The sequence below is a fragment of the Coloeus monedula genome (assembly GCF_965178545.1).
Source record: "Coloeus monedula genome assembly, chromosome: 15".
NCBI classification, from domain to species: Eukaryota; Metazoa; Chordata; class Aves; order Passeriformes; family Corvidae; genus Coloeus; species Coloeus monedula.
Window position 1 is genome coordinate 16093285 of NC_138795.1, and position 278330 is coordinate 16371614.

General features: G+C 50.9%; 4 protein-coding genes across 11 annotated transcripts; 2 read left to right on the forward strand and 2 right to left on the reverse strand.

The window, feature by feature from the left end:
* Nucleotides 1–2574: 2574 nt before the first annotated feature.
* NRG2 (neuregulin 2) lies at nt 2575–156803 on the reverse strand (the record flags this gene model as incomplete). Its single annotated transcript, XM_082291141.1, has 12 exons — nt 2575–3217; nt 4607–4831; nt 7286–7413; nt 8706–8829; nt 9726–9828; nt 13987–14010; nt 22303–22361; nt 32020–32140; nt 42133–42198; nt 45404–45522; nt 57590–57761; nt 156380–156803. 12 exons carry the CDS (start codon nt 156801–156803, stop codon nt 2575–2577), a joined length of 2208 nt encoding a protein of 735 aa, XP_082147267.1.
* An 18942-nt stretch (nt 156804–175745) lies between these two features.
* PURA (purine rich element binding protein A) lies at nt 175746–196183 on the forward strand (the record flags this gene model as incomplete). 6 transcript variants are annotated; one of them, XM_082291629.1, is made up of 5 exons in its annotated part: nt 175746–176911; nt 192961–193026; nt 193114–193170; nt 194153–194443; nt 195621–196183. In XM_082291629.1, the coding sequence occupies one exon, from the start codon at nt 175746–175748 to the stop codon at nt 176694–176696; it is 951 nt and encodes a 316-aa protein (XP_082147755.1). In that variant the 3' UTR covers nt 176697–176911; nt 192961–193026; nt 193114–193170; nt 194153–194443; nt 195621–196183. The 6 variants fall into 6 exon arrangements, with proteins under 6 accessions (XP_082147755.1, XP_082147756.1, XP_082147757.1 ...); XM_082291630.1 differs by lacking the exon at nt 193114–193170 and adding an exon at nt 193229–193305; XM_082291631.1 differs by lacking the exon at nt 193114–193170 and adding an exon at nt 193234–193305.
* Nucleotides 196184–219030: 22847 nt separating this feature from the next.
* On the forward strand, nt 219031–243400 carry CYSTM1 (cysteine rich transmembrane module containing 1). Of its 3 annotated transcripts, none has more exons than XM_082291180.1 (3): nt 219031–219107; nt 230535–230782; nt 242953–243400. In XM_082291180.1, the coding sequence occupies exons 2-3, from the start codon at nt 230554–230556 to the stop codon at nt 243057–243059; spliced, it is 336 nt and encodes a 111-aa protein (XP_082147306.1). In that variant the 5' UTR covers nt 219031–219107; nt 230535–230553; the 3' UTR covers nt 243060–243400. The 3 variants fall into 3 exon arrangements, with proteins under 3 accessions (XP_082147306.1, XP_082147307.1, XP_082147305.1); XM_082291181.1 differs by having other exon boundaries at nt 219069–219103; XM_082291179.1 differs by lacking the exon at nt 219031–219107 and adding an exon at nt 229458–229566.
* A 2235-nt stretch (nt 243401–245635) lies between these two features.
* PFDN1 (prefoldin subunit 1) lies at nt 245636–277264 on the reverse strand. Its single transcript, XM_082291335.1, has 4 exons — nt 277211–277264; nt 276839–277005; nt 261673–261757; nt 245636–245798 (listed from the first exon to the last, which is right to left on the reverse strand). Exons 1-4 carry the CDS (start codon nt 277241–277243, stop codon nt 245715–245717), a joined length of 369 nt encoding a protein of 122 aa, XP_082147461.1. The 5' UTR covers nt 277244–277264; the 3' UTR covers nt 245636–245714.
* Nucleotides 277265–278330: the final 1066 nt, after the last annotated feature.

The window sequence follows — 278330 nt, forward strand, 5'->3', positions numbered from 1 at the left end:
CTGGCAGGGCTGGACCCAACACATCTCCACTCCAGTGAAGTCACTGAAATAGGTGCCAGGACACAGAACATGCCAAGCATCCTGACCTCTCTTGGCACAACTGAAAACTTCCATGGTTGAAGTGAAGGGGTATCTCCAGGTCTGCAGTTGGAGGAGGAATGGCATCCCCCTGGGAGATGTGTGGGTAGCATTCACTCACCTCAGTGAGCCTCCACTCCTGAGCCCTGCAGTGAAGGTCAAATATCCACGCCAGGTAGAAAAACACCCACCTATGTCTCTGTGGGCATAAAGGTCTTTACTGAACCAGAGCATCTCTCATATGAGGAAAGGATGAGGGAGCTGGGGCTACGCAGCCTGGAGAGGAGAAGGCTCAGGGGTGCCTTATCCATGTGTATAAATGGATGGCAGTGAAAAAGAGGGAACTGGACTTCTCTCAGCAGTGTCCAGGACATGAGGCAAAGGGCCAAATTAAAAAATAGCAAATCCAGTCGAAGACAAGAAGACACCTTTTTGCTTTGAGAGGGACCGAACGCTGGCAGAGGTTACCCAAAGCAGTTGTGGTACTGCCATCCCTGGAGATACTCAAACCCTGACTGGGCACAGGCCTGGGCAGCTGAGTGAGCTGGTGGAGCTTCTGGTGGAGCAGGAAATGTGGAAGAAGTCTCTTCCAGCCTCAACCAGTCTGTGATTCTGTCTATGGTGCCTGTCACAGCTCCCCATTTGCCCCCCAAAGGGCCTGAGATTAATGCAGCCCACAGCTTGTTATTTCTTATTTTATTTATAATATAAAAAATGTTCAAGTGTTAAACAGTCAAGAGTTCTGACATTCAGACAATCCAGAGCAAACTTTGACAATCATCTTATGACAAATTAGCAGAGTTTTCTATCTGACCCCATCATGGGTGAGGAATAGAGGGTTTAGTTACTTTATTGCTAAAAGTTAAATGAAATAATACACTGTCAATTGTTGTATTATCTTCTCAGTCACAGCTTCACCATGCATCCAATCTACAGTATCTGAAATGCAAAGGACATGCAGAAGTAAAAATATAAAAAGAAAAAAGTCAGGCTACAATGTAAACAGGTTTGCTGCAGAGAACTGAGGAGAGGGGGGCACTTCCACGGGGGATGCTCTGCCTCCTGGACACGCAGGACTGTCTCTTTGCACCACAGAGCCGATGGCCAGAGCTGCTCCGAGTTTGGGAACGCGACGTCCGTCATCGATGGCAGGACGTGACGGTAACAACTGTCTTTACAACACGTGGCACGGCCGTACGGGAGAATCCGCTCGCTGGGCCGCCCCACGCACGGCCCTGCCCGGCCAAGGCAGGGGCCACAAGAGGAGCCCAAAGCGCTCGGGGTCCTACTGACCCCTGCGGCAGCGTGGCCGGCGACCGCCCGGCTCTGTGCCCAGGGTGACACGCGGCCGTCCGCGCCATGGGACCGCCGTGGGGGTGTCCCCCGGCACCCCGGCCAAGGGCGTCACGCAGGACACCGCAGCTCCGGCAGCCCCACGGCCAACGCTGCGCCGCTCAGCCGAGGGGAGGCCGCGGCCAGCACGGCGGTGGGGCGGCCATGTGGCCACGGGCACCGCGGCCGAACGAGCCCTCGCCCGCCGGGACCACCGCGCGGGGCCGGCTGCCAGGGCAGGCTCAGCGACCCGGATTCAAGGGTACGTGACGGGTGTGACCCACTGTGGTCACAGGGGTGTCTGCCTCGCTTCACCACGAACCTGTGCCAGCCCCGCTCCAGACCCACCGGTGAGATGGCCAAAGGTTGAGAGCTGTATTGTAAGGGCTGCTGCTGCTGCGCCATTTGGTTTTCTCTTCCTACCTGTGTGGCAAAAGAAACGTTATTTCTGCATTTCAGCACGGTGCTGTTGGGTTTCTTTTTCTCCTGATTTAAGTGAAAATACAAGTAGTTTACAGGGCAAGACACATCCTCGTTAGACATGATAATGGAAATGCTCCCACTCATGTCCTTAATGTGTGTTTAAACAATACTTTAAAGAATAAGATCATTAATAGCAGGGTACGGGGCAAAGTGGCAAGGCCGTTTTCTTCCAACAGAAGAGCGCCCTTTTGACAGGTTGTCTCCCAAACAAAAATCTATGATCTTAAAAATGCTACTGAAACAGAATCCTCGGCATGAATCCCAGCACTAGCATACAGCAAAAGGCACCACGATAGTTTTGTTTTCTATTTTTAAGTAGTCAAAAATTGGCCCACTTTTTTTTAACTTTATTGTTTGTTTTCTCTTCTTCTTCTTCTTTTTTTTTTTTTTTTTTTTTTTTACTTTTTTTTTTTTCTCGGAAGCTGTAAATCAAGACATTACATATAAATAGAGATTCCCTATAAAAAAGTCATTGTCGTTAGCTATTATAAGACAACTTTGCTAAAATGAAAATAAAACATTTTTATTTGTTATATTTTTTGGGGTTTTTTTCCCTCTTTTATATAAAATAAAAATATTTATTTGTTTTGTTTTGTTTTGTGTTTTTGTTTTGTCTCGTCTCGCCTCCCTCCTCTCGGCCTCCTCCGTGCGGGTTACGGCTGCGGGAGCAGCGGGAGGAGCCTAGAGAGGGTCGGGGTCCGCTTTGAGGCTGCCGCGGCCGCCGTCGCCGTGCGCGCTGTGCCCGCGGCACGAGTAGTGAGTCCGGCTGTCGCCCGGCCGGTGCAGCGGCGGCGACTCCGTGTGCGCCGCCTCATTGTTCTGAGTGCTTAGGAACGGCGTGCTCTCGGCCACCAGCTCCTCGTCAGACTCGCTGTAAGAGGCGCTGCTCAAGGAGAAGGAGTCCCGGACGGCTCTGGCTCTGTGAGGGATGTGCCCGTTCAGTTTGGATTTTTTCCACCGCTTGTTGCTGCTGGCTGTTTTCTTTGGCTGCTCTAGCGCTGTGACATACTCCTGCGTCGTCTCGTACTCGTCGTCCTCTGTGATGCGGAAGGGGCTGGAGGGCAGGCTCCCCATGCTGTCGTTTAGGTAGGTCTTCCTTTGGTAGTAGCTGTCGTACCTCTGCGTGTCCTGGAAGGGGAGCTGGTACCGCCGCAGGAGGGGCTGCTGCTCCTCCACGCGGAAGCTGATGGGGGCCGCCGGCGGCAGGGACACGGCGTGCGCCGAGTTCGGGGAGGTGATCTCGAAGGTGGGCACCTGCGTGGTCATCGAGTAGTGGAAGTCAACAGGCGACAGGCGTGCTGGTGTGGTCAGGGCCGACACGTACCTGGAAAAGCAACGCCTCTGTTCAGACACCGAACAACCCCAAAAAACACCAGCTGAGCCCGCGCCGGGCTGAGCACCTGGCCCAGGGACCCACGAGGCCTCCAGTGAACCTGCTCGTGGAGGGACCTCGCACTGCTGTGCCGAGGGAGGGTGAGCTGCTGGCTTCAATGGGCACTTGGGCAGCATGTGCTGAACATCCCCAGGCTGCTTCTCCCGAGGGACTTGGTGCACAATTCCCACTCTGCATCGCTGCAAACCCCGCAGCATCTCCCAGCGGGCTGAGTCACGGCATCACTGCCTCTCATCTGCCTGACAGCTGCTTTCTGTTCCCTCTGGAGCTGCCAGGCATGTCTCTGAGGAAGGTCCCTGGAATTCCCTCCCCCTGCTCAGGCCGCAGATGGGGAAACCCTGGGCATTGCTTTCTCTGACTTAGCAAAAATCTTGTGTCTCAAGAAGCCACCTACCACTTTCATCTACTCCAGTGAAAACATCAGTGTGGTCACTCACTGGTCTGGTCTAGCCCCTCTCCAAAGGGCCCTTCCTTCAGCATCACCTCTTTCTAAGGAGCAGATCTTATTTCCTCTTGACATTCCCAATGGTGTCTCTGCCCAGTTCCACCTGCCCAGGCTCCCTCACTCATCCCGGGCCATTTTACCCTTGTGTTTTGTGATGTATGAGATCTCCATAGGAGCTGGGTCAGCCTGCCTGAATGGACCAGCAACAGGAATGAGAGCAGGAGATGCTGCCTTTCTCCTCTGCCCCATGGACAAGTTCCACTGCCTTGAAGGGTAACTGCCCAAAAGCAACCATGTGGCCACCAAGAGTCACTCATGGCTACCTGCAAAGGGCTGGAGCAAGGGTGGAGATGTGCTTCTGCTCCATGAGGAACCAGACTGGGGAGAGGACAACTGTTACTGCCTCTGCTGGTGTCTCAGCTCTGCAGCTGTGTTCCTTGGAAAGCTGGGTCATACCGAGTCCTGTCCCAGGGCTGTGCCCACATGCAGCACCCTCTCACCTGGCCATCCAGGACTGTGCTGAGGACAGACACCTTTTCCCCAGGTACCTGAGGGCCAGACCCTGCTGGAGCTGCCAGCCCACCAAGCTGCCCAGGGTGTTCTCTCAGTTGCTGACTGCAGCCAGGCATATTCCACTCCTGTGATCCCTGTGCTCCAAACCTACATTGCCAGCAGGGTGCAGAGCTGGCTGCTGCCCCGACCAGAGAGGCCTCCTGGCGTAGTGGCTTCCTCTGGTAGGACCAGAGCTGAAGTTTCCCCAATTCTACCATGGCACTGCTGCTCTAAGGCTGGCAAAGGCAAACGTTTTTGGGTTTGGCACAGAGGCATGGCTTGCCTCTGCTGTGCTGTGGTGGCACCAAGCAGTGGGGTCTGACCTCTCGCTGTGGGGTGAGTCCCGCAGGGAATCCACCGAGTCGCGGTACTGCGTCGTGGGCCTCCGCTGGTCCTCGATGCAGAAGGTGGCCCCGCGGCGAGCCCGTGCCTCCACGCACGCAGGGCTGTTGCATTTACTGGTTCCCACTGAGGACAGCACTATCCCAGACTGGGAATCTGAAGTCAGACTCTCTGTTCGCTCCAAGCTCCAGGTGTGGCTTTCGTGTCTGTGGAGCAAAGCCCGTATGGACAGTGAGCAAGGAATCCCCACCCAGCTCTTCTCCAAAGACCTGCACACAGGCACTGCTCACACCCAGCTCTGCACCTCTGCACTGGGGTCCCCCTCCTCTCTCTCTCTCTCTCTCATTAGGATACATCTGGCCAGGGATGCCCAGATTCCCAACCCTACCTTTGATTTGCCTTTCTTTGCTCCTTCTGGGAGATGCCATTAGAGGACAAAGAAAGTAAACCAATGCAATAGCAGGTATTTATCCCACCACCGCATAAAAGGCTGGGAGCAGGATGGGACAGCCTCTGGAGGGAGGCCAGGGCAATTCTGCTTGGCAATTCTTGCAAAGTGTTCTGGGTGTGGAACAACACATTGGCTATGCCAAGGCAAGTCAGCCAAGTTCCTTCAAATGTGCCACCTGCACTGCCAAGTGACAGCCCCTTTGGAATCGCTACCAGAGAGGAGCCAGGAGAAGCCACTCAAAATTAGCAGAGCAAAGTCTACCAAAGATTCTGGCAGCAAAACACTTTCAAGGTGCTAGACAAAGACTATGATGTGCCGAGCAGTTGGAGCCCCACCTGCCCCAGTCTTGGTGCAAGGAGGACATCCCACAGGGGCTCACCGGGGCCACGCGGGGCCACCTGCACGCTGGGGTCCCACTGCTGCCACGGCCACCACGCTGACCCCCACCATCAGAAATACATGATCCATTAGAGCAACCCCTCTGAACGCCCAAACTGCCCCAGATGGAGCTGTGTGGGTGGAGGACTTTTGGGTGGGGGTTTACAGAGGAGAGCAGCCCTCATTAAGACTTCCCAAGAACTTGTTAATTACTGATGGCTCCAGGCACATGCTCATTTATAACTTCAAACAGCGTCCTCATTAGAGGCGCTGATGGACTAAAATGGAGCCTGATTATGCCAGTAGTTTGCCTCTGGCGTGACTTCAAGAAGCACCTGCTTGCTGCACTTGACTCAGGAAAATGAGGTGGCAGGTAGCCAGGACCAGAAGCTACACAAGGTAGGTTCCTCCCTACAGCTGTCATGAGCTAATGCTGCCCTCCAGACACACCTTTGCATCTTCAGAAGGTGCCCAGGGATGGCCCAGGCCTTTGAAGTGAGTATGGAAGGCCAGCAAGGTGCAGCTCTGCAGGCACAGGAGCCTCTGTGCACCTGGCTTAAGCTCGCACACACCTAGCCAGGGCTGGGCTGAAGAGTATGAATGCACAAAAACCTGGAAAACGTATCATCTAGCTCACAAGGAGTGGGATTTCCCTGGGAAAAGGAGTCATTCCCAGCGCATCAAGTCATCCCTGGCTCCCTCTCTACTTGCTGTGGGTATAGCCAGAGGAATCTGGGGAGGAATTCACCTGAAAACCCAAGTTCAACATCTGAAGTTGATCTTGCCCATTGTAACTGAGAGTACTTGCTCAACCCTGAGGAATGCCTGGACCCTAAGGAAACCTGCCTGGAGCCATCTATGAGCTTTAGCTGGAAGAATTCCTGCATTCCTACATGAATGGAGACAACCCCATCAGGCTAATGAAGGATGTGAGCCACTTGTATCAAAGGCAAGTGATTTCCAAGGAAAACCAGTCACTGGAAGAAGCACAAGAGCTGTCGAAGAGGAGGAACTGGAACATCCAAACTCAAAACAACACAGGACTTTCTTTAGGCCATTTGAAGGACTCTTCTGGACATGATAAAAATAGGGAAATCCATCTGCAATTTAAATGTTCTCAAAAACCTTGAGAAGATCCAGGTTCCAAGCTGTGCTGTTCTTTCCCCAATGGTTATTTTGAAATGTAAACAAAAAATATGTCTCATCCTGTGTCACAAGCATGATGGGTACTTTCCTTCTAGACTCACTTTTCCCAAAAGCTTCAGAATGACTTCCAGTGAAAGAGGTGCCACCACCTGAGGCTGATAAATTGCACAGGAGCATTTTCTTCCTGGTTGAAACCTGTGACTTCCAAGTCAGACCCTGCCCTGAGGAACCGATCAAAACATTTTGTGGTGTTTTGTGTACTTTGTCTCCCACAAGGCAAATACGTTTTAAATATGAAACAGATAACCTGTGTGTACTTAATGAAGTATTTCAGATGTCCAGTGTGGCTGCAAACACAAACCTGCAAAACCTTTCCTACATGCATCCTCCCGTTTGGGTCTGTGCAAAGCATGGAAGCACAGGTTCATTTCCTCCTGTTTTCCAGCTCTGTCAGTGCTGCAGGATCCTGCTGGCACCTCCCTGCAGGTCAAGGAACACACTTTTCCATACCTCTCACTAACCAGCTGTGCCTGAAAAGTCCTGCAGGGTGGACATGGCCTGTATGCCACTACAGAGCCAAACACCAAGTGAAAACAGAAAGGGAAGTGAAAGGAAAACCTTAGAATCTCACACCATCCTATGGCAAATAGCAGGAGAAAGATCCAGAGAAAATGGTATACATCACCTCTGGCTGGACGTTGGAGTGGCTGTGGAGCAGTGGTGAGATGGGGAGCAGGAGTGACTTCCCGAAAAGGTTGTCTCTGTTTCCCTTCGGATCACATGCTCAGTGGCAGAAACATTCTTAGAAATATACTGCAAAATACGAAGAACCACACAGATCAGCCACCCGTCTGTGAAGCCACCTGCTGCTGAAGAAAAATTAAGTGGCCTGATTATTTCTGATGAAATCAGGTGAGGACTGAGTGAACCCAGAAGGTCTGCACCCTACGGGAGGGGACAAGGAGAGTGGAGGCTCTTCTGTGTCCCTTCACTTTGAACACTGGAAGAGGGCTGTGGTCCAGGGACTGCAGAAGGGTCTGGAGAGCCAGGGGGTTCCCCAGAGGACAGTGGTACCACGTGTAGCTACTGAGCAGAGACACATCTCTGCCCACAGCAGGCACCTGACCGAGTACCAGCAAAAAGAGAACAACGTGAAATCTGTCACAGGTGAGTCCTACAGAAACACCAGATGTGATCCAAATATTTACCTGAGATACTCCTTCATCTAACAGCCAGTCCTGCTTTTCACAGGGACACTAAGCTCTCTGGGAGAGTCAGTACTATGGGACCAGAGGGCTGTGGTTCTTAGAACTCCCTTTCCCCCATCCTTCATGGCTGGGATCCAACCTAGCTGAATTTTAACATCCAAAGGGTGACCCAACAGAGCCTGCAGGTGATTCATTGGACTCATTTCTAACAGTACTTCTTGTTTGGCTCTGCCTCCCCCGTCCCTTTTTCTGACCCCTTTCAAGGCCCTGGTTCAGCAAGGCACTTAGGCCCACTGATGGCCCTGTTGAGTTCACGGGGTTTGATGGGAATCTCATGCGACTGAAGTCACAAGAGTGGCCAAACTGCCCTCTGGATCCTGTCCTAAAGAGACTTAAATTGTTCTCATTGGTGTGACAGTGGCATCCCACCAGGACTCGCCACCTTGCCCAGGACAGAACCCTTGGCGTGGGCAGGTGGACTGATGGACAGCTGACCACATCACCACGATGTGCTTCACCACGGTGTCTCTGGTCACTGCCGCGCTGATCCCATCTGTCATCCCGCAAAGTGGGACTTGACAGGATAACATAATAAACAGGAAACACTGGGAACATCTCTCCTAGTGGAAATCAGGGTCACACTTGGTTAATCAAAACAAGCCTATCCCAAATGTCCGAATCTCATCCTGTACATCAAAGCAAAATCACATTTCCCTTCAGAGGTTGGTTTTGGAAATGTTTCTATGCATGTCTATCTTATCTTTTTGCCCAAGTTTGTTTGCGTTTTTCTCCTCACACATACGCACGCAGGTGTGTAAGGATACACATCCACGTCAAATCCCTGGTGGAAAAGAGCCCCTCAGCAGCATGTAGGGAGATGGAGACAAAGGGTCTTACATCAGCCATTTGGATTTCCTCAGGATCCAAACGTGGATGGCTTGGCCCATTCGCAAGGCTCCGGTTTTGATGAGCAGGACACATGTTCTGCCGCAAGTGGTTATGCATTTGTTTTCTTTGTTTCCTTTAGAACAGAAAAAATCTATTAGGAACACTTCTCTCATGGGGCTCTCTGCCCCCAGAGATGAAAGAAAAGGCAAATCTTGGATATGTGAATGTTCCAGTGGTGTTTGCGGGAAGTTGCAAACAATAAGAAACAAAGCATGCAACACTTAACACCTCCTACTGCCTTTCTGAACAAAAGGTGAACTTCTCTTATCATGGACAATTTGGGAAGCTGGGTCCAGGGTCCCCTTTTCAAGACAAGGCCCAGTACAATGCAGCAGAGCCAGCTGGCAGCGGAGGAGAAGAGTGGAGAGAAGGAAAAGGGGGAGTCCTGACTTGGCCTTCGTGACAAAGCACTTGACCTGTCCTGCATTAAGGACAAAGTGCCAAAGCCTACCCATGCCCATGGTGGGACACTGCTCCACGAGATCCACAGAGTCCCAGGGGCACCCTGAACTGAGGTGCAGGCAGAGTAGAGCGAAAACTGCTGTCCAGGCAGGGAAGGCTGATCATAAAAGAGGTTCCCAAGTCTCCTGTTGCATTAGAATTGCTCCAAAAGTCCCTGCAATGTACACAGCTGAGCCCACAGCTCCTGCACAACAGCCCAGTGTGCTTCTGCTGGCAGAAGCTGAGCTGCTGGCTTGGGGGCCAGCTTTTCCCTGTAACACAGCATCACCTGGCTGGGCCAACTGATGCTGTTCCAGGGGATAAGCAAATGGTGCCAGGAAAACATCCTATTGAGACACAGCCTGGTAGACAGCTTCACCAGCCTCCTGCATGAGACCTTCCTGGGGGTACCACAGCACATCATCTCCTGAAAATTGCATTTGGGTGAAAAGCATGAAAGTGTGGAACATGAACACTGCCATTCACTAACCTCTGGCCAGTTGTTGCCTGCCAGCCCCCCATACTCACTTGGTTTTACAGTAAGCTACCACACAGACGATGCCCACCACAAGCAAGGCAACACAGATTCCCGTGATGGTTAAAACCCTCTTCTGGTAGAGCTCTTCTGCTTCTGCAAATGGAGAGAAAGGAACCGGTTACCGATGGGCTCCAGCACCAGGGCTGCGTCTGGCTGCACAGGAACCAGCACTGCGTGGGGTGAGACAGAGGACAGGGCTTGGGCAGACCTCCTACCAATCCACTGCCCATCTAATGGCTGCCCCAGGCCTGAGCCCAGCTGGCCCAACCTTACTCACCCCTCAAAAGACTCTTTGTATCTCCCTGTGCCTTTGCCCTCTCTCACTCGGTAGCTCACCCCTTCTGCACTCACACTTCTCACCTTCCCTTCTTTTCCCACAGTGACTAATCTCAAAAAGCCCCAAAAATCTCCTCTCCCTTCCAGCAGATCCACCCCTTTCCGGTGCCTTGGTCACCTAGCACAGAAGCCCTGGAGCATGCCCCACTCACCACGAGCACACACGCCCTGTGATCCCTTATCACAGGCTCTGCTCTGCCCGGCTCAGGATGCCTGTGCCTTGCAGCAGCTGCATGCCCTGGAGCTGGGTAGTGTGGGAGGACCACCAAGCAACAGGCCCCAAAGCATGTAGGTGCTGAAAGGGACATCCTGGAACAGTCAAAAAGCAGCATGAGGATGGAAAAGTGATAGCGTGTCAGGCAAAGAAAAAAAGGGAGTGCAGTAATCAAACTGTAGGAACCAGTTATGGATTTTTAATGAAAGCCTAGGAGGTGATTGATTCCATTGCACCAGGTAAATCAGAGGCACACACAAAACGTAAGCAGCTTGCTGCTGCCTCTCTCAAATACCAGCATGTGTCACGGGCTACCTTTCAAACCAGAAGAGCCAGTCACTTGCATCAAAACCCAGACCGTGCTGGAAGTGAGGTGATTGATTCCCATCAACCAGAGCTCCCAGGAAATGCTTGGATCTCGCTTGGAGTGTAACTGTACTGCACCTAGGCAGCAACACCATGGCAAGGACACCTCTTCCTCCATGGCTACAGCAGAGCAGATGTGACATCCAGCAAGCTCCACTGAGAGCAGCAGAGGCAATTTGATTCTCCAGCTGGATGACTGAGAGAAGGATTCAGTGCCGAGCTGCCATGAGTGTTTCAGTTCAGCAGCTATGAACGATGTCCTCATGCCCCCACACTATGTGTTAGTGTTAAAGTTATTGGGGTTTGTGCCTTCTTTAATATTCATTGAATTTTTTTTTTCATCTAGATTAGGCAGTAAAGGTCATGCCATGGTTGAATGTGCTCAGTGTGCTTTACCACACCACTCAAAATGCCTTGAACAGACCACGTGATACCCCTGTGCTACCAAACACTCAAATACAAAACCAGAAGAGAAACAGGTCTGGTCCCAGAAACCCCTGGGACTGGACTTCAGGGAAAAAAAGTGAGCGGGAAGCAAGGAAACATTCCAGACAACTGCATATTTAGAACAATTTCAGCTTGCCTTTCTAGGTTGGAAAAAGCATTTTTGGAGAAAAAACGGTGCTAGGAAAAATGTGCTACCTCTTTCTAACTCTCAAAATGGGAATGGAGAAAGGTTTGATGAACAAGGGCTGGGAAGTAAGACAACCCTGGCATGAAGATGCAAAATACAATAAACAAAGCATTCTTGTGGGTCTTTTTTTTTCCCTACAAGGCACCAGGTGGAGCTGGAATGGGGGAAGAACACACTCTGGGGTGAAACTTCTCCTTCAATGACATGTTTCTTTTGTATGGGTGCCCTATTCCAGGCATCACAACCATGGCAGACACGTTTTCTCACTCTTGCACATCTTTGGGACCCGGATTACAGTTGTACAGCTCTCTCCTTCAGACAGGAGTTTTAGAGATTTTACATAAATTAGGAAAACCAGCTGGGATCACATCCTGGTTATGGATGGCACTGGGCAAAAACTACTTAAACAAAAAAACCCAAAAAGGCTGGGAGGGAGGTCACTTTTCAGCATGGACTCATCCATCAAGCCAATTTTTCCAAAGATTCTTCACCAGCAGTGTTTTTTGCTACAAAGACTTTTTTCCCTAAGTATAAATCATTCCCTTTGAATCGTGGAGGAGGAAGAAAGAGCAAAGACATTAAAACTATGGGGGGTTATTTTGGTTTGGGTTTTTTGTTGTTTTTGTTGGTTGTTTGGGTTGGTTTTTTGTTTTTTTTTTTTACCTATAACAGGACAAAATTCTTTGGCCAAGGCTCAAATCCCAGCCTTTGTTCTGGTGATCATGTCGGTATGAGAGCCTGACTCTGGCGTGTCTGACTGTCCTGAACCTTCACCTGAATTGCACGGGGAATGTTTCAGTTGGTCAGCAATGCAGATTTGGCCTCTCTGTCTCGAGCTGACAGCTCTGCTACGTGAAGCAGTGAAGTGTGAGGCTGTGCATCACTGCTGCAAACTAAAAATTGAATGATCTGCTGATAGTAATTTAGCTTGGCTCCCACCATCTCATTAAAGTTGATGCTCAATAACAGTATCTTCATGCTGCACAAAACCATCTCAACAACAACAGAAAGGAAAGAAGAGAGTGCACGCTGCAACTTTATATTTGGGCAGGTGAGATCCCAGAGCAGGGCTCGTCCGTTTGTGTCTCTATGCTCTACAAACACCACGTCTTCAGCAGCAGCAGCAGCATTGGCACTTTACAGCACTTTACAGCTATGAACAAACCATGGGGTGCCACACAATGCCAACAGTCACAGTCCAGCCACGGTGTCCCAGCAAGGCATGACAGTGACAGACGAATGACAGAGGAGAGACGGCTGCAGACTGGGAACAGGATGTGTGCGGTTCTGTGGTGACATTGAGAATGGATGAGGAGAAGGACAAGAGGTCAACAAAAAAGGGATGTCAAAAATCCTCCGTTTTAAAGTTCGTTTGAGTGTATTAGCATTAGCAGCACCGCTTTCTCTGAAGCGCCCTGACTACAAAATTCACACATTTTCTGCATCGGGGAAGGACTGCTGGGGGTTGCACTCCAGTCCTGGGGGATCAGGCATGCAAAACCTAGAGGAGATAGATTTCTCCAGCTTCACTTAGGGAATGTCCCTCCATCTCAGGGACCTCAGAAGGCAAGTTAGGATCCTCAGCTGAAATACTGGTGTCTCCATACCTCTAGCAAAGGGAATTGAAGTATCCTCATGTGAAGATCTGCTCTAGCTGACGCTGCCAGGTCAGTGCTTTTAAGCGATCAATCCTGGAATCATCACAGAATCCTAGAATGGTTTGGGTTGGAAGGCACCTCAAAGCTCATCTTGTTCCAACCCCCCTGCCATGGGCAGGGGCACCTTCCACCATCCCAGGTTGCCCAATCTCTCTGCTCCCACCTGAGCAGCCCTCCCTGCTCTTGGTTTGTACACTCCAGGGAAACCTTGCCTCAAGGATTTGATTTCCCCACTACTTATTCAAAGGATAACTTGATCTATATCTAAGACCAGACTGAGGAGAATGGAAGGAAAATAATATGGTTATGAGCAACTGGGCAGGAGCAGGTAAATGCCCAAAAGGGATATTTTTAAAAGCATTTGACTTACTGCACTGTTTTCCCAAGCTTGCCACCGGGGTGCTCAGCATTACACCCTCCACTCCCATGGGCAGCTACTGACTTCCTTGGGATAATTTTCTAGACTAACTTGTCTCATGCCATCTTTCTTGGAACAATTTCATCCTGCTCAAGGACCAAAATGAGCTGCTAGATTTCGGGAGGAGGAACGGCAAAGCCCATCTTGACTCTTTGCAGGATCCGGTGGAGGTTAGTGTGTCCGGGATGGCAGTTCCTAGAAAAGCCCTGATAGTTCTAGAACTTGTCTTCCCATTCCTGGAATGCCTGCCCGTTCCCCAAGGCAACCTTTTGGATGGACACAGACTCCAGCTTTTCAGTTAAATACACAAAAGCATGTTGAATGGAGACGTATGGCAATCGTAACATCCCAGTCATGCCACGCACACCACGCCGCTGCTTGGAACAAAGAAAAAAGTGCTGCTAAAAATACACGTGCATTTTTATAGGTTTGCATTTAGAATTTGTGATTTGCTTTGCTTTGGTTTTGGTTGATGTTTTGGTGGTTTTTTTCAATCCAAACATCTATCTTGGTGCCAGGGAAGAGAACAGAATAGCTGATTTTTTAATCATCCCATTAAAGCCATAAATATAATGTGGGAAGCTCTTAATGGCTTCTGATTAATAAATGAATGGTTGTTCCATACCCTTTAATTCAAATCCAAGATGCTCTGCCAATGCAGAAAGAAGACAAGGAAGAGAAAGAGAAAAAGAAAAACAGGTCTGTCAGAGAACTCTAAAATACAAACACACACACTGTGCAGTTACAGCAGGTTAGCTTTTGGTAGGCTCAGCAGCAGTCACACAGAGACACTGTACGCTTCAGAGCATTTCAAACCCCCACCACAACTCACATGTTATGCAAAGAAAGACCCAAACAAATTGCAGTGGAAGTTAATTATGAATTCTTTCAGTTAATTATGAATTCTTTTGAGATGAGCCATGTTTGTTAGTACCTGATATGGAATTCACTGTTTAGGCAGGAAAAAAAACCAAAACAAACTAGGAAAGGTACACTTGTTCTGAAACAACTTCTGACAGGTCAAAACACATAGAGACTGCATGAGCCTGGTAGAAACCATTCATTCCCTTTCCACAGGGCAAATCTGCCCTGGCCAGTCTCCCACGCCCCGGTGTGCCCGGGGGCTGTGCTCCTGGGAGGAGCGCTGGGCACAGGGGTGTGAGGGCTCCTGCTGGGGCCTGGGGCTCACCAGCACCGTCCTGCTGCCCACACCCTCACACCAGGCCCAGGGGCACAGCAGCCCTGGCAGCTCAGCCCCTCCATCCCCTGGCCCTGCCAGCCCTGCCCCGGGCAGCCTGGAGCTGCCGTGAACCACGGATGCTGCGAGGGATGAGGTGCCCGGGCAAGGCAGTGCATCTAAAAGTGCAGATGGCACTGAAAGCTTCCCTCAAGCCTGTGGCCTTCCCAACTGCACTTCTGCCGTGGTTCTGCATTGTTTTAGTGTGCTGCAGAGAGCCCAAAGTGCAGCACGTGCTTTCAGATTCACACTCAGCACATCAGTTCATCTTGCAGAGACAGTGCTGAGCACAGGAGTTTATCCAATGAATCAACAGTGCAAAACAGGTATCCCGAATTTTTAGTAATTCTCCTGGTACAGACCTCACCTAAAGACAGCTTTTCTTACACAAACATGAAAGTTCTCCATACTTACCACCATACACAAAAGTGAGCTCTGCTGCTCCCAATCACCAAACACACAAGATTTTTTGCAGCTTGGAGATGTCCAGATTTATTTACTCTATTGTCCATAGGAACTGCTTTTTGCTGCACAGAAATATTGGCTTTCTTTTGCAGTGCTGTTCAAAATTTAGGTGGGGGGGGGGGACTAGCACTAATCGTTATGGAACATGTAAACACGTGTTCTAAAGCAGGTTCTTCTCTTCAAAACAATGCTGATATTTGGGGGGTGTTGGGGAGGGGAGGAGTTGGGGTTCTTTAAGACCTTGTATAATTTAAAGGCCACAAAACCTGGCTGCTCTCTGCTTCACATCTCACATTTGTGTAAAAGGAACAGCAAACTCTACAGTGCATTTCACAGTCATTTTGTACGTGTGGCAGTGACATGGACATAATGTGGTGGGCAGCAGAGAACTGGACAGAATATATCCATCCTAAACCACTTGGTTATCACATCCAGCCCTGACCTACTCCTAAGTCTTCCTACCATTGCACACACCTGTTTCCCCTGACACTGACAAATGCATGTAGAGATACCTCAGACTTCATCTATAAATCTCAGCTGTTGGTCCATCTGCATGCACACATTTCTCCCTGTTCCAGGATTTGCTGCAACAGCTGCAGCCAGAAATGGCTGCAATTCAAAACATTTTCATGGTTTTGCTCACATTTTCACTTTTTTGCAAACTCAGAAACGCCTGTGTGAACAGAGGGGGTGGGCAGGACCTGGGGAGCTTGAGCCTTCCCCTCTCATGTCAGAACTGCTGCTTCTTTTGGCTCCCCAGCCTCAGGGAGCAGATACAGCCAGCTGGCTGGGAAACCTGTGCCAGTGTCTCATTGCTGTCACAGGGAAGAATTCCTTGCTAATATCCAATCTAAACCTGCTCTCTGACAGTTTGAAGCCCTTCCCCCTTGTTCTGTCCCTCCAGGCCCTTCTAAATCTCTCCATCTTTCTTGTCATCTCCCTTCAGGTTGCAATTAGGTCAGCCCAAAGCTTCTCTTTAGGCTAAACAATCCCAACTCCCTCAGCCTTTCCTGGTGGGCACATCCAGTGTCCTGGGACAGTTCACTCCACCTGTGTCCCACTCACCTTCCCAGTCAGACCACCAGCCTGGCACGCTTGCCTGCTGGGAGGCAGGAGGTCTAGGCAGGTCCTCTGGCTCCTCCAGGCAGGGATTCATGCCAGGCTGATGGAGGTGGCTGCAATGAGGAGGTGTTTTGCACCCCAGGCTCGTGGCAGAGGGAAGCTTTGTGATGGCTGAAGTGGATCAATCCCACCAGCAGAGACAAACTGAGAGATGCAGTGCTGCAGAGTGCAGCAGAGCTCTCCAGCTCGCACAGGACAAGCTCCATTGGAAGCAATTTATCCAGAGGCTACCACGCAAATAAACTAGAGTGAGACAGCCCTGAGATGGCAGCTGTAGGCTGAGCAAACTGGCACAGCATTTTTCTCATAACCTTCATCATCATCCTTCTGTCTGCTCTCCACACATCCTCCCTGGTCAGGGCAAGAGGCTACAGCTGAGCACCCTGAACTGCTGGGAGACTCCCCAGGATAGCTGAACTGGGGACACAAGTTTCTTTGGAAAATCTCATTCCAAATGTGCCTCTTGAACCTTTCTGAAAATGCTGTTTCTCAGCATCCGACAAAAGACAAAGTCCTGCATTTGCTTCATCTGCAGTGACTTTCTGACTGTGATGTATTGGAGTTATTTTAAAAGATGAACAGACAAAAACATTTAATGTAAAGTATTCCCGTAGGAGTAACACCTCAAGCAAGATGACTCTCACTGAACTGTAGATTTATAGGATGGTTAAAAAGGATAAAAGCCTTAGAAAACAGCTGTGAAAACTGTGCCTGTGCTCACTTGGACTTCAGATTGCCCAAGAACGTCGATAAGATGCTTAGTTACTGCACATTATTCCCTCAAAATAAGCTCTCTGGGACACAGAGCATGCTCCAAGGCAAGAAACAAAGTGGAGAATTGACATCTGAGGACTAGCAAGATAATAAACTGATGATAATTTTGTTGCTAATCAATTGTACTGACAAGAGCAGCACTTGCAGGGCTCTGATTCAGGTTTTTCCCAGGGCATACGGGGAGCAGTGCAAGACAGGGGTCACGATGGGGACAGAGGACACTGTGTGTGTTGGGAGCTGGGTGGCACGTGGGATCTCCAGGAACAGAAAGTCTGTAAGTGTTCCACAACCTCCACGGCCATTTACCTTCTCCAGTACTGCATCAATAAAACTGATTTTGTCAGCATCAAGAGTCCAAACACATAACAACAGAGTATTCCAAATGGGCTGTGGATGAGCATGCCATTAGCTTTAGGAGATCCCAAGGGTAACCTGTGCTGTGTCCAGGGGAGAGGAATAACCCTGCCCTGCTAAACCACCACCACCCTGTAATTACCCAGCCACACCAAGGCGTAGCCATCCCCCTGTAATTCAGTGGTCAGCAGTTACTGGGTCACTGAAGGGAAGCTGCAGAATGTCTGTGGAATTTAAAATGCTGCTAAATACTGGTTTGGGGGTCAGATGAGTGAGAGGTGGAGGAGGAAGCAGAGAGTTAAGTAAAATAAAGAAGTAATCTTTCACTTATCATTTTTATATTGCAGTCACAGCAGGAAGGAAACCACTGCTGAATAAGTGAGGTGAACAGAGAAGCTAAAATTCAGATCTAGACTCTTCCCAGAAGAGCCTGAAGCGGTACATTTATCCCTCTGCTCACGAGGACACTTGAGCTCAGTGTGAGGAGCCAGGTTCCAGAGGCCGCCCCTCAGAAGGGTCACTTCTACCTCTCAGGGTGGTGACCAACACACCCCTGGCCACAGCCTGGTGAGTGCTGGGGGAAAGGGACCATCCTCCAGAGAAACAAGAAGCCTCTGGCCCAATAAACCTACACTGTTCCACAATGGCTTAGCCAGCAGCACCAGAGCCAGTTCGTGTGTGCTGTGGGAACAGGCTGAAGACAAAGCTGCTCTCCCAATGGATACCTGAAAATCCTGCTCTCTGTTTCCAAGCAGACCAGTAGGAAGGCTCCAAGTATGAATTAAAATTCCATTTGTAAAGAAACCAAGAATTAAATCCGGTGTAAAAATGGAGAATATGCTAGATGACATTGCATATGAATGTCAGCTCTCTTCCGGGGTGTTTACAGCCAGGCCACGGACTGCAACTTTAATTGGATCACAAAGTAGAAAATGAAGATATTTCACTAACCGAGATGAATGGTATGACATTTGTCCTCCAGATTGGTGATGATTATTTGTGGAGATGAATAAACAGCAAAGTTAAGATGAAGTTTCCGTTTCCACAGGCAAGAGGGAAGCATAAATATAAAACTTTATCCCAAATTTCTAAATTGTTCCATAAATCACAAGTGGAAAGAATCCAAATGTGCAGACTTAGGAAACATGTAAATGTTCCTGCTGACCACGTTTAACTCTCAGGATCTCAGCGGCACCAGGACTGAAACAGCTGCCAATGTGTTTTACAAAACCTTTACAACCAGCCAGCCCAAAGCCTGGCAAGTTATGAGTAAACCTCCAGAAGGATTTTACAAAGACCTGCAAAGTTGATTCAGAAGAGAGAAGAGACGAGACAGAGGTAGATCTTGATCTGATGTAGAACAGGCAGCTATGAAATACAGGTGCCAGCCCAGCTTTGAACAAAGAGTTTCTTAGAAGGAAAGATGATTTTGGACATGGTTCTGTCTTCTGAGAAGAGCTACAAGCCATAGCTGTGCCTGTGGAGCTGGGCCCAGGAGGCAGATCTACACTGGGTGAGCCTCCAGCACCCAGCAGAAGCTCTCAGACTTCCTGCCTCTTTTGGATATTGCTGCACTCTTCACCCAGGTGTGCCAGCAGAGAGGAAAATCTGGCTGCAGAGGCCAAATGGTCCGTGGATCCTATTGACAGGGATTCATTCTGGCTGTGGAACAAGAGTTTGATGCGTTCTGTTCTCACTAAGGCAGGGACAGAGACTCCTGTGGTCTGTGGCTCTGCAGGTACCTGTGCCACAGGAGCCACCTGACAGCTACTGCCACGAGTTTGTCTATGGAGACATGGAGTCATGAAGACTTTGATGTGAAAAACATTTTAGTAAGAGGATTTAATGACTCATCACCCATGGAAATAACTCTCTCTGTTCTCCTCTGCCAGGGCATTCCTCTGTTTCACACAGTGATTGCAAACAATCACTGTCCCCTCTGCTCACTGCCATTATTAATTCTCTGCAGTTTAGATTTCTACTGATTTAAATGTTGCTTTAATGTCCCTCTATAAGGGTTTCTTCTCACAGCTAAAGCCTAAACAATATGATCTCCTAACCTTGATCCATCAGCCTTATGTGTGGATGGAGTCAAGACAGACTGGGGGTTCTCTGAGCTACCCCACTAATACAATTCCTAGTGAGTTCCTCTGCACCCATCTGTTAGAAAATAGCAACAGTGTGAGCATGACATGGAAAAAAACCTCCATCTTTAACATTTTCTCTTCATTTTCAAGCAGTGGTGTATATATCCAGGAGGGCTGGCAGTAGGCACCTCCTCATATGGTTGGAACAGCAACATAAAGAAACATCACATGTGAGAAAACCTAACTAAATACATCTAATTTTCATCTTAATGACTGTAGTGGTCTAGCAGGTGTTTTGGGCAATCAGAGAAAAACAGAACTCCAGAGCTACCTGTCAAAGAGACAAAGACAGCCTGAACTCCTGGAGAACATGGGGACTTTTACCTGAGCAAAACCTGAATAAGGGTTTAAACCAGAGAGGTAGGAAGCTGCTCCCAAAAAGAGAGCACACAACATCTGGCACGATGCTGGGATGCTGCACCATCTCCATCTGTGGCCCAAATTCAGCAAAGTATCTGCCATATCTTTTCAGAACAGCATCTTCAATTTAGCTCACTCTGCAGAGACTCTGGCTCAGCCCCGGGATATACCTACTAAAAGTCATTGTAATACTTAATATTCATATTAAAGAATCAGGAGGATCCAATCTAGGCCTGAAAACCTGAAATACCCCAAATACATTTAAAACAACACCAATATAGGTGTCCTTATTTAAGTATCTGTCAAATGCTGGCAGTGTTCTCAAAACATGAATCAGGACAGAGCTATTTTATTTCCAGTGGAAATGCCTGAACCTCATTTAATCTGTTTCAGCTTTTGACCTGTCAGAACCCATATGGGATGAAGCACTGAGTGAATTATAGAACATCAGCAACTTCTACTGTGCCCTAATTATTGATCAAAGTAGAAGGTAAGCATTTGCAGGGTCCACACTTGAGTGAAATGCTTTTTCTACTCAGAAAAACAGCAAGTTCAGTGCAAGCTTTTCTTCAGTGCTGCTGCTATCTATATTACCCAACTGTGACCTGAAAGTGAAAACAGCTATAAACATGTATGAATCATCTTCTTATATGAATTTTATCCAAGTTCAGACAGGTAGCCTGGATTGTTAAGCTGTTTTTACCTTACTATGCTGTGGTTAAAGCAGACTTGAGGTAAGGAAATGTACATGTGTCAGTTTTAAAGCTGGCATTGGTCCTCTAACATTGTTCCTCAGTCCCATAAAAAGCTGGATTCTGCAAGCTGGGGAAAAAAACCCCATGCTGTTTACTCCTGCCATTAATGCTCTCAAAAGGCATTTTCCTGACAGAAAACTCATTTTCACCTCTGTTTTGGTTTTGCAGCATGGCAGCAATAACGTTTCAGCCTGTGGGACACCACCTCATGAAACGTGCTACAAATCAGCTTCATGGGGGGAGCATCCCACTGCTGGCTGCAGCCGGGGCCCTGGCACCCAGGGCTTCCAAGAGGGAAGGAAACCCTTTAGCATCAGGTGAAAGATCAAAATAGAACATCTTGGGTTGTCATTTCAAAAAGAGCTTGCTTGGATGTTGGAGTCTGGGAGGATAAATCAATGGAGGTTTCTACTTCGGGAGCCAATTTGGAACAAAAGGCAATGTAAAAACATTGAGCTGCCCCAAGGGCCCCACAAAGCCCATTTGCATCTTGTCTGTATGCTCCATGCAAGGGAGTCTAATTCCAGCACTTGCCAGCTATTAGCATGTGCTAATGAGACTCCCGAAATTGCCATTTCAGGATGAGGATGGCAGGATTCCTCACAGAGCAGTGGGAGAGGAGTTCTGGCAATCAAGGAGCCATCGTGAAGAGGCATTTCTCCTCTGGTTACCACTAATTAAAGCCTCTTTTTTGGCTCTTTTTAAAAAGCCTCTATTTAAACCCACCATTTGTGGTGGTCCAAGCAGCCAGAGGGGAGGCAGGATGGGTTTCAGGGACAGTCACAGGAAGGGTCACAGGGAGGGTCCCACGTTTCCTGCACTGTAACTGCGTCTGCTTTCAGGTCAGTCCTTACCCAGACCAGGATCCCACTGATGCTGGGACACTGACTGAATAGAGACCCAGAAAAATTATTCACCTTGACCAAAATGAGCTAGTTATGTCTATAAGTGAGACCTGTAGGAAGTAGAAACCAGAAACTGGGAAGCACCAAGTGCAAAGGCTTTGGGTATTTACACTCACTGAACGCATTAGAGGATCGGTCACTGTAGCCAGACTCAATCCCCTATGCAAGACTCTCCAGCCCCCTAGGAGAGGCAGGAACAGGAGTCCAGGAGGGGCATAGTCTGATGCCCATTTGGCAGGTTTCTCCTGTATCCTGCATGGCAGTGAGGCTGGGAAGCCCCGAGGCAGTGGCAGCCACCAGCGTGACCTCTGTGCCACAGACTGTAAAGTGATTTCATTACAGTCACACCCTCGCTGTGATTTCCTCCGTCGGTTCAAGGAGACTCACATCCCCCTCGCAGGAGTGGTAGGAAGATGCCCATCTCCTGCCCTGCACAGCACAGGGAAAATGCCCAAATCCTGCCCTGCACAGCACAATCCATTTCAGGACAGCAATGCTGGCAGGCCCAGCTCCGCACACAGCACAGGCTCATCTCACACAGCACACCCACCACATAACCTCGGGCCTCGTTTGCACTTTGCCTGAAAGGAGCAAGCAGCATTCAGTGCGATCAGAAGTGAAAGCAGAGCCCATTCTAACAGATGGGGAGATAACAAGAGCCCCGGTTCTCCTCTTGGACACGATCACAGCTCCTCTTAGGACCAAGCAGAGCTGGGAGCGCACAAGACAGGAAGAGGGCTCTTGGAGAACAGAAGAACCTGCTTTAAGGACATGACACAGAGCTACAACAACAAGGAGAGAGAGAAGTAGAAAGAGACATACTGGAGAAGCTGACCATTGCGAAATGCTGACACCGGTCTCCTGTGAATTCGATCGGACACCTACCGGAAGAGAGAAAACCAGAAAGAGAGAAACAAGATAGCAAAATGACACCCAAACAGGCTGAACTGAGGCCCCTTCTGATCCCTTCCACGGCTCCTATCTGTCTGCTTTCAGCCTTCACCCTTACCTGCAGCCCTAAGCCCTACCCAAAGCTGACACCAAGAGTCAGCCCTGACTAGACCACTCTACATCCACCGCTGTGCCCGGGAGGTTTTAAGTAGTGTGGTGCATTTTTTGTCTTCAAACATACTTTGCTTAGGATCTGGCATGTACAATCGCAAAGGCAGTTTCTCCAAACATCTCTGTCCGAAGAATCCATTTGGACATCTGGAGGGGAAAAGGGGAGAAATCACAGAACATGTCTGGCACAGTTCTTGAGGCTAAGGTCAGAAATAAAAAGTGCATTGTGATGAATGGAAAAAATAAAGGCTTTACATGCGTATTTACTCTTTGCTTTGCTTTAACAAGGCACCTGCAACATCAGTGTTCCAGCTCTGCTTTTAGGCCTGGGTCTTCAAGCAGGCAGCCAAACCCCTCCTGCTCTGTCCTGCTCTGCCTGCCTCCTTCCTTCTCACCTGCTACAAGCACCAGCTGGCAGGAAGACTGAGATGGGCTGGATGCTACTTTCAGAGACTCTGTGGAGCTGCTCTGTAGACTTGGCAAGAGGCACCACAAAGCAGTGAGCAGCTGCTCAGGCGACAGCGAGCGTTGGGTGTGGAAAGCGTCTCCCCATTCTGACCCCAGAAGTACCCACGGGGTGTTCACGGGGTGGTTAGAGAGAAAGCACGTGCAGAGTCTCTGTGTTAACAGAGAGGAAGGGACAGAGAAGAAAGCTGGGCTGAAGGGGTCTCACATGCTGTCCAAATGTGAGGGTCTCTCAGGCTGTCCTGGCCTGGGTCACTTGATGGGCTGGGATGTGCCAGCTCCTGGGCACCAGTTACACCTTCACATGATGCTCAGGTGGCAGGGAAGGTGCCCTGCAGTTGAGGGCCAGCAGGCATTGGCGCCAGCCCATGAGTAGCTCCCCAGAGCACTCCCCAGCTGAGCCAGGTTTGGGGAGCACAGGGACATGGGCAGGGGTGCTGCAGGAGCTGCAGAACCACCCAGGGTGAGCAGCACCTGCTCCCTGTGCATTGTGACCCTCTGCAGCTGCAGGTGAGCCTGGGAAGCGATGGGAGCCCAGCCTGGCATGGTCAAACCCTTCTCCCCCAGGGACTTGTCTCCCCCCTTCACTTCACATCTTTTCTTCTGGATAATCCTTGGACAGTCCTGCACAGTATCCCAAGTTTTCTTGAAGTCCCAGCTCTCCCCTCCCTGTCCCACAACTCACTCCCTCCCTTCTCAACAGACCTCTCTTTCCTCCAAACTTAAGAGGGCTTTATCTTTATAGCATTTTAACATTTGTTTTTCAACTTTCCGTGAGTGGAGCTGCAGGCTCTGCACCTGGTACATGTCAGACCTTCTCGCTCTCAGATGCCACCCATGAGATCTCACTGTCCTGCAATGACCTGCAAGTGGTCAATAGGAAGGGACTGAAAGACACCTCAGTAAAATGCAGAAGAATCAGAGGTCAAGTCTGATGTCAGTGGCTCAGCTCCCAGCCAGTCTCCTGCAAAGGACAGCAAGAGGCTGGAGCAGCCACAGCACAGCATCAGGCAGCTTCCAGCCTGGGCATCTGGTGGGGTGGGGCAGGTCCAGGCCCAGGCCCAGGCCCAGGTCCAGGTCCAGGTCCAGGTCCAGGTCCAGGTCCAGGCTCCATGCAGAAAACCTTCATTTTTAATAGTTGTACTTCATCATGGACATACACTGACCCGGCTTTGGCACTTGATTTCTTGCTGGATTTCACTGCAGTTTGTGTAGGCCTGAGCTGTGCAAAAAAACTTGTGGCATCCTCAGTGCCCATGACCAAATGTGGGTCAGCATCTGGGTTTTTGGGACCTGTGCTCACACTTCCAAGTGGGAGTGTGTTGGGCTATTTGTGCACCCCGAACTGCTCATGGAGAACTTTAGGACACAGCTCTGCATGAGGCTGCACTGAGCTCTCCAGTCATACACTTCAGTTTCTCAGTGTCCAAGTCACTTCTGAAACTGAAAATTGGACTCAATGGTCAGGCAAATATCTTTGAAAAATTGGGTCTTTTTTCTCATTCTTGGACATTCATCTTGGGGCAGAGGAACAGGAGATGTATCAGCCACACCAAGCCAGCTCCCAAGGAAAGCTCAGCCCAAGGAGTGACCATCGGACGTGGGGCCTGTTGACCTTCCCTGCAATGAAGCAGAGGAAGCTGGTGCTGGGGAGTGAAGAAGATGCCCCATTGTAAATCAAAAAGCACAAACCATGAGGCACTGGGTGGCACAGAGTCACAAAGACAGCCCTGGGGAAGCAGGACTGGAGAAACCCTTCAGAGACTGCACTGTGGCTTGAGCAAGCAGTCCAAAAGAGAAGGTGTCTTCCCAATCCTTTTTGAAGCTTATTCACCACCTCTGATAGAGTCAGGAACTTATTCACAGAGTCTTCAAGGGCATCCAGTTTAGCTTGCAACGTGCTTCCTGTCTGTCTGGGATCTGAGATTTCCTGGACATTGTGAGCACACTGAAGGGCCTCAAAGGTGCTGCTGAATGAAGCAATTGTCCCACCCACCCCAAAAAGGGGTGTTTTGGCAGAAAGGAGCTAAAACTATCTCAGGGGCACATCTGCAAGAGGTCAGCCAAGGCTGGGACTCCAGTGTGACTCAGGCTGCATGCCATTAAGGAAAGACCAAAAATTATGGGAAAACTGGCAGAAGGAAATAAAAGCCCAGAGAAAGGAATTGAAAGAAGTGAAAAAGCAAAACAAAAAGGTGCCGAAGAAGCCTTAATGCCATGACAGCTACCACGTAGCCCATCTTCAGATCTCTGCAGTCAGCCGAACGTGGGTGGGGAGAGGAGCTCTCTAGACAGAAGGCAGTAGACAACAGTCTAGGACAGCTCAGGCTTTTCATCTTTAGTTACTCAGTGAATCAGCACTGGGAGAAGTGACAGATAAAAAGCCCCCCTGAACAAGAGCACCTTCTGTCACCTCCCAAGCTCGAGTACAAGCTGTCACGACACAATGTGCCACCCCGGCACACCTGGGCCTGGCTCCTCATAAGCAAGGCTGCAGGCAGAAGCAGTGACCAGGAGACCTTTGAGAGCATGCAGTGCTTTTGGTTCCTTTCTTTAATCTGTCTCTAACTTCTAGGCTGTTGAAGATGATTTATTATTTATCACTGTGGCCCCAGATGTGACTTCAAGGAAAGAAATTTCCAGCGTGCTTGGCACATGGGTCTTCCAGTCTGGACAGGAAGAGCAGTGGAGATCATCCCTTCTGCATTAAAATCTGCTGCCTGTGCTAAGGGCAGTGCTTCTGCAGAGAGGGATATACCTGAAAGTTAAGGCTCACTGAAGCTGAGAGCTGTGAGCTGTGATCATGGCATCCTTCTGCCTGCACGTTTGACTCAGGAGGTTCTGGCTGGCTGTCGCAGCAAAACCAAGTCCCCCCTTCTTTGGAAAACTCTTGCAGGGACTACACAGATGGTGGACTTTCCTGCAGGTATCACCTCTGGACTTTATGGTGCTTTCACGGAGGCCCAATGGGTCTCTCCCCAAAGGCCAAGGGAAGGGGACAAGGGTGTGTCTGTAGGAAAGGTCCTGGGGAAGTACAAGGCTTCACCAACCTCTTGCAGACAGCACCTTGTCCCCTCTCTAGCCTGAGTGGAGACTCCCCAAACTGTCCTTGCTTAACTCCATCCCTCTGCATCTAATTGCTACCTCTGAAAATTACTTGCAAATGCCATTGATAAAACTGGTCAGGGGTTTTTCTGTCCAGATTCTGTTTTCTATTATTGCTGGAAAATGTCCAATTCTTTTAGTTTTGACCTTGAGACCTTTTATTTTTTTTTTTTAAAACCCCATTTTGAAAACATCCGCAAGATTCTGCTCTTGGGTTCAGGATGAATTGCAGTGAGATATTTACATGGTAACAAAAATGCAGTAAGATGATCAGTCAAATAAAGCATCTCAGAAAGTACAAACCAAAATAGTTTGAATGACTCATTTCTATGGTGTTTGCTGGGCACTTATTTCTGAAAATTGAGGAACTTCGACATTTTGCCCTGTATCACGGCAGGGCAATAATTATTGTTAATTATTATTTGCTACTATTAATTCATTATCATAGTGTTCCTGCTGGAAGCAAAGCTTTCTCTGTCCAGCTGTTGCTCTAAATCTTGCAAGGGTCGGCACATTTCCTTTGCACCCCCAGATCTTAATTAAAATATGCCAAATTCGGTAGCTCTCATAAAGCAACCCATGCTACAGAAGAACGTGAATGAGCAGGTGCTTCAAAACAATGCGATAAAGACAAGCTGTAGCAGAAGGACACAATGCACTGATGTAAGCAAATGGAAAAAAATGTTTCAAGCATGTTGCTTTTTTGTGGGAAGGGCTGAAAAAGAAGACAGTTCTGTCATTGTCCCCTGACCAGTCCCAGATGATCAGGCTCTGGAGAGCCGCAAAAGGCTGCACTCCACAAAATCACTGACGGGAAGAAAAGAAAGCAACCAGAATAAATGCAAAGGCCTTCTCCAGAGCAGCTAATCAAGGCATGTTTGCTGCAGAGTGGAGTCCAGACCTCAGGGACATCCACTGCTGGGCTCAGTGACGACAGCGGCGCGGCTCCGGCTGAGCTGTGGCAGCGCCGCAGGATCTGCGTCGTTGCCTTCACCGAGCCTTTGCTGCTGCAGGATCGGCTTCCACACTCTGATGGGCCTCAAGGGTCTGATACGGTTACAGTGCATTGAGCAGGATGCACAGATGGGTCACTTGAACCTGAAATGGTACCTGATCTCATCACCCAAGATAAACAGCATGCAAAACCCAAGGAACGAGTCCTGGCTGGTTCAGGGGATTTGGAACAGGATGTGGAGATTTTCACCCCTAGCTCTTCATTTCCAAGGGCATTGCAACACCTCCCCACAGAACTGCTCGTGCATCCATGGCACAGTGACGTCCTTGTGGCTGTGCAATGAGCAGCTCGTGCTGACCAAATGCCACTGGGAGGGGTGGAACAGCTCCGGATGCCACAGGGCAGCTGAGCAAACAGTGCTGCCAGCAGGACCACAGGATCCCTGAGATGTTCACACCTTTGGATGGTGCACTGGGAAAGCACAGGGGAGCTGGCAGTGTGGCCAACCTTTCAGAATGATCTTTCCTTTTCCTGGGACAATGTGAAGGAAACAATACATTTGGAGGAGGTGAACATGTGATTTTGAAAGTTGGTGACTTGGATTCATCAGCTGGTTTAGAAATGAACTGATCTGTTCTCCTTTTGCTTTGTTTTGTTTTTATTCTCTCCTTGACTTTCACTTTTTGCCTGAGGTGCACCAGGCCTCTGACCTCACTCCCTCACGTGAGGCAGAGCTGTCACCCCAAGCACAGAGAGTCTGTTTATCTGTCAGCATTTGTAAATCCTCCAGTCTGATTTTTGCGAGCACAACTGGTCCAACATGTTGTGGGGGTGTTGCTCTGTACTACTCTTTAAGTCTTCTGACCCCACACAAGATCCTGGCCCAGGGCAGATCACTTTGACTCCACTGGCCACATGAAAGAGACCTGAAGAGCGTTTTAGCGGGCAGAGAAGGCTCTGCAGTGATGAGACCTGGCTTGCTGCTTTCTTTGGCTGGGAAGACCCCAACTGTACCTAACGTGTGCCAAGACCTAACTGGGAAAAAGAGCATTTCTGCTCTTTGGGCAGCACAGCCCTGTGGGGCACCCAGCAATAAAAGATTGGAGCAGCTTCCAACTGCTCTAAGTTGTGCCAAGGACTCTGTGGGCTCCAGGATGGAGGCAGATCCAAGAGCAGAGGCTGCCAATCATCCCAACGCTGTGTTTGACTGGACACAACAAAGCAGGCACCACTGTTGTGTGTCCCAGCCCAGTGCAAGGCCTTGTTTGTGTGCATCCCTTCTGTGGCACCTCAATGTGCTCTACTCAAGTGTGTCACTGCCCTGGAGTCCAGCTCCTAAGGCCTCTCTGAGCAAAATGGTCTGGAGAAGGGTTCAGAAATTCTTCTTCTCAAGTGCTTGGAGCACAAGGGCTGCTGCATCAGTCCTGTCGGTGTGTGGCTCAGTCATTTCCCAGGTTTATGCTGAAAATTTGCAGAATATTTGAGGCAGATCCCACTTCTCTCATCTAACTTCCAGGTGGTCTGTTTGCAGAGTCAGGATAACAGCACAGATTGCTTTGTGTTCAGGTTTCCTTTGACACCAGCATGTGTAGAATTTACTTCAAATTAAGGACAAAATTATGGAAGAACGTAATCCAGAAATACACCGTTTCTGAAACAGCTCCAAGTCCATTCTGGGCTCTTCCTCAGTGAAGAAAATGCTTTGTCCAAGGTGTAGCTGAAGTGTGTTGAAAAGGGAGGGAGGAAGTGGGATTACAGGCAAATACTTTGTTCCTCAGGATTTAAAAGACCAGGAGGACCTGGTCCTCAGGATTTAAAAGACCACGTTTCTGGAAAGCCTGTTATAAAATAATAGTAAAAGGCCAGCTGCCAATTTAGGCAATATTTGTAGCAAATCGAGCATGAACCACATCAGGAGAAGAAATTATTTGAAAACTCATCTTCTGTTTTTGGTGCAGACTGCCAGGGGGAACATCTACAGGAAGGATTTCTGTGCTTCTGGACAGCTGCAAGAACGGAACGCACTCCAGGAAGCTGATCACAGGATGGTGGCAGGCAGTGAACAAGAACACTCTAAAACTCTAGTAACTGGCATTGGAAAGGCTGGCAACATCACATGGGTGCTGGAGGGATAGAATCCCCTGAGCATTCAGTGAGGGAGGGCTGCAAGCTGGCACAGGGGGCCAGAAGATCCCCCCAGGCCCTGCTGACTTATTGGAAGAGCAACATGGAAACAGCGCATGGACGCTTGTTGTTCCTCACTGGAGCTGCTCACGTGGCTCCTGTTGATCTCCAAAGCATTTGAAGAGGTTGTGAACAGAACCTACTGATCTCCTCCATGCTCCTGGCTCAGAGGCACAGTGAGGCTGGAGGGCCAAGGCTGCTGTTGCAGAGGTCAGAAATGAAGGTCGAAGCTGTATGTTTGCCTCCTTTCCTTTCTCCTCCGAGTCTGTATTGCTGCATCTTTCACAAACACAGCAGCAGATCTCCTGTCCTGGTGCAATGAGGAAGCTGTGGAATGTCAACTCTTTCTTTGCAGGCAAAGGGGAAGTCTGTTTATTCATCAGCATCTCCCCCAAGAATCACCCATGTCACTGGGAGAGCCATTTTATGGGAAACACTGTTCAGTTCAAATGCTTCTGCATCCCTCAATAACTATTATCCTTCGGAATCCAGAAACTCTAAAATTACACCACTTCAAGAGCCAGGTTTTCTTATCTTCAGTCTGTGATTTAATGATAAAAGCACCCAAGGTGAATGAACATCCAGAGATCTCCTCAAGCAGTAAGATCAGAAGTGACTGTGCTGTGTGGAAGGCACTGGGTCCCCCGGGTTTCCATGAACATGGAGCCACATTTTCTGGCAGATGAACAGTGACAGTGCAGACCTTCCCAGCACCTCCTTCTGGGTAACACTTTCCTGCCCTTCCACACGTGCCTGCTCAATTCCCGTCTGGTTTTAGCAATTGGTATCTTGGAACTCATGGGAAAAGGATATCATTTTACCATCTGCAAGTGAGGCTTTCAAATGAGGTGAAATAATTAGGGCTGCTTCGTGTGGCACGTAAAATCTTAATGGAATCCATCACTGAGCGTGCCCTCTGCTCATCAGCTGTCAGAGCAGCCTGGTTGGAAGGTAGGCTGTTTCTTCATGAGACTGGAATTACTTTGGCTAAAACAGTCTTTCTGCTGAAAGACGTTTGACACCTACCACAGTATTTTTTCTCTAGGCAAAGGTGATTCTTCTGTACGGCAGGATTTCAGGTAACTCTTGTTGTAATTGAAAATTGATCCGATTTTAATCTTGATCTGGATTTGAGTTCTTTCCAAAAGAAACAGCCTTGAAGTCTATGCTTCTGGCATGACCACTTTGCTCACAGATAGAGATGTTGATTCACACCCTCCTCCAGACTTCAAGGGTTTAGCCCTTCCCAGAATGGAAAGACTGGAACTGCTGGGGCTTCCTGGGCTACAGCTACACCAGAATAGTGGCTGTGACTTTATCAGCAGTATGGGGCTTCCCCCATGTTTCCTGTGGGGAACACTGACAAGATGATCCCACGGTGCCACCAGGAAGCCAATGGCAGGGACAACTACACTAAAGCACAGGGCTGTGGGGACAGGGGCTGCTCCCGCTCCTCGCACATGGCAAACGTGGAAGCCACAGCTTCTGGTGTCTGTCCTACCCAGCTCTTTCTGTGTCTAAGGGGCAAGTCTGGGAGAACTGGGAGATGCTCCTTCCCCCACAGCTGACCCTGCACTGCAAAGCAAGAGCACAAGAGCTCAGCAGGATACGTTTCCAGATGGCCTTTTCTGCTGCTCCCTGCCAAAACAATGGAGTACTGGGAGAAGGGAGGAGTTGTGCTCAGTGTGATCCAGCCCACAGGCTTTCCACAGGGGTGAGGGTTCGGTTCAGGTGCATCCTCCAAAGCCTGAGGAGCTGAGGTGCCTGATGAGCATCACATCCTGCAGTGCTGCTGGGCTGACATCCATGGATGTAAAGACCTTTGGCTGTGTCTCCACTGAGAGGTCTCTGGGCTCCAAAGGGAGAAAATTGTCAGCTCTGGGCTTCTCCAAGCTGGGCAGTGATGCCTGGGTCACCAGGTGAGCTCAGAAGAGGATTCCATCTGCTCAGTGGATGCACACCCAGGGCACTCCCTCCTGCTGACTGTGCAGGAGCCCAGGGGCACGTACAGGTGTGCTCTGGGTGCCTGCACCTCCAGCACTGGCAGTCAGACTGCACAGCTTATCCACAGGCACTATTAGGCTTGGGGGATGAGGTGTGAGATGCTATTGGGCTTTCTGGCTGTGAGCCAGGGGTGAAAAAGTCTCACATCCCATTCCACATCCCTCAGGCTGTGCAGCCCCACTGCAAACCCTTCAAAGCAGTTCATTTTAAGGATAACTTAGTACATGTCTCTGTTTTTTATTGTGGGTTTGAAGGAGGAAACAAACATCCCACAACAGCTACAAAGCTGCACAGAGAGGGGAACAGCTGGGTGTTAACCCTGGGCCCATGAGGTACAGGAGAGGTCGGGGCAGGTCTCAGCAAGGGACCCCTCCAGTAAAGGGGGAGGGAGGAGGCTGTGCCCTGGGAAGGTCCCCCTGACTGGAGGGCAGGATGTGTCAGCTCAGGGAGAGCAAAAGGGACCCAAATTTCCCTGAAGCTGCAGAAGAGAAAGGGGAAAAAGGGAAAAGAAACAGCCAGGACGAACATATTCTTAGAGGGAGAAAAGCCAGGAAAAGTGAGCAGTGACACGCACACAAAAAAGGAAAATACGAATCCTTGCCCCCCACCCTTGCCCCTCTAGTGCCCCTTTCTGAACCGGCACAGCTCAAACTGCAATTGCCAGGAGAACTTCAGAGCTCCCCCCCACTCTGGCAGTTGCACAAAGGTCTCCTCTCCCTCAGCCAAGGAATTTCCATATTGACACAAGAACTCCACTCACTTACTTGCACGACAGCTGATTAATCCCCTCGATGTAGTAGCACACCCCTCCATTGACACAATAGGACTTGGCTGTTTCGTTGCATTTTCTGGCATGCCCGGACCAGGAGGAGAGAGTTGTGGTTACTGCAGGGGAAAACAAAAACACACACAAAAAGGATATAATGTTATTTCCTTTGTTGGGCAATTCTGCTTCCTTAGATGATTTTCTACAAGTTCATTTGCCAATGTAAAAACCCCAGAACTACAAACCTCAGCCTGTGCCTTTAGACCCACCTTCAGGTCCTGGGGCTGCAACTTGACCCTTCCTTTCCCAGCAAAAGGGGCCAAGTGAGTGAGGAGTTGAAGACTCATCTTCCTCTAAGCAGCCAGCATGTAGAACAAGATCATTTTTTTGGCAAGCTGTAGGGAAGTGCCCCTTTCCCGCTGTCCTTGCCCCCCGTCATGCTCGGAACGCTGTGCCAGCAGGCAAGCAGGAGGTCAGGAAGAAGAGGAGCTGAGGAGTCACAGAGCCACAGTGACGTGCTGCTGAGGCCTGAGTACACCAGGACACTGGACCCAGACCCAGAGGTACTGCAGGGGACTTGGCATTGCTCCTCACCTCTGTCAGGGGATGAGTTTCCAGAGCCAGGAGCAGGCCTGGCACAAGCAAGAGCAGCTCCATCTGTCCCTCCCCGCTCCTGAGCGTTGCTGTGTGCTGCCACAACAGGGCTGCCCCAGCAGACCCAGCAGAAATCAGCCAGCCCCAGCTCGTGCTATGAGGGAGGCAGCCAGCATGACTCAAGTTCCTGGGATACAGGTGCTTCTCCAAATCTAAACTTCTTTCTAGAGGAAAGCTTTACAGTCCTGTAAGCTACAAGAAAACCTGAAGGTAGTCTGCAGAATTTCACTGTAATTCCTGTCTCTGAGAGACTCAGATAAACTTAAGCCCAAAGAGTCTCCAAAGGTAAAACAAAGGCTTCTAGCAAGGAAAATACCTGTTGTTAGAGCACTGATAAAGGTTACAGAAGGTGAGCAGCTTTGGGGAATACAGACCCATCTTCACATAACTCAAAGAAGGGCTGGGCACTCAAAAGCATGAATTTGTTACAATTGAGCTCTTAATCTCTTTAAAAATAGTTGCCTTTCCTAGACTACCCACCTTGCTCAGACCCTATCACAATTACACCTCCAGCAGTGTGGCTAGTACCTCCTTTGCAGCACCTTGTATGCTGTAGTCACGGCTTCTGAGGAGATACTCTCTTCCATCCTGTTTTCCAAAGCGTGAACAAGCCTCGTGGAGAGGTTAGTGACACCATCCCTGAGACTGAACTCCTCACTGACACAGGATTCGAGGAAGAAAGCTTGAACCAGAGCCAGGCAGGAGCCAGTCAGAGACACAGGAGGAGCAGCAGGGCAAGCTGTGGCCTGTCCCAGAGGGAGCCAGGGCTGCTCCCCACTCCTCGGCACCCCCTGTGCTCATCCCACCTCTGCAGGGGCTCCGAGGCTGCCTCTGGCTGCAGCCCGCACGCCAGAGCCAAGGGCTGTATTCCCATGATCCAGCTCCAGCACCTGCTGGGAACATCCAGGCTCTCCCAGGCAAAGGAGGGCTCCCAGCACCTCTCCCATGTGGGTGATGCTTGGCACACGAGCAAGCAGACAAGTTTGTTCTGGCTCTCATGCTTTTGGGTCTCTCTGCCTGCGTGGAGTCCATGGCTCTCCGAAGGAGGAGTTTCCCGCTGGGCTGTGCCCAGGTGGAGCAGCCCACGCTGTTACCTGTGCATGGCTCAGGGCAGGGCCAAGCTCCCTGCTCAGTTTGTTTGAACCATGCATTGTCCTGTCCATTGCCTTCCATTCCCATAAGGAAGTGGACGCCTCCCACTGCCTGACAGGCCGGGGTTGTGCACGGAGCAGAGCTATTTCCATGCTTTGCCTTGAATAACCATTGCCTCTGGCTCTGTCTTTCGCAGCTATCCAGGGCACAGCAAGATGACCTAAAGTGCTCTGCAAACGAGACTTGGAAAACACTCCAGCAAAGACCCAAAATGCTCACAGCCCTGGGACAGCAGCTGCTCCCTGAGGGCACGTCCTGCCAGCCAGCTGGGAGCCAAATGTGGACAGCAAGCAGAGTGCACACACTGGAGTGGTGGAGCAGAGGATAGTTCAACCAAGCCTTCAATGAAACTCTTGCAAAAATCTGAAAACTCCCAAACCTCTACAGGAAATTCAGCACTCCCTTCCAGTTAAGATTAATGGTAACTAAAAGCCAAAGCCATTATGAGTCTGTGTAATTTATCTGGGGAATGCAGACTCATTATACAGACAAGGCTTTATAATTTATACCTTTACAAGATAGTAGCACATTTCTATTCAGAAGAGGAGAGCTTTGGGTCTCTGTTAAGTGTGGATCTCTGCAAGTGTACCTTCAGATCAGGGAGCACTGAAACTTCATCAACCAAAGCGCTGGTGCAAATTGGAAGGCACATGGATGAAGAGCAAGCACATGCTGCAGGGAGCTGTCACCCCTGCAACCATCAAATACACCACTTGGTAGCAAGCAAAACGATCCATCTGGCAAAGTCTCGCATCATAAACCCTACAGGAAATGATTCTGGAGCAAGCCCTGCCACAGCAAGACAGGGGCAGAGAGGGAGAACTGAAAACAGAGCCCAGAAACCTCCCCAGAGGAAACCCCCCCTAGATAAGAAGACACCCAGCCCACTGAGAAGGGTGGATGGGAAGATGCAGTGCTGTGTGGTGTGATACGAGGGTGGATTACAGTGCTCATCAGCCAGAGATTGCATGGGATCTTCATCCCATAGAAACAGTTTTGTCCCTTTTAAACAGATAAAAAAGAGCCTGACATGATTGAGGCTGGGGCATGTTGGCCACTTCTGGGGGACAGCTGTCAGTAGAGCTGTGCCTGTCAGGAGAATGCATGGCTGATCACCTCTGCTAGAAGCACCTTGCAAATGTCATTATCCTTTAAACCCTGTTTCCTGCAAGTGCCTTGCCTTTTATCCCAAAGAAGCACAAAGTGTTTTAAAACTGACTCATGGAATCATATTACTACGGTCCATTTGTCAGCACAGAGATGTGGCAAAGGCCACAGAGAGAGGCAGTTCCCTGAAGAGAGAAGAGAGCATTAGGAAATGAGGCCATTTTAGACTAAAAGCTGAGCACTACTGGGCAAGCCAAAGCCCTGCCTTGCCCCCAACAGTGGCAAAGCTGGAGAAAGAAGATCAGCATGAGCACACAATGATAATATTCCTTAGGCCACCCAGGACGGGGGGCTCAGAGACACCCCAAGACAGCCACAGTGTCCTTACATTTAGTGGCCTTTGCTGGATTCTTCCAGCAACACGTTTAGTTGCTGTTTGAACAAATCTAATCTTGTAGCATCCACAATATTTGTGACAAGAGCTCCAGTGCTACGCACACAGCGTGCAAGGGCACATCTCCATTCAATTCTTTTAACCTGCCCTTTTCTGCCTCCTGAGTTAGAAAAAACGGGTCATTATCCCCACTTGTTTCCCCTGTGCCACCTGTGGCATTACAGGCACAGCCAGGATCTCCTTTCCGAGCTGGGAATCTCTTTGTATTCCTTTTTTGGGTCATCCCTGGTTCTGGTGTTCTCTTTGGAAATAGCAAGACCATACGTCACACATGGTATTTATGGGATATCTATTCCAGTCACAGGAATTCCTGATGTTCTTATTGAGGTTTGATACACTGAGTACAGATCTTTATCTCTTATAACCCTGAAATCTCACTGCTGTGTGGTAACACATAGTCTAGAGCCTTCCAAGGTGCCTGATCACCCTGGGATGTTGCTGCAACTGGGACTTCACATTCATGATAGCAACTATTTAGGGTGCAAGGATGGAGAGACCTGCCACACTCTAGTGGGAGGACAAAGGGAAGCAAAATGTCTCACTTAGAAAATGTTAACTGTGCCTGAGCTGAAACGTGGCCCTCTGACACCATGTGGCTGCAGATCACACATGAGCACCTCAAAGCATGATGCCAAAGGAGATTTCAGTGGGTTTCCACCCCATTAGTGGGAGAATTATCCCAGATTCACAAGTTACTTGGTGTTTAGCTCTATTCCCCATCAGCCTGGGCCACTGCAAGTACTTTAACAACTACATGCCTGGTCCAGAGTCATCTGCACTGGGATGTCTGATGCTGGTATAGGGAACCTCACACACAGTTCATTTACAGCCATGCAGGTACTCTCACCTCTGTGCCAAACACTACACAGCTGTGCCTGGTGATCCAGAAATTACTTCCCACAGCTATTTCACATTAACTGCTGCACAGTACCCAGCACATTTTACCCCCCCTTGGCTGGTTGGTTGGCAGAATAAGTCCTTCATTCAGCCTCCAACAAAACTCCATCTATCCCAAATGGCTTGGAAAGTTGTAAAGCTGCTGAGATAAGTGGAGAACTGAATAAGCAAGGGAGCAGTTTTTGGGTGGTAGCAGGGCGGAACAGGACTCATGGAGGCAGTGGGATGTGATGAGGGGGTTGTGCAGTAACACCAGTCATGCACCAACAGCCTCCCCAGGTACTTCCACAAATTAAAAGCGGAAAACAAGGAGTGTGCACGAGGCAAGCTATGGAAAGCAAGTGGTGGCATTTCCTTTTGACCAGAGGGAATGAGCAAGGCACCCCTGGGACACACAGTGGCAACCTGGTCAGAAAGCCCCTGCAGGGTGAGAGAAGGGCTGGAGCAGATCACCCATCAGCAGGTCAGATCCCCAGCTGGTCTTCAGTCCCAGGACTGAGAACAAAGCTGAAGGGAGGAGGTGAGGACAAAGGAGACAGGGGAATAAGGAGGCGAAGAAAAGAGGGGAGTAAGGACGTGAGGACAGGGAAAAAAGAGGAGGAAAGACTTGAGGACAGGGAAGGAAGGCTGCCTCTTGATGATGTGTTTGTGAATGATCTGCAGCCACGTTTTATTGCTGCTGCCCCAGCCAGTGAGGACAGAGCAGCATAAACACACGAGAGATTCACAGCACTGGAGCCATTCAGAGAGTCTGTTTTCCACCACACGCCTCAGTTACTCTGGACTATCATCAATGACAGGGCAACAGAGAAGAGAGCCAGGGGCAGTGACTCTGCTGGGTGGACTTCCCCTCCCACAACCCATCTACGCAGAAAGGCCATTAATGATTGTGCAGGGATTCTTACACAATTCCTGCCATGCACGTCATTTAACCTTTGCAGGTAGCTCACCAGCCTGTTCTCAGAAGTCTGGTGAAATACTCCCCCTGCAAAGAGTTAATTAATGCAGCTTGGACTATAAATTATTGTTAATTTTTCACGAACTACAGCTACTGTCGAGGAGAGCAGGGAGACAGCGATAGCTTCGCCACTCCTTTTCTTCTTTATAAATAGCTGTGGCTGGTGGGTTCATAGAGTACAGACACTTTATTCTCTCAATATTTAGACATTCAGTTAGACAGATGAACTCAGCTGGTTGGGGAGTGTATACAGATTACCTGCTCTGTATATGCCTCGTGTACTTACTGATAAAACACAGAATTGCTGAGGTTCCCCTCAACAGAGTTCATCCAACTACTTGTTAGAAGAACATGGATGAGAAGGTGTCTGGCCAAGATATTTCTTGTTGTAGCACTGTAATCCTGGCACGAGCCACACTAAATCCATGATTTACACTGATTAACACATGGAGGGGCTGGTGATCCTCACCATTCCCTCTGTGGCAGATTTCTGTGTGTCTGATACAACACCTCCTCTCGCAATAAACCTGAGCAGAGTCTGGATGCTGCCTGCTGCTCTCTGTACATGAAATCAGAAGGGCCAGTGCACACTGGGGCTTGCCTGACAGCAGACTGGGGACTCTGGAGGTCATAAAAATTCTGCTCCTGTGTGTTTATTCATTTGGAAATGACCAAATATTTACCCCGCTTTTTACTGAAATAGATCCTGCTGGAATCATGTTTCCAGTTCCTGAGGGGATCATTAGGATCAATAGTTGCAGACTAGGAGTTCATCCCAAGATACAAATACCAGACTGCAAGACTCTCATCATGGAGCATCAGATGCCGCTGATCAAAACAGCACAGGTTGCATTCCTCACCTCTCCCATCTGCACTGTTCAGGGGTTTCACTAAGAAACAAGTTTAAAGGTTTCTGAGCACTCAGGGGCTGCCTGTTTCCATGGGACAGCCAGTAACTGCAGGGCCAAAGTCCTGTGTTACTGTCAAGCTTCTACTTACTCCTCTAGAATGATCTCTCCAGCTTTATGAGGGAGCCCTTCCTATGCTCTTCTCTACCAGAGGGGTCTGAAATGCACACTCCAGCACTGCAGCATTTCATTTTCCCAAATCCCCATCATCAACTGTAATAGCAGCAACATGATACTTCAATGAAGGGATTTGTTCAGCAACCTAAAAATCCTTTTGCAGAGCCAATGCCAGCGTGAAAGCTTCGCAAGCAGGGCAGCTGAAGCCCAAGAAGTGAAGCAACACACCAGGATCCCAGGATGGAGCCAGAAGAGCAGATCCCCTGGTCCACAGCCCAGCTCTGAAGGCTGGGCTCAGCCTCAGTGCTCCCAGGGGACATCAGCTCCCATTCCACACTTCATCCTGCCCCTCTTTGCCTTTAGAGTCACTGCCTGTCCTTACACCACACCTCGAGTAGTACCTGTGTGACTACTTAAAAAATACACAGTGTGCAGAATGAGCAGTGAGCAGGATCTGGCAGCTGCCAGGCACCACACAGCTCCCTGCAGACTGGCAGTGAGATCCCCACATTCACCTCAACGTTCCGTGCCTGCGTGCGTGCAGGTTCCGCTCAATTACAACCACACCTCCACCAATGGGGTTTAAATTATCTGAGCAAAGACCACACCAGGACTTATTTTTAGTCTAATATTGAAAACTGCTCTGTTCACATGGCCAGACTTGTGTCTGTTCTTGTCCATGCTCTGGGCTGGCTGGACACCCTTCAACTCCAAACCCAGAGCACCCTGCTGACGTTTGCAGCACTGGGAGCTCCAGGAGAGCTCAGTGGCCTCAGGCTGGAGGGGCTGGGGACTGACCAGCCAACTCACAGGCAGGTCTGCCATGGTCACCCAGTAAAGACCATGCCAGACTGGATTTGAGAGCAGGTTTGGGGGGATTGGTTGAACTACAACTACGTAGCACAAGTTTCTGTGGGGTGTGTGACTCACAAACCACAGCGCAGCTATTGCAACCATGCAAGTCCTTCAGGCCAAGCTCACCTGGCAGAGACAAAGTGAGGAGAACATTTCCAACAGCCAGACATGCTAGGCATCAGGGAAGGTATTAAACTGGAGAGGGATTGCCTCAATGAGTCTACAAACTTCATCCAATGGCATCACCCAGATGACAGCTATGAAATCTGTGGACCCCAACCGGTGTGTGGAGAGTTGGACTTAACTGGAGAAAAAAGGACTCTTTCATCTACCTTTCCCACAGGGGTCTCTAGAGGGACTCTGGGGAGGGCTTGTGATCCCCAGCAGATGAAATAAAGGCCCCAAAACTAAATCCAGAGAGCCCAGCTTTCTTCCAGGTGCTTCATATTACCCCCAACCCTCTTGTTCTCAGCACAATTCAGCACTGCCTCCTCTGCTCTTTCTCCCCATCTCACCTTCTCCCGCGATCCCGAGCCTCTCTCTGCTGCAGAGCACCCTCAGCCAGGGGCACTGGCAGCCCACACAGGCTGATAAAGCAGTCACCAGGCACTCACCCAGCCACAGAGCAAGCAAAGAGCACGAGCAGGGTCCGGGTGAGCAGCTGCAATGTTCCACATGTTGGTTTAGAGCACCTGCCCACCACTGGCACGTCCTCCTGTATCCTGACATCCAAACCACACTTCCTCCACCTGGCCTGTCCCTACCCTCAGGACTTCACCTGCTTGTTGAAGCCAAGGGAAGGAACTAGAGGAGAACTCAACAGCAGAAAGCAAGCACAAGGGATTGCCTGACCTTCTCAGGGATTTCAAACATTATCTTACCTTTTTAAAATGAAACTTTGAGAGCGTTTTACTATCTTTGTCCTGCATAAGCCTTCCATCTCAGAATGCTCTCCAGATTGCTTTGACCCTTCTTCCAGTTCTGCCTCCATCAGAATTCTTCTAAGTGTTGACACTGGTTCCTATCCTGTTTACCCAACTTGTCATAGCCACAGACTCCTGAACCGTGTTTAGCTGCCTCACGCTGCACCATGACAGGATCACATTACCATTTCGAGTTCTCTGGATGTTGAAATGAGCATAAAGGACCTTTCTCTGTGCATTGGGGCACATGATCAAGTTACCACATCCCTGCAAGTTCCTGCCTGTGAGCTGAGCCTCTGTGACCACCCAGCTGCACAACCAAGACAAGCACAAAGTATCTTATTTAACACGTTTTCACCATGAATGGGGCTACTGCACCACTGAATGAAGCTGAGTGGTGCCTCATGCCATTCACACACCAGCTACTGGGGGAACCAGTGGCTAAAATCCAGCAAGGGATTTACAAGATTTCAGCGAAACAACAAAGGTGGGACAACCCACAGGTGACTCTGAACACGGATATTGAAAAGAAATGCAAGACTTTTACGGGAATGAGATACTTGTCTGCTCTCCAGATCATCCCACCTCACATCTTCATCACCTCCCCATATGCTGTACACACGTGCAATTCTATGATACAACATCAATCACCATAAAAATCGGAGAGACTCTGAGTTATTCAGGTGACACTTGGGAGATACTGCAAAAAAAGGCATGTGAAGGAAAAAGTGAGTTACAGCTTTAACTCTGGAGACTTTGCCATCTCTTCCCATCAGTAGAAAAAAAACCCAGACAGTGATGATGCATCCACAGAGGAAAGAAGTTTCCCAAAAGGGGAAATTTCTGTGTTTCCTTTCTGAGATTTGGCTTTTAAGAAAATAGCATTTCTCTAATATAATGCAAAGAAGTAGCATGGATCTCTTCTGGTGAAAACAAAGGAAAAATCCTGGGGAAGGATGGTGTGGCCATGGCATTAATGATGCTGTATCTCAGGTTGGTGTCTCTAGTGCAGTCCAAGGCGAAGCACTACACAAGAGCACATTTTAAGTGCAGTTTTCTAATCAGAAAAGCTTTTAAAGAACACCTTACCAGTGCCTGCTGTGGCTGCAATCAGATTTCCTTTAAAATCATAAAAGACTGAGCTTTCAAAGGAGGAAACATCCCCATAAAATCTGCAGAGCAGAATCACCAACAGTGAGGCACAGCCAGCTGTGCTCTCAGCTCTGGGCATCTGCAGCTGGGATGGAAACACAGCACGGATCTCAAAATCCCTGCCTGGTCCTGGCTTCCCAGGGGTTTGGCCAGGACTCTGGTGGGCTCCCACTGAGGAGAGACCCCCCTGACACAGACATAACATCCTCCACCAGAAATTGATGAGCCAACCTCCAGGCCCCGGGATTGTAATCTACACTTGTATCCGTTCCTTGGTTTTTATTGCTCTGTGCCCATTTTCTACTGCTTTTGGGACAACTGAATAGGAGGGAATGCTAAAAAGCATTTCAGCCACACTAAATCAAATTAAACATTTGGGGAAATCTGGTTTTGCTTTCTGGAGACTCAGAAAAAGTGGGATGGCAGGGCATGGATGGATTTTCTGCAACTTTCTTATTACCTATGCTTAGATGACTCGTGTCTTTTTTCTTGTCCTTGCTACAGCCTGTTTTGGTTTTATCAACTATCCTCAAAAAAAAAAAAAAAAAAAAAACCCAAACCCACAGCAATTTAAGAAACCCCTGTTAAATCAAAGGCCATAACAAGCACATCTTGCAAGTATCAATAACTCCATGTACTGAAAGAGCTGGGAATGCCTAAACTTCAGTTGCAATTTCAAGTAGCATGTTCTTTGAGCTGCCATTGCAATAGTTATCAAATTCTCCCTCTCCAAGATAGACACCAGCAATATAAATCAGATTTTTTTTTTTAAGATCTAGGGAAAGAAAGATCAGTGGCTTTGGGAAAAATCAGACAGAAGGAGTGATTAAAGAAGATTCCAGGAGGCAATAAAGCATTTATACAAAATGTCTCATAATAACAAACAAATTAGGGGAAAGCAGCTGTATGGGGGGAGAGGGGGAGAGGTACTTACACTCTTCTTCCATAACAACTATTTTAGTTTCTGAGGCTGGTAAGACTTGTGGTGCTTTCGTTGTTCCTGGGAAAATTAAGGTAAGAAAGTAGTGAACAAAATATCTCTTTTGAGCAGAGCAGGGTGGGCTTAGGTACTGTGGGGAGGAGCAGAGGGGCAGGTGCTGCTGGGGGGCACAGGCTGGGGGCTGTCAAGGTGTTAGTCCTGGTTTAGGGCAGGGGATTGGGGGGACAGAGTCAGGACAAGGAGTGTCCCTGCAGGGCATGGCACAGGGCACGATGTCCCCCTCGCTGTGAAGGGCCTCCTGTCATGACAAAGAGGCAGAAATGGCTCAGGGTCCACCTGGCAGGAGATGAGCAAAACTGTAGGAGGTTTTCGTAGTCCTGATGGCCACAAGAGTGCAAAGATGGGATGGCAGGACATGACAGTGGGAAAAAACGTGGAGTTTAAGAAAAGGTGGGATTTTCTGAAGAGCCTCCATCCCACGGGTACGTGAAGATCTGCAGCACAAACTGATGCTCCTACAAGAGGTGGAGGGACATGGAACAGACGGTGGCCATGGCCCCAGGCAGTAGGGGAGACAAGCACAGGTGCTGATTTCCTCTTTCTTAACCAGGATACTGGAATGCCCACAGACACCAGCTCCATTCAAACCCGCTGGCAGCACCAGCACCTTTGGAGAAGTCCCTCAGGCCCTCTGGATGCACAAAGGAGAAAGCCCCAGGAGCCTGGGCCGGGAGTGCAGTGCCGGTCAGAGACAGGGGTGAGACCACCACAAAAAGCTAGAAGCAGAAAGAATTTTTTGCACAACTTGATTTTTTCTGCAGTGTTTAATACGGGGCAGGGCAGTTGAGGAGATGTGTAGAAATTATCTGAGGAGAAAAAGAGTCTGGAACAGTCACATCTCACCTGTGCCCTCATGGCCATGTGATATCCACATTAGACTACTCAATGAAGAGAACTGGGAAATGGGACATTTTTCTAAGAAAGCATCTAATTTACTTCAAAGTCATAAAAATCTGCAATACAACCAAAGCACAGCATATTTTGACTAAGCCCAGAAGCATTTCCACAGAAATTAACACCCTCACAAAGTTTCTCAGTGCAAAAACATTTATTTCTGAGCTGGGAGTTTTGTGGAAATACTGGAATTGTAGAGGAAGGATGAGGTGAGGCTTTGGCTGATGGGCATTTTCTAAGTGCCAAGGGGTCTCTGCTCTGCAGCCACTTCCTCTTTCTCTCTAAAGATGTGGTGGTTTTGGTGACTTGCAACAGACCTGTATGGCTGAAAAGCTGCTTTTCTGAAACTGGCAAGTGGTTTTGGAATAGAGCAAAGAGCACTTTGCCATGGAAGCCACAACAGGATCAGTGCTAGGGAGCCTAGGGAAGAAAAAACAGGAGACAACACACGTAGGGATTCCGATGCCCTGATGAGTTTTCTACTGAAAGGTATCACAGAGGAAGGGAGCTTGCAGAAGTGAGGAAAGCTGTCGAGACCCCAAGAAAGCCCAGCAGTAAGGGAAGAGGAATACTCCAGGACAGCACGTGTCTGCATACTGGGGAAGGCTGCTTAACTCTGGGTAGCTCCAGGGGAGAGAGGAAAAAAGAGTGCAGAGGGGTGACAGGGCTGCCAAAGCGTCCAGGGATCACCATCACCTGGGCTACCTTTGCAGGGGGCTACAGCTGGCACTGCTGTCCTGGCAGGTGGTCTGCAAACAGCAGCAAGGTGCACATGCAGCTGAGCAGCAAGCCAGGGGCAGGCTGGCGAGGAAGCTGAGAACATGGATTCATCCAGGCAGGGCACCCACCAGATTCACAGCACCCTGCAGCGGGATCTCTGTTTGTCTTTCACGGTTTTTCAGGTCTTAACACATTTCGGGGCACCTCAGGTGTGAGTCCATCCCTGCTGTAAGTGGTCCTTGCCACACAGCGTGGCTTCCTGAGGAGGGAGAGCTGAACCCTGACATGCGCTGCCTTCTCTGCCTGCAGGAAGGGGCAGCTGGAGGTTGCAGTGGCCAGATGTGCATTCACCTGGTGTGCAGATGTGCATTCACCTGGTGTGCAGATGTGCATTCACCTGGTGTGCAGGTCAGAGCCCTGCAGCAGGCACTGCTCAGCCACACTCCTCCTCTGGCGAGAGGGGTGCTGGTGATGGGGAAGGGGCAGCAGAGGAGGCAGACAGGGCTCTGATGGCTGCTCACGGGGAAGGGAGGTTGCACATGCAGCTCCCATCAAACAGGAGCAGTTTATGTGGCGTGGGACAGCCCGAGCGTGAGTCAAGGAAAAAAAGGAGAGCACTGCCTCAGTTTCTTACTCGGGACACCCTTCCTATCACAATCGGAAATAGACCCAGCAGAGCAGCAGGGCTGAGCTCACAGACATGGAGGATGAAGGCAGGGAGGTGTGAGCACGGACGGCTTTCCTCCAGACTCTGCAAGCACTGGGATTGAACAGGCAGGATAACTGAGGGGGAGGCTGTGTGACGCTGCAGCTTCACGGAACAAAAGATTCAGGATGGCAAGCAGGCTGAGGGTAACAGAGAAAATACTGCCAGAAAGCAGCAGGAGAAAGCTACCTTCCCTCACACTGGGATAAGGCTGGTGAGAGAACAAAAAACGGGATCCCAGCAAAGGGCTGCAGAGCCCAGAGCCAGAGCCCAGCGCTCAAAGCCCAGGCTGCCACAGTGCCTGTTGTGAATGGCAGGAGGAAGAGCTTAGGAAATACAGTCATCCCCTCCCTAGCTGTGCCCTCCCAGCTTCTGGCAGTCACTGTAGGGACTTTCTGAGCCGGAGGGTGCATCCAAACCATCGTGTTAAGCAATATAATTATTATGACCAAGATAATAATAAAACCACCTAACCTCAGACTCCATCCGCTGAGCTCTAAGAGATGGAGCACACATTCTAGGATGAAAACCAGAAGCAACTTCACTCATCACAAAGCTATGGTCTAATTACTTGTCTTCTGGTGAGTTTTGCTTCTCAGAAATTCTTTAAAAAATGAAAACATCAAGCCCACCAGCTTTCTTTCCTCCTTACCCCTTTTTAAAAAAAATACATAGACTGTAAGTTTATTTAAAATGTAAATTAACCACATTGCCAGTGACAGATAACAAAGATAAACATTTATGCTAAGCTGCATTTTTCTTATCTCCCAAGATTGTTTTACTCGATCTCCTGAAAGCATGAAACAAAATACAAGACAGACCATGTGCAGAGCCTTTCTGTGGAATGGCAGACAGCTCGAGACATTTGCTGGCTTCTTCACTTACCACTTTTCACATTCAGGCTGCCTTTTGCGGTGTCTTTCCCTAAAACGTTCTCCGCTTCGCAGCTGTACTCCCCAGCATCTTCAAGCTTCACCTTGTTGAACTGCAGTCTGGAAATCTTTCTGTTGAAAAGTACAGCAGACATTTCTTACTCGATTGCTGACCAACCTCATGAAGTGACAACCATTTCTGGCCCTGGGATGCTGCCTGGAGGGTCACCCCTGCTTGACAGGATGGGCTGCCTGACCTTGCAGGCTGAATAGGCACTCAAGCCTGGACAGGATTTGGACAAGTCCCTTCCCAGGATTTTCTAGGGGAACATCTGCCTCTGAACCCACTGCTCTGAGCATGGTGCATGGTTTGGTCTGACACCTGCTCTCATTCACAGAAAGGCTTGTGAGGGCTTGAGGCCAAGAGTCCCAGCACCCCAGCACAGGCTTTCCACACTGGAAAACAGCCACTTTACTGATGGACACTGGGATCTGCCTGCCAGATGGAGATGTGGAGAGGAGATGCCTGTTCTGCACCTTCCTCAGCAGGAATGCTGAGCAGTCAGTGCTTCACTGGCTGTGTCCAGCAGTGCCACACACTCAGCACAAACACCCACGGGACCCAGGAGGACTCATCCCTCTCCAGCCTGCACATCCAGTCCCTGGGGTTTGCCCTGGACATACCACTGGCAGCTTCATCTGGGCCTAAAAATAGGGCAAGCACCTCATCTCCCCCAGATACACACTCTAATGGACTACAGACATGTGGGGCTGAGCTGCACACACTCATCTGAGCAGCCAGAAGTGCCTTGAAAGAGCAGGAGAGGGTGGGTGTGAGGACTGCCCGTGCCACCTCAGAGCCTGTGCCGCTCCTCCATGGGAGAGGGAGCAGCTCTGCGGCAGAGCTCTGCGGCGCTGCGGGAAGGAGCATCGCCTTTCCCACTGGCTATGACTCATTCCCTGCCATGGCTCTGACTAACAGGCAAAACCTTTTCTTGCCCAGTTTAACAGGGATCTATAGGAGCCTTCAGCACACGCTGGGTGCCACTCATGAGACCGCAGTGGGACTCCCACATGAGACCCCTTGTTTTACTACATTTCCTTCCATTTTAGCCGTCTTATCAAAACCCACCCTGTCTGCTCTTCTCATGAGAACATCTCCATCTGCTTTCTACCCCAAGCTTTTACCTCAGGTCTGTGTCATACAGTCACTTTATTTAAAGACTTGGAAGCATTGCCAGTTTTAGAAAGAGGTCCCAGTGGCCAATGTTGCTGAAGGCAAATATAATTCCATTTATGTGGAAAATAATCATTAGCCTTGGACATAGTTGCAATGTTACACGTGTCATCCGAGAAGGACTTTTCTTTGGGCTGTGCAAATCACTGTCCATAGGAAGCCCTTCACAGAAGCACACTGGCATCTTTTTAACACCCTGACAAGCTGTTCTCCTGGGAGGCACGGCGCAAGGACACAGCAGGAACATCTCACTAGTTATATTAGTAAATTAAAAGCACTTGGAGACAACTTGGTAGAGCTCCCAGGAAACAGGCGCTGCCCTGTTTTACAGGATGCGGTCAAGTGTTCAATTGCATGAGCTGGGGCCACATGTGGAGCAATTTTTAAATGAATGTTGACAGTATGCAAAGACCTCTTGAATCCCTCTAACTGTAGGTCTCCCCTGACCCATTTGTGCAGTGACTTGGGCCAACACATTCCAACATGGGAGCCTAAACAAGAGGGCTGATTCTGAGTGGTGCAAAGCTGCCTGGACTCCCAGCTCGACACCCTTCTCTGAATGCTCCCAAGTCCCTCAGCGCAGCCTGGGACAGCCCTGGGCATCGTGGCCCGCACTGCTGTGCTGCCTCAGGAGTCAGGTAACACACAAGAGAGGGTAGAGCATTTGAGGGCATCCAGTGCCTGTTGCTGCCCTGCAGCTGTTGGCTCCTGCACCTTGCTGGGAGGGACAATGGGTGCCTAATGAGGGGTGGGCTCTGCTGGGCTGCACTACCTTGTTCAGGAGCATGTTCCCCACTCCCTCCATAGAGGAAGGTGTGGAAATGCTCATCAAAAGGGCGAGATGGCTCCAGGTTGCAACTCCAAGACTGCTCCCAGCCCAGCCATTACTTTCTCCCAGCTGTCTGAACCCTCTCTGCCAGAATACACCATTTGTTTTACAAGCCAGCCCTGGGACAGGCTGCATTGCAGGCAGCACATGCTGAAAGCAGCTTGGAAGAGCGAGGCTCTAACTCAGAGTCCGCAGAAAACACCACCCTGGCACATCAGCACACTGGGGCTCTCTGCCAGGCCAGAGCTGAGAGCATCAATGGACACGCTGCCTTCGGCTGCCAGAGCACAGATGTTCTAATGATAATTGGCAGCATGGCAATCTCAATCCACAGCACATTTCACCAGGTGGAGCAACTGGAAAAATCCACTACTCTATTAGAATATCACCTAGGTATGTGATCTTTTACAGATAAAGGGGTTTAAGTCCCAAAGATATGAATTAAGGAGTTACTAGTGGCACAAAAGGGGCCACACTTGACAGATTCAGCTCCAAGAACAGGGTGAGAGACATTTGGTCTTTTACCAGGAACTGGAGAAGAATGTGAGCAGAGTAAAGAGTGATGTTGGCATTTGGAGCATAGCAACATCAAGGCAAAACCAAAGGGGATTGCTTTGTTTTAATGCACAAGACGTGTACTGTCAAAAGAGCTTATTTTTATTTGCCATCACAATTTGTTGAAATTAGTCTAGACTGTGAGATCCACTTGAAAAATCAAGAGGTTTTCTTGCTTTTTATAGCCCAGGCCAGTGGTGTGGCCCCTCTTGGTCTCCACACTGTGCTGTACAAAGTCAGGTGACAGACTTGGGGGAAAAGAGATGAAGGTTGGAGATGTGGATCAGCTTTCATGTGGAGCACAACTGAAAAGAGAACTTCCCTTTTCCAGGAAGCACTGAAACAGCCAGAGAGATACCTTGCTTTCACATCATTAACCATGGGCCTTTTAATTAACATAGATAATGCCTGTGTGCTGGAAAAGCTGAGCTGAAGGATGTCGAAGGGACAAGTCCTCACCCGATCTATGTGTGCCAAAGGTGACCAGTCTGGTTTTATTCTACTTTACCATCTCCAAGTGATCCTGAAATATCACAAATCTCCTTTGGAAATCAGCTTTTCAAAGTCATGTTCTTCCGCCTACTGTCCCCAGGGCAGGTACTTTGTTCTCCTGAGGGTTGATTTTACAGACACACCAAGGAGTGGCGTCCAAGGAGTTACACTGGGCACAGGAGTTTGGGATGAAGGCTCCTGGGCAGTGTCTCCTGGGGACAGCAGGCCCTGGGAGAGCCCTATGTGTGCATTCACAAGGGTGCCTGGCTGCCAGACGATGCCATTCTTCTGGAGGAAGGCGCTGCCCCGGGCTGTTTGCTCAGTGAAAGGGCCAGGGTCACTGACAGATCCCATCATTTCGCTGCAGTGCAACTCTGTTGACATCTCTTTACTCCGGGGGAAAATCTGCCTCATTGTCTTCCCTGACCCTCAGTACATATGACTTAGCCACGCACTAATTATCTCCTGTAGCGCCAGTGGAGGGATGAGCCATGGGGAATATGCTGTCTGCAAGCTCTGAGGGATAGGATTCACAAGGAGACCTTCAGCCTGGCCAAAAGAAGATCCCCCAAAATACCTTTCTGGCCAAGAGAAAAGAGTCCCCCAGAGGGCAGTTTGGAGGGATGAGTAAATCACCCTCTTCAGTGCCAATCTCCAGACTACAATGGGAAACAGGGAGATCAGCCTTTGGCCAGGACCTACACAAAGATCCTGGCAAATTCTGGCTGGGAAGGGTGTCCTCATCAGCTGTAATTTAGACATCTAAATGTGAGCTCAGGCCCTGAGGCCTCCAGTGCAGTGAGAGGAGAAGAAACAGGCCCTGCCTCTGAGTCAAGGAGGAACTTCTCATGACAGCAGTCATGTTCCCACCAGCACTTCGGTCAAGCTTGAATCATTTTTTCCCTCTTACCTATTGCCAAGTGGAAATGGGGCCACCTTCCCTGGTCATCTCCTCACCAAGCCATTCATGTCAGAGCATGGCATCAGGAGAGCAGCTGCCATGAGCTGCCCCCGAGACACCTACACTGAGCACTCTGCGTTCCCTGTGTGAGTTCAGCCACTTCTGCATTGCTCTGGACAAGAATAGCTCTAGGATCACTACTGTTGTAGTATCTTATTAGTCTTCTAAAAATAGGGTAACTAACACATACGTAACAAAGAAGTCAAGGAATAAGCTGATGAAAAGAATTTGGAGACTACCGCATATGTGGCCGCAAAATTGTCAACAAAGAGCACTGCACATAGTAAACACACCTGAAACCCTAGGAAAAGGAAATTCCCAAACATGACCCTTGCAAAGGACACACACTGGATGCCCTGCTGTGGTCACCCATTAACTCCATTCCCCTCTGTTTGCACGGAGAGCCAGCGGCAGGAAGCACAGTGGCATTGCCGAGAGCAGGAGTGCCAGCAGTTGCTGTAATGTGCACTGCCTGCATCCTGCCAGAGATTTAATTGGTGCCTACATGCTGCCCTGGCACTCTTACCGAGCTGCATTTGCCCTGAGAGAGCACATTAATGATTGGCAAGAAGATTCAGGATACCCAGCTTACAAACCACAAGTGGTGTCCAGCAGCCATCAAACACTGGGCAGTCCCAGGGGCTGGGGCAGGGGCTCTGGGGGGACACATTCATCCTCCCCAGCACTCAGTGGGATAAATTCAGGCAGAGGGAATCTCTGCAATGCAAGGGCAGTGTGGGGATGGCCATGGCAAAGCCCCTTTGTCTGGCAGGGCAGGAGCAGCCAGGAGCATCCTCTCCCTTGCATGGCCACCCCGATCTCTTCCCTGCCTTCCAGCTGTGCTCAGCAGAGCACAGCAGAGCTGGGCAGGACAGCTGTGCTTGCAGTGCTTGAGGAAAACAAGTGTCCTATGCTGGCTGCTCTGTGCTCCAGGGCATCATCTGGGCAGCTCGGTATCAGCTTCAGAAAGAACAAATGGGAAAGGGGACAGAAATGCCCTCAAGTAAAGCAATCAAATAAGAGGGGTAAGGACAGGGAGGTTTGGAGTTTTCAGCTTGGCCATCATCCCTTCTGTAGCTCCCTTCCTCCCCTCACACCATCATCTGGCCCGCTCTGTGCTTGACCTGCTGGGATGGTGGGAGACAGGTAATGTCCTTGCAGTGCCCAGGACAGGACCAGCCATCCCCTGACCCACTCTGCCTGCTCTCTCCTACCCCTGTTCCCCAACATTAAAGTGCTGTTCTAACCTGAAAAGCAGATTTGCCCCTTCTCTGCTCAGCAGTGCTGTGGTCTCTCTGTGCCCAGGCTTGGGCCAGGCTGATTTTAAGAGGAATATTCGACCAGTCCTCACTCTGCAGAGCTGACACTGACACTGGTCTCAGAGTGAGGGCTGCACTCACTTCTGGGTCGGGCAGTGTCAACAAGAGGGGGAAGATCGATAAGTACACTCCAAAGAGCAGGGTCACTTGTGCAACCCCCTCCAGGCTCAAATGCCTGGAACAGGGGTGTTCTGGCAGTGGGAAGAGGTGTGGGGCAGCAGAGACAGTGACACACAACCCCACACCAGTGCCTGAAGTGGACTTTGTGGCTGCTGTGTTGAGAGGCAAACCCCTATGTGCTGCTGCTCTCTGTGCCAGGCCAGGCTGTGGCACCTGACAGGGTATGACATCAAGAGATGAGTAAAAGCTGAGTTTTGGGCTCCAGCTGAAGCACAGACCCGATGTCATTGCAGGGTCCTTTGTATTACTTCTCCTGGAATTCAAGGCAATTGATCCATCCTACAAATGTTTCCTCCAACCCCAAGGCCAGGATTTTAATTTCTTTGAGAAAATGTAGGTCCTGGAGCAGTACTCTGAGGCCAGCTCCCAGCAGGTTCTTTCCCTGCTTCCTGTGATCTCATACTGGAACAGCTTCCCAAGAGCCAGGGACTTCCCAGCACCAAATGTGGAACAGATACCTCGTTATCCCAAAGTGTGTGACCTCAATACAGAGACAAGGCCCCCTCGGGGTGCCCAGGTCTCACTGTCTCAGCAACCAAACCATGTGCTGGTTCTGTGGCAGGCAGGGAAAAGAGAGCCAGTGCTGCTGAGGAGAAGGCACAGACGTCCTAGTTTGGAAGCGTATCACATATTAGATGGAGGCTGATATGCTGGCCAAATCAGAGGCAGGAGCAAAGCTTCAGGGATTGCCAGAAGTGGGGAGAAAGGCCTGAGAGGACCTTTAAAGCAAAGCACGTTGGTTATAAAGAACCAAGGAGGAGAGGGAGGTGCCGTACCAAGAGCAGCAGTCATGGGGACAGCCCTGGGCAGAGCCCAGCAACGGAGATGAGCAGAGCCAGGCTGCAAATACTGATACCAAGGAAAAGCATTTTGGGGAGCAGAGATCATGGGAAAGGGGTGGCACCTTCACATGGGCAGGGAACTACTGCTCAGAACCTCTGTGAAACACCACCGTGGTCGTACACAGGGTGTGCAAGAGATCCAGATAAAGTTTTGGGTCTACTTTCTGAGTTTGGAGCCTTTGGGATGCATGCCATTCTTTTCTCCCCAAGCCATTTTCCTGCAGCTGGTACATGTCATAGACCCTCACCAGTGTCTGCTCCATGACCAGTCCACGCCTGCAGCTCTGTGATGTGCTGTGCTGGATGAACTGCCAGCAGCCTCAGCCCTCACCCCAGCCCTGCTCCCCAAAGGTAAAACATTTTAACTTGAACAGGATGAATGGGATTTCAGCTCATGTCTCAGTGAGGGCCTTGACCTAATCTGTGACATTTTGCAGCTGCAGTGGGCGAAGGTCTGTAGAGAGAGTTTTGTTTTTTTGGTTTTTTGGGTTTTTTTGTAAGCAGCCAACATGGCTGGAAAAGCCACACAAAATTCCAGGCACATAAAGCTCCTTTCCACCTCTAAGTTTGCAGAGCCCATCAGCTGAAGCAGCCCAGCAACTGACCATGACTTGTTAGCTGCTCTAATGCAGTCAAGTTTGATTAAATGTCCATTCCCTGACTCTCTCAGGAGCCCCAACTTGCAAAGTTTGTGGATTGTTTGAGCTCAAGACCCAACTGCTTCTCCTTTCAGTTCTCAAATTCCCTGGTTCAGTCCCAGGTGCATTGGCCAAGTTGATGTCCATCATCTCCTCTAAAACAACAAGCAGACAAACAAAGGAGATGCTCTCCTTCACACCCCCCTCCAATAAAGTGCCTTCAGCAGCTAAAACCGAATCCCAAATATCGGAGACTTATAATGACATCGTGAGAGTTAGCAAGGCAGCAGCTCCCCTGGTGATTATAACAACACCGGTGCTTGAGAAGAGTCTTCGCTTCAAGGCATCTGGAATTGCTCTTGCAAGATCCATTGTCAAATGAGCTTTTCCCTTTGTTTAAAAATGTCAGCCCGAAGACCCCTGCCAGAGTGGTGGTATAGCCTGCTTGGGTTCACTCTGGCTCCCACAAGGCTTCCACAGTCCTCTTTGCCCCTCCTTGTCTCCAGGCTTAATTAGGAAATCATTTATCTTTATTGGCACTCTCTTTCCCCTGCTGCTTTGGCATTATTTTTTTTTTTTTTTGCCTTCATTCCAGTGCAGTGAGCTGTACAGGGAAGACCACAGCCCCATTCATTGTGGGTGGGGAATAATCTACAACTGGGAGCCCTACAAGGAAGACCCCAGCAATGAATCTGCTCAAGTGGCATCGCCTGAGGGACTACTGTACAGAAACAGGAGAGGAGGGTATCCCTTGGCTCCACTTACAGGCTAACAATAGGGATTCCTGGTGATACTGAAAGTAGGACACTACTCCCAAGGGATGTCATATGGTCAGCCTGTCCCAAACTGAACTGCCTATGCTCTCCAATCTAATGATACGCCTACTTCATCACCCCAGCAATGTCCCTTGGTAGAAGAGCACACAAAGAGAAGGGGCTGTAAGGACAGGCACAGCTCGGGGACTACCAGGCTCCTGGGCTCCAGCTGAAGATCTGCATGTCCCAGGCTGAGCCCCAAGCATGGCTTCAAGAGGGGAAGGTTCTCTACACTTCCACAAGTAAAAGCTCCCTTGGCTTCCTCCACAGCTGGCATTGCCCATTTGCCAGGATAGTGAGAAAGTCAAAGCCCAACCTGAACTTCTTGGGAGCCAGCAGCCTCAACCAGACCTCAGACACACTCGGCTGAAAATGGCATCGCTTTGGCAGCTCAGAGGGAGAGCCACTCACTAGGCTGTACTTCCACTACCAAAGGCAATCCTTTCTGGGTAATTTCTCTGGGTTCCCCATCAATTGTGTTTTATTTAAATTGAGTCGGAGATAAAATTCCAGCCAATAATTTTTTCCACCTTAAAGAGAGGTTTCCCCTTTGTGCAAGCCAGGCTTGCCCCAGCCTGTCACTAATTACAGATGGAACATGAAGTTCAGAAAGGAGTAATCAGAATTATTCCCTTCCCTCCAGCAAATATTCATTGAAAAAAACCTGACTCCTTTACCTGATGGCACCAGAAGTTTTGCAGGTAAGTTTAAAAAGAAGAGGGAAAATGATTGATGGAAAAGCTGAAGAGCTGACATGCACTTGAGTGCTCCTCTCTTCCTTACAACATATACATCCCTTATTTTGAAAGGGATCCCCTATTCTAGAGATCAGACGAAAACTTGATCACAAAAAAAAAGTGCTTCAGTCACAATTTCTAGTTAGAGACCTCAGGGCTCTTTAAACACGTGGGGAGGAAAGCCAGGAATGAGTCACAGAGGGCAACCATGTTCTCGTCTCCCATCCTAACCCTCTGCATGCTAAAGATCTCAGAGCTGGAGACAGATTTCAGCAGTGCCCAGCTCTGCCAGGATCTCACAGGGCCAAGGGAAACGCTATGGACATCACTTTGCTGGAGGGCTCCTTTTGCCTGGCTCCAGCAGGAAACTCTAACTTTGGGTCTTTCTAAAGAAATGATCCTGTGCAGCTCCTGCACAGCCTGAGAAGCTTTTTGCCTTGTGTACTTTCCCTGTGAAGGTCCCTCCCCAGTGCTCCATTTCTGGCCCTCTGAAATCCCTGCTCTGAACTGCAAGGAAGCGCAGAGGATTATCTGGAGACCAGTGTTATCTCTAAGTGGAGACAGATGTATAAATCCCATTATTCTTAAAATAATCATTATAGAATAAGATGTCCTTTCAGAGATTTACAGTTCAGGATGCTTATCCTTCCCTGGAGACCTCTCCCAACACGCTGGAAGTAATGACCTACACCCATATCACATGTCACTCCACTAAACTTGGCCCCACCAGCTGCATAATGAAGACATCAAAGTCATGAGGGCTCCCTCAACCCTCAGCCTGCTCTGAGCAGTTTTTAATGTTTGTTCCATGCAGTCAAGACCAGAGGGAGGCAGGTCCAATGCCAGTGGCCACTCTGCCTTGTGGTGTTTTCAGCACTGGGGCCCAGCATGCCAGTGGAGGGGACAAAGGTGGGAATGCCAGAGTGGGTGTGCACAGACCCATCCGGATCCTCTCGGAGAAGTGTTCCTGCACTGCTTAACAAGGGGCAAATGCTCACTGAGGGGTGATTATCTCAGAACTGTCCCACAGAGCAGCAGAATTGTTTAGGCTGGAAAAGCCCTCTGAGATCATCAAGTCCAACCATTCCCCCAGCACTGCCAAGGCCACCAATAAACTGTGTCCCCACGTGCCACGTCTACACATTTTTTGAACCCTTCCACCACTTCCCTGCCGGTTCCAATGCCTGACCACCATTTCAGTGAAGAAGTTTTTCCTAACATCCAAGCCCTCCTTGGCACAGCTTGAGGCCATCTTCTTTTGTCCCTGCTCAACAGCTGCTTGAGTCCAGTCTCCATAACCTGGTCCCAGCACAAGACAGGCACGTTTTAATGGCAGCTGGGAGCAGAAGCTGGAATGGGAAGCGATTCTGGGGATGGTTTGGGCTCACACCTTTGCTGCTGAGGGAGTCTCAGACGCTGGAGGAGGCAGGTGCTCAGCTTTCTTTAAAATGTTTATTCTTGGGCTTCTTTTGCCAGTGGGAAGCCCTTCCAGCACCACACATCTTTGGCCTCTCACTGGAGAGGCAACATGTTGCCATGGAAACTGGTAAATGCAAAATTATGACTTGACAGCAGTGTCCTGAGGAAAGGGGGCCAAGCTCCTTCCACACGTTTCTGTCCCTGGCCCAGGGACTGCGTGTCCCCCCTGCACCGCCCGGGCTGGGATGCCAGCCTGTCACAGCTTCACGCTGGACATGAGTGCCAGGAGGTGAGGAAGGACTGGGATGTCTGGGAGCACGGCAGGGGAGGGCTGTGAGGGGATCCCTCCCCAGCTGGGTGTCCAGTCTGGGGCCGGTTGCTCTCTGGCTCTGAGGGGAATTGCTTCCCAACACCCGTCAGCCCGCAGGGATGGACAGGCAGGATTCCCACGCCTGGCTACACAGCGTGGTGCAGACATTTCTCCAGGGTATCCCAGCCCTAGCACCCATTGCTAAAGAACCAGGGCCAGGAGACTGACAAGAGCCACAAAAACCACTGAGGGCAGCAGAGGAGTGAGGCAGGCACAGCTCTGCCCTACTTCTGCTGCCTGTGAGCCCAGACAGCCCTTCCAGAGCAGACGGCACCCAGTTATTCTGGATCTGCTGGTGTTTCCACTGACCACCTCTCTGCCTTCTCCCAAAATAGCCACGAGTCCTCAAATTATGACAGAGGAGGTCATCCATCTTGGGTGTGACTCTGGAACCAAACTGAAATTAAATTAGAGCAATTGGCAACACCCCATTCAAGCACTGACTGATTTTTCTAACTGATTGGTAGTGGGTTTTAATTTTAAAAATTGCTACTCTATCAAGTCCATAATGAGCTTGTACTCACACACCCAGAACATATGTTAGCAAAGAAGTACCATCAAATTTTCCAAGGGGTCAGGAAGTTGCAAGCTGACTGTTGCTGGCTAGGTCAGGACGTATGAATGTAAGCACAGTCACGATTATGGAATAATTTTAAGATACATCACAAGTAAATATTGAGCCTTGAGAAATATCAACGTGGATCCATTTAAACCACTTCCAAGTGAGAACCCCTTGTCTTGGCCCCTGGGTGCCTGAAGGAGCTGCCTGAGGGTGACACTCACCCGAGAGCTTTGCTGAGTGGGGACTTTGGGGCAGATGTGATAGAGCTTGCCCTGGGTGGAGAAATGAAAGGATTTGCATGGGACAAGGTCCCTGCAGGTGACTGTGGCCCCTGATCAGTGTTGTGATGTACTCTCGCATCTCAGCCCTGCTCAGCGTGGAGGAGAGAAGACTGAGAGGGAATCTCATTAATGCATGTAACTATCTCCAAGGGGTGTCAGAGGATGGTGCCAGACTCTTTTCAGTGGTGCCCAGTGACAGGACAAGGAGTAATGGCCATAAGCTAAACCATGAAAACTTCCGTCTCAACATGAGGAAGAACTTCATTATGTTAAGGTGGCAGAGCACTGGAACAGCTGCTCCTGGAGGCTGTGGAGTCCCCCTCTCTGGAGACATTCCAAACCCACCCAGACACTTCCCATGTAACCTGCCCCAGGTGCCCCTGCCTTGGCAGGGGGGTTGGACTGGATGATCTCCAGAGGTCCCTTCCAGCCCTAACTAATCTGTCATTCTGTGAGCCTTGCAGTGGCCTTAGATGGTTCTGTGTCCACCTAAATTCAGGAGAGAGCAAACCAATTCCTTCCACAGCCCCGCTGGTGAGTGATGGGGTGACAGCTGGGTTTGGGAACCTTCTGCATCCAACCCTCTAATCACAGAGCAGGAGTCACCCCAGGCAGCCTGAGCTGCCCACACCCAGCCCACAGCTACCAGGGAAAGCCTTGTCTCCCCCACCACAGGATACCTGTCTCAGGTATCCAATGCCTCCCTGACCCCAGGAGACCCTCATCTACAAACCCAACATCTGCCCTGTGCAAGCCCTGCTCCTCTCCCCACTACTCTGTGAGGACACTGGGGATCTTGCTCGCTCTCCCGAGCATGGTAACAGGGCTGAGCATGGGCCTGTGGCTCTGAGGGAGCCCCTCAGTGCTGCTCAGCAGTGACTTGGGGAGCACAGCAGCACCTGCAGCCAGATGGCCCCAGATGCTGAGTGAGCAGAGGCAGAGCAGCCCCGTGTCATACTTACTTCCCATTCCCATACTTGATCCGGATGTCTTTGCTCTTCTTCAGCTCTTTGCCATCTTTAAACCATTTGTAGGATGGCTGAGGGTTTCCAGCAGTCGCCTCACATTTCAGGGAGATCTTCTCACCCACATGAACATTTGGGCTTTTCAGTTTCTTCAGTTTGGGAGGAACAGCTACGAAAAGAGAAAGGAGACGCTGTGAAACCTGCCCCTTTCAGAGCTGTGCACACGCAGCAGGAGCCCCCCGAGCCCCATCCCCTGGGCAAAGCTCCTGCTGCCCCCGCTGCCATGTGATGATGGAGAGGGGCTGCCCAGGAAAGCAGCACACAGGGAAGGAGCATGGAATCAGAAACGGGGGGAACAGAGGGAGCTCTGGAGGCTCCACCTGACCAGATTTGATGGTTCCATGGCAGCCCTCCCCACGCAGGCAGGACCCCTGTGTCTCCTGTCCCTGCAGAGCTTTGCTGAGCTCTCCAGGCTCTCCCACCACGCAGGAGCTCAAGCTCTTCAGAGACTATTTTCCCCTGCTCTTTGCCATTGCTGCTTCAGATTACCAACACCTACACGACCTCTGTGGTTTCCACGGGCGTGCTGCCAATCCCACAGCCCCTCCAGCCCCAGCCAAAATGTTTCACCGCAGATGGAGCAGAGGCAGGTCACAGGGAGCACAGGTCCCTGTGCCCCAGATGCTCCATGCCTGAGGCAAAGACCTTGTTCAGCACATCAGCATCAGCAGAGCACCGAGAGGGGCTGCAAGAAAAACCTGCATGTGTAAGGGGTGAGAAGGGGAGGGACAGCCATACTTCAGGCTGCAAGAAGAAAAGTGGGAGAATATAGGTATTTTAAATGGTTTTATGCCAGCAGTGTCAGGCTGGCCAGAAGCCTTTCCCATCTGGAGCCTGGCTCTACATGTGGGTGCTTCGGAGAGGTGATTTTTACCATGCACCTGGAACATCAGACAGAGAGGGAGACACTTCTTATCAATCTCTGCCAGGCTTTATATTAAACCTGACAAGAAAGGATTAGCAGGCTTGCAATTTTTCTTTCAACTGACAGCTCTGCACTCTTCTAGCTCCTTTTTTCTTTCTCAGTGTTAACCTTAAAAAAAGGAAACAGCAACTTGCTGGTTTTGCCTTAAGAATATTGGTACCAATGGTTTTCCCTTGTCTGAGATGTGTTACAGATAGAGAATTTCCTCTTTCTAATATGAACAAACCACCTTCTAATTGCCTTGTGCATTCTGATCTTGCGATATGGCAGTGCACTCCAAGGAGGAGGGACTGGATGTGTTTCATCAGAGCAATCACTGTTTTACAGACCTTTGTACATCTCCTCTGGTTCTTCATGCCAAGCTAACCTATCGTAGGTTGGTACTATTTAAAGATTGTTCTCACCAAAAGGGATCTTACATGAAATAATAAAAAGCACAGCGAGCATCAGGAATATGCTCCTGTGATAGGAAGCTCTCAGGATTCTCAAATTCCTCATGGGAATGAGAAGCTAAATTGTCTTTAATCAAAAGGATCCCAACATGGATAGAAATGGAACAGCTCAGGGTGACAGGAGTTAGCCAAGCGAAGCTCCCAGTGACTGAAAGGGCTCTGGGTGGGTAACGTGGCAGGGCTGGTCCCAGGCACATCAGACCTTCCTGCTGCCCAGAGAAGCTGTGGCTGCCCCATCCCTGGAGTGTTCCAGGCCAGGTTGGACGGGGCTTGGAGCAACCTGGGCTAGTGGAAGGTGTCCCTGACCATGGCAGGGGGTTGGAATGAGATGAGTTTTAAGGTTTTTTAAGGTCGATCCAACCCAAACCATTCCATGATTCTATTGGGACAGGGACAGCATGAAAGCACTGGGTTATCTGCAGGCAGTTGCTGCAGGCTGTGCACTGACATCTCTCCCTGCTTCCCAGGTCACTGTGCTTTGGCAGAGACAGTGACTTCTGACCAGAAATGATCTCAGCTTTCACCAAATTTTAGGACTTCTGTGAAAATCCAAGGTGTCATGGGTTTTGTGACGCCCATATCCCTGATCCTTGCCTGGAAATGGGTTGCCCAGAAGAGCTGGAAGGCAACGAAGGGAGAAGAGAGCTGCTCTCTTCTCAGAACACTGCACAGAGAGCCAGGAAGGTAAACAGGACCTTGCTTTTATAGGGGTCATTTTGGGGAATAGAGAAATAGACTCTCAAATATTTATTCTGTCTGAATGTGTGTGTCAGTTGGCTCCTGTCGTACCCCGAGGTCACCCTGTCCCACACCAACATCATCCATACACCTTAAATACAGGAAAGGTCCTGACCTTGGCATGGCTGCACCTGCTTCATTGCCTTTCCAGCCTGGTGGTCGGCAGAATTATGAAGCAGGCAGCATGTCCTGGGAGAAAGGGGTGGCAGCCCTGCCCCTCTCCACCGACATGCTGGTGAGAGCCAGGCAAACCCCAGAAACCTGGAGCCTGTGGGAGCAAAGGGCCAAGAACAAGCAAGAAAATTTCCACAATCTCCCCACCAACATGAATCACATCTCACCTAAAACTCTGCACATGCCACCAGTGATGATTCCAGGACATTGTTAGGCAGGCAGATCCAAAAAACCCGAAGAGCTGACACTCACACACTGCTTCCCACCCCTCCAGCAGAGAGCCCTGCCCAGAAAAAGGGAGGAGAACATCTTTCCACCCCAGTCTACATGGTTTTGGTGTCTCACTACAGGAGGGAAAGAGACAGTGTATTCAGCTCCAGGCCACACTGCACGGACTCCATGGACTGCAATTCCCCAGCTGAATCAGACAGAGCAGCGAAAGGGGAATCCAATCCAGAGGTATTCTGGAGTGTGTCTGGGAAAAGGGCTGTGCCCAAAGAGGCAGAGCTGTGCTCCTCAACACCCAGCACATCTGTGCCCTTTCTTCTGCACTGCAGCAGGGCTTGTGCTCGGACAGCAGCGTGGGAAGAGCAGGCAGAGCCCCAAGCCTGGGAAACAGCATCCAGAGCCTTGCTCTGGGCAAAGGGGAAGCCTGGCCTTGGTCTCTGGGAAGGGCTGCTCTGGGCTGGAAAGCCTCACCTCATAATTCCTGCATCTTTCAGAAAAACACAGAAATCTTCATTTAGAGCCATTAGCTGCTGCTGACTCTGCTTAATTCCAGCCAAAGACTTTCCTCTGGTTTTTACTCGTATTGTTTAAACTGCAGCTCTTATTCATAGTCTGAACTTCTCTAACTTTGGCTTCCAGCCAAGAGATCTCTGCCTTTCTCTGGTAAATATGAATCCCATCTAGCAACCAGAAACCCCTTCCCTTTTTAGGTACTTGTAAACTATGACTGAATCACCTTTCAACCTTCTCCAGCAGTAAACTAAAGCAGCTTGAGAGAGCGGAGCAGCACACGAAGTGCTAATACTGGAGTATGTCAAAGTTTTACATTTTGGTCAATTTTCAGCTTTTGACCCATTTCCCATCTCTGCCCTGTCCAAATCACAGTGTTGCAGCTCAGAAAAGCATGAGTTTAGTTGAAAAAGATCAGAGGGTTTTAAGTGCCCGCTTTCTTAGTGCTCTGAGCATTTGGGGTCATTTTAATCTCCTCCTTGTTTGATACTTTTTCCAGCACACTGGGAAAACAAAACTTGCTTCGGACATATCAAAATTGCACACTGTCCTGGGCTAACAGCTTTAGATGTATACCAAGCGGGGTCCAGGTCTAATTCCTTATGTTTCCATCAATTCCCAGCTTCCCAGCCTCCTCCACACAGGTTTCTGCTGCTCAGATGGGGGCAGTCCAGCTCCTGTCAGAGCCAAAATATGGGCCCAGGGCCACCCAAGCCACCCATCACCCTGGAGCAGGCTGAGCTGAAGCTGCAGTTTCAGCTCTTCACTGTCTGGTTCCCATGGAACAGCCCTGCCAGCTGTGGTCTCCTCCACAGCTGGACTGGCAACACCCCCAGCTCAGCCCCCAAGTTCACCAAAACAGGGAGAAGAGTTTTGGCTCTGCTTGTCAGACTGAAGCTACGGCTTAGGATCTGTATCTCTGGTCACCTTGCAATTCTGTCAACCCCTCCTCCATCCAAGTTACTGTCTCCTCTCCGTGGGGTGAAGTACCCAGCCTCACAATGCCTGAGGTGTTGGGCAGAAGAGCCAGATTCCAGGCAATTTTTCTAAGAGACAACCATGTCAAGGGTATGTCATGCTGCAAAAACAATATTTAATCCTAGTAGAGCTGAGACCAACAATAAATACAAATTTTCTACAGATTTTTGCTCACTCCAAGGTCAGATGAAACCTAAGCAACCGTTAGATCCCATCCTACACTAGTTGTGTGAGCTGTAAAAATTAACCCTGAAAAATGCTGGAGCCAGGATCGATGAATGCACAGGATTTCCTAACTTGTTTTAAGAGCCATGTTTGACAAAAAGACCTCTGCAGGAGAGGTTTGTCCTCTGACAACAGTCCTGGCATCTGCTGCCTACTCATGGAGAGGAGAGGGTTACAAAAGTCTGAAACACCGAGCTCTAAACTACACCATACAAGCTGTTTGAACATCCGCCATAAAAGGCCTTACGTGTACACACCGCTTTAATTAATTCACTTCTGATTACACTTGATATAACACTGAAGTACCTTGATGATAACAACACCTCTTTTCCTTCTGGTACCTGCAGTATGCCTGCAAGCACCTCAGAGCCTCAACTCAAAACATCATCAATCATGCACGGGCAGAGAGCCCAAACAGAGTCCAACAATGGAGCGGTGACAAAACCACATCCCACCCACAGAACATCCTACATAAACAACCCCTCAGCAGCAAAAAGCAGGAGCAGCCATCCTGGGAAAGGTGCTCCATGAGCTCTGGAACAGCCAGCAATAGCAGCCGCAGATGCTGCTTCCCAAGCCGTGGGGACCACGGACACATCTGGGATCTCTGGACAACTGAGGTCATGAGGAGATGGGACTTCTCTTCCTGGCCTCCTCCAAGGGCTGCAGTGTGAGCCACGGGAGGCTCCCCCACGCTGCCTGGCACGCAGAGGCTGGCAAAGTGTTTAGGTAGGTGGATCTGGAGGCCTGGGAGGACAGGAGCCTTCTGTGTCTCTCTGAGCAGCTGAGGAAGAAGGCAACTTAGGGATGGGGGAGGTGCAAGGAGAGTGAAGACCTACAAACTCACAGGTGATCCTTGACGTGCCTGCATCAGAGCCATGGCTTTCCACACATGGCACCCACCCAACTGTCCTCAGGTTAGGACACCCCTCCTCTGCCAGAACGGGGAGGGAAGGAAGGTGCACAGGTGATCTCTTGGAAAGGGGCTGTGTTCCTCAGCCTGCCCAAGCCATTGTTCTCAGGACAGCCCTTCCACGTCGGTGCCAGGGCTTCCACTGGGCTGTTGTGCTGGGGTGGAGAAGATGCAGATCCAGCAGTGTCTCTGTGGGTCTGAGCTCCCAGTTCTCAACAGAGGAACCCAGACACCCAAAGGATGTTCCAGGCACAGTCCTTGAGGCTTCCAGGCCTCACTGAAGGACAAGATCTGGAGGCATGATACCCACCCGAGCCAGGTCTCAAAGGCTGCTGTTCCCTAAGCCCCTTCTGGAGAGTCCCCACCACTTTGCTGTTCAAAATCCCACTGCCTGCACAGACCACCCTTTTTACATTGGGTGCCTCAGTAGGAGTATTTAAACATTCTCTAAGATGGAAAATTCCAGAATTCATCTTTCCATAGGAAATGTTTTGCAGCCTCAACCTGCTCCAAATCCAATCACAAACATTTGCCAAGATGGCAACCCCTAACTGAAAGGAATTTTTCCCATTTCTGTCATCTCTACTGCAAAGTGAGGACGTGTTCCTGGCACATCACCATGCAGGTTGGGACACCAGACACGTCTTGGGGGTCAGCATGCTCCCCACTGTGATACATCTCACTTCTTGGCTGATGCAGTCCCACAACCTCTGGTGTGTTTGCTGGCTCCACTGTTTTAATCAGAGGTGATGCTCCTTTGCCTTGGGTTTAGTTTGGCCTTTATTTGACAAGGAGACAAACTTGAAGCTCAGCAGCAGCAGCAGCAGCAGCTCCTGACCCCTTGGACTCTTTGTTTCAATGCTGGCTGCAAATACCAACCTGTCAAAGGAGGGACCTACTCTGAGGAAAGCTCCCTCCTGCCAGACGGAATGGAAACACGGGATCTGCTTGGAAAAAGCCTCACAACACACTCGGTGTTTGTCTTCCTTTTTTCTAGGTTTTTATGGGGAGGGCAAAAGGCAGTCCCTGCTGTGCACCCAGCCAGGCTGTGGCGTCTGCAGCCGGGACTCTGAGGGGAGTCAGCTCCTTGGTGGCCGTGTCAGAAGGACTCCTCAGGGTCTGTGACCCTCCAACACCCCTGGAGGTAACAAGGCTGGGTTTGAGGGAAGCTGTAGAACAACCCTGGCTTTATTGCATGGATGGACACAACGTCCACAGACCACACACAGCCCAGGGCCTGCGGGACAGAACCTTGGTGTCACACTGACACATCGCCCCACACCAGCCTCTACCCCCAGTGCCTAACTACAGGCTCCAAACCCAGAATATTAAACATAATATAGTATCTGTAATATGCTTTATGCTTCAGGCAGCTTGTGTTTCAGGGCCAGACATTCTCATGGCAGTCTTTGCAGCCACTGTCTCAGATCTTGGTGTGTCAGTGATGCCTTTTCCTGGTCTTAAAATCAAGAGCCAAACACGGTTAGAAGGGGAAAAGGGATTTTACCTTGGGATTTATGTTAAAGATCTTTAAGTGCACACGTCCAGGTCAAATGCACCAAAATGCACACTGCAATGCACACCCCCAAAAGATCTGGTATAATATTACAGGTTTTACTAATTAGCATATCTATCAAAAATTCCCCAATGACAGGCTCGATTGAGCCCCCCCTCCCCAAGGAGCCTTCCCCTGGATGGCTCTATCTTGGTTTACAGAATATGTTCTGGAGAGGACCTTGGGGTCTGGGGCACACTGATCCCCAGCTACGAAGCTTCTAAAATGTTGAGTCTCTCAGCTTGACAAACAAGTCCAAGAATGTAGCCAAAAGTACTAAAAACACAGAAGTTGTAAAAAAGGTATAGCAGGGGTATAAAAGAAAAAGCAAAAAATCATCATCAGGCAGGGGTACATGACAGATAAACAACAATGATAAATTTAAATTTCCAAGGGGCAGCATTTTGCTGTAACCACTATTCAACATTTTAATTAACAAATTGGCATGTTTCTCCATGAGCAGTGATCCTAGAGTCATGGAACCATAGAATGGTTTGGGTTGGAAAGGACCTTAAAGCTCATCTCATTCCACCCCCTACCAAGGGCAGGGACACCTCCCACTGTCCCAGGTTGCTCCAAGCCCCGTCCAACCTGACCTTGGACACTGCCAGGGATGGGGCAGCCACAGCTTCTCTGGGCACCCTGCACCAGGGCCTCCCCACCCTCAGAGGGCAGGGACTCCACTGTAGGAGCCAGCACTAGACCATGTGGCTCACTTGGGACATTTGCACTTCACGTCCACTGTCCAAGAGTCCACCTGTGCAGTAACTGCAGGGAACAGCAAGGGTTAATAACCCAAAGCTCTCCAAGGACCTGGGAGATGTCCTTGCTGCCGTGCCTCTCCCATGGAGTTATGGCAGCAGGAGTCAGAGGCTCATCTCTGTGTTCCTGGGAGAGGTGCCACCTTGGGAGCTGGAGACACAGGTGTGACAGTGCAGGAGCCACTGCTCCAGGTCCCAGAGGGTCTGCTGAGGACACCCACCCAGCTGACTCATGCAGAACAGACCCTGGTGGAAAGGACACAGATGAGTGGAAGTGTGAAGATGCTGAAGAGTCTGAGATCTGTGGATTTGGGGTTGGAATGAAGTGTGGAAACCACTTTTCTGGAGCCAGAACAAATGTATTACTCCTCCCTACATGTCCCATACTTTCCCTAACATACAAATTTCTTTTCCTTTAACTAAGTTCCTGTGGCCTTCCCTCTCAGGGAGGAGAACTGACTACACCACCAATCTACAGCACTATTAAAAAAAAAATTAGAAAAAAAAATATATTTAAATTGTGAGTTACAACAATTTCTATTTTCATGGCCATTCCCATCGCCAAAGGAAATTGACTGGAAAGTTATAAGCAGGTTTGTTGATCTAGGTTTTCTCTCTATAGGATCCCTCTGGCAGCTCAAACCATGGGATCTTAGAGGTCTTTTCCAGCCTTCATGGTTCTATGATTCTATGAAATGGTGCCACAATGCCAGAAATTTCACCCTCCTCTTACAAATCCTGGCTCCACTTATATTTAAGAGCAACTGATAAATTCCTCCTCCTCTTTCTTTCCCACACTTAAAAATCCAGTTATTCTTCTTTCCAGTGAAAGTTTTGAAATTGGTGTATGATCTGGTCCAGAGCCCGAGGCTGAAATCTCAGCTCCATTGAAATCAATGAGCATCTGGCCACTGGGCAAGGATGTCTTCCCAATACCCCAATTGTTAAGACAACTGGGCTGTGCTTTTGTCCCAATGCTGGAGGCGCCCACGCATGTGGCTACACAAACACTCACCTGAAGAGCACAACAGCTCCAAGAAATTCACATGCAAGTATCAAATATTAAAATCCAGGGGCTGAAGTGCTTGGATTTGCCAAACCTAGTACTCTATGAACGCTAGCTGGTTTGCAAACAATGTAATTGGAGTAGAATTGCTATTGTGTTTGTTTGTTTTGAATATTTTTGGCCAGGAAGTTGTCCTGGAGGTATAGTTGAGCATAAGTGGCCTGGTGGAAAAATGTCATTCATTCTGTTCCTATTAAGACCAAAAACAATAGCCACACAAAGACAGCAGCGACAATTTCTGCTCTTCATGCCTCTAACAATGTGTTTTCAACCCTAAAGGCAACATCTTGTTTGTACCCAATTGATTCTGGGATCATATTTTATATAATCAAATATATCTTTGAACAAAGATATGTTTTATGAACTGCTCAATTTCCAGATGACCTTGGAAACAGCAATTCATAAAATATAGCTTTATCTCTATCTTCACAATCAGCTAGAAAAATTGCCCACCCATACTCTGTGGACTGCCAGGCCAGATCCAGCCAACAAAGAAATTACCCCAAGCATCCAAAACTTTAAAATACATTAATCCTTTGTTCCAGTCACTGAGCACTAAGCACAAATTACTTGCCCTAGAACCCTGGTAAAGACCCGGCTGGCATCCATCATCTTTCAATCACCAAAGGAAAGTGATTGAAAAATTCACCCCAGGAGACAAAACAATCTAGCTTAGCAGAAAAAAACCTCATTTTGTTAAATGTTTATGATGAAATCTGTACATGAAACCACATATAGAGACCCCTTACGTCATGGCAAAGCTAAAGGCTAAAAACTTTCAGATTACAGGGAAGAATTTGCAGATGCAGATGACCATGAGTGGAATATTATTGGTTCTAGAAAAGGATGAAGAAAACCCTACCGGATGTTTTACAGCTTTATCAATCACAGGACTGTTGGTTTAAAACACAGGGGAGAAGGGCTCAGTCAAAGGGGAGCTGAAATTCCTCTCACAGGGACTGCCTGCACAACCTGGGCTCTCCCAAGGAGGGGAGGACAGCACACAGACCATCACAGACTGGTGGGAGCATTGCAGGGAGAAATCCTTCCCTGGGAGGCCCTGGCACAGGGTGCCCAGAGAAGCTGTGGCTGCTCCATCCCTGGCAGTGTCCAAGGCCAGGTTGGACGGGGCTTGGAGCAGCCTGGGCTAGTGGAAGGTGTCCCTGCCCATGGCAGGGGGGGGTTGAACGAGATGGTCTTTAAGGTGCCTCCCAACCCAAACTCTTCTGGGATTCTGTGCTGATTCTATGACTCAGGTGAACCTGCAAAAACAGGATCCACTGCAATATGTGGGTACAGCACAGCCCCAAACACACTCACCAAGTCCTTCAGGTAAATCAGCACATGGGCCACCGCAAGCAGGTGGACGTGACCAAATCTCTGAGCGAGGTGCCGGGTTTGCCACACAAACCTGTCCCTCCCTGCCCAGCCCCGTGCCTATCACAGCCCGGTGTACGAGCGAAGCACCAGGGCTGCACTCAGCCAGCACAGCACTTCGGGAGATCTCTTTCTTCCTCTCTCAGTGTATTGTGTTTAAATAGAATGAGGACCCCAGAGGGGGCTAGCTAACGAGGTCAGGAGGAGCAGTCACTACAGAACACCTGGCTGCAGAGGGACTGGTTGCCCGAGCCCACACCAGCACTGTCCCAGCAGAGAATCTGCCTCCTTCCCTGCCCCAGCAGACCTAGCTGTGAGAGGCAGCTTTAACGAGTGTTTTCAAACATGCTTAACTTCAGCAAGTAGGGAAGAATAAGAGGAACTTGGGATCAGTTACAAGATGTTAATCCAGGGCAGGCAGAGGTCAAGTGAAGGTCAGATGTGACAGCCCAGCTGGCAAAATTTTTTTGGTGGTATTTCAACTTGCCAGGAAGTCCTGGGCCAGAGAACATCCTGATGTTTCACACACAACCAGGTGAAACACCACACAAAGCAGGGATTCCCAGAAGAAAGCACTTTAATATCTGGATAAATAAATTCAGTGAGAAGCCTCTAATACTGAGGTGGAGATGTTTAATTTTTAATCTATAAAATAATATTCCCTAGCATTCCGTGACAAAAGCCAACCACTTGCAGTCTTAATTACAATATTTTTTTTCCCATGTCTCTGCCTACTTTGAAAGTTCACCATTGTCTCTGGTGAGAGACAAATCCACCAGAGGGTATTTCCAAAACAGAAAGCCCTGTTTTTATCAGGATCTCCCCACAAGAGACCCCAGGGCTTGCATTAGAGACTTGTTTGTTCTCTGTAATGTTATATTAGAAAGATTAAAAGTTTTGCTGTTGGTTGAAGAAAGGCCTTAAAGCGCTGGTACCAGAAGTGACCGCAGGTCTGGTTTTCATCCAAACACAGGAAAGAAACTAAACATCATCCCTGAGACAGCTTTTCCACGGCAGCCAGATTCACAGGAGCCCAAATCCCACCAAGTGTGGATGGAATTACCACCCTGCACTGTAACACTGTCCCAGTGCCCACCCCGGGGCTGTGCCGCTGCTGGAGCGATGGGCGCGGCGTCGGATCCGTCCCCACCGGCGGAGACCCTGCGCGGGGGAGACCACAGCGTGCAGAGATCCCCGGCCCGGCCCAGGGAGCGCCCGGGCCCTGCGGAGAAGGGCCACCCTCGTCCGTGGGCTGCAGGGAAGCAGCGAGCCGTAAATTCCGGCTGGGACTCTGGGCACTGCCCAGTGGAGACACTAACACAGCGTGTCTCCTGCCTTGTCCAGAGTGCGGCTTCCCAGCATTGTTCTGAGTAGCTCCGGACCCCCACTGGAGCACAGCGATGGGTGGCTTCCACTGAAATGTCCCCCCAACCAAGCTGATTTACAGCTGCCAGGAGTCTCCAGGATGTCAGCTCTTCCTGATTAATTTTTTTATCCTTATTTTCCCTCGTTTTATATTTGAATATTGCTTATTGCGATATTCTTCAGAACTATTCTCTGGAAAGCCATCCTGGCTAATTTTTGGCTTGTAAATTGCTCATGAGCAGTTTGTGGCTTGTGTTTAAAAAAAAAATGGAATCAAGAAACTCTGGCTCATTTTAGTTGGATGAAGAGATTTTGTGGCCTGCATCAATTCTAGTCCCTGACAGCAATGACGGAGCTCTTATTATCACAAACATACAGTTGCAATTTTAAAATTTGCTTCCTGTGACTCTTCGTTAAAATTTAATCAACAGTTTCTGTTTCCACAAACATTTCTCTGGCAGAAAGATCACTTTATAGAATATTCATAGGCAACAAATGAGAAAGAAGGCAAAGCAAATTTGACTTTGTGATGAGAGCCAACCCTTGCTGGCTGTCCAGCCACTTCACAGAAGGATTTAGGGAAGAGGAGCACAGGAAGGTGTAATTTTCTAGGAGCTATTGCAGAACACAAGTGACTGAAAAACAAAGAACAACGATGCAGCAGCAAAACGTGGGCAAAGAGGAGACAATAGGCAACATGGTGGTGGCCCAAGCAGGGAAACTATTCCGAGTTCAAACTGGACACGGGTTTATTTGACCTGCTTCATGTCTAGCTTTAGGTTACAGAACGGGAAATTTCGCCAAACTGGGCAGCAGCTCCTGCACAACACAAACAACTTAAGGTGAAAACCAGAGTTCTGAACAAAAGATGGTTGTTGAGCAAAAAGCTATTAATAGTGCTGGGTTTTATCCCAGAAATGTTGCGTAAAGTGGGACAATTCACATCCCTTCTCTGTGCTTCCATTTCCTCTCTCAAAGATCCCACTCAATATATTTGGGGCAGGGACTGGCTCTTGTTATGACTCTGTGCTGTGAATAGCACAAGGGGAACAATGCTGCAGCCGGGACCTCTGGATGCCACCACAAATGCCAATTTTAAGCAGCAGTGACAACAAGCGGAAAGAGTTTGGGATCTAAGGAAGACCTGGGAAAAGATAGGGCACAATGCAGGTTTCATCCTGTGTTGTAAGTGTGGATGGTGCTCATCTCCAGGCAGGAGCGACAAGGAAAAGTAAGAAGGCTGTGGAGCTGGACAGGTAAGAAGGGTGTCCACTCAGACCCTGTGCTAAAGCAAAATTCCTCCAGAGCTGCTCCTTCACTTCTGCACTCCCACTGCCCCTCCTTCCCCAACTCCCTGAGCCACCCTTGAGCAGCTCCATGCAGAGGAATGCAACCACCTGGAACCCAAAAAGGGATGTACAGGGGCCTGAGGAACACTATGAAAACCTGATGGAAAGAGTGGAGTCTCCTCTTCTGGGGAACATTTTCATAGGAAATGCTCTGTCCACGCATGTTTCTGATGAATCTGTAGAAGGTACAGTGGTGCTGAGGATCTGCCCTGGAAAAGCCTGGATAGACCTTTGGGTCTACAGAACTAACGTGGAAAGGTCCAAAGACGGGGTTTAGGGAGACAACAAATCACAGGATTACAAGAATAAGCTTGGAAGAACCGCTCAGAAATGGAGCAGACCACACCTCTGCCCCAAGGGGAGATCTGCGACATCCATCCAACTCACCAGGATCCAGGCACACAACCAAGCTGTGCTACACATCCACACTGCATCCCACATGGCACCCCAGGACCTGGATGGCTTCTAGGATATAGCTGATCCCAACCTCACAATCTCACCAGTGGGCAGCAGTTGATTCCCCCTGTCACCTCAGGGCTCTGCTTAGCAGGGGCTGGGGAACCCAGTCACACTGGCAGCTACTGAGACCTGTGAGGGTCTCCTGGTCCCCAAGGGCAAAAATTATGTTCTATCATTCCAAAGATGTAATCCATCCCTCCTTTTGTCCTGTCCTTTACACTGCCCCTTCTTTCTGTTCTCCTTGCCCATGCCAGCTGCCACCAACCACACGTAACCAAAATCGCTCCTCTTTGTCCTTCCTGTCTCAATCTTGCCTGTGGGGCTGAGGATTTTTTTTTTTTTTTCCTTTGCAAAATCAATGATCTTGAAAACCTCGAATATCACTCTTAAGCCTCAGTCTCATCCTCCTGTCATTTCTGGAGATGCTGGCTACCTCCCACATCTCACTGAAGATCTCCCAGCAGCCTTGTCTCCATGAAATCCAGAGGGCCTGAATCACCCTCTCAGGCACACACCTGAATACTGGTGCTGCTCTTCTGATTTTCTGCCAATTTGGGGTGGATCATCAGGAGCTCCACTGTCCCACACAGCTCAGGGACACTTCAGTGCTGCTTTGAGGCCGTGGGGTCCCACTTTCCCCCTGGCTGCAGGATGTAGAAGCTGAGCTTCCACTCACACCCCATGAAAGGCGACTGCTCGTCACCCTCCTGCCCTGCCTGTCCCTGCAGTGGCAGCCCCTCCATGCTATGGCCAAGCCTGAAACACCATGAGAAGAAAGCCTTTCTGCTCACCTAGATGATGCTGTTTGTAGTTGCAGGACCCCTGTACCTGTACAGAAGAGGAATTCATCCCAGATTTTGTAGTTACAGGATCCCTGCACACGTAGAGGAAGGATCCATCCCAGATCTGCTTTTCAGCAAGGACCCACACCAGCAATTACCCGGCTCTCACCCTAAGCCAGGGGATTGTGAAGATGGAACATCACAGTCAAGCACAGCCTACTTTATGCTTTTCACCTCATTTTTCAACTTGTGCCCCTCCCTTTATAATTTGGTGGTAAATAAATGCCTGGACAAAATATCAGCTAATTAACTGGGAGCGTCTTTGTGAGCACGAACAAAAGCTGAATGGACACCTCAGACAGGATCACACGGCAGCCCTGCCCCACAAAGGATATTCTGAGAAAAACATTCCCAGGTGACTGACAATGAACAGATCCCACTTCATAAGAGCCCTCAGGGAGTCCCTGGAATTGCTGCAGGGTCCCGAGGAGACCTTTCAGAGGTTAACTCTGTGCAGTCACCATGGAGGGCAGCAACTGGCACGGCTTCAGCTCCCAAGGCTGCGCTCTCCTTCACTCCCCTGACAATTCGACACACTGCTGTTTATCCTAATCCATTGTTCATGGTCCTCCCCACCCAGTCCTCAGCCCATGTGATGCTCTCCTGTCCTCACCAACTGGAATTAATTTGGGGTGCTAGGGCTCTATCAAGGCATTTCACTGAAATCTAAATGTTGGCAAAGAATTACCTGCTGTCATAAGATATTTTGGGATTTTATCAGACACTCAGAGTAAACATGCAAGTCATCACATTTTTCTGGGGCAGCTGGCTTGCAATTCCCATCTCCCTCAGTGATCCTCTGAATAACCAGACAACTTTGAGAGGGAGATGCTGGTCAGCAAGGATTGTTTATCAACATAAACTTTATTTCCCCAGAATTCCCCTCTACTGGCGTGTTATGTAAAGCTGATGCTGCTAAAACATTCAGCTGAACTTAGGTCAAGAGAAGATGGCTTTTGAAAGCCTTCCAATGGTTCATTTGCAATAAATGGCTGAGGAATAAATAATTTCAGCCCTGATGAGTCCTCAAGCAGCCAACTCTGTTAGCAGGGCAACTCCAGCAGGGAGGAACAGGGAAAGGCTTCAGTGACACATGGGGACTCGTGACAGGCACAGAAAGCAGCCAGGGAGGACCACCAGGCTGAGGGAGGCTGGGATGCTGGGTCTGACCACGCTCTTGATAGACAAGAACCCCACTTGATGCAGCAAGTATCACTTACTGCTTCTGGATACTTCCCAGCAGGGAAGTCTTCTGCATTCTCTCATGGACAGGGCTGGTTTCCTGCCCTGATGCCCAGAGGCACATAACCCCCGCGTGCATTTTTCCCGAGTTTACCCAGCTGACAGCATGCCTACGCCTCATGTTAAGGTCTGCCTTTCTGCCAGCCCTGCTGTGCTCTTGCTTCAGGGACTGCAGTGACAACAGCTTCCAGGGGATGCTGATGGACCGAGTGAAACCGGCCAGGAGCAGCCAGGGATGTCTGGGCTCCTACCTTTGGCCTCAGAGGGACTGGGGAATGCTACATTCACATGGCTTTTGTACTGTCACGGTGTCCCTTCTCCTTTCAGAGACCTCAGGTTTCAATCCTGTGAGTGCAAGGCATTTCAGGGTCCCTTCCTGCTCTCCCAAAGGCAAAGGACTTTAATTCATGCCCAGGAGCTGGGATGGGGACCACCCCACGTGTGAGACCCTAGCTCAGCAGGCACAGTCCCCCCACGACCCCCTTCAGCTCCCCACAGCACCATTTCCCAGCACCTCAGGTTTGGCATGGTGGGACCGAGACAGTGCTGGAGGGGTGGATTTGAGGAGAGCTTCAGGAAGCTTCATGCTCTGGCATGGGAGGGACACCGATGACAGCTGGGTGACCAGTCTGATGGCTCAGTGAGGACCAGAGCAAAACACCCTCCCGCAGGCACCTCCCGCAGCCCCAGCACTCGGCCGGCTCCAAAGGGCTGCTGGCTCAGGGCAGCTCCCCGAGCTGGGTCCCAGGCTGCTCTGACAGGTTGGGACTCGAGCAGCTAATCCAAGCCCAGCTCTGGGGAAGGGGGACTGTCAGCTCTGTGCAGCCTCTGCTCAGCGTGGCTTCTCCAGAGGGTACCAGGAGCCCTAAGGCTGGCTCTGCTCCGAAGCGCTGCCCCTTTTCTGGGTACACAGAGAACCAGCCTCCACCCTCAGACCCTCGCCTCCTACGCAGTGCCAACCCAAGGCCAGCTCAGAACAGAGCTGCCACAAGAGCCCTTGGCTGCCCAGGTCGAGTGCAGCTGTCCCACCAAGCCCAGACAGTTAAAAATACCAGAGTTTTTCTGCAGAATAAGAGGCTTTAAGGCAGGACTCTGGTGCAGAACAGTTCTTTCCCTTTAAATTCACACCCTAGGCCAAGCATGTTTTGCAAGAGGCTCCCTGTGCAGACAAGCCCTGAGGCTCCTGTGCAGAAAAACGCTGCTGCTGGGGGAAGCACCCAAACCCTTCTGAGGCAGGGCCCCCCCCACCCATTGCAGCGAGGCGGCTGCTGCGCCTGCATGTGGCAGAGGAGATGGGACAGCCCAGAGAAACGGGCTCTCCATCACCAGAGAAGACACTCAGTGTCTCTTCTGACCTGCAAAAAAGACCAGGAAGAGAAGAAGGGGAAAGGAGGAGAGGAGGGCACAGACGGACACCACACACGCAGCTCTGCTCACTTGGAAATCACGAACTGGGCCTCTTCTCCTTCTCAAAAATGGTGATATTGAACTAAACAGAAGGAGATTTCCACCTAGAGATGTGGTTGGGGCTTGCTATTATCTTTGATACTGTGAATGTTTAGGGCCCAGATAGGACACACTGTCTGGCTCTGCCCGGCTCTGCCCTGCGATGACAAAGGGTAAGAGAAATCGGAGAGTCCCAGAACATAAAGCAAGTACAGCACCTGGGGCTTTACGGGAAATACCAAATTATCACAGTTCTGGCAATAAAACCGAAACTGCTGGCAGTGCTTCAGATTACAACTGCTTCTTTCTTCCCTTCTGAGCCCCCAAAATGAACAAGACACCTACCTATCCCCACAAGAAAACCCGAGCTGTGACTCACAGAATCTCCCTCAAACACCAACTCAAAACATTACCAACACAAAATGTTACAACACATGAAACGAGCACTGCCCCTGCCAACACAAGGCTGCTTCTTAAAATTGCGTGGCCTGCCCACATTTTCTAAATATAGGATGGACAAGGAAACCTCTCCAGAAGTCCTAATAATCCAAACAACTGACCAAATACACTCTACGTGGACAGAGGGGACTTTGAAAGCTGTTATCAATGTATTTCCATTGCATTCCTGCTTTCTCTTCTGCCCAGCAGCAGCAGGTAGGGTGGAGAAGCTTGACCACAACAAGGAGTAATTCCCTGAATTGCAGCTTAGGAAAGTCCCAAGCAGCAAGAGCAGCATTGCAACTTCTTGTCTGCAGATTCAGGAGGGCAGTCTTACACCTGGGAGAGTGCCAGGAGAAGAGCTAGAAGTATTGCTGAAAAAAATTAAAGCTTGGGAGGTCTGTGGAAGCCAAGGTCACTTGGCATGTGCAGGGTCTGCAGCACCTCCACCATCACCAGCAGGGCAGATCAGCACCACTGGACCCTCCTCAACAAATGAGCTGAGAGAGGAGCACTGGAGAGGCGGAAACTTGCACTGCCACCGGCACCGAAGGGCTCTGTGCTGGGGCTACACAGCCCCAGCTGTGCTGTGCCTTCACTGCTGCTCTGCCAGTGCTGGTACCCAACAGCAAAACCCCCTCAGGACACGTTCCTGGAGCAGTGCCCCCTCCCCTGTCCTCACGACAGAGAGCCAGGACTGTCTGCACAGAACAACCTTTTTCACTTGACAGCTTTGCTTTGGTCATCTACAAACCTTTTCACCCTCGTGCCTGAAAGGGCACAACCACGAATCAGGAAAGCTGAGTCAGACCCCGAGCCTCGGTGGTCGGGAACTGGCTGCTGCAGTGCTGCTTGAGTGTCAGCACAGCACGGGGTGTGTGGGCACTGCCCTTCACCTCCAGCCTCCCTCAAGAAACCCCAGTGCTCATTTAACCATCATCTGCAACCATTCCTCCAGATTTTTACCGCTTTCACCCCCAGCTGCCACCGTGTTTGCCAGGATATTTGATAGGACAAGGGACAATAGATTTAAACTGAAAGAAAGTAGGTTGAGATTGGATGTTAGGAAGAAAATCATCCCTGTGAGGGTGGTGAGGCCCTGGCACAGGGCGCCCAGAGAAGCTGTGGCTGCTCCATCCCTGGAAGTGTGCAAGCTCAGGTTAGACAGGGCTTGGAGCAACCTGGGATAGTGGAAAGTGTCCCTGCCCACGGCAAGGGGTGGAACGAGATGAGTTTTAAGGCCCCTTCCAACCCAAACCAGTCTGTGATTCTAAGATTCTGTGATTCTAAGTTTCTATGATTCAAGGTGACCCTTCTGAAATCCATCCACATTTCTTCATGGATCTTAAACCTTGATACCCAGGACACTCCCTTGATCCTCATGTGTCTGCTCCCAACAGCAGAGGGGTTTCCTTATTCCTAAATGGTCTCACTGACCCTGCTGGACAGAAAGGGGGGTGTCAGGACTCATCAGGATGGGCAGTGGGAAGGACACCCAGGAATAGGCAATTCATGCTGCTTCCCATCTTTCTGAAATGATCTTTTTAGGATAAAAGGTTCAAATTCTGGACAAAGAGTATTCGTACCTGAAAGGACTGGGAGATGTAACCCAGGATGGAGCTGGAAATGTTCTTTCAAGCAGAGAAGCAGCATGGTCATTATACACACACTGCTTTTGGTACCAAGTCATCATTTCATGAAAGATCCAGGGTAATTTTAGGTTTGGGCTGACTCGTTTTTGTTTGATCATATAACTGGCATCTCTGCAATGTCAGGATCTCTCCTGAGATGCAAGTTTTAGCTGTGTTTGTTACCCCACAGCTATGCAGAGAGTTTATTTTAGCATTCATTAAACGTGCCTCTCACGCAGCCTCTCAGCACAAATACAGAAACCTAATCTCATTTATTGACAAACGTGAAGCAAAATACACTTCTATGCCAAGGAGAAGTTCATTGCATTCTTTGTCCTTGCCCTTCAGGCAAAAGCCTGAATGAGCAGATGAAACACGCACAATCTCCACGAGGGAAATGAACTGGGCTGGGGCAGCCGGCCTTGGAAAGACATCCTGCCCTGCTCCAGCACCTCCACCCCTGGATCCTGGGAGCAAGGGACCTGTTGGCAAGGCTCTCTGGACCTGAATCTCTTCAACACTCAGCCATTTTCAGGCATCAGATTCATGGCACAAGACCCGCAGCTCGTTGTGCTCGTGGCAGAGCCAGAGCCCAGCCCTGGGATCGGGTGTGATGTGGAGCTCAGGCTGCTGTGCCCATCCGTGGTGGCACCACGGAGCAGGGCAGGCTGAGGGAGCCCTGCCTTGCACTGCCAGCTGTCTACCCAAAAGGGAGCAACGTACCCCCAGCTGTAGGCACTGGGGTGTCTCTCAAGCCTCTTTCCCCACCCGTTTTCATTCCTCTTGCCTCCAAGCTCTGCAATGGAAGTCGGGCAGGTGGGGTTTTTTTGCTTTGCAGTGCAGCTGAGGTTTCTCTCCTGCAGAGAGCAGCAGGTTTGCATGGGCACAGCTGAAGCTGGTCACCCTGTGTGCACACGGACTGTGCTAGCAGCTGAAAGATCCTTTCTCCCTCCATCCACCTGGCCCAAACTCCACATTCCTCTCTGCCAGCCCTGCCCCACTCCCCTGAGCTGGGAAATGGGCACAGGAGACAGGCACCTGAACAGCCATGCAGTGCAGGCAGGGGGGGCATGGCCAGGTTCAGGGCAGCACCTTTACCTCAGTTCCCTGGCCCGTTGTCTCCCAGGAGCATCCACACCCAGTTCCCTGCTGGCACCTGAGCTCCTTGGCTGATCTGCCTCCTCACATCAGCGATGTGGGCAACACCAGGGGCTCTGAGGAGACTCCACAAACCCACACCTGCACTACTGCTGGAGTAACACCAGACTGCCCCCAGAACAAGGAGATTTCTCTCCAGGAGCACTTGGGTCAAGCCAAGGGGTGGGAAAGAGCTGGGACACAAAGAGTTCTGCTGGTGTGCTTTGAAGCAGAGATGGAGATGCTGAGCATGGGAGTTTTGTCAGTGGTCTGACTGGAGGAAGAGATGTACAAGAGACATAGAAAGAGCATCAGGGTCAGTACAGGCTCTGCCAGAGTTGTGTGCTAGCCAAAATTGTTTCTCCACACCCCCAGAGGGCTGGAGTACGTCAGGAACCAGGGAATTCTTGCAAAGCACTATGGACTTCAAAGTGGAATAAAAAACTCGTGAGCACAAACATATGTTCACATGCACACACAGTTTTGGAGGGGAATAAAGTCCCAGCCTTCAAATCAAAAACTGTTGAAAGCCAGAGGGTTGGATGCTCAGCTGGTACATATCACACATCCACCAACAAAGCCAGAGGAGATAGGTCAGAGAAACATCTGCTGAGAACCTGCTGGATGGATTTCAACCTGATTTTACCCTCAAATTAGGCAAATGTGCAAATTCTGACACCAAAAAGAAGTTTCTCTGAAGGGCTTCCAAAAAATCAGTCAATGATGTAGGAAATCTGGTTCAAATTTTGGGATGTCTTTTTTTTGAAAATAAACCAACTAAACACTAAAGCACCTGACTTAAGTGTAGTCTTAAGGTAAATTAAAGTTTCACTGCTTCCTTAAAGAACATTTTGTTTGTCCATCTCATACATTTGCGACTTTCTTCTTCTGAGCTTCCAGCCACCAAATATCAGACTTGGAGAATAAATGTGGATCCCTTCCCCTCCTCATCCTCACCATGGAGGAAAATTTAGAGATAAAAACTGGGCTCTGACTTCTATCTGTAGTCAAAAATTTAAGGGGATAGTAGGGATGAAACACATTGTAGAAGAGCTCTGGGAGCACCAGCCTCCTCAGAAGTTTGATGACACCATTGCTGCACGGAGACAGCCTTGTGTGGTTTATTGATCTCCCCTGCAAAGCTCCTCTCCCTGCTATTGAGGAGCTCTTGCCTTCCAGACACGCCTGAACTAAAATCCATTATAAGAACTGATGACTGAGTCTGCCAAGCCTAATTACCAGAGTTATTAATTACCTAAAATGTTTAATTTTTACCATTATCTCTTGTATTTGATTTGTTACAATTTGAAACATCTCAAAAATGCAACAACACAGCGCTGCCCTTGTTGGAGAGGAGACCATCCCAGGTCACATTGGTTCAAACACTGTTTGTTGCCTGGGCACAGCACCAGAGCCAGGACCAGGACTCAGCCTGGAGGCCACACACGTCTCTCTGCTCTGCACACTCCCATGGGATGTGGAGGGAACCGTCAGCTTTGCCCCAGTCAGTCCTTTGTGGGTCCAGTGAGAGCTTCCCCCTTGGGCAGAGTCCCCTTCCCCAGCCATGTGATTTCGTTGTCCTGCCCCAGACAGGAGGTCAGCACAGCAGGTGATGCATGTCTAAGCTCCAGCCCTGCTGGAGAGGCCTTTGCCCTCCCAAAGTGCCTTCCCTGCCAGCACGTCCCTGACCAGCTCCAGGACAGCACACGCTGACAGCAGCCAGGGCAAGGAGCTTGACACAGCACCGAGGGAGCCTGGGTGAGCCAGGAGTGCTGGGAGGCTCCTACCCAGCTTTCCTCGTGCCTCCAGGCTCACCCTCAGTGACACAGGTGCAGCTTTCCCAAAGGAAAGCTCCAGGTTATCTCATGGCCTCTGCTCTGAACACTGTTCCTAGCACAGACATCCAGCTTTTACTGGGATTTCACAGTCTTGTGGCTCCTCAGCCAAAGGAAGCAGCCTGGATTTTGGATCCCAGGCATGAGCTGCATCTCTCAAGCTCCTCTTGAACTTAATTTCTTCAAGTGCTCTTCAAGAGACACTGTGTTTTTAATGGACATTTGCTCTCAGAAGAAAACAGGCACTCCCAAGCAGGAGATACGTGTTACCCAAAGCTCCACTCTTTGCCTATTCCAAGGGCATGGCCCCACTGTAGCAGAGCTCTGAGGCACTGGGAAAGGCACAGGGTCATACAACCCCCATGCTGAACATCCCCCCTCATGCACCTGAAAGCACTCATTGGAACCTGAAGGAAAATGAGAAGGGGTCAGAGGAACAGGAGGCTCATCTCCCCCCATTTCACTGCCTCAGGAGTTACGCCATGGGACAACCTGCCCTAGCCCCATCCCACCTTCTCCAACCAGCTTTTGGCTGCAATTCCATTAGACCTCAGCACTAAGCCGAGCCCAGGGCTCAGGGCAGCACTCGGAGCAGGACTCTGGCAGTCCAGAGGCAGGAGGAAGGATGTCAGAGCCAGGCTGCTCATGGCAGCACAGCTTTCCTTCAGCCAGGTTGCAGCTGGAGCCCATCATATTAATGAGGCAGGAGAATGAGCCGAGCACATGACCTCCAAGGTCAGCAGCCAGGCTGTGCTCAGCCCCTCTCCAGATGTTCCTCCTCTTTCCAGAGGCTGCCTTTCCCAGGTTACTTACACCTCCAAAAAGGGATTGAAAATGGAATGCCCAGGGCTCTGACTCACCAGCTTTTGGATCCATGGTGGGATTACTTACTAATGTACTGTTCTGCTGCATCCTGCCCCTCTGCCAGGCATTCCTAGCCCTGTACTCTGCCTGAGTGGAGAGATGGGTTATTCCTCAACCCTGCTGGGTCCCTCTCCCATAACTCCTCTCTTTGTATTGACACCTGAGGCTATGAGCCATGGGCAGCAGAGAAACAGAGCTGCATGCTCTGTTCAATCCCTCCTTCAGCAGGGCTCCAGGGAAGGCCAGAAAGGAGTTGGGATTTACCTCTTCCTTTCCCCAGCATGAATCACTGGAGCTTGTGAGTCAGACCCCCTCCATTCCCAAAGCTGAGCAAGTCACTGCACGTTCCCCGATGCGTGGTAGCTGTCCACATGTGGCTCCGAGCCACAGGGAACACCAGCCCGTGGATTCAGCCAGTGGAAACATGCATGTGGACAGATCCTGGAGCACAGCTGACATCTGGTACCTTGTGTGCCTGGGTGTTCATAGAAAACAGAACTGCTACTGTAGGATATCCGCTGTGGGTTATTCTACTTGTAAACAAACCTTTTGGCTAATGTTTCTACGAGCTCCTCAGAACTGGAGTCCTTCTATGAACAGAAGACTAAATCAGGAGCATGTTCACCCTGCAGCGTGGACACAGCTCACACAGAGGTGCTTTTGTCGGCAGGGAAGGAGCTGGTGTGGTTGTGCTGCTGTTGAGGATCTCTGAGACCACGAGCTTCCACCACACAGCTTGCACTCAGCGTCTGCAAGGGGCTTCCACATCCCTCCCCAAGCTCTGTGGTAGCATGGCAGCGCTCTAAAGCACCCCAGGCTCAGAGACCCTGACAATGTGCACTTGCTTCTGCTACAATCCCACTGCTGGCTCGTGCTCAGGGGCACCTTCCCCTTCAGGCTTTGGGAGTTTCAATTGCAATACCCTTCTGCACAACCTTTCTACCAATTCCTGACTTATCTGGGACCTGAGGTCAAGCCAGTTCCTACTGAAACAGGAGATACTCTCTGCAGAGACTCTTCACCTGCTCTCTGAGTAGTTTTCCAGCATTAGCAATTGCCATGGGCAGTTGAAGAGAAAGCACAATGCCTGTGCTGCCAGCTTATTAGCACTGACAAACAAAAACCTGAAGCACACGCAATGTTTTCCTCAACACCAAATAAAAATAAGAGAGAATGCCTGGAATTGCTGGGGAATTTAACCAACCAAATGCTTTACATTTCTCTGGTCTTTTCTCCCCAAGTGACCTCACGAAAATACAGATGAAACACAGACCCTTTTCAACTTGCTCCTTGCCTATCCCACTAGCAAGGGTTCCCTCCAGCCTTTTTTTCTTCTCATCCCAATCCCCTGCCACAGCTCTGGCTCTGCTCAGCTCTGCTCTGAGCTTTGGCATTGGTCTTGGTCCGTTTGTCCCACTTCCCCAAAGTTTACCCCAAATCTTTCACAATGTGCCAGGACAGCTTCTTTTACACTCATGGTCTTGCCTTGGTGCCATGACTTTGATTACCCCATGCCATGCACAGTACATGATAAAGTACATCTCTGGCAGTGAGGAAGTTCTCTCCCAGACCTGAACTTTGTGGGAGCATTACACATTAATTTGTGGGTCTGCTCCTACCCCCCTCAGCTCACGTAGTCCCTGCAGGGTGTGCCGCCCACGTGTGCTGGGTGGGACGCAGGCCGACTATTTTTCAATGCATGTCACAAACGTCTAAAAGAGGGATCCTGATGGTTTGTTTTCATAGGTGGACACCATCTCCCTCTGGAGGCCTTCACAGGCTCTTCCACTGGCTAAAGCTGTAGCCAAGGCACTCACTTTAGGACAGCTGCATCACTAGAGGCACGAAAATGTGCATTTAAGTTAAAGATAGCCCATGCCCTCAGAACAAAGCTAGCACTTCACATGAGATCAGCAATCCTCTCTTACACACTCACAGAAGCCAAAACAATTGTGTTAAAAGCCGCAGTGGAAGGCAAATCCTCTCCTCCCCTGAGTTTTAGAGAGCTCTGGGGAAATCTAGCACACCCCGTGGCACATGGATGCTCTTTCCTGAAACTACTGTTTCAGCCCTCTCTTCCTTCCAGAGGTTATTCTGCTGCTCTGGTTCACTGGCAGTGAAGAGCTTTACCTGGGGCAATTCCCCCAGAGCAGCTGGCAGGGCTGGGACATCACCTCTGGAAGTCCAGGCGGGTCTTGGTTGTGCCAGAGCTGTCCTGGGGCTCTGCAGAGCACACCCCAAAGGGATGTCTGAGGGTAATTTTCCATGCAGACACCTAAGAGCACAAGAGTAGATCAGGACTGTCAGAATGTCACAGGGATCGAAGTTTGGCCCTCAGCAGCCAGAGGCTGCTCAGGGATGCAGTGAGGAGGATGAAGGCTTTGCACACTGCCATCGCTCCCTTACTTTCCCCTGCACAGACAATCAAATGAGTGTTCCTGCCCGGATCTCTGTAGAGCCTGCATGAGACTTTTGTAGATTCCTCTTTGGCCTCCTGGCTTCGGGGGGGTCAGAACACCCCGTTTGCAGGGGAATTCTACAGCCTGGGAAAACAGAGAACACAAACAGCCCTGACAGTGCCCGGCCAGTGGCCTGGTGTGTGCCAGGGCCGGGTTTTTGCCCGGAGAACAGACTGAGGTCCAGCCTCAAGCTGAAGAAGTAAGTCCACAGGATAACCTGCTGCCCAGAGGGTCTGTGTGCCTGGGCTGGGGCGCTGCTCAGAAGTGGCTGGAGGAGGAACTCCCTACTTCTAAAGGTCCTTTTAGAGAACCATCGCTGTGGTGTTCCTTAGACCACATGGCAAAGGTGGCCCACGATATGAAAAGGTGTTCTCAGGTTCCATTGGACCAAACCAGCCCAACTCAAGGCAGGGTTTGATTCATGGACACCACAGACAACCAAGTGTCTTCTTCTAATGGACCCACAGAGCAAACAGTGGGCAACCTCTGTAACAGTGCAGGGCAAACGAGCGACCTGGATCTGAACAACCTGGGTAACAAGGAATGCCATAAAAGGATGCTGTGCAAGCCAAATACAGAACCTTCCAGTTCTTTGGTTGAGGTACAGAGAGGATGATAGAATCATAGATTCCTAGAATCGTTCAGGTTGGAAAAGACCTCCAGGATCAACGAGTCCAGCCTCTGACCAATCACCACCTTGTGACTCAGCCCAGAGCACTGAGTGCCACATCCAGTCCTTTCTTGAACACCTCCAGGGATGATGTCTCCACCACCTGATCAATGCAATCATCCCCAATGATCAGTGCAAGTATCTCCAGTTCTGCTCTGGATCCATCAGCAGGGAGAAAGGGGCTTTGTACTCTGGCCAAGGTGCCAGCTGTGGGATTGATATGTGATAAAACAGCCTGACAATGCATCTCAGCAGAGGACTTGGTTGTCAGTGGGAGTAATGACAGGTAAAGGGTCTTTCCTTTTTCTCTCCAGGGCAGTGAACTACTGCAGAGCTTTGACATGGCACTGCAAAACTGAGCCTCAGCTCACACCCAGCCCTTCCCAAAGCAGGTGGCTGCTCCCTGGGCAGTCCCAGTGTGCCTCATGTCCCCCCCATGCCCTAACCAGTGCCTCCCAGTGCACCAGCCCCTCCACTCTGCTCCCAGCAGAGAAGATGCCCACGATGCAGGCACTGCCCTGTCTCCTCTGTGCATTTTGGAGGCAGGGGCAGGGTGATGCCAGTGATGGCTTGAGACAGCCCCCAGCCCCTGCACCCTCCTGAGCCCTTTGGGCAGAGCCCGTCATCTTCAAGCAGCTATTGCTGCTGCCTGGTGATTCCAAGCTCCCTGTCTTGAAGCTTTCCCAAAAGCCTCCTCCCAGATCCCACAGCAGCATCAGCTCTGTTCTGATGTCACCAGCCTGCCACAGCATCAGCACCCACTGCCACCCCAGCAACTCGGGGCAGAGCCCGTGGAGGAGCCTCTGCAGGGTCTCTGTGCTCAGAGAAAAGGGATGAAAAAGGGAAAGGGGCAAATCCTGCCAGCAGCGATGCCAGTGTGAAGCCAGAACAAACCTGCTCAGGTCAAGAGCGGTCACTCCTGTCACGATAGTGGGACCAAGAGCAGAACTGCAGCCAGGCAAGTGAGAAGCTGAACTGACCGGCTCAGGACAGGACCCGGTCCAGCTTGTAGCCTCTTTTAACCCTGATAACACACAAAGCCTGACACAGTTGCTTCTCTCTCCGAGTGCATTGCCAGATAAACCACAGATAAGAAACAGCCCAGGATAATCCCTCCCTGATACCATGAGAGAGAAAGGAATTACACTGGGCTGCATTAACACCAAATCTTCTGTATCTTTCCAAGACAGTTCTTGCACTACCCATGTACTCAGGAATCGAACTGTATCCATTAAAACATTTAATCCTGGCAATATCATAAATACTGCCTTACTTGGTCAGCAAGAACAGCCAGATCTCTGAAGAACAGCCTGATTTCAGGAATATCAGCATATCAGCAAAGAGCCCACGTGTCTTTCACTACAGGTCATGCAGTTACCTCAAAAACCGAGGCTGTAACTAAAATCTGATCTCTCAGAGTTGGTCTGTCTCAAGGAACAGTACCTCCAAAATTATGGCTTTTGACATTTACCTCAGGAAGAAGCAAGAAAACAACCAACTAAACAGCAAATCACAACACAGCAGAACCCCCAGAGAATCAGCACGAACCCCCTCAATTCCCATATCACCATGACAAGAGCTGAGTACTGCTGTTCATGAAAGAGCATATTGCCCTGAAGTCCTGGGGCTTTGGGTATTTAAACAAAACCAAAAAAAAGAAAAGAAAAGAAAAAAAAAGAAAAGAAAAGAAGGAAAGAAAAAAGGAGAGAAGATGAAGAAGAAAGCAGACCTGTAACAGAAGCAGACCTACAACAGTATGAAATATGAATGAGATGCAGAGATTTGCACACTCGCCTGGCAAACAGTCCCTGGCATTTGCACCCTCATGCAACCCGCAAGTACTTTCCTGCTGGCTTGTCTCTTCTTCCTTTAAGTAAAATTTGTTAAAAATGGGAAATACCTTTTCCTGGGTCAGGTTCTCTTTCCCCTTTTTTCCCTTCTTTGTTCTTTTTGCTCTTTCCTTTCCCTTTTTTCTTGTTCTCGGACATTCTGCACAAGTGTTTACAGTCTCAGGAAAAGACAGTCCACACCAGATCTATATGCCCCACGACTGCTACTCCAAATGTTACTTGCCAGCTGCAACTTCCGACTGTTCTTATATTGTTTCTGACACAGACAACACCCACCACTGGGTGGAGAAGCAAAACTTTAACCGTTTGCTCACTGCTCCCAGTTGGCTGAAGAGATGCCCTGGGTTGCGGTGGGAGGGTGAGGGAAGCAGTGCTATGGGACAGGAGAAGCTCACCCGGGAGTGTCTTGGACACATGAAGTCCAGAGGTGGTTTTCCACTTGCTGATTCTGTCTCTGACTGAAATCAGTTCTGAACAGCTTCTGGAGCATCACAGAAATAAGGAGTTTTGGGGAGTTGCTGAGGTTCAGACACTGATATGAGAGAGGCAATGGAGTCTAAAGAGAAGGGCAGAGGTTTGCCAACCATTTTCGTTTTGCTTTGACCCTGAAGAGGGGCTAAGTTGGCCTTTCTCTTCCTATTGTTGTTCCCACCATAAATCAGAGTGACTTCACCTGCCCTCACACCCAGAGCTTTGCTGTCCCAGAAGGTCTTTCCAAAAGTTAGGAATAGCTGGAGAGCCCTTACCTGCACTTCTCGTCTCTGTCCTCCATCTCCGGGAGCTCTAGGTGGTTGGTTAAGCCCACATCTCACCTGCTTGGGGGTTAATCAGGCCTTTTCCACAGGTCCAACATGTGATGAGTGACTCAGCCCGGTCCCCTTCTGCAGGGCTGCCTGTGCTGGCACCGCCTCAAAAGTCCATCAGGATCCCCAGCTGGAAAGCCCCAGAGAACTGCCAAATCATTCCCCAAAGCAGCTAAGGGCTTCAAAGGCCCAAAGGGGCCAGAAGTTGTAGGGCACTGGGTAGCACATTTGATCCAGTTATCCATGAATCAAATCCAGTTCCACACTGGTGAGCAAAGCGTGTCCTCCGGAGACGCGCTCCCGCCTGGTGTGTGGACATCAAGAAATGAACGAGGTATCAGCCCCCTTGGGATCCTCTCCCAGTGGTTAATCACCCTCATTGTTAACAATGCCTGCCTGCTCTGAAGTGAAATATCTGGCTTCACTGTCCAGCCATTGTTTCTTACTCTTGTTTTCTCCTCTAGATTAAAAAGCCCTTCAGCAACTGGTATTTTCTCCCATGGAAGTACTTACACTCTGTAATCAAGTTATCCCTCAATTTTCTTTTTCGATAAGCTAAACAGATCAAGCTTTTTTTCCATTGCTTGCTGTATGGCATTTTCTCCAGCTCAGGATCAGATCTGTGGCTATCCCATTTTGCAATATCCTACTTAAGCTAAGAACACAAAAACCAGGCGCTATTCCATTGTCTCTTGTGGACAGAGGAAAATACAGAGGCAAAATCCCTACTGCCACCCATTCCCAGCCTTTTAACTCCCAAGTGCTACATTCAGGCACTGAGCTTCACAAGGAAAATCTGTCCCTCTGTGTTTCTACTGCAGGTCCTATCAAGTCCCTGCTCTGCCAGACAGAGTCACCAAGAGGAATTATTTTGCTCTTTCACAGCCCCAGTCTCTGTGTTGAAGCTTCAGTTTGTTTCCAAAGGGCCAGTGTGCCAAGCCACGCTGATTAACATCCCTAGCTTCTTTCTCCCCACTGACCCTTGAAATCCCACCAGTCCCTGTTTCTCTTGCTGATTTTAGGAGCATTTTCACCTCCAGGTTGCTGGTGATGATGATGTCACAGAATCACCTCATGGAGCAATAGCCTCCTGCCAGCACTGGCTTTCTGGTACGTGCTAGTCGATCATTCCTTCACCTGTGCACGAGGGGCAAAGGAGACCTTCCAAGAGTCCCCTTGCAGTTAGAGCAGAGGACATCACCACTCTGAGCACTGGGGCACAGCCTAATGAGAAGCTGAGATGTGAACAGCGGACAGCGCCCGAGCAAACCTGCTCTGAACTATGGCACAAAAGCTCCCAAGTTGGCTGATTTGGAGTTGGAGCCTAACATACGTTGTTTTAACCCAGACCCACAGAATGGTTATGGTTGGAAAGGACCTTAAAGCTCATGTCATTCCACCCCTGCCACGGACAGCCTGGGACAGCCAGGACACCTTCCGCTAGCCCAGATTGCTCCAAGCCCTGTCCAGCCTGGCCTTGGACACTGCCAGGGATGAGGCAGTCACAGCTTCTCTGGGCACCCTGTGCCAGGGCCTCACCACCCTCACAGGGAAGAATTTCTTTGTAATAGCTAATCTAAACCTACCCTGCTCCAGCTTAAGGCCATTCCCTTTATCATCTCACTATCCACCCTTGTGAAAAGTCCCTCTCCAGCTCTCCTGGAGCCCCTTTAGGTACTGGCAGGCTGCTATAAGGTCTCCCCGAAGCCTTCTCTTCTCCAGACCCCTCCATGTTTCCTTGTGACAGGACAGCAGTAGACCATTATACTGTTTCTTTTCCAAAAGCAAGGTAATAGTGGTTACTGACCCGTTAGTGTCATCTGGGTCATTATGAATGATGATTCCCGCATGGTTACTCCACTGTTTGGCTCATTACCATATTTCTCTTAGCTAATATGTTTGTAAAGTGCTGTAAGTCTGTACTTGAGCTCTACTTGATAGGCAATTTCCCTCCAGATGTCTTTAAGCTTGTTGTCTACACATCATAATTCCAGATGTACATGGACTGCTACCTATTTTTCTCTTTACTAAATTTGTTGATCTCCTTATTGCTTCCAGTTGTGGCTTTCAGGGCTACCAAGATAGGATGTCTATGGGCTAAACCTTGTTCACATTTGTGACTCTGAAATCTCAGCTTTCTTGGCCTCTGCTCAAAGAGCTCCCAGTTCTACTGATTTTCTTGAGAACGTTTTTAACACCCCACCAACTTCACCCAGTTTTCCTCAGCCTTGGGAAATCAGTTCCTTTGAATCCTCAGGAGTATTTTACACCTGTATGGTAAGAGCTCCCATCTCTTATCTTGTATGAATGGAAACCCCTCATGGGCACTGTCCCCACGAGGGATTAACACAGCCACCCAAACCCATAAGACAGCATTTACCAGGCATAATGAGGCCCAAACCCAGCTCTCTTGCTTTTGGTGTTAAATCTGACGAGTTCTGAGGTACTTGGATGTTTTACTCCTAGGGATGGCTGCCTTGCCAGCACATGTGTCCCAAATGGATGTGTCTCATAAAAAACACATTTCCCTCCCTCCTTTCTTTCCTTTTGCAATTATATTATCATCCTGAAATATCTTTTCCCACAAGTTCCTTCACATGAAGACCGTTTTTTTAAGCTCCTCCCCACCATTTCTGGAGATAAACTATAGCTCTTCCTCCACTCCAGGAAATCAGTGCCTCTATTCCTTTTAAAGACACAAAGTCTGCGTGTTCTTGTAATCATCTTTCCAAAGTCCTTGTGTTTAGCAGAGGTTTTTAGAGGTAACAAGGGCAGCTAAGATGATGCCCTACCTTTTCTTCCCCCCTTTTTCCAAATCAATGAATAATCAAAGATTCCCTGCTGCTGAACGGAGGGTGAAGCTGTGCACAGCTCAGCTTCAGCATCAGAAAATGAAAATCTAAGTCTAAGAAGAGGAAGTGGCAGTGTGTGGCTTGGCCCCACCATCCTGAGCAGCCTGGGATTTGTGATGGGAAGAAACAGCACCAGCAACACCCAGCGTGGCTGGTTTTGTATCCTGGCGCAGTCCCAGTCTCACCTGTGGCAGGTGAGGAATATTACATGCAGATTAATTTTTACCTTGGCAGGTGTACTCTCGATACCTTATTCAACAGGCTGGCCCCTGTCCCAGGGTAGGGATCCGCCCCTCCAAATCCAGCTTTATCATGGATCCTATGGAATACGCTCTCCTGAACAATCCCAACACCCACACCCAGGAGCCACATTCAGCACTGATACAAGAAAACCTGCCAATGGCAAGTGGATTCCAGCTTGGTGTCCCAGGTGCCTCATCTGGTGGTCGGCGCGTATTTTAATGGCTGCGCTCTCACAAGTCACTTAATATTTCATTCTAAAACAGCTTTTAATGTTTATTGCTTTAAACAGCCTCATGGTGAGTTATAACCTAAACCACCATCAACACATGGGTTTTTCAGTCTTTGCAATTCCTGTACAACTTTACACTCGAAGGGGAGGAGGGATGTAATTATATAAGAGACTGAGCCATACCTTAAGCACAGATAATTCTTGCACGAAATCCAGCATTCGGAGCAGTAGGGCGAGTTTACCAGGCAGAGAATCCTTACCCTCATTAGGATTTGCCTATATGCAAACCCAACAAGTTGGGATCCTTCATAATCCCCTGGAAATCAGAACAGAGATCAGGCAAAAGAGAACCTCCCTACCTCTTCCCCTATGTAGTATCCACTGCCATCAGGTGCTGTAGAATTACTTTTCCAAGCAAAAATCCCGGATCAGCTCGGTGGAGAATGGAGTCCGTGGAGAAGAGCGACGCTGCTGCTCTGCACTCTGGCTTCTTTTCCGGGAGGATAGAAGGCACTGCTCCCATGTGGAACAGCAGTGTGCTCTCCAGGGAAAGACAGAGAGCTTTGCATCTGGAAAGAAATTAATACAACACCTCCCAGCCTGATGGGGATTAATAAAAAAGCTCTGAGCCATCACTGCTCCTGGATATTAGCTGAAACCCAGACAGCAAGCCCGTTCCAGTTCCTGCAGACTCCAAATTTCAGGAGCGAAGTCAGGCGCACACGCTCCACACACGTCTGTGGCTGTACTTACAGCAGCAGTCTTGGGAGCACAATGACCCATTTTAAATCGTGGCATTCTCACAGTCTTCCACTGTTGGCTTAACTCTGCCTTCACTGGCATCACCAGGAGGTGGCCATCAGCTTCTGGGGAAGCTCTGTGTCACATTCCAGGGACTGTCCTGGAACAGCCAGCTCCTGCTTAACGGTGGAGTCGACCCAGAATTGGAGGCAGCCAGAAATACTTGTGCATTATCTCTGGAGATGTGGAGTAAGGGAAGGCGCAGTAGGACTGTACCTGTGAGCATCTCTTTGGCTCATCAATGTGATCTGCTGGACACCATTGCTCTGTGACTCTGTCCCTACAAGGCACAGCAGACTTGGCAAAAGGGCTACGGCATCCAGAAAGCAGCACAGCTGAGGCTCCTGGCAAACAGAGTCCCACCTGCAGGTTTTCTGAAGCAAACCCACTGCAAAGCCCTTGTGCCACTGCTGCTGGGATAGCTCCAGCTGGACCAGGGTAAGAATCAGACCCTGGGGGTTATCCCCTCACAAGTATCTCCTACCAGAATACAAGATATTGGTGCTTGCTGGACCACCAGCTCAACACAGGCTGTGAGGTAGGTTTGTCTGCTGGCACTGACAAGGTGGCAAAGGTATTTTTAAGCTAAAAATACCATCCTTCTTTTTGCAGCTCTTGCTGACACGTCTTTTGTTGCCATGAAGGAAAAGAGAAAAACCACTCAGCAAGTACAGCTACTTATCTTTCCAATAAGGACAACTAAGCTCCATTCGAGCATCATCTGATGTCCCTGCGTGGCACAAATGCCGCTTTTGCCATTCTCAGTTTCCCATCTGCATCTTCCCCAAATGCAGCCTCACGCTCCCTGCACATGCACACACAGCTCTGAAAGGGGACAGGCCTTGTGGATGCTTGATAGAGACCTGACACAGCCAGCCCAAGTAGGATATTTCACATGGCATCTTCTTTTCCTTTTCATCCTTAAGGAATCAAATCCTCATCCTGATAGGATTTATCACGTAGCAGTCATGTCTTACTACCATACAGGGGTTTGCTCACAAAAGCGAGCATGCTTCAAGTCCTGCTGAATTTACATCTGAAAGCAGGCAGAAAGACAGGGAAGCACCTCCTGAAGGTGTCCTCAAGCCACTGCTGATTCATTCAGCAAGCCCATCCCTTGGACTCTGATGTCAACGGAGCCACCACCAGCTTAGAGAAATCCCAGCCCTTGTTTGCCACTGCTCCACATGGGTGAGAAGTGGCGCTACACCAGGCTCCACTGCTGGAGAAGATGGGCACTGTGGGGTGTTTCTGGGAGTGTCCTTTGGTCACACGAGCACCCTTTGACACCTGGGTGCCCTCCCACAGCTGGCAGGTCAGTCACTCCTCGTGACCGTGGGCGCTGCTGGCCCATCACAGCCGTGACACACAGCCCGTGCTGAGCTTGGACTCAGGATCCATCCTTGCTTTGGAAGGGCAGCACTGAGGGCTTGTGTGTGAGCAGGCTCAGCTGATGGGCTTCAGCACTGGGCTTTAAACCACAGATCTGCCCTTTCCATCTCACAAACTGAGCTTGTGAGGCTGCTCAGAACAGGCCTGCTCTGAACTGGCACATACCCACTCATCAGTCTGGGACAGCTCCAGTTAAGTTTCTGTGTCTGTGAGCCAGCCCAGACACCTTAAAAGCAGAATTCAGCTCCTTGCTGAGCCCCACACCCCAGCCCTCAGCACCTCTGAAATCCTCCTGGATGTTTATCATCCCAGCAAGAGACATCTGCCATTTCCTTTAACAATTCCTCTTTATTTCCTCCTCTGCCCCTGCAAACAACAGCAATTTCCACGTGAAATCAATGAACAGGGCATTCTCCATTCACACCTCCATCCTAAGCCTCTCAACTAGGTCAGGACAGAAAAGGCTAGGAAGTTTTGTGGAAAATTCCATGAATTCTTATGGTCTCTTTTTCTCTAGAGGCAACTCTGCTAAAGTGCTGAAGGCCCCAGCAGGTTATACCCTCCCACAAAGAAATGGGAAAGTTGCTTTTAGGAATGTTTATATTTAAGTGATAGCATGAAGCCTCTCCTGCTCAGCCCTTTGCCTGCTCACAGGGTCAGTCTGGAGCTGGAGGAGTAGAAGTGGAGGCAGAGCCCGTGCGAGGGGCACTCTGACACCTCAGCTGCTTAACTGAGGGGATCAAAGAGTGATCCTTGGCTGAGCACTGTGCCTGAGCCATGCACAGCCTGGAGAGGTCTGTAGGAGGTACTGCTTCCCTGCAGCCACTCTGAGCCAGCATCTCCCCTCCTTGTCCCAAGCATCCATCAGCTCCTCACACTTAGAGCCGGCTGCTGCCCAGACCCAGGGGACGTCTGCAAGATAAAATGCATCCCAAACCACAGCCACATCTTCTGTGTTAGTTCCCCCATTCAGAAGAGAACTTGGACAGGATAAAGGTTGGACAGGAGGAACTGAGACCACACAGAGCAAAAATAATCAGAAGCTGCTCTTGTAGTTTCCAGAGATCTGAACTTGGGTGAGAGGCTGCATGTAGGAGATCCCAGATGTGTAAGAGCTCATGAGGGTCCATAAAGGAAGGGCTCACCTCATCCTGGGTCCAGCCTGCTTCAGGTTCTGTGCAAGCACCAGAGAGTGAAGCTGCAAGGTCCCACCAGTGACACACCTGCATCTTGGAAAGCCTCTGCAAGGGTATCGACAGAACACCTGAGCTCTGCCTTACAGAAATGTTTTAAAAAAGCAATTAGAGATTGCATCTCTACCCAAATGAAGGTTCTTTCCCAGAAGCCTCTTCCAGGACCTTAAGAGACCAAGAAAAGCAGATACACAACATCACTCACTGCAATGTTGCGGGTGGAGAGCACAATCAGATGGATGAGTACATTACGCAGGGCATGTGTTGTTCTGTGTTGTATTTGCCTGGTGAAAATGTGCCTGAAGCAGCAGAGTAATTGGACGTGCTGCATTTGAATCCATGGAGGAGATGCTGTGGGTTAACCCCGGTGGGCAGCTAAGCATCACACAACTGCTGGCTCACTCCTTCCCACCCCCAGTGGGATGTGGGAAGACAAAAGGAAGAACAAAAGCAAGAAAATTTGGGGTCAGGATATAAAGAAAAATAATAATAACGGTTTTATAAGTGAAGGATGAGTAGAAGAGAAGAAAACAAAACAAAAAAGTGATGCAAAGGCAATCACTCATCCCTGTCCGTGAGTACACGATGCCCAGCCAGCTCCCAAGCAGATGGTTAACCCATTTATTGCCAAGCATGCTGCTGAAGGGCGTGGAGTTCTCTGTGTTCAGGGAATATCTCTGTGGTCAGGTCATCTGCCTGGCTGTGCCCCTCCCAACCTTTTTGCATGGCCCCAAATCTACTCTAACAAAAGTTAGAATCTTAGTGTGCTACTGGTGTTGTTTGGATCAAAAAGCTGAAACATGGCAATTATCAGCCACTGTGAAGAAAATTAACTTTATCCTTTCCAGGCCCAGACCAGGGGACATCCAAGGCCCCGTTCAGGGAAGGGGCTGGTGTTCCCATCACCTCCCCACACAACACTGAGGACTGTGTTCCCCCCGGGCAGGCTCCGCTGGCACTGCCACCCTGGCTGTCTGTGACACTCCGTGCTTTGGGTGGCCAAGGGACAGCAACAGAGCAGGGCCACAGCTGTCAGCCCTGCTCCTCGTGCTCCAGGGAGAGCATCTGCTCTTGTCTCTGCCCAGGGAAGAAGGGAAAGGAGGAGCTCAGGCAGCTGAGAGAACAGTGACATTCTCTCCCTGGGTAGGAATCAGGGAAGCCAGGTGATGTCAGCACAGAAAACAAGCTGCAGAGGGGATTCCTTCAGGATGTGTGGGGAAGGAGGTGGAGAGCGGAGTCCCTGGTGATTCCCAGAAATAATTCAGTATAAAAAAGTCTGAATTGACTGCACCAGCTAGTCAGGCAGGTGAGATCAGCCCTCACGGATTCCAGGCAGCTCTCTGTCCCACCAAGAGTGGGGGGGGGCAATTCTGTGCCTTGCTCCAGGCTGCCTTAGGATCAGGGCAATGCACAGAGCACTTTCTTCGCATAACTGCTCTAATCCAGAGACAGAAGAGCCCGGGAGAATGATTTTCACTTTGCAGCAGGGAAGAAGGAGCAGCAAATCTGCGTTATTATTTTTGTCCTCCCCAACATGTTGCCTCTTGTGCAGGTGTGAGGGCACAGAGCACAAGAGGAGCCGTCTCCAGACTTTGAGTCCCTCCCTCTTCTCACAGTCGCTCCACATATTTGGCTCCTCCGGGATGAAGGAAAACCTCCCACCCTTCACCATTGTCTTTTGGAGTCGCTGCCAGTTCACCTCTGCCTTGTTCACTATGGCACAGCCGAGGCCACAGCTGGCCCAGGGAGATGCCACCGACTGCCACCTCTGCCCGTGGGTGCCCGGAGCGGAGAGCTCAGCACCACTCAGCTCTTGTGATCTGCTCACACAGCCAGGGCTCTCTCCAAATTACAGCTTCCCAAACAGCACCTCCTCATTACATAATTCTGCCTATAATTGTTGTTGCCCAAAGGTATGAGCTGTGTTTCTTGCAGACTATTACCAAAATCATCCTTTTCTGCTCACTGTCAAAGCCCTCCTTCCCGATGTTTATTCCCTGCTCTCTCCCCTCATTTGGGTCGTGCCTTTGGAGAGCCCAGTGTGGGGGTTTTCCACGCCTGTCCCCTGTTATCACCACCCCATTACACAGGCAGGGAGTGACCACTCGCCTGGGCAGCATCTCCCCCTTCTCCCGTGCCAGACGAGCGCTCAGCACGCCTGCTCCTCCCTCCATCAAGCCTTTCCACATATTGCGAGCTCTTCCAGCTAATCAGTGCTCCGGTCTCCAGCACGGCCTGCGCCGCACCACAGCACACTGCGAAGGGTTATCCGCTGTCTTCCCCAGTCCACTAATTGTGTAATTATGCAGAAATGGCCTGTCTGGTACAATCTATTTCTCATACTCCCCTGTGGTGCTTGTTGCTTACAATGCTCATTATTCCTCTAAGTATTTGCAGACCTTCACCCTCCATCATATTTCCACAAATTGCAGTTCTATTAACAAGGGAACAATTCCTGAAGTCCTTGCAAATACTGTATTCATTTTCTCAACTGCTCCCTCCTTTCTGGCCAGCAGCAGATCGAGCTCTGTCTCCAGGCTGGCTCAGGTCAGGGTAGGTGCCTTTGCTCTGGAGCCTCTCCCAGCCCTGTGCCCATCCCCAGGCTCAGGGGCTGGGCTGTTGGCACCCCAGGAGCAGAGGGCAGTGAGCTGTCCCAGGCTGGGTGGCCGCAGGGTCACACACCTCACCCTGTGCCATGGGGACGTGCTGCTGGCTCTGTGCTGCTCAGCCCATCCCACAAGGAGACAGGCAGGCTCTGTGCTCATCCCGGATCTCTGCCGGGTGCCAGGCTCAGCTGTCTGAGCAATTACACACCAGCTAAAGCTTGTGCTTCAGACTCAGCTTCCTGCCACAGGCATGCCACAGGTCTGGACTCAGAGCAGCCCCCTCCAGAGAGAAGGAGCCTACGCCGTGGGTGCCACCACCATCCCCTGCCTGGTGTGGGTAGCGACATTCACAGAACCACAGTCATGGAATATCCTGGGCTGGAATATCCACAAGGATCAACAAACCCAACTCCTGGCCCTGCGCAGGACTCTCCAACAATCCCACCCTGTGCCTGAGAGCATTGTCTGGCAGCCTTGGGGCTGTGACCATGGCCTTGGGGAGCCTGTTCTGTGCCCAACCATCCCCTGGGGGAAGAACCTTTTCCTGATATCCAACATAAAACTCTCCTGACACAGCTCCAGCCTCGCTCCTGTCACTGGTCACCAGAGAAAAGAGATCAGTGTCTGTTTCTCCTCTTCCCTTCACAAGGAAGTTGTAGACTGCAATGAGGTCTCCCCTCAGTCTCCTCCTTTCCAGGCTGAACAGATCAAGTGCCCTCCTCAGCCGCCTCTCACACAGCTTCCCCTCCAGAACCTTCACCATCTTCACCACTCTCTAAGAGCTTCATATCTTCCTTACATCGCAGTGACCCAGGTCAGCACCAAACCCCACCCCAGCCCGGACCTTCTGAACTAGAGAAAGGCTAATGGGCCACAAGCTTGGATGCACATCCTGCTGGCCGGATGATTCAAGGTGTCACAGCTGACATGAGCCACTGACGAGTGGGGACACAGCATTTGGGGCAGGCTGGGGAGGTTCTGGACCCAGCACGAAGGTCCCTGGGTTGGTGGCTCCTCTAGGGCTGTGCTGGAGGTGGGAGATGGCTGCGGAAGGCCAGGCCAGTCTGGTGTGAGTCAGCAGCAGGGCTGGAGGGAGCTCTGCCCAAGGCACATGTCAGGAGATCTCCCTGGACTGAGAAGTATTTCAGGGAATTTCCCTCTCTGCGGACAAGAGCAATTAGAGGGACACCAGGGCAGCCACTATATGACTTCTTAAAAATTCAGAGCCTTGCCTTGTGTCAGTGCCACCATGGGAAGGGGGGAGGGCCCCAGACCCAGCAGCTGTGTTCTGGGTGGGACTAGAAACAGCAGCACTCAGTGCCAGCATACCCCTAAAACACCCCATTCCTCAAAGGAAACCACCAGATCCCCAAAGGCCCCCGAGTGCAGGACAGAGGGAGGCTGCACTCCCACAGCAGCACCTGGCACCCCTGCGGGCAGGGACATCAGCAGAAGGGCTTCCCAAGAGCAAACGTTGCCTGAAGGACCTACCTCTGTCTCACTGCAGCAAATGCAAACCCTCAGGGTGAGCAGGGTCCCTCCCTCAGAGCTGAGGGAGAATTTAGGGTGGGCCAGGGGGTGTTCAGCCTTGGTAGTAATGGTTGGGTTGGACTTTAGTTTTTGTCCATTGGCTCAGCTTCCCTTCCTGATCTCTCCCTGTCCCTGACTATCCTCTCTGGCATTTCCCAGCATGGGATTCTCAGTTTCTCTTCACCTTGCTGATGCTTCTCCCCGTGTTTTCCTTCCTAGCTCACTCCAAGCACTCAGCCTGGTCCTTCGACACCCACACCCTGGCACACACCAAGCCTGAGGCCAGAGCCCAGCTCAGGGGGCTGACTCTTCCAGGCAGGAACACACAGCTGCCAGCAGCGCGTCCACACCGGGCACCTTGTCTCCCAGGAGGGCTCACAGCTGGCTCAGCAATACCTAAGTTATCTCTAGGCACTTGAGATCCCACCACAGCTCCTTGGCAAGCCAAATCCAGGAGAAGCCAAGTGCACCAGACACACTGGGATGAAATTACACCCAAAACCCTGCAGCTGCCTCATCTCATGTTCCCCCCCCCATCATGTTCCAGCTGCCTCCACCACAATCTCCCTTCCTCGGGGGTCTCTGGGAGCAGCCCTACAGCTGCTGTGGCTGTGCTCTGTACATCACACATCCCCAACAGGTTAGCAGAGCACAACAAAACAGGGAGGGTGATGTCCCAGAGCAGCTGTAGCAAGCCTTGGTGGTCAGCTGGCACATAACACATCTTGGGCCTCTTCCCCTGTGCCACCACAGCACCTGTGTGACCTGGATTGCTCCCTCACCCCCAGAGTGCTGCAGCAGAACAGAGCTCGTGGCCATAATCCCAAGCTGACCATCAGCCCTTATCAACAACAGCCCTGGGAAAGGCTCAGAAAAGACTGAAGGGATCTTTCAAGAGTACATTGGAGTTTACTGCAAAGCTGTGAGCCATGGGCAGCCTGACTAATGGTGATATCCATTTTGAATTTCCAGTACAGCTTTTGGCTGGTTTGACTTGGGCCACAGACACAGTGCAATGAGAACTGTTACAACTGTTGATGGTGGTAATAGACCAAATGTGTTATTAAGCTTCACGTGGGTTTATCTCCACATGGTATTCCTCAAGAGAATTTAAATGTCCCCATAAAATTTAATTCTAACCATCTTTCTCTCTTTCTCTAGATATTTCTGAAGGGGGTTCTCCCACGAGAGGCCTGGTGCTCTTTGGTTTCATTAAGTCTAGACATTTCATGAAGCAGTCTCTTCTTTTAGTATTCTGTCTTCTTCATTGGAAGCCAAGAGTTGATAAGACTTCACAAAAAGACAAGAGGAGAATACACCAGAAACCACCCCACTTTGACACCATTTGGTCAGCTCAGCTGTAGATCCCAGCAGAGTTAATGGAGGAGAATGAATATGCTGCTCAGTCAGACAGGACTCCTCCATCCTCCTTTAATGACAGAACAACTGCTTTTGTAACTACCCCCTGCAGATATTAAAGCTGAGAAAAATCCTTCTCATAGCAAACCACAAAATGAAAGGAGTTTTCTTCTGGAATGCTGTGTCAATTGACTTCTTAGGACTCGTCCGAAGGCAGACGTATCTTGGGTTCTCAGGCCAGGAGACCATTCACAGCTACACCTGGACAAATTATGCAGTTTAAATAAATCCACTGAAGAACTAGATATCCCTTCCTGTTTGTAAAATGTTTCTTAGCTGATCTTACCAGCTAAAGATTACAAATACATTTATAAACATCTGCTGAACAGTTTACAGGAGGAAAGGTCAGGCTCTGACGCAGGTCATGCGTTATGATCTGCATTCTGTCCGCACCGCAGTCCCAGATGCGATGGCCACGGTCACGCACATGTGGCTGTGGGCTTGGGTCTGACCAGCACAGGTGAAGGCACTGGTGAAGAGAGAGAAACCTGAGCACACAGAAGGTGTCTGCTTGTGCACTGCCACCAGGAGACTCGCACTGGCTCCCTGCAGCTGTCATTTTTGCATAGATATAAACTTGCATTATGTAACGGAGCACTTTGGCACCCCTCCTGCTGCAGAAGCCCGTGTGCTGGGCAAGGCAAGGTCGCAAGCCCCAGCAGCTCCCTAACCGCCGAACAGCCCCGTTAATGACGACCTACAAATCTGGCAAATGCAAAATTTGAAATTGTAGGAGGCACCTCAAAGCCTGGCTAACCTTGTTCAGCCCTTGCTGACAAACCGGCTTTGATAGCACTGAGGAAAAATAAGCTGGTTGACAAGTCCGTCCCACCTCCAGTGGGACATCTGGCCCCAAGGGAAGTTTCATGATGGAGCCCTATGCAGGACACCGCCCTGAGCACAGAGGAAGCAGGAGGGAACCCTAGGGAGAGGACCAGGGTCTCAAGTGAAACGCTATGATGCACCAAATACATGATCCAAGTGCTCACCTAGTGGAAAAATGTTACAAAAGGACTAGTGATGAAACAGACTGGCACACTAGGGATTCAGAGGGTACAAGGCAGTGTTTGCACCTTTCTGTGGTGTTAAATACCCACTATCCTCATGAACACTATCCTCTCTTCATCTCAGAGATTTCTATTAACTCAGGTGAGTGTACACAGAAATTAGTACCTTCCTCTATAAAGCACACAAGCAGAATTTCTGGTAAAACAACAGATTTGATCGCATACCTTTCCCTATTTGTGGGGAGAAAATTCTTTCCCTTCCCCTTTCCACCATTCCCAGTCAGAGTCTCTGTTTTAGGACTCTGCAATTCTTTGATCTAACACAACAGAGTGTTTTTTCTGCCTCTTGTGCCATAACAAAACAGTAACAACCTTCTCTGGCCGTCATTCAACCCTGGACCATTTGGCCCACGAGCAGTGGAGATGCCTGCCCCATCTGCCTCTGTTTAGAGCATGGCTGAGATGTTCTGCTTCTCTTCTCAGCTAAGGCATACAACTTGGAATGACCCCACCACTCAGCCCTGTCCTCTGAGCTCCCCAAAGGTACAGTGGCAGTTTAATCGGCAAATTCAGTGCAGATGACTAAGTTGGCCATGTAAATAACCCAAGGCCCCATCCTGCTCTGAGACGTCACGTGTCACACAGAGAAACACAGACTCCCATGTGTCCCCTCAGCGTCCCAATCCATGAGAGAGATTCCCATGGCTCAGAGGCATGGGGAGGACACAGCTCCGAGCAGTTTCTGTCCCTCTTGGCTCTTTCAGTCAAATGGAATAGGGCAGAGAGATGGAGCCAGACAGACCATTCCCTGCTCCCTGCACCCTCCAGCCCTTTGGTGTTCCCCCAATCCATCTCCCTCCGGTCACCAGCCCTTCCTGCCTCTCATGTCCTTGTCCCAGCATCTGGGACAGTGGCCAGGCCACAGAGCACAGACCTCAGAGTCCCCTCACATCATCTGCCACATCCAGGACTTGAGCTTCCCAACTGAATTCTTCTCACGGGATGTCCTGTGTAGTAGTCACTCTCCACCTTGAGTCACAACAGCCTATGCCACATAAAGCCATAGGACACAGCCTGGCAGCTGGGAGCCAGTAGGGAAGTCAAAGATGATGGGTGTCCTCAGGACACGTGAGCTCGGAGTCATCCCAGACAGCCAAGGCGATGCAAAATCCATGCTGGCCACACCAAAGGGGAGGTGACCTCACTTCAGATTCATATCATCCTCCAGACACGCTCGTTCCTTTCTGCAGGAAGGGGCTAGGGCACAGCCTGCTTGGATGGCACGGTGAAAGGAAGTGCCCAGCCATGGTCTCTGTGACACAAGGGGGGTTAGAGGCAGGGGTCTCTGCTCAGCACATTTTGCCAGCAGTGCTTGCCCAGCTTTTAATCGAAGCAATCAATTTCACCGTCCAGGGAAAGGAAAACGAGACAACATCAGGAGAAAAATCACAAAGATTAAGTTCTCCCACATAAAGTTCAGCAGGTGAAGGGACAGGAAGGACAGAAGAACTCCTTGGAAGGCACAAGGAACACAAGCCACCTAGCACTTATGATTCCTGGCTCAAGCAGAGTAACTGGAAGGAACAGAAGGAACATCAGGAACTTTGGGGCTGGGAAAAACTCGGGTACTGGGTGGAAGACAGTGGGGAAGAGATTAAAATCACACACTAGCCTAGATGGAAAATTTGGGCATTGCACAGATCTGAATTTGCCCACAGCCCAGTTTCAGTATTTTCAAAAGGGAAGCCAGTTCTTAGTGCCCACACCCAGGCAACTGGTGCCCTTCCACCACTGCTGTGTTTGACCACTTGGCCCACTGAAGATCCCATCTGAGACTGTTCAGGGCAACTGGGAAGGATAAAGGGGCTTGGGTTTAAAAGCATCTCTGCCTGTCACCCTTCCCCAGATCCCAGGAAGAAAAGTCCTTTGAAAAAAGGGGCATGGATATTTCTTTCACTCTTTAATAGCATGCTGTACCCTTCTCTGGGAACTGGCAGACCCTCACCCATCTAGAAACACCAGCTGCTTGCCAGCCCTCAGGGTGCTGCTTGTTAGTTGCTTTTTACGGAATAAGGCTGGATAGTGCAACATACAGTGGGATTTGTTGGTTGGGGATTTTTTTGTACCTCCTAACTGGCATTCTTGGCCTCCTGGAAAAAGGCAGTAACAGGTCAACCTCATGCAGAGAAGACACATTTGTCAGTGGCTCACCTCTGCTGAAGACCTGGTAATGACTTCTGCACATTCCCCAGCTCCAAAGGTTAGACATAAATCAATGACCAAGTCCCAGGATGCCTTGTTCCTCTAGCTGCTTGCTGGGGAATTGCCCCTGTTTGATTCCTGTTGCAGATAGCCCAGAAAGCCAGAATTCATCAGCGAGCAGCTGAGCTGCTCGGGAGTCTACTGGGAAAACATTTCTAGATCTCCACAAGTGAAAACCACTTCTCCCAGGCTCTTATTCTGCTCGCTGCACTTTTTACCCCATATGTCAAGTTGTCACAGTTCTCACTTGCCAGCAGCTGCCTGACCCTGCTTGGGTGGTGGCAGGAGTAAAGTAGAAGAAACATGGAGCCAAGCGTTTAAATGAGCAGAGATGTTCTTGGCAGACATGGGCAGAGAACGCAAGACTGGCAGCCTTCAGGCTAGAGAGCTGTGCACTACACCAAGGTCCCAGCTGTGCTCCATGGACCTTCCCAGAACAACCAGTAAATTCGTGCCCTGGAGGAACTCTGACAGACTGCATGAACCACAGAGTCACCAGTATGGAGTGGCTTAGCTTTACCTGGGCAACCAGTGCCACCCCAGCTGCGGTACCTGCTGACTGCAGCCTCGTTGTGCCAGCTGACATCCCTGCTCTGGAACATCTCCACGGGGAGCACAGACCTCCAGCACTGTTCGCACCAGCTCTGCGTGCAGAGCTCCCGGCAGGCTGGTCTGTGCTGTGCGTGTGTGTCCCACCCCAGCCCAGGCACTGCAGCATGAGAAGGAGCCTTGGCTGTAGCCCAGAGACATCCGAGCTCAGTAGCAGCATCTGACGACAGATGTGTGTCTTGCAACATCGCTACTGAAGTGTCTTTTCCTTTCAAAGTAGGAATCGTTTTCCTTCACGTAATGGTGCAGGCAAATATAATCCTATTAACAGGGCTATTAAACTAAACAATACTTGGCACGCCATGACCTAAAGAAACAATCCACCAGCACCGGCAGCTTGTAAACAGCCCCATCCCTAAGGCAAAATGGGCATTTCCTATGCTCGAGTGCCCTCCTGGCCAGCACCCTCCCACCCTGCTGCTGCACCAAGCTCTGCAGGACACCCAGTCCTTAAACATGTGGGAGGGCACTGAAGTAAAAAGCTGGTGTCTGCATAAAATCTGTCTTTCCTGAGACGAATGGGCCCCTTTCCATCCCACTATCCCAGCCTCTAAATCAAATTTACTCCCTAACCCAATTAGCGTTCACTCAAGTTTACACCAAGACAAGGCTTGGATCTTTGTTGGCATCTCTGAAATGGCTCTCATCTCTTGGGTTTAGAGCTCTTTTGCTCCCCCACATATCTGAAATCCCAATCCAGCCATGCCTGAATTGAAAGACTGGGCTCACATCTCTATTCAGGAGGTCTGTCAATTAAAGTTCTGCCTTCTGATCTGGTCTCTTGACTGAAGCAGTCCTACTTCTTGCCCCACTCCCCCACAAATGCAGCTGCTTGCTTCTGTGCAACAAATGCAACCCTTCTCTGCAGTTGCTTGCAGCTGTGACAGGGTAGGACAGCACTGCCTTGGGAAGCGAGGAATACTGGGATGCACGGGTACTCCACATGCAGCCCTGGGCACTGGCTTCATCCCTGTAACCCTGAAAATAGCTGTCATTTCCGTGGTGCTGCAGCAGCAGAAGGGCAAGGAGAAGAGTTTGGGCTGGGGAGCCATTTGTGGTGGCAGAAAGTCTTTCAGCAGCATGAAATGATGCGTTCACCCCATGGGGCACTAAACTGTGATCAGCAAAGGAGGAGCCCATGGAGACTAAACACAATGTTGATGACCAAATACTGTCTCCTGATTGCTCCTCAGAGCTACCCACACAATGGGAACTCTACAGATCTATGTGCTGTGTAAAGCACTTGTCTGTGGCCTCAGTGGTTCCACAGAGAACAGACACTCTTTCCTGTCTAAGCACTGCTGGTTCCCTTCCCCTGCCGTGAGCTCAGAACAAAACCAGGGCCATCACCTTTCTCCACCTCTCTGCCCACACTTTATCCCTGCCTTTGTAGCTGCAGGTGAGCCCAGAGTGCTGCTGTCCTGGGTGTACAGAGGCATCCTCTCACCTGTCCTTTCCACACAGTTCATCCCTCAGCCCCTTGCTAAGCAGCTGTTCCCTCCGTGGGATGAGACCCACTGCAGACGATGTGTTGGTAGAGACCGTCCACCAGATGGGTGAGGGATGTTTTATCATCATCCCAATTTCTGCCAGTTCCAAGATGAGAAGCAGAGGCGTTTGTCCGAGTGGCATCATCAGCTACATTCTGTGTTGGAGCTGGGGTTTCCAAAGAGAGGCACCATCCCACCACTCTGCTCTGGGAGGAGATCTGCTCCAGCCCCACCAACACAAGGAAATTGGATTCCTCTTGAAGCAGGGGAAAGACAGCCCAAACCCCACTAGTTGTTCTTCAATACCTTTGTTATTGTATATTACCTTAGAAACCTTTGCAAAATCAGTAATGGCCACAAACCCAAACCCATTCCCAATGAACAGCATGGATCCCCGAAGAGTCCCAGTCAGAAAACCTGCACGTGAGAAAATGCCATATTGAGTGGTATGGTGAAAACTGCTCATTGTGGCTTGACTCTTGCACAGCCCAGCTACTTGGTATTTTCTCCCAGCCAATTTGGCTTTCCTTGTTGCTTCGGTTTATGGGGAAGGTTTTGATCATTGCCGCTTTATATCTCCCTCATCTTCTTTTATGAGGAAAATGTATTGGAAATTCCCCCTCACACAAAACAAAGGGAAGCAGTGACAAATGGATCTCAAAGGATGAACTGATCAGCTGCTTTCTCAAGGCTTTCATCTGGCCAGAGGCTGAGATAAGGCTAAGATGAGCAGCCCAGCACTAAAACACTCCACAGGATCTGATAGGATGAAGACCTACAAATCTGCCCCTATCAGAAAGTACAATCAAATTACAGGAATTCGCTCAGGTAAACAAATAATCCCAAAACGTGTCCAGATATGCACAGGGTGATTCAATCCAACAATAAATAGACCAGACACAGCTCCAGCCACTTAAACTGACCACAGCACTTTTCACTGCCCACCCCCCCGAATTCCCGGAATAACAGACATTCTGCGTTGTTCAAACAAACAATATTTATTTTATTCTTACGTAAAATTGTACAGGTTCTGCAGATATAAACATGAGTAAACATTGCCTCCTGTCCCCAGTGCTGCAGTGCACAGCAGTGCCTCAGGGAGAGGAGGGCCACGGGGCCTGCACTCACCTCACAGTTCTGCCACACCTTCCCAAACAACTTTGCAGTGGTCAAGCATCTTGGGTGTTGGTCTCCATCAGACCAAGAACCCAAAGCCAATGTCACTTTAACACATGTCAACACAACCCAGTTTTCAAAGGTGTTGAGCTACAGTAGCTGTAACCAGCATTCCCAGCCTTCAGCAGCTCAGCCACTTCAATTTGTGTAGATAAATATTTTAAAATATCGACAACAAACATTCTGTGTTTAGTCACCGGGAAAGAGAACAAGACAGTTTTCCAAGCTGAAAGGCTGAGTTACACTCTTGGTGACAGCAAACGGGACAGAAAGAAGCACAGAGCATTACAAAACCAAGACAGCAAGTGCATATGCTGGCTTCAAGAGGCTGATTTATTTGTATTTAGCAAAAGCATTCAGAAACTTACATCTTTGCCTCTTCACAGATGGTGCTAAGGCAGATTGTCCTGCTGGAACCATTACTGACAGTATCACTGAATCATCTCCATTAATCCCTGTGAGGAGGCATAGGTAATTCTGGAAGCCTGGTGCAGGGCAAAGCCCCGTGGGACTCATTTTGTACTTTGCAAACACTTTTGGAAAGCTGAGTTCCTGCTTTGAGCCTACAAAGCCAAAGATCAGCTCTGATCAAGGCTAAGAACAAATTCTACCCAGGTTTCTGCCAGGAAAATTCATGCAACTTGGTTTCACCTTTCAACCAGCACTCTGGGAATTCTCTGGGAATGAGGATCTAAGCTCAATCTTTCCACAAACTCATCAACCCCAGGAGCAGGGGAAAACCATGAGAAAAAGTGCTACTTGCCAGTCACACCACAATTCTTTGCTGCGACAGCAGCTGGAGGATGCAAAAAGAACAAGACTGAGGAACCAGTCACCAGGGGAGGTTATGAAATAAAGACCAATAAAGAGCACATCTAATTGCTCCCCAATGCAGGCCAACCCTATAGGAGAGTGAAGTCTTCTAAAGCATTTTCCTGGAGGTTATGCACTTGTTCTCTGAGTATGAACTTACTCGGGCAAAGGGTAGAAAACCCACTTCAATTTATTATATAAGTCTCAACTAAAAAAGGGAGAGCCTTTCTGCCATCCTCTCACCACCCTCTGTGAAGCCAAGGGCTAGAGAGCCCCTGGACTGCTCAGCACTGGCAGGCAAAGGGCAGAAGGAATGTTTGAACAGCTGATTTTTGAATGACGCTGGGAATTTGTCAGTTCCTTCCTTTGTCCTGCAGGGTTTGCATCTCTCTGAAAACCCTGGGGATGAAGGAATCTATGATGCTCAGAAGTCTTCAGGATATTGTCTCCTCTGATAGCACTTTACTATCAAGGTTGTTTCATTGCCCAGAAAAGTGAGACCTTCTAATGAATCTCAGATCCTACAAGTCATTGCAAAGTTCCCCATTATCAAACCCTGTGTTATGACAATGGGTAAACCAAATGCCAGGGGTAATGTTAATAATATGTTCTGGAAGAGGACATAGCAGAGGGGGTCAGATTTTGGAAGCTGTGTCCACTGGAAGCACGACAGTCAAAAACCTTTCCATATGCCCTAGGTCTCTATTCACACACTAGTTCATCACCTGTGTAGGTCCCAGAACTGCACACACCCCAAAGCATCACAGGAACGAGTTCCCTCTCCTGGACTTTCTTCTGACTACAGCACAAGATGACCCAGAAACCTGGACTTAAGAAAAAGCTTTACATAAGTCAGTCACTGGGGTTGGAGATACAACTGCTGGAAAGAGCTTGGAGAAACAGCAATAATTTCTGGGGAGAGCTGTACTGTTACCAGGGTACAGGTTTATTCTGGGAATATCTAAGAGCTTCAAGGGAGCTCTGATTTCAACTGGGGCTGTGTAAATCCAGTGTGCTTACAGCACACACAGATAAGGCAGGTAAAAGAAGGACTTTTAGATTGGAAATTCTTCCCTGGGAGGGTGGGGAGGCCCTGGCACAGGTTGCCCAGAGAAACTGTGGCTGCTCCATCCCTGGAAGTGCCCAAGGCCAGGTTGGATGGGGCTTGGAGCAACCTGGGCTAGTGGAAGGTGTCCCTGCCCACGGAATGAGGTGGAACGAGATGAGCTTTAAGGTCCATTGCAATCCAAACCACTCTGGGATCCTATGAAGAGCTCAGCCCGTGCTCTGAAAGGCAGGAGGGGAAGCAGGGCATGCTGGCCTGACAGTGCAAGGGCTCTGCGGGCCTGCTGGGAGTCAAGTGTCCACATCGCACACTGAAAGCACACAGTGCACTGAGTGGTGAAGGTGGATGGTGTCCAAGGGCAGACAAAGGAAGAATTAGAAAGTCTGGCTGAAAGAGACTATGTTTAGCACAGGACAGAAGAACAATCCATTTTCAATCCTCATCAGCTACAGATCCAACACAGAACTTTTTGTAAATCCTCTCAAGCTTGACTTATGGTGCTGCCAGCAGCTTCTCTCTGTAGGGCAGCCCACAAACACCAAAAAGAAGCCCAACCACCACAGAAAAGGAATTACTAACAAACAGGAGAGTCGCTCTGAGAACAGCCAGCTGGTCAAACTCTAATTAAAGAGCAACAGCAGCACTGGATGGATGCTCACACCAGCAGCCCTAGGACATTTTCAGCCTCAGCTCAATGCCAAAAGTACATCACCCAGGCAACTGGGGCATGACCAAAGCCTTTCTCTAGCAGAAGTTCATATTTCCCCAGCTAAGTATGGGCTGAGTTGGCAACGCTGGCTCAAGTGGTCCTGCAGGCTGATTTCGTTAGGGCCTGAAAGGATGTGGGTGCCTGTTGGGAACACTCTTATTCAGGTTGTGAGCTGCAGGTGTGACTGTCACAAGTCTGGGGCACGTGGGGGTCGGTCGGTTGTCCATGGGTTGCTTTAAATTGCTTCTCTGCACCTGTGTCATTTCCCCAGGCACACGGAGGGGAGGGAGCGTGCGAGTGACACAGAGCGAGGAGGCTGCAGACAGTTGCGTGACCAGACCTCTCCCAGACCCCTCACTCCATCTCTCTGCTGGTTCCGAGCTCTCAGCTGTTCCAGTAACTGAGAATGAAACCCCAGCCCACCAAAGCACAGCTGAAGTGGCAGAGAAATTGCTGAATACCACAAGAATCCCGAGGGATTTGCACAGACGGGAGGGTGGGCAGTCTGCGTGGCCCAGGCAGGAGCAGGAGTTACAAGAAGCGAACAGATCCTGAGAACAGCCCCTTTCTGAGGGCCTTCGTTGTGCCAGTGAGGACTTCCTACAGCTAGCAAGGGTCCCATCTGTCCTCCCATCAGGTTGGGAAACTCCCACTCAGTTCAGCAGACAACCAGGAGAGCATTCCCTCTCCCTTCTGCAGGGAAGCATTACCTGGCTGTCCTTTCTCACCCAGGCTGCCAAACACTCCTGGTCCCTATGTCTTCTCCAGCCAGATGACCTTCACTTTATGCAAAGTACAAAGCCAGGCCCAAATTCACTCAAACTTCTCTCATTTTCCTTTTGACTATTTTCACAGCCAAATCCTCTGAAACACATACTTTGCAGAGCCAAAGCTGAGCCACCCCCAAGCCCTCTGTGCGTGCTGACCCTCTAGGCTTGATAGCGAAGCTGTGTTTCGGGCTTATAAAACTTGTTCTGCACCAGGTGAGGTGAGAGATGCAGGGTCCTGTCTTAAGCCCAATAAGAAAAGTCCAACAGTAAATCCCTTAATTAAACAGCTGCTTTAATAAGATAGAATTAAAGACAAATACTGATAGCAAGTAATCAGATGTTGGGAGCCCTGCATTTCTGCAGCATCCAGCAGAGCCCAGGTGGATGTTCCCACAAGGCTGCACCGATCCTGTCCCTGGAGGGAATCTGCTTTTTGGTCATCTGAGCTACATTTTCTTACAAGAAAACTATTCTTGTATAACTATTCACCATGTGTACTGCCAAACAGGAGGGATGTTCACAGGCCACGCAGGCACTGTGATCAGTGGCTCCCCATGGGAGCTGCCCACGGGCTCCTCCATTACCAGGGGCTGGCTGCAGCCACAGGGTCTGTGTGGCCCAGCCCAGCCTGGGGCCATGCTGGGCACCCCGCACAGCCCAGCACGGGTCACTCTGTCGTGGATCACTGCCTCCCGATCAGGATCACTGCATTCACCCCTTGATCCACATGCAGTTTTCCTGTCCAGAGGAATGATAAGTTACAGATTATGTTAATAACATACAGGTTTCCCGAGCCCTAAGGACGAGGCGCAGTAGAGCATACATGGCACGTTCAAGATCACTGACTCCTCCAAGACAATGTCTTCTGCAATGCTCCCAACACAAAACCCAAACGTAACCAGCCGTGCACAGCTGGGTTCGGGGCATTTCTGACGAGCGCGCTGCTGAGCTCATTTTATGAGGATTGTGCTGCGATTTATATGTTCTTAAGGAATTTCATTTGTCTTTGGTTGACTTTTCCATCTGCCTAAACATGCCCAGCGGGATGTGAGGATGCCCACACAGTTCTTGTAACGTTACACCTGAGTGAAGATACCCACAGGTCTGCCCAGCCACCTCCCATCCTGCTCCCACTTGGCTGGCGGTGGCCGATGGACCATTGCCTCTGCGCCCGGGTTTGTGTGGGCAGGGGTGACCAGGGACAAGCAGCTCAGAGCACCAAGCCCTGCTCCAGTCCAGTGGCCATCGCTCCTCCAGCTCCTCCCAGCACAGCTCTGCACTGCAGAGCTCAGCTGCATGAACAAGGGTACCTGGATTAAATATTGGGAAGAAATTCTTCCCTGTGAGGGTGCAGAGGCTCTGTCACAGGTTGCCAGAAAAGCTGTGGCTGCCCCATCCCTGGAAATGTTCAGGGCCAACCTGGACTAGTGGAAGGCATCCTTGTCCATGGCAGGGGGATTGGAATGAGATGAGCTTTAAGGTCCCTCCCAACCCAAACCAGTCCGTGATTACATGACTCCATGATTCTATGGTTCTATCTCTCCTCTCCTCCAAAGCAAGACACCTTTTCTGAGGGCATTTGCTCTACTCCACAGTGCTGAGTTTCAGTGAGAAAGGAGGCTGCATGGAGTCAGATATGCAGATTTTGATCTTATATGTCCAGGCCTAACAATGACAAGAGCAGTTTCACCAGTCCAGGATGCCCAGCAAAGTCACTGGGCAGCCTGTCCACACTGGGAGATGTCTCTCCAAACCGGGACACCACAGTTGCACCACTCTGGCTCAGAAGTCTTAACAAAGCCTTTTCCTCCTGGAAGAAGCCAATGCCAGTCTCAGACGTGGATTCTTTTGAGTTCTAACAGCCCTGGGTCCTAAGAACACATAAACTGAGAGGTTTTTCCAGTGAGAAGAACAAAAAACAGTAGTATGGGTTGCACACTTGTACAGCTCACAAAGGAGGGACAGCATTAATGACCTGCTATGTTTCAACACCAGTTCTCAATAAGAAAGAAAAAAACAATTTTTAACTTATCATTCAAATATATCTGAGTCATCCTTTCCTCTGTGTAAAAGTCACTTCTAATCCTGACATCCGGGGCAGAGCTCTCTGATTCACCCACATCCCCTTTGCACTCACCGACTCTCCAAGCGCTACGATCCCTTCGCTCCGATCCTGCCGAAGGAGCCAAGCTACGCTTGGTTCACATTTCACCTCCTTACAAGAATTCCCCCAGAAGAGAAGCTGAGCTGCTCCACACCAAAAGGCAGAAATTACCTTGGGTAACCTGGGTTGGGACCAGCCAACAAGACACAGCTGTTTTCACTTGACTGTGGATCGTCAGGGCACACAAGACAAAGAGATTTCTCCTCACGTTCAGCTGTGGAACACGACTAACCCTCAATGCCTTAAACCCTTGATGCTCATCTCAGCTCCTATTCCTTGGCAGCAGAGTGAACCATGCAAAGGACACACACACACATCAGGGACTGGGTCTCAGATCAGCCTCCCTTGAACTGGTGGGACTGCCCAGGACATCTGCTTCCTATTGGAGCAGGTCCCTTTGCTTTCATTCACAGAAGGCTAATAGCCCTCTGGGCACACCTTACCTGGAAAATGTGCCATTGGGAACGCACTGAGGGTTTTCTGCTGTCTTTTGAGGCAACTAAAGCAACTGGAAGCAAGAGGGAGCCAGCAGTGGTGAGCACACGAGCATCCTAGAACCATTTGAACCAAATTTGCAAGCAGAGTCTGGGATGTTATCCCCCATGTTCCAGCCAAACAGGATCTAAAGGCTTCTGACTACAATGAACGTGAAGGCACCACAGGCCCCAAACCCACGCCATCCCAGAGACCACGGGCTTGTAGCAGAGTATTAGAGGATGGCGCTTGGCAGACAGACATTTCTTGGAGTTAATGTGGTTTTCTTGGTGCCACCACCAGAAAAAGCAGCAAGTTCAAAACCAGCACGGGGCACTGTGGCCACTGCAGGTTTGCAATGGAGGCAGCAGCTACGAAAAAAGGCCTCCTCCCCCAGGCAGGGTAGCAAAGCAAGCAGGCCTTCCCCAGACCCAAAGGTGACAGAATCTCAGATTCTGCCATCACAGAATCACAGAATGGGGAAGGTTGCAAGGGACCGCAGTGGGCCATCAGGTCCAACCTCCCTGCTCAAGCGGGGTTTCAAGCAATGGCCTTCTGGCCAAAAAGCACCTCGGCTCAAAGCCTCTCTGCTGCCTTGGGTGGATGCCCTTGTGGCATCCAGGGACATGTCATGGATACCTGCTGGGACCACCTCTGCTGGAGAAGCAGAATCCTCCCACCTGGCCTCTGAGCCCAGGGCTGCAGCTGTCACTCACTCCATGTCAGACTGAGTTGTTGTGAGTAACAACTCTTGATGTCCAGTCGATCTCTGGGAGTCATTTCAGCCATGAAAGGCAAGGATCTGCCCACTGTGAGTCACGGTGGGACAGGGCAGGACCAGCTGCCCCGCAAGTAGCCCACAAGTGGAATAGTTTACAAGTGCAAGCTGAATGCGCTTTGTGATTTACACTGACAGACTTCTGCTCAGGCTCAGACTCAGACTCAGGAAACAAGCCAGGTACGGGAGTCAAACATCATCAGGGACCATTTCCCCTCTTTGGTTGCAACCATTCAAAACAGCTGGGCTTTTATGGAGATGCCGAGTCAGCTGAGAGAAGCTTCAGGGCTCTTTGTTGATACTGAGATACTGTACAGGTGGAGCCTTCATTGCATACAGCCAGGACAGCACACGGTGCCATTAGTCCAGAGCCTTTCCAGAGGTGCACGGTGCCATACAGGGGTGATGTGCTGCTGGAGGCCTGCCCAGGGCTGCCATACCAGGCCCACCCTGTCACGCAGCAGCACCAGCCCAGTTGCCCTCCCCAGCCCCTGGTGCCAGCCCAACCCCATCCCTGCCCTGCATCCCCCGACCTTTTCTCGCTGTCCTGAGCTCCCTGCCCTGTGTCCCCAGCCCTGCATCCCCAGCCCTGTGCCAGGCTCCCTCCCCGTGCAGCGAGCACAGCTGTGTGTGTTTAGTTCACCCAGCGTGGCACCGGGGGTGGAACAGCGACCTTTCCCATGAAACCGTATGGGAAACGAAATTCCCTCTTTCAAAACTTTGTCATGTCTCAACTAGCTGCTCTGCGAGTGATTTTTACAAAAGGAGGAGGGAGCTGTCAGCTGAGACCTGTCAGTGACCGAGAGCACAAATCACAGCACTTCCCCGAGCCGTGGAGACAAAAGCCCTGGGCACAGCGAGGGCCAGCCCCGCTGCCGCGGTGCCAGGCTGCCCGAGCAGCCCAGCCGGGAGGAGCTGGCAGCCAGCGTGGCAGCGGCAGGGGAGGGCTAGGAAATCAAAGAAGGGCTATTTCCACGCAGAGCAACATTCCCGTGCCTTGAAGCAAGCAGGAGCTTGTGCCTGGAAGCGCATGTCCCGTCCAGCCTGCCTTGAGAGCGGAGCGTGCCCGGGGCTCCCACGCACACGAGCGGAGTCCAAGTGATGGGTGAACATCAGCTCCTGCCCTGGGGAGAGAAGCCTCCCAAAAGCTGCACCTCGGGGAGGTCTGGCTCTTTGCCCCCTCTGACCGAAGCAGCGAGGCTAAAAACCTCTTTGTCTCCATTAGCAAGGACACCCAAGCACAGAATTTGTAACCTTGGGTTAGCAAAGCTGAGTGTTCATAACTGCAGGCAGCACTGTTAGGAGACACTGGAAGGCAGAAAAAACCTCTGATACAGGAGATTTTAAAACAAAGGAGAAGAGAGTATTACCTGCATAGGAGAGGTCTGTGAGGGGATTTCCCATAACATCATGCTCAGCCTCTTGCTTCAAAAGTATGTGTTGAACAGGGTAAGAAATGTTTCTCTGCAGTCAGATAAATCCATGCTGAGAAAAATCACCACCCACAGCTTCATCTGAGCTCTGGGCTGCTGCTCATGGCACGCTGACACATCCATATCTTGGAGAGATCTGTCACTTCAAAGTCACCCTGACATATGAGGAGTGAAAGGCAGGAACAGCCTCACGTTTGCACACTGCAGCTAAATAAAGCAAGTTGCCAGGATACATTTTCTGCTCTCCAAATATGCTGCTGAACATGGTCCAGGTGTGCAGACACATTAGACACAACCATTAGCACTGTGATGCATCCACTGGTCATTGACACGCTGAGACCTCTCTTTCCTCTGCCAGGTTCCCACTGGATTTTGTCCCACTACTTCCATCCCAGCTACCCACACACAGACCAGAGAAGCAAGATCCCTTCCTAGCCCTCCAATGGCTTAGGACTGGGTTTTCCCAATCATCCAATAAAAATATCTCATTGCATTCATGTGCAGAGGATGTGCAGCTGTACTTACCCATTAAGATGCTCCTGCAGAAGTTTGGGACTCTTGTACTAGACTTTTAGAGGTTCGTGGCACAAAATTCTGTTACACACCCTTTAGCTGAGACCTTTCCCTGTATTACAGCTCTCTCCTCAGCACTAATTACTTGTTTGTAGTTTTTCCCTTTTTTTAATGGGTTCTTTGGGAAGAGATTTATGAACTAAAGGAATTCTTAAGGTGTTAGAGACCCTCTTTAGCAGGTGCCTTGAAAAGCCTTGTCAGTGCTGACTGGAAGCACCAGCAAATCCTTTTCCTTCAGGTCAGCAGCTGTAGGGACCACGTCCTGTTCCTGCAGTGAGCATGGCAGGATCAGCCCCTCACATCTCGTGGTACTGTAACCTTGAGGTTCATGTGATGCCCCAGACACAGAATGAGCCAGTTCTGCATCAGATCTCAGCTCTGCTTGGTACAACAGCACCCTTTGATGTGGGCCCAAAACCCACCCTCAGCACCTTTGCTGAGGTCCCAGAGCCCCAAGCTGTGGGTCTGTTCTGACAGGAGCCATGGTTACACATTTAGACTCTTTGGGGAGCTGGAACTATCCAGATATGAATAGAGGTCTTCTGTGCAGGCCCCAAGTCCGACCCCAGGTCACTAGGAACAGGGCATGAAGGTGTTCTAGACTCAGCTGGGAATCTCCAGCAAGGGATTTGGGAAGCAGCGTTTCCAGGTGGTGGTATGAAAGGGAGATTTGGTGAAAACAACACAGGCCTTGGTGCTTGCAAAAACTAAGGAAAGAGATTATCCAAGGCCTGGATACTTAAATGTGGACAATCTAAAATTTAAATTTGGAAAAAAAGTACTTTGAATTATCAAATGGCAAACAAGTTAAGCATCTCCTCAAAACCTTGGCTCTCATCCACTGCACAGCTCACCATGGAAAGTTTCTCCCCCTCCTCCTAGAAGGCTCTTTCCCAGGCCCCTTCTCCACCCAGGACTTTGATTTGTCTTCACACTGTGCAGTCAAGCTCGAAGCTTGCCCCCTTCAGTTCACTCCATTTACTGTCCAGAAACCCGAGAAAAGTGCAGTCACATCCCTTTCTACACATCATGATCTTCCCTCTGTGCCAGCCAATTTACTCCAGAATCTCTTCTGGTGCCTCTCACATCTTTTCCACTCGTGCCTTCCTCTTCTATGGGCCCTCAGAGGCCACCCACAGCTAACAAGCCAATCCCATTCAGAGGAGCAGCCTGTGGTCCCACCACCCACTGCAGCTCTGCACACTCTCCCCACACAGTCCCTGTGCTGTGGGGTGGGGATCTGGCATGTCACCAGCAATTATGGATTAGGACAACTTGAGTGATCCCTCCCAGTCAGAAACCTGGGCAAGCACCTTCCTGCCATCTTTTTCCTCCTAAGCTGTAGGAAGCCAAGGAGCACTGTTCTCTTCCCTCTGTACCTCCCACAGGTGAGAATTCCCAACGTGGATCAGACACCTTTTATGAGTGAAAAACTATTACAGGAGAGCCAGTGGTGAACATCCTCCTCCCATTTCTGGGGGCTTGCATAGCCTCATAGTTAACACCTGCACTGGACTAAGAAAAAACAATCAGAGGAGGTTTTCCAACTCATCCAGTGGCATGGTATTTACTGGAGGGTGTGAAGACAAAGGCTGCGTGTGCCAAACCAGCTGTCAGTGATGAGCTTTCCCCAGAGGTGACACACCCTCATTCATTCTCATCTCCGAGTTCCTGACCCCAGTTCAGCCAACAGCCTGCACCCAATCCATGGAGCTCACTGATGCAGAAGGAGGTTATAGGGAGCAGTCTGAAGAGGACCAAGGGAGAGCAGAGAGATAGAACGTGCTTCAGCTGTTCACTGTGGCACCACTGTCCAGTAAAGCCATAAAAACTCTCTACCTGATGGGGAAACTTTCTTCAGGACCACTTGCAGTGCTCATCCCAGATCAGACCTTCCTGAAGCAACCAGGCTCCACTGGCCCCAGTGCTCATTAACAGTTTCTTCTAGTACAAGTTTCTAGGTGACTTTCTTCCCACACCCACCACCCACACAACACACCAAGGTCAATAGAGCCACCAAAAGAGGGACTTGTGCCCAGCCCCACAGAACAGTTTTTCAGTCTCTCAGCTGCTGGTGTACCCATTGCAATCCCATGCACAAAGGTCGCAGAATTCCAGAATGGTTTGGATTGGAAGGGACCATAGAACTTATCCAGTGCCACCCCTGCCATGGGCAGGGACACCTTCCACTATTCGAGGCTGCTCCAAGCCCTGTCCAACCTTGCCTTGGACACTGCCAGGGATGGGGCAGCCACAGCTTCTCTGGGCACCCTGTGCCAGGGCCTCACCACCCTCACAGGGAAGAATTTCTTCCCAATCTCTAATCCAAACTGGCCCTCTGTCAGTGTCAAGCCGTTCCCCCTTGTTCTGACACTCCATGCCCTTGTGAAAAGTCTCTCTCCCATGAGACAGACCTGCAGACACGGGGAGAGGGATGCTGAGGCCAGGAATAGAGAGAATGCCACAGACAGAGATGTTGGATTGGATTCACAGCTGGATGACAGAGAGATTAACGTGGTGAGTACAACCCTGTCAGCCCAGAAGTGCAACAAAATGAGATTGTCCACTCTGCCACTCCGTGGGACAGCTCCCAGCTGTGTTGTTTGCCTCAGGACTGGCCTCTGCCGAGTCCCCACAAGCTCCATTACCCTCTCCAGCCAAGCTGGTGACTGGGAATGGGTTTCCAGACCTGCATCCTGACAGAGCAGAGACCTACAGAAAAACAGCATATCTGCACAAACCACACGTGAGACCCTTCACGGGGCTGCTGGACAGCTAACAGCCTCTCCTCAATCCTAAGGGACCTGCAGTTCCCAGAGGAGACCATCTCCTCCCCCATGGGGTCTTTTACTTCTTTCTGGTTCTAGTCTCAGTGGGAGCATCTCTTTGACACCTGCATCTTCTACCCAGTTCAGGGAGCACCTTCCGGAGCCAGGCACTTGTATCATGCCAGCTTTGTGCAGAACGGGACTGTTTGGTGTGATCTCCCCTGGTGAAGCTTCTGCCTGGGACAGTGGGACTGTTCAAATCCACTTGATCTCTTCCACCAGGAAACCTCTGATTATAAAGTACTTTATGCTAATTGCATACAAGCGCGTTATTAAAAAAAAAAAAAAAAAAAAGCAAAATGTTCTCTATAACACAATTCAATGTTTTCCACTTTTATAATGTATTTGATGACACCCCCCGGGGAAAACACTCCTGCATGAACAAGTAACGACACAAGAGGAAAGCGTAAGTAGAGCAATCTGGGTATGGATGATAATTACCGGCACATAAAAATATATCATAAGATACGCTTGGATAACTTCGCATGAGGCGGCAGTTCTGGTCGAGCAATTCCTTTACCATGATATAATTTTTGTGCTCATAGGCCAACCGAAAGTAGCTAAAAATCTTAGAACCACATTGAGGAGTCAACGGGGAAGAGTTTGTCTTGTTTCTGCTGTCACACTGTCACTCCATAGAATTTGGCCCTGGACAGCTGGGGCTAGTTTTCCCTGTGCTGCTTCTTCCTGGCTAGCCAGGCCTCAGTTGTCCATGCCATACTGAATTCCAGATCACCAGATATTCCCTCTTCACAGCTGACTCCTGATTTGCCTTGAAATAAGAGATTGGTCTGTATGGGACACATCTTCTTTTGGTCTGAGCAAAAGACTCCTGAGCTGAGCTAAAGCAGAAATCATTTATCCAGCCCTCAGGAGTACAGATTCCCCCCACTGCAATGCCCTGGGAGCTTCTGGAACTCCTTGTGCCCTTTGGAGTGGCCTGAAGGGACACATCCTGCAGTAATACTTGTCACTGTCTCCCTTCTCACTGTGCACTCATGTGGTCCCCAATGAGCAGATACAGCTCAGCGTCTGAGGCAGCAGAGAGAGCCCTGAGACATCTCCCAGCTCAGCCAGCCATGGACAGGGTTTTCTTCTCATCTCTGAGAACAAGCCAAGGCTCATCCTCTGCACAATGCCCAGGAAATCCGATGGGAAGAGGCAACCTGAGCACTGTGGTGTGCCAGCAATGGCCCCAGAGATGCCACCACAGGCTCAGGAAGTCCTGAAGCAGACAAGGCTGAAGAGGCATTGCAAGAAAACGGAGGCTGGGCACATCAATGCTGCAGGAGGTCCAACAAGCAGGCAGGAACCTGAGCTCTCCTGGAGGCAGCACACCAGGCAAGCAGATATGTGTTCTCCTCTAAACTGCTGCATCTGGGCTATGGGGAGAAGGCAGGAACAGAAGACAGGCCTGGAAACGGGGAGTAAGGACAATCACAGTATGTTACACCATTGCAGGTGCATGTGTCTAGCACAAGGATGAGCTGGTAGGGGTGAAACACGGTGTCAACCTACATGCCTGAGCACCAGTGCCACGTCCTTCCAACCAAAGCACATATAAACATGTTCTTCAGGCCTTTGACTCTGTTTCTGGTACATAATTTAATAGCTGAGCTATGCTTCAGCTTGAGATAAATCCAGGCTTCCTTGCAGGAGGACCATAAAGTGCTTAATGCTGTCCTGCCATTTTCTGTTAAGACAACCAGATCCTTCTTTGTTCCACACAGTTAAGGTTCTTCCCTAGTGAGAGACACAGGACCCAAAATCCTTCCTCACATCCTCACACCCACAGTGTAGGTCCCAGACCGTGCTGGGGAGGAGGAGCTCGTGGGTAGGGACTAAAGCAAACACTGAGACCACCGTGACAACCAGCTGGAGACATCTCACTCTGTCCTACCAGGTGGGGAGGGGATGTCTAGCAAACAAACAAGAAACCAGATCTTGAGTGCTTCAAACAACTCAAGTTTGAGTTGTTTGCCTCCTGGAATAAATAGCAACAGCAAAGTGTCAGTCCTGGGAGAAAAGGATGAAGCCCCTCCCCACCTCACCAGCTCCCAAGAGCCCTTTGCTGGGCTCAGACCAGCCTGGATCTCTGAGCAGTTCTGCCCAAATATTCTGCTGCCCACAGCCAGTCTGAAAAGCATTTTCTACCGGAGTCCCTCTGACACTGTTATCTCCCTTCTGTGCATAACATACACAGTAAAAATAGCGGTCATTTAATCTGTACTTTCCACTCCCATTGTTCTCTAACGATCTGGTGCAATTATCCCAACTGAACTCCTCTGGCAGAGCACAGAGCCATTTCTGAACTGGCTCTGTCTGTTCCCAGTGGGCCACTGGCCCTATCTGGGAGCATTTTCTCCTGGTGGGGTGTCCTAGGAGCCAGTGATCCTCTCAGCAGAGCACACTCAGCAGCTCTGGGCTGAGATGGGAACCACCACTGCTGCCTTAGCAGTGAGGGGAGAGCTCTCCCAAGCGTTCCTAGAGCTTCACACCCTGAGATGGAGACAAACAAGAATACCAACTTCCTTGACAGCAGGTAGAAAGGAAAACAATGAAAATCCTTTCCAGGTGCCCTGCCATGGACAAGCAGAGTCATGTTCACACAGGAAGCTGCACTAGTGACCTGTTAGCTTCGGTGGGGTTCTGTGATTTTGTTTGGGTTTTAATAAGTCACCTTGCAACTCTCCAGACTGGTTTGTTTTGCCTTCTTGTGCCCGTAAGCCAGGGAAAAGAACCCCAAACCCAAATAACAAAACCTTATCAAAAATATGATCTTTCTTCCCAGCTTCCTTTTTTAAAGCTGCTGGAATGAGGGGGACCAACAGCAACCACCACGCTGGTCCCAGCCCCTGGTCTGGGGATGGGAAGTGAAGCTGTGCTCCCTGGGAGCAGACAGGTAAATGAACTGCCTGAGCAAGGTGCTGCTCATCATCTCAGAGCCAAGAGGTCAGGAGGAGGTTGGTCATTCATTTTCTATTCTGGCAAAACTCCTGTTGTTATCCACAAGCACAGGGTGATTCACAGAACAGGAGAGGTGTTCCAGAGTGGATTCTACAACAACTGCTCACTGAATTCCAGATTCCTCTCGCTGCAGCAGCCTTGTTGCACCTCCTGCACCCATTACCCAGGAATCTCCAGTGGTGGAGATCCCCCACATCCCTGGGGATCAGGGATGAAACATCACCAGGTTCATTTCTGGGCTGCCATTCACCCTGAAAGCACAGCCCCCACTGCTCCCCAGAACAGCCCCTCAGTCTCTGCTGCCATGTGAGCCCACAGGCTCATTGCTGGGTGGGGGGGAACAAGCACACTGCGATGTTTACAGCGATGGAGAGGGGATTAAAGCCCTTTGTGAGCAGCAGTAACCCAAACCAGAGGTGCAGGGCAGAGATTGTGTGTCATGGCACCCAGAGTACAGGCTGGGATATTAAAGGCAGATTAGGATAATTTCACGTGCCAGCCACCAGGAGAGACCTTGCAGTCCAAACATGCTTGAACTTGCTGATAAACCTGTTGCCTTCAGTGGATAACCTCCAAAGCAGGCAAAAAAGCTGGAGCCACAAAGCGAATGCCAGGCCTGATAACAGGCATTTAATATTTACTAGTGCAGGGTTATGAGCCCCTCTCTCTACACTTCTAGCTTCACTAAGAGCATCAGCCCTTCTGCAATCCCACCAGGAGAGAGGCCTTTCCCTGGTCAAATGGTTTGTGTCAGGCTGACACCAGACGCCTCTGTGTCTCACAAGAAGGAGCAGTTTTATGGCCAACTGCCAGAATTAGTTTATAACCTGTGGCTGGTACCAGCAATCCCTAGGTCTGACTGAAGGGAAGGTGCCCTGATCTCAGGTCTATGGTTAAGGATGTCAGGAGAACTGCGTTATCACTCACACTGCTTTAGAGTAGCTCAGGGTATCGTGTTAACCCCTCCAGCTCACGCTGCAAAGAGCATCAGCCCTGCAGAGCACAGTGAGGAGCTGTGGAGACGCTGGGAAGGGCCTGTTCTATCACTATCCCAGCCTGGGTGTTACAGCCCAGTGGTCTCTTTTGATCATAGAATCTCCTCTGCAGCTTCTTCCTGCTCCCTGGGCCCGGGCAGTGGTGTCTGCAGGCTTCTGTGGCTTGTGGTGGAACACAAGCCACATCTCCTATCACCTTAAGAGCCAAACAAATGTTCATCACTTACACCTACACTAAAATCCAGTCCTCTTTTGCACATTTATTGTCATTATTAGATGATCTCACACCCAGGAACTTAGTGATGTATGCAGCAAAAGTGGCAGTGAAAGTAACTGGGTTCCTTAGAGGAAGAGCAACCAATAAAAGGGCAGAAATTCTCTTTACGTGGAGTCAGGTCAGGGTCAGATTCACCAGCCTGTAGTCTATGGATCTGAGGGATGGCATTCCTAGTGCTTAGCACCTTCACAGAGAACTGGATGTCACACAGAGACAACGCAAGTGATGGACTGAAAACTGCAAGAAGGGTTCAGAAGCTTTCAATCAAGGAAAAGGAAAAGGGCAGGGGGCGAAATGGTCTAATGGAGTAAGAGAAAATCTGTTGGATTGAGTCATCCTTGCAAGCTAAATGGGCATACTTAAAACTTGCTTGGCATCCTGGAAGGAGAATGTATTGAATGCTCATGAAATAAGAGGAAACTCAAAGCAAGTAGACAAGTTCTGCTTCAAGGGATGAGTGACTTCAAAGGAAGGAAATCCTTCTGGCAAAAACAAGGCAGTGGCACAAAGATGGACATCCCTGGGACAGACAGCTCCATCTCCTGTGAGTCTTTTGCTGTGGTGACACAGATTGGACTTCTAAATCCAGTTGCTGGCACACAAGAGCAGCACATAGGAGCATCCTGGTAGCACAAGGGTCCCCACCAATATTCTGGTCTCCACTATATCCGGGATGCAAATTACTAGATGCCCTGTAATCACTGTTCTCTAGGACACCAGTCTGGATATCCTCTCACAGCCTATCCCAGCCTGGCCCAGCAGGTTTTCAAAGAAAAAATAGAGACAGGAAAAAAGAGAAGGATTTTTATTATCTCTACTCCCTCCACATACAATACATCAGCCTTTCTGATCCACTAACACAAGCACAGTAGCTCATGTCTCTGCTAATCCCACAGAGCTGAACATCACTTCATTCCAGCCTCATATCCACTACACTGAATGAAAAACAAGAGCACCAATGCAAGGAAAAACCCCTCTAGTCGTCTCTGTATGGATTTCTTGGATAAAGGGTTTCACCACAGCCCTCCCATGGCAGTCAGGGTCCATGCTTTTGTCACATGATCTAGACATCTTCATGTCAAATGTCCTGCAGTCCCTGAGCTCGGTTAGAGGGACCTTGAGCAGTTTTCAGTGCCACAAGCCAGGTGTCAGCATTGTCTTGGGCGCTGAGAAGATCCACACAGAGAGCCAAATACCCTGCAGGTCATCTGGTCAGCACAGAGGAAGGACCACGGCTTGGCGGAGTGATGTGTGTCAGCCCTACAGCAGCCACCACATTCCACAGGGTAAACCAGGAAGGGGAGAACTTTCAAGTATTCCTCATACAAGTGATAGTGGGGATTAAAAAAAAAAAAAAGAGTCGAAGAGCTTTCTTGCTAAAAAACAGCCTGTGAATTTTGCACAGGTGGCTGTAGCAGTAGTACAACAGGTCCAGACAACAGGAAAAGGCTGATGGAGGAGTCCCACTTGCCACAGAAGGAGCAGAAGGAACCTTGCATCACTTTGCCAAATGCCCTGGAGACGCCAGCTAAAAATAAACAGGAGAGCTTTATAAGTGATCAGAATTGTGATTTACTAGGGGCAACAGATTGTCTGGGAGAACTCAAACTGAACCCAGAAAAGCATCAGCCTGCTCTGGAAGAACAAGGGATGCTGTTTGTGTGCTGTGAGGACACAGGCATGGGCTGCAGGGAGAACAGAAAACTCAGACCTACAGAAGGTCCCAGCAGTGCAGAGAAGCAGCTCTGAGGACAAAAGGACAACCTGGAACACACTGGGCAGGATCTGCTGGGACAGGAACAGTGCAGACCCACGCTCAGCAGTGACTCAGTGTGGAGGACTGGGGAGAACACAAACATGAAAGGCAACATGGGTGAGGGTGACTGAGCCAAAAGGATTGGGGAGCCTTCAGAGGGGCACCAGAAAAGTTAAAATGCTGATTTCAAAAAGGCAAACAACCATAAGCCCTGAGCTTTGTTATGAATGTCTTGGAAGGCTGAACTACAGAAAGAAAGAGCAGTGACAGATCAGCAAGTTTGGTGAAGAACAGGGCCTTGAACAAACTCTGTGGCTGCCAAGGCAAGGCAGGAGGAAAAGGAAGGGACCAATAAGCTGAACCATGAGATCCTTGTGGAGTGCAGAAGGAGGAATCAACACCAGGTTGATTACAACCAGCACCAGCTAAAAGCAAGGTCACCAGCACAAAAGGACAAAACCGAAACGGCAAGACACTGAGCTCTGAAGGAACAGTGAGGGTAGAAAACTGTCCCTCAGGTGAGAGAGAGACATCACATATCCACCTCTCAGAGCTGGAAAGCTCAGACCAGCTGTCTTGGATACGTGGAGAAGGTCGCAAAGACCACTGTGAGACAACAGCTGGTGCAGCACAGCTACTTATTAATGTCCACAAGAGATGAGATTTATCCCTCAGATACAGCAAGAGCAGGGTAAGGAGCACTCTTCTGTGGGAAGGGTTTCCAGTGAGATGTGCCTGACAAGCCTATCTCAAGTCACAGATGCAGGTCTCTGGGTTTTGGGCTCCAGAGACAACCAAGTAGGCTTAGAAGGTCACAGAGAGGGCAAATGAAAGGGAAAATAGGGAGAAAATGGAAGAAAATAAAATCTGGGCCTATACAAACCCATTAGATTAGCTTTCATTACCATAAGCATGAGATGCAAGCAAGGAAGGAACAAACACAACTCCTGCAGACAACCCAGCTCACTGCATAGCCAGGCAAAAGAACTTTGTTGATGAAGAAAGACAATAGTTATCACTTCTTCATGTTAGTAAGACTTTTGACATTTGTTTGGTGACAGCGTCCTAGGGTAGTTAAGGGAGCTTCAATGTCCATATGATGGGAAAGCATCTGGAAAAGACCTGTTCAAAGAGTAGACATAAATGGCTCACTGTCTGATGGAAGATGCATCAAGTGAGGGGTCACAGAATGAAGTTTGGGTCATTCCTATCCTATCAAAGCCTTTCTCCTCACAGCCAGGTAACAGACCTGGAGGCAAGTTGATTCACCACACGGATCATGGCAGCACAGAAGAAGCTGCCAGCGTATCACAGGACAGGCGTTGGACTCAGACCAATCTCAAGGACCCAGGAGATGCAGTCATGAAAAGGAGTAAGAAGAAATGAGTCAGGGCAGCCATCCCCATGCACAGAGAAGGGACAAAGAAAGGTCTAGAAGGAATTGTGGGTCACAGCCTGCACAGGATCCATGTCCACTGATGGACACAGGGGAGGAGGGGCAGGAGTCCCCCTGGGTTTTAAATATCTCCACAGATGGAGACTCCACATCCTCTCTGGGGAAACCGTGACAGTGTTTGATCATTCTCACAATAGAAAAGGCTTTCATTCTGTTCAGAATGGAACCTCCTGTGTGCCCATCGCCTCTGGTCCTGTCACTGGACACTGCTGAGGAGGGTCCAGCTCCTTCCTCTTCATTGCCTCCCATCAGGCATGGATAATTATAACACGGATAAGGTGCCCCTGAGCCTTCTCTCCTCCAAGCTGAACAGTCCCAGCTTCCCAGCCTTTCCCCATAAGAGAGGTGCTTCAGCATACACACTTAGGAGTCCAGCTTGATTAAGTGGTCCAAGCCAGAGGGTTAGTCCTCCTTGCTCCAGACTTTTCCCCTGGACTCAGAGGTTTGTGATTGCAGAAGTCTGATCTTAACAAAAGCAGACAGGGCACCAAGTACCTCAGCTTTTCCACATCTGTTGTCACCAGGTCCCTGGCACTGTGCAGCAGCAGGCCCACATTGAGCCTACTCTGCCCTTTGCTGTTTAGCTACCTGCAGAATCATTTCTGTCACTCTTCACACTCCTCACCAGATTCAACTCCAGGTCATCTTACCCCTGCAAAACCAGACAGCAGCTCCATACTCCTCCTAGATCACCTGCCTCTGCTTCCACCTCCTCTCTGCTTCCTTTATATGTCTAGTTCAGCTACAAATTGCTCATCCATTCAGGCCTTTGATTAATCTCAGTTCTATGTCTTTGACTTTGCACATTTGCTGCTTCTTCATGTCCTCACCTAGGTCTCTTGATGGAGAGTCCCTGTGTTCACACAATCATGGAATATCCCACATTGGAAGGGACCCACAAAGACCACCAAGTTCGACTCCTGCTCCTGCACGGGACAACCCCAACAATCACAGCACATGTCTGAGAGTGTCACTTCTCCAAGCCATGTTGTCTAAAACAAACCTCCAGCCTACCAGCTGAATTTTCCTGGTGTCACGTGGATATTCAGCTCCCCACCACTCTACTTGCACCAGGCAATGGGGGCATTTGCCTGTGTGTGCTGTGTGAGTGGAGCAGATGGAAAAACCACAAAGGAAGTCTCAGTAGCTGAGTCTCCCCTCTCACCGTGGTCACCCACTTAAAGCCCTGCTGCACAACATCACATGTTTCAACACCTGCAGTGATAAATAGTAGCACAAACCAGGAACAACCACTTGGTCATGCCTATCCTCAAGTGTTCCTCGGTCGCACTGCAACCCACAATAGCATTCGTTAACAAGTGTTAGAACATGGTTACAAATTGCAGCAAACACAAACGCTCCGTCAGTGTTATTGCAGACTTCATTAACGATGATCCTTCGCATTTCAGCAACAGCCATTCAAGGATCTGAAAACATTTATGTGCCTCTGTGAGCCAAGTGTCACGCTCCATGTGTGAGCCAGATGTTCACAACATCATTTTACAAATAAGGGAATGAAGTCCACAAGACTGACTCCAGACCCCTTTCCACCCACTGAGTAATCCACTGCCCACCAACTAGTCATAGGGGAATTGTCCAATTCAAGGCAAGGCAGAATACCATTATGGGCTCTTTGTTTCCTTGCTTTGTCTCTTAATCCCTTGCTCCTCATCTTGTATTTAGACCCTGGGCCTGGGGGGTACCTCTGATGAGCACAGAGACACAGCTTAGCCCTGCTCAGCCGTGCAGTGGAACCAGGTTCTGGGCACAGAGAGCTCATGAAGGAGATCTCCAGCAGCTGCTTGCGTCAGACCAGGCCTCTCACAGACACAGCAAACCCAGTTAATTCACAGTAGCAGCAAAGCCAACTAAATCCCACATCCCTGCCACTCCAGCCCTCTCCCCTGCAGAGCACACAGTGCCTGCACTTGGCAGGGCCCTGTCCACCTTCAAAACTTGGCACTTCCAAGAGCCAAAAGGAGAGTCGAGATGTCATTCCCACTTAGCAAAGGAGCTTTTGAGGTGCTTTGCTCCTGCCTCTCTCCCCCAGACCCCCTGTCTGAGTGGCCCAGGAGATCCCCTTGAATTACAGAAACACCTATGTTCATTAAGCCAAAGGTACTGCAGCATCTCTCCTACATCCCTCCTGCCAAACTGCTCCACCAGCTGAGCCTCTGCATCCTGTCATTTTTTCAAGATTTAGGAAAAAATAAAAAAAAAATCACATGCTGCTCCCTCTAGTGACAACCTGAGCACGTTTGAGCAGCCTGGCCGTGACTTGCAACATCCCTCCAAGAGCTGAGTTTAGGCACAGCAGGCAACATTTTTACAGAGGACTCACTCTGTCACCTTAGTCTTCCTCTCATGCCTCGGGCACACCAGAACCTACCTGAGCTGCTCTCTCAGAGGCTGCTGCTCTGCACACACAGGTCTCACCAAGCTCAAGAGGCTGCTAATAGGATCTGCAGAGCTTCACCAGTCACCACTGAAAATCTAGTCTGAGCTGAGAGTGACCTCAAGGTAAAAGCACCGGGCAGCTGCAGTCACCTGAGTGGGGTCATCATGTATGCACTCTGCAATTGGTGCTCGTTGAGCAAATAAAAGCACATTGGAGGACTGAAAACAACTACGCAACAGAAAACTGAGCTCAAACCAGCATTCCAGCTCCTGCATTCATTCCAGGGACAGCAGAAGGTTGTTAAACTCAGGTCTAGTCAGTGTAAGCTAGAAACAAAAATGGACAGTGCAGCTTCATGGAAAAAAGGCAAATTAACTGGGCAAAGAAAACAACAAAAGGGAGGTTGAAGTTAACATAACCATCACCTTCCTATTCAGTCTAGACCATCAGGTGGCACAGGTGAATACCCAGGGCTCCAGCTGAACTGAGAAACTGCAACCACGTTGCATCTGTCATCTGGTGGGGTCAGAGGAGGGAGGTCAATTATTTCTTGATATTCCCCAGTGTGCTGGTTTTGGCTGAGGTAATTTTCTTCACAGTAGCTGGTATGGGGCAGTGCTTTGCATTTGTGATGGAAACAGTTTTGTGCTGGGCTGTTTTAGATACTGCTGAGCAGTGCTGACACAGTGTCGAGGCATTTCTCATCCAGTGAGCAGACTGAGGGTGCACAGGAGTTTGGGAGCGGTCACAGCAGGGACAGGCAATCCCAACTGGCACAAGGGATATCCCAGATCACAGAGCATCACACTCAGCATATGAAGCAGGGTGAAGAAGAAGGAAGAGGGTGATGTTCACAGTTACAGCATTTGTTTTCCTAAGCCACCGTTAGGTGTGATGGAGCCCTGCTCTCCTGGGGATGGCTGAACACCTGCCAGCCATGGGAAGCAGTGAATGGATTCCTTGTTTTGCATTTTGACTACTACAGCCTTTATCTCAGCCCTCAAGTTATCACACTTTTACCCTTCAATTCTCCCCCCATCCCACTGTGGGGTGTCCTCCAGCAGCTGTCAGTGCTGAGGACCCAGATCCCTGCTTTACCTGTCTCTGCCATTGCAAACAAATAACCTGCCAAGCTACCAAACTCCCCTGGCCCAGGAGCTCAGCCATGTGTGGCAGAGCAATGCCTGGCAGCCCCTTGCAGGGCTGTCAGGAGCACACACATGTACCTCACCGAGCTGCCTGCACATCCTGCCAGCCTCTCTCATCAGCCCGAGGTCACATCCTGGCAAACAGCCGCCTGATGCACCCAACCTTGCCTGCGTGAGAAACAGTAACACACTCACCCTCCCTTCCACTCACACTGTGGGGCAGTGCTGGGCCCACAGTGAGACCAAGAGGATCCCCTAAGGCTGGGGAAGCCCCAGGCACTGCAGGATGCAGCCACAGTGCAGAGCCAGCAAAGCTGTCAGGGCAGGATCCAGAGACAGGACATGCTGGTGGGTGGGAGAGAGACAGGCAGACACCGGCACTGGGACAGGCACGGAGGGATCTGTAATCCTGATGCTGCTCTGGGAACAGCAGCAGAGGACGGTGGGGATGTGGGATGTGCTTATTTAATGACATTTCATTCTCAGCACTACAGATGTTTAAAATAAATTCATTAAAATAATCACAGTGCCACAGCATCCCGGTGCCTGCTGCAGGCAGGGTGCCCTTCAGCAGAGCAAGCTGTGGCTGGGTGTCCCTGCCCCTCACCCTGGGAACTGGAGATCTGCTGGGCTGGGAGGGAGGAGGCCAAACTGGGCGAGTGGGCTCTGTGTGACAGCCTGGCAGAGAGAGGAGGGGACAATGTGACAGGGCCAGCATGTGACATGCTGACTCCCAGCCACACAGGGCTAATGTGGCATGGACCAGCTCCCAGCCCCGACTGCCCACAGGATGATGTGATGAACTGACCCCAGCTCCCAGTCACCATCTCCCAGTGGGGCTGAGCCCCATCACATGCACCTGCTCCCAGTAAAACACAGGGACCAACTGATTCCCAGCAGGATACACGCAGCGCCAAGGCTCTCAGTGACACCCCAGCTCCCAGCAGGACACAGGCAACAAAACAACTCCTAGCAGGGCAGAACCAGTGTGAGACTGCCAGCAGAATCTGTGCAAAACACACTGACCCCAGCAAGGCAGAGCAGAGGGTGTGTGGTGTCCCATCAGGACACAGGTAATGCATCAGCTGCCAGCAGAACAAGACCTGCAGTGACACCCCAGCTCCCAGCAGGACCCTGGGGATGCAGTGGCTCCCAGTGCCGTACAAACGACACTCCCAATCCCAGCAGGACCCTGGGGATGCAGTGGCTCCCAGCAGGAGATGCCCTGGCTCTTGGCAAGACACATGCCAGGCTCTGACTCCCACCAGGTTCGTCAGGGCACCAGTTCTGTGGGAGCCATACGCCCTGCCATGACTCCTGGCGTGGCCAGGTGAGCATGTGAAGCACAGGACACGTGTCAATTATCCGTTCCTAGGATGGCTGGCACTGTGGCACGCCAGCTCCCAGATGACACTCAGCTCCCAGTGGGAACGGGATGGAGCGCAGTGCACGGGTCCCTCTGCGCTCTGCTCCTGGAGAGGGGCAGGGGCAAGCCAGGCTGCGCTGGGGGACAGGGACGCCATCGCAGGGCTCCCAGTGCCACCTAGTGGGTGACAGCAAGTGCTCGGGGGCCACTCTTCCCTCAGCCCCGGGTGCTGGCGGGGCGCAGACCCTCCCAGCCTGGCCAGCCTCTCCCACCGCCCCCTTCCTCCAGCAGCGCCCATCCCCACAGATCCCCGCAGCAGCCCGGCACGTCCTGCCAGCTCCCCTCCCACGCTCGCTCATCCCTGGAGATTGTGTAAAGCACCACCAAGGCAGGGACAGAGGAATTTACTCCAGGTACAGCTCGTTAATCACATCAAGTCCGGTCCTGTCGAGTGACTGGGTGTTCACCCAGCACGGGGTGAGCACAGAGAGCTGGTCAGAGACCCACAGCTCTGCCGTGAGCTGCAGCCTCCAGAAACCACTGAAGCCACTCTTGTAAGAAAGTCCAAAGCGTTGCATCTGCTGGGGTGCACACCGATGCTGAGTGCACTCTGTACCTGCAGCTTTCCCTCCTCTGTGCACGGTTACTGACACAGGCAGTGGTGCACAATACCAGAACGCACTGGCGTCAGCCAAAGAAAACACTGACACAGCAAACAGCTGCTGTGGCTGCACGAGGTTTATTTTATAGCCTGTTCCCCCCAAAACAGACCAGAGGGTCTGGGAGGTGGAAATAGCAGATGTGGCCATAAAGGTGTGGGACAGAGCTGTGTGGAAGTTTACACAGGGGAAGGCTAAAAACCAGTAACAAATGCAATTTAACATGGGAAGGGAGGGCAGATTTGCAATCCTGCTGCACGTGAATCCAATCTTTCCTTCCATCTCTCCACCCAGCAGGCGGCCATCAATCTCTTAAGCCATATCTCCACTCATCTACAGCCGTTTAATCACTTAGATTTTCTTCCATTCCATCTGCATCCTCAGGCTCTTCCTTCCACACACATCCCCAGCCTCAAAACAATCCCTAGGATATTAAAGAGAAAACTATGACACCTTGTGGAATAGACAGAGCCTTCTCCAGATCGAAGCACCCTCACGAACACCAGTGTTCCCAGCAGCTCTCCCAGTGTAGGACAGCCCAGGTGGTGAAAGCAGATCAAGTAAGGCTCCCAAAACCTATCAGTTTCCAGCAGATGCCCCAGGTTCACCTATTGATCAAGCCCAGCCCCTCTTTTCTCAGAGGATCAGCCACCAGATTTTTGTTGGCCTTAATCACGATTAAGCTGAGCATCTCTCCAGGGAGTTTTCCCAGGGAACTCAAATCCCTGCAAAAATTAAATCAGATGCTGGATGCTCTATTATCCACCCTGAAATCAAGGCAAAGGCCCATCATGGTGGTGATCTCAGCTAGGCAGTGAAACATGAGACAAGGCTAGACATGGGGAGAGGAAATGAATGCAAAAAGAGACAGGCACCGAGTTTAGAGAAACAGGAAGGAAAGGGCTGCCAAAAACTCCTGTCATTAAGGCTATTGGTACAGTCCAGGGCCTGGGCAAACCAAGGGGTTGGGTACATCTCTCCAAACATGAACCCGGTGCAAAGCTGAGACACCAGATGAGCAGCTCAGCTATAGTCCAGAAAGGCGAATGGCAACCCCACAGATTTATGGGGTCACAGTCTCCTGAGCCCCTGCTCCCTGGGGCAGCTCCTTCTCACCTACAGCAAAACCCCATAGGGTCCATCCCAAGGAAACACCAGCTCCTTCCTAGGTCCTTGAGGTGCTGGTTGTCCTCCTCCCATGAACTCACCTCCTCCCTCTCACACATCCCAGCTGCCAGCCTACTGCCTATTTTAAAAACAGGAGTGTTGGGGATTGGGGTTGTCCAATGAGCTGTGGGTATCCAACAGGCTTCCTCAGGACTAGTGTCCTCCAAGAGCTGCCCTCTCCTCCCAGAGCAGCATAGTCTGAAAGAAAGGAAAGAGATGGGGGCAGACATCAGTCTCATGGCTGAACTCCTCCAGCTGCTCAGGACCAGGTCATTTTTGTAAAAGCACTTACATGAGAGAATGAACGGCTCAGGAACTGCCAAGGAGACACTTGGCTAGGTCCCCTCCAGGTCACTGAGCACACACAGGGCAGCAGAAGCAGCTCCAGGCTCTTGGCTCTGTCAAAATTGGTGATAAAACTGAAAAATGTGGTAGAAGATATTTTCATTTTGCAGATTTTGCCAATCTGTCAGGAGATGCTGGCAGTGATGAGCTGCAGAGAGATTTGGGCAGGCAGAGAGGGCAGATAGGCTCAGTGCAGCCAGGGATGGTCAGGACATGTGGGGAAGGATGGAGGAGACTGGGAAAACACGACCATAACGGGGCTTACACTGTTAGAAAGGTGTGTTTGGTGTGGGATTATCAGTTCCTAGAAATGCCCAGGGATAGTGAGACCCACCAGATTCTGAGCAGCCCAAATGGTCACAGCAATCAAGCCCTGCTGGTGCATGGCCTGTCTCCAGGGCAGGGGGAATCAAGAGAAATATGTGAGGCCAGAGTGGCTTTGCAGCACCTCCAGGCCAGGGGGGCCAGCTGGCCTCCAGTGCTGCAAGCTCAGCAAGGCCTGCATCCCCCAGCAAAAGCCCAGAGGGCTGGGCCACCATGCCTGAATGTGACAGCTGGCACCTGCATGGAATGCAGGGTCCCTCAGCACAACACATCATCATCTAAATCCCAAAACAAGGTATCAAAGTTGTCCATCTGGCTCTAGAGAGGCTTCAAGGGTCTTGAGAAATGAAGCAGGTGAACCCAACATAACTCAGAAGGAGGAGCTGCCCCCCTGCCAGACAGCAAATCCTTGTTCCTGCACCAAAATAAGTTTGGGATCTCAAACTAGACCCCTCCATGGAAACTGAGGGCTCCTCAGACCTGCACACCCAAGCAGTCCAGGGCAATGCTCCTCAAGGAGGCAAGAGTAAAAGCTAAGGGGGGCACAAACAACACCCTCTGGCAGGTGCTGAGGCATTGCTGAGCTCCCTCGGGATATGCCTGCACTACCCAACAGCTTTGCTCCCTCTCTTGCTCAACTTGACAATGTTTTATTCTTGCCTGTTGAATACTGAAGACCTGCTGCCAAGGTAGGTCCTGGCTCACTGCTCTCTGAGTATGAAGTCAAAGAAATCATGAAGAAAACTGCAGCTCAGCTTGAAGTGTATTTTTTTCTGAGCATCAATCACTCCCTATAATTAATTAGATTCCTAAAATACACAAGAAACTAAGAAAAACAACAGCCACAAGCTAAGATGACTGCACTCCATCAAAAAAGCTTTTATCTCTATGCAATGAATAAATAACTCTGACGTAACTACACACAGCAGTTTTTCATCAGATGTCTCAGTATCAAACTCTTTCCAGACCTGCTCTGACACAGCTCTCAGCAAATGTGTCGATGGAAAACCACTGGCCACATTCACAAGTGGGTCTAAAATCTAGCACAGGAATCCAGGAGGAACTGTTCCCAAGACCTATCAACACCATCTCCTCTTTCCTACAGCAGTGCCACCCTGCAAGGCCCAGCATCCCCCTGTGCCCCACAGATGTTTCAGTCGATAGCCTCACCGTGGAAAGCCACACACTGCTTTTTCAAGGACAAGCAGAAGGTCAAAAGCTGAGTGGATATTCCCAAAATCCCTCAGACGTCTTGAGGTTGAAAACAAAACCCTGAGTGTTCAAACACAGCTTTCTCAGGTGAACGGCCAGCGGGGTCGGTCTGTACCCAAAACAGCACCAGCCACTGATGGACACTACTGATCTCCAGATTCCTGCTCAACTGAAGGCAGGATCCAGTGGTTTCGTGTGCCTCCAACTGCAGGCCCCTGCGAACAATTAAGCAGGCTATTTCTGCACACACAATCGGCCCTTTTCAGGGAAGGCTCTTTCATATCAGCCCATATTGCCATTGCTTAATCAGGCCGAGATTTAAGGGAGCCCGCTGCGAGATGACACAGATTGCTCCCTCCCTCGGGAGCTGGCAAACACCACGGTCAGTGTGTGACCGGCAACCCCTGCAAACAGAGTCCCTGCTGAACACAACCACTGAGTCCTCCTCTCCCCTGCCTCTGCCGGGCCTCCAGGGGCCTGGACTGGGACCAAGGGGCTCAGTTTACTCAGCCATCCCACAGGTTTCCCCCTCACTTTATCCCTCAGAAGTCCCAGCTGGCCACAGCACAGTGGTGGGCAAGCAGGCAGCAGCAGAGGCAACGCGGAGCTGTTCACACATCCCTCATGGCTCCCATGTCGGCCCCGTAGATGGAGCCTTGTCTGGGTGCGGATGGAACCATCTGCTCCGTGTCTGGCAGCTCCAGGCAGGCAAAGGGCAGGGCCGGCTGCCACGTCCAGCCTGCCACCCAGGCACTGCCTGAGCAGCCAGAGCAGGGGAACGCTGGCTGGGAGGCACTGCCGGCAGGGAGGGGAAAGGAGGGTGGATGGAGCCCATCCACCAGGATGGGGCTGGAACACAGCACTGGGATCAGTCCGAGCGGTTCCAGGGAGCTGAGACTTTTTGATCCAACATCTTCAAGACCTCTGTGAAAGACTTGGCAGACACCCTACATGAGGCACTGGTGAGGGATTGTACCTCCAAAGGGTCTAAGTCTGATGAGGCTCTGGATTTGTCAGGGGGCTGGAGCAGTTTGCCTTCCCACAAGGACCATGAAGGGGTCCTGCAGCCTTGCCCCAGCTTGGGTGTTAAAGCTGCTGTTGATGTGCAGAAATGAGGCCTGCGGACCCCAGACACAACTGTCTCCAAACCTTCTTCCACTCCAGCAGGGAAGAGAAGAGTGCCCCAGGCAACAGCACCATCACCACCCCACACGTCAGGATACTTCTAGATACTGATCCCAGAGCCCAGAAAAATGCTTCACCCAGGTCAGAACTTGCTGTTCTTCCATGCCCAGTCTCCCCTGACTTATCAGGCCGAATCCTCAGGCTGTACAAACGGCTTTGCACAAACACTACAACTGTGGCAGGCAGTGTGAATGTTTTCAGGTGATGCTGCACTTTGCACCAGGCACCTATGGGTGAGAGGCTGGATTGGAGCCCTTCAGATCCCTTTTGACACCTATTTTGCAGATTATTTCCCTGCTGAACATGAGTTTAGGAGAAGTCTCTTGCCTGCTAGGAGATAGAATCATAGAATCATTAAGGTTGGAAAAGCTCTCAAAGATCATCAAGTCCAACTGTTAACCCAGCACCACTGTGTTCACCACTAAACCATATCTCCAAGTGCCTCATCCACATGCCTTTTTAACACTTCCACACATGCTGTTCTTGAATTCCAAAATCTCCCAGCACCTCTCACAGGACTGCTTCCAGGGAGGTCCCTTGCAACAGACGCTGCCTTTCCAGGTCCCTCCAGCCCCTTGTCCCTGCAAGTCCCTGTCCCAGCTCATTGCTTCCCTCAGCTGGCCACTCTCAATCCTCCATGATCCCTTCCAATTCCCAGCACTGGTGTTTGTGTAAGAGGATACAGCTGGCTTTGAACTGGGTTCCTCATCTTGTAGCAGCTTAAAGCCTCAGGAGACTCCATGTATCCGGGTGAAAGTGGGGATCAGGAGGGCTGCAGCACTGCTCTGCTATGGCAGGGCCCTCTCAGGCCTCCAGACCCTCTATTGTTACGACTTATTTGAGCACTGTCTTTTACCAAGACGCTCATCAGCATCCCTGCATGGGATATCACTAAAGATCAAGACAAGCAAAGGCCACTTTACAGAGCAGGGGAATGGGAAATCAGCTGGACATTGCAGCAAGCTCTTGACAACACATTAGTTACCCATCATTGGCTCTCCCTCCCCTGGGAAACAATCCCATGGGAAATCCTTGGAACCACACAAAGAGCAGAAAACGTAGCTTTAGAAGGAAAAGTGTCAGCAGCATTCCCTGAAGGCACTGCTTATGATAATTAAAATATCTAGATTTATGGGGTCTGCACAGGCATGAGCATGCAGCAGGGAGCTGTGTGTTCTGTGTCCAGCCACTTCCTGCGGCCAGTCAAAAAGCCAGCATTGGATTCTTGGAGTCAGCGCTGCCAAAGAAGAGCTGGGCTAAAAGTGATGGAATGAACAGTACTGTGCACAAACTCCCATCGAAATAGCAGAAGGGCTGCTTCACTTTCCCACACATTCATAGAACTCCAACAATCCTTTAACGATAGAAAGTGTTAGGGATGCATGGTTTTACCCCAACTGAAATGCATCCTGGTGGTTTCGGTTTGCAGAACAAGAGCAGGACACGTAGGAGGAGAGCCAGCCTGGGAGACTTGTTCCTGAGGGACTCCTGAGGGAGCACCACGGAGTAGGGTGAGAGCAAGGACAAGTGCTCCCCACTTCACCCCATCCCCTGGGCTGGTCAAACCCAGTGCAAAGCAACGTGTCATTTTTGCCAGGTGTGGTTTTAATCCAAGAGTCCCTTCCTGCACCAAGTGGCAGTTGTGTGACAGCAGAACATCCCATCTCAGGCAGATTATTCCTCCACAGCATTGTGGCTCCACCCCCAGTAGGTTAGAGGTGATACAAGTCAGTTTAGAAGACCATCATGGCCCACCATTAGCAACAGCCACAGCCTATTTACCCTTAATTAAGACACAGTGACAGTAATCACTTAATTGGTCCTTAATTAGGATCTGAAAAACTTTCAAGCACAGAGAAATAAACCACTTGGCCGAGCATGAGAGCCTGGCCCTCATTCTCTCTGCCTTGGTTTCCCCTCCAAGTTTTTCCAAGTCCATGGGGAAAACCCACGTCAGGCTCAGACCAGCAAGAAAACAGGAGCTGGCAGACCCGTCATTTCCTCCCAGCTGAGCTGGCACCACGTCAAAGCTGTCACCAGGTCTCTCCTGTCCCACTTTACTGTGACTGGATGTCACTACACGGGAGTGAAGCCTTGGAGACTCTGGGACTAACGTGTGCTGTTTTCTAGGACAGCGCGTTCCAGCTGTGAGCTCCTCAAAGCGTGTTGGATGCGATGGAGATCCAGCTCCTCCTTGGGGGCAGCTCACAGCACCCCCAAAGTTAGCTTTAGGCTCCTGCTCTCTCTTGGCCACAGCAAGCCACTCCTGTGGAGCCTGTTGGCAGACTTTGGTCCCTCCCAGGGGTGCTTTTCCTCCATCAGACCCTGTGGAAGGGAAGGACTCTGAAGTCCTCACCATAGAAAAGCCATTCCATGAAAACCCTTCCATGCACCTTGATCTGCCACAGCTCCCCATCCTCCTGCAGCCCTGTGCCATGAGGGCAGAGAGAAGACTCAGTCTGGGGTTTCCACAGCCTTCCTACAGAAGGGAAGCCCAGAAGACTGTGCTGGGAGAGGCTGTTGGTCCTTCCCTGTGCCCGTCATCTCCCAGGGCAGTCTTGCAGCTGTTCTTAGCTGTGATCTCTTGAAAGCCAGACACCAAGGCACAGCAATACCAGTAAAGAGCATCTGCACCCTCACAGCGTTGCAGATGCCTTGACACTGTTTTATCTGGGCTGAAAAAAACTCCCGGTCACAGTTCAAGAGCTGACAGGACTAGGAACCCTTCCCTTCAGGTAGCCCTGTGTCAGTGGTTCTGTTCCACAGCCGTGTGTTGATGTCTGTGCCAGAGAGCAATCCCACAGCAATGCAGCTGAGGGATTTTGAGATAAGCCACTGCAAGACATGCCCAGCACCCAGTGGAACAGGAGAGCCAAGTTTTCCCCCTCATCCTGCAGCACAGAGAACCCTGGCAGACCCACTCTGCAATAAAAACGAGAAGTGTTTATCTGAGCAGCCCAGTTCCTGCCCCAGATCATTTTATCTCCAGCAAATAAAGCATTAAAAAATGAGGTGGATCCAGTAAAACACAGGTCAGTCCATCCCTCACCCTATTCTCCAATAGCAGGAAAGCAACAGCCGGCTGGAGCTGGCAGCTAAATGGGTATCTGAGTGCATGTCGCAGCCTAAAATCCTTTCTCAGTGGAACGAGGCCTCAGCATCTGACAGGTCCACTGACAAATCGCTCTGTCACCTTGGAGCTCTGTCAGAGGCTGTCTGTGCTGGACACGAGTGTTCAGAGGAGGCTGCACAGTGAAGCAGAGGCCCCTCTGCATTGGGCTCGGCCCAGCAGCATCCCAGGACTGCACTGGCTCCAGCCCTTCCTCCAAAGCAGCCCTGGCTTCATGACCTTGAGGTGAGCCATGCCAGGATTCCGACTGCCTGGCTGACCCTTCTGCAGGATCAGGGGAAATCATTTTCATGAACAAAATAATCATTGGGTTCCCAAGTCTTCCTCCACCACATCTCCACCACCTTTCCTGCACCCCCCTCTCTGCTGCTTCCTCACATGTGCTGTCCCTTATTCTCTCCCTTCCCGTCCTGCCATCCCCTCCCAAAGATGCTGCCTGAAGAGCAGCAGGAAGCAGAGCAGAGACATTCCCAGTGCTCAGAGCAGAGCACAGAGCCACTTCCAAGCACCGTGTCAGAGCTTTCACTGCAGACCCCCTGGGGACAGCAGATTTTGCCCCTGACGGCAGGTTCCTGCCCTTCCCCTCTCTATCCCCCACTGTGCATGAGGAAAACTATGCAGTGCAGCACTGTCCAGCAGCTGGGACACGGAGCACCCCCCCAGACTCTGCCCCTGCATCACATAACTGGGGGGCAAGCCTAGAGGACAGTCCAGCCGCATCCCAAATCCCTGCCTGCCAAGACCAACAAGCCCTGTGCTTTCTGAGTGAGCGAGTCCTGCCAGACACCATGGGGAGCTCAGACACGTCTCCCTGACAGGCTGGGAGCTGGCTGCTCTGGAAGGTGACAGTGGTCTCTGCAGCAGGCTGAGGGCAGCTGAGATGCTGTCAGCCTCCCGCCCACCCGCCAGGTCCCTGAATCCTTCGGAGAAGCCTGCCTGTGTTTTTCCAGACACTGCCGCGTCCTGGCATTCTCGGATCTGTGAAGCAAAACTGCTCCAACAACTCGCCCCAGCTGCTGGTGCAGAGACACAGCTGGGGATGACAGCCAGGACCTGCCGGGCCAGCAGGACGTTCTCCATAACCATTAGCAACTGGAGCGGTCAGAATCAGCACCACCTCTGCCTCCTGTCCAGGCAAGTCAAGAGGAACAGACAGTGTCTGTGAGCCCCTGGAGGCTCCCAGAACGGTGGATTGCAGCCTGTCCATCCCACATCCTTCCTCATCGCACGCAGCAGAGCCAGCCGCCAGCCAGGACGGACAGTGCTGCACTACAGAGCCTTGGGACAACAGACTGCGAGCTGCTGACAGTGGATGCTGGTGCCCAAAGCGACCATTCCATGGTCTAACTGGAACCAAGCTTCAACTGGGAGAAGCCTTCAGTGAGACCTGCAAACAGACATTATTGGGTTCTTCTTGTAGCTGACTCAAAACAGTGCAGAACTGAGAGATGGACAACCTAAAGCAGGGAGGTGAATTCCAGGCACACAGAAAAGATACTAAATAAATGCTGGGACATTTTCACTCGTCTCCTGATGGGATGAGCGTTGCTTGCTCATTCTCTCAGGCTTCTTCCAGTCACCATAAAGCTTCTACAATAAAATCAAGATTCATGTGCAGTCACACGACTCTGGGAACAGTGGCTTTAAGGAAAACTCTTGTGAGCAGCCCCCTTGCCCTCACAGCAACTCCTCAGGGGCCTGCCCAGGTGGGCCAGCCCCCTGCACAGCCTAGTGCCCTGACCCAGGCCAGGCCAGCCACACTTACTGTGTTTTCTTCCACCAACATAAATCCCTTCTAATTCCCTCTAAACCGTTCCTTGTCTCCATCAAAGCACAGCTCCCTCCCTGCTTTTCCTGGCGGGGATTAGTGCAGTCCCACGGAGCAGGGACAGTGACAGAGCAAAGGCAGAGCAGGACTGGCTGGCCCTGCCTGTGCATAGGTGTCTGCCCACATCCCCGTGCCCCTGCCCTGATTCCGTGGCTAATCCAAACCCATCACAAGCTGGGAGTGGAGCTGCCACAGAGGCTGCTCTCTCCCAATGTTATCAGCTATTTTCCCATCCTTTGCTTGTCTTCTACCCCATCCCAATTGCCGTTCCCCTTTGTCCTGTCACTCCATGCCCTTGTCCAAAGTTCTTCTCCAGCATTTGTCAGAAGGCATCCCACATTTCAGGAGTGCTTCAGTCGCTGGAGTGTATTGATCTGAGCAGGAGAGCACTGTGCCTTGAGGAGTTACTGATGCACCTACAATCTGAGTACACCCATGCCTGGGCTGTGCTGGGCTGTGCTAGACATACTGAGCACATTCCAGGCTGGGCTGTGCCACACACGTCCCTTGCCCATGGGAAAAGCTCAGCAGGATGTTGCAGCTCATGGCAGCTCCCACTCAAGCACAGCAGTTGTACCACCTGTGTGGCCTTGCCTGTTTCTAACAGTGCAGCCAGGAGTCCTTGTGAGACATCCTTGAGAGCTGTTTTCTTGGAAGGAAATTATATAATGAATGAGCAAAAGGGAGAGCTTCCCTCCCTGGCTTGGATCTGCTCTGAGACATGGCAGAAATCTGTCCAGGGTCTGTCTGATGCTGCACAAATGTGGGTGCCCAGCATCTGGAGGGATGTTTGATTTACTCGCTGGATACTCTCTTTATTCTGCCTGATTCAAAGTGCTGGCTTATGGAGAGAGTTGTTGTTGGGCTTTTCCAGGTGAGAACCACCTCGCTGTCAGGTCTCTCTGGGGCAGAACAGAGGGGCAGGAAGGACACTGAGCTTCCCAGGGGCTCAGGATACACGGGGTAGTGACAGAGGGATTCGGATTAAGAGGGGCCAGAAGGGAAGCAGGGAGGGAAGCAGCTGGGGGGGGCAAGAAACCAAGGCACAAAAACCCGCAGCCCTGCTCAGGCAGCCCGGACTCACTCCGCATGCCAAGTGCTCCCTCCTGCGCGCTGCTGTCCCTCGCCACCGTTTGTCCTCTCGGGACACAGGCGCCAGTCCCAGCCAGGATGTCCCGGGCCGTGCCTGGACCACTCTGCACTCATTGGCCAGCCCTCTGCCTAGCAACGGCCAATCCCAAGAGTCTATTTGCTGGCTACTGGGTAGGAAGATGCTGGGATTCCTCCCTCCCACCCCCTCAGCCTCCAGCATTGATCATTTCTGGATCCAAAGGAAGCCTCTGGCACAAGCACAGGGACACACACACACTCTTACTTCCCTGAGGCCCCTGCTCCAAGAGAGGAGCATCCCAGGGCCGCCCCCACATCTCATCATGCTGCAGCTTCTACTGCAGCGTGATGCGTCCCCAAGGCAGGTCCCAGATGGGAACACAGATGTGGGGGAAGAGAGGAGAGGAATAACTGCATCCACCTACAGCTCCTGCACAGAGCATCCTGATTGTTACACCTTGCCTAGAGGCTGTAGCTGGGGCTTCACCCCTGGTGTTGTGAACCAGGGGTAGCCACCAGTCCCACCAGCCAGGGCTTTCCCAGCTGCAACACATGGGCTTTGAAATGAGCCCTACCTCCCCTGCACCAAAAATATGGGAAAACAATGTGGCTGCAAACCTTGTCCACAAAAACGAAACAACTGAGGTTTCCCTTGTCACCCCTTCAGATGGAAACTGCAGATGAAAGAAGTAGGGTCAGGTGGAAATCCACAGCAAGGAACGTGGGGAAAGGAATTCCCTCAGACTCTCCCCACTTTACAAGGCCAGTGCTGGAACATCGATCCTGGCTGCAACTGAAACCTGAAGCTCCCCATATCTGAGGCTTGAAAATGACTTTAAACTCTTTGTTTCCTTGCAAGGGGTTAAAGTGTTGAGCACGTAGGGGCTACTTCATGCACAAGGTGAGGCAGGAGAGACTGGTATGAACTGGTGCTCTTCTAAACCCTGGATAAACTCCCTTTTCAGCTCTGGTAGGAGTTGAAAGTCATCAAAATGCTTTGAGGATGCTGTCAGGAGCTGGCAAGCCACCCCTTAACCACGGGGCTTGTGTCCCAGTCACCCAGACACCTCCCCTTAAGAGTGGCACACACCCTCCACCCCAGCTCTGAGGAAAGGGACAGGGCAGGGAAGAGCTGGAGTGGGACATGCTGGGAGACCATCAGTGCAGCATCCCCCTGGAAAGGTTCCTGGAAAGCTGCTCCTTCACAAGGGCATTTCTCAGAAAGCATCCAGCGTATTCTAGATTTCATCTCACAGCAGTCAGATAAAAGTGGGGAGGAGCTCAGGAAGCAGTTGGAGGCAGGAGGCAGCACATCCCTCTCGGCCTGCCAGTCTGGCACACAGGCACAAAACAGCTCCAGCATGGCCATGTGAAGGACATGAGGTGGGGTTTGTTCCCCTGCTGGGCTGCAGAGCCATCGGCAGCCCCCTCTGTAGGTGTGGTGGGCAGCACAAGGGTGAGCAAGGCACCAAGTACAGGTGCAGCTGAGCAGGGTCTGCTGAGGCAGGGACACGAATCAGCTCCAACCTCGACCCTCAAAACCATCGTGGGCATGGTGAATTCAGACTTGGGACCCTCCATTCTGCCACACTTGCAGAGCCCCGTGGCACAGCCCTGGGGAGCACAATGCCCCAAAACCCTGGGACAGCCTGCTGGGATCTGCTCTCCCTGCCAGACCCTGCTTCAGGTGACAGCACCAAGCCATGGAGCAAAGCCCAAGGTCAGAGCTACGAAGTCCCACACTCTGCATGGCTTGGCCATGGGCTTCCCTGCCGGGTTCTCACAGGGATGTATGACTCTAGAAGGACAGGGCCGTTTGGATGCAGCCCTCAACACAGCCAGGTCTGGGGTGAAGGTCCCCTGGGACATACCAGGACGTGGGGAAGTCTGGGAGGACTGACAAGGGGGTCAACAAGAGTGAAGCAGAGCAGAGGACCTTGGGCCAGGTCTGCCTGTCAGGAGACTGCTGGAGATGAGGGCGTTCTGCAGTGGTCAGACCTCAACTGAGGCTTTGACTCCCTTTCCTCCACACGCCAGGTGGGACTGAGGATCTCACCGGAGCAGTTGCTGTAATGAGTTCAGCTCCAGCAGTTAAAGCTAGAGCTCACCTCAGCCACCTGCCTAATCCTGCTGTAATTCAGTCAGACAACTCGTGGTAACTTTTCAGGACCTCGTGCCTGCGCGTGTTGCTGCTCTCGGATCTCAGCAGCCACGACCGCTCCGCTGACAGGCGTCCCAGGCTCCCCGAAGCGTCTGTCGTCTTATTAGCAGAGCCTCCACTTGGGATTTATTTTCCATCCAGAATTTAAGCTGAATTTATGTATTAACTAAAGACTATTAATGCCAAAAATAAGTGGAATGCCACTTGCTCAGCAACACAGGCCTTACGAGAGACCACGTGGCACAGCCAACCCACCCAACCGCAACCCCAGGGAGGCTTTTTATAGACACCCACGTCTGATGGAGTGCAAGTGATGCTTGGCTTGCCGCAAGCTCTGCTCTGCAAGCATCTGATTGCAGGGGGAGGGGAGGGAAATATCCCGGCATCCACGGGGAGGAGGCACGGTTCCCTTGCCTCTGCCGGCTGGGTAAGCAGCCAGGTGGAACTAGAAATGGTTTGGGAACAGGTTGTGGCAAAGCTGCTTCATTTCCCTGCCATAAACACCCGCGCACGCTGCAGGCGGCTTCTGACACACAGAACACGCTGCTGGGTGTCTCAGTGCAGCATCTCAGCATCAAGGGTCCTCCACTTCCCTCGGAGCAAGACTGCTCAAGGGAGAAAAAAGGTCACCCGACACCGTACAGCTCCAGCTGATGGTGGCTTCTGTTCCCCAGCTTGCCCCAGGGTATTTTTCCTTTGAGTGCGTCTCAGCCTGAAGCACAGAGCTGTCTCAGCTACCAGGAGAGTGACACTGATGTGACTCTGAAGGCTTCTCCAAGGACTCGGATCTCCACTGAGAGGGCTGCGAAGCCAAAGCAGCAGCCACAGCACTACTTCTGCCAACAGCCCCAGGAAGCTCACGCTGCACCAGCTGAGGCACAGGAGGGTCAGCGGCAGTGGAGGGCAGCCCTCATGTACTGAGACACCACGGCCACCTGCTTGGCATGGCCTGTCCCCTCCCACTGCTCCCTCTCCAGCTCCTCTCCGAGCCATCCTGCACTTTTTGCCAAGCCAGACTCAGCTGCTGAGTGCGGGATGCCCGTGGCCAGCGTGGGGTGGCTGGACTGGCAGCTCTCCAAAGCGCATCCAGTACTCTGGGCTGGGAAGGGCTGCTTTGTCCACAACACAGCGTGGGGCACAGACACCCCACTGCCCAGGGCTTGGGCCAAAGGAGCATCTGGGGAAACAGTTCTCAGGCTGGCAGTAGTGGTCAGCAGGGCACAGCCCCTCTGCACAAACCTCCTTGGTCCTGCAGCTGCTCACAGAGGTCTGAGCAGCAGCTTTAGGCTGGACCAGGAGCTCCAGGCAGGGCTGTTGGACTTCTCTGTCCTGCTTGCCCCAGGACATGGTGCTTGGGCAGAAGCATCACTGTGCCCACAGTCCCACCATGAGTAGAATCACAGAATTGCTAAGGTTGGAGAAGAGCTCTAAGGTCATCGAGTTCAACCCTTAACCCAGCACCACCATGTTCACAACCCAACCATGCCCCCAGGTGCCACACCTACACATTTTTTAAACATTTCCAAGGATGATGACTCCACCACTGTCCTGAGAAGCCTGTTTCAATGCCTCACCATCCTTTCAGTGAAGAATTTTTCCCCAATATCCAGTTTAAACCTCCCATGGCACAACTTGAGGCCGCTTGTTACCTGGGAGAAGAGACCAACCCTTCCCAGCTCCAGCCTCCTGTCAGGGATTTGCAGAGAGCAAGAAAGTCCCCCCTGAGCCTTCTTTTCTCCTGGCTGAGCCCCCACGGCTCAGTCAGCTGCTTTTGGAAAAGGAAAGAAAGAGCTTTCAAGGAACCCGCAAGAAATTTCCTCCAAAAAAATAGGTCTAAATGGGAAAAAAAGGGTCATTGAAACACCTTCACATTTTCAAACAGGGTGCAGACTCAGAGAACACTGCAGAAAAAGGCACCGAAGCCATCCTTCAAAACATGTTAGGGTTTTCTTCACTCAACTGCAATTATCATTCTGAAAGCTGAGGATGTACGATGGAAAAGAGTGTGCGTGGGCGGGAGAGAAGGGGGAAAAGAGAAAGACAACAGCAGCATGGAAGGAAATTCAACACTGCCAAGTGAAAGCCATCATGACAGGCAGAATTTACTTCCTTGCAGAAGGGTTTCCCGTGTCATCCGTTACACAGAGAAGGAGAAAAAACCCCATTATTTTGAAGAATATTGTCCATGAAAATAAGACTTCGAGGAGGGGGGGTTCCCCTCAGGTGCAGCAGCCAGAAGATGACGCCGCTTTCTGCTGTTCCCCCACTCTCCAACAGGAGATGAGTTTAGCCCAGCATAAAACTGCTCCAGATAAAATCCTGTTCCCAGCCTCACTTGCTGGCAGGTCTGTCTGTCTGCTACAGCAAACACCTCCAAACCTCCAAGCCCCACAGCTGGGCAGGTTTCTGCCCCAGGGACATGGATGTGTCTTCCACAGGCTCCGCACTGATCTGGCAACTCCTGGGAACACCACGTGCCTGCTACAACTTAGTTTTTAACAGGAGATGCCCAGTGCGTGGTCCTCCCACACAGGCACTGCCCACCCCCAAGGCCACTTGTCCCTCCTGCAGCCTGGCTGCAGGTGTGCCGTGCCTGGAGCTGTGCTGTGGCACCAGGTTTGGCCTCTGGTGACAGCAGGCAGCAGAGCTGGCAGAGCCACTGCCCGGTGGGACATCGCTGACCCTGCTCCTCACACCCTCAGCCCACAGGAGACACAGGCAGCAGCTCCACCACCGGCTCTGACCACACTGCTGGGATCTCTGGAAAGGCCCCTGGACTGACCCGCTTAATACTGGAATGAGACTCCTTGGGCTCTGCAGCCTCTTTGGGCCAGAACTTCGAGCCTTGGCAGAGCTCAGCTGTGCTGTGCTGCAGGTTGGGTCTAATTTGACATCCCACAAGGATGTCAAGCACCAAGGATTGTATTGGCTGTCCAGAGGAGGAATGAGCTAGGACTTCTCTCCTGGCTCTGGAACACAGCCTGAGGGGTGGGAAATTCCCTGAAGGCCAAATGATGGGAAAGGGCACTGAATTACAGAAGAGATGACGGGAAAAGAAACTCATCAATTCACCCTCTCCCAGCAGGTTCACACGATGCTTTCAGTAAATCTTGTGCAACATAAGGAAACACCCCAGCTGGAGAACAGCTCTACCCACAAGGTTCAGCATCCCTCTTCCCAGACAGAAGGCCTGCAGGCATCTGTGCAGGGGCAGGGACTGGGCGACCTCTCTCAGAGGTGCCACCCTACACCAGAGCACACACAGCACACGCCTCCCCAGCATCCAGAGCAGAGGAGAGCACAAGCCCCCCTCCACAGCTCAGAGCTGTCTGGCACCGTGGCTTGAGGAGCCACCTCCAGCCCCAGGAGCTCCTGCTGGCAGCAGCACACTTGCAGCCCGTGCAGCCGGCCAACATCCAACACGGACGGCAGGCAACTGTCAGCATCAGCCAGTGAGGGAAAACCACAGCCATTATCCCAGCAGGAAGGTTTCAAAAGGTCACAGCTTCCCAGTGCACCTTCCAGCATGCCCATCTGCCCTTCCGAAGCCAGAACCTGCTTCATGTATTTATGGTTTGGGAGTTACCAGCTCCTCTCCTGGATGCTTTAACATCTAAATATGAGGTTTGCTGGTCTCATCGCCCATCCACCAGTGTCAAACTTCACCACAGGAAGGCATTTCCTCTCCTTGCTCAAAGAAACCTGCCAGGTCCCCCAAGGACAGGAATTTCTGCCTCCTTCCCACAGGAGCAGTGATTTTGTTCCCGGTTACCTGTCTGGTTACAGTGACATCATGTGTGTTCTTGGCAGACTCAGCTGCTTTCTCTCCAGGTGCATCACACCGCAGGCAGGATTCCCTCCGCTTCCTCGCACCTGTGCTGTCCCAGTGTGACAGCTCTGGACTCCCTGCCCCTGCCCTGATGACACAGAGCAGAAGACGATCCAGCCTGCAGTGCTCGGGAAGGAAGGAGAGGCCTGGAGCTGTCTGCATCCCAAGGCAGGAGGGCTCCTGGATTTGCTGGCTCAGCACGGGCAGGCAGGGCAGTTGGCTGCCCTCTCACTGGGAAGAGCCTGCAGAAGAGAACATGCCCACAAACCCCCGCCTGGATGGGTTTGGATCACCTGCCAGTGATGCTTACTGACACGTGGCATCCCCGAGGACTGGGGAATGGGTCCTGCTGGCAGCTCTAAGGGTCATTTCAAGCCACAAAACACACCCCTAATCTCTCAGCTCCTTGCAGCAGCTACAGAAGTTCGCAGGCATCAGCAGAGCAGCCGCTCCGCCTGCCTCACCCGAGCATCCTTCATCACAGTGAGCATCACAGAGCTGCTCAGCCCTCCAACAGCTTGGGAAATCCTCTCTCCACACCATCATACAGCATCAAGTGCCCTCGGGGATCCGTGCTTGCCGCCAGTACTCCCAGCTAGTGCCGAGCACCAGGAAAACAGCCTGCATGCCAGAAGCCTGCATGTCACCAGGAATGGACTGACAGAAATCGTCTCCTCACACGTCACAGCTCCCCCACACAGATGGAGAGTGCTGCTGCGGATCAGAGGCAGGGCTGGGGACCGCAAGTTTCTGCCCTTGTGGATCTAACACCTCTGCTGGGAGCTGAGCTTGGCTGGGAAACGCTCCGAACGACGTGGCCACCCAAGGAGAGAAAACACTGCCTGCTGGTACTTTGCAGGTCTCTTGCAGACCCTTTTCAGGAACAAGGCAGGTGCCCTCCAACGCCAAACACCAACTCAGATACCCCCAGCTGCACAGAGAACCCCTGCAGGGTCTGCTTCCTTTATAGCAGGGTCTGCCAGCCCCACAGAGGAGCAGCTGGCAGAGGGACAGCCCTGCACGCAGGGGAATGGACCGTGCTCAGGTGCATCAGTGACAGGCACCAGAGGGAGGGGAGGGTTTTATTTCCACTTCTGGTGATTCCTGGTGCTGACACACTGATGGGAACCCAGCACACCACCAGTTTCTGCCTGCTCCCTAGAAGAGTGTGCAAAGCAGCATCCTTCCTGCTTGCCAGGCAGGGAATCACAGTGTGGGGATGCTGAGAAGCTTTCCTGTGATCAGTGGCACAGATGGGACCTGAAGCAAGTCTCCAGGCACAGCCCCCTTGCCTGCATTGGTTCCCTCCAGAGCACACAAGCCCCCCTAACTGCAGTGAGTGTGCCCAGCACCCCTGCCCTGACACGGGGCTGAGAGCAGCTCCCACACAGAACATCCCTACGCTGGAATGGGCTGGATGTGCCCCAAAGCTCCCTCTCTGGAGCATGATCCAGGCAATGGAGGTCAGGCTGCACAGAGGAATTACTGATCACAGCACACCTCTCCTGGGGTTAAACTCTGCCTCAGTCCGTGCTGTGCCCCTCCCAGCACAGCCCATCCCTTCTGGCACTGAGGCATTTGGGGAGCTGCAGGATCAGCAGCTGCACCCCAATGCTGCCACACACACCAGCATGGCCTTGGGGACCCCCCAGTCCTTCCCCTCTTGCCCCACAGCACCCTGCAGTGAGGCTCTGTGTCCAAGGCTCCGTGTGAAGAAGGACCTTTGGGTGACCCTGTGCCTGCTGCCTCCCACCATCAACCCCAGTTCTTGTAGGTATAGAATAAATCCTAATTCTCATCCAAACCGTCCTACATCTACCGCTGTGTCCTACCCAACGTTCAAAACCATCAAGGCCTTTCACAGAATCTCAGCTGCATCTGAGCCTCCCAAATCCACCTGACCCCTCCTAGGTTTTCCCCTCTTTCCCTGTAATCCTATTTGGGCATCATCTGGACTGTGGGTTCTGCAGCATTTGCCAGAACTTGCTGTTGTGCCTGAACATCCAAGAAAGAACAACAGCCACCCTACAAACTAACAGCCATCCAGCCTCTTGTGTCCCCTACACCAGCAGGACCAGCTTAAATCACCAACTGAGGCAGAAAGGGCTGGGGAAGAGCAATCCTGGGGTATCCCAGACCTCCACCACAGCTGCAACCTGGCAGCCAGGAGGGGAAGAAAGATCCTTCTCCTAGCAGAGATACCAGGAGAAGGTGGCTGAGACCCCACATGGCAGAGGATTGTCCCACGGGTGGTGGTGACTTCAGCTGGACTCCCAGCACATGCCAGCCTGGCTGAAGGCTGAGAGCAGCCATGGGGAGACCCAGCCAAACACATCCACACTCCTCCTCTGCACCCAGAAGGGCAGCTGAGGAAGACTGGAGGGGTGGGAGGGGAACACCTAGAGCAGCAGGTCCAGACGAGGGCCAGAAGCATTCACTCCTACCCTTGCTGTTACTACCATCCCACGGACCCACGTGGAAGATCCGACCCCCAAGCAAGGCATCCTGACTTATGGCTCATGCTCCCTGTCACACTCCCAGGGCTAATGAGTGTGTTGCTAATCACACACCCACACACCTCTGCATGACGGGAAAGGCCACATCCCACTGGCACAGGCTGGCAGTAGAGGCTGTGCCCGATGCTGACCTCCCCTTGGCTCGTCCCAGGGCTGCCCACCCCGAGCAGCGGGAGCGGCCAGTGCGGCAGCGGGAGCCGGGGTCCAGCGGGGACAGGCTGTGGCCAGGGCAGCAGCCAGGGCTCGTGCATCACTGCCAGCTTTGAGGCAGCCCAGAAAGCAGACCTAATTCCAGTCCCACCCTCCTGCCAAGCCATCTGCCTGCCCTGAGACCACCGAGAGGCTCCTGAGCAGCACTTTGTCATTACCGAGCCATTACGGAGAGTGGATGAGCAGTGATTGATTATAATGAATGCAAATACCTGCCTTCCGACCCCAAATTGGCAGGCACTGACTAGCTCTCCCACTAAGTAGTACAGTGTGTCCTTCCTCAGGCTCTGCAAAGCATTCCCATCCTCCTCAGCCTTTCCACAAGCCATCAGGCACAGCACTGCCCATCTAGACCTGCCCTAGAAAACCAACACATCCAAGATCTGCTTTCCATCAGCCCTGGGGCTCTGCTCTCACCTGCAGACCCTACAGGCTCATTTTCAGCACGTGAACCCGTTGGGAAGTTCTCACCTTCATCAAGAGGGTAAAGGACAGTTCCCTCACGTCAGGACAGGGAGAGAGAGAGGGGCAGCAGGGTGGGAGCTGAGTGCTCTGTCACAAGTGTGACACATCCCTACTCATCAGGCATGTGTGTCCCATCCCAGAGAGATGCTGTGCCCAGAGACAACAGCAGCCAGCTCTGCTCCAGGAGGTCACCAAAGATGAAGTATTATTCCTGCAAAACCAGAACACATACTACAGCCTGCAAGGATGAACTGAGGTGCCCTCCAGGGGCCAGCAAACAGTGACAGGAATACAGGAAAGGAAGGCACTATCCTGCTGCAGGCAGTGGGTGTGGGGCAGTTGGGGGACCAGAGAGAACCACTGTGGCCACCAACCCCCAACAAAGAGAACTTCAAGGACTGTCCAGGCCAGGGAGAGTTGCTGTGGGCAGAAGAACCTTGTCCCTGAGCTACAGCATCAGACAACAGGGCGGGAATGGACCCCAGTCTCACACCCTCTGAGCAGGCTCTCCTGCCTGCCTGCAAGGGGGTCACCTACACCAGGGTCATTCCTCATGGGTGTCTCCCCAGCCTACTGCCAAATCACTCTGCTGGAAGCTCTCACCCAGATCTAGGCCAGGTCACCAGGGACAAAAGGGTGGCAGGTACCTCTGGTTTGCACTTCCCACAGCCTTGTCAGGACCATTGTCATCTTCTGACCTCTTTTCTGCACACAACATCATCCCATCAGCCCACCCAGCTCCATCCTCAAGTGCCACACCAGCTGGGATCATGCTTAGCCCATGCCACCGCCATGAGCCACAACTCAGTTCCAACCCATGATTCCAACTGGGGAACATTTCTGGGAGATCACCCTTGGCCGTGGTTGGCACTGCAGTGGTACCTTAAGGGAGTGATTGCTTGGGGTAAGACCCCGAGACAGGGAAATCAAGAAGGCCAAAAGGGATTCCCTGACACAGCCATTGCTACAACCTCGGCAAGAGCAGTGCCCTGGGTCTCCAAGGCAGCATCTCCTGTCCTCCTCCAACCCACTGCATCTCCTGTTTTCTCATTTCCCTAATATGAACTCTCCCCTCTCCAAAGAGCTTCAGTGCTGTTTGCTGTGACTTCCATACAAAACTTGTCTCCAAATCCTCCAGCACAGAGGTGACCTCCCCCTACCTGATGACATCTGAGCCTTCTCTGCCTGGAGTCGTATAAATTATTTTCATTCAAGATGCAAATCATCTGCTCCCCTCTAGGACCCATCTTCTGGGAAAATATATTTTTTTCCATCCTCCAGACTGGCCTGGGTCTTATCCAGGGTGGAGCTGGACCATGGGGATTCAACAAGAGCAGCTTTTACTGGCCCTTCAGCCCACGCTTTGCAGCACACAGCCCAGCCCCAAACCGCTGCAGCCGAACTCCGGGAGCACGGTCATTCAGCAGAGAAAGAGCAGCTTGGTGATTCATCTTCCTTTTGATCTCTAGCCTACCCTTGCAGACTCAGTACTCTGTCCCCAAAATTTTGGGCAGGTGGCGTACCCCTCCACCTCCCCCCCGGGCAGAGACAGTAAGTGCTGAGAGGTGCTGGCTCCTTCAGGAGTTCGATTGCTGCACACCCAATTCAGTAGGCAAGCAGACGCCTGGCTGCCAAAGTTTCCAGGGAGATGAGCTTCCTCCAGAGCCTCCCCTCGCCGCCCGCATCCGCCGAGCCCCCGCCGAGGACAGGCGTCCTCTGCCATCTGCACCGGACAGAGCAGCTCACAGCGCAGAGAACACCTCACCGGGGAGCGGGGCAGAGCCTTCGCCTTCAAGCGGCACCGTTTGGGCCTGACAGGGCGGTCCCGCACTTGGGGAGGGGGTGAACTCGCATCCTGGCAGCCTGCCCTGAGCAGCAGAGAGCGGCAGGATGCGCTGACAGCTCCGCTGAGCCCAGCCCGGCCCCCACCAGCACGGGCAGCACTGACCACGCTGCGCACAGGGCACGGAGCGGGCACGGGAGCCCCGACAGGAGCTGCCAGACAGCCCCGGCGCCTCCCGGCTCAGCGGAGGCACTTCCTCACCTCCCAGCACTTTGTCGCTCAGGCTCCTCTGCAGTGAGAATTCCTCAGACGACCAGAGTCGCCCACGGGCTCGCAGCCTCCCAAACCTGCTGCCCACCACGGATCAGTCTCCTGGAGCTCCTCCTGGCCCAGCGCGCCACTCATCTCTGTCTTTCTCCCTGCATCTGCACCGTCACCTGCCCTGGGCTAGCACAGCTGACCTGGGGAAGCCCAGGTGTCATGCCAGGGCCGGCACAGCTATCTTTTACACTCAGCAGCGTCACGCATTGACTGAGGAGGGGAATGGAGATGAGGCGACTTCAGCAGCAGCATCCCGTGTCCCAAACCTGGCAAAGCAGCAGCCGCTCTGCGTGGGAGCCGTGTCACATGTGCATGGGAACTGGCCACCCCCTCCAGTCTGCTGGGAGAGGCACCCTCAGCCCAGCAGCACGGTACCAAAACCCATCCCTTGCGGCACTTCGCAGCAGATTTTGGGGTGAACCAAGTGCTTGAAGGCTCAAGGCCCTGGTGCCCATGGTGCATCTCGCCTCACGCAGCCTAAATGAAGCAGGGAGCTCAGCTGCAGCAGAGCATGGCTCCCTTTTCGCCTGGTGATGCAGTTTATTGCTTCTGTGCTCCCAAGCATGCACCAGCTTCTGATCCAGATCCAAACCCAAGTCAAGGTGTCGCCTGTGATTTAGAAAGGGCATTCTGCCTCAGGGCCCATATCTAAGGGCTGTCAGCTGGCAGAGCACAAAGAACCACAAAGCAGCAGCTGGGGCCAGGGGCTGGGCATGGAGCAGCCCTAGATAGAGAAATCAGCACTGCTGGGATCACTCAGAAGCTGTTTTAGTCTTGTCTTACTCATGGAGATCCTTGGGGAGATGCTTTATTTAGTCAAATGTTTCTGAAAGGGGAACTGAGAAACTAGCCAGACTTTGCTCCACGCATGGCACATGCCTGGGAGGGGGAAACTCCGTTGTGTCAGGCACCACTGGAGTCACTTGGACCTGCAGCTTCGGCCGAGCAAAGTTCCAGTTGCCAGTTGCTGGATGGCTGGTTTAGGAGACAAGGAGCTGACCTGGCCACAAGGACCCAGCCACCCCAGGTCCACTCCAGACCGAATCCTGTATGAGGGGATTTGAGAGAGCACCCAGAAATGTGCCACCCTTGCGAGGGGTCAAAGCTGTCTGCAGCACAGTGACCATTCCCCACCTGCAGGAACTCAAGGCAAGAAGGAAGCAAGTTTTTGCTCTTCTGCAAATCCAAGGAAGTGTGATTTTCTGAAGGTGGTGAGAAATAGTTTCAGACAGCTCTAATTAGCAAGGTGGTGTGTGAGAAAATCCAGCTTTACTGCTCCGTGCTCCACAGCTGTCCTGGGAGGAAGGCAGAGTACCATCACCAGCAGCTGGAGCCCACCCACACCCCTCCCCTGTGCCTGCCTGGCTTGCAGTGAGTCCAATGATCTGCAGGATAGTGAAGAGGGATATTTTTGCATGAGCTGCTGGTCCAAAGTTGCCAGTGCTATTTCAGGCAGCAACACCTACACTGTAATCCAGAGGGCTGTATTTTCCAGCGGGCACTTCAAAATCCGGCCTCCCTCCTCCTGTCACAGGCCAGCTCTAAGCAACCTCGCTCCAGGATAAACAGCTCCCAGCATTATGTGGCCACAGAGGCAAACACCACAGCCCCAGCACACTCCTGATTCCCACTGGGACCAAGACACCTTCGGACTGGAAAAAAAATAAATACCCCATCTGCAAAAAGTGCCATCTACAACAACAGGTCCTCTGCCTGCAAATCCTCCCAGGGATCTGCCACCACCAGATTACCTGCCCCAGCTAAGCTAGCTAATCCTACAGGCGAGTCGCAGACCTCGTCCTGGAGCTCAGCAGCTTTTTCGGTGAGGTGCTTCAGGAGATGTACAGGCTCTAATTAAAGCTACTTTGCAACTCGCTGCATATGGAGGCAGGAAGACATTTGTTCCTCTGTGAAAGCAGGAATCAGAGCCTGGACAGGTTAAATCCCCACTCTTCTGTGTACAAAATACCTGCACATAAATCCTTCACACAGAAAGAGGGGACTCATACAGAGTGGGAAGCAGATGCTGACATGAGCTACCCCTAAAGACCAGGAGGATGAGGACCACAACCCCCGTTCTGGATTCAGATCAGGAGTTGTTCCAGTGGGGATAATGCCACCAGCTCCTTCACCAGTGAGAGCCAGCACTGTGTCTTGCACCTATTTTCTCCTCCTTGATCTGTGTGTGTAGGCACAAAGGAGACATGAGACCAACCAAAATTAAGGAGCTAGAAGATGCAAAGAAAAGAGACAGGAGAAGAAGCAATAACAGGAATCGTTATATAACAGTATGAAAAAAAACAATAATACTCCCAGTGCAGAAGAGGTTTTAAGATGGACAAGTAGGTGGTGAGACCTGCAGGATGCTGGGCCCCAGTTCCAGCTGCTCCCTGTGCACCAGGGAGATGAAAACCCATGGCTGGGCAGAGCTGCAGAGGCTGTGCCCCTCTGCGGTTTGCAGGTGGGGAAGTTCCAGCCTTCAGAGCCTGCCCAGCAGTGAGATGGCCAAAGTGAGACTCCCCCTCCCTGGATCTCTGCTCAGGGGGTACCCATGAAGCAGCCCACCTCGACCCCACACACACCAGCCACGCAGACCAGCATTCCTGTTCTCTCCCCCACACCCCATGCCATCCTTCTCTCACCTCAGTCCTCCTGGCTCTGCTCAGAGAGGGTCTGGGTCCCATGCAGAGTCTCAGCACTCGCTTTCACTCCTCTGAGCGAGCTGTGCAAACAGCAGAGACGGCTCCTTGGAGAGAGACATGGATGCTCCCATCACAGGTCTAATCCTGCATCGCATCCCGGACCTCGGCAAGCAGCAAGAGCAGGAGACACACGGCATCTTAGCCGGTGAGAAGGGGATGAATCACTGGAAAACAGACCCAGGCACAGAGCCAGAGCAGGGAGAAGATGGTCCTGTGAGGCCTCCATCTTTGGGAGTGGGGGGATTGGAGTGAGCACAGCCACAAGATCCTCCCTTCCTGCTCAGAAGCAACCCCAGCATCTGTCCCCCAGCTCGGTAACATCCCTCACAGCTGCAGCCCAGCTGTCCCTCAGAGTGCAGCTTGTGCCTGGACATTCACCCCCTGCCAGCTCTGGAGTTCTCACTGCCCTCATCAGCAGCAAGAATGGGAAATACCCCTGCACCCCTTCAGATTTTCCCTCCCAGCACAAACCACATAGCTTGAAGGCAAACTGTGGCCTGGTTTCCCAGTTCACACACCTTTCCAGCAGTTCAGGTGCTACAAATCAGAAAATCCTGCCAGGAAAGTCACCTTCAGAAGTAACCTCCTGGCTGAACCAAGAGCATGAGGTGCTCAGAGAACCACCAGTTCAGCAAGCTGAGGCTCCCATTTCATCTTCATCACCAAACCAAACCACAGCTCTGACAGTTCCCAACCACCAGATTTTATTTTTCCTTTGGAATCTGCCATCGAGCTCTGCTGAGACAAGGCTCCCACTAACCTGCAGCATCCCTCAGCCAGGGAGCCGAATCAACCCATCAGAGCCACACAGAAACAAAAGCATCAGCTCCAAGAAGGTGTCACGACAGAATGACAACTCTTAACTTGTTGTTACATCAGCCCACACATTAACGCTTTGGGCCTGAGCCAGGATGCCACGGAGCAGCCTCCGTTCCCCTTAAAGTCAAACCCTGCTGCTCAGAGATGCACAAGTTCAGAATCCTTTTTGATAAAAAAAAAAATTTAAGTAATAATAAAAGCCACGTACCTTTTGCTGTGTTTTCCCCCGACAATGAGACCACAGTCCTGAGAAATTCCCCCATTTACTTTCCTCTTGTCTGTACCACAGCTCTTTTGCTAACTCCTCTCTGTCCACGATGGCCCACATACAGATGCACATGAAATTAGTGCCTCCCAAATTAGTTTTCTCGCATGCAGTCCTAGCCCATTTTCCTCAACAACATTTTATGATATGCAAGGTTCCACCTTTCTCCCAGGAAACGCAAGCTTCTAAATTTATCTCTTGGACAACTAAAAAAAGAGGCAGGTCTACCTTTCACAATGCGGGGTCAGCAGTCCCGAATGGCAGAGTATCTGCCCCAGAAACACCCAATTAATAACACAACAACAACCACCACAGAGCAGTACGCATATGGTCATTACAGAGCTAAGTATAACTTGACAAAGTACCTTGCTTTTAATGAGGCAAAAGGCCAATTAACCTGACGAGGATGCTGTGTACCGACATTGAGTGGGGAGCCTGGATTCCCTGGAGATACACCCTGTATATCCTTGTAACACACCAAACATGAGGGATTCGTACCATTTCTGAGAGCACGGCATGGCTCTCAGAGCTCTCCGGGTTAACACCAGCCTTCCCCAGATTTTGTGACACAGTATCCAGCATTCAGGCTGGATGAAGGGCCAGCCGTGCATTTTTGTCAGCTCAGATCCAAACCCTGGGAAAATGCAGGCATTGTCCTCGCCCGGTCCCCACCGCCCAGCCCTTCGCAGGTGTTCACCTGCCAGAGGACAGCAAGGAAAATCCAGGAACAAAAGCAGGGACTCTCCGGCGGGCGCTTCCCGTTGAAGTCATTTCATAACCGCGTTTCCAGAGGTGCTGGAAGAACAGCACAAGCCACCGCACGAGAGCCGTGATCGGAGACACCGAAATGCGCGGAACGAACAAAAGAAAAACCAACTTCCCCCCGCGAGGCCGTTATTTTGGAAGAGGCAAAACTTCCCGGCTCTTAGGGCACCCCTGGAGCTCTGCCCCTGTCCCAGCCCCGCATCCCGGGCCCGGCCCCCTCTGCAGCAGGCAAAGCGCCCGGGGCGGGGGTCGCGGCCGGAGACACCGGGACCCCCGCAGGCCGGCAGCTCTCCCGGCCAGGGCTGCCACGGCCGAGGCCCCGGAGGGGAGCGGCACCGGGGCGCTGGGACCGCGCTGACACCGGGGGCTCCCGCGCGGCACCGCCGAGAGCCGGGAGGCCGCGGGCTGCGGGCGCTCCCCGCACCGGGCTCGGGGCTGCGCTGCTGGCGCGGCGCCGGGCCGGGGCTGCGGGACCTTGAGCCGGGCGAGCGAGGAGCCCCGGGGCCGGGGGATGGGGGGAGCGCGGCTGCGGCGGCCGGGCCGCGCGGAGCGCATCGTATCTCATCGCACCGCACCGCAGCGCATCGCATCTCATCTCATCTCATCTCATCTCATCTCATCTCATCTCATCACAGCGCATCTCCCCCGGTGCAGGCGCGGCTCCCGGGGCCCACCGGGGGTGAAGTGGGGGGACGATCGCCGGGCACCTGTCTCCCCCAGGTCCGAGGAGTACGGACCTGTCGGCCCGCGGCTGCCCGGGACGCGGGCCAGGGCTCCCCGCCGCCTCTCCGCCATCGCCCCCCGCCGCCGCTCCGCCATCGCCCCCCGCCGCCCCCCGCCGCCGCGGCGCGGCCCGTACCGCAGTCGGCGCAGAGGATCCGCGCCACGTCCCGCTTGAGGTTCTTGCCGCTGGTGTCGAGCGGAGCGAAGGCGGTGCGGAAGACGAGCGGCTCCTCGGTGGGCTCGAGGAAGAAGATGTAGCGGTGGTTGCGCTTCACTTTGAAGCAGGGCGCCTTGGAGCCCACGCTGATGAGCTGCTCCCGCTGCAGCCCCCCGCTGTTGAGGGGCCACAGGTCGAGCACCTTGACCAGGACCCCCCCGGCGGGCCCGGCGCCGCGGCTGTCATTGCCGCCGGCGGGGGGGCCCACGGACTGCACCTTGCCCTCCAGCACCACCGCCGCCGTGTACGCCTGGTCCTGCACCGACTTGAGGCTGGGCGAGTAGCAGGCGAGGGAGACGCCGAAGAGCAGCATGGAGAAGCCGGGCGCCGGGTCGCGCCTCATGCCGCCGGCTGCCGCTCGCTGCCCGCCGGCCCTGCGGCGGCGGCCGGGCTGCGGGGCCGGGCTGCGGGGCTGCGGCGCGGCGGGCGCGGCGGGGCGGAGCGGAGCGGCGCGACGCGGGGCGGCACGGCACGGCACGGCACGGCACGGCGCGGGGCGGCACGGCACCGGCACGGAGCGGCACGGCAGGGCACGCCACCGGCACGGCCTGGCGCGGCGCGGCACCGGCACAGGCACTGGCGCGGCGCGGCGCGGGGAGGAGGCGGGATGCTCCCTGAGCTGCCCCTGCCCACGGGATGCTGACCCCCGCGTCCCCCCGGAAAGGTGATTCCCTGCCCGGGGACTCCCCCCCCCCCCCGGGGATGCCCGCTGCGGCGGGGATCCCCGCGTCCCTGGGGGTCCTCGGGGATGGAGGCAGACCGCGTTGCCTCCATCTGGCCATGGAGCCAGCCCCTCGGCAGGCCCCCAGGCGTTCGCAGAACCCCCCTTTTCCCCGCAGAGGCAACCAAAGACGCGCTCATTTGGGGGCGGCTGCAGGTGACACGGGGGTTCCGCGATGCGCAGGGCCCGGGAGCCGGGGATTCCTCTTTGCCCGATGGTTTTATGGAGCTGGGAGATTTGTGCCCGAGATTCCCTGCACACCTGAAGGAAAGGCATTAACACAGAGATAAACGGAGCACGCAGTGGCCGGGGAGACAAAGCCGCCTTTCATGCCCTGTTCCTGCTGCCTCTCGTTAATAAACAAATGCTTTTCCCTGCAGTGGTTTCCAGGAGGAGTCGCTTTAAGCTCCGAAAGGTGCTTGTTTGGGTTTATTTTCAAGGCTGATCCTGAAGCATCTGCACCCCCAAACCCTCGCTGCCCAGACAGTGCGGAAGGGAGCTGAGATGCTCAATGAGCAGCAGCAGAGGATTTTGTGGTTGTTGTTGCACTGGATTCTGCATTGAAGGGGAGCGGCCATAGTCCCATCCCGCGGAGGTGACCTGGAGGCAGGAGGGCTGGGCTCAGCCTGCTCCCAGGCGATGGCTCTGGGCACAGACTGCAATGGCCCCAGGGCCTTTAGAGCCCCAAGGAAACCCCTCAGCAAACCTCAAGAGATGCCAAGAGCTGGGTCTTTGAGCCCACCAGTGAGAGCAAAGGAGCACAGATGGCAGGATGGGGATTTGCTTTCCATTTAACATAGCACAGCCAGAACCATCAGGAAAAATGGGAAGGGAGCAGAGCCGCTGTGCCCAGCCCAGGCACAGGGCACAGCCTCTCCTCGTGTTTCCCCGGCTCGGGGTGGGAGCCAGCGTTATCCCATCGCACAGCCCCAGCGCACGCACCCAGGGCTCTGCAGCCATGGGCGGCCGTGGCTCCGTGCTGCCGGCCAGGACCGCTGCTCTTCCCCTCTCTGGGAATGCCGGCAGCTCTCCGAGCAGCGTGGCCATCGCAGGGCCGTGGGGCACCGGGAGCCTCGCGCTGTGCACACAGCTCGGGGGCTCGGGGACCATTTACTTCTTGTACATGTTTCCTCTTGCTAACCGTGATTTTCTGTGGCTTTTTGGTCTCAGATGTTTCTGAAGGCTTTCTCTTTTCCCCTGATCGGTGACCATACAGAACTGCAGAGGAATGCAGGTGGAGGTAGAAGGGACCAGAAGTGCTTCCCACGGCAGAGGGGAGAAGAGTATTTTACATTCAGGAAGCTGCTTGGAGGAGCACGGAAACCACCTGACTTCTCTCTTCTTTTGACATAAATCTCTGAGGAATTTCCCCTTTCCCTATCATTTTGCTCAGACAGCAGCTGAGGTTCTTCCTGAGAAGGAAGGAGATATCGGATAGCATAACTTGAGCTGGAGCTCGCCTGCTCTACCCTGCCCCTCACCAGAAAGGGCAGTTTCGTGCCCAGGCAGCCGAGTCGCTAATCCTTGTCTGTTTTTGCAGGCTGAAATCCCACTGGGACCACAGTGGTTCTCCCGCTGAGAAATTCAGTGCAAGATACCTGTAAGGCCTCTGGGGCAATTTTGAAAAGTGAGTTTTCTTTGTCTCTGGGGCATTTTGGAGTCCAGAACACTTAGCCTCAAAAAAGGGCACTGGTCACATCTCCTTTTAGCAGTGTTTTTCCTGCTGCTCAGCCTAACTCTTGTGAAATCAACTGTTTTTCATCACTTGAGACACTTGCTCTTCTCTTATCATTTCAAAAATGGTTTAGGACTAAATCCCTATCCCCATTTTTTGCTGTTTTTCCCATATAAATGTAAAATCACTGTTTTCTATAGGTCCTTGGGCATTTTGACATATGAAATAAAAAGGCAAGGCCCTTGGTGCAGTCACCAGACCAAACTGAACACTGGCTTTGAGAGAATGAAGCCAGAATAACATATTTTAAAAACATTTTCCTTCAATTGAGGATAAATATTGGCAGGGAACCCAGGAGGTCTGTGGTCTGTTTCAATTTATCCAAAGCCCATCTCTCCCCTAACTCCCTGCTGTGAAAACCCATCATATTCGCCATCCTGGCAGAGAGATGGAGAATCTGAGCTCAGCCTGGATTCCACCCTGTCCGCAGGACCCCAGAGCTCAGCAGCACCATCAGAGGTTTTCATTCCTCAGGTAAATGCTGTGGGGGCTGGTTTTTCTTTTACCTCCTTTAATTTTGTTCCTGCAGTTTCTCAGAGATGCCTGAAAACAAAGCACCTCTCAGGTCTCTCTTCCTCTCTGCCAAGGGAGCTCCTGGCACGGAGCCCTGCCTAGTGCAGATGCCACACAGGGCAGTGTCCCAGTGTCCCTTGCTTCTTCAGGGAGCCCTGCAGCTCTTCTGCAAGGACAGATGTTGACTGCCCTTCTTCAGCATCCTCCACAGGCTGCAGCTCCTCAGCCTCCTCCATGTCAGTTGAAGACGCGCTCCTGAAAATCCAGCGTGGGGCTTTTGGTATAAGGAGGAACACAGCACAGAGCCACAGAACATGCTGGGACCCACAAGGATCATCGAGTTCAATGGCTGGCCCTGCACAGGACACCCCAACAATCCCACCCTGTGCCTGGGAGTGTTGTCCAAATGCTCCTGGAGCTCTGACAGCCTTGGGGCTGTGACCATTCCCTGGGGAGCCTGGTCAGTGTCCAGCACCCTCTGGGGGAAGAACCTTTTCCTAAATCCAGCTGTTCCCCAGTGTTATCCAGCATGGGGCTGTGCTAAGCTCTTCCCCCTTTCAGGCAAGCCTCAGAACGGTGCATGCATTGCAAGGGTGTCCCCCCACCTCCCACAGCCCTTCCCAGCACCAGCTCTATCCTGGTTTCCTGCAGGGACCCTGAAGCCCTGCTGGTGTGAAGACAGCAAATACAGGAGACACCACCCCATACCCCAGCCAAGGGAATATTGCTTTCTCTCCCTATGGGACACTCCTTCCCTGCAAGAATCAGGAGTTTCACAAAAGCCCCACAAATGCCAACAAATCCACTGCAGACATTTTTTCCCACCTCCGTGTCTTCTCTGCAAGGATTTGGCTTGTTCAGTTTGGGGATGGCCATGGGAGCATCAGTGCCTGCCAGTGGGGCAGGAGCCAGCTCTTCACCAGGACACACCAGACTCCTGGCACCAGGGGGACACCACCACAGCCTCAGGTGAAATGAGAAAAGCAGGTGATAAATGATGAACACAGGAATTATACGGAAAAAGCAAAGCCCAGCGCTCAGTCTGAGACTCCAGCCTAGATAATGACTAACCACAAAATCACAGAATGTCTTGGGTTAGAAGAGACCTTAAAGATCATCTAATTCTCCACCCCTGTCATAGGCAAGGACACCTTCCACTACACCAGGCTGCCCAGAAGACCATGGTCAAACAAGCCATATCTGTCAGTTCCTCCAGGTAGTGAAGAATCAGAATAGAGAGTGACCTCCAAAATCTCCTATTCCACTTGCCTTGCCACTTGTCCCAGGCTCCAATGAGCAGCAAAGGAAACCAAAACCCTTCGCAGAAGTCCTCCAGCAGCAAAGCAGCCACGAGCCCAGCGGCCTGTCAGCTTCCCCCTGTCCAGCAGTGCTGCCACATCTCCTGCCTGTCAATGTCAACCTCCAGACCCGGGGAGGGCAGAACTGAGGGGTGCAGCTGTAGGCACCAGTGCTGTCTCTCCCAGAAATGGACCATCCTGGCACAGAGGCCTGATCCAGCTACCCATCCTTCCCCGAGCTGGGAGAGCAGCAACCCACTGCCATTCCATGAGATGTTCAACAGTCCAAAGAAAAGCTGAGAACATTTGCTGTAGGGAGAAATAGCAGTACTTTATTATGATGAAACCCACCCCAAAAAACCTTTTATCTCCTTAGCACATGGTGATCAAAGGGAAAAAAAATCAAGAGCAAGTGGTTTCCTTCACCTGAGAGAAAAGCTGTTAGGGTTCCCTCCAGCCCCATTGTGACACATTCACCTAGGCACTAGGAAGGGAAAAAAGCTACTCATCCTTCAAGGAAATGTGTGCCTGTTTTATTTGCTGCCCTCCCTGAGAAACTCATTCACTCCTTGTCCACCCACACGAACAGGAATGATGAATGAAAAACAAACCATAAACAATTCAGCCTTCCCTTTTTCCTCCCAGCCTTCCAATCAGATGTTCCAGCCCGTGCCTTAGCACCCAGATTTTGCCCGTTGATCATTCCAATCGCGTGCCTTGGCTCGCTGTGCCGCTCACACGCTCCGTTCCTTGGATACAGACAGCTGCATCCAACACATTTGTCAGCAGCTCCAGCTCTGGGAGGGCTTCACACCACTCAGGGTGGAGGAGATGGGAGCCTCTGCAGGGCACTGCTGCCCAGAGCCAGAGGATTCCTGCAGTGGGACTGGCAGAGGCGGACACTGGCAGGGAGCTGACGATCAGCGAGGCAGCACTTCTTGTCCCCAGAAGGACAGTGGTGCCCAGGCACTGAGATGTGTCACCAGAAAGGTGAACACATGGGTGCAAAACGGCACCAGGGGGAGAAAATGCTCCCCTCAGGATGGTGTATCCCAGTCTCCAGCCCAGCAGTGAGAGACCCTTCCATCCCAGAGATTCTCCCTGGACTGCCTTTCGCTGCCAGCCGCTCTGATGTTTCTCTCTCTCTCTCTCCCTTCTCTCCACACAACCTCCTTACACCCCCCTGTGTATTAAATAACAATTGCAGTCATACCAGGGCATCAGGTACTTCTGTGCACCTCTGAATTCCCTTCATAGGTAAAGTCCCCTCCCACTTTTGCCTATTTTGTGTATTTTTACGTAAAAATATGCTGAGTGGGTGGATGCCTTATTACATGTGCAGAAAACACAGGGAATGAGGACTTGAGGTATCACCACAATAATAGAGAGGGACAAGGCTCTTTGGCTTCGCCCTTGATTCCCTGTTTAAATATAATTTGCCATTGTTAGACAAGAGGCCCTCTCCAAATGACTTCTGAGATCCAGGAGACCATTTCTGCAGCAATAAGTTTCTGCTTGTAGGCAGCCTGTGGCTGGAAAATGCCCTTGATATTACAGAAATGGTAACTTGTTTAATAGATCCCAATAAAGAGGAAAGCCCAGGAGCTCGGGTGGCAGCATCTGAGCCCTGTACTGAGAGGTGCACAGACCTTACGGCAAGGCTAAATATAGGCCTCACAAACCAGAACAACAGAGCTTTTACTGAGAAGATAATCAAGCCCTGGAGGAAACTACACAATATAAAGCTTAGATTTAAAATAAATGTGGAATGAGTTGGTGGATTCGGGACTAGTTCCTTATGGAAAAGTTTTCACATCAGAAAAAAATCGCTTGATGAAATAGGCTCTTTAATTAGCAGTTTCAGCAAGAAGCCAGGAGGGTTGGAGGGGTGCTGGAGCCTCATCACTCACTTTTCCATCTTGTCCTTTGCAAGAAGAGCTGGGATCAGGGGAGGGGTGGGCTGTCCCAGGCTGCTGCATGTAAGGGGCTGAAGAGGAGCCCTGTTGGTTGTCCCTGTGCTCTCCCTGCACTATCCCAAGAACATCCTGCACTCTCCAAAGGCAACACTCAGGGCAGCAAGTGCTGAATCCAGGCAGGAAATCCCCAGCCTGGGCCTGGGCACAAGACAGGTGTCCGTGGTTCCCTGCGCACCAGCCTCTCACCCTGCACCCACCAGTGGCCAGGCTGCAGCCCCCAGGACTGTCCAAACCAGCTTTGAGGGAGCAAGAGCCTGAGTGTAACTTCCCAGCTGTGATGCCCAGGTAGGGAGGCTGTGTCCCACCCACCAGGGTACACCATGGCACTGCCATGTCCTCACCCAGCTCTCCTTCAGCCAGCTAAAGGGATGCAAATTAAAAAATAAGACCAAGTTGGTTTTTCTTTTCCTCCCTCATTCTTTCCTCACACTGTAATTGTGTGGTTTGCAATTAATTTGTGTCTTTATGTCTCCTTTCCTCAATGAGTTAACGAAAATTATTTTTGCTCCAAGGTGGAGTATGAATGTCTCACTCTGTGCTGAGTGTGAGAGCAAGACACAGGGCCCAGGAGGAACAGAAGCTCCTGCTTCCTTGAGGAGTGGTGGGTTGAATCAGGCTCCTGAGCCTCTCCAAGCATCTGAGCCTCAAGTTTCATTTTTCAGCTCCATTTTCAGCTCCTTCTCCTCCTTGCAAATCCTGTGCAACAGCAGTGGGAGGTTACAAATAGAGCAAGGCAGCTCATCTGCTGCATCTCACTCGTGTGATCCGTGGGCACGCACGTGCACGTGCTGGATCCTCCCTCCACGGGCACTTCAAGACTTTCCCGGCATATCCAAGGCCACGCATCTTTCCCGGTCTGTAGCTCCCTCCTCAGCCCTTTGCTGTGCACATCCTGGCTGGAGCTGAGGACACAGGCAGCACCACATGCAGCTGCACTGAGATTAACCCTGCAGAGCCAGGGACAGTAATTTGTATTGCCTCATCCAAAATTCATCGCCTGGGAAGGCTGCCAGGCCAGCTCTGCCACGACAGAGGCTTCAGTGGGAAGCTCTGCTTGCTACAGGAGGGATGGGGCACAGACATCACTGATGCTTACCTGCCCCAGGGGATACTGCTCCTGCCTCTCTCTCCTCTCCTGAAGGCTGGATCACATATACAGACTCGTTGGGTCGGGGGCACAGGGACTGAAAGGAGGGATGATGGGAGGTGGTCTCATTTAATCTGTCTGAGAGGAAATTTAGGGCTGAGTTAATGGCCAAAAACTACCTGGAGGGCAGGTACAAAGGCTACAGAGCCAAAGTCTCCTTGGTGGGGCATTTCACACAGGGCAGTGGCCCTATAGTGCAGCTTGGGATGCTGAGGGTGAATATCCAGGGGATCTTTCTTTCCCAGGAGGTGGCATATCCCTAGGAGAGCACACAGCGTGGGGGCAGGGGTCCTTCATTGTTCAGGGTTGATGAAGCTAAGCCCAGTGAGGCCATGGTCATCCTGTCCTAGTGCTGACAGCAGTCATGGTGCAAGCAGGCACCAGCTGGAGCATGCCAGGGCTCCCATCCCACTGCCCCTTCTAGGACCCTGAGACTCTGGGATAACATGAGCTCTAAGCAGTCTGGCACGGCTGCTTCTGAGCCCCCAGCTAGTGGGAAAATGCTGGGTGCCCATGACACAGCACAGAGCACTGTCTGTTCCCCTTCCAGGAGTCACCGCTTCTTCATGCAGGGAAGCGATGGGGACCTGAATGAGGGTCCCAGAGGCACTTCAGAGCGGGGGTCTGGCACAACCCTCCTGCTTCCCCGGGCTGGGGATGGCCAAGGAGCCAGCAGGAGCCTTGGCTCTGATCTGAGGGGAGCAGTCTGTCCCTAGTGCCCCACGCACACCCCCTTCCTCAGGGACACTCTCTGGGCTGGATGGGGGAGGAGGTGGTGTGGGGGGTCTCTCTCCAGTCTCAGTAAGAAATGCCCAACAGCAAAAGGCTTGATAAAATAGCTGTTTTAACAAGGCAGAGTAAAAAAGAGAAATATCAAGGGCAAGTAAGCCTTGTGCCCCTTCAGATGCAGAGCACCCTGCATTTCTGCAGCGTTGGATGCACCCAGGATGGATTTTCCCCAGTGCTGCACATTCCCTTCCCCTGGAGAGAAGTTCTTCCTTTTTGGTTCCTCAAGCTATTATATCCCTCTTTTTATTCTCTTATTAAGGCAGCTGTTCCATTATGCCATTTGCTGTCAGGCCTTTCATGCTGAGATGCATAACTAACCCCCTCTCCCACCTCACCCCCCGGTGTGGAACAAGGAGCCCCTCACAGGTACCGGAGCCCCTTTCCTTCCCAGCCCCTGCACTGCTTTCCCCAGAACAAGGGTCTGTGGCTGCTGTGCTGGCTGCAGACTGCCCCACAACTCTCCAGCAAAGCCAGCTTGCTAATGCTCCTGTTTTGTCAATAGTTTTCCTCTCTGACGCAAAGCAGGTGCTCCACACACCACAGTCTCTTACCTGCTCCATCCAGACCTTGTGGAGTCCCAGCACCGCACCTCCCCACCTGAACCTCGTGGTATTGGCTGAGCAGCTGTAAAACAATTAATTGAATTTAATTATTGAGAGGATGTTCATGTTTCCTGCACACTTACACACCACCTTATCTCAATCACACCAGGGCTGGTCTGTAATTCTCTTTTTAATGAGTTCCCAAAATATTCCCGTAAGCAATATCCTCAAACCAGCTCCTCTATCCAGACACTGTGAGAGGCTGAAACCACCCTAATGGTCCCTAGGGAGGGAGAAGGACTTCTTGGTGTGCTGGGTGCATTCTGTATTGGCGCCAGGCAATTCCTGGTCTCCACAGCAGCAGGGTTTAGGGGAGCTGTGGTTTTCTCCTCTTCCTGGTGTGATTCAGTCTGCTGTGCTCCTTCAGTCCTTCAGCCTACTCCAGGGCTATTGCAAAGCCCCAGCTGGGACTTGTGCATCTAAAAGCAGACAACCAGCAGACAATCTGGGGGCCCACAGCTGATCCAAACCCAGCCAGGTGCTGCAGGAGCTGCCAGGGCAGAGAGCTGCCATTACCCCTCTAGGCCTGGGCCACAAAAATGCCCCCTTCTCTAACAGCAAGAGTTACTACTCTGTCCTCCTCCGAGGAATTACTTCATAAAAGTGAAGCTGTTTCCCCTCTGACACCAAGCCAGAGTGGACTCTGCAGCCAATTTGCTCTGTGAGAAATCAGAGCATGGAAAAATTCAGTACCTTCATAATTTTACTCATGGCATCTTTCAGGGAAAAGTAAAAAGATACTGACTCCATGGTAAGGGTCTGACTTATGGACTAAGAGGTTCTCAGTTAACACCTCTTCAGCAAAATCCAAACCACTGAGACGGGTTATGGGACAACTTTTTTGAGCTGATAATCTCAAGATAAGCCAAGGAGAACAGGAATCCCAAGTTTTCAAAACCCAGACACATCTCAACAGGACAAAAAACAAAAAATCCCACCCAGGGCCACAATGATGCTCCAGAAAACACCTCCAGAGCAGCTCTGAAAGAGAGGTAGGCAAATGTTAAATCATTACTAAAATAAACTTTGATACTTTGAGACATTCCCCTGCTACAGTACAACATTTCCTAATGCTGCCCATGGGAAGTCATGCACAAAATAGGAATAGTGCCTGACTCTTCCTTGTCACAGCACCCATGTCAGGCTCACAGGACTCTGCAGTTGTGGGCTGGGCCTCTCATCACCTCAGGGCTGGTAGGAATCAACCCCATCACCTTGTGAATGACAAGTGACTCTGCTGCCTTAAATAACCCCCTCAGCACAGTCCCTTTTCTTCTTGGTAAAGTTTCAAATGAGAAGCCAAGTTGGCTTTTCTCTCCCTCGAGGTCCAGAAACTGATGGACCTTTAAAGGGAGGTATCACACCTACCTGCCATCAGTGGCAGCCCCCTCGCACCTCTCACAGGAGGATTGCAGAGCTGGCCATAACTCCATGTATCAGCACAGTCCTTGAAGGACTGCTGGGACTTCCTACAAGGGAAGACACTGGAGCATGGTTTAAAGAACAGCTTTACTTTCCTGGAAAAGACAAGGACTGGGGTCTGGTGGATGCCTCCTCCGAGGTGTGGGGCAGGACACCTGGCTGGGCCACAGAAGGACAGGGCAACAGGCAGTGTTGCAATACTTGAAGAATGGCTTCAAACACTCTTCCTGTTACCCCTTACTCCACAAAATCATACTCAGACATCATCTTGTATCTCCTCTAAACAGGCTTTGTTTGCCACCACAGCCAGTTGCTGTGAACAGCCCCTAATGAGATGCCTTGGTTGTTCTCATGTTTGCATAATGAGGAGTTTAGAAGTTACAAGCTATAAATTCTTCTCGACCAAAGCTCCCACATTCTCCACACCAGGCCGAGAGGTATCTGTGTAAATAGGTTTGTTTACAGTCAGCCAAGTTTTTTCATCCCAGGGATCCAACCAGATTCCTGTCCTGATGACGTGACTGCCAAACAGCATCAGCACCAGCTCCACCAGCACCAGGCAGAGCAGCGGGTGCCCTGCTTGGATCTGTGCCCATCCCACAGGGCTGCGGGCTCCCACCTGAGGGCCCAGCCTGCTGCAGAAAGATCAAGCTCATGGGACACATCACCTCTCAGACAGAGCAAGACCAAGCACAGGGCTAGTGTGAAAACTCAGACCCAGCTCCAGGAGCTGGGAAAGTCTTCTTGGAAGGCAGCTGAACACAGGAAACACAGAAACCATTGGGCCCCAGGGCTGAGAAATGCCAGAGACACGTGGCTGCTTTGGGTCTTTCCCAGTGATTTCTCTCTTTTTCTTCTGCTGCCACAACTTAGAAGGATCTGCAGGCCATGACACCAGCCTGGCATTGCTCTGGGGGCAGAAACGGGCCCCTTCCTTCAGGTCAGGCCCCCCTGACAGGGCACTGTGCATGGGCAAATGTATCCTGAGGAAGCCTCTGGCCAAGAGACACCAACTCTGGCATCTGCCCTGCAAGGGGGCAATTCACTGTTGGGGCTCAGACTGGACCCCACCCCAAACTAAGGCTGTCTGCCTCTTGACAGTCTGACTCTCCTCTCCAGAAAGGAAATGCCAGGAGAACGAGAGATGGTCATTCCTTCTGGTGTTTTGAGGCAACAATCCTGGGAGACAGGAGGAAATCCTACTCCCAAGGCAATGGAGTTGGGCTCCCTCCTGCCAGCACCCTCTCCAAGCTCCTCAGCTGCTCTCTGCACCACGTCCCCAGCACTGCTCTTGCCCAAAGGCACCCAGCAGCCACCCCTGGCTGTGCTCCTCCAGCCAGAGCTGCCACACAGCTGCCCAGCTCTCCTCTGCCAGTGCCCAAATTGCCACGCCAGGTGGCCAGGTGTCTGCAGCCACCATCCCCTGCAGCTCTGGGGAAATAAACAACTCCTCTGTCACCTTTTCCTTGCTTTCCTTGCTGCTCAGGCAGCGCTGCCCTTTCAGCAGCTCACCTGCCCCTGGGAAAACCACTTGGGTTTCCACCCTGGGGTAGGACGTGAGGAAGGCAGAAGGTTCCTCCTATCCTCATGCGTCCCTGGCCTTCCCTCCCAGGCATGCAGACCCTAACCAAGGGGAAGAGGAAAGGACACGAGTGGCAGGGGCAGCACCAGGCTTGCAGGAGCTGCCAGCTCATCCTGGCCACACTAAACACACAATCTCACCTTAAAAAGCTCTTTCCCCGTGCCCCCAGTGGCAGTGACACCCCACAACTGATCTCTTGCCGGGAGCAGACACCCGTCGCTGGAAGAACAATGATTAACCTCCAGGAGTAACTCTGAAGGAGGCAATTCCCGTCTCCTGGATCTGCACAGCAGCTCCCATCCTCCCTGCAGAGCATGGACCTGCTCCCAGGGCAAATCCCTGCTCAGCCTCAGCACCAAGGCAGCTCTGCAGAGCACGGGGGATGAAACACTTCAAAACAAGCTTGGACCAGGGCCACGGCTGGCCCTGAGTCCAAGAGTCAGAAAGGGGCCAAGAGCACTGTGAGCAGAAAAGGTGTTATAAGCACCTCTCCAAGCCTCCTGCACAGCAAGACGAGCTGTGGACATGCCTTTGGCTCCTTCCTGCTCATCTCTGGCTGGGCTCCACAAGAGCTTCCAGGGCATGTTTTTGTCCATTTATCTTAGAATTGGGAGGGAGGGGAGTTGGAAGAGTTTAAATTAAGCTCCAGTGCCTCTGCTCTCCTCCAGGTAGGTATTACTCTATTCCTGCGTTTATGTAGCATCCTTTAAATTACTGCTTTAGATATCAGCTGTGCCTGCAGGGATGCATTCACCCACACACACATATATGCCCCCAGGACCCAAAAGGCAGGTCCTGAGCTTCTGCAATGAGCCTACACTGCTAGAACAAGCCTTGAGTACACCCATTAGCCTTGTGGCTGCCGTTTACCACCATGGGAAAAAAGGATTCAACACCAGGGGCACTAACATCACTAGGTGGGTGCAGGGTCCAGGGGGGCAACTATCTGGATGCAGAAAGAGGCTCCACCACAGGAATATCAGCTACTTGCAATCCAGTAATGGATCAGAGCACTTGTCTGTACTGCACAGCTCCACCTGCACAGCTGGAGTTTGCTCTTCATTGTGTGAGTTTTGGGGGAGTTTTCCTCTCAGAGCCATGTGAACCAAACCCCACAGAGAATGGGGGAGCCGGGACTCTGTGTGCTGGTTGTGGCTGGGGTAGAGTTAATTTTCTTCCCTGTAGCTGCTATGGGGCTGTGCTTTGGATTTGTGCTGAAAACATGGGTGATAACAGAGAGATGTTTTCGTTATTGCTGAGCAGGGTTTACACAGAGCCAAGGCCTTTTCTGCTTCTCACATCACCCCACCAGCGAGCAGGTTGGGGGTGCACAAGGATCTGGGAGGGGACACAGCCAGGACAGCTGACCCCCAGTGACCCAAGGGATATCCCAGACCACACAGCTCTGCTGTCCTGGGGGTGGCTGAACACCTGCCTGCAATGGTAGGTGGGGAACAGGTTCCTTGCTTTGCTTTGCTGGTGCACGTAGGTTTTGCTTTCCCTATTAAACTGTCGTTATCTCAGCTGCCAGTTTTTCTTTTATCCTTCTGATTCTCTCTCCCAGCCCATCAGTGAGTGAGTGGATGATGGTGCTGAGCTGCCACCTGGGGTCAAACCACAGCACTGTGTCATGCTGGCAGCAGCCAGCCCACCTGAGAGCTGAGGACTCCTCTCAGAGCGGCAACACTCAGGTTAGCATCTTCAGAGAAAAACTTTTGGGGAAAAGAAAAAGTCAAAGCATCCTTTTCTTGGATGCAAAACTGTTAAACCATGATTTGTTCTAAATCTCATTTCAAAACTGCAATTTGTTCTGTATCTTCCTTCTCACCCTTGCAGGTGTTTGGGGTTTCTTTGGCCCCACACAGAAGTAGTCAGCCCATTTCACCCCAGCTCTATGAGCAACCTTGCTCCCTGTGAACAGATTGTAAGAGATCTAGTCATGAGTTGGGAATTGCCAACATCCTCACACACTTTTTAAGGAAAGGGGTTTTAAAGTAATCTGAGAAAGAATCACAGCCTGCAAAAAGCTGCATTGGGGAGGGGCTGGAGTATTAACCTCAAAAACCAGAACTTACAAATGGTCAGAAAGCTCCCCTGGCTGGAGGAGAAGGAATGGAGGCACACTCATACCTGGGAGTCTCTAGTACCAAGACTCCTCTCTGCCTTCTCCCACCCTTTTCTCCTCTGGGAGCCTCCACCGGCTGGACTGGTCTTGGGCACTTTAGTGACCCTGCTTGGTGTGATCCAACAGCCTTAGAGGCTGGCAGGATAAACCAGGCATTGTGGCACGGGAGTGGGAGGCACCTCTATGAGGCAAAGCTGAGAAACCCAGAATGCTGCAGACAAAGCCAGCCAGTGCTTTGTAAAGCACACTTTCCAAAAATGTGCCTGGAGGGGATGAATTCACAGGCCACAACCCCCAGCATGTCCGTAAGTCCAGAAGGAAAAGCAAGACCAGAGAGGGTGTCAGCTGTCTTGCTGCACGGCTGTGCAAGTCCAGAACCAGGACTGGAGAGACAACAGGACCATCTGGGCACAGCTCTGGAGACAGCACCAAGGCAGCACGAAAACAAGAGGAATCAAACAGCAAAAGCACAGGAGGTGCTGTCACCTTAATAAAAGGATGAACCAGCTGGTCACCAGGAGCCAGAGCAGCTGTCCCTGTGAGCCAGCTATGCCCACCTTCCTGGACATCCCTGTGGACAGAGCACCTTCCCAGCCAGTGCCATGGGCATGGGAAGAGGGAAGGGAAGCAGGAGGTCCACCCAGTCATCACACCAGTTCAACTGGAGGCAAAGAAGCCATCTGGATACTGGGAAACAGGCAGTCACACACATGGGTGACACAGTCTTTGCTAATTCCTGCACATGATGCTGGGCTCCAGTCCTTACTCCTCCTTAGGAGGCAAGGAGCAGAGAGCCCTGGGTTTATAAATTATTCTCGCTGAAAACCAACAGGATTGTAATTTGGTGGCCATTTGCTGCTAGTTTTCAACAGAATAGCAACCAGCACTTCCTGGATTATGTGGGGAGCTGGAGAATCATGCTTCCCTCTTAACATCTCTGAGAACCAAGAGCTGGGCAGGGTCCTCGCTCTCTGCAGGTGACGACACCGCAGAGTCCTTCATGGTCAGAAAGAACTGATGAGGGGAAAGCCAGCTGAGACAAGGGCAGAGGGGGACTTGCAGGCCAGTCAAAGGAGAAGAGAAAGCACGCTGGAGCTGGAAGAAGCCATCACGAAAACAATCTCAAACTTGATTCACTTGGATAGGACATCACATAGTGCTTAGAAGAATTAGCACTTTATCTTTGCAGACACAAGGCGCAAGAACTTGTTCTGCCATTGTGCAGTCATTGATTCCTTCCTTTCTTTCTTTCTGTTTTTTGTTTTTCGTTTCTGAAGAGTGAGCAAAAGCAGCGTCGTTACAGCTCACCATGGAAACTGCCACTGTGGACAAGGAATGGCTGATATGTCCTCGGGATGTCACTCTCTAGCAGGTGGCCAAAAGGACACAAACCCTGTACCCAGGGCCAGTCTGGATTCGGCTGTGCCCCACTCTGGAACACCTGGAAGCCAGGCTCCCTGGCAGGGTTACCCCTCGGGCAGTGACCCTCCAGTATCCCCGTGGAGGAATCGTTGCCTCAGTGCTCCCCCAAAACAGATCATCAAAGGAAACGGAGTTGCTTTCTTGGAGAGAAGCGGTTCCAGCTGGAGGGCTGCAGTTGTCCGTGGCCAAGCTTTCCCATTGTTATTTTACAGTTGCTTGATGTTCTGAAAGATATTTAGAAAAATGACTTTAACTGTCCTGTGCCAAACTGGGTGAGGGTGAAAAAAAAATGAAATTTGGCAGAGATGTTATTCATTCAGCATGTAGCTTGGATGACGTCCAGTGACTAACACAGGAGTTTTAACTGATCTGGGAGACTAAAAGCCATTCACAAATAATTTGATTTAGGGTCACTGTGATTTCTTTTTATAAATAATTTTCATTGAGAAGTATTTTTTTAATTAGGATCGACAGATCCTAATAGCAACGCTATTGTGCGTGCCGCTCATCGTTCCCGTCTTCCTAAATGACTTTCATATGTTGTGTGCTGGTTTCCTGTTTGCTGCACATGATGGGGCTTGTTCACAGGGTGACCAACGCCTCACGACAGTGGACGAGCCATGCTGAGCTCCTCTCCCCAAAGGCACACTCCAAGGAGGACCCAGATAGAAAGCACAGGGAGCTTTCACCATCCTGTTACACACTCCAGGTCAGGGGCTGGTCTGAGCCTTCACCCAGCCTCAGACATCCCCACATGGCTGTCTGAGTGCTCTGCATCTGAGCGATGGCAAAAGCCACTTGGCTTTGATTGCTTCAGTGCTCCAAGTCCCATCACGGCACAGGAAGTTCTCTGAACAAGAACATGCTCCCTTTTCCGTGGTGGGGGCGCTGGACAAGAACAGGACCAAGGCAAATATCTGACACAACCCAGAAAAAAGTCTAAGCTCAGTCACCTCCTCACCCAGCAGATCGCCCAACTCAGCCTGAGTAGATCTGGGAAGACTGCAGGAGAATTCGGACAGCAGATGAGAGAAGAATGACTCGGCGACTCGAATGAATCTTGCTTGGCAACACCCTCCGTGTGTGACAGCCTTTTCTTTGACTTGCACAATAACAATTGCAGCCCAGCCACTTCAGTTACTAATCTTATCTGTTGTTTGAATGGCTCTTAGCTTCCCTCCTGTTGATTATAAATGTTTGTACAAGTTCTTGGAGTCAGCAGAGTTGTTTCATAGCTGAATAACAGGCTTGGGCTCCAAACTTCGAGATGCTCGCAGTAATGATCAGATATGTTCTTAAAATTCCCACTGAATTGGATTTCCAAACAAAAGGCCCATTGATCTTAAGCCTGAGATCCCAGGCATAACTCCGAAAACCTTTTCCCTTGTCTTTCTGAGGAACTGAAACCGGTGTGGAAAATGACTACAACAGTCAAACAAAGGAGGATTATCTTATGAGAGATTCAAATTTAGCATTATTTAGGCTATCAGAACAGGGCTGAAGGGGATATAATTGCTACTGAGAGACACGTGGAAGGGGAGAAAACATCAGAAAATCTTGTGAAATCTCCAAGCTGAGAGCTGTGGGGCTGGAGATGAAATGATTTCTGATTTTCAGAGCAGAGGTCTGGGATGGGTTTCAGCAGAACCCACAGAGGCAGCGCAGTGTGCACCCTGATAACCATATGGGAGACACTGATGGGACTGCAACAGCCAGGACGGGCAGCATGTGACCCAGGAGTCCCCTGCAAGATTCCAGTCCTGTCTTTGGCCTGTACAAGGCCAAACGTGGACAACGTATGAAGAGACTCCCCTGGCTCCTGCACTTATCCACCACCCTGGTCCATCCTGCTTTGCACCCTGCTTCATTCAGCAGCCATCCCAAGCTTGCCTTGGCCACAGGATCATGTTTTAGCACTGGGCAGACCAATTTAGGTCTCTGTGGGTCCCCAGGATGGGCTGCTGTGGTAGAGCTCCCATTGAAAAGATTATCTGTTGGGAAGAAAACCACTTCTTTTCCTCTGTTCTGTTGACTTCAATAAGTAAATGCCTTATTCAAGCCAAATTCAGGCATAAAATCAGAGCATTAGGTAGTGGCTGTGACTTCCAACACAGAGTGGTGCTGGGCAAGCAGAATCTCACAAAACATCATGCCACCAAAGCAGGTTGTTCCCAGGATTGCTGGTATCCACTTGGAGCACATCCACTCCCAAAATAGTACCACTGGCCTGTGCTGGGGAGGAAGAACAACCTCTGCTGCTGGCCAGCATCCTCAGCACCACCAATTTTCACCAGTCAGAGACAGACTGGCCACACACCTCCAGGGCACCAACACAATTCCTTAGCAGTTATGCATTTCCCAGTTCCAGCACATGGATAAAGCAGTGGTTCATCCATAAGGACACCTGGTGGTGATAGCAACAGGCCACATGGATAGGCCTCAGGTTGTCTAATGTCATTTGATCTGAGGATAAAAAGAGCAAATCAAGAGAGAGGGGTTGCCAAAGCACCAGCCCACAGCCTGCCATGGGTGCAGCATGGCAATGCCGACCCGGACACGCAGTTCCCACACTGGGAAACGCCTGGGACAGTTCAGGTGGGCTGAAAATCAAACACAGCATCCACGGAGAGCACCACACACGCCAAGCACGCAGGGCTTTCCTGCAGCCGACAGCTGGCAAGCTGCAGCTCAGCCAGTGCTGAAATATCGTTTCTGTGGTAAAAGGAAACTGCTTCTCTATTTATTGTTTTTATTACCCATGGAGTCGCCATCACCACGGCTTTAACCACAGCCATGGGGCAGGCTGGGGGTTCCTCCTGGGATAGCTGAGCGTCCTCTAACCTGACAAGATGTCTCAGCAGTTCACTCCCCGTCTCCTCAAGAAAGCCATTTGTGTGCCAAGCACATTCCTCAGGCCACCCCAAAATTCACCTCATAGCATCGCTCCTTGTGAAACACTTGCAGGCTTTTTGGGATGCTAGATCCATGCCTTCCAGAGAAGTCAGCAGTCCTGGAAGCAGCAGGCAAGGAAGCAACTTCTACCCAGAGCAACCCTGCCACTTTGCTTCCTGACCTGCAGCACCAGGAGCAAACATCCTTACTTGGGCTGGAGCTGGCTTAAAATTGAAGGTTTGGCAACAAGGACTTGAAGCTAAAGCATCTCCTCCAAAACCCACCCCCAAATCTCCAAAACCCACCCCCAAACCTCCAAAATCCACCTCCAAGCCTCCGAAATCCCACCTCCAAGCCCCACCTCCAAACCCCCGCTGCGGGGGGACGCCCGGTCCCCCCGGTTCCTATCCCCGCTGTGCTCCCGAGCCTCCAAACCCCGCGCCACGCCATAGGCCTATTAATTAACTTCATTATCAACCCCGAATAAACACATCTCCCACCCGGCGATCCCGGGCATCCCACCCGGCCGGAGGGCCCGCTGCGGAGCGTTCTCCCGCGCGGTTCCCTCCGGGGAGCACGAACCCGGCGGCTCTCCCCGGCCCCGCCAGCTGCCGCCGGGGTGCGGGAGCGCGGTTCCAGCGGGGACAGCGGCCGGGGCCGGGGCCGGTGCCGCCCGGAGCGGGGTCGGACGCGGCGCCGGTGCGCGGGGGGGAGCGCGGAGCTGCAGTACCCGCGGCGGCCGCTCGGCGGCGCGGCGCTGCCGCCGTGCTCGCCGGGGCGGCCGGCGGCGGGGGCCGCTCTCTGCCGCCTTCCCGCGCCCTCTCCTCGCTCCGGCAGATCTCGCGAGAGCGCGGCCGGCTGGTGGCCGCGGGGGCTGTTGCAGCAGCGGCGGCGGCGGCGGCGGCGGGAGGAGGAGGCGGCGGCGGCGGCGGCGGCCGGGGGCGGCCGAGGAGGCGGCGGCGGCGGCGGAGGAGGCGGCGGCGGCGCGGGGGCGGCCGCGCCGGGGCGAGCAGCGGCGGGCGAGGCCCGAGCGGCGGCGGCGGCGGAGCGGCGGCGGCATCATGGCGGACAGAGACAGCGGCAGCGAGCAGGGCGGCGGCGGCGGGGGCGCGGCGGGCGCCGGGGGGCCGGGCGCGGGCGGCGGCGGCCCGGGCGGCGGCGGCGGCGGCGGCGGGGGCCCGGGCGGCGGGCTGCAGCACGAGACGCAGGAGCTGGCCTCCAAGCGGGTGGACATCCAGAACAAGCGCTTCTACCTGGACGTGAAGCAGAACGCCAAGGGCCGCTTCCTCAAGATCGCCGAGGTGGGCGCGGGCGGCAACAAGAGCCGCCTGACCCTCTCCATGTCGGTGGCCGTCGAGTTCCGCGACTACCTGGGCGACTTCATCGAGCACTACGCGCAGCTGGGGCCCAGCCAGCCCCCCGAACTGGCGCAGGCGGCCGACGAGCCCCGGCGGGCGCTGAAGAGCGAGTTCCTGGTGCGGGAGAACCGCAAGTACTACATGGATCTGAAGGAGAACCAGCGCGGGCGCTTCCTGCGCGTCCGCCAGACCGTGAACCGCGGCCCGGGGCTGGGCTCCACGCAGGGCCAGACCATCGCGCTGCCCGCACAGGGCCTCATCGAGTTCCGCGACGCCCTGGCCAAGCTCATCGACGACTACGGCGTGGAGGAGGAGCCGGCCGAGCTGCCCGAGGGCACCTCCTTGACTGTGGACAACAAGCGTTTCTTCTTCGACGTGGGTTCCAACAAGTACGGCGTGTTCATGCGGGTGAGCGAGGTGAAGCCCACCTACCGCAACTCCATCACCGTCCCCTACAAGGTCTGGGCCAAGTTCGGCCACACCTTCTGCAAGTACTCGGACGAGATGAAGAAGATCCAGGAGAAGCAGCGGGACAAGCGCGCCGCCGCCGCCGCCGCCCCCGCCGTGGGCGCCGAGCCGCCCCCCGAGGCCGAGGCGGCCGCCGCCGGGCCGCCCGGCGCGCTGCTGCAGGCCGAGGAGCCCGAGGAGGACTGACCGCCCGCCCCCCGGGACGCGGACTGGCCCCGCCGCCGGCGGGAGGGCGGGCGGGCGGCGGGGCGCGGGGGCGGCGGCCCGGAGCCCCCCCTCCGCCCGGAGCCCCCCCGGCCGCGCCGCCCGCCCGGCGCCCCCCCCGCCGCCCGGCAGCAGCAGCGCCTCAGACCCGCCACCCATCGCTGGATGTTCCTCCACTTTACCCACCGTATCAAACAGTAAGCAGCTGCTAAAACAAAACAAAACAAAAAAAAACAAAACACACAAAAAAAAAAAAGAGTCAAAAAAAAAAAAAGTAATAACATTATATATGAACTGTGTTTCCTACTTGATTAAAAATATAAAGAACTGAGTGTTTATTTCCCTAATTAACCGAGAACTTTTGTACACGTTTAAGCTATTATTATTAAAAGTGTTTGCAAAAATGGTCAAGATTATAATATTGCTGAATTATATAAAAAAAAAAGTCCTTTTCATGTTGAGCTAACATTTGACTTTAGCACAAAAAAAAAAAAAGAGATATTTTAGAACACGTAAAATAATATTTTTAGTTTTTTCTTCTCATTTTGTTACCAAATTTCGAACCTTACATGGAGGTTACTATAGTATATTTGACACCCTATATACCTGTGATTAGAGATGTGTATATATATATGAGGGCTAGGCATGCTGTGTGTCTGAGCTTTGTCTAAATGTTATGCAGAAGTTTGTAGAGTTAAAAGGTACGTAGGTTTAATTCATGCAAGGTAAACAATAAGTGCTCTCTTTTATACAATATGCATTGCATCTGGACCTTAAACATATAAAAATGGTCAGTGAAACTTCTGTGAACATGAAGAAAAATTATTAAAAAAGGCATTTAAATGAAATTTGCTAACTTGTGATTTTTACGTTTGAACCAAAGTTCTTCAAATAGTAAAAAAAAAAAAAAAAGGAAAGAGGAAAAGAAAAAAAAAAAAGAGAGAGAGAGAGAGAAAAAAAAAAACGAAAAGTAAAGAATTTCCTCCCATAATATTTTTTTTCTGCACCTGTTTGGTTTACAACTGAGTAGGCGTATTGTCATTATTGTGTATATGAGATGTACTTGTATTGTTCATAATATATTTTTTTTATTCTGTGTACTTAAAGTACTTAACCTGACGTGCAGCGGTTTCCAGTGCACCTGTTTTTGGACAGCAGGTAGCGAGTCTTTCCGTGTCGCCACTGGCACTAGCACTATCTCCTGAACTCGTGAGAGGTCCGGACCGATGCTTTGATCCCTGTTAACTTCCGTAGGCCTGTTAGGAACCAGTGCAGCACGAGGGCAGCGTGATCCCACTGAGCCATGGGGGTCGGAGTTTGGTTGGACAGTGAAAGCCAAGCCGGTGTGTGTCCGTAACGGATTCTTTCCATGTAGCTGTGGTGCTAGTTATTATTACTGGCTACATACCTGGCGAGCCTGGCCGTGCCCTGCCCTCCCCGTCCCAGCTCCCGCCGCACGCGGGCTCTGCTCAAAGCCTAGGCTAGGGAAACACAGATTTGTCAGAACACTAATCTGTCCAGGTGTGTTCTCCAAATTGAAATTGTTTGTAATAATAATAAGAATAATAATAGACTTTTACAGGTTGTCTTTGTTGTTTTCGGTTATGTTGGGTTTTTTTTTTTTTCTTTTAAAAAAAGTTGGTGTGCTTTTAATTGACTAACTTCTTGCTGCTGTATAGTAAAATATTAATATATTTTTATCATTAAACTGCTGCATGACTATCATCATTGCGAGTGAAGAGAAAATGTTATAAAAAAAAGATGCCTTAAACAGTGAAAACAAAACTTTATTTTTTGTTTTTTCTTTTCTTTTCTTTTCTTGGCTGGAATTCAGTAGAGAGCGTTTCAGAGAAACTAGAATCTTGTTCCACTCGGAAGTTTTTTGGGAATGCAATCATTTTGCTGAATGGTCTTGGCTGAGTTAGGGGTCAGGTAGACCTGAGCTGCTCCTGTGTGAGCAGGAGCTGCCAGCACTTCTTTACCGAGGGGCAAGGATGGAGTTTTGGAAGGGTGGGGAGAAAACAAAAAAAAAGCTTGTTTTAAAGAATTTGATTTCCTGCTGTCGTTTTATTCCCGGTTGAAATTATGATTCCCTTTTTCTTCTTGGGTTTTGTTTTTGGTTTTTTTTTGTTGGTTTTTTTGAGATGTACTGTAAGTGTCAAAACAAGCTGTTTCCATTGTACCATGCATTATTGCCCTTGAAAGAAGTTTGCTGTTAGTGTTCACAGAAAGTTAAACACAAGACGCTGGTAGCGAGGTGTTTCTGTTTCTTTTTAAACAATCACTGGAAATGTTTAAAATTGCTTTAATGTGCACTTTTCCTATTTCCCAGTAGTGGAATAAGCTTTTCAGAGTGCGTAATGTGACATTTGAAATGGTTCTCAATTGCATGTAAACGTGTCTGATAACCTGCTTCTGAATCGGAGGCTCTGGATGGGCAGTTCCAGCGATTATTGTACTTCAACTGTGATGTGTCGGGACTGCACTCTCCATGCTGCTAGACGTAGTTAGGAATTTAATTGCTTTGGTTTTGCTACTTGATTGATTGTCTCGGTCCTGCTGTTCACTGCCCTCCCCAAAGTTGTCGCGCTGCCGACGGACGCGCTCCGCTCCGGCGCCCGTAGTTCCACGCCGCCGCGGTGCGTTCCCAGCAATAAGTAGCGGGAGGCGAGGAGAGCACGGCAGAGTGTCCTTCCGTCCCTCCCGGCTCCTGGGAGCATCGCTAACGAGGCAGGCTGCTCCCGTGGTCTTCCTCGCCCGCGCCGCCCGGATCCTGCCCAGGATCCGGCTGACTCGAGAAGCGCACGGGCCGCGCGGTTCCAGTCAAACCAGTACAGCCTGGAACAGCCCGCGGGCAGTTCTGTGAACAGTGGCCGAGAACTTGTGGTCAGTTTTTGTCTCGTTTTGGGTTTCTTCTGCGTGTTTCCTTGGTTTTTTGTTTTGGTTTGGTTTTTTTCTTCTTTTAACGCACGTTCTGTATGTTCAAGGACTTGATGAATGATGATAACGAAAGACTAAAATGACTGTAAAGATTCGTGGGATTTTGCTCCTGGTTGTTTTAGTTTTCTTTTGATTTATTTTTCTGCTTTTTTTGTTTTAATTTTTGTTTTCCCGGAGGTGCTCGGTACTTTACCAAGGCTCTAATATCTCAGTATTTAAAACAAATCAGAGCAGAAAACCCTGTTTAGTGTTAGAAGAAGAAAGGTATATTTGACCATATGTGTTGTTTTAAAAAAAGACAGTATGCTCAAATGTGCCAAGATACCTAATTCCTGAGAAGTATGCCTTATATTTTCCTTGATGATATGCTTTTAAATGTCTTGTAGAATAGGTCCAAGAGCATGATAAAAGCTACTTTATAATGACTACGTGCAAGAAAACTTGAAATTCATTGCAATACTGACTTTATTTTATTTTTAAGTTAAAGGGACACTGTCAAGTAACTTACCATTGAAATACAACCACCTTTTAAGTGGTTTTATGCTAACGGAGAAACGTCCTCCAAATTCAAATTCTATTTTTTTTTTTGTTGTTAAAAGGAGAAAAAAAAAGTGAAATTGCTTCATGTTTGAGAATTTAAATTAAAAAAAAAAAGAAAGAAAGAAGGAAAGAAAGAAAGAAAAGAAACAGCACTAGCCGCTGTTGATTCCTGCCTCTTTTTTGCGGTCCTGCTTACGATGCTGCGGGGGGGGGCAGCCCGCAGCTTCCCGGGAGCCGGGGGGCTTGGCCGGACCCCCGCGGGGTTCCCCCGGCGCCGGGAGCCCCCGGGTCGGGCCGGGCGGGATCCGCGGGCGAGCAGGAGCCCGGCCGCGGGTGCCGGGAGCGCGCCGAGCTCGCAGCCAGGCGCGCCCGTAGGCGGAGAGCTTTTCGTTTTTTGAAAATTCAATTGGGAAGGGAAAAAAAAAAAAAGGAAAGAAATACTTGACAGTGTCACTTCGTGCGTATCCCTCGCAGGGGTTGAAATGTGCTGGGGGTAGCGCTGCCGGGAGAGCGGTTCCCAACCTGTCCCGGGACTGTGGGAAGCGCAGAGGGGCTGCCCCGGGGGCAGCGGGCGGGCGCGGAGCCCACCCTGCGAGCCAGGCAGAGCTGCTGCCGGGGATTTAACCCCTGCTCAGAGCCGACCGGTAACTTCTTTTTTTGTTTTGTTTTGTTTCGGGTTTGGGTTTTTTTTAGTTTTTGGTTTTGGTTTGGTTTTTGGTTTGTTTTTTTTTTTTTTTTTTTTTTTGGGAGCAATTACTTTGTTGCCTTTAAAAATAGCACTGTAACCACCTTTTTTTATGATTAGCTGTAGTGTAACCTTTGTCCCTTCAAACTATGCAAGCTATGAAATGTAAATTAGGGATCAGTTAAAGATAGTTGATTATATTCAATCAGTTGACATTCATGCACTAACTGGAGTATATACAGATAAAGCTATTAGAGTGACTTGTATGCTAACAGCAAGATATAACATACCTACCTATTCTAAAAAAATGACTATTAATATTGTATAACAGGACTGTGGGGGTTGGGAGGGAATGTTATCTCTTATCTTCTTAAAAGGGGATTTAAGATTTTTATAACTGTTTTTTCCATCAAACTTTAATATTTTTGTCAAATTTTTAGGTATTTAATTTGTAAAATAGATTTTACTTTGTACTGGCGTACAGAAAATAGGGGTTGATTTAAACTTTTTTGAAGCCAAGTGATCAAGTACATTTGTAATAAAAAGTCAATGGATCTATATCAGTCGTACTCACTGTTTTCATTTCTTGTACGTTCTAATGCAGTGGCGCTGTATGTCTCCCAAGGAAAAAAAAAATTGGGGAGGGGGGTGGAAGGAGAAGGCAAAAATGTCAGCATTGATGCTGCCAATTGATGCAACTTTGCGTGTGCAAGTGGCCCCTGGTCAGTGGAGATTTGGTAGATATGCATTTTTCCTAAAACACGGTGCCCTTTTTCCAGAAGGGTTTATGCAAACCTGATGTTTTTGGCATGTCTTCACTTCACGCTTCCACCTTGGCGCCCGTAAACTCTAAAGTCGCCCTTTGGGAAGCGCCTTTCCCTGGCACTTCAGAAAAAGCAAAAACAACCAAAGCAAAACTCCGATTTCTTCTAAAGTGGTGAACTACAGCACATGATGTTTTTGCACCCTCACACTCTGTCTCCCTTCCTCCAAGGTCTGCCACTTGCTTTTCTCTAAGTTCAAGAGGTCAACTTTTTTTTTGTTTCATTTTTTTTAAGTAAAATTGCCAAGTCTTTTGGATCGAAGACTTCAGCAGATCCACCGAGCTTGGATCCAACACCTTGCAGAGCACTGACATAATTATTTTTTGGTTGCTTGTTTGCTTTAAACCCAGCCCTCCCCTTCCCTGTCCCAGGGCATATACCAAATCTGATTGACTTGTCTGTGGCAGAAGTTGTGGGAGTCAGCAGGGAGAATGACGACATTAATGTACAAGAATGCTAAAACAGGTTTACATTTTAGGGACTCTTGTCAAGCAGGAAAACTCAAAAGTATAACTCGAACCAACCAATTTCCAGTTTCCTCAGTTTCGCTAGTCCTCCAGGTACAAAGTGAGTCTCTCTTAGGTGAGTTGGAAAGAAGGCAGTGAAGTCAAATTCCTCCACAACTGTGTCATTTGCTCCTTCAAAAACCTGCTGCTTCCTACTGTATTGGGTGGCTTTTGGAGAGGTAGGGCTCTGCCTGGAGTGCTGGGAGTTTCTCTTTTAAAAAGACACTGTCAAGAATTTTTCATTTTTAGAAACCCAGTTTGCAGCTTTTTTTTTCTTGCCTTTTTTTTTCTTTTTTTTTTTCTTTTGCTTTTTGTCAGGCTTACCCAAACTTTCCCTTTATTGTCTTACTCTCCTCTTTTGTTGGCTGCCTGCTCCTTGTTAACTCAGCTTGTGCAGCTGGAGGGTCACTGTTTCTGGTGGTGTTTGGACTATCTGGAAGAGAAGCCCAGTAGTTTGAAATTCTCAAGCTGGGCTTTTTTATATCTTTTGCACACTCATTTCGCTCCCTAAAAGTTTTACTCTTCTTGGCTTTCTCCTGTAATGTGTGAAGATAGGTGAAGGGCTCTGAATTTTTGGTGGCAGAACAGAGAAACGGGCTGCACGCAAAGTGTTGTCACAATGTTTTGACAAAACCGACGAGGTAAACAAGCGAGTTCCATTTTTATTCCTGATTCCTTCTGCTGTTGCCATCTCCTGTGCCGCTTGCAACAATGAAAGAGAGTTTCTGCCCAGAGCTTTTTTTTGTGGTTCCTTTTACTCTGCTCACTTGCACATGATTTAGCTCGCTGGCACGGCAAAATGTGCGTGGGTTGTGAGCGTGGCAAGGAGATACGTATATAGAGTTTAAAGCTAGTTAAGGTTAATTTAAATGGACTTCCAAAATTACAACCTTTTTTAAAAGCTTGTATTACCCAGAGCCTAATCTTTGGGCCTGAAGTTCATGGCTTTTATTTTTTTTTTCTCCGAAGTGGTGTGTGTTGTGTTGGGATGGCTGAGGGTGATGGCGCAGGAAGGATGCGCCTCTCGTGTGGCAGCTCTCCGGAAGCTCCGCAGCTGGAGCGGGGCTGTCTGCTCTGCTCCCAGCAGAGGCTGCCTTCCCGCTCCCATTCGTGCCAGATGGTCCTGGGTCCGCTCTGGGAGTTTCTCGTAGCCTGCCTATCCTTCTCGTTATCTTTCCAAAGCATTTCAGTTCCTGATGGGGCTGTGTGTTAGCAGCACTGCAGTCTGGGAGAAAGGCAGCTCACATAAGGGCGTGCAACAATCCCACTTCTTGTGAATTACAAGTGGGCCACGAGGCTTTACTGGGCTGGTGTTGCTTGTTGTTAGTGCCGAACAGCTGCAGATACCAGAGAGAAGTAAAGGCCAAATCATCCATTTGCAGGGGTTCACAGTGTTACTTCTCCAGTGGCATTCTGGATATTTTACTGCAATTTGGATGGCATAGAAGTTGCTGCTGGAGGAGCACATTGGAAGGGAAAGGATGAGCGGGTTGGTGTTTGGGCAGGTGTGGTGCTGTCATTAACGAAGGCATTTCCTGAGGCAGCAGACTCAGGCTGGGTGAAAAGAGTTTGTCCCAGGGGAGGAGCTCCCAGCAGTCACAGCAAAGGTGTTGTCTGTCTGCAGGGTGGGAAAAGGCTTTCAGAGCAAGGTGGGAGATTGGATGTGGCAGAGATGGATGGCCGAGGTACACCTGGGCTGCCATGCAAGTGCTTCAGCATCAGCACAGGTCTGGGGGATGGCGCTTAGAGAAGCCCATGGGAGCCTGACGGCAGTGGCTCTTTGTCACAAGCAGCTGAGGGGTGTCAGGCAGCTGGTCCCAGGGGATTGTGGAGCTGCAGGGGCTGAGCTCCCCGGCTGGGGTAGCTCTGCTAGTCCCATCGTTGCAGTTTGGTGGCTGAAGCCAGATGAGCATTTTGTGTTTCAGAAGAGTCAAAGCATGTCACTCCCACCTCTATAAAAGCAGTAACCGGTTGTGTAGTCTGTTTGAGGCAAAATATCACCGAAGAGGGAGAGTTGAAGTCATACAGCAAGAAACGAGGCATGTTTTCACGGAAAAATGTCAGCTGGAGATTAAGTGAAAAAAGATAAAGATAGAGGACTTTTGGCCCCACTATCTGCCTTTTGGATGTTGACTGATTAAAACAAGACAGAGTGAAAGGCTGGATATCCCCAAACAATGCTTCACTGTCCCTCTGCAGATCAATACTGCTGGCGCTCCTTTACCCAGAAAGGGGATCTGGTCCTGAGCTTTTTGCTCTGGAAGGCACCATGGCCAGCTAAGATGGAGCCTGCTCAGGCTGGCCGTAGATTTTGCCTGCATGTGGGTGTTGTCTCATTTTGGGTGACCAGACATCACCTGGGCTGTGGCAGTATCTCTGCAGCTCGAATTGGCTATGCGGTTTGGTAGGGAAATTCTTCTGTCCCTGTGTAATGTATCTTGGAGCAGTCTCAGAGTGCAAGACCTGATACAGTTTGGGTTTAACTAAGACAGGTTCTACCAACCAGTGGGCATTAGGTTTATCAGACCAAGCTAGAGCTCACAGGAGAGTGAAATATCCAAAACACAGATAATGTAGCTGTCAGGTCCTGAGCAGGGACTACTGTGCTGTTGAACTTGGCTCTGGCTGTGCTGATGACTCTGGCCATTTCCACACCTGGTCTTGAGGCTTAGGTTCATGACATGTGGTGAACCTCTGCTCCTTTCTGGATCTGCCATCAGCTGGGAGGGTGCTTGGTTTGAATGGGAATCTGCTGGATCTCCCCAGCACGAACTCCATCTTAACTCAGACTGTTCCTTGGCTTTGCTGGTGATCAGTAGGTTTGCTGTCCGTCCTGACATCAGCTTTGCAAAAATACACACCTTAACCCTTTCTGAGTCTTAGGCCGCATAGCAGACTGAAGTGCAAAGAGGACTGGCTGCAGCACTGGCAGTGGGAGTTTCTGCTGAGTCTCCCTGGCTGTGGCATTGAAGCATTTTTTTCTTGAAACACTATCTTGAAATATGCAGGAAGCAAAAACCCGGCTTCATTCTTTCTGTTTGAGATTGGAGAGGTGAGAGGTGTGGATTTATATCTGCAGCAAGGAAGGATGTGCCCCTCCTGGCTGGGAAGACCTTGGAGGGAGGTGGCTGTTGTGGGAGCTGATCCCAGTGCGTGCCGCTGGGACGGCAAGTGCATGACTTGGAGAGATTTAGACAGCTTTTTGGGAAAAACCTCCTTGTGTTGAAATGTCATCCCAGTCACGATGTTGATTTCAGTGGAGAATTGCTTGTGAAAGTGGCTGGCAAGCTGCATCTGAAGGCCCGTGACCACGCTGACCCCGGTGGGTTTGGCTGTGTTACTGGACATGGTGCAGAGACCGTGCAGCAGCCCCATGGGTGAATGCCTTGGTGCAAGAGATCGTGTCCTACTGACACGAGTCAGCGCTTTGGGCTGCGAGGTGTTGCTGTCATGCTTGCAGAAAGGTCTGGGAGCTGAGCCTGGGCTCTCAGACATCATCATCATCATCATCATGCTCTGGATTGATGCATGGGCCAGCACTGGCACGGGGTGTTTTGTGGTGGCTGTGGGGGCTCTGCTGCAGGGATGACCTCCCCAGCATGATTTGAGCTCCTCTGTGTCACCAGCTGTGCTGATGTGGCCGGTGCTGAGATGAGGCTGGAGGAGGCTCTGTCCATATCATACATGCCTGGATAGTTTCTGTTGCTGAGAGCTGAGGGTCAGTGAATGAGCAGTGGTCATTTCTTCTGTTACTGGTGAATGTCTTCATGTGTGACTCAGACTCAAACTGCCATCGAGGTTGGGACATTCGAGGTTCGGGGGGTTTTGTTCTCACTCTGAGTAGAAAGGCAGCTGTCAGAGGGCAGGACAGTGGTTGTGCATCGGGCAGGACCTGTCTGTTGGGATGTCTGGGAGCAGCAGTGTCGTTTGAAAGGCAGCCACCTTGGTTTGGGTGTCTCTGTTCCCCAGCTTGGGATTGCTCTACTGTCTCCCTAGGGAATGCATTTTATTTCTCCGTGCTCCATCCTGGTTGCACAATAGTGAGCATGATGTAGGCCGCAGTCTCCTGAGGTTTGGAACTTGCCTGGGCTCACCTTTTGCCCAGGCATCTCATATGGGCAGGGGAGCTCAGACCAGCAGCTCCTGGGGAGTGAGTCTGCATCGGCACATCAGCGTCAGCCGGTCCAGGCTCCTCAGAACTCACCTGGGGGTCGAGAGGTGAGCGCTGGGATTTCAGGGACCAGCTCTTCTCTCTGCCTCAGTCCAGCAGAAGCAGGTCCAGCTGGCTCACTTTTGGGCAAGCTGGGAAGGCTTGCCAATCTGTCAATACTTCAGGAAATGCCAGGGCTAGGAATCATGGAGAAAGGATTTTGTGAAATCTGGTATTTAAACCTCCCACTCGAGTGATGCTGAGGAGAGCTGGCAATGTAGCATTGGCTTATCAGGAGCTGTGTGGGCAGGTCAGCTTAAAAAAAAATGTTGTGTGAGCAGTACCAGAGGTGAAGGAAAGAAGCCGGTGTCTTGTCAGGTACAGAGTTTAAATGGGGTCAGAATTTCTTTTTATTAAAAAGATTGTTTTATTTAAATAATAAATGACAGTAGGTTCACCGTTGCCAGGGGCTGCTGAAGGGCAACCAGGCAGGTCTGAGCAAAGTAGGGACTAAAGGCTTTGAATTATTTTCTGTCATTAATAACTCTGAACTAAGCACTGCAAATTCATGTAAAAGCCATCTCTGCTTTCGTGCATGCGAACAGTTTGGTTTGTGGATAGGTCTGCTGTGTTCAGAGGCTCATTCTACCTTGGAAAAAAAGAGTTGGCTTCTGAGCTTCACCCGTCAATAAAAGTCTTGGAAAATGAGTCCTTGCAGGCTTCTGCAAGGCCATATGTAACTTATCTTGTCCAATGCAAGTCTCTAATTGGCAGTTTAAAGTCATTTTAAAAAAAGAATCTGTTAACAGTCAGTCTATTTTTAGTTTAAAGATGGACTTTATATGGTCATAAAGTAAAATTCCTAGCTTAATTATGGGAATCAAAGTACATTGGCTTAATTGCACAAAGAACTGCACACAAGAGTGCAGAGAGGACACGCTTTACGAATGATTATCTGCTGATAAAATATTGTATGGAGCAACAAGTGGGGGAATTCCAGGCTCTAGAAAGCATCTTGAGGCCAGAACTGCTGAGCTGGTGGAGGAGAGATGGCATCAAATCCTCTGCAGATGGTCAGGGTTCATTCCCACCACAGCACCGGCTGCCTTGCTTTGTATTTATGGAGGCTTGAAACTGGACAGGATTAAAGGGGTGATTTATAACCAAAGCCTTGGTTGAGGAGTTGATTTGTGTTCTGGAGGTGCCACCAGGAGCTGGAGAAGCAGCTGTGGGAGGTTTGAATGGCAGAGGATTTGGTGAGGGGAAATACAAGCTCCCAGTGATAGGAGATCCATCAGGTCAGAACTATTTGCCTGTTGATTGGACACATAGACCTTGAAAGGTATCAGAGTGCTTGGGGCAAGCCTGAAGCTGCCATTCTTGAAGCTGAGATACCCGGGAAGCTAAATTTGGGTGTCCAGGAAGGAGACAGAATTTAGGATGTGGCAGCACCTCTTCCTAAATTCTTGGTGGTGTGGGAAAAGGCTGTGACAGAGAGGTGAAGTGAGTAGCCACGACTCCACAGCATTTCCACTTCAGCCCAGGCGTCCCCAGACTGGTGGCACGGGAAGTGGGCAGGGTTTGGGGAGGACAGACTGAGCACAGCTGGGGGAATGCTGAGGCTGTCGGGGCTCGGGGTGTGCAGAGGTTGGGAGCAGAGCTGTGTGCACAGGAGGGACAGCCAGCTTCAGGCTGTGGGCTGGAGTGAGGAATGGGCACACCTGTACAACAGGGGGGAAACAGGAGACAAAAATAGTTGTTGTAGACTGCTCGGTGGTGAAAAAAGACCTCGGCACAGCTGGTCTGATTGAAACATGGTGGGGGTGATGAAATCAATAAGATACTGCATTACCTGCCATTGCACTCTACTGAGCAGGTATGTTAGGTCATAAAGAACACTGCATCTAAAAGGTTGCTGTAAAATCTGAGGAAATTGGAGTCCTGACGACCAAACAGCTGCATTTATGTTGGATATAAATTCTGTATTTTAATGACATGGAGGTATTAGGAAGTTTTCTATTCCAGACAAGAGGAAAGTTGTGGGTTTCTTTAGCCTTGGGAAAAAAACAGGCTCATGCATCTTCATAAATCTGTTAGAAAAAGTAAGTTCCATTATGACCATGCTATCTAGCCGGACTGTTTGAGAAGGAACTGGCTAACATTTCGGTGCTCAACAGCTTGATTTACTTAAAGGATCATTTCTTGTAACAGCCTGGTCTAGAGTTAGCCTTTGTTTAGGACTAAAACGTAAGAACTGATTCAAGATACAATTATTGTTGAGTTGGCAAGTGGCAGTGACCAGCTGGGGGTCACTGAATTGCAGGTTCAGTATTCTCAGGGGTGGAAGGTGCTGGACTAAAAGTGAGTCTTGTGTTACAAAATATTGCAGGGGAGAAGATCAGAAAAATGAAATCCTTAGATTTACCACAGATACGTGGGAAGGTTACAGGCATCCAGATCAGGCAGAAGTCTGTCATGAAAGAGCAAAGAACCCTACAATTGTTGTTAAAAATAGTTATAAAGGAAGGGACTTCTGGAGTTCAGGAAGATTCCAGCAAAAGACAGAAGTCCAACTCTTGAGGAGCAGACTGAAAGAACCATGTGGTAGGGCAGAAAATGAAGCAGTTTAGGCAGGGCTTTGCAGAGCTGGGGGCCTTGGGGAGCCAATGGTGTCTGAGGGACATCAGAGACAGGGCTGGGGAGAAGATCTGGGTTTCATTTCCTGCACTACTTCATGTCACTGAAGTGATTCCTCCATGTCATTCTGGAGCACAGGGCATGTTTGAGAGCCTGCTGTCCATCACCTCATCCTTTTGGGTGAGATAAGGAGCCTCCCTCTGAAACTCAAGTGAGGCAGAGATGCTGGAGCAAAGTAGGAAATTCAAGTAGAGGAGCAACAGGTGTATCAAGGGGTTTCTAAAAAGCTTGGCTCTGAAACACTAAAGGTACAAGCAAAACCAGGGCTGTCAAAAAACAGCTTAGTATTCTCCGTGACTAGATAACATCCTAATGTCCGGTTATTATTTTTTTTAATTAAAGTAGTAATCGAGGCACTGGGAATTGAAGAGCAGCAACCCTGAACTCCAGTTTGAGAAAGAGAAGCTGAAGTGCTGTAGCTCTTCAGTGTGTGAGAGGTGGAAAGCAGCACACTTTCTGCAAAGAAAGGGGATTGGACCAGGTGATCCCTTCCAACCTGATCCATTCTTTGATTCTGTGGTCAGTCGGGTTTGCTGGGGCACCTGCCAGAATGTCTGAGCACCTTGACAAACAGCAGGATAAAAAATAGGCTTATAATGAGAAGAGAAATATCATGGAGCCCTTCCTTGGTTGTAGTTCTATTGGTCACTTGGGGAGCAAAAGGCAGACTAAAGTCTAGTTAGAGAGTGATTAAGGACTTCCAAGTCGGCATCTTCAGTCTTTGAGCAAATGAGTTCCATTCAATGGTTTCATTAAAACCAGAGTTGCTGGGTAGAGAAGGGTTGATTGTCATGGAACTTTTCTGGTGGACACCACTAGGTCCAAGTTGCAAAGTCTGATCTGAGGGCAGAAACAAGCCCAGAGTACTGGGTAATATGGTATCTAAATATGGTATCTAAATTTCTCCTGTGAAGCAACACCCCCAGTTCCTGCCTTGAGCTGGACTTGCAGGTCTGCCAGATCCCAGAGTGTGCCTGGATAGCTGATACTGTGGGTACGTTCTGTTTTCTTTTATCTTTATTGAGAAAAAACTCTTGCTTTTGAAAATGGGCAGAAAGGGAAGGAGTAGGGACAGAGAGAGGTCTGGGCAGCACCTTCCAGCTCTTGTCTAGGTCTGTCCTTGAGGGAGGGTTGTTGGTGTGTGTGCATGTGCAGACCTGTGTTATCTCTATTCCCAAGACACTCAGGAGCACCCACAGGTAACTGGTGTCAGCCAGAGCAACCTTTGGCTGCTCTGGCTTAGTTTTAGGCTTCTTAAAAGTCTAGGAGTCGTGGCAAATACCCTGACTTCTCCCATCTTCCCTGTCTCCAGCAGATCATGGTACCGAAGAGTGAGTGCTCTGATAAGTTGTTGGAGTTTGCAATAGAAGCAGGATAACTGCAGGCACTGCGAGGCTTTCAGTCAGAGTTTATGTTTAAAGACAAGGAGCAGAGTGCTTGGGTTATGCTGGAGAAGTGACCCCAGCCTGGCTATGGCTGGAAAATTGAGAAGAGCATGATAAGGTCTGGTTCTGTGAGCATGGGGACATGTGAGGCAACAGGCAGTGGGGGAAAAAAGCAATTTTTAATGCTCCGTCAGTATGCCAGGTTGTAAGTGAATTGCTCATTCAGGAAGAAGAGCTCAGATTCTGGCAGCAGAGCAAATGAAATGAAGGTGTGTAGCCTGCCACAGGAACCCTGCACATTCCAGATGTAGGTGCAGGTTTGTGAGGCTGCTGAGCAGGAGCTCCTCTGTACCACAGCTCATTAGACCCCCACGGTGTCCCTGTGCTGCTCTCCCTGGTAATCGGGTGGTTGTCACTGGCACAACCTTTGTGCCTACCCCTAGATATCCATTAGATTGCTCACTTCTAGTTGAATTATACCAGCTGACTTTAAAGTACTCAATATAAAACCATCGTGGTATGCTTGCATGATAGTTATTTGATGTAAGAAACAATTTCTTGTGCTCTCTCTTTAGGAATTTGGGCTTTGAGTTTCACTGAGGTGTGTTGTTCGTACCCAACTGCACAGGATCAGGCCCATCTCTGTTTTAAAATGTATTTCACATCAGCGTTTAGAAATGTTCTAGGAAACAAATTAGGAGATCGAGTTGTGTGTCACAGGCTCAGATGATCATAGCGACTTGTGCTCAAGGCTCCGTCCTCGTAGAGACCTGCACGGCTGCTTTGTGTAACTGCTGTCAGAGCTCTGGCGTGCTGGTAATAGTGTTTTTTAATAAATGTACTGAGTATACTCGCCTTTAAATCCTGTTAGGTACCAATAATTATCACTGGTATTCTGTACATTAGCTCTGTACTAGCATTCACATTGGACTAGGCTTAATAGCGTGAGTGGCAAAGATGACTTGAAAAAGGAAAATTAATTTATACCCTTTTCGTGTGGTTCTACCCCGTGTCGTGGGTGGTTTGTAGAAGTACCAGAAGTGCTACAGTGGTCTTCCCCCTTTTACTTGCTGCAATTCTCTGCAGAAGAACATACAGATTTAAGTCTGTTTTTCCATCCTTTGGAGACACTGAGATGTTATCATGGTGAGGCCCATGGAAATACCCAGACAAGCTGGGCCCTCACGCAGAGATAAGGCATCTTTTCCATTTGTTTTTTTTTTTTAATTCTGCTGTCCATCCTCCAAGCTTTTTTTCTTTTTTTTTTTTAATGTAAAAAAGTTATTCCCTCATCTGTCAGTGCAACATCCTCTAGGATATTTGTGGTCTTCCAGGAAAGGTAGACAGGACTGGAATAACTAATGCCAAAAATTGCCCATGGCAAGGGAGGGAAATCCTTGTTTTCAAGACAAACCCCATCCAGACTTTTTTTCAGACACCCCGCAGCACACCACAAGGGTATAAATCCCAACTTTTTCTTTTCCAGGTGATCTTTAAGGCCAAGTAGCAGAGGGCAGGGTTTTGCCCTCCAGCGGGGTTCCGGTGCTGTGTGGCATCTGCGCTGTCCCGCAGGTCTGAGCCCCCGGCACCCCGGCATTTAGGGAGCTCCATGGGGTTGGCTTTCACCATGTCCTCGATTTGGATCCCCAGGGCAGAAAAATTAGGACTTTCTCAGTTAAAGAAAAAACCGAAAGTGAAGCAAAATCTCTGGAGAGTTGTGTTTCCCCACAGCAGTGACAGCCCCTCAGCACCCACTTCTGTTCAGCCAGGACCCCCGGGTCAGTCCTGCTGGGTTTTTAGCCATCTTGACCTCATGTTTGCAAATATTATTGGTAATATAATGCTCTATGTACAAATGTCTGTGTGGCTCATGTGTATGTTTCTGTGGTTCAAGTCAGCCACAGACTTCTGGAATTTCATTGTACTTTGGTTAAATGTTGGACTTTTAACTCTTCTACTGTATGGCTTCTTGATTTCTCTTGTCCAATGTGGACCAACTCTATTTTTGGAAATAAATAAGCATGTAAATAAAATGAATGGGTTTATGCCACTTACAAGAAAATGCTTTATTTAAAATATACACTCAGTCTTGTATATTTTATGGTATCTCAGGGAGCAGCCGAGGCTCAGGCCCCAGCAGCCTTGTGCTGAGATACCATATTATGTACAAATTCACTTCCAAGTGCTTTTGGAAGCAGACTTCCCATGTCCTGAGCCAAGCCCCCGTAGGACCAGCCTTGCGGAGGAGGGAGGGGGGAAGCCAGAAACACGTAGTTTAAGGGGAGTAAAGGAAAGAAACACAACTTTCCTCTCAACACAAGGCTTCTGGTTTGAGGTGTCCGGGTGCCAGAGACACGGCCGGGTGCAGGGATGCCATGGGTCCTGCCTGGGAGCACGTGGAGATCAGGAGCACGATGACATCTTTTTTTTTTTTTTTTTTTTTTTAATTTTTTTTTTAATTCTCCATATAAACCAATATTTACCAGTAATCCTGTGTTTCTGTTTTTGTTTTTTGGCAGACTTTTACCAGTAAATATCGGTTTATTCCTGAAACCAGAAGCCCTAAACATACCTTTGTTTATAAGGTCAGTTGGCATTTTGTCTCTCTCATTCCCCACTCCCCCCCAGTACAACCCAGCAGGTGGTTGAAAGGTACCGAGTTCTCTTTCTAGTTTTCCTGCTCTGCATCTCTGGGAACTGGAGCCCGCAGGACCTAGAGCCTTCTGTTGGTAACGTAGATCTGAGTTTACAAATTATTCTTTTACCATTTTAAATCCTGCTTTTAAGGACAGAGGTGTTCCCACCTGCCCACCACGGGAACCGGTAGAAACCCCTAAATTGCTCCTCCTCTCCGAAGCCTGCGGGTAGGTCTCTCACTAGCATCTTCAGGCTTGGGGCTGAGAAAATAATTTATCCCAAAATGTACACTAAAAACTGCCATTTCTGGTTTACAGAGAGCAGGACTGGGGGAGGGAAGGGCGGGAAAGGAGTTTGAAACTTATTCTTCCTCCCATTTTTTTTCTAGAAAGCAAATGTGACATGGGGAGGAGGGAGAGAATGTGAACATGGCCCTTCCTAAACTCATTGTAAACTCTTCCTCCGAAGCTGGGGAAAAGTGCAAGTGAAAGATCTGATCCTTAAAAGGACATCACTGGGTGTCTGAGACCCCAAAGGCAGCTGGCGATTTTTAAGGACTCAAATTGCTTTTGGTTTATCCCAAGACCAATTGACTTGGGAGTGTTGAAGCCTCCTTTTTCCCCACAAGTATGTGCCACCCAAACACTGCATGTTTTGTTAATACCCCAGAAGCAGAGAACCTGATGAGGGATAGAAAATGAGTTGACAGCACGGTCCCAGCCAATTTTCTCCTCCCAAGCAAACAAAATGCAAAAAAAATCCCCAACCCAAAACCCATCCCTGATCCCCCAAAAAACATAACCTCCTAAAAAAGCAGGTCAAAGAGGATCTCAAATGCCCAGTCTGGTTTTGTTGTACATGGTTGACACGGGTGTTTTTGGCATAGCTGCAGCCCGACTATGTCCCTTTAAGGAGCACTGGGGCTCGTTTCCTCCTCACGAATCCCGAGCCGAGGGTTTTGCTGTTCCTGAGAGCAGATCGAAGCTCCTGCAGCCTTAGTTGGAGTCCAGAATGAGGGGAGCCCTTCCAGCTGTGCACTTTGAGCTGAAAACTACCTTTCCTCCCCTTTTGCAGCCTGGGTGGTTCTGATTGCTGGCAGTTCTGTAATACAACCTTAATCTGAGCAGTTGAGGCTGGTCCTACCTTATCTTCAGACGTCTTGCGGAGGACTCCTGTTACCAGTTTGGTACTCAAAAGCTACACCCCACCATCAGAAGTCACTTTTTGTCTTTTCCAAAGGCAGTGATAGCTCACCCTCTCTAGCTCTAATGGAAAACATGATAATTGCAATGCAACTTTCTAATAAATTGTTCATATATTCATAATTCCGTTGCAATCCCAAATTGGAGAAGAGATCTGTTAAAGGTATATATTAGTCTAGATTTTTCTTATTGTAAATACTGTAATTTTATAATACTGTCAATATTTTATTAACTTAGAAATATTTAACAGAGTTTAATCTATGGTAGTTGATTTATTTATAGGTTTATGTTGCAGCCAATTACATTCTAATGTAAGATTAACTTTCAGCATGTCAACTTTGAGTGAATAATATATCTTTGGAAAGATTAAGAGAGAAAACTCTCGCTCTTAATCTGTAGTATTTATCCCCAATTCCCAGTTGGGAAGTATTTAACAAAATATTAGGAGGTTTTGAGAGCTCATGAATCTAATAACTGCAGTTGGATTTGAAAATTTGAATTTTGAGATGTACCTGTCTCTTTGACCCTGTGAACAAGTTTGTTTCAGTACCTGACCTCTCCAGCACAAAAGTCTTTATTTTGAGCAAAGGGACACTGTCAGATCAATTTTAGTTTCTTGCTTTTGGGGGGAAAAAAAAGCCGCAAAACGCAGCCCTGTGGCATGTGTGTTAATTCCTTTGGGATCGCAGGGGGAACAGCTCCTCTCCCGAGGGTTTGGGTCCCGGGCCAGAGCAGCTCCATCCCTGCAGCCAGGCGGGGCGGCGCTCCGGCCGCTCCGCGGGGCTGGGCAGTGGCGGTGCTCCCGCAGTCCTGCCGGCCCCGGCCCCGGCCCCGGCTGCCGTCGGAGCTCGGGGAGATGGGCAAAAGTGCACAAAGTCTAAAACTTGACCAATTTTTGACCAAAGTGTTTGCTTTTTAAAAATTGAAATCTCTCTCTCTCTTTTCACCTGATGGTGTCCCTTTAGCATCATAAAGATGTTCATGTTCTCTGAAAAGCATGAGAAGTGATTTTTCTTTTCAAGGCAGGGGAGAATTGGTCTGTCATGTGTTTGCAACGCAACTTGCATAAAAATACCAAAAATATCTTGAGGGTTTTCACAGGCGTTGGTATTTTTTGAGTGTAAAAGTTAATCTTGATTAGAGATGTGCCAATCTTTACTGCTTTCCTGTAGTGTTGTTACACTTAGGCATTTCAGTTCACTTACAAATATATACTGTAACAGTATACTTTGTACAGATTTATTTAAAATTTATTTGAAAACTGAAATAAAGTAGGCAGAAAATAAAGATATTTATTTTTCATTTGACTATGTAAGAAGGTATCATTCTTTTGGTTTTAGTGCACTGGTGTACCAAGCCTCAGAACCACTGCTTTCTCCAGCTCATAGGATGCTTTTCCAGACTGTGGATACGTGTATGTGTACTGCTGTGTTGATAAGTAAATGCCAACGATGGAGTTCGTTGCTTTTATACATCCCAAAGAGAAGTTCTCCACCGTTCACTGTCTGTTTTCTGACCGAAAAGGCGTGTGTTTGTGAACAGTGTTCACGCGAGCTCTGCCATCCCACCCTCACATCAGCTCACACCAATGCCAGGATGGGAGGAGTTGCCTGCGTACCTTCCCCAAAACACCCCGGGCCGCAGTGGCATCGTCAGGGAGCAGTTCAAACCTGTGTCCTTTGGGCTTTGTGTAAAGCAAATGCAGAACAAGAAAAATCGAGATGTTAAATCCATTAGAAAACCAATTCCTTATTGTACAGTAGTATGGAGATCTCTAGTCAACCTGCCATTAATAATAGATTCTTATTTTTTGAATGATCTATTTAAAAGAACAGCAAGCATTGTATTTGCTAGTAAATCTGAAGTGTTTACATGGAATTACTAAATAAATTATTTGATCTAAGATGGCTCTTATCAGTGCTGATTTTTAATAATGGAAATTCGCTTTGGCAGCTGCTTTTTTAGTTCGTGCTGTTCTTTAAAATCTTCCAAAGCAGGTTTTTTTTTTTTCACCGCATCCTTGTGGTTCAAATTAGGTTCTGAGGAAGAGGCAGAGCACGCCTCTCCCTGCGAGGCCTGACAGGAGTGCTAGCTCACGTTTTCCAAGCCCTTCCATGAGGCCGTCCCTTCGCATCCCAAAGAGCTGAGACGGAGCAGGATGCTCTGCGGCCAAAGCCCTGCGGTTCTCACGGGGCTGAGGCCTGGAGCCTGCAGAGACAGGATATGGGTTTTTAGCAGAAAGCATTGGGATGGAAGTAAAACATCATCCTGTGAGGTAATGAGTTGTCAAACTCAGTTCCAGCGAGGCTTGGTCCTGCTTCCTGCTGTTCCAAGGCTGCTGGAACACCCTGTGCCCCTGCTCGGAGCCTGTGGGTCCGCGGGCAGTCGCCAGAGGCTGAAGCAGAGGAGGGCTTTGGCTCATCAGCGAGGCCAAAGGCAAATTCAGAGGCTCCCACCCCTTCCAAGCCCCAAGGGCCGCTCTGTGGCGTGGGGGACCCGGCTGTGCAGCCCCCACAGCTCCCTGGAGCGCCGGGGGTGGAGGATGGGGCAGATGCTACCCTGCCTTGGGGCTCCTGCCCAGGGTGGAGGGACTGCGGATGGAGAGAGGCTGGATGCAGAAATGCCTGTACCGGGAAGGAGCAGCAGGAAGAGCAGGCAGGCGTTGCAAATGCCGAGTCTGGCCACACCGTGTCCCCCTCTAAGCGCCGCAGACGCTGCTTCTCTGCCGGGCGCTCAAACCTGGGGAAAATGAAACTATCAATAATGCACCTGTCCCCGCATTCCCCGCTCCCAGGCTGGCGCGGCCGAGCGCTGAGTCACCCCATGTTTAATTCAATGCTCTCAGCGCCAGAGCCCTGGCTACAAACCCAGCCAGGGCTTACATTATGCGCTAGCTGAAATTTTTGTTGGACATGGATTTCACGCTTCATGTTCAGGGCAGGATTCCTGTCCCACCCCACGCTGGCTCCGCTGGCTGGGGAGGGGTGAGCCCGCACCCTGCTCCAGGTACATGGACGGCGTCTCCCCCAGCCTGCCGCTGCCCTCTCACCCTCACTGGTCTGGAAAGATTTGAGATATCCACCCCTGGGCCCTGCAGCACCACCCCAGCTCTCCCTGAGCCTTTCACCCCAGCAGCTCACCCATTAGACCACTCTGTTTCCACTGGAAATTATTCTGCTCTCACTTATTCCCGTGAATAGCATATTTACACACATGTCTATCTCCTTTGTGAGCTAGCCCGTGGTTATGAGCAGTATATTCCTAGAAATTTGCTTTCTGGTTTGGGGGGAATTGAGCATACTGATGAAATGGCTCCATTTGTCTGAGTAACATCAGGAAACTTATCTGGGCCAGATGCTTCTCCAAGCTGATACCCCCTGGCCAATGGCTGGTACTTGAGAAGAAGCAGGAAACAGCCACTCTACACCTTGCCAAGCCATGAAAGGCCCTTATTTTGGAAGAAAATACTTCCTCTTTAGGCTAATTTCCCACTCCAAGTCCAACACTCTCTTTATAGCACATGAGAACGACCCTCAGCATTGATCCCACTGCCTCTCATGTCTCCACTGCTCATTTTAATGCTTAAAGCAAAAACCAAACTGAAACATCAGACAAAAACACTGGTCACAAAGTTTTGGGGTTAGTAATTGCTCAGATTTGTTTGTAATGGATGGGGCAATGCTCCAGTAACTCAGATATGGAGCATCCTGAGCTGGCCTTGCCTCACAGGATGGCTCCAAACCAAAGCAATTCCTTCCATGCTGGTTTGCTTGGCATTGCAGAGAACCTGTGACTTTTCTGGGAATTGGCTAAAGTAGGTTATTCAAGATAAATGCCCCAGGGTGGCATTCCTGACCTAGGGAAACAGAGAAGGTATTTCTGCTGCTTCCACCACTGCTACTCACATGGAGAAGTGACTCAAAAGCCAACTGGTAGCTGCCCAATCCTCCCCAGTCCTGCCATGTGGGTGATGGGAGTAGAGACTGCTCTGGATTTCCAGGAAGGCATATTTGCAATGAAGACACATAGACATGACCTTGATCCATCTCCTAAGAGCTTCCCTTTCAACCCAGCAGAGCATGGGAACTGCAAGAGGAATACTTGAATTATTTTGTCCTGGATTTGTTTCTTCAAGTCTAAAATATGGAGATGGTGAAAGTGGGAATTTTACAACATACCCAACATTCAAGTTGGCCTGAGAATCAAAAGCCGTGGCAAGGACAGAGGGTGATTTCTGCTGCCAGGCAAGGAGGAAGGCAGTGTGACTCTTGGGGAGCCATTGCTCTGCATCCCCTGGGCAAGCTGGGACACAGACGTGTCCAGAGCCTTCGGAGGCAGCTGCTGTCCCCGGGCTGCCGTCAGGCAGGGACTGCCGGGGAAACTGTCTCCATGAGGCAGCCAAAACTCAGTGCCAAGGGATGCCTGGAAGAACCTGACCCTGACAATGCCCTGGGAGAGCCATAAACACAGTGGGAAAGATGAGGGGGCTGGTTTTGAACAGCAGAGCCCAGCTCAGCCCGACTGACCCTACAACAGATGCTTGCTTCCCTGTGTGTCCCTTCGCTCTTCCTCCCAGAGATGTCTCCCTGAGCCAGCCTGCATCCATCACAGTCTGAGCAAACACTTCCAGCACTGACCAGAAGGACTGAACTGCACTAAAACTGGGAGCAGGAGATGCCCAAAGTGCCTCTGCCTGCCCTGCCGTGTGAGATGGACAGTAACAATGGCTGTAACGTCCAGCACAGCTCACTGCCCACAAGGACTCCCAGTTGAGGCTGTACATCTTGGTCATGGAATGGCCCTGCAGTGTATCTCCCAGGAATGGTGATGGAAAAGCACCTTGCCACGCTTTGCATGCTGCCCTGGCTGAGGGATGGAATGACATCCTGGCCATCACAAGGGCAGTCGGTGGCCCAGTGTAGCTGCCGGGCTCCCGTAAGCGCAGGAGGAGCTGCTTCACCCCAGAGCAAGCAATTCCTGCTCTTAGAGGGTCCCTAAAGCTTTTACGTGTGAGGGAGGTCAGATGTGCCCCCACTAGCTGGTGATGCTCCCCCTCACTTTGCCAGGCAGTGAATCTATCCCAAGATAATCCCAGGCAGTTGAAAGATCCTGTTGCTCCTCAAAAAACTCCCCTCTAGCAGCAATAGAGGAGCTGTGGCTGCTCCATCCCTGGGAGTGTTCCAGGCCAGGTTGGATGGGGCTTGGAGCAATCTGGTCTGGAGGAAGATGTGCCTGCCCATGGCAGGGAGGTGGAGCAAGATGAGTTGAAGGTCCCTTCCAAACCCAAACCATTCCATGATTCCATGAATAGCAACAGCTTTCCCTCCAATTGGTGGCTCCCCCCTGCCCTGTGAGGGTTTGCCCTGGCTCACAGCAAACGCTGATGTCCCCACAGACTTTGTGACCAACACGGTGCTTTGACCACAGGCTGCAAGAAAGGAGTGTGTGCCCAAAACCCCCCAGCCCAGACCTGTGGTGGAGGGGCAGCACGAAGGGGCTGCAGGCACCTCCTCACTGTGCTAAGAACTCTGAAAGTAACATCGTGTGTAGGATGAGCTGAGCCCCGCGTGGGGAGCAGCAGGGATGTACGGAGTCCCTGTGCCCAGCTTTGGTGCCCCTGGCCCTGCTTCTCCTCCCAATAGCCCATGGCACTAAGTGCCCCTAATCTTGCATTTTCTGTGCTGAATTTCCCTTCATTTTCACCCTGCAGCTCAAGGATTGCTCAGCAGGCTGCTGCTTCTCTGTGATGGAATTAGTGACAGTGGGGACAGCAATAGTAATTATTCAGTGACCTAGAAATGACCTTTTGATTCTAAAAATCCGTGGCTCTACTAAGGGCTAAACATTCATGAACTAAAGAAACTCCTGAAGCACCAACATTTGGACAGCAAAACACCTGGGAAAGGTGATCAAGGAGGGAGCAGCCCCAGGAAGTGTCTCAGGGAGTGAAGGATCCTGTTTGGAACCAGGACACACACCCTGGAGCCCTGCTGGTGTCACAGCCGGGGGACTGCCCATGTGCCTCCACGGGCCATGGTGTCCCTACCCAAGTGTTAGGACACAAGGATCCCTGGCATGGCCTGTGCAGCCCCTGGCTGCAAGAGCCGCCCGTCCATGGCTTTTTGGGAAGTGGGAGGGATTACCCAGTCCATCCCTCAAAACAGTCCATCCCCCAAAACAGCTGTGGGCACATGGCCATTAGGTATGGAACTAATGGTGGCCACCACCACTGCCCCATTTGTCAGTCTTACGGCCGCCAAATCTTACTGCCTGTGTGTTGGCACAAAGCTGGCACCACCCTTGGCCCCAGCAGGAGATGCCACGAGGAACAGGCAGGAAAGAGACCTTCCCAACTCCCATGGTCTCTTGGTCTGCTTCCAGACCACCGGCTCCCAGTGCCACGGAACTGGGAATGTGCTGGGCAGGGTGTCCTGAGCTCTGCTGGCCTTCACACAGACTCGCTCCCTACAACACGGGCTTCTGCCCTGGTTTTGGCCATGGTGGGTAGTGGGATGCCTGATGAGCATCTTAGGAGATCTCACCTGCTACCCGAGGCCCTCTGGGGAGGAGGAGATGAGCCTTGCACTGGGGAACTGGTGACCTATGTGTCTCCCAGTTGTTCAGCCCCTACTGAAAGGGAAATCTCAGTGTCCCAGGGATGGGTCAGGAAGCCAGATGAAGGACAAATTTCTAGTGCTCTTTTTCACTTCATACCACAAATGTGCCCAGTGAGGCTTCTTGTGGACTCCTGGGCCATCGCCCCAGCTCACCTCTAAGCCTCAGCCCAGTCCTGCCAGGAACACGTGCAGGTCAGGTCCTTGCCAAATGGGCAGAGTGGGTGGCTCCCAAACTCCCATGCAGGTGGTTGGAAAAGGTGCAGCCCGAGCCCTGGCAATGGGCAGACACACACAAACACTGCCTGGGAACTGGGAATGCTGGACCTCAGGGAAGGGACCGTTGCTGGGTGAAGCTGGATGCACCTCTCAGCCTCTTCAGAAAGTGGTGCCTGAGGAAGAGGAGGATGAGGAAGGCAGTGCAGTGCTGGGCCCCTTTGGTGTAGAGCTGGGTTGAGGCCCCACTTCAGTCAGAGCAGAACTGGCTTTTTGCCTTTTTCACCTTTCAGTTGTGCCCCCTGAGGTCTTTCTGCCCAGACAGATCCTTGACACAAAATGGGAATCAGTGATTCAGAAAAATACAAACCATCTGCGGAGCAACGTCACAGCAGAGACCACGTCACACATGTGAGCCCTCAGCAGACCTGCTCCTTGGGGAAAAGCAGAGTTAGCTGCAATTTTTTTTAATGACATTGCTATTTTGAAAGAAATAACTCATATAATAACAATAATAATAATAATTGCTTCCTGTGCACGCCCAGCACATGGGCTTTGAGCTGAAGTAGAATATTAATTATTTACAGCCTCTCTGACAGCAGCCAGTGCCAGGAGGGGACGCCCACCGGTGTCAGCCCAGGGCCTCTGCCTCTGCCCTGTCCCTCCACACCTGTATTTCACCAGCCAAGCCTTTTCTCAGCACTTTTGCTTCACCTAAGAGGTCTCCAGGGCTGTCCTGGGGCTCAGGGACTATCCCTCCACGAGGCTGCAGGAAGCCCATTTTCCCGGGGTGGAGCCATGTCCCAATATCTCACCAAGAAGCTTGGCTACAAAATGCTTCTCTGTGTATTCTAAAAAAGCTGATTTCCTGCTCAAAACAATGTGGTGATTCTCACCTAGTGTCCCCACAGGAGCATTTGGCTTAAATGCTTTGAGATGAGGTAAAAAGCTCATTTTCCCCTCGCTTTAGTAGGCAATCCTGAGCAAGCCATGTGCAAACCCAGCACTCCTCACCTCAGCACAGGGTGCCCCAGGAAGATGTGGAGAGGAAAGGAAAGGTCTGGGTTGGGATAAGAGGAGATGGAGGCAAGCCGGGGCTTTGGTTCTCCCAAACATCAGAGGAGGGAAGAGGTGACCAGCAGGTCCTGCCCTCCAACCCCTGACAACCTGCAGGGTTCCCCGCCCTCACCTCCTGACCTTTGGCAGCTGGATTTGGCTCTCCTAAGGTGCCCATGTCTTTTCTGACTCGCCTCCTCGCAGCTTTTCTTTAATCCTTTTAATTTTTTCTGCCTTTTAAATCTTTTTCTCCAATTTCAGCATCTCTAAAGGATGAGTGAAGCCAGCTGCTGTGAGTTCTGCTGTCAAACAGCTATTTACTAAGCACCAAACCACACTGTTGTGAGTATTGAAAAAATACATACCAGAGCTTTTCAGGTCTCTAATGCAGCCAGGCACAAAGGATGTGGGGATTTCAGCAGCTCCTGGGCAGTCCTGAGCTCTTCCTCCAGCCAGACATACAAAACCACGAGCTCAAAGATCCGCCGAAGTTGTGTCCAAACCCAACAACATCCAAATGAAACCACCACCACACCTTCCCTGCACCTGGTCTCCCAACACCTCCTGACAGGAATGGGGCCTTCTTTTTGTTTCCCACCTGATTTTGGCTGGCACAGAGGTTTCTCATTGGTGCATGAAGACCACACGTGCTGCGAAGGCTTCAGCCCGTCAAAGTGACCCCAGCCCAAATGCGATGCACTTCAATTCTGCCCAGAGCTTCCACCTCTCCCTGACACATTGAATGGTTGTGAGATTAAATAAAATGCTCATTTTCTAAAATAAAGCCCAGAGAAAAGTACAAATCCATTTACAAGATTTATGTTTGATGCAATCAGGCTCCAAGCCTGGGGAGGTGATAATACCTTCCTGTGCAGCCTATTAGATTAATCAGCTATAAAATACTGTGGGTTTAGTGGACAATTTTCTAGGGGTTGCACTGGCATTCACAAAAACCAGGTTCTTCTCCCAGAGGGTGGTGGGGCACTGAACGGGCTCCCCAGGGCATGACTCCAAACTTGACAGAGCTCAAGGAGCTCTGCGACAACGCTCTCAGGCACAGGGTGGCATTTTTGGTGTGTCCATGCAAGGCCAGGAGTTGGATTTGATGATCCTTGTGGGTCCCTTCCAACTCAGCACGTTCTGTGATTCTATGATTCTATGATGTATTATTTTCACAATGGTTTTTTACATCCTTCCTGGCTGAGGGCTCCTCTCTGTCTCTCCTGGGCTTGCTTCCAGGGAAGCAGGGCATCTCTCCCAGGAGCATCCTGTCCCTCTCACTGCCACCCCAGCTCACTCTTCCAGAGGGTAGGACAGCTTTAACAAATGTGTCTGTCCGCTGAGACCTCTCTTGCACCAGTTCCCAGTGGGCTTTAACATCCTGAGGACCTGTGGAGCCAGGAGCAGGGGCAGGCAGTGTCAGCCACCCTGTGCCCACCAGCCTTATGGCTTCAGCCCCCTGACAGGGCTTGGGATGGCTCCGGGGGGCTGGGAAAGGGCAGGGCTGTCCAGCAGTGCCCCCATAGTCCCATTCTTCCAGCAGTGGTCAAAGAGACCCCATAATATCACTCTCAACATCTGGTTCTGGGGAACAACCGCAGCTGCCTGGGCAGCACACCTGGAGCAAACCAGGGAGCCCCCAGGAAAGCTAAGATGCACCAGAAGCCCCCTAAATTGAAGCCCCTAAGGGCAGGTCCTCCAGGACAACGGGTTGGAGCCCCAGATTCACCCTCTGACTTTGCTGCCCAGATGGGTGGAGCTGCCTCAGAAGGAAAAGGGCCCAGCACAAGGACAAGGCACGGGGAAGCAGAGAAAAGGCACTGTCAAAAGAGACACTAATTAGTGCTAATTGCAAATAATCAGCCAAACCTAAGAGCGTGAGGGAACCCAGTCCTGGCACAGGCAACAGCCCTGGCTGGAGTGAGGAGGGCATGTGCCAGGCAGGTTGTGATGGGAGAACCCCAGAGATGGGGACCCCATTGCCTCCCCACACCATCACTCCTCTTCCCATATCCCACCCAGTCAGAAGTGCCCTCGTGCTGCAGCACACAGGGCTCCTCAGACTGCTCTCCTATGTCCCCTGGAAGCAATTCCCAAGGATAGAGGGTTCATATTATTCATCTTGGGAAATCCTCCTGCAAAGCCCAGGATGGGCCTCTGCCTACTCCAAAGGCAGGAGAATCACGGGGAAGATGGTCCCAGGACATGCTGAGAGATGCCACATCATAAAGCAAGCCTTGTTCCTGTCCTCCCAGCACCCTGGGCCCACCCAGGTGAGATTCTCAGGGCACAGGGTGCTGGGAGGATTCTCCTGTGAGGCCTTGAGGCCCCTTTTCCCCCTGCAGGGTTAAACCAATTTTCTCTTGATATTTGCAGGAGTCACTAACATTACCAACACAGCACCAGCTTTCTGTTGCCTGTTTTTCCTCTCTAGAGGCCACCCTCCTTCAGTTCTCCACCACCTACACCTGCAGCACTCCCAGCTCTCGCTGCTTTGGCCCCGGGATCCTCATGAAGCTCTTTGTGCTCAGAGCAGATCTCCAAGCATGGCACCAAGACCTGCAGCTGCACCATCACCCTGGATAAGCCCCCACCTCCCACATCCTACCCTGAGCCCCAGGGTGCCTCTCTGAGACATCCTGGGTCACGCACAGGGTGCTGTGGCTTGCTCTCAGCACCAGCATGGAAGTTGTTCTCCTCCATCCTCATGAAGTGGTTCTCCATCTTCATTACCTGGCTGTCCTCACACCTGCAGTCCATGGCTGTCTTCACTCCTGCAGGCTTTATTTGGCACCCACCCAAATCCTGCACAGTTCCTTCCTTACCCATTCCCTGCAAATTTTCCCAGAATACACATAATATTTCTATCTCTGCCCAGCTCTGGAGTACAAAGCAGGGCACAGATGCACCAGGTGAGCACCACAGCAGGTGCTGAGCCAGGATCCCTGCCAGGGCTGTAACTCTTGTCTCAGCACTTGCAGTGAGGAGCAGACAGGACAGATTTGCAGCGAGCAGGATGGAGTGTGAACAGTGTTCTCTGCCCTGTGCCAGGCCCTGTGGGTACCACACGGGTCAGGGTCTGGTGATGCACTGCTCACCTCGCTGGACTAGGCGGGGTGGAGAGCCCTTGGCAGACCCCTCTGAAAGGGTCTGAAAGAAAAGTTCAGTCCTCTGTGTCCTGCTAGTAAACTCCCATTCATGCATGACTTCTCAAATGCCTTTTGAGTGCTTTCCTTTGCTTTCTGTGCCAGCAATGACTCAGGCTTAGATGTGCATTGTCAGGCAATCCGGAGCTGGCGTCTCGCTAGGAAACACCATTTGTTCAGCAAGAGCAATATCTAAGTGCCCTCTGGTGGTAACTCCCTGTGCCGTTGTTGTGGTTTCCTCCTCTCCCTTCTGCCCAAGATCCCCCTGGGATCTTCCCTGGGGCATCTGTGCCGGTGGCAGGACAGTCCCTGCTCTGCCAGCCCCCGCTCACTCGCTGGCGTTTCCCACCCCGCTTCACTGCCAGGTTCCGCAGCAGCATCCTCAGCGTGTCCCTGATTCCATCCCTGCTGCAGGCCAGGACAGCCCTGGAGCTGAGCACTTGGCCTAGATTGCTGCCCACGTGTCAGCTCATCCGTCCTGCCCGGCCCCATCCGGCAGCAGAACTGCCTCGGCTGAGGATGCTCGGGCTCCGTCACAGCCCCTGTCCTTCCCCGCCAGCGCTGGGATTTCGGCCAGTTTGAGTAAACATTTGTATGTGTGAGATATCAGGGTGATTCCGTTGTCCTGTGCTGCATGAACAGGGATGGCCAGGCAGGAAAACGACCCCTAAAGCTGCTCCCCCAGCACGGAAAGGCTGCAGTGGCAGTTCAGCCGAGGTACGAGCCCCCAGAGGCGCCGCAGAAAACCGGTTTTATAACACTGCTTTTCCTGAAACTCCTTCTGCAACTCACTGCTCTATTTAATTGCTGTGAAATACCTTACAGTGCCATTATGTTTTCCTTAGAAAAAAGCTGCACAGGAGCTTCAAATGCTGGCAGGGAGAAGCGGGATATGACAGAAAATATGTGCCATGTCCACAGCTGGATCAAAATCCAGTCTGGACATTTCCTTAAGCGTGAAATAGGCATTTTCAACTACGAGGTTGTGCCACCCACCTCCCCTGGCACATCTACACTGACTCTTCCTGCTCTGCTCCACAAGAGGGGCAGAAGGAGGAAATGCAAAGCAAAAGTGAGGCTAAGGGGGAATATCCTCCCCGGTCCGGGATCCTGCAGACCCTGGGCAGAGGTTGGAGGTGTGCTGGAGGGATGGAGCATCCCGGAGGCTGCCTCCTGCCCCTGGCACAGAGGGGCTGCAGCCAGGCACAGTGAGCCACCAGCCTCTTCACTCGCCCTCACGTGTGGGCTGCACACGTTTGAACTGCACAATCCAAGCCCCTGTGCACATCCCTCGTCTCTCACACCAATCCCTACGGGAAATGTTCTCACCGCCCCCAGCTCAGCCCCCTAGGTGGCAGTGGCCACCCAAGCCTCCCCTCAGGAAGGTGCAGAGCTGTCGCCTGTGGGTCACACATTACTGTGGGTTGGTTTGACAGCAAAAGGAGGAGTGACCCTTCCTGTCTGCCTTTGCTCTGCCAGGAGCTTTCATTCTGCAGGAAGGAATTGGCTGCCTGAAAGCCTCATAAATTAGGGGCAAGGCTGACAATGCTTCATTTCTGTGTGCGCTGCTCCTGGCACTCAGATGAGATGCTCACATGAAATGTGTGTGTGTGTGTGAAGTACCAGCCCAGGACTGTGAAATAAAGTTGCCCAGAGCTGACCTCTAATTTGTCTTTCAGCCAGCTCAACAAACTCTGTGTCCCACAGGAGCAGCTCAGCTCACAGCAGCTCTGAAAATTCAAAGGAGCTGTGTAGCTGCTTAAACATAGGCTAAAGCAGTTATTTAAGTACTTATCATTTCTTCTGGCCATACAATAAATCAGCTTATTCTGCAAACTGTGCTGTGCTCACCTTGCCCTTCCCTAGCTGGGCTCAGTCCTGGTGTTTGCTGGCCAGGAGTCAGCCAGGTGATGGAGTCCCAGCTCTCTCATGAGACATGCTGCAGTCCCTTCACAACTCTGTGGCTCTCCACTGGACTGTCTCCAGTTTCTCCAGCCTCTCTTTGTGCTGGGAAAAGCAGCACTGGACACAATACTCCAGGTGTGGCCTTCCATATGGGGAATCAGTGATGATTTTCTTGTTCTTCATGTGCCTGGAAATGATACCCAGGATTAACTGCTCCCATTCCAGGGATGGAGGTGAGGCAGGCCAGCCTGTAGTTCCCCAAATCCTCCCTCGTGCCCTTCTTAAAGACAGGAGTGACATTTGCTTTCCTGCAGGCTTTGGGTACTTCTCTACCTTGTCCAATGGGACTCTTACAAGCAGACCTGTGAAGAGGCCAGTCTGCTCTCACGAAGTCCAGGGTTGTGCTCTCGCTTTTCACCCTCCTTCCCTTCAGAATTCTGAAGTCTACAGTCCCTGCCTCTCTCATGACCTTCAGGATGAGGCACCTGACCCTCCAGTCAGTCTCCACCAGCACTCAGCAGCCAAGACAGGGTGGTTTTAGCCCAAACCTGTCTAACCAGCTGTAGACCCTCCATGTTTTCACCTCCTGGAGCCAAATGGCAGCTGTTTCCAGAATCTCAGCCCGTGCTGACCAGGATTGAGCCTTGCCTTGTGTCAATGAAGCTGAAGAGACCAAGCATCTTTGCCTTGCTCCCAAAGAAGCCAGGCTGCAACAGGGGATCAGGTCTGGCACTGCTGGGAGTCCTGGGAGAGAAAAGACTAATAATATCTTGGGCTGACAACACTGAAGCTGTCCCTGATGGCTGCTCAGGAGCGCCAGGGCACAGGAAAACGGCACGTGGGCTGCTGGCTCCCTCTTAGTGTTGTGTCCTGTCGCTTTGGGAATGGTGACAGTGCAGGAGAGTGGCCACAGCGAGCAGGCAGGGTTCTGCTCCCCAGCAGCAGCAGCAGTGTCTGTCTGGTCTCCACCTCGCAACATCTCTGTGTTTAATTAAAATAATTAAAAACATGGCAATCCAAGCAGATGAGGGCTGCTCAGAGCCCACAGGCAAGAGCTGGCTGATGCCTGCTGCTGGCCTGGAGAGGGTGAGGAGCAGCTCTCCTCTGCCCTGGTCCCAGGATAGGTGGCACAGCTGTGTCTCTGCACTGGGGTGGAGGTGATGATTGGGATCTCCAAGGCCCTGGTTTTGCAGAGTTTCTTGTGCAGTTGCTGACCTCGGAGTGAAGCCAAGCCCGATGGATGCACACCGAGTCCCCTTGCCCAAGCCCTGCCGAGCCCCCAGGAGCTGCTGGCCTTTCCTCCTGGAGCTGGGGCAGCTGCAAGAAGAGGAGACAGAAGTCAGAAGTGTGGTTGGCACCGTATGGCCTGAGGGCTGTGGTCACCCTCCCTGCAGGACTCGCTGACACCTGATGCTGGTACAAGGCCACAAAGATGATACCTGTGCCCATTCCCAATGGAGCTTCTTTGCTCGGTGCTTTACACTCCTGCTCACTGCAGAGCAGTCTGTACCCTCCTGGAAAGATGAAATAAAGCTGTTGGGAGACAAACAAAACATTGACTTCTGCTTTCCAGGACTCCAGCAATCCAAGGGTGATGCATCTTCCTTGTTTGCTGCGCTCTGCTGAGGTTGTCTCCAGCAAGGTGCTGCAAGCTGAGGAGGGGACACTCGTGGGCTCCCTGTCCCTCCCAGGGCCTCCTTCCCTGCATACCCTTTCTGCCCAGAGTACCTGCATCGCCTTGGGCTCCATGTCAGGGCACAGCTCCACTGTCCCACGTCCCTGGGGTTTGCTGTGGTTTCCTCTGCTCACCCCACATGCCCCTCCCAAAGCACCTATGCCATCACTGTAAAAATCAATGCTGGTTCTCCTTCCTCCCTTCATTGTTAAATTGTTTTACATCAGCTACCACTTCTTCCAGTTCCATGTATTTTTTGACACGGAGCAATGTCTCACAAGCCACTCTGAGGAACCATTGTCATTCCAGAGAAGCGCAATGCTCCTGGAAAGGAACTTGTAAACCCACTGTTATTTTCTTTCCTAATTGCAATTTCAGTGACTCATCCCTGGTGCCACACTGCAGTGCACAGCCATTGTGTGGATTTTTACCCACTCTTGAGCAGTCACAATTCACTGCTCAAGATTTCAGGCCACCCAAGCCATTAGGAAAATAAATGTAAAATAAAAACCTGCTGGTACAGTTGGCTGGCGGAGCAGCACAGCCCCTTGGGACAGCAGCAGAAGAGAAAGGCATTCAGTGCTCTCCAGAGCTGCTGTGGCCAATGTGGCTGAGCTAGTGCGAGCTGCTGCCTGAACGTGTGCTCTCTGAACAAGAGCTGATTCTCTCCTTTCCCCTTTCCCATCCCCTTCTTCTCCCCAGCTCTATCACAGCCCCATTCCTCAACCCTACCTATCAGCTCTATCTCAGCCCTATTCCTTCCCCTCCCCACCACTATCCCTCCCCGTCCCCCTTTCCTCCCCATCCTGATCCCACTCCCCATCTTTATCTCATCCCTTTCCCTACCCCATCTAACCCCACCTCAATCCCCATCCCATCCCTTTCATCCCCATTTCCATCCCACTCCACTCTTCTCACATCCTCCTCCTTATCCCTATCCCTAACCCCATCCCACACCCATTCTGTTCCTATCTCATCCCCATTCCCATCCCATCCTACCCCTCTGCTCCTGTTTGTACAGAGTCCCCAAAGCCCTGCCCAGCCTCCCCACAGCCACCCACTCTCGAGGGGAGAGGTTTCTGTGCACATCTCCTGGGGGGCTGATAGTGCTGGGCAGCTCCCGCAGGAGAGGAGGGATGCCCTGGGACATGGACCAGAGCTCAGTCCTCATGTCTGTCAGAGGAGACAAAGGCTTCCCTGGGAGCTCTTGGCCCTGGCCTGCTCAGGCTGTTGATTCACTGCTCAAGGTCATGTTGGCCTGTTTGCACAAGGATCCACAATCCTGGTTTTGCTAGGGCCGTTCCCCAGCTTTTTTCCCTTTCTCCCAGTTGAGGTAGGAAATGCTGACTTTGGCCATGAGTTTGGCAGGACAGCACTGGCACTGCCCTGCTACCCCCCATGGCCAAACTCCATTCCAGGGCACCAAAGCCTTTTGTCAACCAACACGACATCCAGGGAAGAGCTGACTGTGTTTGCCCACTCCGTACCAAGAGAGCTGCTGCCTGCCATCGTGGCAGGCTCTGCCATCAGGTCCTGCCAGATGGCTGAGCATGGCCAAACCATCCTTGCTGAGCAAATTGAACCCCATTGGGCTCCCAGAGTCAGACAGCAGGGTCTCAGTGGGGCTGGGGCAGCTGGAGAGGAGCCTCCCCTCCCTTGAGCTTCCATACAGGACACAGTGCCCTGCTATGCATGTCTGAAGCCCACTCTGGGCACCCAGACTGTTGGCCATGGCACGATCTTACCAAGAAGACAACTGTGCAGCTCAAGTTCTCATCAGGTTCAGCATCATTTGGGATGAAGTTGAGCGAGCTGAGGCCTCATTGTCACCTTCCAGTACTTAAAGGGGCTTATAAAGAAGAAGAAGAGTGACCTTTTTCACAGGAACAGAGTGATAGGACATGGGGAATTGTTTTAAAACTAAGAGAGGAGTGATTTAGGTTAGATATTGGGAAAAAATTCTCCCCTGTGAGGGTGGTCAGGCCCAGAAAAGCTGTGGTTGCCCCATCCCTGGAAGTGTTCAAGGTCACATAGGACAGGGCTTGGAGCAACCTGGTCTAGTGGAAGGTGTTCCTGCCATGGCAGGAGGGTGGAACGAGATGAGCTTTAATGCTACTTTCAATCCAAACCATTCCACAATTCTGTGATCCCAATTCAGTGACACATTCTCTGGCTTTGCCACAGAGTGGGCTGGAAGGGAGAGATTGGAGCCCATGTAACCAAGCTGGCAAACTGTGCCAGTGTTCTGATGCAGGACAAATGGGAGGAAAGGGGCTTCCTGAGCCAGCCTGGGCAGTGTGGCCAAAACTGGGGTTACAGGACCCAGCCATAGGCTCACCAGCCCTCCTGTTACAGTGGTGTAGGGGCAACCACAGCTGGCTCTGCTCCTGGGGCTGAGGGATGGGAACAGCTGGCAGCTCACCTGGCAGAGCAATGCACGGCCACAAACCCTCCCTGCTGTCTCCCTGACACCCCGGGAAACTGCAGCACCAAGGGGCAGCTGAGGTGTGGATTTGGAGCAGAGCAGGTGGAGAAGGGGGAGCCCAGCTTGGGGCCCTGCCCCGCTGAAGGCTCCAGAATAGCTGTGAGCAGAGCAGCAGGCAGCAGCAGCACGGCAGGACGGGCTGCAGGAGCGACCCAGGCCCCCCCGAATATTCATGGCTGTGTCATTAGAGGGTGCCAGTGCATTGCTGCCAAACACAACTGTCCCCTCACCTGTCCCCGCAGGGCACAGGGGTCCTGCAGCTGTGGGATGCTGTCAGGACTGCACATCCAAATTCCTTCTTGGGAAGTCTAAACTCCAGAGCCCACCTGGCTCTGGAGCCACAGGACTGGAGCCGCAGATGCAAAGCTCAGCTGCTACTTAAGCTACATCCTAGAGTGATTTCAGCCTTCTCTCTAGCGCTCTTCCATCTGCTTTGCAGGAGCCAAGGGCTCCTGGGTACCACAGGACACCTGCAGCTGTCTGCTCTGAAGGGTCACAGAATCACAGAGTGGTTTGGGCTGGAAGGGGTCCTTGAAGATCAGCCAGTTCCACCCCCTGCCATGGGCAGGGACACCTTCCACTATCCCAGGCTGCTCCAGGCCCCGTCCAACCTGGCCTTGGACACTTCCAGGGATGGAGCAGCCACAGCTTCTCTGGGCACCCTGCACCAGGGCCTCCCCACCCTCACAGAGAAGAATATTGTCCTAATATCTAATCTAAACCTAATCTCTTTGAATTTGAACCCATTCCTCCTTGTCTTGTCACTACATGCTCTTGTAAATAGTCTTGCCCCATCTTTCCTGTAAGTTCCTGTCAGGGTGGTGGTTTGCCTACTGGCAGCAGGAAGCTGCAAACACTAAGACGTAATTGTCTCTGTGCAACCTCATCTGTGCCCCTTTCCAGCCATCATGCAGGACCCTGGTGAAACCCCTGCTGAAGCCTCCTGTGCTCAGCCTCAGCCTGCACTACCTCCCCTCCCCAGAGCTGCCTGTGGAGCACTGCATCCACATGGACACATCCTCCATGCACATCCCCCTCTGCAGTGGTCCCCCAGGCCACCCCAAGCTACCCCAAGCACTGATGCTGTGGAATATCCCTTTGGTCAGTTGGAATCACCTATCCTGGGTGTGTCTCCTCCCCACCACCACCACACACCCAACTTCCTTGGCAGCATGGCAGGGTGAGAAGCAGAAAAAGCCTTGGCTCTGTGCCAGCTCTGCTCAGCAGTAACAAAAATATCTCTATATTATCAACCCCGTGTTCAGCACAAATCCAAAATACAGCGCAGAGCAGCCACTGGGAAGAAAAGTAACTCTACTGCAGCCAAACCCAGCACATTCCACCTCATATTTCATACCATTTACACCAGTCCAGGTCCCACACTATTCAATACAACTTCAATACCCACCACCCCTCTTCCTATTCTTTGATATAACACACAGATATCATTCCCTTAGTCCGTGGACCACTCCAGAAAATGTTTATAAAGCATCAACAAAATGTCTGTTGAATTCATCTAGTCCATGACTTTGAGCTCCATCTGTTCTGGTGGTCACTCAGGACAGCAGAGGGGCTGTGTGGGGGCAGTTACTGGGCACCAAAGGCAGCTCAGGTCAGGTCACTGCTGCCTTGCAACTGCTTCTTGGGAGGCTCCTCCTGCACTGGGTCGAGTGGTGCCTGTCATAGTAATTCCTGAAACACAAATTCCTGAAACAACTCAAATTGTGGCTTACAACAATTTACAGATCCATCACGATCTCCATCCCTGGTCCTTTTGGGCCACGTTACCTGATTTAACATTGCACTGAACTCCTGCCTTTGTCCCCAGCCTGGCTGCACCAAGGGGCTCCTGCCAGACTCCCCATTAGTGTGGGGTCACATCCTCGTCCTCCCCGGGCTGCAGGACACAGCTGCCCCACCATGGGCTGCCCCACGGGCTGCAGGGAATCTTTGCTGCCCCTGCTCCAGCCTGGGGTCTGACCCACGGCAGACAGCCCTTCCTGAATTCCTCCAGTTCCCCTCGTGGGTCCTTCCCACAGGCTGCAGTTCTTCACCAGCTGCTCCAGCTTGGATCTCCCACGGGGTCACAGGACCTGCAGCAAACCTGCTCCAGCACAGGCCCCTTCAGGCATCCCCCTGCTCTGGTGTGGGCTCCTGCACGGCCTGCAGGTGGATCTGTGCTCCACTGTGGACTCATTCACACATCTCAGTCTCTTCAACTCAGGTTCAGACTGGAGTTCCAGCCTGTCCAGCACAGACACAGCAGCACTGCCCTGGCCACGTGCCAGCCCAGGCCCATCGCCATGGCTGTTATCAAAGTGTTTCCAGGCACGATCCAGGGAGGTGATAAGCACTACAGCAGCAGAGAAAGCAAAAAGCAGCCACTAATGAGCACTAGACTGTAATATACAGTCAGGAAAGTGATCCCCATGGCAAGCACAGGAGCCTGCTCAGTACCAGCTAAACAGCACCAACAGCTATAAATTCAATAGAGCACATCCCAGTTCTGCCAGCCACACTAGAGTGCAGGGAGCACATCCCAAGACACATCCCAAGCCTCTCTTAGCCTGGTATAGCAGGAGGAGAGCTATGGCTCCAGCTTTCCCTCTAGCAGGCACCTTCCTAAGGGGGTCCTTGAGCCTTGGACCTTGCCAGGTGATCTGTTCTCTTTCCATTCATGGTCAGCCTGGCTCTTGATGATGTTTTGTTTTCCCATACCCAAATGTAACTGCCTTCCTATCTTATCTACCAGCATAAATCTTACTTTACTAAGTGGGAGTGAGCAATAAGGATGAAGCAGGCAGAGATCAAAGGACACCGAGTGTTATGGAGAGCAGAAACCCAAGCCTTCAGAATGACCCAGCACCAAAGCCCTGGGACCTTTGAGCAGAAGAGCAGAGCAGCTTCAGGACCATCCTGCACAGGGCTGGGGCACAGCGAGCTGTGAAGAGGGGAGGGCAGAGAGGGAGATGCTGCCAGCAACACTCCATTTCACCCACAGACAGGAGAGCTGAAACCAGGAGCACTTGGAGGATTTTGTGAGTCAGTGGGAGGCACACCAGAACCCATCCTGAGTGAGGACAGAAAAACAACCTCCCTGATAGAAACAGTTTTCAGAGTGCAGGGCTTAGGTTTATCACGGTGTCCCACAGTGGTAGGGAGGAGAAGAGAGATCCAGCAGGCAGGAATTGTGTAGCAAGATTCATTTATTTAATTATTTTACAACTCTTTTATCGACTTTTTTCTTCATAGTCTAATTGGTTAAAGGATCAGCCATCCCTTGGGGTGGTTAGCTAAAATCCTAAAACATCCATTGTCAAAATATTTTTTTACTGTACCATAAACAAAGCTTTGCAAGGTCGCAGGTGTTCATAGTTTATAGAACTCTGCTGATATGTTCCGTGAGAGAGAAAAATATCTCACGGGACTGGAAAGAAGCAAGAGAAATTCTTGCTAGCGGCAATATTTGTATCCACATAGGTTCACCCAGATGAGGCTGGACAGATGTGAAGGGACATTGAATCTGTTCAACAACTCCATGCCTGGAGGCTGTGACTGGGGCTGGACCAGCCAGGACAGCAGTGACCCGTTCACACATGGGTTCTGCAGCCTGGGCTTGCTCCTGCTTTGCAGCTCACAGACCATGGTTTGCCAGCAGGAGCACCAGCCCCATCGGCTCCCAGATCCAGCAGCACTCATTCGAGTTGGATCAGGCACCCAGGCACAGCTCCTTGCAGGGCAGACCAACACCTGCTTCCAAAACCACGTGTGTCACTGACAGCAACTGCAGATCTGAACTTTCAAGCCACGAATTTTGACCAAGCAAGTCAGGAAAACTTCCCAATATTGAAGGTGATGGGTAAGAAAGACCTTTGTCCCAGGCAGGGCTTGGGATTTCAGCAGAGTGCAGATCCAGGCACTTTATCCTCCTGGACAGCATTTTCCTTTTGAGGTGTTACATTGATCCTGGATCTGCTCACAAGGTCCTAAATGGTATTTTTGTGGAGGCAGTGGCATGAAGTAGGAAGGAAGGCACAGGCTGGTGGCAGTCTGGGGATGGAGCAGGATCTCTTCAGCCGGCACTGTCACAGAGACAAGGACAAGGACATCTCCTCCCTGGTCCCTTCTGCCCTGTAGACACCTCCACCAAAATCAATCACCAACAAAGCCGGCCCTGCCTGCAACCTGTAGTCTCACAGAACCCTCTTGCAAAGACAGTGGGGTGTTTCACAAGGCTTTTGCAACGGGCTTTACCAAACCACTATGTGGAAAGAGGTGTGAAACCAACAGGAATAGGGTCAAGCAGCCACTGCAATGGCCTTGCACTCTCCTGTTCCTGTTCACCTGCTCTCCACAGCCTGTCCTGCTGTCTAGGTCCAGCTCCTGCCTCGTCCTTGGCAAGGTCAACTCCTTGCCTCTGGCTGCTGCTGTTCAGGCAATCAGAAAGAAAAAAGTAAACAACAAAGACAAAAGCTTTGATTATGGAGCCGCTGAGTTTGCCAGGCACAGGCAGGGCTGGGGGGAGATAAATGTTGCTAAACCAGAGTTTCCAGGCAGCACAGGCTTCCCAATAAACAGGATTCACACATCCCCTCCCACATCTGCTAATAATGGTGGGTCATGCCAGGGAACAGGAGAAAGCAAGGGGGAAAAGACACCAGTAGAAGTGCAAAGGATGCAAGACCTGGTCTGTCCTCCACCATCTCAGACACCGTGTTCAAACAGCTCCATTCCTGTATCTGAGGAGTTCCCTGCCCTCCGCTGCAGCCACAGCACACATCGCAGCAAAGCCTGCGTGGGAGCTCATGTGAGCCATCAGTTCAATATGTGTAACACCTCCAGGGTTCTCCCACACCTCTCAGGTGCCTTCCAGGGATGTGCTAACACACCTGATGGAAATTGGGTGAATGTACCTTCCACGTGTCCTCACTCAGTGTCCTGCCTCTCCTTTTTCCAGGGGAGAGCTGGCTTGTCCTCTCTTTGTAGGAGCTAAGTCCCAGTTTATTGTACAGCATTCCCTACCAGCCCAGGGTAAAGACAGCTGCACCTAGAAATTAATGTTATAATTTCTGCTGGAGGGGCACTAAGAGCAATAAAGCCTGGCCTGCATTAGTATTTGAAGTATATGCAAACTGCTAATAAGGATATGTAAGTATCAAGTGATGTTTGAAGATTTTAATGAAGCCAAGCAATGCTTTTCAAGCTGCTTTCCCAATTAATGTTTAACAGGACAACAGTGTGTGCCTGCTGGCACTGGAGTCAAGGACCAGGACCAGTCCAGTGTTGCTCAGCAGAACAGTGTATATTGTGCCTGCTGCAAGGTCCTGGCTGGGCAGTATCATTTCCAAAGGCATATGGAAAGGACATCGTAGGGTGAGGAGACTGAGTGGGAGGGAATTGTCTGCAGCTCCAGGGCAGCGGAGCAGCAGCCCCAGCTCGTGCCCACATGGGCAGTGCCTTCCCCCAGCCTCTCCATGCCAGCCCTCCCCTTCCTCACACCCTTTGCATGAGCCACTTGGACCCACAAGTGTGGCACAAAATGATCCAGAGGAGTTGGTTGGTTTGTTGGTCGGTTGGTTGGTTTTTTCCCATTCTGCGGAGCAAACTGCCTCCTGGGAGGCTCTGCCAGATGTTGGGGTGCTGCAGCGTGTCCAGAGAAGGGAACAGAGCTGGGGAAGGGTCTGAAGCACAAATCTGATGAGCAGCAGCTGAGGGAGCTCGGGGGGCTCAGCCTGGAGAAAAGGAAGCTCAGGGGGGACCTTCTTCCTCTACAGCTCCCTGAAAGGAGATTGTAGCAAGGTGGGAGTTGGCCTCTTCTCCCAGGTAACAAGTGACAGGATGAGAGGGAATGGTTTCAAGTTGCACTGGGGGACATTTAGGTTGGATATTGGGGGAAATCTCTTCACCAAAAGGGTGTTCAGGCACTGCAACAGGCTGCCCGCAGCAATGGTGGGGTCACCATCCTTGGAGGGGTTTAACAGACATGTAGATGTGGCACTTGGGGACATGATTTAATGGTGGCCTTGACAGTGCTGGAGGAATGATTGAATTCAATGATCTTAGGGGGCCTTTCCAGCTTAAATGATTCTGTGTGAGGAGAGCAGCATGGCTGGGGCAGACAAGGCTGGGGAACGATGGGTGTGTGTGTGCTTCACTGCCCACATCCAGGGAAGCGCAGACTCTGCCCGGTGCCCTGGAAAGGGCTCTCGAATGTCTCTCACACCTCCCGTCAGCCAGCAGGTTTCATTTGGGACACACTTCGGGTGCTGGCTGAGTTCTTCAGACAGAGCAGGGGTAGCTGTGTATCCTGTTTTTCTCTCGCCCAAGAATATAGCATGTCATGTAACTAATTTAAATAATTTCTTCCTGGTTGAGCCTCATTAGGGACCCAGCTTAATGCTGGCCTGATTAGACCTGCTATTCGATGGTGGGCAAAAGGAAGCTGGTTTCAGCACGCACAGCAGCACAGGAGCAGGGTCATGCTGCTCTACTCCCTGGGGACCACCACTGTCCCCAGCTACGTCCCCACCACAGTCCCCAACCCCACCTCACGCTCCCCAGGCACAGCGTCACTCCACAGGCGGCCACTGCTATCCCCGCGCCGCTGGCCACCATCGTGAGTCACGGTCATGTGCCAGGGGCAGGGACGGTGACTGAACACTCCAACCTGTGTCCTTGACCTATTTTATCTGGGCAAACCCGTAACTGCTTTCCCAGGCTCTGTGCTTGAACCTTCTCCTACCCACGCGTCCCGTTATCAGCAGAAGGCGACAGCGCCCGTGCAAAGGTCCCGGTCACCAGCCAGGTGTCCCGTCCAGCCCCCGCAGGGAAGGGAAGCGACAGCGGCGGCGTGGGGGGGCTGTGGGGCCCAGCCCAGCCCCTGCCATGCCCGGGGGTCCCCGGTGGGGCCAAGGCTCTCCGGGTCCCATGCTGCTGACCCCGGCCCCGAGCAGGCTGTGGCTGCGTCCCGAGTCCCCCATGCCCATCCTGACCCCGCTGTCCTTCCTTGGCTTAAGCCCTGCTCAGCCCCGCTCAGCTGCGCTGCCGGGAAGCCCCCTCCCCACGGGCAGGGCCCGGAGCCCCGCGGGTCCTTTCCAACCTCAGGCTCCTCAGACTCCGCTCCGGGGCCGGGGCAACAGCAGTGACAGAGGCAGGGACAGCGACGTGGAGAGGAACAGGGGCAATGGCAGCAGCTGTGTCAGGGACAGGAACGGAGGCGGGAATAGGGATAGGGACAGTGGCAGTAGCTGGGACAGGGACGGGGCAGGGACAGAGACAAGAGCAGCAGCTCGGACAGGGACAGGAACAGGGCAGGACACAGACATGAGCAGCAGCTCGGACAGGGGCAGGACAGAGACAAGAGCAGCAGCTCGGACAGGGACAGGACAGAGACATGAGCAGCAGCTCGGACAGGGACAGGACAGAGACAAGAGCAGCAGCTCGGACAGGGGCAGGGGCAGGACAGAGACATGAGCAGCAGCTCGGACAGGGGCAGGGGCAGGACAGAGACATGAACAGCAGCTCGGACAGCCGCGATGACTCGGACAGGGCCCGGCTCCACCCGGCTCCCTCCCTCCGGCCACGCCCCCACCGTGGCCACGCCCCTTGGGCGGGCCCGGGGCCGTGACGTGCCCGCCCCGCTGGGGGCGTGGCCTGGGCCTCCCGTGACGTCACCGCCCCGCGGGGTGCGCAGCAGGTGCGGGTGGCGGCGCGAGACGCGCAGGGCGCAGGTACCGGGGCTCCGTGAGGGGCTGGGGGGCCGCGCCCTCACGGCTCGGCGCGGCTCGGCTGGGCTCGGCGCGGCTCGGCTCAGCTCGGCTGGGCTCGGCGCGGCTCGGCTGGGCTCGGCTCGGCGCGGGTGGGAGCTGCGGCGGGTGGGGGGGAGCGGGGCCGGGCGCGGGCCCGCTCAGGAGTGATGAGGAGGGGGAGGATGAGGAGCAGGAAGGCTCCTCGGGGCGAGGGGTCGGGCCCGTCCCGTCCCGTCCCTGGGAGCCTGCGGTGGGTGACCGCGCTGGGGACAGCGCTCCGGAAGGGTCGGGGCAGGAGGAGCCCAGTGAACCCCCCCCCAGGCGCGTCCCCCAGCCCGGGGGTCCCGCCCTGTCTGACAGCGCCGGCCATGCCATCGTTGTCCCAAAGGTGCCCTAAACAATCCCAGGCTGGCGCGGCGGAGCGGGGCGGGGGCTCCCGGCGCTGCCCGGCTGAGGCTGTTCGTGCACCGAGGGGCGAGAGGAGGGTGGGCGCGGGTGGTACTGATGCTGAGGATTATTTAGTGTAGAGCAAGAGGTATGGTAGCACTCGGAGTAAAAATAATAGTGCTGCATCGTGTGTTTAAAAGCCATTATGGTTGTCCTGGATTTATGTTTCCTGTTCCTATAGCTGAGGAGACCTCATTTGGATAATTAAATGTCATGGTGAAATAGGAGAATGAGGGAAGGAGAGCGCTTGTCTCCTCTCCTCTGCCACATGGATCTGCCACCCCTTCTGATGGCAGTGGGCAGACCCTCTCTGTCCGGGCTAGTGCCAAGAGCTGTCCCACTCACTCCAGATTCGTGTTTAGCTTTATCTGAAAGGAAAAAAAGAGGTGCTCTCTGCTTTTGATGCCTGTACTACAAGACGTGTGTGAGCAACCTGACTGTAAATAGGGTAAGTCTGGGTAAGGTAGTAAGTGTGGGTGAGTTATAATGACTGTGCTGAGCAGCTGCCTTCTCCTTGTGCTGTGTAAATACAGTGATAGGATACAAGGTGTGGGAAGTGCTGCTGTGCTGGGAAAGGGGTATTTCTCATCAGTTGCTTAAATAATAAGTGACTCTTCCTAGAAATTTTTGATTATGATAATAATAATATTACTGTATCAGGTAGACTGGGAAGGAGGCTGAAAACACTGAGACTTTATAAATTCTACTGATCGTATTTCAGTGCTTTTTGGGGACAGTGAGGGATTAATGTGCATGTTAGATAATAGTCATCTATTGCACAGGATAGTGGTTTTTACCAAGCACAGGAACTTCTGCAGCACGAAGTCTGTTTCACTCTGCCCCTTATTCATGTGCTATAAAGGCCATCTTTGTTAAATACTGATTCGTCATTCCCCAAATGGTGTGAAAGCTGTAACTGATAATCTGCAGAGGCTGGTGGGTGTCCTTGCAGCAGAGGTCGAAGAGGAGACTGTCGTGTAAAGGAGTGGCTCTGACATGGGTGGGGGCTCTGTGTGTGCTGAGTAGAACCTGCGAGGTGGTGCCCTGGCGTCAGTCAGAGCAGAGAGCTCTGCTGGTTTGCTGCCATGTGTCCCCCCAGGTCCATTCTACATTTAAAATGGGCAGTGGTTTGCTGCTCAGACAACCAGAGCTGTTCTGTGAGTGTAAGCAGAGATGTTCCTGCTCATAGCATTGCACCGGGGTGATGGAGAAGTACCTGGAGGGCTTTGTGTGCCATAAACAGAGGAGCTGCCTGTTCTCGGGGTAGTTCTATGCAGGATCGGATGAATATGTTACCTGATTTTTTTTTTCTACGAGGGCAGAGCAAGCTCGTATAACTCTGGATTTTCAATAAAACAGGTCTGCATTTCTCCTGCCCCCTGTTTGTGATCTGTGTGTGGCACAGCTGGAAGCTTATCAGGGGTCCCTGAAAACTTCTCATGGGAGCGGGAGCCTTGAATGAGCAGGTTCGCTCATTCGCTACTGTTGGTATTGATGTTTTCTACTCTCTGGGTTGCATATCCTGTCTTAACTTCCTGCTTCTGACCTCAAACCCAGTGGCTCAATGAGCAGAAAATAGCACTGTCATTTCTGGGAATAGGGAAAGATAGGAAGGAGCCCGAGTCATTCAAGCAGACGGTCAGTATTGCCAGGCCTGGCATCCTGCCGGCAGCAGCTTGGCTTCCCACAGGCAGCCTGGGAGCCTCCGAGCCTGCTCATCCCAGCATGGCTGCCTTCCCCAGGATTCGGGGTGAAGGGCTTGGCCTCACACCTGTGCTGAGGGGCAGGAAATGCTGGGCTACCCTCACAGCTGTATCCTGGGAGCTCTTCCCAGCTGGGATCCCCTTATGTGGAAGTGCCACCACTGTGCTGTCCTGGGAGGGAGCAGTGCTGTGCTCCAGTGCCTGCCCACAGCTGGTCAGAATTGCAGAGGGCTTTGAGGAACGGATCTCCTTGGAAGCATCTGGTCTGTTGCATTCCTTATGCCTGGCACCACCACTGCTGAACAAAAGCTGCTGTTTCTGTCACATATCAGAGAGAGAGATTTGCACACTAGGATTATAATGTCTTCTTGAGGTATTACTTGGTCTTACCAGCTATTGAGGGCAGTCCCCTGAAGTGTAGATGTTTTTCAGCCCCCAACAGGGTAAGACAGAGGCTTTTTTGGTTTGGTGACCACTGGTATGGGAGAAACTGCAGCCCGTGACAAGCAGACGTTAAAGAGGATTCTTGCATATGCCCTACAGGCAAAGAAAAGCATCATGGTAGAGCCACATGAAGGATATAGAAAAGCAGAAAAAGTGAGAAAACATGAAGGGGGCGGACAAATCTCAGTCTCATTCCATTTTCCAGCCTATCATGGAAATCTCTTTCTGACTAATGAGATCTCAGCTGTAGAAGATGCCTGTATTTCTGTCTGCACACAGCAACATAACCATGCCTTGGGAGCTGTGTGCTGCTGCTGGTGTGCTTCTGCTTGAGGTGCTAGAAAATCATCATGGGCTCGGGGTAGTATCTTCCACTTAATCCACCAGTGTTTCAGAGCTGGTGAAGTTATCCTGAAAGACTGCTGCTGTTCCATGGCTGGAATGCTGCCACACCACCATCTGAATAACATATGAATGTATTATCTGTGCTTACGAATTTTCTTGCCAGTCATACTGTTTGTTTCACATTCTCTTCTCAGTTAGACCAACAAAGCTGCTTGCTTCAACTATTATTTGCAGGTGTAGTTTAACCTGACAATCAGATGTTCTCATTGATTTTTTTGTTGTTGTTTTGGTATTTGTTGCATCTTAAAGCAGTCAATGCACCACTTTAACAGCAAGCTATAGTCATTATTTCTGGAATTATCTAAGGCAACATATACCAAGACTTGAACAAGAGCAGTGCATTCAAAAGCATTCAAAACCTGAAATCAAGATGTTGATGCTTCTCTCTGAAATGATTTCTGTGTAAAGGACTTTGCTTTTTGGTGGGTTTTGCCACAGGCACTGCTGTACCTGGGCAGAGTCTCACCTGGCATGTCAGCAACAAGTGCCGTGGCTGACACCACCTGAGGGGCTGTGAAGTGATGCTTTCCATCTTTGTAATTGTTAGTTCCTGGTGTTGAAGTATATGTTTCTAAAACCTTTCATCAGATGTCTGAAAAAATCGACAATTTTTCCCCATAAGGATGCAGTTCATGTCATAACAGTAGCAGGGCATTGGATTTGATTTCTTTTTTCCACTAATGCTTTTATTGTAGGAACTATGTCAGCTTCATACTTTCCTTCTGCCGTGTGGAACATGTAGGTAGACAGTGGGCAGCATATTGCAGGCAGTAAGTGATGGATAGTGTTTCTGAAGAGGTTTGTGTGTTAGTAACAATTCATGAGACACTGAAATTTGTTTGAAGAAGGAAAATCCTGGCATGGGTGTGGTGTGGGTGTGAAGGTACATTGATAAGAGTTCTGTGGAGAGCAGCAGGGGCAGATCTGTGACCGTGAAGCTCCGCAAAGGATGTTGCCTCTGAGGCAAAAACTGTCAGCATGACTACAGCCCTTTAGAGCTGATCAAATCCTGGTTTCTGAAACCAGGATCACCTGGAAATGGGCATATCCATTATGGTTTTGCCAAGAAGGAAGGGCAGATGATGGGACTGGGGAGCTGGGACAGTTCATAGGTACACCAGTGTCAGCCTCAAACATCAGTTAGGCTTTCCATTTTCACATATGGACAGGCTTCAGAACCCTGGAGGGCTTGGAGGACACCAGGAGGAGGGAATACCTGGCTCAGGAGGGTTAAATGCTTGTTCATCCAAACCACTGTTCAGTGCACAGAGCTGCCTGATCTGGTGGCTTCAGCCACATGAGCAGGTGCAGTTGTTTTGTGCAGGAAATGCCTGGCACCCACTCAACTAAATGTGAGGAAATGCCCCTCTTCCCAAGGACTGTGAGTGTCCTGGAGTCCAGGACACCTCTTAAGGAAATGGGCTTCAACAGAGGAGTGGGTTTTAGCTTTTCCTTTTACAGCACAAAGCTGGGCTTTTTGCTTTTGCCTAGACCTGTATTTTGGAAATTAAAGTAGTTTTGAACAGCTTTTGTCAGAAAAGGTGGGGGCAGCTCTTGTTCCCTCTCAGCTATTTCTCTAGGCTGATGGAGCTACCTGGTGAAATGGGAGGGCAAACCAGGGAGGAAGCTTTTCCTGGAAGCAAACCGAGCAAGAATGGAATCTCTTACAATTTATCCTTAACGTACCTTTCGTACAATCACTAAATGGAGCTGACAAATAAGCTGGTGAGAGGGAAACACAGAGCCAGTGCAATTTAAGAGCCACTTGTGCTCTTTTTCATTTGGATACTGTTCATATGAAATGTAATTTAAATGCTAGGCTGGTTGCCAGGAGCTGGATTGCTGATGTTAAATGTACTTTCCATTAGAGCTCTGTATTGGAAAACGACTTCCTAGCGCTGCAGGCATTGGAAGGGGTGGGTTATATCAGGGTGCCCCAGTTGTCCTTCTCAGGGTCTGGTCTCTCACCGTGCCCTCCATCTTCATCTGTGCAAAGACCAGCTGAATCAATACCTGCCATACCCAAAAGGTGATTCCTCCTGACTACAGCAGCACGAGGTGCAATGCTTCTCCTGCTGTCCTAAAAAACAAGCAACTTCTCGCCTTTAAATTCCAAAAATCTGCTAATTGCTTTTGGGTCGTTATGGGGTTTTTTTCCTGTGTTCCAGACTGCTGATTTCCTTTGGGTTTTTCTTGTTGGTGGTTTGTTTTTGGTTTTTTTTTTTAATTTACTAATCGCCCATTTGTTTTCATAGGGCTGTTTCTTGCACTGTTCCCTGTGCTAGAGAAGGTGTTTTGCCCTGTTTCAGTACCCTGGTTAGATTGTCCTCTCACCCCATATGCACAGCTCTTTATTTAATGGATTTTCTTGCTCTGGAGATTGGATTTGAAGGATCTGGCTTGCAGGCAGCTGTCCATAGGGATTGGTATTTCTTTGCAGGTGGATTAGTAGCTGTGGACACTTACTGTATAAAAATGCTCTCCTCAGTTTCGCCAAGGTAACAAGGTGCCAACAGGTAGAAGCAGATTCCTACTGCTCTCCAGTCATTTTGGCAATAATTATGGTGGCTGTAATTATTCTGACCTCAAGAGATGTTTGGGAGCGCCAGCCTTGTACGTGGCCTTTTGGAGGCGGGAAAAGGGTGAAACTGGGTCATTTTGGCAGGCTCTGAAGGGTCTTTGTTTGGGCATCCCTTGTGCTAACAGAAAAGCTTTCTTCCATCATGCTTCCCCTTATTCTCTTCATTCTTGGTTGTTTTTCTGCACCATGTTACCTTCTGACCAGAAGTCCTCCCTGTCCAGGCCCCCAGGCCGTGCCGCAGGGCTGCACATGCCATCTAAATTAGGCTTCCTGTTCCTTCCTTCCTAGTTTTAGAGGTGGCAGCTTGTGGATGGTGAGACATTCCCAGGTTGAAGCTAAGGCTGTTTTCAGAGGCTTGTGGCAGAGCCAGTGAAATGGTGGAAGAGACTGTGTGTTGTCACTTGGGTGAGCAATGTTGTGAGCTGTACATGTGCAGTGACAGGCTCTACAGGAGCTATTCCCACTTGGAAGGATCTTGCAGTTGCAATTAGTACAGTGCAGCTTGAGCTCTGTTTTTAGCTTGATGGATGGCAAGAGCTGCCCTGGGAGTGGGCTGGGAAAGGGGTGGGAAGCAGAAGACAGCTGTGGCACTGTGCAGAGAGAGTCTGCCTGCTTTCTCCTAGACAAATGGTGACACTAAAAGGCACAATGATGTCTGGAAAGAATAATCAAGGAATGGTGCAGGCTCTGTTGAAGCAGACAGTCTTCAGCTCAGGAGAGATGCCTGGAGAAAACAAAAAAGATAATAAATTCATGAGTGTGCTGGGAGAGGAGGATCAGGAGCAGTGACTGACTAGTTCTGTAGCAGCTGCCTTGGTTTGCTGGCCTTCTACAAGGCAGTAAATGTGAAGCAGTCAGAAGTTTTTTCAAAGTCTGATGGTGAAATCTGTTTCTCTAAGGATTGGTTGCCAAAAGGGACAGGTTAAATATATATGTGTGTGTGTGTAGTGTATGCAAAGCATTATAGTTCTGAACTTGCACCTTTTGCTAAACCTTAGCCAGAGCCAGGTTACACCTGTAGAAGGACTGATATTCTCACACAGGATGGTGCTTCTTGCCTGTTGGTGCCTCTGTGTGTACACACACATCTGGTGCTATGTGCATTCCCTATACGACCCCGTACTTCAGTGGCTTCTGGTTTGCAGACCTTTTGAGCAATGGTGCAGCCTTCTGGGGTGTGATAAGCAACTTGTTTAAAAATGAAACCCTGCTGTTGGAGTAGGGGAAATAATGTTTACTCAGCAGTGTAGAACAAATGAGTTTGAAGATGACTTAAGGAAACGATGTACTAATGAACTTGCTCCTTAGCAAAAGTACTAATGTGGTGGGGAGGAGGAATAGGAACGTGGTTTGCCATTCTCTTCAGATGGATTAGCAATTTCTCTGTTGTTAAGCAGCAACAGACGGGACAAATACTTAGTGACAGTCAAGGAAATCTCTTTGTTTGCTGGGTCTAGTACTAAATGAAGTTTAGCACTAGTGAGGCTGTGCAGGGACCATTGAGCTTTGTACCGGCTCTTCCTGCTGGACCTCCTGCAGCGTCATGGAAAACAAAGGGCTTCACTAATGGTTGGCTTCTTTCTTTTGAGCTTTGCTTCTGAGAGGTGCTCACTAGGAAACACACAGATATGAGTTCTGATGCAACCACGCAGGGGTTGGTCCTGGTTGCAGCTCACACAGAATTACCAGTTGGGGTAAGAACCCACAGCAAAGCTTGATGATATGTTTGACTAAGAGCTCAGGTATGTCTCTGAAAAGTATTTGCTTCATGCTGCAAATCCCTGCCATGCAAACACATACCCAGGTGAGTAAATAGAACTAGGAAGTATGTGAAATCATGTATGAGATCATGAGAGTGAAGGAAATCTCAGTGTTGTCACACAGTTCAAAAAGGGCGAGTAGGGGTGTGTGTATGTGTAGCAAGTACTGGCAGTGAAACTGGGGGACAAGGAAAGATTCTTTCCGAGAACTTAGGTTCCACAACTTCCTCCTGGGTTTGCTGAATACCTTGATGAATTCTTCAGGGCTTTCCTCACTCATCACAGACAAATCCCCAGTGGCTGCTGAGTGTTCATGCTGGACACGCTCTTTTATCTCTTGCCTAATCTCAGTTATGTTACTTTACCCTCAACCTGGAATATGCTCTTCTTAATCTCCATCTTTTCCTCTGTTCTGTTGTTCTGCTGTCTCTGCCCAGGCATCTGTACAGCTGTTAGTAGGCTCTGGCCAGTTTTCCCCTCAGTCCCTCTCCCATATCAGCAGGTGGAATCTCAGTCACTGCCTCCACTCCTAACCTTCCTCCTCTTCAAAAGCTGTTTTGACACAGCCAACATGGAGCTGGTAAACAAAGAGCACTAGTAATTCTTTCTTGTTCCCTATGCTGCCACTTCCCTGTTTGCTCAAGCCGTTGGATTTTTAACTCCTTCTCACTGTTTCACAGACATTTCTGCAGAGCTGCTGATGTGCAGGTGTTTTTGTTCATCCCCATGGCTGTTGGTTTTAACCAGGCTCTCATCTTACCACACTCTTTCAGGGGTTTCTGAGCTTTACCAGGCACACCTGATCCCCATCTCAGCCCTTTCTGCAGAGGTGCTTTGTTACCTGTGTGGTCCCACTGGCTCCAAAGGGATTCTGGCATGTTCCCATGCTGGATGCTTGCCAGAGGCCAGGCAGCCACAGGACAGGGAGCAGGCTCCCTGCTTAGCTAACAAAGGGAGTGAATGGCCAGTCCTGATGGAGAAGGGTGGCCCCTGGCAGTCCCATGGCAAGGGAGCAGTGGGGTGGCTGAGTTTGTTATCCACTGACTGAATCTGAGTTCACAGCCAGCTGAAGAATCACAGCATATGTTCAACCTTGCTTCAGCACTAAAATATCAATGATATTGAATGTGGATAAATGAATTGATGCATATAAAGGGACAGGAGGGAAGACTAACCTTCCCTGGAAAGGGTGGCCTGGGTTGATCGTCCTCTTGGGCAGAAGGACTTTGAAAAACTGAAGTAATCCATGTGAGTCTGCTGGAGCTGGACAGTGCTCATCAAAGCAAGCTAAGCCCCGAGGGTTCTTAAGGTTTATGAACAAAACATGGTCTGTTGTTTGCTGCCTTTGAAAGCCTAGTGTGTGTGTGTATATAAAAACACATATATTTGTAGCTAGGATGCTAAATTACACCCTTGAACAGAGAAGGGGAACATGGATGGAGAGGTTGTCCCCTGCCCAAGGAGCCAACATTGGGCTGGAGCTCTTTGATCTGGAACAGGGCATTCCCACATGCTCCTCCCTGGTTTGGTGCAAACCTAAATTCAGGAGGGTGACCTCCTGCAGTCACCCTGATGAAGCAGGAGTCAGTTTTCCACAAGGCAGGCAGCAGTGCCCTGGATCCCCTCGTGCCAGGAGCCAGCAGAGCAGCTGTGCATTGGGTCAGGGAGCCTGAGCAAACCAGGGGGTTCACAGGGTTGCCTGGGGCATGCCTGGGCTCCAAATGGTTACTCTGCCACATGCAGTGCTCTGTTGGTGTACACACACACACTCGCTCTGGCCTTATTCTTCCCTGGATCTTGCTTTTGGATGTTATTTTGGGATGATTTTCTGGGTTAGATGAGCATTAGTGGCCTGTTGTGTCCCAGTTCTCTAACTGATTGCATTGAAGTGAGTTATAGGGTTTGCTGCCTGCCTTTCCCTGCCTTCCTGAAGAAAGAATTTCCTTGCTAGAGACTTGGTGGGGGGGTTGCATTGCAGTGCAGTGGTTAAAGAGCCTTGAGTTAAGTGTGTGTTGTGCTTGTCTGTTTTAAAGTGACCAGTTAAGTGGTCTGGCTGGCCTAGCAGTGGGGGGAAAAAAACAAGCCATAAATAAAATTCCTGTAATCCCAGACATCGGTTAAGCAGTTAAAACTCTTGACAAAGCCATTAAAAGATGTCATCTGCAGGGTACAGCACTGCCTTAGCAGTTACGTGGGACAACTTCTTTGTGAGGGCAAGAGGAGGGACAGACACTGATCTCTTCACTCTGATGACCGGGGGCAGGACCCGAGGGAACGGCTGGAGCTGTGTCAGGGCAGGATTAGGTTGGATATCAAGAAAAGGTTCTTCCCCCAGAGGATGATTGGGCACTGACCAGGCTCCCCAGGGAATGGTCCCAGCCCCAGAGCTCCAGGAGCCCTTGGACAATGCTCTCAGGCACAGGGTGGGATTGTTGGGGTGTCTATGCAGAGCCAGGAGTTGGACTGGGTGATCCTTGTCCAGCTCAGCATGTTTGTGGTTCTGTGACTGTGCCTGGCTCGCACACCTTGAGGAGCGTTCGGGTGAATCCAGGTGAGTGACAGCTGCAGCCTGTGAGCCTCAAGGGCTCTCGGTGTCCTTCTGGACGGGACGGCGGCCCTGTTCCCTTGGAGCAGCCTCTAGATCCCAGGCACTGTGTGGGTTCAGCCGGGCTGGGTGCGGGGCAGAGCCCCGCGGTGCCACTTGGCATCGCGCTGGCGACCTTCGGGCAGGAGCAGCGTGTAAACAAGCGGGAGCCTTGGGATCCTTCCTTGGGGAGGGACAGCCGGCGCTCTGAGGTGATGAAACAGCAGGCTGTAAACAAACAGCTCGCTCTACGCTGCCAGGGACTGCGGCAGCTAAACATAGCCCCAGGGGCTGGGCTCGCCTGGCCTCTGCCCCGCACATCGCGCTGGGCTCCGGTGGTAGCGGTGCAAAGGTGAAATTCTTCAGGCTGCGTCAGCCAGAGCTCGCTGCCTGTGCCCATGGTCTCTGCTGCCCGTCCCCGGGGGCGCAGGGCTGAGCAGTCCGGCTGCTTGCCCATCCCAGTGCCATCCAAAGGCGATCCTGCTGGCCAGCCCCTCCCACTGCAAGCCTGGCAGAGGCAAGTTATGCTCCTGGTATTTCTCCCTGTGGCGTGTGGGAGGAGGTGTGTGGCAAAGGGGAACTGGTGACCCGTCTGCACCCTGTAATAGGGGAAGGAAATAGCAGGCTACCGCTGCTTCAGGCAGGAAGGTTCCTGAACGCGTAGGATATTAATATACACTTCTGTTTCTCAGACAGGGAGAAGCTCCAAAAGCCTAATGTAAGAAATGGTTTGCTTAGTCATGCTGCTTAGAGGTTCATTAAAGTTGCAGTATTGGGACAGTCTTGTCTTCTGATGGCTGTGCCATGAGTAATGCATGACATGGGTTTTATGAGCATCAACTCTCTGAGGTGTCTTTAGTGTTGCTTTTTGAATGATGCTGAGCCCAAGGCCCTAATTCCTTGTGGCTGCTTAATGATTCAGTTGTGTATGACTGGAAGACTACACAAGGTGCTGGGGTACAGTGTCATCAGGAAATTATTCCATACTGCCCTGCTCCAGAGTGCTGGTCTGGGTGCTTTAACAATTAGCAGAAGCGTAATGGACATTTGTGTTCACTCTTTCTCATGTCAAAGCTATCAAGTGCCTGGAACAGGCTGCATTTCTCTATGGTTTTCCTTTCCAATATTGACAGAAACATGAAGTAATCACTTCTAAATCTCTCTTAAAAGCATTTTAATCATGAGTGGAAGTAGAGGATTTTGCTTTGCTGCTGCAAGACTTAGGGTGAATAGCTGATGCATGACTGGAAAGCAGCATGCTACTACTGCTGAGCTAAACTCGTGTCACTTAGAGAAATCACTTCAACTCCATCCCTACCCCCGTGATAGGGTTAAAAATAAATTTGCTGCTTGACCAGGTATTTTGAAGTCTGTTTCTCACACAACGTAAGGCTCTCTGGAGAGCAGTCTGCAGTGGAACTCACACGGTTGTGGATGAGCAGACAAAAGCCAACCAGGTCTCCTGTTTGTTTCCTTCTTTTGCAGGACAGGTTCCGCATCCCACATGAGCTACGATAATCCTCCACCGTACCCCGGCCCGGGCCCAACTGCCCCGTACCCACCCTATGCACAGCAGCCGGGGGGCCCTCCTGGCCCCTACCCCGGCTATCCCCCTGGACCCACCGGGCCCTACCAGCCAGGCCAGCCAGGCTACCAAGGATATCCCCAGTATGGATGGCAGAACGCACCTCCACCTCCAGGACCGGTGTACGCAGATGGGCCGAAAAATACAGGTATGACCGAGCAGCCACGGCGTGACATTGGGGCACCTGTTTGCCTCACATGAGTACACGCTGACCTTGAAGTAATATGTTCACCAGCACCTGGCCCTAAAGGAGGCTGGTGAATGTATTGGAGGAGGTGGTGACTTGTTTGAAATAGCGGTTTTGTTTACAGCTCGTTTTGCTGCTCTCACAGTTCTCTCTCTGGTTGTTGGAGAATACTGCCAAACATCTTTCGTGCTGATCCCTCAAGGGAATCCTTATGCTGAGGTTGTTATACAGGCTTTAGATTTGCCACAACTCTCATTCCACCTGTCTCTTGTTTGATGAGTTTCAACCAAAGGCTGCACAGTTAAAGCTTATAATATTCAAATGTGCAGTTCGTACTGAATTAATGGACCTCGGTTTTTGTGAGCCCATCAGTATCTGTCCAAGTGATCTGCTCATTCCTGGGCATTTTGGTTTTTTCTGAAGTTATTATCATTCTGTGGAAAAACCCAGATTTCTGGGGAAGGGAGGGAGGATGATGCACCTTCCCTTGGCAGCTGGCTGGTCCATCTGTGTGCCGCGTCCCCTCAATATGGCACATTGGTATGCTCTGGCACCCACAGCTCTCCTGGGGCTCACTGCAGTGCTTGCTGCAGGCTCAGATTGTCAGAGGAGAGGCAGAGAAGATGATTAAGGGATGAGAGCTTCTCCTCCTTTCTGTGAGGAGAAGCTGAGAGAGGTGGACTGTTCAGTGGGATTGAACAGTCTGGTGTGGGTCTATCGAGAAGGCCCAAATTTAAGCAGTGAGCAATTGGTATGAGTGAATAAGAACCTGAATTGAGGGCAAATCATGAGTTCAACTTCCTCTGTAACAGAGTGAGAACCCTGCCTTTGAGGAGGAGGAGGAGGAAGCAGCAATGGTGATACTTCCCACCACTTCCATCACATGGAATCAAAATGTAATCAGGGTTTTCCCTGGGCTTTTGGGGTGGCTAAGAGATGTTTCTTAGTACTGGGCGGGGGAAAACTCCTTGTTTTCCATGTTGAACATCTTTGGTTGGTGCCAGTGTTGCTTTGCTGCTGTAGCCACACAAAGGGATGTGCTGGCAGAGGCTGAAGGGAGACAGGAACTGTTCCTTTGGACAGTCTGGCTTTGAGACAGTTCGGCTGCCTTGGAAGTTTGAAGGATCTCATATCAAACTGGATCAGGGAAGTGATGACACTGAATGTCCTCTGCTCTGCTCACAAACCTGTGGACCAGCACAAAGAATAGGCTGGCAAATTGGAGAGGACAAGTAGTGAAGTGTTTGAGTGTCTTGCACTGAGAGCCCAGGCTTGTTCTGCAGGAGGTTTGATTTTGTTAAGCCTAAGTAACACAAGTTCAGCTCTGCAGAAGCAGCACTCTAATCCATAAATCAAAAACCTTCTGGTAAGTCTTGTCCTTGAACTGCCTTCCCACAGCTACAGGTGGTCTCTGAACCCACCTTGGGAGCCTCTAATTAGCTCCACTGTTGCCGAAATGGATGTAAAAAAGTGATAGAATCACAGAATGATTTGAGTTGGAAGGAACTTAAAGATCAGCCAGTTCCAACCCCCTGCCATGGGCAGGGACACCTTCCACTATCCCAGGCTGCTCCAAGCCCCATCCAACCTGGCCTTGGACACTTCATGTGTGGGGCAGCCACAGCTGCTCTGGGCACCCTGTGCCAGGGTCTCACCACCCTCACAGAGAAGAATTTCTTCCCAGTATCCCATCTATCCCTGCCTCCAAGTCCTCCCCAGGGCTGCTTTCTCCACCCAGCCTGTGTTTGCACTTGTCATTGCCCCTACCCAGGTACAGGAGCTTCTGCTTGGCCCAGCTGAGCTTCACGAGGTTCACATGCCCCCACTTCTTCAGCCTGTCCAGGTCCCTCTGGATGGCACACATTTATTTTAAACACATTTATTAAGTCTGCAAAGTGAAGTCAGGGCTATAATTTTGCATTTCTCTGCAAAAGCTTTCTTTTTCTTCATTCTCCTTCTGTTAAACACCCTTTTTTTTCTCCCCTTGCTCCCTTTTGGCCAGTCTGTCAAACTGGAACCTGATCTTTGTCCTCTGAAGCTGTAAAAGAGCTTTCAATGGGGCTTTGTTTAAGAACCCCAGGAGTGTCTAATTGAGAGTGGATGTCTCTAAAAAAGCTATTTTTTTATAAATCTGTTACACTAATGCTATGTATCTGTATTGGTGTGGCTGAACTTCTAACATAAAAAACTGACATCTAAATTTAATCAAGGCATTGCAGTCAGCCTGGCTGGTCTAGCATGATTTCGTGTGGCTTCCTGTGGTGTTTCCAAACACTTATCTGGGAAGAGCTACTGCATGGATGCTTCCCTTTCAGAGTGGATGTTTTACTCTCCTACATGACTTTGCTTTATCTAATGAATTAAGCTACTCCAAGTAGTACATTAGTATTTCTGAATAAGCATGTGTCCACAGTGAAAATTAGGAAATTTGGTATACTTTAAATTTTATGCTTTACATAATCTTACTGTGTGGGCAAACTGCAAAGTGGGCTCTTATGTTGTAGATCGTAGCCCATGTGCTACTGCTAATGTGTGGAAGTAATTATTTATCATATTTTGGTCTTGAGTGGATCACACAGATGGAAATTATTACTGCTGAGCTCTCAAAATCTGATGGTAAAGTAGCATTTTATGGTGATGGTGTTTTTTCATCTTAATTTGTAGCCCATCAGGAATAGCAATGGACAAAGCCTGTCCACTCAGCCCTTGGAGAAGTAAAAAAACCTCACATGCCCCACTCTCTGTATTAAAGCTGCATCTGAGATGTAACAGGGAAGCAGCTTAACCTGGCTGCTGGTTCTGTCACCCACACTGCCCAGGAGCTCTGAGCCTGTTTCAAAGGCTGCTGGTGAAGGACTCCAGGCTGAGCAGCACTGGCCTGAGTCACATTGCCCATGTGTGCTGCAGCCACACCTTTCCCCACCCACAGCACCCATTTCTCTGTGTCCTCAGGAGGTGGGAGCTGTTAGCCCAGGCTGGAGACTTCAGCCCCTCTTGCTGGGGTTGTGCTTGGCAAGGGTAGGAAGGAAAGTTCTTGCTGTTCAGTGAGCAATGACTCCACTACAAATAGGTGAGAAAGGGAAGGTGTCACCACCTTTTCAATATGCCATTGAACTGGGGGACAAACCTAAGGGCTTGCTGGAGGAAGCTGCAGTCCACAACAGCTCTGGACAAGGAGAACACGTGTGTTCCCCTCTGGACTGTCTGTGCAGGATTAGCCAGCCACGAGGACATCTGGGGTGCAGAAATCAGCTTGTGGTTATGTGTTAAGATACAGTGGTGGTGGCCATATGACTCCCATGTGGCCACCCCCATACGACACCGTGGGACAGGGAGGTTGCAGCTGATCACAGTGTTCCTTGGCCCCTTCTCCCAGAGGGGATGGAGGCCAGTGTGTGCAAGCTTGCACCCCCTCAGAGTCACCCCAGCTACCTCAGGCCATGAAAGGCCTCAAAGCATGTTTTTTCTCCACATGAAGGAGCAGTGAACTGGAGACTCACTGGTGACTTGCTGAGGTGTCACAGAAGACCTCATGGTTTTATTTTTTTTGGATGGGTGGCTTTTAGGCTCGATCAGGTTACTGATATCAAAGTCTCCAAAGAAACCCCACTTCTTACATCTTGCAAGGGCTGGCAACTGACTTGGCTGTTGTTCATTAGAAATAAACAACTTGACCTTTGCCTTTAGAGATGATAATGTATATGCTGAGCCTGAGGGACGTTATCCTTAAGGGTGTGTGATTCAGCCTCCTAGCGCTGGGAACTGATGTGCTGATCTCTGGCTCCAGTTTTCCTGCTGCCCAGGCTGTGGGCTGTCTCCGTGTCTGTCCACACGAAGTCCATGTGGGTGTGAGCTCCTGGAACAGGGTAGACGTGCCACGTGGTGCTTGGTGTGGGTAGAGGGAAGCTGCCTGCACCAGGACAAAGCTGGGAAACACAGCTTTAGGAACGTGGTTCCTGTGTGCCGCATTGTGTAGGGAGCAGGTTCTTCTTTACAGCAGGGGCTTGCTTAGGAGGAGGAAAATATCTCGTTCCAGAAAATATCTCATTTCCCCACCAGTGTTTTCATTATTTGTTATCAACTAGCATAAGGAAACCACAGTAACTGGTGACTGCTCAGCTGGTGCTTTCTTGTCTGTGTAAATTAGAGGTGAAATGTAATGCAGCTGATTATGGTATACTTTCAAAAGAAGTGGAATGAGCCGAAGTATGAAGTGACATACTAATTTTAAAAGCAGAAGCTGATGTTAGCAATTTGACCAGCTTACTTTCTTCCCCCCTCCCTGTTGATACATGCCAATGTAATGGATGAGGCTATTCCATGCTGTGCCAAAGGGAGCCAGGCTCTGTCAGCAGGCACTGCGGGCAAACAGAGCTCAGCATTGCGTCTGAGCCATTGTACACACAGGGTGGAAATCTTGTTTCTGGAGGTTGATTACTTGTAGCAAAGCCGTCTGCGATAAGAGTAATAGTCACAGTGATGCTGTCTGCCTCCTAATGTTTGTCCAGCTGCAGAATAAACAGGTCACCTAGATACAGGCACTGCCTGCTGCTGGAGGGGTGGATGATTTTTCCTCTTTACCTGTCTCAGTGTGGAAAGGAGAGAATCAGAATCATTCTGGTGAGGCTTTCCAGTGCCTTTCAGTGGTTACCCCCTTGCTTCCCAAACTATGTGGAGCTGAGCCTTCCCCAGCAGGAGTTAATTTGGAGGACAGGCTTTCTGTCTGTTGACCCCTTTCTAAGTAGTCTGTTGGAACATTTAGTTTAACTGTTCCTGTGCCTTCAGGAGCTGCAACTCCAGATGCTGGAATCCTGCAAAAAAAAAAAAAATCTTATTTGGCAGTTGTCCTCTTATCTGCTTCTCATTCCTTAGTGTGCTTTAAAACCCAGCGTTCTCTCCTCCAGGACTGCTGTATCATCCCTCCCTCTGTCCCTGGCTGCACAAACAGCAGGGGCTGTTGGCTGGCAAACAGTGCAGTCGTGGGGCTGCTGTCTCACCTCACCTTCACTGCTTTTCACCCTCAAGGAGGGAGTAATCTGATAACAACCTGATGCAAAGAAAATTATTCCCAATTCAGGTCCAGTATCTGAAAACAAGCTGCAGACAAACTGGCCTCAGGAGGCCAAGGCTGACAACACCGTGGGCTGAATTTAACAAGGCTGCTGTTGCAGTCGTTGTCAGCTGGGCACCAGGCTGGGTGAGGAGCAAATCATGCACGGCCTTTTCCCAGCACTGCAGACACTGCACAGACTGTGGTACTTGACCCTGTGGGGCTGCACAAGGAGGATCTCACGGGGCCGTGTTCTCTTTGCTTTAAATTGGGCTTTGTCCCTCTCCTGTCGGTCACCCAGAACACGCTTGCAAGACCTTTGTAAGATGAAGTTTGTGCTCTGTGAATCCCTCCAAGCCAGGTGTTGTTTAACTCTAGGACTGATGCTGGTTTTCAGTGTAAGCACTGACACAGGCTGAGGATTGTGCTGTTCTTAAGCCCTGTGGCTGACTAGGTTAAAAACATCTCCTTGCTTTAACAGTAAATTAAGATTTTACTGATTTAAAAAAATGTTAGAGGAAGTTCTCAAAATCTGTACTTTTGGGAGATGTCTCATCTGTTGTAGTCTAGAAGGGTCTGAAGCCCTGAATTATTGTACATTTGAGCTGAGGGATAGGTTTTTTTCTCATATGACATGTGTCCTGTGCACTTTCTAACCTCTGTGCTGGGGTTTGTAGTGCTTTGGAGAGCTGGCTGATGCCTGCTGACATCCTGCAGAGACCTGAACACTCAATACACAAGGTGTGCTGGTTCCTGTAAGGAATGCTTGTAGCCCTGCCTTTTAGAGGTGTTGAATCCTTCCCAGGCACATTGATACGCCATAAATGCTGATTAGTATCACTTTTGTTATCTCAAGGATCGCACATCCCTCTGTGTTCAAGTGAGGCAACAACATCTTTTCCAGCCCTGAGCTCAGCTGCAAGAAAATCTTCTGCATGGTTCCTGCTGAGCCCTAACCCGTGCCTGGTGCCCAGACTGGTGCGTGAGAGGGGAACAGCTTTGCCCAGTGCAGCGTTGGCTCTGGAAAGTGCTCTCTTGGCTCACCTGCTCAGTGATTTCCCTGAAATGTGTGGCCTGTTCAGCTTCCTGAAAGCTGAAACAGCTCTCTAGGGTGAGCGTCAGAACTGCTCAAACTTACGGGAACAGAAAGGCAGGAATTTTCCAACTCCTGAACCCAGGCGTGTGGCCATGGAAAAGGGCAGGTCTGATACCTGTGTGAGCAGCTGTACATCAGTCGTTTCTGCTTGAGCCCAGGCTGAAATCTGGGCTGGGTCAGCAGCGGCTGTCTGGTGGCAGAGGGGATTTGCAGGTGGAGCTGCCTGTACTCCGTGGCATTTTCATTCTGTGACACTTGGTTTCTGCTCGGGTGGCTCTGGCAGAAGCCATTTGTGTTTGGAGCTGGGAGTTGTGAAACTTGTCCTGAGCATTTTGAAGCTTTGGAAGATTCTTGCTTGAAGTGGGCTATTGAATTTCCATCTGGCTGTGGTATCTGTTTCAGGAGTGTACTGAGGTATTTCCTGAAATCTGAGTGTGGTGTTGGTAGAGACTGTGCACACAGTGAAAGCCTCTGGGCAGGAAGGAGTTGGGGGGCTGGAAAATAACAGGCCTGAAGCTGTTAGGCTTGAGCAAATACCCCCAGAGAGGAGAAAGAACAATTAAATGCTTTCCTTGCCAAGGGAGTTAGATCTCATCTGTGCCCAGGCTGTGCCCTGGAGAGGCCTGGTGCAGAGAGCAGCCTTGGTGGCAGCTCATATGAAAGTTTAGTCCCTGTTCCCCAGTCCTGAAATCTCTTCTTCCACACTTGCTGCCTGTGTGGGGTTTGTTTCAGGACAAGTGGATGTCTGGGAGGTCATGGCTGGGTGTTCCTTCCTTTTGCAGCTCTGGGTCTGCAGACCAGAGTGTGCACCTCAAAGATGGCTCTTGGACATTTGACTTCCAGTCACTGTCACTTCTGCATCCATTGGGTGTGCTTGTGCTGACTTTCCCTTCTCTGGCCTCCATCCTGAACAGAAGAGCTTTCCAAGGACCTGGGTGAGAATGGTTTGAAGGTAAAAGCAGATGCACAGGCTGACCTGACTTAGCATCTGCTTCAGGCAGCACAAAATCATTCCAAGCGGTGGTGAGCAGTTTCCTGCTCGCTGAAGAAGTGAAAATAAAGCTCTTGGTGCAGAAGTGGCTTGTGATAAAACCCACTTAATTGACAACTGGGAAGAGGCTTATGGGTCCCTTCTCTGCTGTGCACTCCCTCCCAGATGAGACTCTGGTATTAACTAATACTCCTGCTCTGACCAGCTGTTCCCATGGCAAACAGCCATTCTGATGGCACAGGAAGGGAGGGTTTTGGGGCTGCAGTGACAGTGATTGTAAACTACTTACTGCTGCTTCCTCTCATGTGCCCCAGGCCTTGCCTCACAGCCAGGAGTGCAGGTGAGGGGTCTGTGCTGGCACACAGATGAGCTAAAGGAAAGTAAACTTCAGGGCAATGTGATTTGAGCCCTCCCACCTTAAGAGGAGGGGAGTCCCTGCAGCTGGTGGAGGCTTTGCTCTCCACCTCCTGCTCCCCACAAGCTGAGCCTGCCCCGTGCTGGCTTCTCTGTGCCTGGATGTCATTCCTGTCATACCTGAAATGCCCAGGCAAGGGCCTGGCCCCTGTCATGTGCAGCAGGACTTCTAGGAGAGCTTGTGGAGCTCAAGGGCTCTCAGGCACCATCACTACCCCCATGTAGGTAAGTTGGTACCTTGACAGTGATGTCTGTATGCGGGCCCTGGGAGAGGATGGACTGGTTCTGGCATCAAAGCCAGTGCCCTTGCACTGCAATCCTTGTAGACCCAGTAAAGCACTGCAATAAGGGGCATTGCAGTCTAAGCTCACCATTTCAGTTTATGCCAAACCGGGTGAAAAGTACAGCTCATTCCTCTCCCTCATGGAGCTAATGATTAACGTATCAATTAGGTATGAGAAGAAACAAAATGTGTATGCTTAAGATAAAGTCGACTGTACATGAAATAAGAAGGTATTGTAGTATTTGTTTTAAAAACAAAGTGGGAGTTATTTGCACTGGTTTGTGCAGGCCACTGCTGTGTGATTACAGGGAGTGATTACAGGAAAGGCTCACCCCGTTTTCGGGGTAAGCATGATTCATTGTGCTCTACACTCTGAGGCTGATTAGGAGGTGGGAGGGTCTCTCAGCTTATACCTTCTCCCATCCCGTTTTAGACAAAACAACGAAACCATCAAAACCGGAGCCTAGAACTGAGTGCTGTCTAGTGCCTCCAAGAGAAATCACCCTTGTTTCTCTTCTGTTTGTGGCCACCAGGCTTCTGCTCATAATGGCGAGGACCCTTTGTGCTGGAGGTGGTTGGAGTGCCCAACCTTGGCTAAAAGAGAGGCACAAAGCAGCTGATGAGGGTCCCCAATAAGGCTTGCCACAGAAAACTGGGTGGCTTTAGCTTGGAGGCACTCAGGCACTGAGGAATCTCACAAAAGCCACGATTCCCTTCACTGGCAGATTGTGGATTGGGTTTTGTTGACAAAGGTATCCCAGCAGAAGATCTGATGTCTGTCAATGGAATCCTGCTGGTTGCAGTCAGCTGGGAAGCTGTGGGGGGACTTGGCATCAGTCATGGGCTGTGCAAGACTTCCCAACAAAATGCTTTTAGGAGGTTTGGATACGGAGTTCGGGGGTTGACACGGCATTTGTACAGCACTACTGCATGGCCTGGGAGGAGTGGGTGAAGGTGCCACCACATGCTCTTGATGTCCTCGGGTACTTGTGTCACTCTGTAAGTGCTCTGAAGCCAGCGTTCAGGTGTCCAAAATGAGCAGATTGGTGTAGGGTGTGTCCAGCTCAGTGAGAGGCTGGGCTGGGAGCAGTTCATCCAGCCTGTCTTTGAGCTGGTTGGTAGCTGTAGCTGAACAGCTGACCACCCTTCAGCTGTTCTGCTCCTCTTCTGTCCTCTGCAAGCCCCACACCCAGATCAGAAAAGCTGTTCAGCATTAACGCTGTGTATCTGTGGTTAAAATCTCTCTGGCAATTTGTGTGGTGCAGCGACAAAGCTGCAACTCCTGAAGCGTTGATGTGGCTTCAAAGAAAGCCTCACAAACTGTGAGGGAGGGGTGGCTGTCTCTCTTCAGAGCATTGCCCAGGTGCTCTCCACGTGTGAACGTGTCCAGTGTTGATGGTGTGCACACTCAGACCACAGCAGTGGTTGCAGCAGCTCCCGTGAGCTGGCAGAGGCAGAGCTGCCCTCGAGACTTGCTCTCCTTGGAGAGGAGCTCTGCAGTGGAAGGCGGCAACTTCTCAAATGTGTTATTTCAGGTGCTATCTTTGGGGCATTCCTTGAACTTGGAAGGTGAGCGGGTTTGCTGAAGTACAACAGCTGCCTGCCATGGGGGAAGACCACAGCTTTTTTTTCAGAGGGTTTCTGCCAAAAGGTGCTTTTGCCACAATGTGCTGTTGGTTTAAGTGGCTTCCAGCTTTTCGCAGAAGTGAGGGAACAAACGTGAGTGCTGTTTCACCGTTTCTAACAGAAAGGCTCACCCCAAACCCATGGTGAGTCCTGGAAAGGTCTTGGCATGGCTGCTGTCCCTTGCCCTGTCCCAGTCCTGCCCCCAGCTGTTAGTGGGCAGCTGTGCCTGGTCCTTCGGCTGGCTCCGGGCAGCCCCTTCCAGGACAAGGCACAGCAGCAGTGCCAGAGGGCTGGCTGGCAGGGACAGGAGGTGATACCCACGGACGCTGTGACCCCCTTGTGCAGAGGCAGCGTCCAACATGAGTTGGCTGAGCAGCCGTGGTGAGAGCACCCGGCTCCCTCTGCCCAGGCCCAAGCCTGGGAAAGCCATTCCGTTTAATATTTCAGCAAGCGTTGCATAACAGCACCTTGTACATGCCTTGAACGTGCTTTGTTGGCATGTCCCTGACACTTGGCTGTAGCTTAAAACTTCTAATGGATTAATCATAAATACTTCAGGCAAACACTTCTTGCATCTCTGCAGTCCTGGACAGCTGATTGTAACTGACAAGGGGCAGCCTCCTTCTGCTGTGTGGATCTGGATGTCTCAGGGCACTGGAGCCCTCAGTTTTGGGTATGGCAGTGCTCTGGCAGCAGCAATCCAGCTCGCCATGGCTCAGAGGTGGGACAGTTTGAATGGCAGCCTGGCAGCTGGTTGGAAGCCAGGGCTGTGTCAGGGCTCCAGCACAGGGATGTCACCATCTTACACAGGACTCTTGGAGTATTTGGTGGGTGTTTTGCCTCCACTGATCATAACAGGACCTTCTTAGAGCAAACAGATGCACCAAAGAGCTGCTTGTTTAGAGCTCCTGGATCCACCAGGAGAATAAAGCCCAGACCGAGCCCCTGGGTCACCTCTCCATGCAGAACAGGCAGTGGACAGAGCTGCTGACACGCTGCCGTGTAAGGTTGAGGCTCACAAGCCTCCATGTTCTCCTTGCAAGTCTTCCAGGCATGGCTTTGAGTGCAGGTTTGGGGCTGTGTGAGGTGAGAAGGGCCTGGCCAAAGTCCTGTGTGCCGTGGGATGTATTCCCCTTGGGATATGATGGGATGGGTCCGTGGTCCACCCTTTCAGAGGGATGAAAGAGGCAGCCAGGGTGCCGGGCTCACAAGTCATGGACCTTGTTCTGCACTCCTTGCGGGTGTGGCAGGGGCTGGCCCTGGGCACAGCCCTGCCCTGGGCTGTGGGGAGGAGGTCGTGCTTCCCCTGGCAGCAGCACAGGCAGCCAGGTTTCCGTCAGGTCCTGCTCTGCTCCTGCTGGGAGGTGCCAGCCTGGGCCCTGGAGGGGCGGGCAGGGACAGCAGCTCCTGAGGGAGGAGAGTGCGTGGCACCTCTCCTGCTCCGTCACAGCACTGCCACCTCTCCTGGGGCTGAAGGGAGAAGAATGTACACGCTGACATTCCTGGGGCAAGGGCTGCAGCTGCTGTGACTGAGTGGCCAGAGGGAAGGGGGACAGCAGTGCTGTGCTGATGCCGTGCAGGGGCTCCCCTAGAGCTGGGCTCTGCCTGTGCAGAGGATGTCCCTTACTACCCTTGATGAGAGGGAGCTGCCTGAGGCTCGGGCACAGCTGTCCGCAAGCACAGACGTTTGGGGGGTGCTGGACTCTCCCTCTCTGCCTCCCTTGGTGGTGTCAGAGTTCTGGCATTGTGTAAGCTGGAGCACATCCTCCACCCATTGCTCTGCAGAGCTTAAGGAGTGACTGGGGAATGGTTTCCCGAGCACAAAGCAAGCCCGTGGGAGGGCCAGGGCAATGCCATGAGCTGTGTCCTGCCCAGGCTTCTGCCTGCCAGCACTAGCTGCCTGCCTGGGTTGGACTCCTGTGTGAGGGCACGTTTCCTGCACAGACCACAACGATCAGACCCAAGAAAGCTGTCAGGAAGGACAGTCACCTGCCTGCCCTCAGACTGATGCAGGTCTGGGTGTGACAGCCTGGGCTCAGCGAGGAGGAACCAAAGATAAACTGCTCCTGTCCTAATGGGCCTCAGGAGCTGGCGCAAAGAGCAAGCAGCACACTGGCCTCAAGTCGGAGACCCTGCCTGGAGAGCTCCACCCAAACCTGGGGCTCCCTCCTGTGTGCTCAAGCAATTGGCAGTGTGCAGCAAATCCCCACAGGCTGCCAGGAGCCTCGGGGCAGGGATGGTTTCTGTCCATGAGGCAATACCTGGAGCGTTGGGGCACCTGCCCCTTGGCCCGTGAGGTGTCACTGCACTGCCGCCTCCTCGCCTGTGCCTCGGGCGCTCAGCTGACAGGGCTGGCAGTCCCCTCGCATGCAGGAGGGACACAGAGCCGGAGCAAGGACTGGTCCCTGTCCAGGACCTGTCATCCTAGGGAAGGAGGCAGTTCTGTGTGTGGTAGGGCTGGAGCAGTTGCTGGGGAACAGCAGTGCTAGTCCCAGCGGACAGGCTCACAGGCTGCAGCGGTGCTTGCAGCTGAGGGAGCTGCCACCTCCTGGAAAGCTGACCTGGGGGCTGGGCCACACCTGGTTCTTGTCCTCTTCACTGCGTGTCGTGACTGCGCACGGCAGTCACAGGCAGGCTGCTGCTCGGACTCACCAGCCCCTCTTGCCCGCAGTGTACGTCGTGGAGGAGCGGCGGAGGGACGACACGGGCGAGAGCGCCTGCCTGACGGCGTGCTGGACCGCGCTCTGCTGCTGCTGCCTCTGGGACATGCTGACCTGACGCCGCTGCCGCTCGCCGAGCGCTATGCAGGCTCCCCACTCCTGTCCCGACTTCTTTCTGTTACTGTAATCAACGCTCTGCTTTGCACAGCCACGAGTTCCCGTCTGTCCGTCCTAGCGCCTTGTCGGGGTGGGGGGTGCACTCCTTTATTTTAGTAAAGGAAAAAAAAAATCCCTTTTTAACATTTCTAAGACTTTTGTTGTAACTTTGAAGAATGTGCTAATGGTGTATTTCAGCCAAAGGCATTCTGATGAAATGTATATTTACCAGTTGAGATTTTCCTAGCCCTAGAGACGAAGACGTACGCAATAATTAAAGCCAACAGTTGATTTTCTTCACTAGGTCCCGGCTGTTTCAGTAAATCTGTCTGCAGGGTGGGTGTTTATTCCCCATGGTGCTGTCTGTCTTTGGTCTCCTGTGGGCACTGACTCTGTCAGTGGGAGTCCTTGGTATGGCACCTCCAACCCCCTCATCCCACACAGGGCAGCACAGTCAGGTTTTTATCCTGTGGGTCTGGCCAGTCGGGTCCCCTTCTGGAACCAGGGCCCTCTCCAGCAGCTCCTGGGACAGCAGAGCTGGGAGAAGCACAGGCTGAGCTGCTGTGTGTGTGCACCAGCAGCTCCTGGGGAAGGGCTGGTCCCAAGCTGTGATCCCTCAGCCCGCGCTGCAGAGCCCCGAGGGTTGTGGGAGGTAAATTAATGGGTAAGAAGAGACAAGCCATGGATTAATCTAGTGCTGAGGATTTAGAGCTGAAGCTGTTCCATGGCACGCCTGGCCAGAAAAGGGATAAAAAGCTTTACTCTGCAGAAAAGTGGGGAAAACTTGCTGCTGGTTCCATGGGGGATGTGTCCCACCCTGCTGCTCCCCCAGCCTTGGGAGCAAAGCTGACCCTGGTGTCCTGACACACACTGGCATTGTGTGGCACTGCCTGGAGATCACCCAGGGATCTCGGATCTGTCTGCAAAGGGCACTGCACTCTCTGTCCCTTGGTTGTGCAGCCCAGGTGCTCTGTACAGCTCCACTCTGGGCTCAGCAGTGCAGTTTGGGGCTCTGGTCTGGGGCAAGCTGATATGTCTGGGGTTGCAATCCCCTCTCCCCAGGAGTCTTCGTCTGGGGGCTGCCCCTCTGCAGCCATAAGCTCGGGTCTGTGTCCTGGTTCCTAGAGGTCCCTGCCCTGGGAATGGGCACTGTCACCTTCCCTGTCACTGCACCTCCTTGGCAGCTGTAAGGAATCAGGAGCAGAGTCCCTGGCTCGCCCTCCTTGGTGGGGGGAAGGAAGTGGAGCGTGTGACTGCCCTGTGCCCGTGGCCCTGCCGGGGCGGTGCAGCCACAACCCCGTGTCTGTGGGACAGCGGCTGCAGCTGGGGCCATGTGTGGTGAGCCAGGTGACACGGCTTGGGAGCCTGGGGCAGCGAAGGGCCAGCCCAGAGTGTGACAGCCCCCGTGTGCCTATGGGATGGCAGCCCGGGGGGTCGGCAACGGGACCTGGAAACTCCCAGCTCCGGGAGCCTCTGGAAAGCGCTGGGGAGAGCGGCGGGGGCCGGGCCGGTGCGCTGCCCAAAAGGGCCACACGGTGGCGGTGTCCGGCCGCGCACCGCCGGGGCTGCCGGGGCAGGCGGGAACGGAGCGGGATCGGCGGGAACGGAGAGGGATCGGCGGGAACGGAGCGGGATCGGCGGGAACGGAGCGGGACAGGGAACGGAGCGGGATCGGCGGGAACGGAGAGGGACAGGGAACGGAGCGGGATCGGCGGGAACGGAGCGGGACAGGGAACGGAGCGGGATCGGCGGGAACGGAGCGGGACAGGGAACGGAGCGGGATCGGCGGGAACGGAGAGGGACAGGGAACGGAGCGGGATCGGCGGGAATGGAGCGGGATCGGCGGGAATGGAGAGGGACAGGGAACGGAGCGGGATCAGCGGGAACGGAGAGGGCCAGGGAACGGAGCGGGATCGGCGGGAATGGAGCGGGATCAGCGGGATGGAGCGGGATCAGCGGGAACGGAGTGGGACAGGGAATGGAGCGGGATCAGCGGGCATGGAGCGGGATCAGCGGGCATGGAGCGGGACAGGGAATGGACCGGGATCAGCGGGCATGGAGAGGGACAGGGGAGTGGAGTGGGATCAGCGGGAACGGCCCGGGACAGGGGAATGGACCCGGAGCAGCGGGAATGACCCGGGATCAGCAGGAATTGGCCGGAATCAGCGGGAACGGAGCAGGACAGAGGGAACGGCCCGGAACAGCACGAATGACCTGGGGCAGCGGGAACGACCTCCCGGCGCGGGCTGGCTGGGCCAGAGCCGGTTCCCGTGCCCATGGCTGTGCCTGTGCTCATGGCTGTGTCCTTGACCCTGGTGGTGTTTGTGCCTGTGCCAGCCCTGCCCACCTCCCTCTTCCCGCACCACCACTCCCCAGCAGGACCTTCCCCAGTGCCCACACCAGGCAGTGGGTGTCCACTGGATGAGGGTACAGCTACTCCAGGGAACCATGATTTCCTGCAGGCCCCTCACCCCATCTCCTCCCACCACCCCATCTCTCCATCACACCCATGGAGGGAGAGCAGCCAGAGACAGGAGCTGTGTGCCACACAGTGTTTTATTGAGGTGGGGTGGGGGGTCAGGCAATGGGGATCAGCCCAGAGCACCCAGGGGTGCCACTACTGCGCCCTGCGGGCCATCAGCATCTCCCGGATATTGTCTTCTGCTTCCTTCACGCTCCGCTCCAGGTACGACTTCTTCTGCTGCAAGGCAGAAACCAGAGGAAAATCAGGATCCCCCCCAGCCCTGCCAGCACACACCTGGGTACCAGGGCCCAAAGCTGCCCAGGCAGAGCTGTGAGTGCTGGCTGGGGCACCCACCGCACTGCAGGTGTCCCATGTGGGGACAGCAGTTACACATTCCCAGAGGCACAGGGGCAGGTTCATGTTTACACAGACTGAATTTTGTTCCCCCCTGAAACCTCAGAGCTGCGGGGGCTGTTGCAACAGCGGCACTGCAAAAAGTGGGAGCCATCTACCTCAGCAAGGAAGGAAATCAAATCAGATCCTATAACTCTTGCAGCCTAGAGAGGGACTGACATGCCAAGGCCTCCTGATGGAGACACAGCAAAACCCTTTCCTTGGGCACAAAAGGTTCTTTTTCCTAGCTAGGCCATTTTCTAACCCTATATCCTCCTTTCTATCAGAAATTCCCTGGCATCATCACCAAATACGTGTTTCCTTAATCATCTGTAATTAAACTGGGCTTGGCAGGGAAGCAGCCCCAAGATGTGCATCCCAAGATAGGAATTCAGCATGCAGTGTTTTTTCCTGCTAGTCTGGGTGCTCCTCTGTGGCTGGAAAAATCAGTGCTTGGCTCTTTGGACTATTTTCTCTGGGTTTCCAAACAACAGACACAACAGTCTCCTCCAGCGTTGCTGTGAGCACAGGCTCCCGTGCTGCCCCATGTAGAGCCCTGCTCTGGGCCATGCCAGCTACCAGTGAGCACTGGCAGGATTGTTGTTAACTTCCAGGAGTCCAGGCCTCATCCCAGAGCATCCTGCCAGAGGCTCTACCAGTCACCTCCCCAGTGCCAGGAGCCCAGTTCAGCAGCAGTGGCCCCCAAAGCCCACCCAGCCCAAGGCCAGGTGAAGGGCAAGAACTGCTGATGCTGCCCTGAGAGCCTCGCCCTGACTTCCGTGAGCCCCTGAAACTGTGGTCCTGTAATGCTGAAAATCCATTAGCCCATGGAGCAGTCCTGCTGCCACCACTGCCCCTCTGTCCCCTTGCCATGGCACAGCTGCTCACTCAGCTGCAATGCCCATGCCACGGGGACATCTCTCCCAGCTCTGCTTCTAAAAGCTGAAGGGTTTGTATTTAAATACTAAAGGCTGCTCGTGACAGCCAGGGCCAGGGTTATGGCTCAGGGTTCCTTGTCCCTCTCCGTGGTCCCCAGGCACATAGGGTCCCTTTCGCTTAAAGGAACTGCTTTTGAGGAAACCACAGGGAGAAGAAGAGCAGCCACAGGTTCCCAGTGCCAGTGACTCAGTGACTCAGGAGCAGGGCTCTGTCACCGCCGCGCTGTCCCCACACTGCCCGCACAGACGTCGAGGGATTTCACACACAGGGAACTGAGTCTGAGGCCAGCAAGAGGAGACAGGCCCAAAAAACCCACGTGGCTCTGAGCTTCACCTCACTCTGCTGACCAGAGGAGAGTGGCAGCAGTAGAGCTGACTTCTGGGGGGTCACTTTTTACTAAAGTTTTTTTGAACACCATTAAATTAGTGCATGAAATGGTCCTGCCCTCCTGTCCCCTCCCCTGGCCCCGTCTCCTGCTCCCACCAGGCAGCAGGAGACACTTCCAGAGAGCAGCTCTCCACAGGCAGGCTGTGCAGCAGGACTGGGAGAGCCCAGGAGCTGGCAGGCTGCAGCCACGGCTCCATGTTCCTTCCAGCGGAATTTCAGACATCCCATTGGGAAGCCTTGCTGGCCCCACTTCCACGAGGACAAGGGACCTTGACGCAGCAGAGGAGCACCCACGTGGACCCACACTGCCCACCCTGCACAGTGACATGCTCTGCCCTCCCCATGCAAAGGGCCTGAGTTTAATGCCATTTCTGCACTTAGGCAGCACCTGCAGCCCCAGGCAGGGCAGGATTCAGGGAATTTTTCTTTCCCTCACTCTCCTTGGTCACCTAACTTTTGAAGCACAAGAATCTGTGCTGCTCCCAGTACTCCCTCCCAGAAGCAGTTTCCAGGGAGTCCCATCCCTGGGCTCCAGGAGCATCCTTCGAGCATCAAGGGGAGCCCTGCACCCGCAGCTGGGGGGCTGCAAACTCCCCGAGCTGTCCTGCAGCCAGGCAGTGCCGGAGCCAGCACAGGGGCTGGCTCCCACTCCAGCCCACAGCCCGGATCATGAGCAAGCGAGGAGCAGACGGGCGCCACATTTTCCGAGACACGTGGCAGAAGCGAGGTGTTTCTTCCCCAGGCAGGGAGAACTGCAGCCCGGCTTCTGCTTCGGTAATCACTGGAGAAGGAGCAGGAGCCTGCGTGCAAACCCCTCCTCGCTGCGATTACTGGGGTCTAGACAGGAAACTCCGTCTCTCCCGGGGAGCAGCGCCGAGCGAGCGGCTGACACACGCTCTGCCTACTCACAGCAGGGCCCAGAGACACGGCAGCGCAGCTCTGAAGTCATGCTGGAGGCTGTTCCGGTCCAGCCAGACCTGCCAGGCTGGTGGTATCTGTTCCCTGAATGCCACCCTGCACCCCAAACCCCACCTCCAGCTTCCAACTCACAGCTTTCATTTGCACTCGCAGCCCTAGTTAACCCTATGTCCTCTGAGCCCCTGGCTTGAGCCAGCCTGTGGCTGCTGGGCTTCACCTCAGCACCCACTGAGCTGATGCATTTCTCTGGGAAAATGTGTTTGCTGCTGCAGGTGATCATCCTCTGCTACCTGTGCCATGGCAAGTACAGCCTGTGGGAATTCCCAGGGCAATGCCAAAACTGTGCTGCTGGTTTCGGTCCCTCGTGAAACCAAAAAGGGCCACTGCTCTCTGAAGCCTCTGGTTTCACTTCTACAGCTGTAGCTCCAGTGCTCACCAGTCTGGAGCCCAAGGGGACATGGCAGCAGCCCAAGGGGACATGGCAGCAGCCCAAGGGGACACGGCAGCACACTGGCCCTGCACCGCTGGCTTTGGTGGCTGCATGACCTGTGAGTTGCTGACCCAGAGCTCCTACTCACTCGCCACACCAGTGCCCTAAACTGCCCTCACCCTCCCCCAGCTCCTGTGGGCCTCTGGACAGGTAAGGTGGGTGCCCAAACTGGCCCCAGATGCCACTGCCTGAGCCACAGAGCTCCAGGGAAGAACAGAGAAAGGAGACTGGCTTTGAGAAGGCATCAGGGGGAAGTTGCCACATGACACTGAGCTCCCAGAAAAGCCCCAGCTTCCGGCTGACAAGCAGGGCCAGGCTCCACAGCAGTGACCTGGCGTGCTGCTGTCCCTCAGCAGTCTCGCCAGGAGTGTGGCAAGGCAGTGACAAGGAAACCTGGAGGGCACGACAGGAAGCAGCTGGTGTCAGCCAAGGGCTCCAACCACAGCAAGGGCCCAGTTCCCCCTCCTGGTTCACAATTCCCACAGCCACTTGCTAGAAAATTATTTTACAAAACTCTCTTGTGGGGTGTTACTGAAACTTATTTCAGAGGAACAGCCTCTGACCAACAGTGCCAGGCCCTGCCAGCCCCTGCCACTCCCGGACAAAGGTCAGTGCATTCCCATGACCCAGGCACAGTTCACTCACAGGGAGGGATGACCCAGGGCTGCAGGTCCCATCAGTGCTGGAGAAGCTTCTCCCCCACAGAGCAAGGAAGGGGAGCTGGAGGCTGCATGGAAGAGGGCACGTGGGAAGGTAGCAGGATTTGCAGCCACACAGTTCCAGGTGGACAGCACGCTTCACACACATTCCAAAACAGAGCCAGCTGACCTGCTCCAGCCCAGGACAGGCTCTTGCATCCTCACTTCTTCCTGCCACAGGCCACCCACCAGTTCTCATCCACTCTCTCCTCTACAGTGACAGCCCCCTGATCCCCCTTCTGAACCACACAGAAAGTGCTCTGCCACCTGCACTGGGACACGAGACCGACACACGGCCGCTGCCACAGCCCAGCGAGGTCTGGGCCATCTGCAGAGCACTGACAGGGTGCAAACCCACAGAGGATGCCCCCTAAAAGCCAGTGCAGTCAATGCCTCCCAGCCTGCAGTTTCCTAATTCCTTTAAGCTAATACCACTCCCAACAACAGTTCCTTCCCCAGGCAGGAAGGGCTGCAGCATTTGGGAACGAGACAAACCACAACCCTGATGATCTGTCTCAAAACTAGCCCCAAAGGAAGTGTTCTCACCGAAATCTGCTTTCTGGTAACAGAATTGCCATGCTAATAGCTGTCTGGCACCAGGATGGAGGGCAAGATCCCTCCTTGGGCAGCAGAGCCAAACCCAACAGCTGGGCCTCCCAGCACATCCTGGGGGCTCAGAAACTGGACTTTGCACCTCTCCTACCCCTGAGCATAGATGGGTCACCAACCTGGCCCATAATTCTCCCCTGCCAGCTCTCAGGAGCCTTCTCCACTCCAAGGCTTCCTGCAGCCTTCCTGAAATACGTGTGTGGGGCAAGGGGTGAACTTGTGTGTGGTTTGGTACAGCTACATGGACTAAAAACACCCTGTGCCACGTCAGGCAGCCAAAAATGGGACTGACCACTCATGCAGCCCCATCTGACAGACAATCACATCCAGCTCCCAGGAACCCTTTCCAGGAGGAAGGGTGGCTGTACAGCTGACAGCTCCGCAGACAAAGCTGCCCGGCCTGGCAGGGAAAGCACCACCAGCCCCAGCCCTGCCTGCAAGGAGAAGGGAGGGCAGGGCACTGATACACAATGGGCCTGGTGGGACGCACACCTGTGGGGGGCTGCAGGCAATGGCTTTGGGGGGAGCAGGCAATGGCTCTTGGGGGGTTCCACCAGCCCCAGCTGCCTCTGTGTTTTGCTGGCATAGGAAGCGCCAGCTTGGCCGGCCCCAGCCAGGGGCTGTGCAGGCAGCACCATGAGCCAACCCTCGCCGTGCACGCTCCTGACCAAGGCGTGCTGGCGTGGCCAGCCTGTGCCCTGGCACGGGTGGCTGCAGCCAAACAACGTCGTAGGACTCGCCCCTGCCACCACCCCGCTCCTCGGCTCTCGCCTGCCCTTCACTCCCCATCGCGAGCAGCGCCTGCTCCCTGACCAGCTCTGCGCTGTTTGCTTTTGGCAGCAGCTGTGGAAAGACTAGATTGAATGCAAATACAATTACAGCTCACGCCCTGAAGAAGAAAAGGAGCTGTGGTTAACAGAAGTGGCCCACGGCCTTTTGACACGGCGGGAAGTCACCTCCTGCTCCAGCCTCCCACCTCCGCTCCCATTGCATCACGCTGCTGGAGAGGCCGGTGCTTCTCAATATGACGCACCCGGACCTGGCATTCCTGGCAGATTAAAGAACCAGCATCCACAGATTCCACAGAAAGAAAAAACTATTAATCAGCTTCTCTTGGATGAGCTTTTGATGATCAAAGCACTGTCTTCCTCCCAGCACTGTGATTCAGAGGCCTCTGCCTTCAGGGAGAGCGGGTCGGCCGCCGCCAGCGCCGCGTGTGGCAGGGCCTTGGCTCGAGCTGGTGGTTCAGTGGAACAGGGCACAGCATTCTCGCTCCACTCCAAGAGCCCAAACAGCCCTGTGCTCCCAGAGGGAACAGACACGGCAGCCCTGCCCATCCATGCTGCCATACCCTCCCACTCACAGGTGAGTTTCCTGTGACAAGTCATGGTTTATCGACTTTTGCTCTTCAAATTCCACTTCTCTCACGTCACCTCTGCAAGTGAAAGAAAGCTTCAACCTCTGACCTGCAAACACAGATTTCCTTAAGCCCAAACAAAAATGTTTCCATGGAAATGTAAGCATCTAGTATTGGGACAAGCCTATTCATTTCAGCCTGTTCTTTTTTCTCCCTTTTTTTGTTGTTTAAACTGTTTTTCTATGAACTTGTTTTACACCCAACTTGTGAGGGCAAAACAAGCTGACAGGTCCCTTCCCAGAGAATCCCTCCCTTCCCATGGCTCTCAGCCTGCTTGGCTACCAGCCACCAGATTCTGGCATCCCACTCTCACACTCAGAAGGCTTCCGCTGAGGAACGCTGCAGTCTTCAGGCACGACGCAGTGCCTCAAAGAGGAGCCCTGAGACAACTCATCTTGTGACACCACCTCAGTAAACCTGCGGCTAGCCAAGAGCTTCTGTATCCCCCAAAGTTAACTCAAACCATTTTTGGCATTCCCTGAGGGCTCTGTGGCAAAGTGATCAGCAGATCCTGAGCTAGAGTTGGGAGCACATGGTTGGCTGGAAAAGGATCTTCCCTGGGAGGACAGCAAACTGTGCTGCCCAGGTACTGGGGGCCAGGCAGCAGCAGCCCGAGCTGCCCTCCCTCTTGGGGCACTGCTGCTGTTCAGGGGTTGGCAGTGCCCAAAGTCCCTGTGGAGAACAGCGCTCCGAGCCCCGGCACACACACCCTGGGCAAGGCAAACATTTCGGTCAGACTAAGCCCACAGAAGATGATGTGCTTGGGACATGTGCTCTGTTTAATGGGATTTCACTTGGAACCCCTAAACAGGACGGAGGTGGACCTGCTGAACAGCATCCAGCTGCTCCTGCTCCAGGAGAAGCTGAAATAGTGGACACCAGCAATGGGGTGGGGTAGGTCTGCAGGCAGCCCTACGCCCTGGTGGGTCCACCCAGCACTGGTCCTCACCCAGTTCAACACCATGGCACATGTACACATTGGGAATTACCACTCTACAGCAACCACCAAATATTTAGATACACTTCAAGACTTTCCAAGAAGAGTTACTGCCTCAGGAAGTTGCCCAGAGTTTGCTCAAGAGTGAATGACCTGGAATAGGAAGGGAGCCCAGCTGGTTTCTGACGACAGCTGCTGACAGAAGCATGATGCCATACACCTAAGAGGAGAAGTGATGATTCAGACCCTTTTTCCTCATCTCCTCCTTCCACAAAGTAACGGGGACCCACAGTCACTTCAGAACTACCCGGGTTAGAGTGTAGAAGAGAAAACATCAAGCACACAGCTACATTTGCCAACTCAGGAGAATCTTTAAAAGCACCTGCCTAAAGAACTGTTGGTGCAAATAATGAACTGATCCTACCACAGCACAACCAGCAGGGCTTCCCCCATCATTACTGAAGCACCTCGAAACCCTGAGGAACATACTCTGAAAAAGCTTAGTTGGAAAAGCCCCCATTAACTTCCATACTTTGTACCTTCAAGAGAAGAAGGGGCAAGGCAAGGGGCAGAAAGCCAGCCTGACTGCCAGCCTTTCTGCCCAAACCCAGCCCTGTGGCAGCAGCACTTTGCAGACCCATGGTCTGAGCCACAGGGCAGCACTTCCAGCAGAGATGGAGACAGTTCCTCTTTGTGACTGGGAAATGACAGATTATTCCAGTGAACTCCTGCAGCCCAGCCTGATGTGAACTACTACAAAAGCAAGTCGATAGGAACCTTTCAGTAGGTGGCAGCAGAAATGTATTATCAACCCAAAGGATTCCTTTAGGGACACCCCTTCTTGGCACAATTCCCATGTAGAGCAGTTTCCAGGAGTACATTGCTCCAGGTCAGATACTGCACCCTAACCAGGGTTATGACAGCAGAATCAGGTCGAACAGAGAACTTGGGGAGGGGAAACTCACAGAGATTCTGAAAACCCCCACGTTCTGTTTCAGCGGAAGCGTCCCTCACCAAACTGCCTCTTGCAACATGTGGTAAGTTCCCTAACCCAGTGCCTCAGTTTCTGTGGTCCCACAGAGCTGGTGTGGCTCATCGGGATTCCTCCTGGCAGTAGGACTTTTGCAAAACCACACCACACCTTTCAGCTCTTGCAGTCCTGGCCAAACAAGGCCACTTAAAAAGAAAAATCATTTCCATAAATTTCAAAGACAAATCAGCAACAAAAAGATGATGTCATCTCCCAGTTAGGCAGCATCCCCCCTCCCCACCCCGTTCAGACAGCCCTGAACTCAGAGCAGCCCCATGCCCACCACCAAGGCATTAGGGATGGAGCAGGGGTGACCCGGGCAGTGGGGACAGCAGGAAGCGTGACGTGAGGGCTGCCCTGCATACCTGGGAGCAAGGTGTGGCTTTGTAAAGCTGACTCAGGGCTGGCTCAGGGCTCCAACAGGCAGGAGCACGCTTTCCAAATAATCGTTTCCTGTTCTCCCCAGGCGAGATGGAGGAGGAGATGGAAGCAGGATGGAGGTTTATCGGGCACAGATAATCCCCCTCCCCAGAGCTGCTTGGCACAAAGGCCAGCCAGGAGCCACTGCAGGGGCCTGGTGACTAAGGCAAGGACAGCAGTGCTGGGTTTCTGACTAATTATTACTCATGCAAGGAGGAATTTGGAGAGGGACCCGCATCCAGCTCAGCTCGTTGCTTTGGATACTTCTGCAGCCATAAGCACAAAGGAGAGCTTTGACAATGAATCAGACCCTGCTCTAAAACGACAGACTTATCAACCAACTTGGTGCTAAAATGATTTCAGTGTAACCATAAAGGCAGCTTAATGCTAATCAGAGGAAACAAGCAATGTTTTCAGGCTCAGATGACTAAATGTAGGCTCCTGGATGGACAAAACCATTTAGACACAGCAGCAGAAGTGGGTTTTTATTAATACATAATGTGTTTCACTTTCCTTTGAATTACAGAGGAATGTGAGTGTACTGGCAAGAGCTGCTTGAAAAGTTTTCTCTGTTAGGTTGTTGGAGTTTTTTTAATCAAGAGTAATCTCCCCTTCCCCCCCAAAAAAGAAACTAAAAGAAGTTCTGAGATGCATTTATTTTGAAAGCATATCTATAACTAGCCTCTAAAGGACTTAAAAGGAAGCAAACAACCCCCACATTAATTATTCTCTTGCTTTTAAAATCTACAATTATCCACCTAAAAATAAAGGTAGGAACAGTGAAAGCAAAGTCATCAAATTCCAGTTCTTCCTTCATAAAGCCTTTGCCCTCTCAGCTGGTTTGTGTGCTTACTTTGCAGTCTGCAGTACAGGGAAGACTAACAAAGAATTACTAATTAAACAACTGCTTGCAAAAACCTGCGAGTTTGAAGACTTGTTGCAGTGAATGATTGCTCCAAATGAGAGATCCAGCCTTGCCACTCCATACCCACACACATGTGATGATATAAATACACGTCATTCCACTCAAATCAGCATCACCCACAAGCATTCTTCACAAAAACGTGGTGAGACACCAGTTTTTATAAGCCATCCCAGGTCTAAGGTGGTGGATGACCCCTCCAGAGAGCTGGGAATCCCCTTTCCCCTTTGAAATGTGAGAATTTCTTCTCCCTGTGCCTCTAAGATTCCAACATCATGTTTTGCACCCAGTGACTTGTGCACTATTTAACACATGACAAGCTTCTTACACAATTTTCAAAGCAGAACATACTGTTATTTGATCTTTATCTAACAAATCTAACACAGGACTAAGCTAGATTTTAAAATCTAACTGGCTAGCTTTTAAACAGATCCACCTCCTTCCCTGCAAATACTGAGGAGCACTTGTTGCCTTTAAAAGCTGCAAGGTGCTAGCTGCACACAGCTGATTTCCATCTGTCTGCAATGAAAGGTGACAGTCACATAACAGAGAAACACCCATGAAGTTCAGCTGTAAGAATACAATCCTTTTGCCACCCACATTTTTGACAAACAGGACAGACCTTGAGGCTTTAAACATTAAAAAGCAAGTGAAGTGAATGATTCCTCACAGCTGTGAAGGCCTGTTCTTCCTGTAACCATCAGGAGAGTCAGTTTAGGGAACAGAAAGAATTAGAGCAGCATTAGCTATGCCCCAATTCCTCCAGTATTTACCTTAAATTGTGTGGCCCCAGTCCAGTGTCAGGAGGCCTCTCCACAAAGCAGGATTTTGTGCTGATAGCGTTAGCTCTGTGACCATTACACTCTCAACCTCCTCAAAATTTTGTCATTTTAAAGCCTATTTTTCTAATTGCTCAAAGTATCTTTCATTTCAAAAATCAGGAATGAGAACACAGATTCTCCTCCCTGTAAGACAGCCAGACCTATAGGGGAAAAAAAATGAGCTTTGGCTACTCCCTTCTTCAAAACAAGGCTCTCATGGAGGGAAGACCGTTGGTAACAGCTCTGCCCATGCAGGCTGCACTCTGCTCTCCCACGGGAGTGCCTGTGGATGCTCTGCAGCTGACAGGCAGGCAGCTGGACCACCCATGCCCTCAAAAAGCAAGCTAAGCCTCCAGCTTTGCAGCCTGAAACACAGCAGCAACCTTCAGTGAGGGCACAGACTAAGACACGGGATGACACCAGCCAAGAGAGTCAAGATGAAACACATTTCCCAGGAACGCCACCAAGTCCAAATGTCTGTGTCCAGAAGGACCTGCCCAGACACCCACAGCTGCCTCAGGCACACAAAGCCATGCAAGATGCTGGGTATTGCCTGGCCTGGTCCCCACCGAGGGTCTGATGAGGCTCTGCAGCTCATCTTCATGCTAACATCCATTATTTGTGGAGATCCCATAGCTTCCTCCTAAAACGTCCATGCAAGCCCAAATACTAATCCTACATGGTAAATTCACTTCCATACTCCACCTGTCCCCACGTTAGGTGTCCTGCCTCCCTCTACAGCAAGCAGAGGGACTGACCTTGCCTATGCACACACGGGGAAACAAGGGGCAACTTCAGTGACAAGGTGTGTTTAAAATCCTGCCCCCGGTACGTGCGCACATGCCAGCAATGGAATGAGGGAACAGCACCCTCACCCAAAGTAGAATCTGCTCCAGGTTAATGCACAGAGGGTTATTCTTGAGGCTTCCCCTCTCCAAAGCAAACAGGAGCATTCCTTATTTCCCCCTGTTTAGTTAAAGAGCCCAGCACACATTCCTGGGCACTGGCCTACCCCAAGCAAACCATGCGATGAGAACTTCTGCGCTGTAAATCCCTGGAAGAAATTGGTCTAACTTGGGAACAGCTTAACAATTGCTACCTTCTGATGGACGCTTCGTGGTCTGCAAAGAGCACCACAAATCTCAAGAGGCTTGTTTTCACATCGTTAAAGCCACCCACAGAATTGGCCTCCATGCTGAGGGTTTCAGTACAAAATGAAGGAGAGCTGCCACCGGAGCACGTCGGAGGCCGAGGCCACACCGAGCAGGTCCATCCCAGCCATACCTGCCCCAGGCTTCAACACTTCTCCCCAGCCACACCTCACCTGCAGAAATCTTTGTTCCCACAGGGGAAGAAAACACTGTTGTGGCAAGTGTCAGAGCCGACTCATCACGGCAGGGGCACCACCACTGCGCCTCAGGGCTGCAGCAAAGCCATTTTAAAGCTCCCAGAAAAAGATGAGAGAAATGGAAGCTGCAGCACGAGCAAGATTGTGCTCAGGCAACACTGGGGAAGAAGTCGGTGGTCACCTTGAAGCATTTCAGTGCGGTCACTTTGTAACTTCACGAAATTTGTCACTTCACAAACATCACCTGAGGCTTTGAACATGGAGCACGGCGGTGTTTGAGATCACAGTGTTCCTTCCCCCACCAGGAAGGAGAGCAAAGACATTTTCTGTGTGGGATAGGGAAATTGGACATGGATCCAATCCAATCCAATCCAATTTAGGGATCGCATGAAGGATTTCTGAATTAGAAATCAAGCCTTTAGGTACAGCTGTCTTGATTATATTTTCTACTCCGGGCAGCCAGAGAAAAAACCAACCAACCCTTTATCTCTGCAGCAGTAAACTTTCAGTCTCCCACAGGCATGTGAAAGAATTGCCTGGGAAACAAGCACACAGCTATGTTGTGGTCAGAGTTTAAAACCAAAATCCAATTCAACCAGAAAGCTGCAGGTTGCTTTTGCCCTTTTCCCGAAGGAGCTAAATTCAGTGGCACACAGCAGACGGAGCTGCCCAGCAGAGCCTCCCCCTTATTTGTTATTTTTAGCAATTTAGTCTGACAACGCCTGACAACTAAACAAGCTGAATATAGCAGGAGAGAAGGGGACTATCAGATATTATCAGAGAAAGCACACAGTGATAATCATTTTCTCCACCCCTAATGAAGAATCAATTTTCCATGTCTTTATAACATCATAGAGTTTGTTCTTTTTAAAATGCCACATTTAAAAACAGAATCCATCTAGCCCTACAATGGAAACGGATAACATTTCCTGAAACAAAGCATTGTTCCACCCCTCACATATCATGTTTCCTTAAAAACAAGGGAAGAAAAACATTACTTGGTTTTTCTCCTAATACTGCACAAACATTGCTGAGCTAAAAAGAGTCTGTGCTCATCCCTTTAGAATGCTTTCAAAATAGATTTAACACATACCCCTTGCACCGTGAAACACAACAAGAATTTGATAGTATCAGGACTGGAAAAATCCAATGGCTCCTGCTAAGCAGGACGTGTCCCATGCCAGTGTGTGAGGAAGCACATGGCACCAATCTGGAGGTTTGGGTAAGCCCTGTTGGCACAGCCTGTCAGCAGGCACAGCTATTGTGCCAGCAAGCCTGGGCAGTCTGTTTGGATTCCAAAGGATTAGATAGAAGTTGTGAAGTTCAGAATGCCACACAGGTGTGTATGAAGTTGACAGGCTGAGAACAGTGGGGCTGTTCAGCCTGGAGACGAGAAGGTTGTGTGGAAACCTCATTGCACTTTCCAGCACCTGAAGGGAAGCCAGAGAGATACTCTTCACCAGGAACTGGAGTGACAGGACAAGGAACAATGGGTTCAAATTGAAAGAGGAGAAATTTACATGGGAAATTAGAAAGAAATTCTTTACCACAAGGATGATGAGGCCCTGGCACAGGCTGCCCAGAAAAGCTGTAGCTGCCCCGTACCTGCAGCAACCTGGTCTAGTGGAAGGTGTCCCTACCCAAGCCAGGAGGGCAGAGTGAGATGATCTTTAAGGCCCCTTCCAAGCCAAACCATTCTATGATTCAATATATATACTTAGATATATTCACGGCCATACACAGCTTTAACAAGCAGGGTAAAGCTACCTTTGGTTTTCTTCAGATAACTTCTGCAGAATAACTAACTGCCCCCTCATGCACATCCAGACCCCTTGGTGCTTTCAGAACACAGCTCCTCTCACCAAGCATAATGCCTGTTCCAGATGAGCCTCATTTTCCCAGCCCTTTACAAGGACAGCTCTGGCTGTCCTTGCTGCTTTGTCATGTGGTGAGCAGCAAGGAGGCCCAAACCAGCAGCATCCCATCAATTTTGTGATGCTGCCTTGAAAAATACAATGCACTGCTTCAACAGTGGAGACACCCATGCGAGGGAAGTGAGGGAAAGGGAATGACTACAGTCACATACTGCAGTGGAGAGTGTCAGAGGGAGAAAAGGCACAAAACTCCTCAGGGTTTTCAAAGTTCATTGGCAGCTGTGAATGTCAGAAAAACCAGCTCACACCTCTGGAGCAAGTTAAAGCCAGATTTTCAGGAACAGGCAGCTGGAGATCTCCTTGCTACACAGCTGGATGGACTTCCAGAAGAGCTCAGCAGTGAACCCAGCCCTCTGTGCTGTGCTCCTCTGCAAACAGCACCAAGGTAGAGGGGAGAGCCTTTCTCAGATTCAGGCATGTATCAAAAAATACGCATTTCACAACCTTTGGCAATAATGTCATCATAGCAAAGCACAATTGCCTCAAGCTCAGCTACATATGTTATGAGATCAGCCACACCATAGGGTACTGGGGGATTGCTCTGACCAGCCTGATTCAGCTGTGCAAAGTGAGAAATGTGAGTAAGTCATAAGGTAGTTAACAATGTAAAATATAAACCTAAGCTTTAAAACCCTTCCAGTTTTAATAATGAATGGAGGGATGTTTAACCGTTCTTGGTTTGATATTTATTTTACAACGAAGCAGTGGAAGCACAAGGTCACAAAGTTTCACATTCTTTCCTGCTTCGGTCACAACTTGTTTTCAGGACAGCAAAATCCCCTGCTCCTGTGATAAGTGCTCTCTGAATTGGACTCAGGTATTTCCCCTGAAATCTCAGTTGTCAGCTAAAGTGCTTGTCCTCTTCCATGGGGAATCCCAGGCCTAAGGAAAACGCTCTTCAAAAAACCGCCACAGCCAACTGGAAGGAGATCAGTTAAAAGATGGACTTGAATGTTCACTTAAAACAAACTTTTGAATGTGTTGGCAATCTGAGCCCTACTATTCATGACTAAAAAGAAAAACCAGCCCATCTGGGAACCACCTGTCTACTCCAACCACCTTTTGAGACAGTCGCTATTGCTGGAAACTTCAACTCAATGACCATAAACAGAGATTCAGCAACAGGGAGCTACGAAGAAGAAAAACACATTTGTGAAGCAGCCAGTTCTGAGGCTTTGTGCAAGAACAACAGAGGTTATAATTTGTGGGAAATTCCATCCATTCTGCTGAACTCAGCGACCGGGAAGTTCAGGAGGTAAGATAATTCCCCACCAGGAACAGGAAGAAACCCAGATGGCACAGCTGAAGGGCACAGTAGCCAAGAAGCTGACCACAGCCTGCTGGAGCTGGCAGGGAGGGACCCCAGGGGCAGTTTATAAACAGGCTGCCAGCCACATTCCACCTGCTTCCAAAGCCAGAGGTGCTGCCAGCCACATTCCACCTGTTTCCAAACCCAGAGGTGCTGCCATGAAGTCCTCCAACCCCAGTTGCAGGGCTGTCTTTGCACAAAGCCACTGGCATCTGGGATGGCTCCAAAGGAGCAAGGATACAATTTCTATTATCACATAACCATAAAAATGGCTGTACCTTGCCTGCACACCCCCTTGGATACACAGCCTGTCCACGGAGCACTTGTTGACCTGTGCAGAGAGAGTTCTCGTGGGCAGAAACACAAACCCCCTTAGTGTCTGGCACAGACAACGCTCCAGGCAACACAACATCTGGGGATGGGCTTTCTCCACAGCTCCTCAGGCAGGATGAGTTTTAAGAAGGGATTAAAAAAAAAAATCCAGACTCAGCTTCTGCTTTAGTGTAAGTAGGAGATAACAGAGACAGAACTGCACAGATCTGAGTGGGTTTGAACACAGACTTCCTATTCCTGCTTGTCCCTACTTATTTGGTCTCCACATCACTTTCTCCAAAACAATAACAGATGGGAAAAGCAGCGTGACACAACTTGGTCTTTGCTTTCTCTGTCATTCCCCAAAGACCAAGAAACAGGGGTTTTTATTAATGATATTTTAGGAGCATTATAAAAAAAACACACTAACAGCCTTGGAAAAGTACATTTTGCACTTCTTCTCAGAAGAACTGTAAGCTGTACACGCAGCCACAAGAAGATAGTCAAGATTCACTAGATAGCCTGTTTGAACACTGGGACTTGCGCAGACACTATTTTTTATTTCCTAGATATCCTTCTCTGCCTTGAATACTCCAACCAGATAAACACAAGAACACAGAAGTGCTCTGACCACATTGTCAAAACAAAGCCCCATCTCCCCACAGATCGGCCCTTCAACAGCAGCCCCAAGCAGATGCTTAGGGCAGAGTGTAAGGACAAGGCAGGCCTATACGGTACTTCCTCCTCATACTTTCCCACCCTCCAGACATTTTTAGCTCAGGAACTTCCTGAGCAGGATGCCATTTCTACATATTTGGTAATTCTCGATGGATTTCTCTTCCATGAATTTGTGCAATTGTTCTGAGCCAGTGTAACCTTTAAATACCCAAAGCGCTGGCAAAGTTTTACATCACTTATCTGCTGCAAATAACCACACAAACATCCTTTTGCTTGTTTTAGACCTTGCTCTTACCAATCTCATCTGAATCCCTCACTCCCAGTTTTCATACCAGGGCACAGAGCGAACAATCAATCCCTACTGGTTTGTAGAGCTAGGAAAGGAACCAAGTGCTTTGAGTTACTTGTAGGTTACTTGTAACAGGCTGTTTCATCTAGTTACAATCCTTCAGCATGAAAAGTACCAGATAAAAACAAGAGATGTAGCAAACAGCATCTTGTTGACCTTTAATGTTCTACTTTCATCATCATCACTTGCCAAAAACTTACCTCTAACTCCTTAATTTTCTCTTCGGCTATTCTCTGTTTTTCTAAGAGCTGATTATGAATCACTCCTTTAGGCTGAAGAATAAACCTACAAGTGAAAAAAAAGAGATAGAAAACTTTGGATGCTTTTTATATCAGTGTTCCCCAGCTGCACACCAAGTTAAACCAGAGCCACCTCTACTAAGTGTTCATCCTCACTCCCATGCTCTGGACAGAGATGGCAGAAATTGCTCTGACAGCTCCCAGAGCCCACCAGGCTGGTCCCAAAGGCTCACCAGCCTCACCTATGCTCTGGGAGGATGAACACGGACACACAGAGATCTCCCTTTATCATTCAGCGTCCTTGAATGATCTGGAAGCAGTTCTGGCACACAGCCAGCAAGGGGAGTCTGTCAGCACCTTCCCTTCAAAGGGATTTAAATCAGTTGATGGCATGTAGTCAAGGAAGACTCTTGACGGGTAAGAGCTGTTTATTAAGGGTTTAGTGCTCGCAAGGTAAACAAACCCACACAATAAAACCAAAGCTTTCCACAGGGAAAGGCTGAGCGAGTTGGGGTTGTACACTCTGGAGAAGAACAGGCTCCAGGGAGACTTTACTGCAGCTCTTCAATGTATAAAAGGGGCTTATATGAAAGACAGAGAGAGAGATTTTACCAGGATCTGTCGTGACAGGCAAGGGACAACAGTTTTAAAGTGCAACAGGCCACGGTTCGGTTGGACACAGAGAAGAAATGTTTTACACTGAGGGTGGGGAGGCCCTGGCACAGGGTGCCCAGAGAAGCTGTGGCTGCCCCATCCCTGGAAGTGTCCAAGGGCAGGTTGGACACGGCTTGGAGCAGCCTGGGCTAGTGGAAGGTGTCCCTGCCACGGCAGGAGGTGGAACCGGATGGTCTGTGAAGAACCCACACCCTTCTGTGATTTGACAAAACAGAGACAGTGCTTCCAGCAGAAGCTATGGAATTTTCACAGCTCCCACTTCTCAAGCCTTGGCTTTAACCCAACCCCTCACTGACCTCCAAATTTCTACACTTTCACCAGCCAAAGGGTTTTTCTGTGGAGTGGGAAGTGGCTGCTTTTAACTGAAATTGTGGCCACTGGTTTCCACTTGTTCTCTTTTCAATTGCCAAAGGGATCTGAAAGATGCATCCATAACATCTGAGTCCTGCTTGCCAACAAGCAGAAAGGTGCCTGCCTCGCTCAGAGAAGCCTCTGAAGGAGCACCAGCATTCAAAGCAGCTCTCCAGCACATGGCACTGGCATCCCACAAAGAGGTAAAGGACAACTAAGTTCAAACGAATTTTAGGAACCCTGCATGGCTGTTTTTCATCCTTCCAGACATTAAGAATGTACAAGCTGCAGATTCACCCCCTTCCCTACTTAGAAAGTCCCCCAGGGGATTTAGAAGGAGCCTCCGTGGGTCATACCAATGAGTTCAAGGTCTCCTCTAGCACCAACTAGGGTCAATGTCTTCCTGCCAGGTGACAACAGCTCATACTTCAACAGTTAAAATGAGCAGCTTTAGACAGGGCAGAATCAGAGTGCATTCCCCGTCTGCTACAGAAAAACCTGAATTCAGTTTGCGGAGTCATCTCCCACGACAAATGACATTATTAACGCGTTTGCTCAGAGCCTGGTAAACACAAACACGGATCTGCCACTTGGCTGGAAACCCAGTGCCCTCTGCATCAGAAACCCAGCCAAAAGGAACACTACCTGCCACACGCATTCCTGAAACGCATGGGAGGAAAACCGTGGGTAATTATAATAGGTTTCCAATTAAAACTCTCTTTGGGGCTGCTATTAACTGCACATAGAAGCGCCACCTCCTCCTCCTCCCACTTCTTTCCCTGTTCCGCTTCACCTCCTCTTCTCCACAGGAACTTCCGCTACATCTTTCATGTTGCAATTTTCTCAAATCTCTCTCATTTTTTCCCCACTCTTGGCTCATGCTTATGCTGGCATCATCTTTGCTCTCTATCTGCTCCTGTTCTTACCAACACAGCTCACTCAGACTCTCTTTGTCCCCTCAATCCCCCCCCTCCCCTTGGGAGGTGTCCCCACCACTGACCTGCACGCAGTGGTGATGGCTTGGGGTCCTGCCATACACCAGACTGCTGAAATAACAACACAGGTGATTTTGTGAAAATTAAGTTCAACACCACCCTTCTAGGAAAGAGAAGTTATTTTCATTGCTTTTAGATACAGAGCCTAGATCCAGCCAGAGAAGAGGTACTTTTCAGGACCACCAGCAAACACATCATTTTGATGCTCTTAACTCAGGCCTACAACACCAGAATAAAAACATCAGCTTTCACATACATCCCCTGTAGACTTAAATTTTGCCTTGCTTCTGCAGTAGCTGCCATTATTGAAAACCAAAGCTGCAAGATGCCTTCTGTACACAAAGCCATCAGTCCCTTCCTACGTCACTGCTTCCCTGAGCCTGCCTGTGTATGTGAACGTTTCCTGAATTATTTCCTTTTTTTGTGGGGGCAGCAAAGAAGAATACAATCCCTTCTCATTTGCTTCCCCAAATTGTACAGGAAGATTGATCATTTTGGTTTCCCTGACGTCCCTGGTCTAAAAAACAAAGTTCAACACCAACACAGTTTGAGCAATTTTCCCCATGCTGCAGCTGGGAAGGTCCCTGCTGGGTGACAGGCACTGGGTGATCCCGGCTGGCTCGGAACTGCTACAGGCACCAAAACCTCCAACAAACAACCGGCTGACTTCACTTTTATTCTGCAAATGTCAACAGCAGTCATCAGGGAAAATATCCTCCCTCCCACCCTCCTGCAATGCTCTGGCAGACACGCGACAGCAAATTAAAATTGGATGGCTGAAATTAGCACTGACGAGACTTATGCGGGCAGCTGGGCACAAATACAACCAGCCCGAATTTGTCTGCTATAAAACAGTGGGCTGGAACCTGTGTCCGTTCACAAACTTGCTCAGAAGCAGATCAGATGTCCCTGCCTTGGCCAGCAGCATCCTGCAGGTCTTCACCAGTGCTGCTTAAAGCCACCCGTTTGAGTTCCCCGCCGCGTGACCATGGAGCTCTCAGCCTCAAGTGCACAGGCGCTGCCCTGGAAGCTGCCAAAGGCCAGGTCTTTGAAAGCTGAACTATAAATCCACATCCACAGTTAATTATTTAAATCTGTGGCTTCACTTTCCAACACAAGCAGGACTTGAAAAACTCATCAGTTTTTTAGCGTCTAGTCTGGGGTACAGAGATTATGGAGATCTTGGCCAAAGTTTTTACCTAAGGAAATAATGTGGTTTATGGCAGCACTTGGAAAAAGCAGAAGTTTGCTCGGCTCATTATGTAAGAAGTGCTGCAGGGCACTTGTAATAAACTCGAATTTAAATTTCATCTAAATTTCATTTTTCTAATTACCCTAAGTAATACATCAACTTGATGATTTTTAGTTTTTTTCCTCACCAAGATGGAGAAATAGGGCAGTGTCATTCTGCTGCCTGGTTTCAGTTAGATGTAGTTATTCATGTACAGATTTTCGAGCTCATGAAAGAAGCATGGTACATTCTGACAACTTAGTTCTTCCCTGAGTGAGTTTGAGAAGCCTTTCAAACACACTAACTTGATTCAGTGCCTGGAGGTTCACCACCAGCTGAGAGCTGGCCCCAGGTGAGAGTCACCAAGCCGAGGAGCCCCTTTTTGCTCAGTGGTGCAGAGCGACACAGCTAATACTGACCCAAGAGCTGCTTTCACAACTCTGCTGGAGTCCATGGGAGGCTCCAAGCCCCCAGAGTTTGTGTGTTGAGCTGGGATGGAGTTTAAGTACTGCTAATCCACAGAAGACAAGCAGCTACACAAGTCTTTTCCCAGATACGAGAGCTCGCCCGTTTCTGCCTTCTCTCAGGGAAGCGTCACAGCACACACTAATAGACCTGTCAAACATGACACCTACACTATCAAACATGAAACAGTGATTCAGAAACATGTTCAGCACCACAGTGGCAATTATAAAGCTTACTAACAATCACCTCTTCACACAGGAACTTTTTCACTTGTTAAAGTAACACCACAAATATCTGGGTCAGAATGGACAAGTTTACCCCATCTCACCTGGCCACCCATTTCAAAGGGAATGGTTAGTAAAAATAGAGCAGGACTTGCTAATGATTTTTCCAGTGTCCATAGATAATGGTGAAAACTCAAAATAAAGAAAATTAGAAACAAAAGCTGCAGAGGAGAGGGGTCCCTGAGTACAGCAGTGTTCAGCCAAACCTGGGCTGCCAACAAGAACAGCTCCATGGAGCAGAGCCAAGTGGTTGCCAATCGACTGCACCTACTTGCTCAGCCTCCCAGTGACTGCTGGTTCTCAAGTGCAATACAAGAGGAAAAATAGAGCACAAGTGAACTGAAAGAGAAACCTTGCTCTAAATAGTCCCACTTGGTTCTATTTTCCTCCCTTTGCTAGCTCCACATCAGGAATTTTGTTTCCCTAGGGCAGAGAAAGTGGTTTATATACACTCTCCGAGGCTCATTGCTTGTTTCTTCTGAAGGGATCTCTTACCCCTTCACAATTCTAATGTTCTATTATAATTTTCATTTGATCAGTGTTTATATTGCACTCCCTGATGCTCTGGCCCAAATGGCCTTCAGACTCTTGTCAGGTCAGCAGGTGCTGCCCACTTCATCATCTGTCTGCTCCTTTGTGTCACACATACACACCCACAAAGCAATGATCATCCAGTGTAAGTAATTCCATAACTCAGCCTGTTTGCACCAAAATGTACTGTTTACTTGACTTTGAGACATAAAATTAGATACTGAAAGATTCGCCTCTTAATGAATGAGGTTATGGAGATGTTTGTTCAGCACACGCCACTCTTCATAATGACATACAAGTCATTAAAGCTATTAAAGGTGGAGTCACAGTGATGCTCATAGTTCAGGTTTTCCATGAAGAATCCCTACTTTCAATTACTTGCAACTGCAACAAACTTCAGCCTTTACAGCTGGAGCTTTCCATGGCAGGCAGCTGTCCTGGGCATGAGCAGCCTCTATTCTGCCCTTGGAGTTAGGAAACACGGTCCCAGTGTTTCTTATGCCTGTGCAAGAGGCTGCTTGTGTTCAAGTATTAAAACCAGGAGGGAAGGAGCCCCACAACAGGCCACAGGACCCTCTCATAGCCACCCTGCAAAGAAGCTCTTCCTACTTGGCTCCACATAGATCCCTGCAAGAATTGGCACAGGGTAGCAGGGGAAGCCTCAGCTTTTCCCCTGCCAAGATGGGTATACAGCTCTCTGCCTAATTCCAGAGAGAGACAATTTTACAGGTACATATGTCCAGTGTTATTTTGCCAGAATAATGATGAATGACAGATTTGTAAGTCCATTCACCTGGCTCCCAGCTCACACAAAGAGTCACTGTAACTTCAGCTACATGGTTCTCATTCTATTTGGGAAACTCTCTACAAAAACTGAAAAGAAAACAACCAACTTTGCCCAAAGCCGTAACATTATTTTAACATGTTTACTGTATTTCTAAACAACCTAACATGCTGTGGTATATCACAGCAGTGTTTACACGGAATGTCCTGCTCCTTGAAACCAAGTGCTTGCATTAGACCACTCCGTGAGAAAAGTTTGGCTAAGACCAGTCATGCCCTTATCTATTTAAAGATGCTTTTTAATTCTGAACTTGCACTGCTGCTCAAGCTTTGAGCAGACTCAGTAGGAGATTACTGCATTTTAAGTACTGTTCAAAGCCAATGGAAGAAAGGCTTCCAAGGAGCTGATCCCAAGCAATCTAGCTTGATTGAACCAGAGCCAGCTGTGCAGAATTGCCAGCAACCAGTAGTCCCAATCTACTCTCCCAGGATTTGCTGGTGCTCCTGTAAATGATTCTCTATGCATCTCACACCAAGCACAGCTTATACCCCTCCAAATTCCAGTTTTAGTCACCCTAGATGAATTACCCAGTTCCAAACAAGACAAGGAAACAATATCAAAAAAAAAAGGAAAAATCATCACTAATTATAGCTTGTGCTGCCACCCTTCATGTCTAAGGGTTTCACATTTTTTCAGCCTGATTTTGAATTTCCAATCAACAGATCATATGCCTTAACTAGAGCTGGTTCAGAACAGATGGAGTTTGAACAGATGAGTTGAAGCTTTTCCTATGTTTGCATTTATTTTAGTGGTCAGTCATCTCACCGGGTCACCTCGATATAGCTGACCCTAACTATTCCCCCCCGCATACCTTAAAGCAAAACAAATCCCGCAGCTTATGTTGGGAGGATTATACATGAATACATTCCAAGGAGCAGCAGTTCATAGTTCACATGTCATTTCACTGCTACCCTCGGAGGGGTGAATGAGCACCAGGAGCTGGTTGGGCAGGAGACATCCCCAGAGGGCAGCGCAACCTGTGCAAAGCCAGCCTGGCACACCGGAGCACGCAGAGACTGGGATTAGCGGCGCTGGACTCCAGCCAAACCCTGTCTTACGTAGGCCCCAACAAGGGTAACTTTTACTCAGATGAACGTTTGTAAGCCATAAACCTATTTACTCTAAGGAGCTAAAGGAATTGAACAAAGAATTCCACGCCGTTTGCTTCCTTAGACCTTGGCACGGGCCGGCCCAACGCGTCCAGCCCTGCAGAGGGGCCCGGGCTGCACTTCAGGCCATGTTTACATTGAGCTTTCACTTTTTTGGGGGCATCTCTCAACAGCTACAGCATATTACATTACCTCAAGCCAAGATAGTAACACAGATTGCAAACAGCAGTTTCTGCATTGCCAGACACTTAACTAGATGGTAGATTTATACCATTGTTCGTGTTTGGTTCTTTAAAAAAAGAAATCTGGAATATACCTCTAAGTGTGTATTAAATATAGCACGACCCAAAATAATAAAATAGTACTGTGGTCTGCTTTTAATGAGCATCATAAATTCTTTTTGAAGGCTCAATCGACATAAATGGAATTTAAAAAAAAAAAAAAAAAGCAAGCAAATGCCTCCTCTCTATCATACAGGAATTCATAACATTTGAGATTAAATCCATGTGGGAAAACACTGCAAGAACAACTGCAGTTCATGCAATTGAAATCTCCACGAGTAGTTCTTCCTCACTATATTCCTGATTTAGTGGTTTTGTCTTCTAATTTTGTTTTCATATAATTTGTTAGTATGTAGCAATGATGAGCTGTGGCTTTTTTAAGCCAAGGGAACTCAGATGACTACAACATGCCAACCAACACATGCACCTCAAATAGATTTTTTGCAGTCTGGGCTGTACCAGATTTGAAAATTGCAAGAAGCAGAAAACAGAAGCAATTTTTCCAATAATAGGAAGTCAAGATCCATTTCTAAAATCTGCTCTATTTTTAAGAATTCCCCACAAATTCCCATGAAAGAATGCTTAACCAAAAAAAAAGAACTAAAACTATACCACCACATGAATATGCACCAAGGAAAACATAAACAAGCAAACACTGGTGTAAGCACCCTGGTAAATCAATCCTAAAGACATTTCTATTTTAATTTTTTTCTTATTGATAAATATTCTGTGATCAGAAAGGTGAACTTTGCAGTAGCAAATGAAGTGACATGAAGATACTGCTATACTCTGACAGGCAAACTTATGCCCTTCTCAACAGCAGACCTTCCCTAAGAACCTGTACAGGAAAACTAGAAAAATCAGGATCCATCTTTTTTGAGAAGCAAATCCATCCACAGTTGCAAGAGGCGAAAAGAAAAAAAGGAAAAAGCTTTTTGCCTTTCCCAGGAGGAAACCTTTGAAATGCAAAGTGAGGAGGAAGACTCAGCTTGTGGATAAACACCAGTCTTGGCTTCTGCACATCCCAAATCCTGCTACAACAAAGCATCAAAGCACTACAGAAAACATCACAGCAGTGGACGAAAAGATTACACAGCCGAAAGAATTCAAGCATAACACTAATAGACAGATATTTCTGGACTCTGGGGTTAAATTAGCTAGCACTAAAACAACCACACTGCTGTGTCCTAATCAGCAAGAACAAACCTTTTAGAATCAGCATCTGGGGACCAAAAAAGGCTGGATGTTGTTTTTCAAAATTGTTTCTTCTCAGAAAGCCTGATTTTTTTTTCCCTAAATTGGCTGAAACATTCTGTTAATCCAGCAAATAGTTTTGGAGGAAACAAAGTAAGAATACAAGACAGATGTTGTCTTGCATTTGGTTTAAGATTTGATGCAGCACTTTGGTTCTTGCATCTCCAAATTAAACTTGTGTAAAATGGAGTTCTCATGCCATGGGATTGGTTTCCTCATATTTAATTCAGTGTTTTAATGCAGGGATCATGAACGAGCCTCTCCTTCTTTCAGGCTTTGAACAGGTGACAAGGCCATGATGTTCAGACTTAGATTTCTCATTTGTTTTAAGGCTGCTCCACATAAAATTTGTATCTTGTGCTGACATTCACATCCCAGCTCAGAGACTGACTGGGCACCTCCATCTGACCGCTGTGGGCCCTGAATACCTTGTCACACCCTGCCCTGCTGGCTGCATATCCACTGACTCCACACCTGGAAGGGCATCTCCAAGCAAGACAGGAATACAACAAGGACTCTCCCAGTACTTCTTTGGGCCAGTGATCTGGCCATTCTTCTCTTCTGCAGGAAAGCCACATCCTCTGTGCTAAACCAGAGAAACAGCCCTGTATTCTGAAAGAAGTGCTCTAGCATTCAGTGCTTCTCCAGGGACTCTCACCCTTGATTTCAAAACTTCCTTCAGGAAGTGGGGAAAAAGATGCAAAATACAGTACTTTAATTCCACTAAATATTAAAATAAATGGAAGTTCCTTGCTGTTTCAGAATACCAGAGTGACATTTTAAGTGCTTGGAGAACGTCAGAAATCAGTCAGTCATGTTCCATAATGGTTTTGCAAAGTCATTTGGCACAGCAAGTCACAAAAGCAGGAGCTGTGTAAGCTCCTCAGAACATTTAATACTTGTCTAGCATATATCCAAAGAGAACTCTGAGCCAGAGTTGGGCTGTATCTGCAAGAGAGCTCAGCTTCCCCCTCTCTAGAGGCAGGGACAAAGCCAAGGTGTCTTACTACAGCCCTCAATCCACAGGAGCCCAACCTGCAAGTGCTGCCCTGAGAGTGCAGGCTTCCTGAAGGCTCTGGCATTTCCATGACAGCACATTGCCTGTGGCTCACAGCACATCGAACTCCCTCTTCTAGCAACAAAGGCAGCCTGCAGGAGCACTCAGTCTCCCTTCTGACCCTTACTCTTCTCAGTTTAGATTTCATCTCCAGTAAGTTTACTCAGGTAGCTCCTTCCTCTGTGTTGTCTAGGTAACAGGTAGGGAAAAAGTTAGGGATAAAGAAGAGAATGGAACAGACCCGTGTGAATGTCATAGTCCTAGTCCCAATAGCAAAATGTTCCTAAAGAGTTAAATGTCCCCAGGCAAGGGAGACAAGTAAGAGGAAAAGCTGTATTGCTAATCTTCTATCAGAACACCCACACAGTAGGTGGGGGACTATAACCAACAGGTTTACTTCCACTGGGGATAAGTAAAAGACCTATTTTTATTTTAAATTAGCTATTATTTTTATTGTAAGACCCTTGTTTCTGCTGCTTATGCATTTCATAAATACTGACTTTCAGACACATCCAAGTTCTCTTGTCTAAAGCTGATTCTTTAAAGGAATGCAGCTGTTTCCTAGAATGGGCCAGATAGACATCTTGTACACAAGCCATGGAAATCTTTTCTTCTCTGACGTTTCAGTATTGCATGGAGAAATTATGTAGAGCAGGAGGGCAGAAGAGCTATAACTGGACCAAGATATCCAGGAGATTACAAATGAGCCCTGGGCAGCAGGAATAAGATCAAGAACTAAGCGGGGGCAGGGCAGCAGGGAAGGAATGTGTTTGGAAATCAAGTCAAGTTGGAAAAGGAGCCTGTGCCCAAGAGAACAAGCTCCCTTTCTGCGCTGGAACCAAATCCAGAAGTCCAGATTCCCAGCATCCCACTACTGCCAGCAGTAACCACAAAGTCCATGGATCAGCTCTGCTCCTCTCACACTCCTAATTAACCAGGAAGGGGATGACAACCAACTGCTGCCCCTTACCTCACAGACCAAGTCACAGGCAGCAGCACAGACGACTATTGCATCACCCTTGCGTGCATCATTCTCATTTTTGCATTCCATGACAGCTCTCTAAAAAGATCTTGCAAACTTTGACAGCCCCACTCACACCTAACACTGTGAAGATCATTGCTCAGGCTGCAACAAAAGTGAGTAGCTCAAAATCAGGAAAAACCTGCAATAAAAACCAACTGTGTGATGGAAAACCTTTTGGCTTCTGCCCACGCAGCCTTTGGTTCCTCATGCACCAGCTCCCAACAGCTCATTCAATGTGCAGCAGAAGCAGTGGTCAAGCAGCTGGACCCAAATTTTGTTTTCTTCACAGCTTAGTGCCTGATTGAACTTCTCCACACACCAGACTCACTGTAGAAAATAAGTCCTCCCTTTTCCAATAGCTACATGGAGGATCTTCAAGTCTCTAAACCACATATTGACCAGAGGCTGCAAGCAACACGCTGGTCCCTGGGACTCATGTGGCACCTGTCAGCTCCTCGGCAGCCAGGCTCCAGCACCCAGCCCTCACCAAGCCTTCCCCACGGAGATGGGCCATGGAGAGGCCGCTCGGATTTCACACACCAGCCTATAGTTAGTAACAGAAACATCAAGGTTAAGCCTTGGGTGTCCTTCAGCTCTTTGTGAAATTTTTGACATGTGAGCGGGAAGCACAGGGCAGCTGCCGTGTTCTGTGCTGGCAGAATCGAACACCTCACACACACAAATGGTGAAAATGCAGCTCCTGCAGCTGTACTGAGTGATGTGCAGCAGGGACTGCTGCCTCTGGGGGCTCAGGAAAGAGCTTACCGTGACTGACCATGCCTCATTTTCCAACAAAACCAAGAACCACAGTAAAAGCAAGAATGCATTTAAATCCAAGGAATCATCAAGAACATTTTATTCTCTCTCAGGTTTCACCTGCATATGGTTCAGCCACCAAAAATCTGAACCACTCCTTAAAAAAATTTTTTTAAAGTTCAAAATCATATTATTACAGCTGTCCCATAAAATACTGTAATGGCACAAAGTCATTTTATAGGGACAGCTGTGATAATATACTTGCATTAAATCTTGAGCCAAAAGTTGTGCTACAGTATTTGCTTGATTCTCACTTATATTTTCTCTTTTAGTGTTCTCCCATTTGCTGTACAAGTAAATTGATGATAAAGCAATATCAAACCAAAACTGACTGTCTATTTTGGCACAGCACGAAAAACTGCAGCACTCTCCTCACTGTGCCCCACGCCAAGTGCTAGACATTTTTCTTCTGTAAATAATGATCTTGCCCAGGTTATGGGCTAGAAGAATGTAAAGGGAAAGGTCTGAAATATTCAGACAGAATTCTGAAGCTTTAACTTTCAACATAGTTCTCAAAGCAACACGATGATATCAGTTCACAAATAGCTTAAGCAGAAGTCCAGCACAGTGGTAGCTGTCTCAGGCTACGTAACGGGCCTTTCAAAAGAGTATGAAGTAACAGAACTGAAATGCATTTGGCAAGATGCCACCACCCAGATGAGATCCCAGCCTCAAGGATATGTACAGTACACAGCAATTCATCAGCTCATACTATGTGGCACTGACATTTCTTGTGTCAAACCAAAAATAGCTTTAGCAAGAGTAAATTGAGCCCCACATGTGGAGCCCAGTAAGGCCTCAGCACGTTACACAAACTGCAGTATTTCCCCAAAAAAAAAAAAAAAACCAACCAAAAAAAACAAGGAACAACAAATGAAAACCTTCACATTCATCAGCAGTGGAGAGAAAGCCTTCTGGGAAGGAAGGAGACTCAGGATAGTTGTTCAGAAAATAAAAACCACAAAACTGCTTTCCAAGTAGTGCACAAGGAAGTACCCAGCCAGGCAGGATGCAGCACACCACCACAGCTCCTCCAGCCTTCAAATTCCACGAAGACCTGGAGTATCTTGTCCTACAGAAGGGTACGTGCTAGCCCACTGCATACAGCCCAAACCACCCAAGCTGGAGGAAGAATACAGAAACCCTATCAGAGGCCAGATTCTAAGTGGCAGCTTAGATGGGTTAGTGAAGAAAAAAAGGAAATTTAAAAAAAAAAGTTAAGCACAGGAATAGAAGCATAAAACTTAATTCAAGAATTTAGTTATTCAAGCAGAAGAGCCCTGATAATCAGAGTAAACAGTGACACAAACCTCCACCCTTCCTGGGTAACTGAAACCCTTTAGAGCTCCACTATTTGCACGCTGGACTATGCAATGAAATTAAGACATCACAAATATGCCTATGGTGGCCGAACTCACATGTCCATGAAGGACATCTGCTAGTCCACTTCATAGAACATGGCTTCTGTGTCCAGAAGAACCATAGTGACCACCTCCTTTGGTCTCCAGATGCCAGACTGCCCTTGGATTTTAAGTTCTGCTGAAGGGTTGCTTTGGCCTGCTTTGCTAAAAGCCCAAATTTCAGCTATAAATTCTCTGCTAGGGGTTGGAGTGGGCTCCAGGAAGTTCCTCGTGTACTTGGTTCAAGCTCTCTGCACTAGAAAGTGACACAAGATCACACCAAGAGCATCAGTGCCAACTGGCAAGGCAGCTTCAGCCCCACAGCCAGGACGGGCAAAGCTCACAGAAATACCCTGTCAAGCTCAGGCAGGGAAAACGAAGGGAAAAAAAAGCATGAATGAGTAGCATTCAGAAGAAGAGCACTTTCTTAATCTGTATTTACATAGCAACTAATACAACAAAGACCATGAAGAGTTCAGCTTTTAAACAATATCGCAATGCAAATATTTTCCTGCTGGCGCCTCTGCCATCCCTGAGGAGCCAGAGCTGCCAGCCAGGCCTCACACCTGTCTGGTCATGGAAAGGTAAGGAAGAGAGGACTCCAGAAGACTGGGGCTCCCGCAGCCCCTGCACACAGGAAGGGTAAATTGTTTAGGGCACCAAGAAGGCATGTGTCTTACTCCTAAGGAGGAGGCAGAAGCAGAAAAGCAGAAGAATGCACTTCAAACCATGACAAAATAACATCTGCTCCCCACATCTGATCCCCACAGGCAGGATTATTTAATGATAAAGACCAACACACTCACGTTTCTTAAGTACCTCGAGGGACTTCCCCAGTACAAAGGCACTCTGTACTTTTGGGTTTTGAAAAAGCTTTAGAAAAACATGTTGACTCCAGAATTATCTTTTACTCTTCATCTGTCTGCTCTGTGACAAACCCAAACAGAACAAAAAAGCCTTTTGAGACATCTCATGACTACTCCAAACACGAGTGTTTGCTACCCCTACAGCCTGCCCAGGTCAATCAGTCGCCTCTTGCAAGAAACCAGAATCTGTCTCCTTTTGAGGTACCAGTCACCAGCATCCCCACCAAACTCAGCATTTAAGGCACCTACTTGGAAAAGTTTATTTAGTGGGAACCAAGAAGGGAACTCTGCCACTCTGAACAGCTCCATTAGCCTGGGTACAACTCCCCTGAAAACTCTCAGGAAAAGGCAAAGTACACCCCATTCCTGGCTTCCCAGTCCTGCCATCTTCCTACCACTCAGTCTGGAAATTGCGTGGGCTCATGGATTAGGGCACTTGCAGTCTGACCTGGCTCACTGCTCAGTCCTGTGATCACCCACTTTGACACGAAGAAGGTGGGGTAAAAGGGTGGGGAAGAGGTCGATACTATCACCCCTTTTGGCAGCAGTCAGAGCAGATCCAGTATTTCACAAACCACATCCCGAGTTGAGCAGTCATCACTGTTACCCAACTCACATGAGACAAAATCCTATTTCTCAAACCAGAAACACAGAAATCTAATGTGATATTTGTCAAGCAAGCACGTGTTTCAGATTTGAAACCTCTTTATATGGTGAAACCATTCTACTCAAAGATCACTTTATATGGTCTTCTATCAGAGGCTGCTGAAATCCCACCAAAGTGCATTCCAGAAATCCATCAGAACACCTCAGCTCTGGTTTAAGGTGTTTCTTTTGACAGCCATCCAACACACATAAGCACACCTTTAAGAGTGCACTGGGACTACCCATACAAGCTTTATGCTCGCTTCCAAGGGTTTGAAAAAAATCCAAACAATGACATTAGATCCATTCCCTGGAATGACACTGCAAAGGACATTTCTGTACAACATCTGTGTCAGTAAAGCCCTGAGCACAGGAACTATGCACAGGGGGTTTTCAAGGAGTTGGACATAAACTACATTGGAACTGACTGATGCTGGGCAGATCTGTGAGGGCCTTCTCACAAATGCCACTGCTCTGCTAGCTGAAATTACAAACTCCCCAGAGGTGCCAGAGGAGAGCATTGAGGCCAGGAGCTGAGCCAGCAAGCAAAACCACACAAAGCCAATATAATTTGTAACAGCCCTTCTTTGAGGCAGCCAGTGCCTAACACCAAGAGCTGAAACCCAGTAAGCCTCACTGCATTCGCAGGCAGCTTGCTGAAATTAAAAATGAAAGACAATGAGAAAAAAGAAACAAATGAATTTGCTGAGAAAAAGCTGGTGTGCTCTTTGTGAAGGGGAGAGCCTCCTGCCCAGGGCAGCAGACTGGAGGCTTCATAGAGACTCAGGCTGGGGGTCTCAGAATCACAGAATCAATCAGGTTGTAAAACACCTCTGAGGTCACTGAGTGCAACCTATGACCCAACAGCACCTTGTCAACTACTCTTTCCTTAAACACCTCCCGGGATGGTGACTCCACCACCTCCCTGGGCAGCCCCTTCCAATGTTTAATCACCCTTTCTGTGAAGAAATTCTTCCTAATGTCCAACCTAAACCTCCCCTGATGCAGTTTATGACTATGTCCTCTCATCACTTGCTACCTGGGAGAAGAGCCTGACAACCACTTCGCTCCATTCTCCAGTCAGGGAGTTGCAGAAAGCAAGAAGGTCCCCCTCGAGCCTCCTTTTCTCCAGGCTGAGCGCCCACAGCTCCTTCAGCCAGTCTTTGTGCTCCAGACCCGTTCCCCAGCTCCGTTATCCTTCTCTGGACACGCTCCATCCCCTCACTGTCCTTCCTGAATCGAGGGGCCCCTCTCCCGGCGCACAGAGCTGGGGTGTCCCCCGCTCCGGCCGATACTCACATCCGTCCCACGCCCTCGTACATGCGGGTCTCGTCCACCAGCATCATCACCTCCGTGTCGGTGAGGTGCGCGTGCTTCTTGGTCTTGGTGAGCTGCTCGATCTGCAGGTCGGCCAGTTTCACCTTCTGCTGCGTGTCCATCACCTTGGCCTGCAGCTCCGTGAAGGCCTGGCCGGGGAAGAACGCCGGGGTGAGGGGCGGCGGGGGCACAACCGGCCCCGGGCTGCAGGCACGAGGGGACCGGCCGGCAACGCCGGGACACGGAAGGGGACACAGGTGGGGATACACGGAGGGGGCAGGACATACAGTGGAAGGGTGAGACACAAGGAGAGAGCACACATGGAAGAGAAACACACGGGCGGGGGTCTCGTACCTTCTTGAGCTCCAGGTCCACGGGCGCCGCCATCTTGTCGGCGCAGGGCGCATGCGCGGGGGGCGGGGCGGAGCAGTGAGGGCCCCACCCGCGGGCGGGACGCGCGGGGGCCGCGGGTCGGCCCCGGCACCGACCGGAGTGGGGGCTCCGGTGGGACCGGCCCCGGCACCGACCGGAGTGGGGGCTCCGGTGGGACCGACCCCGGCACCGACCGGAGTGGGGGCTCCCGTGGGACCGACCCCGGCACCGACCGGCCCTGAGGGCTCCCGTGGGACCGACCCCGGCACCGACCGGCCCTGAGGGCTCCCGTGGGACCGGCCCCGGCACCGACCGGCCCTGGGGGCTCCCGTGGGACCGGCACCGACCGGCTCCTCACGCCAGGCCGCGCCCTGCGGTGCCCTCGCAGGGCCGGCTACACCCGGTGGGGTTGTGGGGCCGTGACCACCCCCGTCGGGCCGGCCCCGCCTGGGTGTCCCCGGCCCGGCCCGGGCTGACGGCGCCGCGCGGGGTTGGGAGAAGGCCCGGAGACCCCGGAGAGGGAGAACCATCAGTGCCTTAGCTGGGAATTACAGAATGCTATGGATCTGGAAAGGACCTTAAAGATCATCTCATCCCACCTGCCCCTTGCCATGGGCAGGGACACCTTCCACTATCCCTGGTTGCTCCAAGCCCCATCCACCCTGGCCTTGGACATTCCCAGGGATGGGGCAGCTACAACTTCTCCAACCTGTTCTCGTCCCTCACCACCTTCACAATAAAGAATTTCTTCCATATATCTGAACCAAATTTTCCTTCTTTCAATCTGTGCCTATTACTCCTTGTCCTGTCACTACAGTTCCTGATGAAGAGTCCTTCTCTGGCTTCCTTGGAGGCCCCTTCAGACACTGAAAGGTTTCAACGAGTTCTCCACTCAACCTTTTCTTCTCCATCAGAACAGCCCCAGCTCTCCATCTGTCTTCATAGAGAAGATTCTCCACTCCTCTTACTAACTTTGTGGCTTCCTCTGAACTTGCTCCAACAGTTCCATGTCTTTCTTAACGTTGGAGACACCAGAACTGAACATGTTAGAGGGGAAGAATCACCTTCGACCTGCTGGCCAGACCATAACTCTACTGTCACC

Coding starts and splice junctions, on each gene's coding strand:
- CYSTM1 (XM_082291180.1), top strand. CDS start 230,554: ATGAGCTACGATAATCCTCCACCGTACCCCGGCCCGGGCCCAACTGCC. Junction 230,783..242,952: donor AGATGGGCCGAAAAATACAG/GTATGACCGAGC, acceptor TCTTGCCCGCAG/TGTACGTCGTGGAGGAGCGG.
- PFDN1 (XM_082291335.1), bottom strand. CDS start 277,243: ATGGCGGCGCCCGTGGACCTGGAGCTCAAGAAG. Junction 261,758..276,838: donor TACGAGGGCGTGGGACGGAT/GTGAGTATCGGC, acceptor TTTCACTTGTAG/GTTTATTCTTCAGCCTAAAG. Junction 245,799..261,672: donor AGAAAATTAAGGAGTTAGAG/GTAAGTTTTTGG, acceptor TCTGCCTTGCAG/CAGAAGAAGTCGTACCTGGA.